This window comes from Ammospiza caudacuta, chromosome 2 (assembly GCF_027887145.1).
Source record: "Ammospiza caudacuta isolate bAmmCau1 chromosome 2, bAmmCau1.pri, whole genome shotgun sequence".
Lineage (NCBI taxonomy): Eukaryota > Metazoa > Chordata > Aves > Passeriformes > Passerellidae > Ammospiza > Ammospiza caudacuta.
The window spans coordinates 39272488-39560845 of NC_080594.1; the positions used below are offsets into that span (position 1 = coordinate 39272488).

The window sequence follows — 288358 nt, forward strand, 5'->3', positions numbered from 1 at the left end:
ACACCGGTGCACAAGGTGGTGAACATTGGGGCATTCGTATTCAATGGTGTGGAATCAACCAACACTGATGTCAGTGAGGCAGGACTTGTCTCAGACTTTAAAATAAAATGCGTATTGTGTGCATATTTACCTGCCATAGCACACTGCAGAATCCTTCTGGGCCTGACCCAATGGGATTTGGCTCCTGATAGTCTCAGGATACTCTGTTTAAATTTCTACCCTTGGTGTCTCCATGTGAGCCAGCTCTCTGTGCAGAGGGAGACCCAGACAATATCATCAGTGTGTCTAGAGCACAAGTCTCCTGACAGGCTGGGAATCTCTGCTTTCATGCAGTTATGGCTGTAAGTTCTTTAAAGTACTTTGGTGAAGCTAAGCTGTGACACAGATCCCATATCTAGATTCAGCTGTGTAATTCCTTGCATGCCAATTGGGTCAATAGTTGCTCCATGACCCTTAAAAGTCAATATTTGGTTTGCACAGAGACCTCAGAATTTGGTTTTATAGCATTGTAAACAGGAAATTTCAGTGCTACTTAATATGCATAATTTTGAGAAATCCTTTGCATTTAGATAGCATCAAAACATTCAACAATACAAGAGGATTTCTCAGATGATGGGTGGGGTTAGAAATCCAGGTAGAACAGAGGTATCACACACAATGTCCCATGGGAAACAGGAAAAAAAAGCTGTCCATAAATCTCATAGGATGAAAGGTGCCTATATAAAGGCCACTTAGGTCACTTCATCTATGTGTTAGTATTCTTTTTTTTTATTATTTTCACACAGGTATTTCTCTTTCTAACTTTAAGAATAACTTCAGTTAAAAAAAAAAAAACAAAAACAAACTAAACAGTTTTCCAAAAGCCTATTTCCTCATATAATTCAGACTGATATACTTCTCTAACCAGATTAGCAGAACAGGCAAGGAGCTGTGAGGCAAAGTCACTCTCATGATCTAGTGAGGCAGAAACATTTTCACAATGAGTTTTTCATAGTTTATCCACATTTATTAAATTTTGTGCTAAAATACAAATCCCACCCAAAAACCCCTGCCCTCTTCCCTTGCCTGATTTTGACAAACTTCTCAGGAAAGGTCTGCTGCAGAGATACAGCATGACCAGTTTCAAGGACATCTCTTCCCTTTAGGAAAATTAGTAGACTTTTTGCCACGGTGAAGGCAAAAATCAGCACGAACTTTAGAAATTTTTGTCTCTCAGAATGACTTTCAGTTTAAACTACTGCTCACCATTACTTCTATAATGCTCAGAAACTCAAATTTTGGCTTGAAAATGTTGACCTTATCCACATTGACCTCAGCCCAAATGATTATTTTTTTCTGGAAATTGATGAACAGTTTTCTTAGAAAATTTTTCAGAGATCCCTTTTTTTAAAATGCTCAGATAAGTCCAAAACATCTTGGGTTTGTATCTTCAGATTTGGTATGTGCAGGGTACAATCCTGAAGGAGGAATGCACTTTTTGTAGTGTTTGAAGAAATTTCATTTCACAATAGCAAAGTAGCCTGAAAACTTTGGAAATAATAGACTGATTGCTCATGTAGTGTGGTAGATTTAGCCGTGGTAGAAAATGACAGACTGAGTTCTCCCTCCCTGAGAGGTCATGAGTCTTGCTTTATAAATAAGGCTTAGTTTCCTTTTTGCAGAGTCATCTTTCCCACTAAACCTTTCTGCATCCTGTTTTGCTTTAATTCTATGGCAGCATCAGAGGTTATTTCCTGTGTGTTTGCTGTCCATAAGCAACATTGTACTTGGCTTTTGGTGTAATTTTGCACATTCTGTGAAGCAAATTTCAGTGGACCTGACTTAAGAAGGACACTTTCTTCTTCATGTGGGACGTTGAGATAACTTACTTCTCTTAACTCACCCAGGTTGCACTCAGCCCTGGTCTTCACATCCAGCTGTGACCAACATCACAAAAACATGCTTATGAACACAGGGGGACAGATTTTTTTAAAATCATTCTATAGTGCTTTCTCCTCAAATGTATTAACCAAAAAGTAAACAAAAAAAATTCAAATATTTAAATTAGCTTACTTATTACCAAATAAGTAAATATCAAGCTTTTGAGCCTGGATATTAATGAATTAATCCATTATATTTTTTTGTCTTTGGAAATTATATCAGGCTGAGATATAAATCCCTCAAAATCAAAGCTGAGATGGTAGGTTTACTGTTATGCTTCAGCTGGTTTGCACTGCTCCAGTGATACCATGACGAGCTGGTTTAATCAATCTGTTATTGCAGGCTGAAAGCTGCTCTGTGTCATTGGAGCAGCACAGAGCTGTCGGGCGTGTGATGAATCTGGCCACAAATCTTAAAAGGTACTATTTTTCCCCATTAAAAAGGCTATGTGAGCTGATATGCTGTGTTTAGTTACATAACAGCGAGTATTGACTTGCAGGGCACGGCTGGGGAAAAAACCCTTCTTTGTATTGTGTTAGGCAGGCAGTGGGGTCATTCTCCTGGGAAAGAAACTCGACATCTGCCAAGAGGTGAAGTTTGCTGCGTGCGCGTTGCTTTGGTGGTGCCTGTGAATGCACAAAGGGGGAGCTGGACACAGGAGGGAAAGCTGTCCCGGTGAGGACACGGGCTGCTGGCAGCGCTCTCTGGAGCCCGTCACGCACTGGTAACATGCCTTCGAGTTATACACACCACTGCCTCCAGGTCCTTCTGGAATCATAGAGAACTCTAAAATAAGCAACAGTACTTGAGTCTTCCAGTTCTAGCTGGACTGCCCAGTTTACAGTGGCACTATTCTTCGCTTTGTGGGCCATTTAAAACAGTTACTGAGTGCTAATTATTTCCACATTCCTGTCTCCACTGCAATTCTTTTATTTTTTTCTAACTTTCAAAAGACTTTTAATTTATTTTTGCCTTTTTTTCTCTTTAAATGATTACAGAACGCATTCAGCTTGGGAGCTGTGTAATTATTTCATTTAAGGAGATGAGTTTTTGTTAATATATTTATACACCCAGCATGCACATAATTGCAAAAGATATTACTTTATTCTGCTTTCTCTTCCAGGACAGATTATTCCCCTTTCTCACAAAGACAGACCTGCTCTTCCATTAACCATTTGTATGTGACATTCATAGGTTTTCTTTTTCTTTACCCATTCCTATACCCTTAAAGCAGCTGCATTCACAGGAAGACAAACATATAAATGTCATACCAGACAGTGAGAAGGACTGGTTAGGCAAGTCTTTGGCAAACAGGTTTCCTAATTTCTATCCAAGCTGGCAAATTAAACATATGGATTACTGTTACACAAACCAATGGACTTTCAAATTAGTCTGAGCATAAATAATGCCATTCTGTCTTGTGTAGAAGGCTTTGCTGCCATTCCACATTTGCCTGTGTTCCTTGCATGCATACAGGTGCTTACGTGGAGTGCAACCCACCTTACACCTTGGACCTATGTTCTCTTCTTCTGACTCCCTGGCAGGGCAGGGTAGGTCCAGATACTAATTGTTAGAAAACTAACAAAATAAAATAAATAGTGCTGTGATGACAAGGAGGGGTGGTGTGACCACGAAAGGCAACAGATCAGCTTAGTTTGGCTTCAACCGTGAGGGAACCGCACCCTTATTCTTTTATGCTGTGCTGATCACGGTGGTATTTTTGCACTGTACTGAGGTTTTGTTATCAATGGAGCTAGTGCTGAATTTTATTTTCATTATTACTGGATCTGGAATTTGAGTATGTACTGATCTTTCATTCTTGGCCAGTGTAATTTCTATTTGGAGGCTGACAATTCATCTATTTCCCCACAGACTCATACATTAACTTAGAAAATAATGAGAGTTTATGTGAATTCCATTTTTCTCAGGCATTTTTATTCCTGGGAGAGACTTCCACGGGCCAAATTACCATGAAAACTATATCACCATGATATTTCAGTTCCTTAGAGTAAAAGTTCATATCTTTTAGTACTGTTGACATTGTACACACATCCTTGGGGAATTATGACAAATATAAAAAGAAAACTCCTAAAAATGTGCATAAAAAACACAAGAAAGGTGCCATCTAACCTAAATATTCCCCAAGTAAAACTAGAACAAATTATTTCTCAAATATGAAAGCTTTAAACCACAACTGGGCATCATGCTGTATTGAGAGGCAAGGTTAGTATTCAATTTTTGACATAAAACCACTTCAGGTATATGAAGAAGTTTGTTGAAAAGGACATCAACACACAAATGCTCTCATCCCTTTGCTCTCATCATATGGGGCAAAGCAGTGAAGAACTGGGTGCCAAATTTAGACAAAAGCCACTCTTTCAGTGCAGCTGGTTCCTGAGGCTGGGCTGGAGTGACTCCTCCATGTTTTAATCCTGGAGGAAAGGCTTGCAAAGGCTCTCTCTTCCACCATGCCAAGATGACTGCAGTGGAAGGGAACCACTGCTGAGGCCAGTGACCCTCTCTGTCCTGTCCTAAACCTGCCTCTCCTTCCTGTGCACCTGATCTAGGAATGTAATTTTGATGCATTTTGAGGGTGCTAGGTTTGTCTCCATTGAATACCAAGTGGGCAAGACAGACAGAAGGTAATTGAGAGTCCAGTTCAGATCTAAGGTGGCTGCACTGGAGATGCTTCACTCTCCCTTGACTACCAAAGGAGCTCAGGATGTGTATCTAATTCCTTAGCTCTTCCAGGCAGCTGGGAAAAGGGAGGAGGAACTAACATAAGCTCAAATTAAACAGGGGAATGAGGATTAAGGAAGAAGTTATACAAGAACTCTTGGGCAACAGTGCATGACTCTAAGATAAATATTCTTCAGCCTGACTAAAGGATCATTTTAACATCTTTATTGTAAGGCTCACACATAAAATGTAAAAACATGCCCTTCCAGGCTTTGAATGATGAAAGGGTGAACTGGGTCCTAAGAACATGATTTCCGTAAGTAAATAGCCAGCATTTCCAGAGATCATTTGTTAAGCAGACACAAGGGAAAAGAAGATTTCAAAAAATCCCCTTTTCAACTTTTTCCTTCTAGAAAGTTGTATTGGCAAGAGATGGATTTACTTTCTTCAGCTAAACCAAATTTGATGTAGAATGTTAAATGGCATTTGTTTTGTGACAATGAGCTTCTGGTGAGCCTGTAAACTCATAGAACTCTTTCTGGATCATAAGTAATTATAACTCCTTCATACACTGCTAAAAGCTGCATACCCTTTTAAACTGGGCTATTTAGCTAACTCAAAATTTCACTTCATCATCTGAAAATATGCCTTTCTGTTCTATTTTTACATTTTTCTCCCTAAACAGAGGTGGATGCAGTTCAGTGGGTGTGGGAGTGTCAGGAGGAGGTACAATTTCTTGCATGCATTCTGATTTCCCATGTGAAGTTTGCTTAAGTTCTTCTATGAGGGAACTTACTTGAACTATATCATTTGGGTTAATCCTTTTTTTGGCACTGTGACAGAATTTGGACATTTGTGGACATCAGGTCATTAACCACCCTTACTACCTGCCTTTTAGGGGCAGCATGCTCTCCCAGCCAGGGTTGTATCGATTCCCTCCTGGGCTTTTGACCGAAGAGATCTGTATAAAACATTAACATTTCATTTCTTGTCCAAAAAAAGAGCCAAGTAAATTTTTCTATTTTCTATAAATAGGATAAAGAAGGAAGGTGCTTTTCTGGTGTGGGAGGGGAATGTAAAATGATACCATGTCTGACCAGTTACCTCATCTCTATGCATATGCGCATGCACACTGAGCTCTAGCCAATGCCGTGAGCTTTCTGCTCTCTATCTTCAGAGTGCTAAAAACCACTATAAAAATATCAAGAGAAGCCTTCCAAGAGTGACATATATCAGGCTGCAAAATCACTTCTCCCAGGGAGTGATGAAAGCCCTATCATTGATATTATGAACAATAGTAATTACTAACACACGATGTGCACAAATCTGGACATTAAAGGTTCTGCAAGACACGCCTTCAAGATGCCACTGCCATGCAGAAGCATGGATGGAGATTTGGGCCTAGGGCCCAGAGAGCAAACCTCTTCTTAATAAAGAATTTACAGTCAAGTTCATATCTTCTAGCTGTGTCCACAGATACTATATAGCCCCAACAGCATTTGCTTACAATGAGAAAAAACACTGGAAAATACTGACTGGAAGACAATATAGGTAGGGCCAAAGAAATTACCTATTACTTTTACTTTAGAAGGGGATTTTTTTTTCAGAGACACAAAGTTAGGTGTTCAATCTGCACTGAAATCCAATGAAATGTGAACATCTAACTCCACAGGGTTTTTGAAATACTGACCCCAAGGTGTTAGATCCTTCTCCTGGCCATGCCAGGGTCAGCATGCAGGAAGTGTCTGCAGGAGATGTCTGTGAATGAGATCAGAACTCAACCACAAAACAGTGACAAAATCATCTGGTGCACACAGAGCTGTTCTCAGTGATGAGTATTTAACTTCATTATTTCTGTGTTTATTGCATTTTTCCCCCTTGTGTTGTTTCTGCTTTATCTGCAGTTTTTATTTTGATTTGTATTTTATTATGATTTACTTCACTAGTTCTCAGTCTATTTACAGAGAACAAAAGAATGTAAAACAGTAGAATAATAGTGTTTATTTTCACAAGTTTGGACTGATCAAATAACTCATAAGTCCCAAAGTGGAACCATGCTTGAGGTAGGTTAGGTCATCTCAAGTGTGGGGAAACAAACAGAAATATCCTATTCTTTGCTATTGTTTGTTGTATTTATGCCACTTGAGAATTTTAACAATACCACATATATAAAACATTTGTTCTTGCTTTCTGCATTATTCAGAGTTTTCTCAAGGCTCTTTGGTGCTTTTTTTCCTGTGATGTTGCTATGCTTTAGTGACTTTCTCAACTAATTGAGCAGTAAGTTAGAAAGGGCTTCTAGGAATGAGCTAGAGGTGCTGAAAAGAAGGTTTTGTCCTTTGAATGCTTCTATGTTTAAAAAATGTTGAGAGTTTTAACTAGTTTGCTTCAACTTATTCCCTTGATTCTTGTTCATATGCACTGACAAACCTTGGTCTAGCAGAGAGGAACCAACCAACCAAGAGTCTGATGTTGCAGTCCCATCGAATCCACAATTGTTTTTTACACTGCTTTGGTTTTTGACAGGAGGTCCAAATGTGGATGTCTAAAGCTACATCTGCCCACCTAAACACAATACTTCAAAATCTCATAGCAATCATGGGTGTGCTGTTTCTTTGATTTGCAATTTAAAGCACTTTCGAGACAACTGGCAGCAAAGTTGGAAAAAAAGGCAAAGGGAGTGGCTTGCCTCAAAGAGCCTCCTCTGAGCCACTCCCTCTGCTCGCAGCTTTGGATATCCACAGTCCTGCTGAAGGACAATGTAGTTCATTAACCCAGGATAACATAAAATCACTGCCTATTTAAAAATATAAACCTGAAAAATGAAGTAGTTCAGCAGCTTCTGCTAAGGCTGTTGAATTCTACTGCTGTGACATCCAAGTGCTGGCAGCACGAGTGATCGGAGTCCTGAGGCTATTTCAGCATGAGCATTTGACAACTACATAGCTGAAATTTACTGTTCATTATTCTTCTGGAAAAAAAGAAAATCAGGCTTAAATTGAAAGTCTTTTCAAAAGTGCTGAGTTTTTAGAAGCTATCATTAATTTTTGAAGGAGCTGTTGGGTGCTCAATTGCTTTAGAATAATTACATTTCTGTCTGTGGCCTCAGCAGCCCAACTTGACGGACAGAGAGTTTTATTACAGAAGCTTTAACCACACTAGAAACTCCAAAAGAAAAAAAAGACACCTTCTGAGTATTTTCTTAAGGTCATGACTGAAAAATGCTTGTGTTGGAAGAATAAACAAAATCTTAATAATGACCTCACAAAAGTTGGGAATGGCAAACAAAAGGTTTTGTTTGAGGATGTCATCATTCACTCCTGTCTCCTTTTTCTCTCCTATTTTCTGAAAGATCCTTGGCATTGACACTGCTGAAGAACAGCCCACCACGCACTGCTGCTCCTGCAGGCAAATGACAATGACTGGCTGGTATGTGTCCTACTTAGGGCCAGACCTCTCTGTAACATATTGATCTCAGATATCATTCAAAAGACCCCCAAAATGTGCCAGAGAGTGGAATCAGCCATCAGGCGTCACAGAGAATAGAGGTGCAGAGCTCTACTTCAGTTCTTGGAGCTCTTTAGGAGTGGAGACCCATCTGATGCTGCCCCTGAGCTCCCTGTGTGCAGCAGCCCAGAATCCCAGCTCCTCCCACCCTTCCCACTCATGCTCTTGGAAAGGTGATTATCACCTGCGTGTTTGAAGGCTGCTGCCCCCACCTGGCAGGCAGAAATGAAGGACGTCGAAGCTATGTAGGACTTGCTCAATTGACTGCTCAGTTTGGGGAAGAGCAAGGTAAGAGGATGGGAGAGGAAGGACATGAACTCCAGACACAGCACTGTGACTGTAGAGTACAGGCAGGCATACCTTTTGATAGCACCAGAAAAGATTTAGGTCTCTTTGGGTGGTGTAAAGCTGTGTTGTAGTTGTTCCAGTCAAACAAAGGTAGGGGACTAGACAAGGGAGTTTCAAGCACAGGAGCATGCTGAGGTACCAGCATGATGCAGGACTGATTTTTGCATTCTTTCCAGAGCTATAGAAAGCACTCTCCTGGAGAGCAGGAGAGCAGAGAAGCAGCAGCAGGGTCACAGTTGCTGTTTTGGGCTGCTCTTGGGATGATGTGTCCACGTGCACTGCCTCTCATTCCTTCTGTAGTGAAAGCAGTGGCTTAATTTAGCCTTTAATGACCAATTCTGTCACCTGATTTAGAAAGGAGAAATCAGTGTCTCCAGGAACAGCAACACCATAGGCTAAATACAGTGGAAGTACAATTCAATTGATGCCAGTAGCATGAATATGGCTCAGTGTGTCATCTCTTGGTTTGGCCCACAGAGTCTGTGTGGTGAATGTTATGATTTTGTTTTCTTAGTTTAATCCTCGGTACCTCTGTAAGAAAGACTGCAACATTTAGATCTGGAAAAAAATCTGTATTTGTATAAACATGGGGATATTATTGTGTATATTAAAGTGTTCACAGGGTATTATCCCACAGTCCATCCCATATTTAGCTTGGACATTACTACATCTTGGAAAATGGGAAAACTTCCAGATAATTCCTTTACCTCGAAATATCAGCAAACATAAGGGTATTTTGAGCTTATCCTCTGCTAAAAAATGAACAAGTAGCATTCATGGTTGCAAGCCAGAAGAGAATCTCTCTTCAAATAATGCAAAATGGGTCAAGTTAAAAGCACAAATAGTTTCAGGCACAAGGGTGAAAAGTAGTTCTTAAAGGGCCCTTTTTTTTTCTTGGAAGAAAGTAAATCCACTCAATTGATGGCCATTCACTCCCATTCAATACAGCCATTTCATGTATTAGTGATTAGTGATTAGATACGTTACAAGCTTGTGGCTTGTTTCTAAAGAAATATAATAATATAATATATTGTACCCACCATTTCTCCTGGATTGGAGCAATATCTCCATGTTTTTATGCAGTTTACTGAGGGAAGTAGATATCTGCATGTACACACTGTCACCACTGACCTGAGGAGAAGAATGAATTTAATCCCCAGCTTTTTTAGCAGCAGAATACTTTTCAGCCTGGATTTCATAAACTTTATAATGGGGGTATGAGACAATTGCACAGATGGCAGGAGAACAAGCTGAGGGATAATAACAATGAGAGTGGAAGAATGGGAAAAGCAGGAAAATAACTGAGTGAAAAAAACCCCTACTGGTAGAAAGAGCAGTTCTTATCAGACAAGAGAAGTTTCTTCCAGAATTGAAATGCAAGCACTGAGAACAGCATGAGTAGCAGGGAAAAGTTGGATCCCTTGTCCCGAGGGAGAAAACAAACAGCAAAAAAATCTCAAAGCACACAAGCTGGAAAGCAACAAGAGAGAATGGAGAGGGCAAAGCATAACATTTCTTCCAAGTTAAACTGTTTCCAGATTGTTCTGATATTTAAAAATATTTAGAAAGAAGATTTACCAGATCCCAATGCATTTGGAAGGCAGAGCCTTCTGAAATGTCATGTCCCCTGGTTGGCTTTTTTCATCAGTTTATTTTTTTCTGCCTGATTTTGTTCTAATTAGTTGAATGCTCTGCCTTGGATTCCTGGCTAGGCCACTTTCTAACACTGATAACTGCTCAGTGTGAAGGCAAAAGAAAAATCTTCACACCTCCAGTTACTCTCATGGGATGAGATATGTAATTTATTTGTAGATTACAGACTTAGCAGATGCTGACGATAGCAGCAGAGAATGTTCCAAACTGTGAGCCCCACTAAAACCTGGAAAGGAAGCGACTACTTTCCTTCATTTCCTCCAACTGCTACCCAAGCCATCTGCCTCCCTAATATAATCAGTTTATCATCTGCATGGATAAACTAAAGGATTGCAGCGCTGTCCATCAGTTAGGTACCTTCCTAAAGGGTGAGTCTGGCCAGGGACTTGTGCTGAAAGCTGCACTTTGTTAACAAGGGCAGCAGGAACAGAGTCTCAGTGCAGTGAGATGCTGCCACATCTCCCTTCTGTGACACAAGGCGTGGAGCTCGGGACATCATTGCTGTCCTAGTCTAATGAGGCTCAGATTTTTGTCAGCCTACACACATTGGTGTATTTGACTCTGCTGCACCAACAAGGACCAGGGAGCAAGCTGAGCAGTCTCAAATCCCCCACCATTCAGGTTGCCTAGCAATTAGCTCTCTCCTTGGCTTTGGTTTTGGTACTACTCTGGGTAGGTCTCTCCAAGGCACCTGGATATTACAAGGCAAGCTCTGAACCGTGTGTGCCACTTCACTTGGCTTTATGCCACAGGATTCACCACCAGGGTTTGTTTAAGCAACATTATGGACACACCCTGCTATTCCCAGTATAGCAAAAATAAGCATTCCTGAAAACCCTAGGTACTTCTGGGGCAAAAATAAAGGTCTTCAATGTTTTATTTTAATTAATGAGATTCCATCCTTTTCTGAGACTTTTTTGTCCCTATTCCAATCAAGGGTAGGTTTCCCAGGACAGAGTATCCTTGGGTGGCATCCAGTGCCAATTGGGCCATCAGCAGTATTCCCATGTAGCCTCACCCCCAGGGCTTCTTCTCAGAGTATTGCAACCCCATGGAAAAGAGCCCAGAGCAAGGTCAGGACTGTGCTGCTTTAAATCAGTGCATCATCAGAGTCTTCCTCAGCTGACCCAACAGGAGACGTGCAAAAGCCTGCAGTTCTGAGCAGGCAGCTCTTCAGCCTAATCAGGGGCGCTGCACAAATAAACAAAGTATCTTGCTGGATCTTTCTCTGCCAGTTTTGCTTAACTTGAGCTGGGCAAGTGGTCCCAAAATTAGGACTGTCTGCACAAATGTGTGTCAGAGGTGAAATAATCAGCTTGTGCAATTACTGTTGTATGTGCCATAGTTCTCTGCCTACAAACACAAGGCAGCAAGCAAGACTTGAGCCCAGAATATTATGAAAGCCAAAACATGCAAGCAAAGAGAGCCAGAATCCATAACTTAGGCAATAATTGCCTTTTCTGGCCACAAGCAGTGTTTTACAGAGTACTACAAAAACTGCAAGCAGGCACTAGATCCAAGCCAAAGTCCAGGCAGCACTGCAGCAGGTTATATTGCCAAGGCTGCTTCCCTGCGAGGCTCAGCACACAGCAACGTTCAATCCCTGGGGCTGCCACACAGCCACAGCTGCAGGGGAGCTGTACCCCAGCACTAAAGCTGAATTTTCAAAGAAGTCATTTCTAGAGCCTTCTACTAGATTTTAAATACAAACTGTCATAGACAGAGCTCTACCTGGAGAGGGCTGGTTGGTCAGATATGCTGACTGAAATAACATAATTGAACCATTTAGGCCAAAAATCTCCTACTGCAGATTTGTTGTGAGTCTGCAAACAGTCTCTCAGTGGCCCCAAGTTCTGTGAACCATCCAACCTACCCATCTCTGGGCTGCTAAAATTTAAATGCAAGTATGTTCTTGCACCCACAGCAAGCTCCTTTGGAAGAGCAGTAAAAGAGTTTGCAAAATCAGTGACAAATTGGTTCTATCTTTTTGTGAGTGGTACAGGATGGTCTCAAGTCTGGTCAGCGAGGTGAACTCTTCAACAGCTTTGTTTGGAGCCAGGCTGTAAGAGGACGGAATTTTCCTGCTGTGGGTCTGTTTTAAGTCTGCATTTCACTGCAGGCTACTTTGCTGTTCTTCCTATGGACTTCAGGACATATGTTCCACCTAGGGAAACAATCTCTTCTTAATTCAACCTCAGCACAGGACATACAGAGTGTGCTTGCTTCAGCAGGACAGAGTGTTTGTGCACTGTCATTTAACAGAGACACAAATAAAATCCTCAGGTCCTGATACACACTGCCCCTTTAGTCCCTAAATTAGCAAAATTTCAGGCTGGATCCAGATGCCAGTTTTGCAATTGAGCTGTAACTGTGTCATCAGTCATTGCCACCATGGTTTTGTAAAAACTCCACCATGTCCAAAGGTGATTAGGGGATTGAGACATCATTTCTGTGAGGAAAGGCTGAGGGACCTGGGGCTCTTTCACCTGAGAAAACTGAGAGGGGATCTCACCAATGTCTGTCAGTCTCTGAAGGAAGGGTGTCAAGAGGATGGAGCCAGGCTCTTCTTGGTGATGCCAAGCAAGAGGACATGAGGCAATGGGCAGAAACTGATTCATAGGAAGTTCCACCTCAACATGAAGAAGAACTTCTTTACTGTGTAGGTGACCAAGCAATGGAAAAGGCTGCCCAGAGAGGTTGTGGAGTCTCCCTCATTTTTTATAGCCAAAAGCTGCCTGTAAACAATCCTGAGTGACGTGCTTCAGGGGATGCTGCTTAAGGAGGGAGCTTGGACGAGATGATCTCCAGTGTCCCTTTAAAGCTCAGTTAATTATCTCCCTGGCTGGCCATCCCGCTCACTGCTGTGGCACTGGGAGCCACTCCCTATGCTTGTCCACTGCGGAGTGACAGGACACAGGGGACATGCGGGACGCTGTGTACGTGTGTATGTGAACATGAGTGCATATTTTTACTTTTCTGGTATCACTGTACTCATAATTAAAGCGGTTTTTTTTGCACTTTATATACAGTTCTGCACACGGACTCACGCACAGGCCAATCTACTTCCCAGCAAGTTGACAAAACTCTCCAGCCAGCCTGCAAACACTCTAACCACAGGAGACAGACTCCTAAGCGTGTGAGGAGGCCACACCAATTGAGACAGGAAACAGCGTTTGACATTATCCAGGGCTCAGGAGGAGCGGGATGACACGAAAACCAGAGGGAGCAGGGCTGCACGGGTGGAGCGAGCAGAAGGAGATGTCGCTGCCGTCACGGGCGGCGAGCAAATGCGACATGACCTTTAATTCTGAGCGCTCAGACTCCTCGCCTGCACTGGAACCTCGTCTCAGCACCACGACGGGAACCAGCCCAGCCGTGCGAGCGGCTCTCGCCGCAGACATCCCAAAATCCGCACGGCTGCGATTCTGACCCCACCGAGCACAGAACCGCAGCTTCGTGCAGGCACACAAGTGCCCGTACTGCCACGGGGGTGTGACAGGACACGGGATGCACGCAGGACACACGAAGGGAACACATTCGGGACGGGCGCGGGACACACAGGCGGGACGCCCAAAGGGCAAGGGGGACACACACGAAGGACACACACGGAGGACACACGCGGGACACACACACGGGGACAGACACACGGGGACAGACACACACGGTGACAACACACATGGTGACACACACACACACACTCGGGAGACAGACACACGGTGACACACACACACAGACGACACACGGGTCACACACACACACACGGTAACACACACAGACACACACAGACAGAGACACACACACAGTGATACACAGACAGACAGACACACACGGTGACACACACACGCGCACACACACACACACACACACGGGTGACAGACAGACACACACACACAGACACACGGGTGACAGACACAGACACACAGACATACACACAGAGACACACACACACGGTGACACACAGACACACACACACACCCCCGGGTGACAGACAGACAGACACACACACACACACACACACACACTCGGGACACAGACGGGTCACACACACACACACACGGTAACACACACAGACACACACACAGACAGAGACACACACAGTGATACACAGACAGACACACACGGTGACAGACACACACGGTGACACACACACGCGCACACACACACACCCCCGGGTGACAGACAGACAGACACACACACACACACACATACACACTCGGGACACAGACGGGTCACACACACACAGACACACAGACACACACAGACACACAGACACACACACGGTGACACACACACACACACACACACACACACACACACACACACACACACACACACACACACACACTCGGGACATACAGCCGCCCTCAGCGTCTCCGCGCGCCGCCGGCCCCCCCCCCGGCCCCCGCCCGCGGCTCGCGCCACCCCCGGCCCCGGCCGCTCCCCGGATTGGCTGCGGGGCTCACGCGAGCGGCGCGCGCGCGGGGCGGGGGGCGTGGGAAGAGCGGCTGTGCCCGCGAGTAACCCCGGCGCGCGCAGCGCCCCGCGCGACCTCTTCCCCCGGCACCGGCGGTGACGCGGCGGCCGCGCGCGCCCCGCGCCCCCCTCCCGTCCCCTCCCCTCCGCGCGCGCGCTGCAAAGATGGCGGCGCTGAGCAAGTCCATCCCCCACAGCTGCTACGAGATCGGGCACACCTGGCACCCCAAGTGCTCCTGGGCCGTGCTGCACGTCACCCAGAGCGCCCTGGCAGAGTCCCTCCGCATCTACGGCACCCTCTACCTGGTGGGTGTGTGCGTGTGTGTGTGCGGCAGCCCGGCCTAAGGGGGGGCCTGGCCTCAGACGCCAAGGGCAGGAGGGGTATCAGAGACGGGAGAGCCTGGCCTTGGTTTTGGGTGGATACCAGGGCGCAGCGGGGAGCCTGGCCTGGCGTGGAAGGGGGCTATAAAGGACGTGGTGGGAGCCTGGCCTGAGCGGAGGGGGAAGGGCATAGGGGTGTTTTTGGGGAGGGCACAAGCGCTGCCATGGCGAGGGGAGTCTGGCTTGGGGTGGGGGGGAAGGACATAAGGCATAGTGAGGAAGGGAAGCTCGTCTGGGGTGGGGGGAGAGGGTTATGGTCGGAGGCAAAGGATAGGAGACACGTCAAGGGGCAGCCTGACCCTGGAGTGAAGGGAAAGAATGGCAAATAGTATGGTTTGGTGTGGAGTCTGGTGCTGGGGAGGAGAGGGATGGTGGTGGGGCCGTTTGGTGTAAGAAGGAGCAGGGTTGTGTGGTGGGGAGAACCTCGTGTTTGAGGGGGGAAAGGCATGGCAGGGAGAATATGTTGAATCCTGGCCAAGTAGGGCAGAGACAAGACATGGGGGTGGTGGCATCTGGAGGCATAACATACTGTGAGAGGATTGCTGCTGGTGGGTAGAGGGGCACGGCACATGCCTGAACGTTGTATTATTGTCATCTTCCAATACCTGTGATACCTGAATGAAAAGCTGTAGTGTTTGCCTGGGAGGCTAGCATTGTGTCTTTGGCAGCAGCAAGTGTAATACACGTGTCTTGGTGACACCTTCCTAATCAGTGCTTTAAGATCAAGGAGATTCCATTGCATAATGAAGCAAGACTAAAAAAATTTATGAGGGCTAAAGGAGTCTGAGTATTCAGAGAGTATCCTACAGGTGAGGTATCTTAGTGAGAATGTGCAATTAGGCTTGGTTATATCACCTCAGCTGGCACGTTTCCAGCAAATTGGGGTGTAGATAGAAGAGCTGGGATGTGTTTGCATCACCTGTGTAAACACCCTGGCTGCCAATGTAAGCTGGAGTTGCTGCAGGTGAGTGTGTCTGTCCCCACCTCCCTGCTTCTCCCGTACTGGTACCTGGGGAATGAGCAGTGAGCTGCCCACCGAGCTGCTCCCAAGCTGGATGGACACAAGCGCAAGTCACTGAGTCTGCACCAGTGCTGGTGCAACAAAATTATTGAGCTATAATAAAGGAAAGGAAAGGAGTGGGGCTACAGCATCCTGACATTGGTTAAGCTCCCATTGAAGGGTTTATGAGTGAAAATTATGATGACATCCATTTATGTGATAAAACAGTAACTGCTAAAACTGGTAGCAGCGTGACCCTAAGAAGTTGTTGTTTCTGGCAGTGAACATTTTCACTCTGAACTGCCACAGACAGGAGTGGCAGCTGTTGGTGGGAGCATACAGTGAGCTGTATCATGAAACTAATACAAAGAACATTCTCTCTTCTCCTCTTCCTAACCAGTGCTCTTTTCTTTGGATCTGTTTCCTATCTGGTTTGCTCTGTAGGAGCATAAATACTTGTACCAGCAGAGCATGGTTCTGAAGTGAGCCATGAGAGGTGTAGTGGGGATCTGTCAGGTCTGGCTGAGTATAAAGCAGCTTAAACAGTTCTGTAATTAAATCGAAAATCCCCAACAACCAAACCTGGTCAAGAGATTTCCTGCTTATAGCTCTGTTATGGGTCACTCAGTTGTACAGTCATGGGTTAGGGGGAAAGTTCCCATTTTTTATTTCTTTGAAAAGAAAAACAAACCTAAAATAGCAAAATGTTTTCCTGACCTGTTTTGCATTGTGACCCCATAAAGAGTTACATCTTGTCACAAACCCACAGTGAAGTGGGAACCTTCTCAACCAGTGTCCTGCTATATTGTAAAACCTCTGCCTCGCTTTTTGCACTGTCTTCTTTGCAGTTCAGATTAGTTTCTCTTAGGTTCTTGTTGATACTGTTTAACTTGACCTGCCAGAGTAGTCTAAAGCTGAGCTGCTCTCAGATCCTGTCTAAAGACAGAGAAAGCACTTGCCAGTCTCTGCTCCCAGACACATCACTGTACTTTTTCTTTGTGTGGTTCTGGACCTCATCTCTCCATGAGCTAACCCACAAGAGGTTACTTACCCTGCTTTTAGCTGGGGTCATTTTCAGATGCAGTAATGAATTGAATAGGATTATTGAGCAGGATTTGATGAGCACCAGAACCAGTGTAAGGTAAAGAGGACAAGGGTGCAATGTGGGCTGCAGAGGAGGAAGCAGAAGCTTTGCAAGCTAAGTAGCCTGGCAGGGAAAGAACAGTCTTGAATTAAGAGAGTCATCACAGAAGTCATTCTTTGCTGGAGTTACAGCTGTGCTTGAGACCTTTTAATTGTAAATGAAATACCACAGGTGTACAGCAGAAATGTTGAGGTTCACATAAGAGGATGGACTTAAGTTATTTTGTATTCATAGTTCTATCAGTGTATGTTCATAATGTTTCTGGTAGTACTTAGTCCTGGTCCCTTGTAGAGCTCAGCAACAAAAAATGCACTTCATTTTTCTATGTCAAGTCTGTAAAATGGCTTCTGATTGTTCCTCCTGTTGCTACAAGCTAATAACTAAGGAAAGGAGATGAAAGAGTTTCCTTTCACAAAAGCTTGTGTAGAAATGAATGAGAATGAATAGATGAGAATAAATAACCAGAGGTTGTTCACTGAGAGAACATGGTTAGGGACAGTTACAATCCAGAGTCCAAACTCATAGCAGCTTCACCCCACATCTCTCAAAGGCTTTGTTTCTCTTTGGTCTGTGGGAGACTGATGGAGCTGAATTAAGTGGTGTTAGTAAGTGAAATATTGGCTGTCAGTAAGTGACTGTATAGAGTCTTTGCTTTTAAGTAGTGCTGTTCTCTTTGTTTAGTTGTTGTTTGTTTTTTTTTTTTTCCTTCTCTTTTTAGTAATTGTGCCTGAGTATTTTTTTAGTTAGGAAAAAGTATAGCCTTGAGACACCATACTTGCACTGTCTTTATTTTTGCTCCAATACAAATGGATTGCTTTAGTGAAAATGGGCTTCACATCTAAATAGAATTGTCTCTCCCTGTATGAAGGGGCTGGCAGGAATGCCTGTTTTGTAATTAAAGCTGCCTGTGTTTGCACAAACTGAATGTCTCCATATGCAAGTCTTATAAGACTCGCTTAAAAAAAAAAAAGTTGCTTAGCATCTATACCTGCAGAAGAATCCCCAAACAGTCTTTCATAAACCTTGTAATTACACTTTTTGAGAACTATTTGGCTTGATATCTTGAAGCTTCAATGAAAAAGTCCTTCCTCTGAATTTGCTATATTTTCTTCCATCTATACTTTGTTTTTACATTAATGAAAGCTAAACGAAATGGGAAAGTGTCATCTTGTGTTTTCAAAGCTGGAGAAGTCAGATTTCTAGAAATTCACAGAAGTGAGGAGAAGAAAATGATTTAACAGGGAAATTGCATGAAGCTGGGAAAAGGCTGGAATACTGGCTTTGAGTTGTCTCAGCTTCCATTTCCCAAGATTCTGTTGATTTCACAAGGGTAAAGTGCTGTTCATCACATGCATTAGAGCAAAGTCCTCTGTTCCTGTACGTTTTAGACATTTGTTTGCTGATAGTGCACAGTAGATAAATGTGCTCAGTCATTTGTATGAAGTCTTTGTAGTGCATCAGAGATAAGCTCATCAGGTAACATTTTCACCTAATCTGAATAAGGTAAAAATTGTTTGTTTGCTACTTTGTAGTAGCAATTCTAGAACTCATTCTTCTAACCTTTTGCCTATGGAATGGCAAGAGTCAGTCATGCCATTTACCTCTCTCTTAGTCTGATTGTCTGTTCTCCACCTAATTTAAGACAGGCTCCCTCCCTCACTTTCCAACCTGACTTCTGTCCTACCCTTTTCCCTTTCAAACACAGGTCTTCCCTCCCCAGCTACTTCTCCTGCCCTTCCTTCCCAGCACCACCCCCTTGCTCCCCTGTATCTGCTGCCCTTCCTTCCTGCTGCTAAAGGGCACAGCCAGAGCACAGCCTGAACCCTGGCCCGAGCTGACTCTTGGCTTACCCTGGCTCTGACTGCAGACGCCTCTCCCACACAGATCTGCTGGCATGGAGGAGAGGAGCAGCAGGCCTGGGGCACTGTGGCTGCCAGCGGGGCTGTCTCACATGTCCTCTGCACTGAGGGCTGCTTCAGCCCGCCCTTCAGAACAGATGTAACCAGTCTGCTGCCCCAGTACAGATTTTAATGATCCTCAGCACTTGACCTATTTTATTGATTTTTTTCTTTCTTAATTTCTTCTCATGCTCATTTTCTTACTTTTGATTCTCATTTTGGTTTCACTTCTAATACTTCTTAATACTTGTGCCATATCTGCTTCTTCCTGTGCCTAGAATAATCTTCAGGTTTTTAGATGCCAGTCGCTTCTTTCTGTATCAGAAGGGATTTTTTTCTACTTAAGATTCCAGTGCTGTTGTCTTCCTGAGCCCTGTTTGACCCATCAATAACTGTATTCTGTATCTTCATCTCCATTCTTTATTCTGTAACCTCTCTAGGATAGGATAGCATTGATATCATACTGTCAGAGACACAAATGCTATCAGCTATTGTATAAATATAAAGTGCTTTTCCTTCCTCTGCAATGTCAGTGGGAGGGACATTGGTACGAGTACAGCATGGGCCAGGGAGCTGCAGTGCAGGCAGCATGTGGCAGCTGGCAGGACACTTCACAGGGAAATCCCTGTTTGGCTGGAGACAACAACTGCAAGAACAACTCTTACTGTGCTGATGAATTATTCTGAAAATGTTATAGGTGGGACAGAATCACCAGCCACAGATCAAGCTGCAGTGTGAGTCTCACATCACTTTCCTGGCTGTGTGCACATTGCTGTGGGATTGGGCCAGAGGTTGTTCCCAAGGATGGATGGTGCACTTTGGCTGTGCTGCTGCTGCTTCACGTTTGCTTTGCACACAGCTTCCCTTGGGAGAGCTGTTTGAGCTGGTCCTGAGCAAAGGTGGGGAGCCAGCTAACACTAAAGGGGATCCTCTCTTATCTGCCAGCATAGATAGAGTTGTCATTATCATCTTTGTGAGGGGTGCAAGAGGGCTGCACTGCCCAGACTGTATTCTAAAATACTCAGGAATTGCTGGATATATTAAAATGTGATTTCTCCTTGTTTGTGCTGCAAACCATTGTGTGTTCAGAAGTAGGATGGGGAGATTGGGGAGGATGATGGTGTTACTGTGGAACATGCTTCTGGATGCCAGCTTGGATCTCTGGGTTAGGCTGTCAGTAATCTATCTTCTGTCTGATCCAGTACCTAGAGTTGCTGTGATGGTGGTATGTGATTGCCTTCTTTTGGATATCTGTTCCTCTTAGTACTGTGCAATGTCCTGTGTCTCTGCTATGTTATGAATGAGATGTAGGTCACTGTCTTCTTGCCTTTGGATTCTTCTGGAAGCTGGGTTAAATATGACTAAAATTAGCCTAGATGTTACTAAAGTAAGAATCTGTGACTTTTTCATTCCAGGCTGTGATCGTTCCACTCTGTTCAGGTGGCTTTTGGGCCACACTATAAAAATTCTTTCATAAATTGAAAATAAACAAAAGGAATCTTTTGCTCAGATATGCTGAGAATTTAAAAAAATCATATAATGAATTAGGGTGAACTGAAACACTTATGCTCAAAGATGGAAGGGGTAAGCAGGAACCTGCATCACGGTAATATTGGAAATCGGGGAAAGCCTCAGTCTTGACTGACTGAGCAAAGATCTTGGTAAAGACACTACAAATACTCAGAACTAGCAGGGACTGTGTATCAAGGAATAAATCTGTTCTCTTAAGTTCATACAGTTTACAGTAGAGTACAAGAATTTCAGGGTAGGGGGACAATCCTTTAAAATTATGCTGACTTAGGCATTTTAAAGGGAATAAAATACAGTCTCCAACTCATTTCAGTAGAAGGAAAACAAATAGTAAAGATAAGTTGTCATGGAGTGAGAGTGATTTCAGGCTTGAAGGTAATTTAGATGTCATTAAAGAATATGTGAGTACTGTTTTTAGTTGGTCGGGTGATATGGAAAATTTAAAAAAATCCAAATCAAAGCAACTTAAACCACTGATGGTAATCCTTATATAGCATCTCACATGAGACAGGCAACTCAGAGAGCAGGAGGCACATTGTTCTTCCTCAGAGTATTGCAGGAACTGAGTTATGAAATTAAACAATATGGGAGCCAGGTTTTGTAATCTGTGAAATCAAGAAGAGATGAGCTAACTAAGGAAAAACAAATCTGAGTGTTTCAGAGGACACATGAGAAAGAAGTTGCTTATTTGAACAAGTGTCTTTCAAAACCCGAGTGTTACCTGAGGGCATTTTGAGATTCAGTTACTCCAAAGCATTTAAAAATAATTTTTATAAAACAAAAGAGTAATGTTGTTGTAAAATTTGTAAAAAGTTGCAAATGGTTCTACAAGAACATATAAATAATTGTATATGATTTTGAAAGAAATCTGACATGTATTTGTAGCTCTGCCCACCATTTGAGTAATCTGGGGTTTTTTTCTTAACTGTTTTAAATACTGGAGATTGCTTTTATCATGTGACTTACTTAATAAATTTTTCCTTGGGTTTTTAATGACTTGCAGCATATGGATTATATAAACCATGTGCATGGTTGTATTGGTAATCTCCAAATTTGCATTTTAAAGTTGCCTCAACATGTCAGATAGTTGTGCTTATAAATGCTATTGACCTCTGCTTTCCTAAGGATTTGGCTAAGTGTCTGCATATTTCTATAGGGTTTTTAAAATTCTTTTTTTTTTCTTTAATAAAATTTTGTTATGGTGCGGTTGATTTCAGCTGGATGTAGTGAAGGAATGAGAGATGGTAGTGCTTGTTTCCATTTTCCATCAGTCAGTGTAGTATGTGTTGTCTGATTCCACCAAACTTTGATGGAGGGGTAGTCCTTGAAGTCATGCACTCTGTACAAACTTAGGACATGGTTAGGGAGGGAGGTGGAGGAGGGAGAGACAGAAATGTTGTACACAGGGCAACAGAATTGGCAGAAAGCCTGTGGTGGTTTTAGCCTGCTGTGTAACCTGTCCAGCTGTACATTGGTCAGCCAGTTAATTGCATTAATTAAGTCAAACTATCCTCTGTGTGCAGTGCCTCTTGTGGAATGCATAGTTCAGGGACACAGGTGAGGATTAAGGATGCTGGAGGTGAAGCTGAGGTTATTGTGGTTGGATGATGAATGCTTGTAGGCGTTACATGACACATTGTGAAAATAATCAGGCTTGGCTGGTGCCTCAAATCATGCTTGGGTTTGTCTCATGTTCCTTTTCTGCTGGAACACCAATAGCCTAGCTCTAATCTTGCATTAGACTGTGTAGCTGTGGTTTAGGGATGGTGTTGGAATTGTGTATATTCTTTCCATGGTTAGGACACAGTAAATAAATTCTGATTTTTTTTTTAGATCTAGGGGGCTTAGCATTTTCATATAAAGACTAAATTAAAAAAGAAAAAGGACTTGAGTAATGATATTCCACAAACTGAGGTATCATGAAACTGGTGGACTGAAATTTTATAATTCCATTTTTTATGTTGGAGAGTCAAAATGCGTTTGTGTGAATTCTACAGTTAATGCTAGAAAATATTTTTCCTATCTATTTCTTTATTAATTCTGACCATTTTTTTTTTCAATGCATCTTTGTGGAGATTATTATTTTGCCAAGGAAGTACCCACTGGATGTCCTAATGCCCTCTCCTTCCATTCTTTCTGCTATTGGCATCCACTGCTAAGCCTTGACCAGTACATTTATTGTAAGAATTTGGTTTTCATCACAATGTCCTCCCAGCTCACTTGAGCAAAGTGTATCCCAGTGGGAGCCATGAGCTGCTGTATTCTGACATCAGATTTCATAACCTTTCTGCACTTTAATAATACTTTTCTGAAATGTGTGGCATTGATAGGGACAGCAAAATGGTATCCTGAAATATCTGGTATTTTTTCCCTGTAATCACATCACTGGCAGTAGAAGACTAGAAGAACTCTATAGACTGCTCCTGCCTGCTTTCAGCCCTACACAATATTTAGCTTCATTTGTGTCTATAAAGCAATTAGAAAATTTAAGCCTTTATAAACTTTTTTTTGTGTGTGTGTGTGCGTGCATGAAGCTCTATTGCTCTCACACATATTTCTCTTTCAATTAGTGTGAGCAATTTTCTTTGGAATGGTTTGTGTGTTATTGTTTCTGATTCTTTTCTGTTTTTCATTTGGGAGTAGCACAGTGAAGGGAAGGAAACCAGAAACTTATATTAATCTAAAACTTCCTGGAGACATTACAGAAATAAATTTTTGAATTTGATTTGACATTAATTTGTAAGATACCAATCTTTCTGTGTTGCACTTCTTACACTTTGGTCTGAGGGAGCAAGACTTCATGCTTTGGTGTAAAAGCTGTGTTCTTAAAACAAAAAAATTATTTTGTTCCAATGTTCATGTCCTTCCTACAGTATGCTAGAAATAGCTGAGTGGGTAGCAACTAGTTATCTGGCATTTAGACTATGTTAAGACTTTCCTTCAGCAGGACAATTATCTGGATTGCATTATTGCCTAATCCATTATGCTCAAAGCAGTCTTGATACTTGATTAAGTAATGTGTAAATCTGTTTTCAGAGGTCTGTTCATGCGTGGATTTCTTCTTAATCCTTAGTTCAAGCTTCATTTTGGAAACAAGATTTTGGCAGAACTTTCCCATGGTTAGTTTTAGTGGAATCTTCAGCCCATCTCTGATTCTAAAACATCCACTTGCTATTCAGTGGACAGTGTTTGGGAGGAATATCTCCCTCTCACAACCAAGCCTTTGAGATGTGCTGGCAGTATGGATTTGACAGGATGTCTTTCTTTCTTCTCATCAGCACTAGCAATATGAAGCTTGCTCTGTTTCTCCAAGCATTGACCAAAAACTCCATCCACTTGTGAGACTCCCAGGGAGATCAGTGCAGCTAAAGATAATTGTTGTATTGCATTAGAGATCAATCTTGCAGATAATAATCCTAGTAGAATGAAAAATTGTCTCATGGTGCACTCAAAGTATACTTTCATGGAGTCATAAGAGCACATAGGCTGAAGGGACCTTGGGAGGCCCTGAGGTTGCTTGAGGACTTTTCTAGTTAAGTTTCAAGGGTCTCCAGGGGTGGAGAGTCCACAATAACTTTGAGCAACCTCCTCCAATATTCAGCCACCCTCAAATGAAAACTTCTTTTCTTTAGGTCTAACCAGAGTTTCCCATACTTGAGCTTGTCTGTTGCCTCTTGTCTAGCCCTGGGTGTCTCTGAGACAAGCCTGGTTTGCTACATCTTCCTGTTAGCTAATTGCAGAATTTCTGTAGACAAAAAAAAGTTTGAAGACCTGTAGTGTTTGAGTCACTAAATAAGCTATTCTTTATAATACCTGGGACATACATTAAACTGAACAAAAATAATGTTTATTCTTTAGATTGAGCCTGTTTTCTGCTACAGGTGGTTTTTTAGGTAATATACCAATTCTGTGAAATATGTCAGGAATTTGTTGTTCTCCCAGCAGATCATGAACATTTCTTGAGGACTTGCAGTTTTTTAATTGAAGTAGAAAACCTTTAAAAATACATCACCACTTCACAGGCACTGTGTAAGACGTGTATTTGGATTACTTTAGTGATATTCTGACCACAATTATGTGATTGTCTATTGTCTCAAAGATAGAACTCTGTAGATATGTCAACATCTTAAAAGTTTTGATACCTGGCAGACAATGTTTCTGACAATTATGGCCAATGTTAACAAGGTAATAAAATTCCTCCTATACTTCCCATTTCATATTGCTTGATGTATTTCCTGGTATAAATATTGTAACGGCTTGACCAAGTTCAAAGCAAATCTTTGTGGTATTGTCCATAAAGTTTAATAGGCTTTGTTTTACTACTTAAGTGGGTATGCCTCATTTTCTGTTTTTCTATTTCTTTACCATGTGCAAAAAGTGCCTAACTGAATTAAAGTCTGCCCTCCATTTTTTTTCTTCCCTTCTCTCTCAGGTTGCAGCTATTCTCAGGAAACGAAAGCTTGATTATTATTTGTACAAACTGCTACCTGAGATCTTGCAGTCAACTTCCTTTCTGACAGCAAATGGGACCTTGTATATTGCTTGCTTTTGCATTCTAAGGTTGGTATACTCTCCTAAAAATGAAATGTAATAAAGCTATTTTTGTGCAACTTTTCAATTTGTATAATAATTTTTGTCTTTTTCTAATTGACTTGTTTGTAGTGCTTTGAAATAATAAAAGCTACAACAATCATCTTGGTTTCTGATTTTACCATTTGAATATGAAATTTTGCTTTTTAAAAATTACTTTCTTCTCATTTTTATAATTTTCTAAATGAGTAAACAAGTAAAGGTATCCACTTTGCTTCTTTTTCTCTGTTTTACAGATTCAAAATACATTGTTGCAGGAAATTCAGATAATTTCTAGAGGGGAGTTAAAAAGGCCTAATCTGTCTTTTATAGAAATAATTGATGTAATTTAATATTGGTTTCTATTTTCCTCATGCAGAGGCTGTGGTAACTTTTAATTATACTGAATTTATCCAGTTATCCAAGTTTGTACTTTTCCTTATGATCATAAGTGAAGGAAATCCCAGCACAGCCTCTGGGATTCTGTAAGATACAGATTTGCTCTGAAAAATGAGCGTAAAAGGCATCTCTGTATTCTGTTTCCAGCATATATTTCAAGTAACTATCAGGATAGTTAATAATTAAAAGTTGCATTTTATTAATATGATTATGCATTTATTTTAAGAGATGTTACACACAGACATGTAAAGCCTACAGGAGCTATGAATGTTTGAAAGTTAACTCACAGCATACTCACCAGCCCCTCTAAAAGATAAACCCCTTATGCCCTACTTCTGAATCTGTTTAGAGGCCTCTCAACTTTCCTTCAAAGGTGGAGGAGAAGGCAGAGAAGAAGAGGAGTTGGCTGAGAAGCCATGGAATACTTTTCAAGTAAATAATTCTCAAAGGTCAAAGTGAATCTATAAGTAATGAGCTCTAAAGAATATGATGTTTTCTAGCAGTCTAGGTTGTATTAATATCGATTCATCTTTATTCCTCTGAACTACAGAGTGCTGTTCCTTATTCTGCCATGAATTTGCCTGTCAATCTGCAGTGCTTTATTCCAGTGCTGTAGTAAAATGTTATTCTGCTGCTATGGTTTTATTTCAGCAGTTCCTCTTACAGAGGATGTTAGCCATCTAACAGATCCATGACCGTGCCTGTGCTGGTCAGTGAAGTAGGTAAGAGATTAGTGTCCTGCTCTGGCATGGCTTCACTTTCACCTATGTGGGCATAGCAGTTCAAGCTGTTCTGACCTCCAGAACAGCGTGGCCAGATGCAGACTGGGTAATGGAAATGCTGCCTAGCCCACCTGCCCTCCAAGTCTCCTTGAAGCATTGTTTGGGTGAACTAGGTGAGAACCATGTAAAGGACAGTTCCAGTGATTATCACATTCCAAAAATGGGACAAGGAACACATGTAAGTGCTTACCCTGCCATTTATACAGCTGTGCTGCACAGTAACCAACCAGCATCTTGGGAGGTGTATGTGCTTTTTCTCTTGCAAAGGGATGCCCCTGAGGAGCAAACAGCTGCAGCAGAATCCTTGTTGGCAGAGTCTCTGCACACTGCCCACCACCTGCAATTGCAGGACTTGCCACTAAGAAGTTGTTGGCTAGAGTGCTGATTGAAACTGGTGAACTGAAATCACTAATAGAGGCAAACAAGTATTTAAGGCAGCCATGGTAATGGTGCCTGTTGAAGTACATGAATGTCCAAGTATAATGAGAATTTTGGAGCTTTTCTGTTCAAAATGAAATTCAGAGCCTCAGCAATTAAGTGATTAGGATATGTAAGAGCTATTAAATGACATTTCAGAAAACAGTGGATAACATGATTGTTATCCATGTTATGTATCAGAGAAGAAATACTTTCCAAACTTGTATCCTTTGAAGAATGAGTACATACCTGGTGGTGATCTATGTGGTGCATTTTCCATGTATTCCCAGGTGCCTGTGACAAGAATGCTTGCTAGGACTCTTCAGGAAGAAAGGTCCTCTGTCTTCCAGGAATTAGTAAATGATTAGCAAGTAGTTAATATATGTGAACCAAAATAAGGCATAAATAATTGGTTTCCATAGTAGAATAAGTTACCAGTGAAGTTCCTGTTATGTCTTTTGTTTTGGAATACCTAAGGAATCTGGAAGAGGGGCTGAATACTAGTATGAGAGATTGCATGAGATTATTTAGGGTACAGAAATCTAAAACTGAGTCTCATCCATTTCAGAAAAATCTTGATTAAAATCACTTATAAAATTTGATAGAGAAAAGTGCAAAGTAAAAAAGCAGCTCTGTCCTTACTCAGGGACAGGCTTTAAACTAGCTGCTATTTGTCAGGAAGGTGTTTGAGGATCATTACGGGTTGGTTCTTTGAACAAATCACTTCAACACTTGAATATGGTCAAGGAGCTGTGTGAGTGGTGTTTGGAGAAAAAATGAGACTGCACCAGGAAGCTGAATGAGTACATGACACCTTTACAAACTGAGCTCTGCATACCTTTTTAAGAGTTTCTTCTAAGTTCATAATGTTGAAAAATCATTCACTTGAAATGTACTTAATATCTTGTATTTAATATACTTGTCTTGCAGCTTGAGTCATATAAGCTTGCTTCTCTCACCTGCTCTTGTGTGGTTGATGGAGGATGGAAATGTGAGACTTCAGTCCTTTATTTTTAACCAATTTGGTCTTTTTTAATGTTTATGTTTTCTTAATGTTTTGATTGAGGTTGTATTATTCTTTGAACTTATTGCTGTACTTCCTTCAGTAGCCCCTGAGAGCAAGAGTCATGGTATGTGATTATCTAGGCCAGAAACATTTGAAACCATCAAAGAAGTACCAGCACCTCTGTTTCTGCTAACTGGCCTGAGTATTTCTGGAATTGATATGCAACCATGAAAAGAGATTGTTGGAGGCTGTGAAGATCTAGGTGCTCTCCATCTGGTTCCAGATAGTGATGAGAGATTGGATGTGATAGATTTGTACTATAGGATATATGCTGCAGTTTTTCTATCTGTTTTTGCTTGAAAGGTGTATTCTAGCAGCAGCAGTAACTCGTAAGCAGCATTGTCCAGCAAACCCCATGCAGTGGATGGCTCTTGCCCTCCTGGAGTTCTAGACCAAAGCAATGGAGTAAGGATTTATAGCTGGACATGTTAACTCATGTAGTTTCTTCCTTTCTGCTAGGAAAAGCTACCAAAATTGAAATGGATGAAAATTCTCAAGGATGTAAACTTTAGGCAAGAATGTAGAATTTAAATTATTCCAGGCATTGTTTAATACTCTTAGAATTTTACAGGTGGGTAAAATGTCAAAAATATCTAAATCCAATGTCAGCAATAACTTAGGCAGTGGGTAGATGTTCTTGTTTTAGAAGAGATTGCCAAGCTAACTTGACTGACTTTCTTTTAGCTCCTATTTTTTTTGTGTGATGAATTAGGGTCTGTGTACAGGCTGCTCTGTTGGCAGAGCAGTGAGGGTGATGATCTCTGTGAAGGATGTGTGACAGTCCAGCTGGGGGTTGTAATCTCTTCCACTGGTGAGATCCAGCAGACTACATCTGTCTGGGCTTCAGATGGAAGTGCTGGGTTCCTGTGTTGACAGGCATTGCATCTGTTAAATGAAAGGTGTGATTTTTAGGTTTATGGTTCAATGACATGTAAAACCTCACAAAGACATGGTTCTGTTAGTCTATCAACTACAGTAATTAACTTTGTCCATATACAACTTGTAGATTGAGGAATTAGGTGCATGACCTGAAAGAACTCCTCATTCTTACTCCAATTTCTATCCACAGAACATGTGAAAATAACCATGCAAGTAATAACAAAACCTTATTTCATTCACTTCAGGAGAAGTTTAAATGTTTCAGTTAGTGACTGTGCATTTTTATTTCCACTGGACTTTATTATGTAAAATGTGTCACTGTTGTTTCCGAAATCTTGTCAAACCAAACATGCAAGCATTTATAAAAGGATTCTAAACCATGCCAAAGGAACAAATTACTGTTTCTTTCCCACAGAAAAGGCATTTGTTCTGTTATTTAACAGGTGTGTCTGGTAAGATGTGTTCATACTTATTAAGATGCTTAAAATGACTTCCCTGAAACTTCATACAGTAATTACTTTCTGAGAGAGTCCTAATAATGAACTTTAGCTCCTGCAGCATTTGGCATTGTCATCCTGAGAAATTATCCTTTTGCAGCCGTGGGAATGAGCAGTGTGTGTAATTGCCATTACATCACTTGCTGCTGATACACTGGCTCTCTTTTCACTTAGGAACGTAAGCTGGCATTGCTTGCTGGTAATGTTATTTTTGCAGAAGTATGAGATGAGGCTGCTCATGCCTTTGACGGCAAGACTGAAAGTGAGCTAATCAGATGGTGTTGATTAATTATCTTGGTTCTCTCTTCTGTCTTGTCAATGTGAAATTTTGTCTAAGAAGGTGTCCTCTTCTACCGTGTTTTTGCCATTTTGTTTATTTTTTTTGCTGTGTTTTTAGAAGGGTAGACTCTACTAGAGCTTTGTTTTCTCACTGATAGTGCTTGTCAGCTGAGCAGCATTGGTATAATGGAAGTATATTTATTATCATGGTACCAAATGTCACAACTCTGACTCGTTTGCCTGTGATTGGCCTGAATAAGTTTGAAGTTGCAGGTCTCCTCAGCAGACCAAACATGGTGGGCGACATTGTGTCTGGCATGCAGTTTGGCTTTCTTCCTTTAATAATGACCGATTTATAGAAAGATTTTCTTAGATATTGCCATTTGTATAATGAATTTTTTTTTTAATTCTTATTGTTGAAGGAATTTTGGTAGTTCAAATTGTGTGAACTCCAAAAGAAATCCAGATCTATCTGCCAAAAATGAGAGCTTAGCCAGCTTAATAGGACTGGGAATTCACTGTTGCTTCCACTTGTAATGTAGAGACTGATTCCTTGGCTTACTGTAAATGTGTACTTTGCTGTTTTTAGCATCAGTGAATCGTCTGTTTGGAGTGTGGCATGTATTATAATTATTTGATTTGATTTCTGTCTCACCTGACTGCATCACTTGTTCCACAAGGCAGGTCTTCTTGAATATCCTACTTGTATTTGGACAAGTAGCAAAGAGATGAATTGCTATAAGGTCTTTTAGAAGATTTTTTTGTAATTAGTATCTGCAACTTTTCAAAAATATGTGTTGGAAGACACTGACTTCCTGGAAGAAAAGTAGCCACTTAAATGAAATGAATACATTAATGAAATGTTTCAGGTATTTCTGAAGCACTTTGGCAACTCCTCTGAGAATTCTCAAACTGTAAAAATATAATGGCTAGTGTTCATTACTAAGTACAGATTAATGTAAGAAGACAAAGTTAATAAATCATTGCTAATTTTGTAATACAGATAAAATACAGTGTGGTGCATGAATGTTCCATTTGCATGTAATATGTGTCTAAATTACTTTTTCAGGAAGATACTTGGAAAATTCTACTTTTGGTCTCCTGGCTTTGGTGCAGCTTTACCTGCTTCTTACATGGCTATTCTCATTGAAAGGAAAAGCAGGTAGGATTTGTGTTTATGGATTTTCAGCTTAATATAATAATACTTCTTGCTTTGGTCATTTGATGATTGACATTTGACAGTTCACTGTGCTTATTTCAGAGTGCTGGAAATACAGTTAATCTGAAATAGTGTCTTTTTATCTGAAATAGTGTCTTTTTGTAACCTTAAATTTAAATCTAGAAAACTGCAGTGAAAAACTTTACGAACATTCAGTTTCCTGTTTGTGGTTTGTTTTGTTTAATGTGCAATTGCATTGCTCAGAATTGCCTGATAAAGCTTGGTTGCTTAGGGCTCCCTAATGAAACTTTTGTTTTGTTCTTGTTTGTTTTTTAAAATATAATTTGAGCAATGTTTGTAATTAGTCACAAAGAAGGAGAATGCTGATGACTTGAGTTAACAACTTGGCATTGGTTAAGATGGAGGTATTACAAGATGTTGTGGAGAAAATTGTGGGTGAGTTGAAATAATTCAGATTGGATGAAATGTAGTGGTACAGAAAGCAAAGCCTTTCACTTAAGGCAAGGTGCTGAAGTTCATCTGTCAGAGGTAAGTTCATTATGAAAGTATTAAGAGGGGGAAGAAAACTCCAAGGATAGCCCAAAGCTGCCATTTGTAATGTGCCCAGGAAGATGGCAGATGAAATCCTGGCTAGTACGGTTTTATTGTTGGAAATTCAGTTTATGTTGGTAGCTTGTAAAATAGTGTCAATTACAATACTTTTTTAATTTACTGTGGAGTGAGGTGCTTTAGGCATCTGGTTAGTAAGTTTAATTTAAGGAAGAGAAGGTAAAAGAAAGGTAAAGTAAAGGATTACTCTTTTTAAAAAGATAGTGAAGGAGGTACTACACGTGGTGTGAATGCACTTTAGATTGCTGTGGATGTCTGAAACTTCCTTAAGCAGTCATTTAAAAATAATGGCAAATATGTATCATTATGTTGTTGACTCACAGTCAGGCCCCGTTCCTGAACTTCAGCTGTGGAGTAAGCAAATCCTATGCCAAGTTTTCTGTATGTCAAAGTTCTGTCCTTTTAAAAGAATGCGTTAGAGCCATTGTTTTTGAAGATTTAGGACATGTAAGAGTTTCTGGAAGTATGGGAGCACTTCTAAATCACTTTGTTTAATGTAATTATAGAGAAAATAATTGCAATTAAGTTACCAAATAATCATAATCAAGTTACCAAATGAGTTAATTATCTTTTTCATGTCCTCTCTAGCTCACTGATTTTCATCTTGTAGTAATTACTGTTAAGAGTTTGGATACATGTTAGTAAAACTTTATCTAGTTAGTTAGACTCCAGCACTGCTGTTGGCATCAGAGTATCATTTTGGGGTGAGAGCAAATGTATTTTTTCCCTTTTATCGGTGGTAACACGCGCTTAACTTTTCCTACAGACTTGTTACAATGTGAGGCTTTTCTGTGCCTGACTTTTAATATTTCTAGGTAACATTAAAGAGGAAGAAATCAGGCTGGTTGTCAGTCTGTGACCTTCTTGTACCTTTCAAAATATTTGTGAGTGGAGAGTTGAAACTGCTTATGAGGCTAAACTTGTACAAGGCTTTCGAATAACAGCAAAACAACTATGAGAAAGTTGCAAAGCCATGCTCTTTAAGAGTAACAGAAAGAGTAGGCAAACAAATTTTATATAAAATGGGTTTTTCTAGACTTGTTCGTGGCAATGTATGGAAGCTGTGACATGTGAACAGGATTCTGTTTAGCATCTGAAATTTGAAAGAAATAGAAGTTGAAATGGATGTATGTGGAAATGACAAAAGTATATTGGTACAGCATGTATGCAATGAATGATGCTAGAATACTTAATTTCTGTAGGGTTATTCCCCTTTCTGTCAGAATCCATGATGTGTGACCTAAGATATTTTGTCTAAAAATTCACATTATGTTGGATCAGTTAAAGGAAAGAAGGAACTCTTGGTATTGCAGTATAACACATATATGAAAATGTGGAGTCATTGTTCGTAATGAAAGGAATTGTTAAAGGATGTCAAGAGGTATTTGAAAATTAGGGTTTTTTTAAAATACAAAGTTGTTTGGTATGTTCTCAGATGGCAACTATGAATAATGTGCAAAATGCTGCTGCTGACAGTGAAATATGACTTTCTGATTTCACATCTGTTTGCCTGTTAGCTTCTGTTACAGGCAAAATCAAATTTTAATAGACTCGCATTCCCTTAGGAAACTGATATTTCACATGGACACACAGGGGCATTTTCAGTTATCTGCTGAACAGCTTAGAACAAATTGTAGTGAAAAATCAGGAAAGTGGGAGAAAGTCCTGATTTGAGTTCATAAACCTATCTCTAGCCCTTCAAATTGCTGCTAGCAGCTGGCAGCAACATTGAACTTAATCACTTAATCTCTTCCCAAGTGGATACCCTATTTTAAGTACCTCACTGGCATTGCTTGTGCAGTGTCCTTGTCAGTCCTGAACTTGGGAACAGCAGGCTTATAAATCAGATTTTCTTCCAAGTGTTCCTGTTCATGTGTACCAGCCTTGTAGTATGTAATTCATATGGAAGATTGGGAAAAAGAGATTGATAGCTTGGCTAGGCACATTATAATCGTGAGCAGGAACATGGTTTCTAATGTGTGACAGAATTAGTTTGATTGTAGATTTTATCTGTGTTATGTCTAATTACAGATTTTCAGGACACTCGCAATGAGGAGGGGAGGTGACATTGCATAGAAGCTTTAAACAGCCCCAGGAAATGCTCTGCACTATATTATGCTCCTGCAGGTCTATAAAAATATAAATGGCACATTAATATGTCCATGTGTGTTCTATGTGATGACCATAAAATATAGTTTTGCTGTCTATGAGAACTAGTTTATCAGGATCTGTGGAAAGGACCAAGGAATAAAAGCACTTCTTAACTTTTTTTTGTGTATGTATCCATAAATGTTCTGTGAGATTACTGAAAGAGAACTGGTCACATTAATATGATTTAGTAATGTTTTGATAAAAATGATTTCTTAGATAAGAGTTGGATTTGGATAGATAAACATGGATATTATGAATCTGCACATTGCAAACATATATTCTATGCCTTTCGTCCCTTACTCCACTAGGAGGAACTCAGAATTTTCCACTTTTTCTAGTGCTCTCAAGCTTTGTGTGTTGCCTTCTAGGGTTAGGAGGAAGCATTTTTACTGGCTCTAATTTGTTTTAATTGTCAATATTTTAGTCATTCTTTATGTTTATATTGTCATAATAGCTATGGATATATAATAATAAGCAAGCAAGGTTCTGATAGGTGCAGTTGCATGATTATACTTAATATAATGTTCTTTGCAGATTCACCTGTTTTACATCTTCTATTAAAGTCTGCAATTGTTTCATCATAGAATTCAGTTTTGTAGTATTAGACATTAAAGGCTGTGTTAATGTCTCCTCAAAAATAGAGATGATTCAGTTCCTTAAATTTCATTGAGTTTCCTTAGGAAATTATTGCATTCATTTTATTAACTTTTGTATGGAGTTGTTTAACCATACAATCCTTGTTGGCTCCTACAGGAGGTGTTTCCAACTGGTGATCTGAAGCAATTTTATTTATGATTTTTAAAAAAGCATATTTTGCTTGTGTCTTTTGGTTTCTGTTTGTAATTCCAAGTTGCAGTCTCCTGTCATTTCTTTCAACATCTATTAAATGATATCGCCAGGAATTGAACATTCAGGAAGGAGGAGATACGTGGCTTGGAGTGAAAGACATGGCACTGTCTCATTCTAGAAGTACTGAAACTGTTAGAAAACAAGGAAGTAACTGAATATACTTGTTAAAATTGTTGTGAATCAAGCTGTTGAAATGTGATTTGAGACTTGGCTGAAGCCAGCCAGTTACTGGATATCTGATTAGATCAGTTGTACCTTGCTGACTTCTAAAGAAGTACCATAGCTTGGCGGAGAGCCTGTACTTAAGTCCTCTGTGACTACTTTCTAGGAAAAAATTGTGTTCTCTAAGTGTTTTGTAAATGTGCTGATGTTTCAAAACCATTTTAAGTTGTGTTTTGCTAGTAACTAGATGGCAAACTTCATTTTATTGGACCCTTGATCAAGAAGTCATGTATTAATGAATTTCAAGAACTATAAAGCTTTAAGAGGGGACACAATTCCAGTTTTAATGAAATTAATTGTCTTGTTGCCTGGCTGTTTGGGATTTTTTCTCCCTGCCTTTTGTAGCTAATTAAACTAGAGAAAGTTTAACTACAGCCACCTAAAGTTTCTGTGGCATGTGTGAAGGGACACTTGTGGGGCTGCCCCTGCTCCTCCCTTGGGCTGCCTCAGTGTTTGCATACTGGCTGTTAACATTATAACGGCGCCTGTCGCGTCACTGCAGTTATGACTCTGTCACCGATGGTATTATAAAACCTGAGATTTAGGGCTTTTATAATTTGGTTGTAAAATCGTGCTCTGGGCAAGTATTTGTAATATGTTTTTAGTTGAAAACTTTGGGTGTTTTTAATAAAAAAAAATCAGTGTGCTGGACTCTTAGAAAAATATCTAAAGTACATGCATTTAAAAAGTAAAGCAGTGCAACAGTGTGTGTTATATAAGAGATCTGTATATAAACACATCTATTTAGTGTTCTTGGAAAGAAAGTATTACTATGTATTGCTTGGAAAAGTGACAGAAACACTTGTGTGAGAGCAATGTGGAATTTTTATACTGTATGTTGTTTCTGATGAAACATTCAGTGCTGTTAAGAGTATTTACTTGCCATAACTGCCATTAGTCTAAACACATTAAAAAGGAGGGATATCACAGCATTGTAATCGTTAAAAGTATACACTGTAAAGAAATACATGAATTTTGTAACTTTGTAACATTCAAATACAAATATGTTGATGTATATTTCTTTATAGTAGTATAGTATATTTAGACTTGAGGTGGTAATTTCCTTTCTCAAAAATGTTTTGTGGTTATTCAGTTTGGTATATTTTAGGGAAGCAGATAAATCTCCATTTTGGTGGGGTGAGTAATCAAAACAAGTGAACAAACTTTAAACACAGCAAGTGTTTTTGCAAGCTTTAGTTGTACTTGGTACAGGTAAGAAATTGAGAAAGCAAGCCATATTGAGGAGTGATTTTTTCCACATTCTTTGTATTGTAGTGAGAAAACTCTGGAGTTTGGATCACTGACGTGAGTATTTTGTGGTGTAATCTGATAAGGAGACCTAGCAGGGAAACAAATTTTTTGGAATTGTACTCCTCTAGAGTGATTATTGGTGTGGAATATGGAGCCAGGCTGTAGAAGTTACTGGGAAAGGTTTCTGTTTCTAAACCAAAATATGTTAAATTTAATGGTACTTCAGCAACTGCCTTGGTGAAAGCCAGTGTTTGAGGATTTATGTTTTTATAGTAACAATGCATAAATGTTTGAACATGTTTTGCTGCATGCTTGGAGGACTGCTACTGTGCTGTAGTTCTAGAACCGTCTCATAAAATGTTTTGGATTGGAAGGGACCTAAAAGCTTGTCTAGTTCCAACACCCCTGCCATGGACAGGGACACTTCCCCAAAAACAGATTGCTTAAAGTTATCAGAAGAAAGGAAAACTGATCATTCAAGGCTGGGAGTGCAGAAGTCAATCTGAAAGGTGCTGTGATGGAGACAACATTGTGAATGGCAGGTTGCTCAGGATAGGCAGCTCTTGGGATATTTTTTATGGAAAAACCTGCAATAGGCTAGTATTTTAAACTAGAAGAATTGGTGCTCTCTCTAAGGCATATCCCTGGCAGTGCTAACTTTGGTGATATATTCAGAGAGTTTTCTGTTTGTCTTACTATTATTGAATCATGTATTAATTTTAGAAACAGTTTCTGGCATTTTTTAAACTGTTCAGTTAGATCAATACTGATAAAGTCAGTTTTTAAGAACCGTCTTTTCTAAGTGCAGGAGCAGGCAATTGCAGCATGTTGTAAGTCCAGCAAGTGGGCCAGAAGAGCAGTTTGGCTGAACATTGAACTCGTGGAGCTCAAGAGTAAAGGGAAACTGTGTGATCTCTGGAAGTGAGGTCAGGCATCATAGGAGGAGTACAGAGCTATGGTTTGCATATGCAGGGAGAAGATTTGAAAGGCCAAAAACTCAATTAGAGCTGAAACTGGTCAATGCTGTATCTGACAACAGGGAAGGGCTTTTTAAAGTACGTTAATAGCAAGGAAAAGTCTAACGAAAACACATTGATACTTGTTGAAGGTGATCACCTGACTAATAGAGATGTAGAAGGAGCAGAGACTGTTTTTTGCTTCCATCTTTGATAACATTGATAGGCTGCTCAGCTCTTTGATTTGGAGGACCATGTATATCAGTACAATCCATTTGCAGACACTGAAATTGTAAGGAACCAGCTGTATCAGCTGGATGTTCACAAGTCCATGAGGATTCATGCCAGAGTTCTGAAGGAGCTATTGGATGTGGCAACAGGACCTCTCTCAGTGTTACTCTATGTACAGGAAGGGTCTGAGGGAAGACCCAAAAAGCTATAGACCTGTTGGTCTAACCTCAGTTTCTGGAAACATTCTGAAGATTATTCTGGGTAATATTGAAAGGCTTTTAAAGGAACATCATGATCACCAGGCACAGTTAATGCGAGTTCACAGGGTGCAAGTCCTGTTTAACTTATTTGATGTCCTTCTGTAACCAGGTCACCCATTTAGTGGATGAGGAAAGTGCTGTCATTTAAATTGTAGCCATATTGTGAGGCTGTCTTGTGTGAAGGAAGAGGATGTCCTCTGTGGGTCATAGAAAGATGCTTTGTTACTGGCATGGTATAAACTGTCTGCTCCATTTGTAAAAGTAGCTGCAGAGTAAAATTTGCTTCATTTATATAAACTGAGGAAACCACTTGGTTTACTGTGTGAGAAAGCTGGTGTTCTTAATTATTCCTACAGTAAGTCTGTCCTTCATTCCTGCCCTTTATTCCTTGTGATTCTGTGTGTGCACATAAGATATGGGTATAATCCTTATACTTCTGGATAAAAGGAGTGGTTGCACTCATCACTTGGACTTTCCCAACTATCTGAATTGTGTGTTTCTATTTCATACTGGTCATTTCTTTCCCACCAGTTGCATGATTCGCCATTCTGTGTCTCATTACTGTCTAGATAACTGTTGTAAACTAGATTTCATCCACATGAGATAGCAAAAGTTTGGCACGGTAAATTCTTTACTTGTGAACAGAGCAAGAGGATTTTTTGGGAATCGGTGACTACAGTTCCATACATGTGTAGTCAGTCAGTCTGGGTTATAAACAATCCAGGATTCTGAAAAACTTTACTGTTTCTGTATGAGTATTCAGCAACCAAGTTTAACATTCAGGCTGCAGCATTTGGATGCTGTAAAAATTTGCTTCAGCTTTCTTGTGTGGTAACTGAAGTCTTGCACAAGTTGAAGAGCAGCAGAGCAGCTACAGCTTTATAGCTGACAATTCATTTTCAAGGATAACACAGGCAGACAGGGAAGAATACTGCAAGATCCCATGTGAAATATAGACCTGTGATTCTGGAGACACTACAGAATGCATTGCAGCATCTGGATGAGTCTGTAGAGACTGAGTTTATTTTCTCTCTGTGTTGTTAGAGTCAGGGCTGAGGTGGATCATGCAGGACTCTTTGGTTGCAATTGCTCAGTGGCCTCCACATCTCTTGAGTTTCAGAAGGATTTACCAGCATAGGTTCAGCACCAGCCATGTGGCTGCTTCATGAATGTAAAGACATCTTGGGCAGCGCCTATTAAGCTCTGGCTTACTCTGTCAGTGCACATGGGGCCAGCCTGGGTGAACAAAGGGTGGTGCTAAGGTCAAGCAGCAAGCTCTGATAGATCCCAGGTGGCTGTGCAGATGCCTTCCTGAGTTTCTGCATGGCTCCATGACTAACTGAGACTTGATGATAATTAAAATTTGATTTTTAAAAATTATTTCAAGAACTACTTTTGGCAAATCTGTTTCTGATATGTTCACTTTGTAGGCTGAAAACTTAAGTAAAAAAGATTTAGTCATCTGCATAGTAGTATAATTTTGTATTCTTTGTTTTTCATCACTAACCATAAAACACCACACCAAAATTTGTAAAACTTACAGTCCTGTTGAAATGCTGACAGATAAAATGTTAAAATTTAGACTGCTGCTGAACGTTGGACTATTCTGTGAATCTGACTTAAATTCAAATGGCACAAACAGTGGATTAATTACTCTGTCCTGTCGGCTCAGCACTAGCATCCAGGACACACTCATTTGGACTTCCTTGGCTTAAGCAAACACTTAATACATCTTCTGTGTCTGAATGCTTGTGTGTAACATGGAGCTCCCAGAGGGGGAATAATAAATACTCTGCTAGTATAGAATAAACTTCAGATGCTGCTTAGGTGAGCTGGCTTGAGTGCTGACATTTACCTGGCAAGATAATATCCATGCCTAGCATGCCTCTAGTGCAATGGCTGGAGGTCTTGGAGGGAAATATTCGGTGCTGTGTTCCTCAGGTCTGCTTGTAGGATATTGTTTTTAGGTACTATAGATGAGAGCAGCTTAAGAATTGTTTCCATGCAAACCACTCCTAAAAACTCTCTGTAAAAGAACTGACTTTTCTGGAACCTCATTGTTCCCAAGGAGCTAAGGTTATTGTCAGCTCCTGCAGCAGGAAAAGTGTGAAGGTAAAGACTTAGAATGATAATGATTTGCTAATAGTAATCACACAAAGCTTTTCTGTGGCAAAGATTACAGCACTATTCTTAGGTCAAACATTTTACTTCCCCTTCCTGGCCTCTCCCCTCCACATCCTGGGACAGAAAATGGCATGTTTTAATTTCCTTTGGTAAGGAAATAAATTGCCATGTGTTGTAGTGTTTCTTGTAATCTAATGACCTCTATTCCAGATTTAATATTTTTTGATAAAGTGAGTGTATGCCATTAAAACCTTCTTCTATAGACAGTCTGTCTAAGAAGCAGGACCAAACAGTGTCCATGGTATTAAAGGCAAGCCTGGTATTAAGCAGGTCTCATGAATTTGGGCCAGTATCTGTTATTGCAATCCAGACTTCTCCAGCTTTGGTGAAAGACTGAAACAATATGGACTGTCAGGTAGTACAGCATAATTTGATCTGCGTGAAGGAATTTATGTGGGCTCCATCTTGCTGCTTCAGTGATATGTTTTTTCTTTTAAGCTCTTCGGTGTCTGTTATTCATTCCTTCTGAGCAACGGACTGAGGAACTAGCAAAAGTGTTCCAATATCAACTTTTGGCAGTTTGGATATTTGAGCTTAATGCCAGAAAATAGTAGGTTCAAACTGGACTTGGCAATGGTTTATTTCTCTCTTTGGTGGGTGAAATGTCTCATTAACGTCTGTCTGTAGTATCTGGCACAGTTCATCATCCACTATTGATGTCCTGCCAGATACTGGCTTCTCAGTCAATAGGGATGTGTTGAAATGACACTCAGTCACACTTTGTGTAGTTTGCTTGCCTTTCTAGAGAAGGTTCACATTGATTTCTGATGTTGCTGTTCCTTGGGAGCCCTTGTGGGACCCCCATTATGGACGTAGGCACATTCTTAATAGGCACATTCTTCATCTGTCTTCTGAGTGATTAAATTAATAGTTCCTAACTGGATTTAAAGCCTGTTTTTAAAATTACTTAATAGGCTGCCATTAGAGGGTCTAAAGGGAGGGAAGAAAGCAAATGTCACTGTATGTTGACAAGTCTAACTCCATACACTACTTCTCTTGGAAGTGCTGGTCTGCTGTTGCTGAATACAAGGGCATTTAGAAGTTAGTCACACCATGTGAAAAGTTTCAATAGTTACTTGTTGGAGTTAGATTGATTTGTCAAATCAAATAGCTTTTTTTTTTTTTTTTTAATTGTTTCAGGTGCTTTGTAAACAGTATTATCCTATCAGAAATGTAACATTAAAACATTATGACTTTAAAGAGAAAATTAGTTCTAAACATGCAAACACTACAATAGCTATTAGTGTAACAGACTTGAAAAACAGTATCAGGCTGCTGAAGTCTTTTGAAATAGATGAAATAACTGATGATTTGAGTAGCTTATCAAAAAACTTGTGTTGTGGACTGGACTGTCTCAAACTGGGCACAGAATATAAATTGGAAAGGGAAAGGCAGCCATTCCAAGGGGCTTCTTTGGAAGCCTCTGGAGCTGCTTCTTGCTGAGCTGCTCCGAGCTTGTTTTGGGATATGCAGGTAGGGTTGAAGGGCTCTTAACTTGAGAAGGGCTAGAGGGTAGAGGTTGAGAAGAATAGGTCAAATACTGGATAAATTTCAGCTGGTATTGGGACAGCCCCAAGCTGTCAACTGAAGGAGTGACCTTATATGACAAATTTTTCCTCCTTCCTGCCTTCTCACTCTCAAAATACACTGAATATATGTCCAAGGCCAATGAATACTGGACATATTTTCAACTCTGAATTTTTTCCATGCCCTGTGCTGCTCTTCCTAATTTTTATTAACCGTTCTGTCCATAGTGTCCTATTTTACTTGGGAGTGGTAGTGACTGCCAACAGAATACATTTAACGATGACCTGCTGCTGCTGAGAGTCTCCAAAGCAGTTTTGTTCAAAAGTGTTTGCTTTTGTGCCCTATGCTCATACCTTCCAGACAGAGTGGCCAAACAGCCCATGCCCAGAAAGAACTGAGTGTTTTCTTTGTGATTGACTGAGCTGATTAAAAACAGTTCAGTGTTATTATCAACAGTCCAAAGAAATTGTTATTTGGGGCCTTACTTAACAGTAGATAGACCTTCTGTACCAAGAATGTGAATAATTTAAAAAATCCCAAAATCCTTCATTTCTTTTCTTGAGGTTTGATTAATTTGTTTTCCTTCTGTTATCTCCCAGTCAGTCATTCTGTAATACTAATAAGCTTTTTGGAATCTTTTTATCTCTTCATGGAATCTTGTGAGGTTAAATCACACTTTAATTAAGAGGTTTTTTCCCCTCTGTAGGTCAGCGTTTGTTTTTGCTCTGTAGATACCATAGAGAAACTCAGAGAGGAGGAAGAGGGAGGGAATAGTGAAAGAAAATCTGTATAAAATAGAGCATAAAGGAGTTTAAAAAATTGAACTATAGATGTTATCTTGTGTTGCACTTTCTGGAAACTCTGTAAGAATTATTGGTACTAATTTAACTGGAATGTATTACTGTAGATATATTTTATTTTTGGCTTCTCTCCCGTTCAAGTTTTCTCATACCCTTTCTTTGGCATGTGTTCAAATCATAGAACATGTTGAGTTTATTTTATTTCCTTTTAAGAACAACAAATTCTGAGTATTTGCATAAAACCATTTTGCTGAACATTGTAATATGCTCCAAGCAAAAATTACTGATTTACAGTTTTGAGCAATTTCAATTTCTCCAGCTTGAAAAGTTCCATTTCCTACTTTAAACAACCCAAAATATTCCTTTTAAAGGAATATTCCTTTTAAAAAAAGTAGGTCACGAGTCCTTAAACTGTATATTTTTGAGATGAAATTCTGAACATTATTTTTGTGGTAAAGACTTACCTGCTGGTCTTTACTAGGCTAAAAAGTTACCATGTTCTTTTTTGAAAACTCACTGCTTAGGTCTGTTTTCATAATTTTCAGCATTATTTTGAAACTTGTCTGTTCCTGCTGATTTTAAGTGAACTTTTGCACCAGGACTTTGCTGCTGACCTCCAGCTGTCAGTAGGAAATTGGTGGGTGTGAGAGATTAACAATACCCTAAACATAATCTGTAGTGCTTGTGTTATTACAGGGATGCAATCACAGCTCCACATCTATGCTGGGTTTGCTTGTGGTGTCAAGCTGCTGTAAAGCAGAGAAAACCCTACCCCTTACCTCTTCATTTTAACTTCTTTCATTCCAGGGAAACCTCCCAGGGAAACCTGTGATTTGTGTGTTTGACTTAATTCTGCAGGTTATAAAGTGGTGTTTTACAGTGGGGGGGAAGGGATTGAAGCTGATGGGAGGAATTCTTCCTGTTTTTGCAGACCATGAGTCCTGTCTGGGGAGCCATTACAAACTATTATGTTAGCTTCTTAGTTTATGTTCAGAAATTAAAGCCAAAGTTAACTCTTTTTGAATCTTTCTTTTTCATTCTTTTTTCTTTTAAATTGAAAGAGGACAAATGTTCTCAAGTTTTGCCATTTATTTATATATATACATATGTAATTATAATAGAAATATTTTTATATGATACATGCATATATATGAATGTATTTATCACTTAAAATTACTGCTTTGCTGTAACAAGTGAGTACAGGATAGGTTTTATGCTCTTTCCCTTTGCTTAACATTCCACTCCATATTTGCTTTTGAATCCAGAGATTCTTATAAAAGTAGTTTTGCTTGTGATTTCTTAGACTAGTAGAAAATAATAATAAAAAATAGGTAAAATACAGTGATAAGTGTCAGAATATTCAGCAGCAGATTCAGTGAACAGTGACATTCATGTAAAATTCAGACTTGATTTTCTAGGAAACTAATATAATGAATTTATGGAAAAAAATGGTGAAAAAAGTAATGTAGAGTTCAGATTTTGTTGTGTAGGCCACAAGGAAAGGTGAGTTTGACTCTAGTACCTGCTTCTTCTTGTGCCAAGTCTTCTTGGTTTGTCAGCATGAAGAGTTTTTGGAAAAGCAGATATCAGGAGTTTAAAGTTTTGGTCTGGGGATGAGGTTAGAACGCTTTATAGCAAAGCTAAAACTGCTCTTCTCTTAGCAGTGAGTTGGATATTTTTATTTTCTGGGTGTTTGCCCCACCAGCTGTTTAAATATATTGCATATGTGGAGAAACATAATCCATCAATGAGATGTTTAATCAGAGAACCTGTTCTCTTAATTGCATGCATGAAGATTTTTAACATATTGCTATATCCATCTTCAGGCTGCTTCTGTCCCCCCGTGCTGGCTGCTGCTGCTGTGTGTTGGGCTGTGGGAGCTGCCACAGGGATGGGGCCTGGGTGTACCTGCCCTGGTGTGCCCCTTGCCCTGGGGGGGAATTTGGGGGCTCCCTCTTATAGCTCACACCTAGGGCTGCTCTCACTGGAGGAGGTGCCTGTTCAGTCAATTTGTGTTCATTCTGTGCACAGTGGTGTTCGTCTTGCTGTAGGTATTTCCTGTTATTTCTGACTTGCTAACTTATTTCCCCTTTAGTTTTGAGCAAGACAAAAAAAAGCAATCATAAGAACCACAATACTGGTAAAAAAGAGCAGTTATAGTAGTTCAAATAAATTTCATTAATTGCAGTGAATGTTAGATTTCAGGATGTCCGCTCAGAAAGGTTTGTGGTTAAACTGAAACAAGGCAATAGAGAAAACAATTCTTTAAACTTCCTATCACCAAAACCAGTTTTTCATGAGGAAATTCTAGGAACAGGAGTGTTGCTATTAGACACGAAAGATGGGCTGGGCAAGGCAAAATGCATGAAAGAAAGAAATATTCAGGAGGAAGAATAAATATTGAGAAAGATTTAGCTTAAAGATGACTGGTCCTTCCTCTCTTCTGTGGCTTTTTAGAGAAAGAGAAGGTGTTTGCTTTCTGTTGGAAATTTTTTTGGGGGGCTTCTGTGGTTGCAATAATTAATTTATGGTAAAATTTCCATGAGTGTAAGTACTTTCTAAGGATTCATCCCGCCTTCAGGCAAGGTTGGTTGGTTGGTTGGGTTTTTTTGTGTGTGTGGATGGTGCTGTTGTGTTTTGTTTGGTTTTTATTTTTTTTAACTTAGCAACAACTCTGTATTTAAGGGAAACCATAAATACATTGAAGGAAAACCATAAATGAGAGAGAACTGTCAATGAGTTTTGTAGGAAAAAACAATCTTGGTTGTATTTAAAGATTGGTATTTTGTATGATTTACTATTATATGAAGCAAAAGCTTATGCTGCTTGGGAAAATAGAGTTATTTTTTAGTTTTATAGCCCATCAAGCCAAGCAAGAAAACATTCTTCAGCAAAGTGTTCCACAAACAATATGTTGGCATGCAGATTTGGACACTTGCTGCTTCTGTTGGCACAAATAGAAATTTTTTACTCACGTGTAAGGGAAATTGGACTTTGGCCTCAATCAAATAAGTTTTCCAGAGTTTACAGCACTTACAAGACGATTTAAATACCTTGCTCACCAGCAAATGCAAAGCCTGAGAGCAGCACCCAATGATTTCTTTGACTCTAAAATACTTTTGGTTAAACAAAAGATAGGAGAACTTTAATCTGGTTTATATTTCCTATATTTTTATTTGAAGTCCTGAAGGTAAATTTTGAAAAATTTGGGATAGTTTTAGCAAAGAGCTCTAAGTATGATTAAAAACTTAATGAACAGTCTGGAAAAACTGAAGGAGTTCAGTTCTTGTTTAAGAGATGGTATTGAAGGGGACTTGGTTGGAGGGGGTAGTGTTAGAGGGGAGGTCAAGACGTAACTTTTCAGAGGCCAGACTAATTCTTGTCTTAGGGTGCAAATTGTAAAGATAAGTACCCATAAAATAATGTATCAGTGATTGTGGTGATTGGAAATACTTAAAAGAAAAATTTGATCTTTTTAAGTAAATGGCTAATTCATCAAATGAGAGTTTGTGTTTTGTATTCATTAGGAAAACAGATTGTTTATCACTGTAATCTCTTCTGATTTTGTAATCTGTGAAAACAATTATTGATGATATTTTGAAGTTGCTTTCCACCTTTTTCTGTAGAATAATAGAGTTGTTCAGGTAAGTCTTGGGAATTCAGCTAGTGCAGCTTCCTGCTTGGAGCAGGGCTGGCACTGAATTCAGTCCAGCTTGCCTGGGGATTTGTCTGCTCAGCCTTGCAAACCTCTGAGTCCCTGTTCCAGTGCTCTCCTGTCTTCCTTGGGTCAGGACCTACTGCTGGTCCTCCATGCCAGCTGATCAGTGCCTGCTTGTATTGGAGACCACAACCAGGCACGGGGTCTGGTGTAGTGAGTGCCAAGTAAAGGTGATTAATCATTTCCCTTGACCTCCTACCTAAACTTCTGGTAATACAGCCCAGTACACTGCTAGGTTTCCTTGTTATTTTTATCCTGTAGCTTTTTGGGGTTTTTAGTAGTTATTTTAGGCTCTTTCCTCTGGGCAGTGCAATAACAGAAATATGTGGCTCTCTGTTGAGGTTTATAGGCCATAGTTTAAGAGCTATTGCTGTTATAATTTGGTCTGAATGTTCCCAAGTTGTCCAAAAAGCAAGTTTTATCGAGTTATACATTCCTCAAAGAAAAGTTTAAATGAACAAGAGAATTATCTTCTAGAAGCCTGTGGTCTTTTGTAATTTAACCATTAAATGTGGAATCTGCAAGATTGGAATTATTCAACTGTAGATAATGTGACCTGTGTTGGATAACTAAACTCTGAAATTTTGCCTACTCAGTTCTCTATCAAGCATGTTAGAAAATTCATTTAAAAGTGTGAATTGAGAAGAAAAAGGAGGAAAAACAAAGTACTTTTCACCAAAGTGAAAAGTATACTAAACTCTACTTCTCTTTGAGACTTGAATTTAAGAGCAAATAAAACATTACTTTCATGCAAGCCTCCATTTTCAGGTGGAGACTGCTATTGTTAACACTTTTTCAGCAAAGTATTTTTTTGGTTCTTTAATTTAGTACAAGAAACTGGTAGGATGGACCTTGGTCTACTGCTCATGAATTTAAGGTTACCCCTAGCTCATGTTTTTCCTTCCTAAGATCACAGGTGTCATTAGAAACAGAGCTGAGTATAGGAGAGACAGTCAACTGGAGACATGACTGGGAGTCAGTGGGAAGCTACAATGAAGATATTTATGGAGCAGGCTTTGGAGAAAATGGCCTAAGACAGAAAGCAAGGAGGAAGAGCAGGCAGTAGGGATTTGTGTGTGTCTGGTCGGGCTTTCCTGTAGTGACCTTGCCAGACTGACACTGCTGTAGCCACCTGCTGGAGTTGGTGTTGCCAGGATTAGCATTCAGCACAGGTTCATGGACTTTAGCAGTGACATGTAAGCTGTTTATTTGTATCTTTAAACCTCCCCAAAGCATGTGGTTAGACATGGCTGACTAATTATTTTTATTGTTTAATAATTTCCTGCTCTCCTAATACCATTTCCCAATTACATTCTCCCCCTATTTACCAGCTGCAGTTTTAGTACAGTCCTTGGGTTGTACCAGTGACCCTTTTACTTGGCCTACCTCCATCTTTCTGTCCTGTTTTCTGTCAGCTGTCATTGCTACAAAATAGTGCAACATTTTCTGAGCTTCCAACTGGTTTTTAATAGCAGAGTTCAGGTTTGGGTTAGGCTTGTTGGATCACATTTGCACAGGGCCAGGAAGAATGCCCTTTCCCCCTCCCCTTTTTTTCCCTTTTCCATGGAAACATGGGGCTATTTATTTTTAAAACAGTCACAGAATTAATTTGGAGAAAGAAAACTCTTTCTGCTTGGAGTTGCCTGGGCCTCACAGCCGGACTTGTTGCAGGCAATTGGAGATGACGTCATGTAACAACTTGCTGTGTTTTCGGTTCCGGAAGTGACTTCCTTGCACAAATTTATTGTCTGCGCATTTCGTCTCCTCCCAGCCACCTACTTCTCGCATTGACCTTGCTCCAGCTGCACTGCAGCTTCTGAGTTCTTTCCTTCCTCTTCTCTGGCCCCTTTTCCTTTCTTTGTCTTTGTGGTTGGTGAGTTGCGTTTTACCCCCAAAGGGACTACAATAGAAACTAAAACTCATTTAGTTCTTAGTTTGTTAGTGTTTTAAAAAAGACTAAATAAATTTCAGTGGGAGGCTAAAAAGCCCTGCCTGCATGACAGAGAGACTGCAGGGGAGAATCCACTAAGTAAGTTATGTGCACATCACAATGGTCATCCTGCTTCGTGCCCACTGTAGAATCTACAAGTGTGAATACAGAGTGTGCTCTGAAAGCTGCGTCTGTCGCTCGGTTGCTGGTTGAGTCTACTCACAGGTGTGTTACTGCAGGATGTTTTTGATGTTCTGACATTTTCCAGAATACTCAAAGTGGATTGAGTTACCAGGTTAGCTCTTATGGATAGGTTTATCTCTGTGTTTCCAAACGGCTGAGTGGATGTTTATCATAAATTTTTAATGCTATTACAGGGGTAAAGACAAAATCTAAGAAACAGGAAATATCCAGTATATTTTCTTGAGAACAAATTAAAATAAGTTTTACAGTACACAGAACTGTGCATTATCTGGTAGTTCGCTACTCAGGAGGATTGGGGCACCAATATTGTTTTATCATTTGAGCTAGTGAACTGAAAGACTAGGTGAATGTTTGCAGACCAGCCTGAGAGTTGAATTTATCTATTGCATCAGGTGAATTTTTACCCCTTCCTGTTCAGAAATGTCATACAGTATTTTGATGCTTTATTGCAAGTTATGGGGGCTATTTTCCTTAAATACTCATTGACCATATTCCCTACCTTTTGTCTTCTTTTTTTCTTGTATGCCTCATTCCCATCAACTCTTAATATTCAGGCTTTTTTTCCTTAGGCTTTCATGCTAGAATCTTGTTTCTAGTATCTGGCACAGGGAGGTACTGGGTAGAGAAGGTATACAGAGAGCAGATTTGTAATTCTGCATTAAAAAAAACAAAAACTACCATGAAACCAACTGATTTTGATAGTTAAAGTTTTGAACTTACTCCAAATTTGAATCTTCTCTGTGAGTAGAGAGCAATTAGTGGAAGTCAGTATGCTGTGTTACTGCTTTCCACAACTGTGGGATCTCAGCACCTCAGGATGGAGGTGCAGAGAGGCCGAGACCACCCTTGGGGGGCTTGGGAATCCTGGAACGTTGCCAGAAGTGTCTGGTGGCTGGACTTTGATCCTACACAGGAGATGAGACCTGTATGAGGACTGGGAGGAATTCACTGGGTGAATGGTGAAGGGATAAGTTAGTTAAAGTGTAAAACACAGGGTTTAGGATTTTGGTACAGGGGGGTCTAAAGAAGTAAGATGGAGGAATTGGGGCGTGTCCTGTCCTTCTTCTTCTTCTTCTTGGCCTCCATCTTCTGTGGTGGTGGTGGCACTTTGGGATTGGTTATTACTAGAAGTGCACCGGTTAATAAGGGTAGAAGGTATTGGGGAGAAATGATAAATATTGTACACGTAACTTAGGGTATAAAGATAAGTGACCGCCCAGGGGCTTCGGGAGTGTGCCCATGGCTGACTTGCTGTGCAGACCTCTGTCGGGCTGAAAGAAAATCTTTTAGATAAACAATTAATAAACACCAAGACCGAGACAAGATCAGAAGTCTCTCCTCGTCCTTTGAAGCGTCGGCTCTTCAAGGCCATCCCTGGGCCTTTCCAGGCCACCTAAACAGCTCACAGAAAACCTTACAAGCCTAAACAGCCGAGAAACCGAGCAAGTGGCGTCCCTGAGCTATCACCGGTCGTAAATCAGCCGGGAGAAAAATGAAATTTACACACAACTTCATTGTGATGTGGAAGCAGTAAAACTTTTAAGTGGAATGTAGCTTCCCTGTAGCTTAGATGGCTGCTGTGAAAAGCCTTGATCTGGATGTGGAGTTTGACAAAGTTACGGAGATGTAAACGTGGGGGTTAGTAAATACTGAGTAAACCTTTTGAATGAATCAAGCTTGGGAAGTGTGCAACACAGATTTGTTTCCTGCTCTCTGTGCTTTGGTTTTGTTCACCTTCAAATGAACTGATAGCAAGATATGTTTCTGTTAACACGTCTCTCTTAATCACTTTATGAATGCTTAGAAATTTAAAATGTCATGACAATGGAACATACAAGTCTGAGTTAAGCCTTCAGTTATATATTACCTTCTGTAGTAGCAATATTATAAAAAAAATCCTAAATGACATGAAGACAAATGTGGAGTCAGGTTATGAACAATCCCAAATACTACAAGGCTGGTGGTAAACTCAAGAAGATAAGAACACCACCCCAGTAGGAATACTGAAACTGTGTATTCCAGACTTTGCCCACAGTTTCTAATGAAATCTTTGCAGAAGAGGAGGAATAATTCAAGGCAAAGCATACCTCCAATGGTAATGTCTTCCACTTTCTCAAGGGTGATGGTTGCTTGTGACTGATGTATAGGAAATAATTTTAATTTCATCTGGACCCTACAGTGCAGTCGGTTGCTGGAGTAGCTCACATCTATGTAGTCAAGTTCAGTTTTCATCTTGTGCGGCAATAGAATCAACAAAAATGTGAGCTTGAGCCCAAGTTTATACTTTTCCTAAAGAACAGTGTGAGCTGTAGGCTGACACATTAAAAAATAGGAGTGAAAAAAAGTAGATAAAGATTAGAAGAGAAGATGGTGGTCACTGTTCCAGGGGACTGTTGGCACTGTGACTTTCAACTGGCTTGAGCCAAGATTTGTGCATCAGTCTCAGCAGAAAACATTTCCTGATATTGTAGACAGAAGGGCTGAGGTGCCTGGAGTTGCATAGCACCAATTACAAAACAGAAGTTAACACACAAGCATTTTGCTACAAATTCACAATTTAACGTAGGCTTAGGTCATTGTTTGCATGCTTATGTTACTGGCTCATATGTAGGCTTAAGTTGTGATAAGTGCTGTGTGTAATTCAAGGTGCCTTGCTCCTTCTGACAGCTTCAGGACTCATGAGGAGCAGCCAGTTGCTATATATAACTTGGTTCCTGTAATTCCTAACTGCTTTGGATACTGTGCTATCAAGATGCTATTTTTATGTTTGCACTTATTTTTCTATAAGGTGGTAATGATTCATCCTCCATCAATAATCTGTTTTTAAAATCCTCTTTTTTAATAAGATATTCTTAATGATTAAAGTGTTTTTCTTCAGTCTAAAAAAAATATTTGTTTCATCCACTTATTTTATCTTTTCTGTTTATAGGAGAGGTCTTCTCACAATATACATGGCTAATCAAGTAAGTAGTCCTTTATTTCAATAAAGAATAAAAACATGTAAGATCCATGGGAAATGTCTTGTTTAAAGTTGATAGATGCTGAGATTCATTGCATTTTTTAAATTGTTGCAGGATTTTTCTTTAAGAATTATGCATAATTAGATAAACTCCCTTAAGGGCAAACTGCAATGAGAGGTCTTTCAGAAGTAGCTGTAAAGCAGAGGCTGAAATGTGGTTCATTGTATTATGCTCAGTTTTGTGTATTGTAGCCCCAAGAAGATGGTAATTTTGTATTTCCCTTCCATGATAGAATGGCATCTGGTACTTAAATGATCATTATTTTGCAGATGAGAAATCCAACACCATATACTTCAGTTTTGCCATTAATAATTTCGTAACTTGTGTCAGTTGTGCTTGCAAACATTTTTAACACATGATTGCATCAATTTAAATCTTGAGTCATATTTGTTTTACTCTCCAAATAAATAGCATTTATCTAAATGATGCTTTGTGCATTAACTTTTTCCAAATATAAAATGCTTCTGTTACTTGATCGTACTCCTTTAGGAAAGATCTTACTTTGCCAGAGGAATTAATGTCAAGTTTTTGTACAGTTTGAGTTGCATAAATAGTCACAGAAACACAAAAAAGAAAATGATAACTGTGTTCAGACTACTGAGAGAGTTTGCTGGGGCCTCAGTAGGGCTGTGCCTGAGTTGAACTCTGATGGTGATGGTAAGATTAATGACTAAAAGGAGTGAGACAAAGGCAATGTATCATAGTACAGATTAGGGTGATAAAATTAATAGGTTCTCTTCTGGCCTTGTACAATCATTGTTGATGACTTGTAATTCTGAGTATTTTGTGGGGTCAGAGCTTTTGGAAGGACCTGATTATCATGACATGTGTTAGCAGGTAAATATCCTGGAAAGTCCTTTTTTGCATTTACCAAACCCGTTATATAGTTCTCTCTCAAACTCTGGTGCTTAACAATTTCTTTTAGGCAGAAATTGTTTCTTGGGTTGTTCTGTATTCATAGACTCTGTCTTTACAGACAGACTCATGAGGAGAACTTACAGACTTCAGAAGAGAAAAAATTAATTTTTGCTTTTCACTTTATCATTATTGTTGAAGTACCATTGTAAATTTTATAGCTTCCTGATTTGTATGACTCATATTCTGTCCTTTAGGATTCCTTTTCTCTATGAATTTTTTTAACCTAATTTAAAAAGGTGGCAAATTCTCCTTTTGAAATTCAATTACTTAGCTGTTCAGAGTCCCAGCAGTGCATGGGAACAAGGTTTGACTCCTGCAATGAAATCTTAACCTTGGAAGTTTTCCTTGAATTCAGAAGGGCGCTGTTTAGAAACTCCTCATTCAGGGAATAGAGGTTATAAGGATGGTGGTATTTAGTTGAACATACTATCACTCCTTTGGAATACTATCACTCCTTTCCAAGAGAAGGGAGCAATAGGTGTGCTTAAATAGCAGCACTTCTGAGTATCAAGATTCTGAGGAAGCTGTCATTGTGTTCATGGCTCTAAGGATGAAGGACCACACAGGTCACCTGGTATTGAACAGAGCTGTAAGGGAAAAGTCAAGCTATGGAGTTACTTTTTATGGATACCATTTGGCATGGATATTCTCTTCAGCACAAGGACTTATTTTAGTCACAAATCTTTGGTGAAGCCAGAGCTGCCAGAGTTTGCTCTGTAAACTTGTGATCATGTGACACCTTGTTAGCAAGCCCTGTAATCACAGTAAATGTTTCCCTGTTTGTGTTGCTTGTCTTTGGCCTAGAACTTTATATACTTTTATAAGATTCACTTATAAAGTTACTAAGCCTTTAAAAGATTTATGTCTGTTAGCTTTAGATTGCAGCATGTCCCATTTTGAAAGCTGTCACATTTTAATCATTAGTGATGGCAGATATATTGTGAAATTAGCCTGCATTTCTTGCATTCTGTAAAACTCGTGTCAGGACCTGTTAAGATGTTAAGGGAACTAAATATATTCCTTTGTTTTGTTTCATGTTTTGCTATACTGGGTTTTGCAGCCTGAGCAATAATAACTAAAGCTTTTTTTTGTGATTTTTCATGTGTGCCTTTGCCCAGGTAAGCAGGAGGTAACTGTAATTACTGTTGGTTGTTATAAGTGATTATCGTGACTGTTGCTGCACTGACTTTTTATAGCCAGATTAGGGCTTTTAAATCAGAAAATTTAAGTCCTGTTGTCCAGTTGGCACTATGTGACAATTTGTCTTCAGAGATGAATTTATGTAGTGGAAAGGTGTGTTAAATCTTTATGCATGGGTTGCTGTTTTTCATTTCAGTGAGTTAAATTCAGTAGAACATGAAAGGCGGTGGGGTCTTAGGACTCTTGTTCTAAATGTGACATTTTTATTGTTTTTTTAATCTGGAGCTACTAGAAACTTGTGAATGGAAACATGTGAATGAGTGTCCTGGTTCATTTAAAATAAGTCAGTGATTATAGATTTATGTGAACCTGAACTCCCTAGCTGCATTTCCTTGCTGCTTACATGTTAACATAGATTAAAAATAGGATGGTTCAGCTATATATGCTCTATGGAAAAATAGAATAAAAGTGTTTTTTTTCAGACTAGCTTGCTGCTAAATTGAAGCTATATAAGAATGTACTTTAGGATTTGGATCTTCTTTTTTGTTTTTTTTGAGATAGAAATTAGAAATAAGCATGGGACTGAAGAATTTGTAGCTTTAATTTTAATGTGCAGAGTCTAAAATCAACTTCTTAACTTCTCACTGGAAGTAATTTGGAGTTTTTAGAACTAAATTAGTACACCTAAGTCCTAACATTGCTTAACATGTGGATTTGAGACCTAAAGTTTCTGTAATAGCCCAGAACAGAGTAGTGGTAATCAGTGCTGTGGACACACAGAGCCATGGAGCTTTCAAATTCTATTTTGGATTGCATGTATTAAAGTCACAAAATTTCTAGGATCATAAGAGATGCATTGATAGTGAACATATGAGATGATTCTTCATGGATAATTTGAGATCAAAGGGAACCCCAAGATTCCAGCAAAAGGTGGAAAGTGAAATGTAATCTTTCAGTTATTTTTATCTGGAACAGTAGATGATATTAATGACTGTCCATGAAGACGACCTGTAGCTCTTATGTTTCCAGACACTTGGGGCATGCTTTGTTGTGAACAGCTCAACAGTTGAGTTATTGCTTTTACATTGAAGAAACTGTGTCTTTGGGTTAGGGTTTGGCTTTTTAGTTTGAAAACAAAACAAACAAAGACTGCCTTCAAAATGCAGGATAGGAAGAGACTAATCTGAACTAGGACTGACTTGATATCAAGCTTCTTTGAGAAACAAAACTTGAGAAAAATTGCTGTTGTCATTGATATGCTACACCAGAGAGGAGGCAGTTATCCTAGCATGTGCTGAGCTGCCTGCTATGTTTGAAATTCACACTGTGCATCACTACATCAAAGTCTTTTTTCATTCTCTACTAGGACTTCTGGTGTATGGTGGGCTGCTTACAGAATTGGAAATGTTAATAAGAGGCTCTTGAGGGTCATGGATTAAATGATATAAAGCTTTAGCACAAGGTGAAGCAGCAGGATGCAAGAGGCAGAGTGGTGCTGTTGAGGGCTGTTTCTGGAGAGCGATGGGAGAAGTGTAGGGGCATGTCCCAGCCATAGAGAAAACATTACTGAGTGAAAAGCTATAAAGTTTAAAAGTAAGATAAGAAAGATATGAAGAAAGGAAGTAGAGAAGCACAATCTACAAGTAAAACCCAGAAATTTATTGAGGCGAGAGACATGGAGCTGGACTGACATAACGGGAGTTGATGTATGGGAGTGTTAGAGGTAAAACAAGTGGAAAAAATGAGAAAATGTAGAGTTTATTCTAGTTAAAGCAGAGAGCAGGTGATAAAAATGATGAGTTTGCCACGAAAGGATTAGATTAATTAATTAATTAATATTAAGAAAATTTTAAGAAGAGACCAGAAAGAGACAGAGAGATTATATTGTTGGTGTCCTGGAAATGGAAGGGGAAAATTGTCAGCAATTGCATCTAGACAGAGTTTATAGAGAAATCAGAGGATGCTGAATCTAATTTATTCCTGTGCTGATATTGGGTCATCGGTGCATCTGCTGTTTATGAAATACTGTGCTCAGATCCTCATACACAGAGGAACAGATACTGTTTAGACAAGTATGGAATGTGTTGATTAGTAGCATTCCAGTGGGTAATGCTCTGCTTCTGTATATGATAAAGTAACACAGCTGAGCAGAATTTTTTTCTGTTTTAAAGTAGTCCAAGCAGGCTAAATCTGGGTTCATTTTGGCTGTATCATTGTTTATTCCAACTAGTCAAGTGTGAAGGTTGCATGTAAGTTGCGCTCTTAAAGCTTGAACTATTTGGTCTAGGAGCACGCAAAAATGCTGAAACACTGACTCAAAAATAAATCCCTCAGGATCTAATGGAGAAATGAGTATCCATTGCTCTTCAGTCAGCTTTAATTCCAGATATTTGTATGGTTTTTTTACAGGGTGGAAGTCATAGTGATTCAAAATATCGCAAAATTTTCATGCTGTGTAATACTTTAGAAAACCTCAAAGCTATTAGCCTAATTTTAGCTATCTGGCACACACAGAGAGCCAAGTAGGTACCAAGCTTGACAGAGATATGGCACAATATAGGACATGGTTCAAATGTTTGAGGCCAAGAGCCCTCCAATATAACTTTTCATATGCAATAAATTTGTAATTGTTTCATGCCTTTTGAGGGTGATAGGTGGATGGATGAAAGAAAGAGGAATGAGCCCTTGCTGTAGCAAGAGAATAAACAACAACAGCCACTTTTAATCTGTGATTTTGCTGATCCTGTAGTTTTAACTTTTTGCTAAAGGCAAACTGGTGGTATTGTAAAGGAAGGTACTTGCATGCAAGAAATGCTCTAACACTGAGCATTCCTAAGTGATTTTTCTTACCAGCTTATCAAATGCTTTCTGCATTTGATATGCTTTTACAGAATTGCTGGTGTATCTGAGTTATTACAGATGTCTCAAGAAATACCTTGTGCCAGTTACAATTAAATGAGGGAGGATACTGTGAATAATGTAGGTTGAAGGGTGTTTTTGTTTTGTGGAGTTTTTACAGTAATGTGCAATCATTTGTCATTAATATAACTTGCAACTCAGAGAAATTATCACCCAGTGCTGCTACATGCTATAAAACATTGTGTACCAATTCAAAAATATCCTTTAAAATGAAAAAAAAGAACATTGTCACTTCTTTGTTTGTAACTCTGTGAAGTAACAGGTATTTCACACATCTTATTTGTTTCAGCAAAGCATTATATTTGGCTACACAGTTTATTCATCATAGCACAGGAAAATGTTTTCTGTTTGAACTTACTGAACTGACATTTCATAAACAGGACTAACTGCCACCTTTTCTTCTCCATTGGTAAGTTTCATCTTAGTCAAAACATGGAGGGAATCCAAAATTACAAAGGACAGGTGGATTTAAATTTTCCAAATGCACGTTTCAAATGTTTTGAACCTCTTAGTTGTAGTAAAATGAATTTGACCAGTCCTGCTTTGTTTTTTTAGATAATTAAAATTTTGTTGTGTGCTTTCATGTAATCCTTAGTACTAACATTGTACAAGGTCTGCCAGGATGCAAGACTTTAGCTATTCTTTTAGCATATTACCCAGATAGAAATTAATGTTTTTTAAAAATTTTTCTAACATTTCAGAAGTAATATCCATAACTGAAAGTGCATCGAGTAAATGCTTGAGACACTTGTCTTCCAGGATTGCTTTGTCACTGTTTTCTGTACCCCTCTTCTGGGGTGACAGTGGCTTTGATTACATCAGCAGCTGTCAGGAAACATGTATTTATTGTCTGATGATGTCCAGATTCCCTGTTCATTCCTTGTATTGTCACCTTTTAAACTGATAGTGTGCTAGTTGAGGTAAAACCATTGCTTAGTTCCTTCTTTCATTCAAAAAAGCCTTAAGTACTGAGCTACTTTTGTTAGAATAGTAAGTGGTGTTATAAGTTACTGTTGGAATAGCGGAAGTACTTTGATATTTGGTTTAGATTGGATACTAGGAAAAATTTCTTCATCAAAAGGGTTGTCAAGCACTAGAACAGGCTGCCCAGGAATGTGGTGGAGTCACCAAGCCTGGAAGGATTTAAAAGGCATGTACATGGCACTTGGGGACATGCTTTACTGGGGGGCTTGGCAATGCTGGGTTAATGGTCAGAGCTGATAATCTTAAGGCTCTTCGCAGCCTAAACAATTCTGTGATTCTGTGAAAATTGGAAGGCTCAGAGGGAAAGGTTTTCCTTCTTGGAAGCTGTTAAACTGAAGCTCAGGATTTTAAAGCATGTGTAGGGCAAAGCCCCATTTTGGGAGAGTGTTCTCAAGCACGTCCTGATTCTTGTAGGGAAGCATCCACCACTGAGTCATTGCTGCCTGGGTGAGGGAAGAGCAAAAAGGACATAATTTAGTCCTGGCTGGAAAGAAGTGTGAAGTTTGCACTTGTGACAGAATTTCTGCTTTTGCATGAACAAACTCTCTCAGGTGATGTCTTGCCATTTGCTGTAGTTGGTAATTTTTGTAGTTCTGTCACAAGTTAAGCCTTTAATTTTAGTGCCAACCAGAAACCAGCTCTTGTCAGGTATCAATTTAGACATTGAAATCAACTCAGTAGTTTCAGTAGGTAATCAACCAGTGTTTTCCCTGGGGCTATAGTTCTAATATAACACATTTCAAGTTTGAAGCTCAACAGAGTCCTGGATCCCTGCTTCTAATAGCAGCATTTTTACAACTGTTCTGGCCCACATTGTAGCATGGGATTTTGTCAAGACTTGGTTGCTTCTTCCTCTGTCAGGTCATGTGATGTTCCTTGGGAAATTCTGCCTCCTGTTGTGGGATGGCTTTTTTCTCCTATTTTGTCATCTGGGTTTAGGAGGAGAGAATCTTCACTGGCTTCTGCTTCATTACTGCCTGGATCTTAGTGGAAAAAATAAGGTAGGCAACAAAGAGCTCACATCTTTCCCCTTTCATGGAAGGCACGCTCAGATGGAGCTCATGCAGTGTTTGTTTGTTAAACATGGCCTTCACTTTTGTGCTGCCCCGTGTTCTTAGAGTGACACTTGGGATATGGCTGGTGTCACAGCATGGACAGTCACGCATCACAGATGCACTTGGTGACAGTGGCAGTAATCTGGCTTTTGAAACCCAGGAACAAGAACCAAGATCAATGGATTTTTATCCTTTAAAGGTCAAATCTCATAAAAGAAAGCTAATAATGTTAGTTTACACTCGAAGACAGTGTGCTGGAATGAGAAATAGGATTTGTTTTCTACATGTCATTTCAATAGGCAAACCTTAATGCTCTATAAATGGTAACAAAATATAGCCTTCTTGGACACTTGATGGCACTTACACTATGAAGTTCTCTTTCAGAAACATCTCAAAGGAAGAAAATAAAGCCTAATGAAACAGGATTTACAGAGTCAAAGATCTGCATAACTAGAATATACTGGTCACTCATTCCAGTCTCTTTTTCCTTTGACAGGTTAAATTGAGAGTTGAGAACAAACTTTTATTAATTTTAAGTTCTTACTTATTTGGTAATGGTTCTTATTTGCTGTATATCTAGCTCTGTAGAGGCATGTGTCTGCAGGAACAAAAACTATCCAGCCAAGAAATGATTAAAACTATGCCCAGTTTTGGATAAGAAGCTAGAAAAGAAAGCTTGATTTTTCTTCCAGAAGACTTGCAATTGTTCTTTAACTTTGAGACAAAAGCAGAGAAGTATAACATTCTCTCACCATCCTTGAGGTATAGAATAGTTCAAGAAGAATTACCAGTTGTATACTGGGGAGGTAAAGGCGATATAAATGTAGTAGAAGCAAAAAGCCAAACTTTGAATTAAGATGGCAATAAAGTTAATATAGACTACTTGAAGTGTACAGAGTTTTCTGAGAAGTTTGGAGGAATATGGACATTATTCCCAAGAAATGGATGCTTTTTGTTTCTTGACATTAATGTTCAAATTTATTTCATAGGCACCTAAACAGAAGAAAAATTTTACCCTTTCATGGAATGATTGAGTTTATTGTGGTGAATGTGCAGGGAAGTGTATTGTAAGATCAACATTTCCAAACTCCTTGCTTAGAAATTAAATACAGATGTTTTCAAATAATCAAAGACTTGGACATGCTTTATTCTAGTCGACTGATACTCAAGACACTTTCCAAAAATTTTATTCTGGAATTCAGAATTAGATGCCATAAATGGGTAAGCTATATACTTTACACATATCATGTTCTGTGGGATATGTAGCTTGGCAACTGAAACAGGCACTATTGAAATAAATTGCTACTTTTAAATATAAACATTACATAGAATTCATATGAGAAGGGAAATAAGCTGAAGTCTTACTTTCCTTTGAATAGTGCATAATGTAGTCTAATTTGATTAACAGAATGCTTTACATAATTAAATTATGGGTAATCATGGCACTCAGTGAGGATTTCAATAGGTTGAAACTTAAGGTCATTGTCACTGCCCCCACCCTAAATCTAAAAAAGGCAGGTTTTAAAATTAGGAGTCATGTGAACTTAAACATTGCTGATGTCTTCACTTTTAAGTAATACTGTAATAAAGTTAGATCCTGGCAGCTGGCATTCTTGTGGATTGACATGGCTAATTGGCTTTGGCATCTTAGCCTCAGGAAACCTCATCCATCAATTCAGAGCAGGACTTTTGGCGAGAGTCAGAGAAAACATTCAATACTTTATCTCTTGCTTTCTGTGGAAAGCTGCTTTGCATTTTGAGCTTTCCTGTGTGTCTCATTAGAAACTCGATGTAATACTTATCATTATGCTCCTTTAACATGATCTTCTATAAGGAATAGCTAACCATTTGACTTTCTAGAATTGGCAAAAGTGTCAATATTACAATTCAGTTTTGAGACTTACATCTCAGCCACAGTTGATAGCTTATGCAGAATTTCCTATAAAAAATATACCAGCTAAAGAAAAGTAGTTGACTTTTATGGTTAACTCCTTGCTAGTCAGTAGTGGAGTTGAAAATAATGGGTAGCTTCAGATTCTGAAGAGCTCCAGACACCCATCTGTAGTACATGTAGCATTTCTGATTATAAGAATTGCTGTGGGCAGTGATTTGATAGAGGAGAAAAATGGGCCAAGAGAGAATTTAAGACTTCCCAACAGGGCAAATCCAAGTTTCAAGATGGTTGAGGATTTTCCTAGTGGGAGGAAAGAGTTTTCAGAGGTCTTCTGGTAAAAGCTTGCGAAGGCAAGAATCTCCTGGTTTTTCTATTTCACGACAGTCTTAGCAGTCTTCCCTTTTCTCAGATCTTCACGTTGTCAGGCAGCCCTCTTATCTTCCTCAAGCCTTTGAAAAACACGGGCATTATCCTCCTTTTTCCAGCTTCAGTTCCTGTTACCTGGCAATTTCTGCTGCCCTCTCGTGCTTCTAAGTTTGTGAGGTTTGGGAAGAAGGACAAATGGCCCTGCTCTGCGGGAAGTGAGGTGAAGATGCAATCTGGGGACTGAAAAGGTTGGGACCTTAAGCAAAAAGAATGTTTTTTTTATTCTGTATGTAGTGATGTGTAGATAGAGAAACTTCTTTGGAAGGGAGGGATTTTTTCCATTTCCGGCAGTATTTCCCATTTGCATCTCCATCTGCTTCAGAGCAGTGCTCAGGGTCCAGGTGCAGCTGCAGGAGAGCATGCTCTGAGTGTTCAGTGAAGCAGGTGAAATGCTGCTGCAGGTTTGTCACTCCTGTGCAACCACAAACCCTGGAGTCCTCTGCTAAAGTTTGAAAATAAAAATAGTCCATTGGAGTGAGGCATGGCAAGAGTGTGCTTGAGGCAGAAGATTATTAATGTCTCTACTTTGTCCAGTGGTGAGCTCAGGCATGAAGAGTGGAGGGAAAGTTCTTGAGCTGGGTTCTCTGCAAGCTGCTGATGGGGAACAGTTCTAGGGAGCAGTTGTAAGGACCTTGTGTCAGATACTAGATTGACCAAGAACACACTAAACTTTGTTTGGCTCCCTCTTGTTGGAGCACAGAGGAAATGGGGTAAGGCTGGTTTTGTGTAGTCAAAGATACAGAAGTCAGTGGAGCAGCATAACTGCTAACAGAGTGCATTGGATGACTCTGTAAACATCCACTTAGTCTAATTCTAAAAAAAAAATTTAATGTATCAAATTGTGGAATCTATTTTTTGGGGTTTTGGCAGTCCTACTTAAAATGGTTGAGTTATTGTGTTGATGGTAGTTGTTGACAAGCTGCTTCTTTAGGGCTTCTCAGATGATTCAGGTATTATGAAAACTAGTCATGGAGTACAGATTTCATTTTGTAGAAGAAGAAATCCTCAATTCTATTTTCAAAATATGCAGAAGGAAGGTGTTTCTAAGAGGACAAAAGTTTGCAAAGTTTAAGTTTATTCTGTTGGTTATTTGATTTTTTTTTAAACAGTGTTAATCTTACCATAGAGCTGGCCAGTGGAATGAGCAGACATTCTTTCTGATTAACTGCATATTACATTTAATTATTATTTTCTGTGCTCCATATGTTTCAGTTGAAATAAAATCCTTCATGTTTTAATTGCCTATATCCATTTATAGTATATTAGTGCCAGTTCTAGTCTGATACTGTTCCTGACATCATTTATAGGATGATAATTAAACAGAGCAGCAGTTTCAGCCAGAAATCATTCTGCTCCTTTTGAAAACGCTAAGCTGTCAAAATAAAAGTCAATTGTGCATTCGCATTCCTTAAATAGAGTTCCAGAGTTTTGGAGCAAAACCAGTTTGGTCTAAAAGTTATAATCATTATAACCAAAAATTATAACTTTTTTTCCCTTGCAAAAATGAGTTGTTTTCAAAAATATTGCAGTTAGTTTCTCAGTTTTAATGGTTTCTGTCATGCACAACAAAAACTATACCTTTGCACATACAGTCTAAAATAATGTTCTTTTTCACTTCTACATGTTGAAATATTTTCTCTGTTGAAAAATATTTCTCATGCTATGTATAAAATGGTGTTAAAAGTCTTTTTCTGAAAGAGTAAATGTTTTTGATTATGTTTATAGTAGATAGAATGGATGTGCTGGTGTATGGCAAATGTTAACACGTGGCTGCTGAAGTTCTTTACATGATGCTGGTACAGGATACGTAGATTTTTAAACAGTGCTGAGACTAAGTTTTTTAATTGTCTAAACAGTCAGTGGTTTGGCATTCAGGGGGAGGTGGTTCATTTGAAATCTTGTCTCTGTGATATGCTACTTATGCCTCTAATAAGGTTAGAAAAGCGGAGGAGGACAGCTTCTAGCACAGCTTGTAAATGTCAGTCTGGATGGAAGACAGGTCAGCTTGAAAACTATATTGGTGTTGGAAAATGAAAGGAAAAATCTATCCTTGAAGCTGAGCTCTAACGAGGAAACATTGGTAAAGAAAATGTAGAGTTTCTTAGTATAGCAGAAGGAAGTAATTCTAAAGTACCAATCTACATCTGTTGAATGTGAGGAAAGAAGGAATAAGATGTATTTTCTCTACATATAAATCTGACTGCTTTTTCTAAGGCAGACTTTTGTTTTGGTTTGAGTCCTGTTCATGTGTGAAACTTGGTTAGTGTCCTGTCTTTAAGACTGTTCTGTCTTTGGAAGACAAACTGAGTTTTGTAGTATTTTTAAAGGAAAATCCAGCAATGAGTGTGACATTAGAATCTTTTCTGAATCTGCTCCTCTCTCTTTTCTACCCTTTCCACACAATGGATCAGTAAATTAGACCATTAGTGACTATGGAAGTTACAATAGTGCATCAGTTACTGTATCTTACATCAGTATTCTGCTGAATGGGGTGATTTCTGAGGAACTGCATCATTTGAGATTGATCTTGTGTGGTCACTTCCATGTGAACTATTAATGTTTTTGTAATGTGAGCTGTGTGATTCTTAAAGGAGTTTCTTTCTGGTTCAGTAACTCTTCTCTCTCTGCTCAGATGCAATGGGGTGCCTCAATAGCTGCTGCTCACCTCAAATCTCGAGAACTGCAGGAGATTTTTGCAGACTTGATTGAAATAAGTCTGGAAATGGAAATTGCCTGCTCAGTGTTTCTAGGGAGAAGAATGATCTGAAGTGGCAATCAGAAAGAGAGTCTCAATGCCATATATTTAAGAACATAAATTTCTCAACTTTAATACCTGGCTTATGTTGACAGCACATTCAATAAACTGGCACATATGCCAGTGTTTCGCATGTTTCTGAATTTTGTAAAGTATACCTACCATAGTTTGGGTTAAAAAACATAGACATAGTTTTCAGTAAGATGTGTTAGATTTAAAATTCATAGAAAGTAAGTAACTTCTTAAAAGTGTCCTGAATTTGCTTAACACTCCTCCAAAATGTAACTTAATAATTCTCACATTTGAATATTTTGAAGCGTAAATGATTGTACTATTTTCCAATTGTAAATTTATTAATCTTGAAAAGTTGTTTTTGTTTATGTAAAATCATCTGTGTCAGCAGCCTTGAATAAAGTAACTGTTGGCTTCACTCTTACACATATGTGCTGGTACAGTTTCTGACACAAAATTCTATTTGGAACATTTAAATTCAATAATTTGATGTGTTTTGCAGATCACTATGTTGAATAAAAGATCTTTAAATATCAGTCATATTACAAAAATTTTGAAAGAGTGGATTGTACAGTTGGATTGGAAATACACACTTCTTATATGTGTAAGCTCAGATAGCTACTTAGAAATATTTCATAAGCAATTGTTTTTGTTTTGAATATTTGAAAATTTTGAATTCTTCAGATGCTTGTATAGGAATTTTTTTGTTTAAGAAGTATAAAAACCTTCCCTGCTTCCTGGCACACACACATGGATGCATGCATCCATGCAGGTACTGTCTTTTCTCTCCATTTTTCTCTTTGTTTTTATTAACCAGGAGGAGCTTTACAAATTATGGTCATTGTCCTATGTAAAAATATAAGGCTGGTTTTGGTCACAACAGTTCTTTTAACGCACTGCAATTCTCTGCTGTTCAAGAAATGATTTTTTTTAATAACCCTTTTACTTTACATTTAAACCCTGATGTTCATCATGTCTCTTAGTTATTCCTGGCCTAATTAAGACTGCTGGGAGCTGAACCATGTTCCTGAGCACGTTAAGCTGTTCAAACTGGCCCCTTGAGTCCTGAGCCAGGGCTCTGGCACACAATATCAACCATTTTCTGTCAAAGTGGATGCACTGAACTTGAATATCGGCATTGTTTGCTAATGCTTGCTAATCACAGTAAGTCAGTGGCCTTAGGCAAAGCAAGATGTATTGGGAATTCACTGATATAAATAACCTTGCTGGTCTTTGCCATGGTCATAAATAATGAAGCTCTTGGATCCCTCCCTCCTCTCCCCAAAAGAAAGTCTGTATAGGTTTTCTACTGGATTTCCTGATTTATTGCTTGTTTGGCATTTATGAATCTGAGTGAACCAGAAGTTGAAGATGTTTCTGCTTTGACAAATTTTAGAGTAAGGCCTCTCACTGATTTGTTAGGAAAGCTTTGCTAATGAACAAAAATATGTAATTTTTCTCTCAGAATTCTGGCTTCTCTGCAAAGTAGCCTGCGTATTGTGCATGTAGAGACTCACAGAATGTGTGTCATCCTGGAAGGATTATATTTGGAACTTTACTGAATGGAGTTACTGCAATCTGTACTTTGAGCAGTAGTTCAAAGTGAAGTCAAATTGATTTGTGTTAAATAGTACTCACTCATGTGAGTGGGGGTGGAAGGAAGCTGCAGTCACAGGTCAGGGGTGTGGAAAACCTTAAACCTATGCAGTGAATTGAAAATAAAAAAGCTGGTGTGAGCAGTAGTAGAAGACTCAGCTACAGGAATTTTACCACTAGGTTAAGAGGAAGGGCCAGCATAACAGTCTGTCGATGAGCATTATGACCTTCAGCAAAAGTAGGTGATTGATTACTTGAGACTTACTGAAAGCATAAGATCAAACAAACTGTTAGGCACTAAAATGAAGAAAATTAGTTGATGTTTTGCAATATCCTAAGAAACAAAACCTGTAGATGATGTTCATGTTTGTATTTTTAACATATTTTTTCAGTTCATGGGCCATCTTGTGTGAAAAATCAACAGATTAATCAACAGAATACTCTCAGTTGGAGGAGACCCACAAGGATCAGAGTCCAACCCTTCAGTGAATGGCCCATACAGGGATTGAACCCACAGCCCTGATGTTACTAAATTAGAACTGTGTTCTGACCAGCTGAGCTCAGTGTACATCTGGGTCTCACACTAGGGGCATTTCCAAATCAAGTCATAAGACCAAGTATATATTTTTTGGCGGTAGTACAGATGTGATTCTTTTCATTTTTTCAACCTGCCAAATCTTCTGCACGGACTTCAGTGCACTGTCCTGAAGTATTTGCAAATGTAATAATTCTCCACTGGTCTGTGGTCACTTTTGTACTGTTGCTTACTATTATAGCAGTGTTCAAATACTTACTTTCGATTTGGACTTGTAATTTCAAATGCAGAGAATTAATTAATCTGTTACTTCACTGATTGCTTATGTGTTGCTCAAATAAGAGAAGTCAGATAAAACATGATATCTCCCTAATTAGAGGTCCTTTTTTGTTAATGAAAGCAAGTTTGCAGAGTATATTTGCATTACCTATAAAAGTCATTAAACTTTTATGTTTACAGGTCTCTTGAACAGGTGATTTGGAGAAAAAATACTTGGCAGGTGTAGTAATAGTGTTAATACTGAATTTTGAGGGCACAAACAATGTGATCAGGAGCTCCTAGAATATTTTTAAATAATCACCCAATATGTATTAGATTAATAAAATAATGAGAGGAAGTTCATCTCACTAAAACATGTTAACTGTGACAGTTTCTGTGACATTTTCTTTTCTCATGAAGCATTTTTAGCCTGGCTATTGAAATTAGATTGATGAATGTTTAGATCATGACACGTGATCATCCTTGAGATCAATGTTCAAGTCTTAAATAGCAACTTAATTGCTTACAACCAGATGCAACCTGGTGTAAATACATTCTGAGATGACAGACAATGCTGTTAAGTGGTGAGGCTACAAGGAGTGAAGGTGGGCTGTTGTTCTGTGCAAGTTGTCACTGAGCAAAGTTGGTAGTTGACTCCTTTTGGTGCTGGATTGGCAAGCAGTGGCATAGGTGACAGAAAAACAAAAACAAGCAGAACCAGATTCCTATAAACTTTCCAATGTATTATGTAATGGTTAAAGAAGAAAATGGATGCTAAGACTAAGGGAAAAGTACACTTTATATGCTTGTCTCAAAAATGCGCGGCTTTTATTTAAAAGAACAGAATTTAGGAATTTTTAGTATGGATAGATTTTCTTTTCATAAAGTAATCTAGAAAGTTTAAAGACTCGTAAGATGTGTCATCAGGTGAAAACTGGAAAAACAGATTGGTCAGAAAAAGGAGAGTAATTAACCGCTTGGTAAGTGAATGCCAAGATTGCTTGGTTAAAGAATTGATAAAATATTCCTGTTGTGCAGGTAGAAAACAAATACAGAGAAATTGTGTATATTTTTATGATGTATATATTTTTAGGATGAACTTAGAAGAAGATGAACTTAGAACAGAATTTTTTATTTTTAAAATTTCTTCATATTGATAATTTTCAGGCATCCATGTTCACCAACTCCATTTTTAGTTCTTTAAATTCAGCCACAGCATTTCAGATTGGCACTGCAAAATTGGGGATCGTCCAAACAGGGCCAAACACGAGGTAATGGGGAAGAGCGCCTATTGACATTGTCATAAGCGCTCTGGGAAAGAGGAAACTGAGAAGACAAGTTTTTGCTATTTATAGCTTGTCCAAGATTGTAAAAGTGAGAGCTGGTTCTAAAGCCTTGTAGCACTGTGCCACTGATGAAGTGGCAGTAATGCGGTGCATGTGGGGAGCAAACTCCTCTCTTATATGTATATGTGTATTCCATATATGGAGTATGATTCTTCACTCAGACAGGAACTCAAAAATATGAGGAAAATGTCAGTTCCACATTTTGTAGCTATTAAACACCACCATTTCCCCTATTCCCTTCCATTTAATATTTTGGATGACTGGGAAAGGAGTAGAGGATAAAACTGAAAAATCATTATCATGCCACTATGTAAATCATGGGTGTGCTGACAGGTTTACTGCTGTCTGCAGTTCTGGTCCTCTTTAAAGTGTAATAGAAGTAGAGAAAGTACCTCGTGGAAAAATAAAGATGCAAAGGTGTTGAAGAACATGTGTAAGTGGAGGAGCTAAGTTCAGTAAACTTAGCCTGGGGGAGAATGAGTAGGAGACAAGAAATGTAAAATCGTGTTTGTATGGAGAGGGGGAATGGTGATGAATTATTTACTTGTAAGATGGGAATGAAGGGATGCCAAAGAAAACTGTTAGCAATTCAAAACAAACTGATGCACACAGATGTGAAGCTACACGAGACAATTAGAAAGCCAAAAGCTTTCTTGTGGGCTGCAGGAGAAATTGTGGGAAAAATAATTCATGAGGGCAATCACATGTGGCAATCCTGTATGTTGTTTTGGCAGCTGTGCCCTGGAATTTCCTTCACTGTATGGCAGGGAAGGTATTTTTCAGGCACTTGTTGCTGGTGGTTTTTCAAACCAGGAATTGTGCTAGCTATGCTGTGGATCTCTTCTTTGTGTACCTGTGCTGTGGGATCTAATGCAGATATTTCTCCTTTGGCCTGTGGAGTGGGAATTCAAAGGCTTTGTACACCTACATCTGGCGAGGCAGGTCTTGCACTTCCTCAGGCCAGTTCAGTTCCAACAGCAGGAAGGCATTTTGCCATCTGTGTAAAGCTGGGGAACGATTTCCACAGTTAGTGGGGTGACCTACTGGACCTCTAGGAGTCCTGTGCAGAGCTTGCTGCAGCACATCCCTCCCCCTCCCATTGCCTCTTGGTGTTTAGGCTCTTAACTGTGTATTTATTTTTCATTCTCCTAGCTGTCCATGGAATAATTTATTGAGCATACATAAGCAGGATTTTCTTTCTAGGCCTAATTCTTAATTCTTCTTACCTTATGTAAAAAACTCAGGCAAAACAGGTGCTAATGAAAATGCAGGGAAGGCCCATGGTGTTTTGCGCTTCAGAGTGTTTGTGGTGGAATCCGTGGACAAACAGCTTGCGTTGTTAGCACCTGGTTACTCAGACATGGTGTGTGCTTGGGTGGATGTATCTTACTAAATGCTCTGTTAGTGTATACAGATGGGAAGAGAGCTCTTTTCAGCTGAGCTTGTGTCCCTGACACGTGGGAGTCTCTATTCCAGTGGACGGACAGGGGGGAGCTTTTAGCTGTGTGATTAGGAAGACTGCTGTAACACTGATTCCATAGTTTTGCTTGACCTTGTCAGATAATGCAGATCTCTTCCCCTTCCCTCCTCGCTACTTTAAAAGCACTTGCACACTTTAATTGTCATAGAAAATATGGGCAGAAGCGATATTTTTCAAAAAGAAACACAAAAGAAATACTGGATGGTTTTAGAGAACTGTGTGTATGAGTTCTGCCTGTAACTGTTCATTCTCTGTTAGCTAGGAGAAACAAACTCCTAGAGGAGTGGTGAGGTATTTCTTTCTTCAAGCTGGAAGGATGGAAAGACATTGACTTTGTGACTCAAGAAGGAGGCAATAGCTTCTTTTACAGTCTTCTTTTGAGTCTTGGCAATTTCCTCAGGTTATTTTTCAGCGGGAAGATAAATATGCTGTATATAGGATCTTTGATGTAAGTATCTGAATGTGTGGAACATTAAATAATCATAATAATGTGTATTTCCTAAATAATTTTAACAGAAAATTAAATCATTTGGCAATTAGGGCTGCTGTATCTTTTGAAGGGTTACATGCTAATTTTAGCTGGAGACTTGTAAGTAAAATAGATTACATTAACCTTTCCCTTAAGTAACAGTTATGTCACAGAAAGACGTATCTGATTCTTTGAGAATATTAAAAATTTCCTGGTTTTGATTGCGAATGGTCAAAATGTTAGGCTTTATAAAATTCTTTGTAGAAAAACTTAGAAATAAGGGAGCTCTTGCGATTTTGATGGGCTTCAGCATCTTTTCCATATGGATTCAATTCACATTTTTATCAGAATGTGGAAGTCATTACTCTGACATCTGAAACTGAGGTAGCAATAAAAGAAATTATCACAAACAAGACAGCAGATACAAATGATTTTGTGTACATCACTGGGTGGCCCTTTTGAAACTTTCCCGAAGTTAATTGGTTCCAGATATTTGAGAATTAAAATTGTATTGTGACAAATTTATTTCTGGTCATATTTAACTTGAGTCTTCTTGGTAAGGAGGCTTGAACAAACAGAAGAATAGTCAACCCACTCATGTCTGACTCCAGTTTTTGTTGTAGTAGCTTTAATCCCAGTGATTTGGTTTAATAAAGACCACCGAGAAAACAAACACTGGTGGTGACTGCACTGCTCTTGTAAATTATTTATCGTATCTCTAAGGTTTTACTGTGGCGTAAGTGCTGCTGTGTTAGCTTAAATTGTTCACAAATATGTCGTGTCGGATTAAATGCCTGTGTAGAGTTTATGTGTGCCTGGGAGCAATGCTTCCTGCTGTCTGGTGTGGGCCTGGGGGTGTGTGTGTGCAGCTGGGGGCACACAGACCTGCCCTTATTCTTGTAGTGAGTGACCGACCAGAGCAGGCTGAACACAAAACCTGGGGCTTCATGCTCTGCTTCCAGTAGAGCAGATGCTGCCTTACACAGGGCAGTCTGTCTGAGTGCTTTGTGGTTGTAGACATTCTGTGAGGTCCTGGGTATGGCAGTGGTGGGATTGTTTTGCTGCTCACCTCAAGTTCCATGTGTTGGGAGCCCAGGGGCTTTGCCTGAGGGAAGCAGGAGCCCAGGATAGGGTGTGCAGCACCTCAGGTTGTTCTGCTTTTGATTTAGTATGATGTATTTTCTGTAGAAAATACATCACATTTTCAAATATTGGCAAATAGAAGACAAATGTGGCTAAGTGACATCTTAAGTGCATATTATGTGCATTGTCATGTATATGTCATGTGTCTTTCTGTACTGTAGTGTGCTCTACTGCTATAGTTATTCAGAATATTGATTGACTATTCATATGCAGATATTGCATAACAGAAGCTTTATTTTTTCCATTTTAAAACTCAACTTGGGCATAAAATCATTAAGCATTACAAAACCAAAATTACCTTAATATTTACAGTGCCTGTCTTATCAATATGTACCTCAAATGTTTTTTTGTTCCTATAGGAAACAAACCTTTTTTCAAATTTCTTAAACTTCTATTACTGGACTGAAGTGTTAATCTTAAAAGACTTTTAACAGTTAGGGTTTGAAATTGCTAAAGCTGTTTCTGACAAGTAATGGCAGTCTTGCAGTAGTAAAGTCAAAAGTGGAAATTGCTAAGTTAATTAAGCTTCTCTTAATGAAAGGATCAAATTTGTAGCTCAGTATGCCAAGTTCTTGGAAGATAGTCTTTTTCTTCTCAGAGATTGTCAGCTATCAGCTGTGACACACTGGTAACAAGATACACATTCAAACTCCCACATTTTATATGTACATTTATGTGTATGTATATTCACACCTGGTGAAAGAGAAGAGAAAGCCTTTGTCCTTTTGTACGTTTTCCAGAATTAGCAGTAAGTAAAAACGTTAAAAGGAAATGTTTGATTTGTGTAGGCATGGGTTTAATTAATACAAGTCTATGTTCTGTAAGTGTTGTGTTAGTAAAATTTATGAAAGAGCACTAAACTGCATTAGGGTAATTTATGGCCCAAATAAATGTCAGTTGCTAAGGTAAACTAGTATAGAAACAGTGCAACTAGGATAAAAAAAAGTGAAAAACTAGAGTAAATTGCAAACATTGTAAGAACAGTGATACAATTCTTTCTTTATGTTCACCCAAGCAAGTATAAGTTCATTTACAATATATTTATTAACAGTCTCAAGCTAATAAAACAACACTTACAGAGCAATTTTGGGCACTTTCCAGCTCTCTGTATTGTGCAGCAACAAGTTAGGCCAGTGCTTTTTTTTTTCATATTAAGGAGAAAAAGAAGGAATCTGTACTCCTGGCTCCTTTATAAGGTTGTTAAATGTGCCATTTGGCATTTCAGAGCACTGCTTTGCATTGTGCTCAATTAGTGCAGACGAGGCAATCGGCAATCGCAGCACCAGTTTCAGAAATGTGCCTAATTACTACAAACCACTGAGGGATCCATTCATTCTGCCTTTCTGGCTCTGTGGGTGCCAGCCACAGAGACTCCAGCAATTTCTGAAGCCTAATCCCAAGTCACTTCTCCATGTTTCTGTGGCACTTGCATTTTGGAAGCTGTAATGGGGTCTGGCTGTTTATGACCATGTGTTGCTCTGCAACTGTATCTGTAGTATACTCTGAAAATGAGACCTTGGTTTATAGGAAAGGATTGAGAATGGCCCTTTAGCCCTTTCTACAAACACATGCACACATACTTCCCTCCTAAAAAAGGATGTGCCTTTTTATATTTTATTTTAAATTATTCTGACTCCTTCCACAGAGAGTCTTTAACAGAGTCTTTATTAGTTATGAAGGTTCAATTATATGGATCAATTTTTGGAATATGATTTCCTTGTAGCCTGTGCTAGTCATTATGATTTACTGGCTAGTTTGCTGACAGCCCTCTTCCAGCTTGATGACAAACCTTTCACATTAGCCTTTTTTAGACACTTCTGTTTGGTAACATATTTTTGAACAGCTACTGGGCATTTACATCCAGACTTAAGAAAGATGAGTGTTGGCTAATTGCTTTGGTAAGACATGTATTTGAAAAAACAAATCCACCCTCACTGCTTTAGTTGAAGCTGTTTTATTTGTAGGCTTTTGTAAAGTGGTAATTCATCCTTCTCTCTTTCTACTGAGTGAAGGATTTGGCTGCTATTGGAAAGTGTTTCTGTATAGATACTTGTGTGAGCATAAAGCATGGAACAGAGATGTCTTGGAGGAGTATCTTACTGTTGACAGTTCATGCTGACAGTTTTTCTGGTGTTTGGATTATGCAAGTTCTTTAAGGGCCAATGAAGCCCTTCCAATTTAGTATCCATTTTTTTTTTCCTGTATATTTTGTCAGTGAAGAGGTGAGACCTTAAACATCTGACAGATGAGAGGGAAAAACTTGTAGTGAAGACCTGAACTGACATATGGTACTTAAACCTATCATGGTGCTAGCTACTCTGTTTGCAAAACAGAGGCATCCTTTTTTCAGCCATATTTTGAAAACTTTCTGAAGAGTGAGTCCAACTGAAAGCTTCTGATTTATGTTCTTGTTTGACATTTTTGCACTTATCAGGATTAATTTACTCATTTGATGGGGAGCACTGTGTGTTTTAGGCTCAATTGATTGTCTGCTGTGGTTTCTAAATTGTTTTCAGTTTTGCTATATTCCTTAGACAATTCCTTGTTCTGTAATGGTCTACTTGTTGTAATTTATGTACTTTTTCCTTAAGAAGTATGAGCTATTATTTGGCTGTGCTAGTGTACAGAGTGATTAAATAAACCTGTCTGTGCAATCCAGTGCAGTTTATGGAACAGACCCACTACATGTATTTGGTACCATTAAACCTTGCCAGGAATAACTGTACATTTTGTTCCCTGTCAAAGATCTTCTTTCTTGTTGTTTTGAACTTGGTTAAAGTGTTGTAAATCTTAAACTCTCTATAATTTTGTTGAGTTCATTGCGTGTTTTAAATAAAGAGAATAGGTAAATGTAGTGTGAATAAACTGGTCTGGTGAAGAAATTCTGTTTGTCTGTCCCTGAGGCTGGAAGCAAGACTCTGAGCTATATTTGAATTGAACTTCAGGCCATCTCCTCATAACCTTCCCAACTGTGTGATACATCCTTACATCACTTGGACTAGCTTAGGGCCCTGCTGCAATTTCTGATTTAGTAAATCTAGCAGTAGATGTACTAATAGTGTCTCCTGTGATCTGAATCAGTGGCCTTTTACTGTGCAGTCACTGTCTTTTCCTTGGGAACATTGCTCATTCCCAATAAGAGATTATGGATGTCTTGCAGATTAGCAGCTGCTCAGTTTCATAACTCTAACTATTGGTGTGTTCAAAACTTCCATAAGATACAGGTTCCTCCAGTGGCTTTTCTCTTACTGTCCTTACCTGCAGTCTCTAAATACTTCACAATCTCTTAAAATTTATTCTCATGAGTGAACTCTGAGTGATAAATATAGTAACCATTTTTTGCAGGAGAAGTAGAATCATAGAATTATTTATTTGGATTGTGTTCAAAAAGTATTCAGTAACTTGGTGTGATTCAGTGTTAGAAAGCTGAGGCATTTGTCCTTGACTACTTCCAAATTTCTTTGGTTACATTTTTTACCACATTGGAATTGTAATTGTTCTGTATGTTCTCAAGGCCGTGTATGGAAATAACTAAGTGAATATTCTTTATAACTTTTGGGAGGTAAATGAAAAGTATTACTCCTCTTTTGGATGAGGAATTGGTAGTACCATCAGGAGCAGATTTTTAGGATGTCTTGATTGAGAGTCTCCCACCCTTGGGAAAGAAGACCACTCTACTTGTTTACAGAACAATCCTTTGTGTTTCAATTGTCCTGCCTGATGTCAGATAAGAAAAACAAAAGCTAGAATCTGGCCCTCCTTGGCCCTCCTTTCTGCACTCTACTTGTTTTACCAGTAATCTCATTGTGTTTCCTTGTGATTTCCCTCCCAAGTTTTAGAGAAAGAGGAGAGGGGTTTTACAGACCTGGCACTGATTGCCATGTAGCTTCATTTCCTTCTTTTACCACTGTCTATAGCAACCATTTGAATTGTGATGAAAGTCATATATCCCCTGAGATAACCCACACATGAAAATGGAAATCAAGTCCCATATTTCTTGAGTTAGAGTAGGCTACACTTTTTTCCCTATACAAAACCATTATAGTTAGGTTGACAAAATTAGTTGGCAGCAATTACCAAATTATTATAAACCAGGCAAGAATATTCCATAGTATTGAAGTCAATTCACTCCAGTAATTTTGGTGCCTGCAGTGTTCTCGAGTAGTTCTGACTGAAAGCCTCTCTGGATCTAATGTGTGTCAGGATATGGAGGCCAACTTCATTTCAGGTGGCTTGAGTCTGAGTCTGGCTCATGCCTTGATTTTTAAGGGCATTTTACTAGTTCAGCTTGCTAGAGATGCTTTCTTCTGCTTTGACATTTGCTGCTTGTCCTCTGGTCATGCGGCTGGGCTGGATGCAGTAATTCATCCACTGCAGGGTCAGGGCAGCTGCCTTCCCTTTGTGGAAAACAGTCAAGAGCAAGAAGGAGAAGTATCCATCCGGGATGACAGAGAAACAGAAGGGAAGTGTTTTAGACTTATAGGTAAATCCTACAGATTTGTAGGTTTAGAATTCTTTAGCTACAAAATTAGAGGTGGTGAGTTCTCATGCGTTTTGTTTGAGAAGATCTGACAGATTTTACTACTTTTCGCTGTTGTACATGTGCATAATGCAGCAGGGCTTGTAGAGTACAGCTGCACCATGGCTTCTGTCAACAGCCTAAATGTTGAAAGTAGACATGGCTCTTCTGATGGTGTATGTGAAGGAGAAGTGTGGCTTCCTCCTGAGATTAGTCTTGTGGTAAAAGTTTCCTGCTTTTCTTAAAAAGAGAAGACAGCATGCATGCATGCTTTGCTATGGGCTTTGCCCTGCTTGGCAGAGAGGAGTGATTCTTAGATGTTGGAGGGACTGTTTTCCTGTCAATTTTGAGGAAAAATGCTTGGGAATTAGAATTCTTGCTCATTTAGTTTGTCTGAAATGGCTTCACTTGCAAACTCTTGAGTGTTGTGCAGCCCATAAGTGAGGGTTTCTATTAGTTACTCATGGCCAAAATAAGAACAACTTTCTTGGGAACAGGAAGCATTTAACCAGTGTTTCCGCCAGTTCTTAAAATATTGTTCCAAGGAATTAGCTCTCCTAAAATTTTTAGCTCTCTTAAAAAGAAAAAAAGTTGATTAAAAAATGATTCGGAGCACTACATTACTAATGGTAGTTAATTGATAGCACTAATTAACTAATGGTAATTAATTACCATTCTCTATATAGTATATGGCTTTTTGAATTTTCTTGCTGGTTATTTTATATTAAGTGGTTTCAATCATAATCAGTATCTGATTTAGTTAAGTGTTTTATAGATAAGAGCATATGATAAATCACAATTTTTTATTAGGTCATCACCAGAACAGACATATTCTTCCTCAAAAGCAGTTTAGTTTTTCTCTACCATTAGTAAAACCTTTTTATAAGCTGCTCCAAAGATGAAGTAGTGTTAACCTGTGTTTCTAATTAGTTCTGAAAGATTGTGTGACATATATGTGTTTAAACAACGAGTTTGGAAAGTGAGTTAACTGTCTCATGCAAAGTCAATGTAATCTGTTGTACTGTTTACACCGTGGTCATAATAAATCACTAATTTAAAAATGTTTTTTGGATTGTATTCATATTAGTTTAGCACACAACACTGTGAGTAAATCACAATACATGGAAACAAACCAAATGAGACAAAGAAATTTCTGTTCCATTTGCAAACACAGAGAACTACTACTTAAAATTGCTACCAGTGGGAAATGTAAAAGGTGAGGTAATCCCCTAAAGAAAAAGGGCACTGGTTGTGAAACACATTAAATGTAAATCTTGTAAAACTTGTAGGGAATGTACTGAAGTACTGAATTGAACCCACTCAGAGTTCATGCTTAACAAGAAATTCTGGTCAATGAAGGCAGATAAAGGAATTGTAAATGACTGTTTAAATTAGTCTGGAATTCCAGAACATGTGCTTGGATAATATGAAATAAAGCTGTGTAAATATGCAGCTCTCATTAATTTCCTGGTCATAGTGAATGTCTGTTACAAGATCCAAGGCTGGTATAGCTTGCTGGTGTTTAAATATCTGCCATTTTTCAGGGGTTAGAATGAAGAAGAGAGATCAAGGACCTTTTGATTTTGCTCTCTGTTGTCCAAATAACACACTAAGGAACTACAGGTGGACCATGAAAGCTCACCTCAGTCTTATTTAACTTGTGTGGGAGAAGAATTTGGATTCACTTAAAGTAGCTTGGGAATGAATTCTACAGGAACATCCTGGTGCCTGTTGTGATGTCACACACCCCATCTTCTCTTCCGTTGTTTTTTTCACCAGTCCTTGTAAGATGAGGAGGATGTGGTGCTACTAACTCACAGCAAAAAATCAAAATGGATGGACAGGCAAAGATGTAGAAACAAGAGTAGGATGATCAACAAGTCCAAGTGTAAGATGCTGTACTTGGGTTTGGGCAAGCCCAAGCACAAATCCAGGCTGAGCAGAGAATGGATTGAGAGCAGCCTTGGAGAGAAGAACTTGGGGCTGTTGGTGGATGAGAAGCTCAACATGACCTGGCAATGTGCACTCACAGCCCAGAAAGCTGGCCTCATCCTGGACTGCATCCAAAGCAGTGTGGGTAGTACAGTGAGGGAGGGAATTCTGCCCTCTGCTCGGCTCTCGTGAGACTCTACCTGGAGTGCTGTGTCCAGCTGTGGGGTCCTCAACATAAAAAGGACTTGAATCTGTTGGAGCATGTCTACAAAGATGATGAGAGGGCTGGAGCACCTCTGTTATGAAGGCAGACTGGGAGAGTTGTGGTTGTTCAGCCTGGAGAAGATTCCGGGGAGACCTCACTGTACCCTTTCAGTACTTGAAGCAGACCTAAGAAAAAGATGAGGACAAACATTTTAGAAGTGTCTGTGGTGATGGGACGGGGGTCAATGGTTTAAAACTGAAAGAGGGCGTGTTTAGATGATATGCAAGAAAGAAATTCTTTGCTGTGAGGGTGATGAGGCACTGGAACAGTTTGTCCCAAGATGTGACTGCCCCATTCCATGGAAGTGTTTAAGACCAGATTGAATGGGGCTTTGAGCAACCAGGTCCAGTGGAGGAGGTTCTTGCCCATGGCAGGGGAGTTGGACTAGATGGTCTTTAGAGGTCCTGTCCAACCCAAACCATTCAATAATTCTGTACAGTGTTGGAGTTCATTGCAGCTCTGGATGCAGGGCAGTGTCACCGTTTTATCCTGAAAACTTGGTGGCTACATCAAGCCTTGTCAGACCTGCTGTTTCTGCACGTTGTTCCTTCAGCAGCCTTTGGCCAGGCAGCAGCAAAGTTCTCCATGGATTAGTTTCAAAAGGGATAGAAAGAGATGGTGCATGATCAGTGCTCCTTCTCACTATTTTGGAACTGAAAACCTGAAGATTGTGCTGCCCCTAAATCCAGGGGCGATCACTGACTGTACAAGCAAATGTGCTTGTATATTGCTGGTCTGGCCAGACTGGTGTATCGGCCACTGACTTTTCTGCTCTGGCAGCATTACTAATCAAAACCAGCTTTGACAGTTGCCATGTGCTTTCTGCAGCCTGGCTTGCAACTGTTTGCTGTCCTTCTGCTGTGTGATTGGAAAAAAGGAAGGTTTTAGTTGGCTTCACTGATCATTTCTCAGATGCAGAAACCTCTGCTCTATGATGATGGTGGGGCAGGCTGCTTGGACCTCCTTTCTCTGGCATTTCTGTCAAGGCAGGGGAGATTAAATGACCTATTTCTCCAGTTTCCCATGCTGGCTGCTGGCCTGGTTTGTGGGTAATTCAGTTCATGAGCATTATATTGCTGGATTTTTTTTTTCTGGCTTCCTGATACTTTGTTAATTGCAATGTTGAGCCCTTTCAATCCTTTGTGCAGAGAAAACTAGAAAAAGGTGAAAGTCAGTTACAGGTTGGGACCAGGAATCCCAATGTAAATACCAAGCATTTTTTGTGAGGGGGCTGGGAGGAAGGAAAGGGAGAGAAACAGGTAGAAGTCAGGAGAAAAAAAGCAATTATCATGATCTTGGCAAATGTTACAAATACCACAACTGCAAACTACTATCTTCAGATTAAGATAAATACATACAAATGTTTTTTATTTCATCCTTTTAGCAGCATATATCATGTGATTATTTCCATGCTTCGTTCGTTTGTTGAGCGTGTGTTCTGCAGTTTTAAATTATAAAGCTCTTTAAGGACAGGCTGAGGTTCCTGAGCAGGCTGCAGCAGGGAGGAAGATTGGGATAGTTTAGTTAGTTAGGTAGAGGGTAGAGATAAATTGGTTCATAAGGTAGTTTATTAACCCTGAAAGTGCACATTCAGGTCAATGAGCAAACGGAATTTGTAAATGGAATAGAAGTTACACTGAACTGTATTCAAATTTGAACCTATGTTTACATGATAAGTCTGCAAATACTCTCAGGAACAAGCAAGACAAAAAAAGTTACTCTGCTGATAGTCTTGTTAGTTTTAATACTGATTTATTTATGCTATATTAGTGATGTGTTTTGCATGTCTCCAAACCTCTAGTTAGGGAGGCAACACATGTTTATTATTTAAGAAAGAAGAACATTTCCAATAGTACTTATAAGATACATGGCCAGATGTGTGCTTTGCACAAATGTTGGGTAAGTAACCAGAGGAGAGGGATATCAGGTATTATGGGATGCAGAGATGGGTGTTTGGTGCAACAAATTCTGAAAGCTGAATTTGGGAAACAAAATAGAGATGTTTTGAAGAATGGGTACAAGGCTTTCATAAACTCTGTAAAATATGCTTTATCATGAGGTTTAAATTGTTTAGTCTTTGGAGAGTTTCCAGTTAAGTTACTTCTATTGAAAGTAAGGGTAGGATATTATTTGATCTATTAATTGGTGACTGGAAAGAGCTTGTGTCTCACTGATGCCAAATATAGGCTGATCTGTGCATTGTACAAATAAGGTTCCAATAGTTCAGTAATGAAGGCAGAGACGTTCAGAGTCATTCAACAAAGTAAAAGATGGAGGTATATGGAGTTCACATCTGTACAATGGAATTAATTGAACTTTTAATGGTTTTTCAGAGAGTGGGAATTTGCATACCTGTCTTTTTAAAAGATTCAGTTCAGCTTCAGTATTGTATTTTAACATATTTATAAAATATTTTAAATCTCTACAGTATGTAGAATGGCAATGCATTTTATTTTGGTACTGTGGTAATTTCATTAAAAGTTGTAACAATAATTAAGCTCCTCAGTTAAATCTGTCATCTTGAGTAAGGTTTAAATGCAGAGAGTTGCTTTACATTTGACTTTTTGTGGACAGAATTCAGGAAAAAAAATTCAAAAACTTCTTCTGTGTTTTCCTAGTAATTATTGCTTCTAAATCTCACCAGATCTTTTTTATCTAGCACTCCTCCTTGTTTTCAAAAGTTGTGTGATGGTTAGCTAATAAGGGCTTTAACAATAGTTCATGTATAATCAAGTTGAAAGATTGTTATTAATGATTTTGGATAGAGTGTCAAAACCCTTTCTTCATGTAATTTGCTTTTCATAAAGCAGCACAAATTTTACAGGCTAGAGCTGTCAGCTAGATATTGTATCCAAGATCAGCAAACCTAATAGGAAAGAAAAATGTCTTTTGTGGTATTCCATTCTTTTTTATTCTTATAAACAATTTGCATTATTTTAATTTTAATTCAAATAGGGTTTTTTTTCTGTTTTGTTTTGGATTTTTTAATGCACATACAGAAGAAATGCCAAAATTTGTCAGGTGATTAAAAAGTGTGCATTTCTAAATTCAGTAACTTGTGTGATCAATCTCTTCACTGCTTGCATTTCCAGTTTTAACTTCGGTAAAACAGTAACTATTCTGGTGAGGTATCATGTGAGACCATTTTATTTTTGAGCATACCTAGAAAATTCAAGACATCTGGAATCTAATGCTGTGTTTCTGTTTTTCATACTATTTCCATCAATAATGCACAATTATCTTCCACTTTAGTTCTGGTTCATACAAGTGATTCCTCTTTTTTTTTAACCCGCTTGCAATGAATTTGATCAGAAGCAACTGCTTTGTTGGAGTGGGAACAGTTGGTCATCTTTGTCAGGAGATGACCTTAGAGCTTGCACGGCGTTGCAGAGAGTACCTCAGGCTGCCATTTCACCTCAGTATATTGTAACGCACCGCGTGTTCTTTGTAATGAGCAACAATTTTAGGATTCAGTAACAATCATCTTGGCAACACATTTATTTCACACTGAGATCACTAGAACCATGTGTTGACAGTTTGCTTTCTTAGGAACCTCTGACTCCCATGGATGAGTAGAAGGCTTATTCACAGTGTATTGAATGCAAATAAATCTCAAGTTTTTACAGCTTTCTAAAATATCAGATTATATTGTAATAATCAGTGAAAAACAGTTAAAAATTAGCTAAATTCATAGTCAGCAGTTTCTTTGAGGATAGTATAGTTTCTTAAATAGACAGTAATGCCTAGTTTGATTTGTGACAGAGCTATAATTTGCATGCTTTTAGCAGATTTAATGCAATTAAATAAACTTGCCATTTCAATATACTTTGTATCTTTTAACACATTACTTAAAAGTAAATCCTTTGAACTCAAATGTCTTTAATAGATTTAGTCAGTGTTAAAACAAGTTGTTTGCAAATACTTTGCAGCATGAATATTGACTATTATTATACTGGTAACTTTGGTAGATTTGAAATTACATACCAAGGATATGTCAGGCAAGATGTGTTCAATAAACTGGATTTTTAGTCAAAGTAGATTTGCTGTCCTGTACGGATCCTTTTACTCTCAGCAAGATATTATTATAAATAGAAAATACGTGAAATGTGCAAGAATATTGTTGTTTTTATATTGCTGTTGTGGTTCTTCATGCAGCTTTTTTTTCCTCTGTACTTTATGGAGCATTAAGTATGATGAAGTTTGTCTCTAACATTAAAAAAAAAAAATAAGGTCCATGTATATTTTGACTTTCTCCACCCTTATGCTTATTCTTTCATGTTCAACATGTGCAGCTCAAATGCCAGCAGGATGTTCTGTGTTTTTGGATTTCCTTGTGTCTTGGCTTGTCACAGCTAGAAACTGCAGGATAGCCTTCCACTTGGCTGGCACAAAGCATTTCCACCACTTAGAGAGAATTTGAGGAATTGGGCTGTGTTCCTTTGGAGAGCAGAAGGAATTTACAGGTCATCTGTAAATTGCATTTTTTTTTGTGGGCTTGTCACTTAAAATGTTGTTTTGAAATGCTGAAACATGTTGATCAGAGAGGTCGTGAGACCTGCAATCTTTGAGATGCTGAAAATGGGCCTAGACAAGCTGGTTCAAGGGAACTTGAGCAGGATCAGAGAGAATCATGGAGTTGTTAAGGTTGAAAAAAGCCTTTAAGGTCATAGAGTCCATCCATTAACCCAGCACTGCCAAGTCCACCACTAAACCATGTTCCCAAATGCTTTTAAATACCTCCAGGGATGGTGACTCAAACGCTTCCCATGTCAGCCTGTGTTCAAGTGCTTTACAACCCTTTCCAGGAAGAAGCTTTTCCTAATATCCCATCTAAACCTCTTCCCCAGTGTAACTTGAGGCCATTTCTTCTTGTCCTGTCACTTGTTACCTGGGAGAAGAGACTGACTCTCACCTGGTTACAACCTTCTTTCAGGCAGTTGCAGAGAGGGATAAGGTCCTCTCTGAGCTTCTTTTCCCCAGACTAAACATCCCCAGCTCCTTCAGCTGCTCCTCATAAGACTTGTGTTCCAGACCCTTTCCCAGGGCTGCTACACTTCCTTGGATATGGTCCAGTATGATTCTGTTTGTTTCTGCATTTGCAGGGCAGAAGGGAAAAAGATAGAAATTGAAGACAGTGTGGAAGCTTTAAAGAACCAGAAGTGTTACAGATAAATTTACATTTTAAGACTGGCAAAATTTTGCTAACTGATTAATTTTATCATTAGTCTTTGTGACATTATAGCACTCTGAAGGTGTTAAAATATTCTGAATGGTTGCATCATGCTCTTCTACCTTGTAAGACATTGCCTTACTGAATCTCCCCATGTTCACAGCTAGTTTGCTTTGTCAAAAGAGTGCAGACCTGAACTATTTACTGCCAGTGTCCACCTTCTTCACCTTAAAGCTTACACCAACAGTAGGCTTGGGCTGATTACTGTTCTGAAAGATGAACTTCTTTAAGCCTCCTCTTGGATTTTGCACACTGAAACGCCCAATAGTGCTTTCTGCAGCCTTGTCATTGCCAGTCAAAGGCTACAGGTGGCCTCATCCCCACTATGCCGTTTGTGTGGGAAGCTGTGTTTGTAGGGCTAATCTTCTTAATCAAGGGTGGCCTACTGGAAGGCATCTGTGATGTTGCTTTTGCTGTTGCTCTGATTTTTCCTTGTTTCTGAATGGTTTTGAGATCTGGCATTAATGAGGTGAGTACAAGTGTACTAAGAGAGATCTCTTACTAGTAGATGTGAACAGAAAGTCACACACACCAGTGGTTTTCAAAAGGAACAAAAGCAGCTTAGCTGTATTGACAGAATGCTCAATTTGGTTGAAACATCCCTTAAAATATTGGTGAAAGAAGCCAATTTCGTGAAATACAAAAGGCTGTGTGAGGTTCACTTCATCTCTCAGAGAAGAAAGGTTTGAGAAGCAGAATCACAGTGGAGCACTGCCCTGCGTCCTTGTGGGTGTAAATGAAGTAATGGATTTTGCAGCCCAATGTTCTGGAGTGTACACATTCATTTACAGGTGTGTGTGGAATACATAAGGTAATTAAAATATCTTTTATTAAGTTATTTTCTGCAGAAAATTATGTAGGAAGGAGTAAATCTCACTTAATCTGTCTCTTGGAAGACTGAGGAATTAATCTCAAGAGAGGTCTTTGATACCATATTTATTGAGATACAGCTGTCTTAAGGTAGTGTTAGTGGGAACCCAGCAAGTCATGTGAGCATGGAAACACTGAGATACTTTTTTTCCAAATCACTGTTTGGAAACATGATCAGCTACTGCAAACTGCTTTTATTTATAATCTTTCTAAATGTGGTTGTTGTTGTTGTTGTTGTTTTTTCCTAAACAGCCTGCTAACTACTCCTTAAAACAGATCCTTAAATGTCAGGGTATTTTTTTAATTAGAACCAGAGATTAAAACCACGGTTTTTTGCAGTTGAAATTGAAACCACCTTCACTGTTTGCTATGGAAACAAGTTTTTAAAACAAATCTGTTCATTTGTGTGCTGTTGTGCCAATCCATGAATTTATGTAGCTTGCAGATTTTTTTCATGCTTTTTTCCAACCAGCTTGTAGAAAGATAGGTGGTACAGAACCTATTATAGTTGATATTAAGCCAGTAACCTATATCTGTATCAGAGGTATGTTTTAATTGTCTCACTGCATTAAGGAAAGGATGGAGGAACTAACGCAAAAAGGTATTCAATCTAATTAAAGATGGGAGATTTCCCCAAAATTGTATTCCCTGCCATTTGCACATGACAATGTTGTGTTTTATAATCTCACCATTACTGAGAGTTAAGAGGGGCTTTTAGGAATAGCACCACATCATATTATTTTGTCATACTCATTGGTCAGTTTAAATGTATATTATTAAACAGCAATTTTGAAATTAAGTTTCATGAGTCATGAAATACCATATGGTTGTTTTTTCCACAGTACCCCACTTGTACTTTACAGCTTCTGGAGAACAGTTTTCTGGGGCTGAGCATCTCTGACCTGCTCAAAGAGTCTTCTGGAACAGCTGGGATGTTGCCTGAGGGATCATGTACTGTTACTTAGGCTGAGACCAAAGCCCTCAATATGTCTCACCTTCCCTAAACTGTGCAGATTGTTCTAAAGGAATTACTGGAGCAATTCAAATGTAAAATAGGTGCTAGCAGAAAATATAAAAAATGTTATAACAAGTTGAAACAAACTGTCATAAGCTGTTTTTTAATGATTAATTTGTCTGTGTGTTTGTTGATGCAGGCCACAGAAACATTGTTCCGAATGGCAGTAGCAAGAGGAGCTATCACACCTTTAAGACATGGAGAAGTAAGGCTAAATAGATCTATTTTTTTTGTTTCTTATTTATGTGTGATGTAATGCTTTATTAATATAGTGTTTTATAAATTCCTGGAAGTCATGCTGTCTTCAGGTAAGTGAAGAGAGTTGGACTACATATAACTTGCATACCTACATTCCAGTATTGTTTTAATGGAGAACAGGAACATAAATACTGCCTAGTCAGAAATGAAGTATTTTTCAAGGAATTCCCTATGCTTCTCTTTGCTTCAATCATTACTTAGCCATATGATAGAAGTGGCTCAAGAGAGCCTTTCAGCTGCTTTGCCAAGTGCTGGGTTCCAGTTTTTCCACTGAATTTTCTCGATTAAAGATGGTCAAAACTAGAGAAATTCACAGGAGGTCAATATTTGTTACTGGATAGCTGTGAAGGGGTTACTTCATCCTTTGTTCCTTTTGAGAAATAGTAACTTCATGTAATATACAAAATATTAACACATCAATTATTCCAGAGAGGATAAATGTATTGGAATTTTATGTTGGTCATACACACTTCTGTTTGTGGTGAACATTTTTTTTTCCTTTTTTGTTCAGTTTTATATCTGGTAAGCATGCTTTTGAACATTGATGATTGAATATCTCCAATATGAGTTGGTGCCATTTATACTTAGGTTGAATTTAATTTAAAAAATAAAATACTTCAGTCAGTCATGTCACTGGAAGTGAAGGATGATCTGGGCATTGCCACAGCTGGATGCTAGAGTGTGTGTGGGTTTTCAGTGTAAGAAACCTCACTGTCTTTTCATGGTAATATTGTTTTGATCAAATTCCTAGTAAGTTTGCAAAAAGTTCTTATCAGAGGCACACTGTTCAGTCTGTAATCTTGACCTACACTGACCCTGGAGTCCCAGCTGTGCTGTAAAATGTTCCTTATACTGATGAGGTTGCCTTAATCTCTTTTTTGTGACAAAATAATGTATCTCTGCATCAGTGTCTGAAGATGTACCTCAGATATCATGTCCTGCCATAGTCTGTAGTTTTAGCTTTTCTGAGTATATGGGTCCTCTCTGAATTTTGTGTATTGCTATTTTCTACACAGAAGAATGTAATGCCATTTCCAGAATTGTTAGTTACCTAATGTGTGCATCCTTTCCAAATTCCCTGATTAGTTTTGTTTTTTTTTTTCAGTGAGGGGTTCTTAATTTTCTGTTTTAAAGACCAGGTTGTCCAAAAGGTTTATGTAGTTACCCAGTCAGTGATGTGAATTATGGAAAAAAAAATTATTGGTTTTCTTAAAGAGTAACTAATTGTACTGTTTGCAATCCAAAATACTGGGACAACTACAGATGTAATGATGTCTGTTGTGAATAATATTAGTAATTTCTGAATCTGATACATCTTCTGTTGAGCCAGTTTAGCTCACTGATAAGGTAGAAAAAATTTAAATTTTTTCTTCAGGTATTCCTTCTCATTTTTTATCCATTAAACCACCTCAAAGGCTAGAGAGAAGCAGAGGAGAAGCAGTAGCATAAGTGGTGAGAAGATGTTACCATGGTTAGCAAGAAAAGAAGTGTAAGAAAGTCAGCTTCATGTTGCTGTATGGTGTCCTGTGATACTTTTTCTGAGGTATTCCTGGGGCCTCAGTGGAAATGGAATTAAGACTAAGCTAGATAATTTATAGATAAAACATGTAATAATGGTCCAGAATTGGCTTTTTGTGTAAGAAGGCAGTGGGAGAAACAAGAAAATACCTTTTTTCTCTCTTGTATTTTTATTGGACTTTATGCAGCAGAAAATGTTTTCTCTCAAGGGAATTATTTTCATTGAATTCCATTGTAATTATAATTCACTTAGTCTGAAAATGAGAAATTACATTATTCAAATGAAGCTAATTTTTCCAGAAGAAACATATAATTATCAAGTCATACTAAAATTTTTTTTGCTCTTCCAAGAAGTTGCTGGATGTTTGCACACAGTAGTAGAAAGGGAGCCAGAAAAAAAGTTGAATATGAACTAAAGTTGACTGTATTCTGTTTGAGAAGTGTGAATTTGGCAGTGAAAAACAAAACAGAGAAACTTTTAAAATGGAAATTTCAAAATATGGAGGCAGCAATCCAAATGTGCAAAAGTGCTGTTCAACTTTCACATCAGCACTTAAAAATGTAACACCATTTAAAATTTGAGAGAGGGTAAAAATGTTCACTGCTAGAAGGCAAAAGTCATACCTGTTTATTTTAAATTAATAAAAAGATGGCATTATTCTTTCTGTACCACTGAACAGATTATTGTGCAAACATTTCTTCTACAGGCAGCACAGTATGCGTTTAAAGCTGTGCATTATGACCCAGTTGTTATCACCAGGTGGATTTATAAGTTGGCAGTCCCTTTTATTTCTCCTTTCAATACTTCCTCATTCATTTGGCCGTATCAGGTCTTTATGCATATAGAATTTTTATGATTTTCATTTATTTTCCTTGAAGAAATTAAAAAATGAGGATGTATAGGTTTGGTCTTTCTACTTTTGCATGTGGTTTATAAAATCATTGTTAAGAGTTTGTATAATTATGCTGCCAAAACTAATTATCAAAATTGGGTGCATCATGCCAAAAATTATTTAACTGTGGAATAATAATCATAGAGGTTCCTGAAGAATCTTCTCAGCAGTTATTTTGCTCCTGGGTGGGTTTAAGTGTAGTAGCATCTGTGGGAGGGAATCAAACCCAGAAGGAATTCATTCTCAGGATTCAATATGTTGTTGTCTGTGTTAATTAGATATTCCTATCAGTTACTTTGTTGTGGGGGTGGTGCAGGAGGCAGAGCCCTATTCATTTCTGTTACCACTTCTAGCTGATGCCTAAATGATCCAAAAATTGTGGGAGCAAATGTGATCACACCAAATCCCATGGCTGTGCTTCTCTCTGGGAATCCTAATGTGCATTTCATTAATGACACAAAGCTGAGAGCCGTGCATTTGAGGAGCCCTGACCTGGCACCACCTAGAGAGCTTCTCCAGATGCTTCTTCTGCTCTGGTCTTCATGCAAGAGGCTCAGGTCTGCTGCCATCAGTTCCTCTCAGTGTTCAGTCTCCTCCAGACAGGCCTGCTGTCTCTGTGGAGCTGGCTGATAGGGCAGCAGTGATGGGGTTGAGGAAACAACAGCAGCAAATGAGTGACAAGAGGAATACAAGGAGGCTCCTGCTTCAGAGGTGACTTTTTCCACTTTCCAGTTCTGCATTCCTGAAGCCTCTACTGCTGTGTGCTGAGTCCCCAAGGGAAAGCTGTAAGGAGGAGTAAGGGTTGGCAGCAATGGGCTGTGAGGAGTTACTGAGTGCATGGCAGCAGGATGGAATACATTTGGCACAAGCTGAGATCCGTTTGGTGACTATACACAGAGAGAACTTCCAGAATTTTACTGGAAATGACCAATTTTATTCACGTTGTGCCAATGATACACCAGAACCAGTGTCACATAGGATGTGGATATCTTGTGGAGATGCTGAACAGGAAGGAGAGATCTGGTGAGGACAATGAGCTCACAGGACATTGATGGCCTCAGGCCTGTAGATGAGGGAAATAGATCTACACAGAGAAGGAGCAGGGGGATAAACTGAGAGGGTGGAAGGCTTAATGGAAAAAATGCATGAAATACATAGGCTGACAGTCAACAGGTCTAATGGTAGAGTTATGATTCCCAGAGAGCCACAACTGATACCAGACATGCATGACCTTTGTGACTGTTAGCATAAAAATGTAAGCTTTTCTAGCCTAAAATGGCTTACTGCTTTGCAGTGCAATACATGCAACTGTATGCATTTCTATGACAGTACATACCCGTGCTTCAAAGTGGACTTTGTTGGAAAAAGACAAGTTTTTGCTTTTGTTTAAAGCAGTTTTTAAGAGATTTCACCATTCTGTGTGTTTTCTGTAAATTCAGTAATGTGAATTGCAAAGTTTTATGAATTTAGCCCAGATATGTGTAAAATGTAATTTCTGTAGATTTGTGTTCGTAGTTAGTACCAGTGATGTTTTTGTGATACAACAGTTAGCTAAACATTGAACAAGGGGATCAGTAAGGGTCTTTAAAATGTGATTTCTTTAATATTTGTACAAATGAATCCATAACAGTGGGAACAGCAATATGAAGCACTCCTTCGTGCAGCACTGCTTTTTGTTCAACAGATGTACTGAAAGAACCTTGGACAGGAGGGTACATAGTTGAAGTGACATTAGTGCCAGCTCAGGTTTTCCTTGCCCTCTTTCTTCACAGCCCACTGTGCCATAGCAGAGTGCAGTGTAGTCTCCTGGAAACTTGCCTGTGGAATTATAGTCATATAGACATGAACCTTTTGTATTATTAACAGAAACTGTGATGGCTTTTTTCATGAGGAGGAACTTCTTGATTTTGCCAATGGAGTGATTCAAAAGAGATATTAGGACACCTGTCATCATATTTAGTTGTGTAATGTGAAGATGACATGGAACTAAGTATTCATTAAATGATAATCTCCTCCACATGAAGGATTGTTAGTCTCTTGAATTTTATCCTCTGGGGTTTTCCTGTCCTGGTTAAGGGTTGTTGGCACACAGAAAACATGTGTGTTTTTTAAATTTAATAGATTGCAAAATGGTGTAAATTTAATTTAGCCAAATTGTATTTCTGAATGTTGTGTAAGATCCAAAGTGCCAGTAGGTTTCAGTATTAATTTCTCATATAAAATTACCCCCTTATATTTGAAAGGTTTTTGCAAAACTAAAAGAAAGGGTTTGGTTGCAGGCAGGTCTGAGTGCCTGTTCATCTAAAGTGAAGCCCCTTCTCTCTGTCCTAAGAAAATAATGTTTAATTTTTAGTTTTTTCAAAAGAAATGTGTTCAAAAAAATTCAAAATTAAAAAGTTATTCTATAAGAGTGTTCTGAACCATCAGTTAACAGCTCAAATTATTGGCATGCATAGTTATAGCTTTCTCATTAGTGAAATCTATTTCGGAAGTAGTATAGAGCCTGTATTTTATAACTTCTTCTAAAGAAGAAGCAATGGATAAGATGTATCCACAAGAATAGAACTATTTTATAGTCCTTTGGCTTAAGGTTTTGGGTTGGGGCATACGTGTCAGAAGTATTTTAAAATAGTACTGGGATCTGGAAAATTCTGCTGGCAGGTCACAATGGGTAACAGTTCAAAGGTAATTTAATTGCCAAAGACTGGCATACCTTATCTGGAAGTAAGTCAAAGGTAAATAATTCTTCTGATTAAATGCAGTGAAAACTAAAGCTTGATTGGATAGAGAGAGAGAGAGAGGTTGAGAATGCAGTTGAACCCTGGGGAGAGAAACCAGCAGATTGCCTTTGAGGTGTTCCAGTGTACAGTGTTCCAGTGCTGTTTTTGCCATGTGTTCAGTTGTGTGAAGGTGTTATGTGTCTAGCTTGCCCTGGGTTATCCATTTTAAGTGGCCTATGGATTTTTAATTAATTTTTAGTCATGAAGAGAAAGGAAAATTTGTTTTAAAACCATAGTTGAATATCAAGAACTTTTCTGCTCTTTTAAAATGCCATTTGCCTACAGATAATCTGTTACTTACTAAAGATCATCTCTAGCCTTGACAGAGTATTAATCTGCTCTAAGTAATTTTGTTGTGATAGCATTAGTTTGTTAGGGAATGTGAAAAATTAATACACTGTAGGAATCATGGCTGGTGTACATTTAAGGTAGAAATACCTGTAAATAAGAGAGTGGTTACATTTCAGTGGTTATATTGCAGAATATGGAGAGGTACCACTGAAGAAAGGTAACACACAAGTTTGGGAACTCTGAGAACTTGAATTTCAAAACAGAAGTGAAATAATATCTATGTAACTCATGCTTTGTAGTTTTCTTTAAAGTGTATGGAAAATATAGTCTGTCTATTTTTCATGGAGTGGAACAATAGAATTTAGTACTTCAAGCATTTAGCATATCATGCTGGGCATTATTATTGTTGTAATTTTCTTTAGTTCAAACTCATGGTATGTATTTATCTTAGAATAGTCTTAAATTCCCTTAATGAAGTGTAACACAAGGCTGAAAAGTAAATTAAATTATGCCCAGAGGTATTTTCCAGGTGTGTTTCACCAAGAAAGTATTGGCAGGGAGTAAAGTAAGGAGGGAATTACCTATTTTAAAGATTTCTCTTTTTTTCCTTTCTTAGTACTTAGCCTATGTATTTCAGATTTCTTACTGTCTTGCATCAGCAAAGCAGCTAGTGCATGGTAAAAGTAGACAATAAAAAATTATGGCAACAAAGCTAAGTGTAAGGAAATGTATTTAGCTCCCAATCTAGTTTTTTTTTTAGTCTTCTATGTCATGGCCTTGGAATGAAGCTGTCATTTTGCTTTATACTTAAAACCTGTCACCAAAATTGCCCCCTGCAACTCTATTGTTCTGCAAGAGAAAAGATCATGTGCAGGGAGATTTTTACTCCTGTACATGAGGAAAGGCAGAGTAGGTGCTACTGGAGTTTGGTGCTTGAATAATGCTTCTTTCTCACTTTGGTGGTGTCCACACTGCTGTATGTTAATTCATTCATAGAGTTGAAGAAATAGACAACTGTAAGAAGATACTTAACCTGATAAAGCTAAGAATTTGTTCACATTCCCTTAGTAACACTAAGCATTTAAGAATACTGAGTGTTACTGAAGCATGCATGTAACTAATCCTTAGTTTTTGTGCAAGTTGTTGGAAGAATTAGCCAGTGTCTGAATGTCCACCATTTTCAATAACACTTTGTAGTGTAAATATATGCATGTAAACTAAATTACTGCTGTATGTATAGTCACAGAATATAGAATGGTTTGGGTTGGGAGGGACCTTGAGGAACATCTAATTCCATCTCCCCCCCCCATCATGGGCAGGGACACCTTCCACTGACCAGGTTGCTCAAAGCCACATCCAGCCTGGCCTTGAACAGTTCCAGGGATGGGGCATCCACAGCTTCTCTGGGCAGCCTGTGCCAGTCCCTCATCACCCTCACAGTAAAGAATTTCTTTCTAACATCTTATACAAATGTTCTCTCAGTTTGAAGCCACTCCCCCTTATCCTATCACTGCAGTGCCTGGTGAAGAAACCTCTCTTGGCTTCCCAATAGGCCCCCTTCAGATGCAGGATGGTTGCCATGAAGTCTCCATGCAACATTTGCTTCTCCAGCCACTTTGAAGGAGTCTTAATTTTAGTGTAAATGTTTCTTACATTCAATGACTTTCAGCTAATTAAATATAACATTCCTTTTGTAAAACAGTGTTCTTAGTCAATTCAAATTATTTTATGCTTCTTGTCCATGTGTTATATTTAGTAAAGTATTGTTGAAACAAGAAATAATAGTCATATTTGGTAACTTTTAATTGTCCTGTATGTTAACAGGTTGAATAAATCAAAATGCAGTTAGAAATGTCTTCTTTTGGATTTCTGAAAAAAAGATCAATGTGCCTATAGTCAGTGAGAAAGCTTTTTCCATTCCATTCCCACCTAAACAATAGTACTGTGATTCTGTGTGCTACTCTGTGCTTAAAGACCTAAATTCCCAAACATTTTCCTGTAGGTATAAAACTAGAATAATCCTACTTTTATTGGGCATATATGTGATTAATATTATATAAAAGATAAAATTTAAATACATTTCTCTTAAGCTGTAGAAAAATCAAATTACAATACCTAGGGTAAGCAGTTCCTGCTTATAAAGGCCAAGGGTTTTATTGTTCTTTCCAAAATGTGAAGATGTGGGAAAATGCTGTTGATAGGGAAGTTGTCTGCTAGGATTGGGAACCCATACCAGGGTGTAGTTTTCAATAGTGTGACATTATTTGGTGGCAGGGGGAAGAGACTCTGGAGCATTTCCATCACATGACAGGTTGTGATCCTTACTGGGTGAGCACAGCTGGCTTTTTTGGACTCTGTAATATTGGTACTATACTCCAGTGATCTGAAATGATTTCTAATTTAAAAATCTTAGGTGTTCTTCCTTCTTTTAAAAAACTTCTATGCATTTGCTCTGTGAGACCATCCCTGTTCCTAAATAACAGCATGAGAGCAGGAGAACAGTCCAGCCTGAGATATTTAGATACCTTTATGGTTGTTAAGGAAGTTATTGTTATGGGCAAGATCAAATACTGTTGCTGGCTGTTCAGGACTCGGTACTCAAGAATCAGGAATAGTGGATATTAATGGAAATTAACACTGCTAGAGTTCTGTAGTAATAGTCTGCACTGTTTCATTGTAATAACCTATTTTAATATTTTACAATATTTAATCACTTAGGAAGGATTATGTTGTCTTTCTTGACTGATATCTCAGTGCAAGGTGATTGTGATGGGTGAAAATCTGGTCTGCCAGCAGCAGGAATGATAGGGTGCATGAACTGCTGGAACAATTCTCCCACTCTGAACCATGAAACCAATCTGTTCCTGGCAGCTACAATTTTATGGAAACTAATTCTTTGTTGATGGAATCAGGTGAAAAATATATGGTTCTGATTAGCAAAGAGTCTGTAGAGTTTCTTGGTCATGGAGAACATTCCTCAGGCCATGTGCATGTGTTCAGATGTGTGTGACTACACATATTATTTGTGTTACATATTTATCTTCCTATATTAAAAATTATGGGCAGTTTTGTTTTTTAAATATACTGTTTTAAAAATATTTGTATTATAATTGATAAAATTATAATTATTAAATATATGTTTATTATGGTAGAGTCAATATTTAGTTTTATTGTTCTTAAGCTTTAGAAACTCAAGCTTTTAAACCCAACAACCCTTAAAATAATATTTAGTAGAACTAAGTAGCAAAAACTCAAATATGAACCTTTTTTGAAGTACCACTGTTTTCTGTAGGAAATATGTATTATATAAGTGACTGCTTGAATAAAATAATGACCTTTCATTTATAAGTATCCTGCAGAGCTGCAAAAAGTAAACTTGTATCTGCAGTCTGACTAATGGACTGCTCACCACATCACCGCATGCAATTAAGCATAAGTGATTTTTCTGCTCAAGACAGCCTCAAGACTGATTTAGCAATGAAACTTAATTACTTCTAGCCCTTAGAGAAAATGGCTCAACAAGGTTGAGGTTGTTGGCAGGGCAGTGTGGGAAAGCTATTGCTGCAATTCCCTTCCCCACTTCTGATTTTCTGTTTGCAGTACTTAAAGCACAGTTAACTTTCAGTTAAGCAAATATTCACACAAAACCGGTGCATTTTTATTTCTTTCTTTTTTACAAGGCTAAAGAAAAAGATAATGAAACATTGCAGTATTTTAAAAGCAAGCATTCTGATCAAATCCCACTGCTTCAGACTATGGGGGAAGTTATTCTCTGCTAATGGAAATGAAAACTTAAACATTAGTTCTCAAATGCTTAAGTGTTAGTTAACCATTCTGGCCAGAAAAATCTTAAGCTAAAAGATATAGGTAAATGCATTTGTGCTTCTTGGTAATTCAATATGTTATAAGTAAATTTTTCCTTTATTTTGTACTTAGGTTATAGGACAAAATGCTGAAGGAAATGAACATTACCAAAAAAATGAATCATATTAATAAACTACTTTATACTCAAAATTACTTCATTTGAGTTTTTAGGAATGTGTTATTTTTCAAGGAAACAGGAACTTTAATTCTGTGACTCCAAGGAATACAAGGAATACATCTGGAATAACAATTCAGAAGGACATATGGCATCAATTGCCTTATATTTTCCTATATGGGGGTTCTGATTGAAGTAAGAGGGAAAAGTGCTCATTAATTATGTGGGATTAAAAATGCAAATGCTATGCTGTTTTGCATTTATGTGCCCTATTAAATAACTGTGAGTATGGAAAAGATGTGGAAGCTGAGCAAAGAAAATTTACTTTTCTGTTAGTCAGCTGTGGCAATAACTTGCTTTATTTCTGTAGTATATTTTTCACCTTAACAGCTTTGACTCCCTTACTCTTATCTCTTCATGTACAGAAATTTCTCATTCACCTCTAAGATTGTAATTTACAAAAATATGCAATATTGCAGTTGTAATTTGTTTGATAAATTTCCTCCTTAGTAATGCTCCAGGTCTTTTTCCTGTTAACAGTTATGGACATATTTATCAATGGAAATATTCATGGTAACAAAACAAACACATGCTAAAATATTTGCAGGAGTGTGCAGCATGAGACACTAATTCCCAAGGGCATGTTTAGCACATGCTCTAGTGCTTTACTCAGTGGGAAGTGAATTTAAGAGTGTGTATAGGTCCCCTTGATTTTAACAGTATTTAACCAAACAAGTGACTTAAGCTTTTTGCTAGGCAGGAAATAATAATTTAAGCATGTACTTGAAGGGTTCTTTTTTTAAATTTTACTTTTTTTATCTTAGGTCAGAGCATTGAAAGAGTCATTGGAATCAGCACTATTTTAGCATTATATTTAGACTCTCTGGAATAGTTACCAACCTTGGCTTATATTTATTATGTTGCGTTATATATATACCAATTTTTTTTTTTTTTTAATTTGATCTTGTCAGGCTAACATTTTCTGGGATAATGAGGATGGTGCTTCCCATCTGCACTATGCAATGTCAGTTTTCCTCCTTTCATGAAGGAGGAACAAGGTCTTTCACAAAATCCATCACTTGACAATGTAATGAGAGATGGACCAGAGACCTGAATTACAGTTGCACCCGCAGTGTCTATCAGGAACTACATGAACTCAGTAAGGGACACTTGCCTTGGACAGTTAACTACCTGAATAAACTTGGGAAGATACTGGGAAAAAGTTGATTATTGACATCTCCTTGAGAGGCTTGGCATAGGTAAGTGAGTGACTATGAATACATGTGAAAAGTAAGCTTTTGCTCTCCTCACTATATAGCCAAAATGCTACTCCTTATTTTGCAATAGGTCATGCAATAGATGTGCTTAACTCCTATAGTAAACTAATTAATGGATTACCTGCAGTGAAATATGATGGTCTCCTGCAGTTTTAGCTTCGGATGGAGATGGATGCAGTGGTTTGGCAGCCTCTGTTCTTTTCAACCATCCAGTGATATAGGATGGTGCTGGCTGCCCTGGAAACTTCATGCTAAAAAATTAGGACTAATAATATTGTTGGGATATAGGATAAATCATACTCTTTGTCTAACTCTTGAATTCTACTAAAGTTTGTAAGCTAAGTTTCACTCCTAATTAGAAGAAAATCTTTTGTTGGATTAACGGTAGCAGCCTTGCTGCCTCCTTTTGTTCATGGCTGAAGTGTTTATAGCAAAGGGAGAGATGCATTGTATTCTTTACAGAGCTCCTTTCTGGAAGGTGCTTTGACTCCCTTTCATGTTGGATTTTAAATCTCTGTTATTTGTTTGGAAGAAGAGTTCAACACTTATGTATAGTTTACTTCTCTGAATTTGCTCTGAGCTGTCATTTTGCGGTCTGTGCAGGATGGAACTGAACAGAGGCAGATGTGGAAATATTTCTTTTCAGTAAGATTATTTTGTACACAATGTACTCCTCTCTGTGGCGTTCAGTACAGCTCATCAGACTTCATGTAAATTTAGGACAAAAATGTAGACAAATAAATTTCCCTGTGTCATCTGCATGTCCTTGAACTCGGTTTCACTTTGGGATGACTGTGTGAAGAGACCATGAGTGGGTACAATTTTCCAGTCATAAGGAAAGTGCTTGGAATTCCTGACATTTGGAAGTGTTCACATATGTTTGATAAAATATGAGGTTTATAAAAAAAATTTTAAAAAAAGCTTTTAAGTTGCTGGAACTCAAAACTTTTATGTAATCAAATCTGACCCTGGAGCTGTTTATCAGACTTAAAGAAAGTGCCCTTCACTTCATTTGAATTCTAGTGGTGATGTTTAAAGGAAAGATTGACTAATATCTCTTTCTATGTTCTTGGCCACCAAAGATCCTTAAGTTCATTCTCTTGTTTCATCTTGAATGACAGAGAGCCATTTAAAAATAACAGCTGGTGACCAGTGTGGTCTGGTAGAGGTGGTGGTTATCAAGAAATAATTCCTGTGTGAGATGTCTTATTTTCCAAAGCATGTTCTTCCAGCAGTGAACTGTACTTGTTAAACTGGCTTAAATGAGTATTTTTTGCACTCCCAATATAAATTATTTCAGTTCCAGGGTATGCAGTTTCTACAAACAGCATTTGGCATCAAAATGCACAAAATATTTTTATTATTTTAATGTATCAATAATATGGGAAATACTGTTCTAGATAGTGGAACTTTGTGTACAAAGGGCAGAAATAAAGGTATTTGATTCTGTTGACTAATAAATATTTTGATGTATATTAAAATATCAGTACATGATTTTAAAACTATTAAAGTGCTGCTCAACAATGGATGTGGTTACAAACAGCTGGCTATGAAAAGGTTCCTGCCTTGGTCCCTTATCTCAATGCATTTTTATGCCAAAAAAATGACAATTTGAGGTTACATTACTAATTCTGGAGTGAAAAGTGACACCTGTTTAGCATTTCAAATGCTGTACTTATGTCTGAAGCAGACAGACAGAATTTGGAAGTTCTCTCTTTGCATCTTCACCCTTCCCCATTTTTGTTTTCTCCAGTATTTAATGGTTGGTTTCTTGAAGGTGCATCCAGACAAAGTCTTTTCTAATAGTAAGTAGAAAGAGCCTTTCTGGAGCAGATTTTCAGCTTCATCCCTGGAGTGAGAGCTGTGGCAGAAAAATGTGGTTAGAGGGTATCAGTGTTGCTGGAATGGCACTGGGAGAACTGGGCCAGCCTGTTGAAGGGGGACTCTTTGGACTGGTGTCACCATCTGATCAGAAGACTGTGGGAAAGGTTGTCTGTGAGTTACAACATAATTTCTGTGCTGCCTGCTATTAAGATGTCTTCAGTCCCACAGCTCTGAATGTGAAAGGTTCCCTAAGAAGGGATTTTAGGAGAGCTAAACTTAGACAAAGCTGCTTTTATTGCTGAAATACCTCATTCAGTCATTTTCCCAGTATAGATGAGAGTTGAGATTTGTCTCTATTAATTCCCTCAGGGTATCTTAAAGAATTTTATGCAAGATCTCTAAAAAAGAAAGAATAGTGTTTCTGTTCCTATCTGACATTATATTAAACATTTGAAAATATACACATTAAACATTTGAGGATAGAGTAATGAACCAGAGTTGCTTCAATTTTTCTTTGACCCATTCCTGTATTGTGGGCAGATTATAGTATCAAAATACTGTAGTAAATCACTTAATAATTAAATTCTTTGTTGGTATCTCAGGAGTTTGAAATTCCTTTGGGTTTTCCCAGCACCACCTTTGAAGATAAGGCCTGATTTGTCATGTGTTACATGATTCTAAAGTAGTTTCTGCTCAGGTGACCTAGCAAGCAGATAAAAGTGGTGCTGTACTTGGAGGAGAGAAAATACTTTAAAAGTTTTTTCTAATTTAACCATTTTTTCTTTAATGTCTATAGATTTAGCAGAGTTTTACCCTTTCAGAATATACAAGCCTGTTTATCCAGTTGTGTAAGGTTGCCTTAAAATGAATCAAAACCTTTCAGGTATGAACGTTTGTTCTTTAATTGGAAGCAAAAAGTCTTTGCTAAAGATTCAGTACTTATTATAGGTAAGGCCTGAGAAAGCTCCTAATTTAAATATCAAAGCTTTCCAATGGAAAACACATTTTCAAGAGAACCAGAAGTTAACAGAATTTAATTCTCAAATATTTCTTGGTTATTTTTGAGTTGTTGAATTTTTCTGTTGTTTAATTTTCTGTCTTGGATTTGTTTCTCCTCAAAAGCATAGAGACCTCAGGTCAGATTTATAAAGGCTTCTTACATTAAATCTGCTAGTGTTAAGCCTTCATTCAGTTTTCATGTGATGTGTATGTGTTGTGAATTTAATTTTTTGTTTTACGAAGCTGAATGGTAATAAGGGTCTGTGATTTTCCTCCCAACAGTATTTTCATGTGTGCTTCTCCTTTATGTGTGTAATGAGCACTGTATTGGTCAGTGTTTGGAGATGCATTTCATTGCCTCAGTAGTGAAGTAGGTGTTCTAGGAATAGTATGAAACACTGCCAGAAGTTCTGGATGCAATCTGAGAATTGCTTTGATGTGATATTTGTACAGGGGTACCAAGCTTAGGAACCCGTGCAAGGCTCGATTTAGTTTCTTGGTTTTTTTCGTGGGTTTTTTTTTGGGTTTTTTTTTTTTTTTACAAAAGGTAGCTTGTAATTAGGGTTGAAAGGGACTCTTAATGGTGTACTAATTTGTTCCTCTTCCTTGTCCTGACAGGTTTAATTATTCCTAAGTATCAGTGAATAGACTGATGACTAGCCCAAAATTGACCAGTTCCATTGATGATTGGGCAGTGATAAAATTGTTTCTTCCATTTTGTTTCACTTTTTTTGTGAGTTGTACTAGTGAATTATTCTTCCTCAGGTAACCTGTGTTTTCCTTAATTGCAGATAAGCCAATAAGACATTTCCTTTACTTCTTATGAGTGTTTTTTTTAATTTCACAATCATCATCCTGGCTGCAATTTCAAGGGTTTAAATCAGCTTTACTGGCTACAATATTTTCTCATAAAGTTAGATTAGAACTTTCTTTCCAACACATTTTTAAAAATTGAAGTAAAATTCCCTCCCTCGCGTTATATTTTTTCTTTCCTGGGTTCCTGGCATTTTTTCTAAACTTAAAATAACTCAACATGCTGAACTTTTCCATATTGTCTCCATCAATGTCTCCACTGTTATTTCCTTTTTCCCCTTTGCTTCAGGAAACACATTTTTCATGTCACTCACTGGCAAGGGAGTAGCTGATTTATACAAAGACCAAACCGCCTACCAAAATGATCCTCTTTTATAATTTCCAAAAAAATTGCAAATTTTTCCCCTTTTCTGCCTACCTGTCCACCTTTTTTAATGTAGTGTTATATTATGTTTTGTATAGTATAAGAGCTATCCTGATGTTATCTCACTACTGAGTGATTCATCTCATCTGATAGGTAACTCCTGGTTGTGCTCTGCTTGGCTTGGTTATTTCTCAAGGAATGAGGAAAGATGCAGATGATCAGTTTCGCTTTTTCCAGTAGATGAATAGCATAATTCTACAAAAACATAATTCGGCAACCGCATTTGATTTATGGCAAGTGAAGGAGGTGGGGTGCTGAAGAGTGAGAAGGGCATAATCCTAGCTAAAAGAATGCCAGGAAACCTACTTCTGTGTGAGTGGGTAGAGGAAGAAAACTTACATAATGGGAGAACAACACAGATTAATATGTGAATCAGAATAGTTGATATATTTTACTGAGTCTTCATGAACTGATCTCATGATCAACAGACTTTTGTCCAAGCTCTGTTATCCTTGTAACAGAAGCAACTGATTTGCACAAGACCAGAGCAGCATCAGTGAGTGCAGCAAATGCAGTAAGCTGTGCAAGAGGACATCCTTGGGTGTCTTCTGAACGCACCTGGTGCTCCAGACTCACACTTGAAACAGTCTATACTTGAAAACTTTGCTATTCCTACAGCTGAAATGGAAAATTAGTGTTTGTTCTGAAAATAGCACTTTGCTCAAAGAGATGATGCTCTGATATTCAGAAAAATAAGCCAGAAACCTGATAGAGCACATGGGTGCATACCAAGAATGATGGGAGAAAATACCTCAAAGACACAAACTCATGAACTGAAATAATAAGCATGCTGTATTCCCCTTGGCTGACATCTCAAATATCTTTGTTGTGGTAAAGACTAGATGTTGTTCAGGCCCTGGTCACTGCAAAAATTGGATGCAGAGTCATCAGAAAAGTGGAGTAGAATCACAGAATAATTAAGGTTGGAAAAGACCCCTAAGATTAACTATAACCTGGCACTGCCAGGTCCACCACTAAACTTACGTCCCCAAGTGCCACTTTCACTCATCTTTTAAATCTTACTAGGGGTGATGGCTCCACCATTTCTCTGAGCAACCTCTTCCAATGCTTGGCAAATCTTTACATGAATATCTTTTTTTGGTAATAGCTAAAACAAACCACCCTTGGCTACAGCTTCAGGCTTTCCCCTCTTGTTCTGTTGCCTGTTCTGTGGGAGAAGAGCCCAACCCAGCTGGGAAGGAAGTTGGTTTTTAATCCTCCCTCCAGAAAGTTTTAAATCTGGAAAGGCTGATGCTTTTACTTAATGCCTGTTTTATGTGTGAGTCCCTTTGTGCATCTACAGACAGTATCATTTCAAGAACGATAATATACCCAATTTTATGCTTCAATTTTAACTATGTTGAGGGGATTTTTCCCCCAGTATTTCTTTTGTTCTAAGTGGAGGCTGAAATTGATAGTAAGTAGATAATCTGAAGTGTCAAAAACATTAATACCTTCAGTTATTATGTGATAGCATAATTTTGATTGCATGAATGAAGTACCTGAAAATTGTTACTTGCAAGATGTTGCTTAAAAAATACTAATGTGAGCGCAATAGTTCATTTTTGTTTACCAGAACTATTATATTTATTTTTTGACTTCCAACCAAATATCAATAACATAAGTAATCTCTTAACTATTAATCTATTAAATATTGTCCAGATTAACATTTTATCTATATTGGTGTTGCATTTCTACAAGGATTTTCTTTTCTGTAATTTGATAGCTGAAACTATTGGTTCCTGTTTTACACTGGTATGTACTTGCTTGAGTTTGTGTAACCTGATCTATTTGTCTGAATTTTGGCTGTTCTGGGGCATGTGCTGCCTGCTTGACTCCACTCTGCTTTTGTCTCCCTAGTTTTCACTTCTTTAATGATTCCCTGCAGTCTGTGAACATTAGGGTTCATGTGAGGTCAGCCATACCTTGTAGATAGTGATAATAGTGCAAATAATGACAAATATGGGGGGGTTACATGGTGTTTCCTGTATTTAATTTAGAGCCTAGGGATTTGTGTGCAGCTAGCAAGAATGTTGCATGAAGTTTGGTTTATCTTTAGGTTCAGATTTGAATCTCTGAGTATGCTCCTGTTCCCAACCCCCTTTTGTATTTTGCTTTAAAAAAAAATCCTGTAAATTGAGCATGTTTAGGGATCTTCTGTCTCTGAGTTTCTTTTTTCATGTTTTGTATGTATTGTATTTCTTTACTTTTAGAATTTTTGTAAAGCTGTTTCTATTTAACCACCACCTGAACCTGGGTAGCATGAAAAGGAAACTGGCCCCGCTAAGGAATAATTTTAGTCCCTGATGACAGTGAGAGTGCATGGAGGGAACACAAAATGTTTTCTTACAGGTTCCAAAAAGAAGAGATGGCTCTAGGCTACAAATGCCTTTTGCAAAGTAGGAAGTGATGTGTACATGTGAGTGATTTGAAAGCTCAAAAAATTCCTCTCTCTACCAGCTGATGCTAAGAAGTAATTTAATATTACTGGTAACAGTGCCAGAAGAGGTAGCGAGGCAGGCAAGTTATTAAAAAAATATCAATGGCAACAACAAAACTCCCTTTTTTCAGCTTTTTAATAAGTCTGTTCTAAATTGTAAGATTATAGGCTTCTGCTTATACTCTGAATGAACAGCTGTTGGAATATAAGGAGCTGGTGGAATAAAAGGAGCTCTTGGTTTCCCCCAGAGAGCCCTTTTTCCATGCAGAGGTGAGTGCAGGGGGCTGTGGTGCTGGGTACTGCTGGGCTGTTGAGGCTGCTATTAAGGAAACAAAATAAAAATTAAATCCTTTTGTTTCTGCCTTGGATTCAGAGAAACTACTAAAATCTCTGAAATCCCTGGAAATTATGATATAACAGTTTACTCAAAGATTTCAGGAGTATTTGTGAAAGCATTCCCTTAAATATGGAGTAATGAAATTTGATGAGATAACCTTATATGCCATCTTCTTTTACCTCAGTTGTCTCTGTTATTAAGTTAGCAGAAAGAAGGCTTTGTTTCAGGATACTTTCATTAAGATATGCTGAAGTCTTCTTTTGGTTGATTGATTTGTTCTTATGTGCTCTATTGGGAAAAAAGGCACATCTAAATGTGATGGATACCCTGATATTATGCACTCTGTCATTTTACAGAGTAGGATGTGCACTTAAGCTGTTTTACAGGAAAGTCTTTTGAGACTGTTGAGGAAACAGGCCAGAAGCATAATTATGCCAAAGCTGCTGACTTTTTAAAAAGAATTTCCAGTGATAATAGGATTTAAACTAAATACAGTTTAATTTCAATTCCATTGCTGCAATTTGCAGGAAGGAAATTGTATTTTGAGTTCACATTTTTCTGGGTTTGAATTTGTTAACCCCTTGTGTTAACCATAGTTGGGCCACTTTGTTTTGCTCTTCTTTTCAGCATTAAAGACATAAAAATGAAAAGTTGTTCTTGGAAAGAGAAGATTCTAGTGTTGTTGTATTGCATTTGGATGTTCTCGTAGCTCAGTTATGCTTTTGGGTACAACTAAGATAGCATTTTTTGGTGCAATAGGGAACAGGCCCCACAATTTGTTCTTAGTCCTGTTTTTCTGTAAAAACTTGTCTGGGAGTGGCTGAGAGATGAAAAGATGTTTTCAACTGGTCATCCCTGAACCCAAGGGTGTTTGGGTTGTTTGATTTACATTATAATCATCCATTTTCTTTGAAGTTTAAATAGTTGTGTTTTTTTTTTTTTTGTATAATCCTGTTTTGAATGCCATTTTATTTCATTAGCTGGGAGTTCATTTACTCACACCTTGGAATACTGTGTTTCTCAGTGATGACTTGGAAAACTTGAATCAGTTTAATGGAGCAAATATTTCATGACCACCTATGGGTACATTTCACCTTTTGCTGTACTGCTTTCAGAGTACCTGTTCTATAATCAAAAAGCCTTTAATTTTGGGATCTTAACCAAATCATCTGGTCTTCTGCACCATTTGTGGTGCATCTACAAGAGCAGAAGACAGATAATTAAATTGTTTCCTGAAAGAGTGATGTGTGGAGTCCTGTAATCTTCACTAGCTGAAGCTCGCCCGTGTGCTTCAGAGCAATACTTAATAATGAGACAGTTCAAAAGGGCAGCAGGTGTGTTCTGGAGAGCAGGAGGGAATCACCTGAGCTCTTTGCTCTTGTATTTGAATATATTCCTGTTGAGTCTTTTACACAGTTCATTGAACTGAGTGAACTCATGATGTGCTTTCCTTCACTTTTTCTTTTATCACAAAAAATCTTTCTAGAATTCTTGCAGTTGTTCTTCATCCTTTTACTGTCAAGCGAATAAGACACATCTTTCAAATGTACTTGTGTTGTGGCTCCCTGGTGAAGCCAAGGAGGCTTGACATTTGTCTAGTGACATTTAGGACTAATCTGGGGCTAAGAATTATTTGCATGTAATATTTGAGGGGAAAAAATAATCTCATAACACTTTGAAAATGTGATGTTTGTGAAGATTCAAATCTAAAGCACTTATTTTACAGGAAAAAATATAGTTGATTATGTATTTTGGAGTAGTATCAACTGCATTAAATGCAGATATTTCATTAATAAAATTGTTTAAATAATATTCTGTTTTCTTCTGTAGGTAAAAATCACACATATCATAAGCCTTTACATTTTTAAAAATAATTTAAATAAGTTACCTTATTTTTCCATAAACAAAAATTCATTAATTTTTTTTAAGTTATTAGTGCAGTAAGACATTTTTCAGATATAAGTTTTTCTCATGGGATAATTGTTTTGTGCTGCCCTGAAATTTGGGACATGCATATTAGAAAAGAGTTGAACTCACACATGCTGTATTGTACTATGTGCTTTGCATAGACCTGGTACTTTTACTCAGTGTTAGCTGTGTTTCTGCAGCCAAATCAAATGTGAAACAGTTAAAAAAAGCCACAGTTAGCAGCAGTTCAAACTTTGGTTTAAACATCTTGTTTGTGGTATAGTCTCTAACACTATTTTTAGCCATTAGTTAATGTATTTTGTATTTGAAAAAGCAATGATACCGTGCTCCATGGCTCTGAGGTAGAGACTGGAAAAGATATGAGTGAGAGAAGGTGTTGCAAGAAAGATCAGACTTCTCTCTCAGGTTTAGCTGCTGAAAGGTTTTGTCCTTTCAGCTTGTAACTTGCACTCGGGACTGCTTGCTGAGTAGGGAGAGTCTAGATGAAGGAGAGCTCAAAGTAAATCCATAGTCCCTTGGCAAACAGGAGACAATGTGTGTTCCCAGTCATGTAGTATTTGACATTATTGCCTAAAATAATGAACAACTTGAAATTTTTGAGTAGCTTCCTAAAATGTGCCCAGGCATTTGAAACAATTGGGTGTGGTGACGCTGCAGCAGTGTCAAGAGCTCAGTAAATTTAGCTGTGTGGTCAGTTACAAGTGCAGCTAATCTCCCTATTGTGATCTTTTCAGATTCCTGTAGTTTTCAGGACACAACACTATAGTCTTGGGCATGGGTCCTGTCTGCACTTACCTCAGTGGATTGCACAGCTGTTTTCTAGAACTGGATTTTCATTAATTTTCTCAGTAACGATTAATATTGCTAAATGAAAATAATCTTTGCAGATGGATTGGTTTAGATCTTGATAACCAGCTCTTTGCTAATTACATGCTTTTTAAGGGTTTTTAAACTCCTCTTATCAAGGTGACTTCTTTCTTTGAGGTGTTTTGTGCCCAGTTGTGACACTATTTGAATGTGTCCTCATTTATATTTTATAAAAGTTACAAAAAAAAAAAAAATCACATTATTACAAAGTGCCACAGTACTTTTGAAGTTCAAGAGCAGACTTAGGAAATTTGGTATACCAGGTAACCCGCATTATCTGCCCTTTTGCTTTTCTTTCCTATCCCGTTTTCCTACTGGTCTGATACCACTGCGTGGATGCAGTTTGCCATTGGGGATTTTATCCCCCATGGTGGATGCTGTGAAAGAGGTAATTTGTGGGTCTGGGACAGTCTTTGTGGTATCCTCCTTCTCCAGCTCCTGGCAGGAGAAGCTGTGTGCAGGCAGCCATCCTCCCTTCCCAGAGGACAGGAAAGGGTGAGAGAGGTGGGGCTGCAGAGCAGAATATGGCAGGGATGTAATATAAATGAAATTGTGACCATTTAGTTGTTTTATAACTGTATATACCAGTTATAAAATCTTGTAGTCTGGTTTTGGATCAGAAACAGAGTAATAACTCTAGGCATGAATAAACATTCACACCAACTTTTAAATATCTAAGAGAATATTTAAACAATGACCAAAGGGCATAATCTTATGTTAACCTTGTTTCAATTTGCTTATGTTGTTTTGATCTTATTTTTTTCTGTGTTGTGGTGGTAGAAACAATAGCAGAAGGAATAAAAATTAATCTGCCTTTTCAGTAGCATTCTCTGCTGGTGCCAAGACTTTTTCCTGAACCTGTAGGTGTTATGTGGAGAAGTGGGTGACAAATCTTCTAACACTAAAGTGATTGGTAAAACAAACAAGACAAAATTTAAACTGTTGGGAGAAAGAGAAGCATAATATAATCTATACTGTTGATTTTAATCAAGGTGTGATAAAGTTCTGTAATGGAGGAAGAATGGGTGTTTGCTATTGGTGTGTGGGCCTTTGCTGTAATCTTTAAAAATTAAGTACTTTAAGTAAAACACTATTATTTTTCCACTGATTTCTGCATTAGTTTTCAGCTTCTATATCTAAGTTCTAAGACTATTATAGCTTAATAAGAAGATAGGGGAAGGCACTGTGAGTCAAGCTAGAACAGTTTATAATAGTGCTTCATGAGCTTCTGCACAGCATCTCCTCTTTCCACTCAGTCTTCATGTTGGAGGTGGTTGAAGGACCACCAGAGGGGCTCTTCAAAATGAGTTGTCTCTGAAGCACAGCCATCACCAGCAGCCTGAGCCCCTTCCCTGGCTTACTGCAGTGATGTGGATGCTGAGGGAGAAGGAACCTCCAGCAGTGGGATGGAGTAGACATCTGTGGCAAGAATTCAAGTCCTTCCTTTCACATGCCTCAAGGGTATCTGTACTTTCTCAGGAAAATTCACTGGAAAGTAATTCCATGAGCAGCATGAGCTCCTCCATTCAACAGATAACACAATCAGTGCTTTCACCCCCTTCCAGTCAGGTGTGATTCTCTTTCCTTACATGCTCACATAAATGTTACTTTTCAAGAGCCCTTGTTCCCCTGAAGAGCTGACTGTGTCTTATGATGACAGCCAGTGTCAGCTGTACATTGTGGAGGCTCCTATCAGGGGAAATGTGAGAGGCATTTTAGCTTATCAATTTAGCAATTCCCCCTCCTCACGTTCTCAAGGGGGCTCTTACTTGCAAAGCAATGCATGCAGTTCAGAATGCTAATGAAAACTCTGCCAAAATTGGGGAGAGATACAGGAATATTAAATGACATCTTATACAAGGTATCAGGATTTATGCACAAGCATAAATAATTATCATCAATTTTAAATATTTTTCCTCAGTTAGTAAACATCAAAATATTGCTGTATATATATATATATATAGAAACAGCATTTGTGTCTGCTAGTTATGCAGCATTTTTAAGAAAAGAAATGCACAGTTTCTGAGCACATTCTTTAATGTGTATTTCTCCTGGCTGCTCCATTGGTTTCCTCAGCCTCTTCTTTGCACGGCCCACAGTCTCAACCAGCAGAACAGAGGGGGCAGCTCTGGGTGTAGGCATATGGGGCAGGAAGCTCTTGAGCCCAAAAGATAACTATTTGTCTGTTGTCAACTTACAATGAATCTGAGCATGCTAGATTTTTAGTAATTTTAAAATTTGTCCACCTAACTGACTTTAATTATCAAATACATAAATAATAGTTAAATGCTTGCAATAGTGGGAAAACTGTGCTTTTTATATCCGAATTTTCAAAATAGGTAATTTATTTCTACCTCTTTCACCCTGTCCCTTTACTAGCTTTTAATGCATATCAGAAATTCATCACATTCTGCTACTTTTCAGAAATTTCACCAGTATAAATCATTACTGGATAGTAAGTGGCATTAGTGGCATTCATGATGCTGCCTTGCAAATTGTTGTTCTTATACTATTAATGCACGTGCTTCACAGCAACAAAATTATTTTAATACCTGTAAGCTTTTAAAGATTAATAACTTGCAGTTCCTTTTTGGATACTAAGGTAATATCAAACCTTGTAATTCTTCAGTGATTGTGAGCTCTGGAAGAAGAAGAGACAGATAAGCAGAAATTCTCATGGTGGAGATGAAATCTTGGATGATTGTAACATGAGCTAAGCAGTTATGTTCAGAAGCCTAATACAAGACATGTGCAGGGACTACTAAGAAAATTTATTGGGTTTTTAGTATTTACTACATTTGTAAAGCTCTTGTAGGATAAGTAACCCGATTTAAATTTCAGCTTACATATGGATTTAATACTTAGAGATGTTAGTGTTTTTGTAGTTTTCATTTGCGGTGTTGTATTTCAAGTATATCACTAATTCTGCCTTTTCAATATATTTTGAACAATTTACAACTAATTCACGTTTATTTGTCAAAATTATAATGGAGGGAGGTTCAAATCGTGCTGGTTGAATTGACTATGTTGTTAGTATCAGGCTATGATTTGATCTGGGTGTGGTTTAAGCTGTCTGGCCCTGCCCCTATGCAGTCCTTGAGAGCAGAAAATAGTTGCTTTCAGGTGGGTCACATCTAAGATTTGTTCTTCTGTGCATCTCTGTGCCAGAAGAAGACACGTGGGATAATCATCAAAAATAGGTGCTGGAGGAGGAGTGATGACTACATATGTTCATTTGCCTGAAAGTACATTGTAGTTTCAACTCAAGCTGTGTGCATGGCCCAGCAATGGGCATACCTGCACAGCAGCATGTGTAGCCATCATGAGGAACATGTCAGGTTGTAGAAGGATCATAGTGACCCAGTCCCAGATTTTTAAATGTGGATTTGAGGTGTAGATTTTTAAATTGAACTCAGTACACTCCAGTGGTATAACACACAACTTTTGTTTTTGTTGGTGATAAAACTTCAGTGTCATTTGGCAACTACTTTTTTGGTGCTTCAGTCTCTCAAGCCTTGTGCATTCTTGAAGGCAGTGGACTTTCCTGAGAAGCTTCCAGAAAGAATATTTGGTGGCTCTGTCAATGTATGTTGTAACTCTGTTTGCTATGGCTAGTAGAATATGAAAAATGGGGGAAGAAACTTGACGAGTGTTTTTTTGAGAAAACAAATGAAGACTGCTGAAATGCTCAGTTATAGATATGCATGTGTATATATATATATACACACACACACAGAATTTATGAACTAGAAAATCAGAGGTTTAGCTTTTTTTTTTATTCATTGCAGTTCTTGTGGGACTGGCAGGTGCTCCTGATCTTGGCTCAGTTACTGTCTGCATTTGCCAATTGTAATCTTTTAATCGTGATCCAACAACAGTGCTTTAACAAGAATCTATATAATCTCTTGTTTAATAACACATACTCATGTTTCTTTTGATCTTATCAGCCCAGAGATTGCTTCAGACTTGCTGGCAGAAAAGAAATCAGGAACCTCTGACAGCTGAGTGTTGTAGGTGTAGTTGAACTGGCCCTGTGCCCAATAAGTATCTGACAAATTGTTTTCTGCATTTTCATAAAGCCTATCAATTTTAAAGCAGCAGTAATTTTGCTTCAAAAGTTATTTAATTTCAGCTAGGAAGATAAACATTATGCGGATGACCATGGGTATGACAAGAGTTTTTGCTGTTACTTTTGAGAGCTCGTGCAGTTCTCCCCAGCTGTGCTGCATTTCAATTAGAGGTGGAGATAAGGTCTTACAAAGATTTCCATTTGACAGGATCAGCTAGTGGAAGAAGGTAAAGCATTGCATCCTTTGAAATTACCAGGGTGATGTGGCTCCATTTCAGGATTTCCAATTGGCGTATGTCTTTTGGGATTTCTAGAAGTTTGAGCTTGGTGAAGGACAGCCACCATTTTCCCTAAGTCCTTATGTTTTCATACAAAACCAAATAACCCTTTTTCATTGTAAAATATCTTTGTTTTAAAAACTTCATTAATGACATTTCTGTTCAGGAACTGTCTGACTTCTTTAATAAGCACTGGCCACTCTGAGAATGGAATAGCTCATTTTTGCTGGAAGTCAAGTGTTATGTGCCAGTTTATGAAGCTGCCTTAGGTGTTCTGTGAGCTGGTGGTAGCACTATGCAGTGTTGAACTGTAGCTCCAACACTCTGGATGCTTCTACCACTAATAGGACTGATCTGCCCATTTACCTCCTCCTGTCTTCATTAAATAGATTTTGAGTAGCTTCAGTGCTTTTCTTTTTAGTTACTAGGTCTGTGTTCCTTTATCACAGACCTCAGTCCTAGTCTTTATTCTGACTGTAGCAGAGTAGCCTCCAATCAGAGACCTTTTGTACCCAAGGAAATCTGACTATAATGGAAATGATTAAAGAAAGTGCACATAACCTCAGGACTGAGTAAGGTGCGGGAAAAGCCTGAATACACAAGACTCGAGTAGTTTTGATAGTTTTAGCAGTGTTATTTTTTCCTTTCTTTGGGCCAAGATTTTTATCTGGCTGTGAGGGAAGGTCATTTGTGAGCTACTTCTACTGGTGTTACTGGGTCTACTGCTGTGACCAGGGCAAGTGGTAACCACTTTGACCCAGAGCTTTTTGTTTTGTGCTCAGTGCTGGGTACTGCCAGATGTCACTTCCTTTTGCTGACTGTGTGATGGCTGAACTTTCTTGGAAAAAAATAAATACTGGCTTTGCCAGCCAACAGAGATCTGGAAAAAAGTACCTTTTCAGTTTTGTCAGCAAATTTCCTTTTATTTATTATTTTTTTATTAAGGTTTAGCATACTACAGTGAAGTATAATGTAATCAATTAGATTAAAGTACTCACATACCAAATATGCTAACCTGTCCTGGAGCACAAGGATTTTTCCTTGTAACCTACAGGCATCTCTTCATAGATGTTAAAATCTTTAGGGCATATCATTCTCATTAGCAACATGCAGGTTTTCTGCTTGTATCTGTTTCTTCAGCTGGAAAGTTTCAAAGTCTGTATTTTGCCAAGTACATTGTGTTGGTCTTCTGTTGTAAATCAAAAAGTAATGGACTCTGCAAGGAAAATCCCAAGTGAGACTTCCTGCTCACTGGAATAGCAGTCTTTTTCACTTAATATTTAGAATTCTATTTCTGTAGCCCTTAGTATTTTTTCTTTTTTCAAAATATTATTTTAAAAACTAAAAACTAAAATAGGTACTGCACATTGTACTGAAGATATTACAAAAATTCTAGAATGGGGAAAAAGTTTAAAAAAGGCTTATTTTGAAAGTAGCTTAGATTTGGGGCACAGTGACAATTTTTCTTCTGCTTCTGCCTTATTTGTGCTATGATAAGGCAGTCTCTGGACTTTCCATGTAGGGCTGTGAATTTCATGTAGAAGAGTCTGGGTCTAATTTAGCTGCATGTTTTGCCGTCCTTCAGTTGAGTAAATATTGGAGACTCCCTGTCAAACATGTCCACAGCATTTCTTGGATATGTTTGCCTCTACTGATCTTAAGCATCTCTGATAAAGGAGATTCCACTATGTCACAGACATCTTGTTCTGGTGTATCACTACCCTGGAGAGCTCTTTCTATTATCTAACCAATGCTTTATTTGCTGCAGATTTAACTCTGCCTTCCTCTTCCTGTACCTGATGAGACAGATTTATCAGTATATGATAATTATACGAAAAGAGTTGTCATGATCATCACTAGCTACTACTTTTATAGTTTCAGCAGTTTTCCAACAGTTGTACCCTACAGGCCTTTTATTCCCATCATGATCTTCTGGACTGTCTTGTTTTGTCTATGCTTTTCTTTAATAGTGGTCCTCAGGAGGTTCAACAAAGGGATGAGTCGTGGCTTTGGTGAGGAATGGCACCAGTATATCCTGGGACCATTGGAAAGCAGCTTTTCAAAAAAGAATTGGGGGTCCTGGTGGGCACCAAGCTGGACATGAGCCAGCAAAGGCCCCTTCCAGCATAGGAGGCCACTGCCAGAAGGCTGAACAAGGTGATCTTTCCCCCGTGCTCAGTGCTGCTGAGACATGTCTGTAGTGTTGTGTCCAGTGCTGGGTTTCCCAGACTGAGAAAGCTGTGCTGCTTTAGCCTGGAGTAGAAAGAGCTCTGAGGGAATCTTAATTATACATATAGATTGTTGGAAATACTGCATAGAATATCTGTTAGATTATTATCAAACTTACTGGGGGAAAAAAAAGGTAAAAAAGGAATAAAAGAAAAAAGGGCAAGAAAAATACTACTTAGTGAAGTGTTTTTGGTATGCAAAGGCATACTTTTTTATTGTGTTGGTTGCTTTGGGGTTTTTGGTTTTTGTGTGTTTTTTTGGGGGTGTGGTTGTTTGTTTTTTTGGGATTTTTTTGTTTTGTCATCCCCTCACATCATCCAGAAAACCGGTTCTTTGCCATATCTCACTTATTTCCCAATATGGTTGCTCAGGCTGTCAAGCCGCCTTCTCCCCGTGTCTCCAGAATAACCTCCAGAGAATTGATGCTTTTTTGACTGATGAAATACATTTTGAACTTTAGAGGAATAGGGCAGACCTTTTTGAGTAGATTTTGAGTTTAAAAACAAGTCTGCTTGTCTGCTTTTGCTGCTAGTTTGAAATGAAATACTCAATTACTCTCATGAAATATACCTTTGCCCTAATGATTTTGTATAAAAGGATTTCAGATGTTCACATTTTTGATGCAGATTAATAAAGTTTGATAGTACTGATGAAGGAAAAAATTGGTAGTTTACACAGCAGATGTTGTGTCTCATGTAACCTAGTTTTAAGTCACAGACAGAGGAACTTAGAAAAGAGAAATGGTGCCATTAGTAAGACTTTTTTTTCTCTGAAAGTTGTTGTAAAGATTTCCTATGCAAATTTTTCTCACACTTTCTGATCTGTTTTAACACGCAGCAGCCTCCTGTTCTATGTGTTCATAACCTTCTAATTTACACCTCTGCCACCTCTTCCATTTCTTCTCACATAAGATGTCTGTATCCTCTCATGATGAAAACTTCTTCAACCCTTGAAAATAGGTGCAAATATTTTCTGAAAGACTTACAATATTTCTGTAAGGATTTTGCCTCCTAAATGATTTTATGAATATGGGCCAGTATATCTAGAACAAAACAAAATTTTCTCACTTGTGAGGTGTACGTGGCAAAGATGGATTGGATTAAGGCAGGTGTTCTTCAGCACTTGTGAGTCCCTGTGCAGGTGATAAGGAGGAGGTAACAGCGCTAAGCCCCAGCAGAGAGGATGGCAGTGGGAAGTAGGATGTTCCCCTCTCAGTGCTGGAGAGCTGCTCAGTTTGCTCAATGACTCTTGTATGAGCACATTGATGATACAGAGCAACATAGGATTGTTCCAAGTGAGTCTGGCACTAAGCTAAACTACTAGAAAGGGTATTGTTAATTGGGAATAGAATTATCTACTCTCAAACTTGCTGGAAAGCAGTTCAGGACAAGCAGCTGTCAAAACAGATTTTTTAAACACTGGGCCTTTTAAACTGGAACTAGCAATATGATATTTCAATTAATCACAAAAGCAAAGACTGGTAAAATATGATGTTTAAATTTCAGTTCTAATATTTTATTGTTTAAATTATGTTGTTCTATAAATATTTTTTTTCTTGGACTTTTATTACAAATGCTTTTTAAGTGGTGCCATTTGCTGTGTCTGTTGTCCCACTACTCTGGTTTGGGTTTCAATTTTTTAAGCTTCTACAAAGTCCACTAGAAACTAGGCAATCCTTTTTGGTGGACTCAGACAAACTTTCATTCTGACCCCTCCAGCATATAAATAAAGTGTAGCTTTCATAGTAAAAGTTACAGAATCCTCATGATCCAGAACATGCATGCAGTAGTAGTGTGTTACGTAATAACAGTCGTTCTTCTTCTTGTAGGTCCTTTTGTTCTGCATCACAGCTGCTCTGTTCATGTTCTTCTTCAGGTATGTTGCTGGTGTATCTATTTATGTTGTAAAAATTGTTTTGAACAGTGTTTTTTAGAACTTACTGCTTTTTGGTACTCCTCTGTATATTCTTCACTCAAGATGAATTGACTAGAGTGCTTCAGTGGCACCACCCAGTGCTGTGATCATAATTGGGCTAAAAAGGGAAATGTTGAGTCTTCTGGAAAATACACTGATTACTTAAGGAGTTTCATCTCCTAAGTAAGACCCTGGAGATGTAACACAGTGTAAAAACAACTGAAATCTGCTTTTCACGGCTCTTTTTAAGAGCTCAGGGCAGGAAGATCGCATTTTCTCTTCTGGCAAAAATAGAGGAGAACAGGAAAATCAAATTCTGCAGCCCTAAGTAATGCCAAATATTTGACTTGTGTGCGGGTGTAACTACCTTCTTTCTATTATAGAATAAACTTTTTCATGTGTTTTCACAAGTTATGAATTATATCCATGTTTTAAAACTTACAATGGTGGGAGGTGGATGAGACACTCATTTTAATGGCTTGTTTATCTCTCAGTTTGCAATATAGATGTATGTAATTTATCTTATTTCCCTTTAAATACCAGACCTCTCAAATTTTCTTCATTATATCTCAAATTGGAAAGTTGCTTTTTAATGTAACCTTTGACTACAACCCTTTGGCTTAGAATTTTCTGCGGCGTGCAGCCATCTATGGTTCTTGAAGCTGTATGATCCCCTGGTAATTGCAAAACTCTGGAAGCTGCAGCTTGTTTTTCATAATTCCATTACTTACGGATATTGGCCAAGAACAGTCTGTGGATAGAAGAGGGCTGTTAATTTAGGGGATTCAGAGAAGCATTCCTCCTTTCATCTATAACCTATTAAGAACTTTGCATTAGCAGTCTTCTTGCTTTATTTTCTTCTTTGTCTCTGAGTTAAGCCATAACAACCTCAGAGAATTTGACTTGTAATGTTGAGGTTGGACACCTGTCTGCATGCATGCTGGTCAAATGAACTCAGAGCACTAAAATTCTGGTCAAAACTATAAATGTTGTATGATCTTGGAGGAAGCTAATTGTCTCCTACCTATGTCTTGGTAATGAAGTGGTGTTTTAGAGAGAGCCTGCAAGTTAAATCACAGAATCCTAGAATAGTTTGGTCTGAAAAGGACTTCAAGGTAATCTAGTTCCAACCCCCCCTGCTATGAGCAGGGACATTTTCCACTGCACCAGTGCTCAAAGCCCCATCCAGCCTGGCCTTGAGCACTTTCAGAGATGAGACATCCACAGCTTGTCAAGGAAACCATTCCGGTGACTCACCGCCACATGTTATGTCACAGTAAAGAATTTCTTCCTAATACCAAATCTAAGCTACCCTCTTTCAGTTTGAGGCCAATACCTCGTCCTGTCACTGCATGCCCTTGTAAAAAGTCCCTCTCCAGCTTTCCTGTGGCCTCTCTAGAGGTGAGAACTGACAGAGCCCAGATGTATTTGGTGAATTTTTCCTTGACCTGACACAGAAACACTGGCAATTGAATGGTCTCCAAACCACTTTCTCTTCTAAAATAGTGACTCATGCCAAGGCTGATGGAATATCCTGTTGAGCAATCATTGACAACATTTAATTCCTTTTGTCTTTGTTTTAACAGGGGAATTAAAATAGAGGCTCAAGTTTAGTTTAATTATTGGGGGAAAAAATCTATTTGTAAACACCAGTGAATGTATTAAGACAAATTTGTCCAAAATAATTAGCACAAACTAGTTTTTGAGGTGGTTTTTTTTCTTCCTTTCTCAGTATAATCAGTTTTGTGAATCTTCTTTTGTGTGAAGACTTCTTCACATACTTTCCTGAAGAAACCAGATATAAAGGGGTCTGGGTGAAAATACCTCTGGGTATGAACAGAGTCTGGTCAACTGCTCAGGGAGAAGAGACAGCAGAGAGGTCACTTAATCAGGCCTCAGAGTTGCCCATTTGTTGGAGCTAGCTGTGATTGTGAGCTGGTTGCTGTCTGAATTGATAAGTGAATTAACTATTGATGCCCTTCAGTAAGATTTTGGACAGGCCTTGGAAAAATCCTGTGTGCCTATGGAAGGCAATCTTCCTGTTTCTGTTGTCATCTAAAGCAGAAAGTAATTGAGAGAGTCATTAAATTACGTTTCCTATTTAATGGCTCAAAATCACTTCACCCTTTTTCTTAATCATAAATGGATCAAACTGATAAAATCATGTTCATACTTTTGGAATAAACACCTTATTCAAAGGCAGATCTGTTTGGCTTGTAGAATATATTCCTGTTGACTATAAAACACTGTTAACTCCTAACAAGCATTCACTGACCTGAAAACCAGAAAAATATCCTTTGCATTTTACTTAACTTGTTCCCAGAGTGGCTTTGTCCTCTCCACCCAACTAAAATGTCAGCAAAGGTACTGAGAGCAGTATCACTCATGGTCCCCAAGATCATATGAAATGTCTTTCATTATTAAAGATAAAATCCTAATATATATTGGGTGTAATTTGAAGCTTAAAACTTTTCTAAAAAGAGATTTAATCTAAGTCTACCTCTATGCTATGAAAGTGTGACTGATGCTTGGGAGTCAAATGTTGCACAGAATAAAAGCAAAGTAGTCTTTTATTTTCTGAGTTCATATAAACTGCCTTATCTGAAGTTATTGGGTTCTCTGATCTTAAAAATTATTACTGTCCCTAATAGGTAGCCCTGGTTGGAGCTGAATTCCTAACAGCTCCAGATTTAACTAAATTTGGCTGCTTTTTTCTTCTCTAGGCAGTTTTGAGCTGAATAATTTTCCTTGCACAGCTTGTACTGTGATGCACGGTAGCTGCATTGGATTGAGCCAATGGTGCTGATTGGGAAAGCATGGAGAGCACAGATGCTCCACAACATTCCCATGGACTTTGGTCATTTTCAAGTAACTGCCTACCAGCATGACTTTAGGTGATCTTTGCTGAATCTAGGAAATTAAAAGTTATTTGATTTGGAAAGTTCAAAACTGTTTTCTATGTGGAAGAATTGAGGTATGTTCTATGCATCACACAGCTTCCAGGGTAGCTTTCAGGTTGCCAGGTTAACAGCAGCCTGTAAAGTTGAGTTTGCTTAGTGTTGCTTCTGGAAGGCCAATGGTTGATAGTCATCCTTTACAAGAGAAAAAAAATGTTGCACTTAATTGCCACATGATCATACCCGTCCCTTGAGGTGGGTGTCTTCCTACCTACTCCCTACTGTAGCAGGAAATACTGCTGTAACAGATGCATGAGTCTTGGTCTGTGGAAGTATAGATGCTGTTCTTCTTGATTTATTTGATTATTTCCTTTTCTAGTATATTGATTGTCTTCAGTATCTTGCTATAATCTCTATCTTATATTGTTTTCTACACAAATCCTGTAATAATGGTCTGTTAATGAAGCAGATGTTTCATACTAGTTGAAAACATCACCAAGCAGCCTTGATATTTATTACTGGAGTTTTCCCCAAATTCTGTTGGACTGTTCAAACATTATTGCATCTGCTACAGGACAAGAAAAAGAAGGTGCTAAATCTCAGGAGTAAAGAAGTGAGGTTACAGAACTGAAATGGTAGAAGGAAAAACCAGGAATAATTACTTCAGAATAGATAAAGTGAGAGGAGAGTCAGAGTGAAAGGTAAGTTCAGAAGAGCAACATACAAAGGAAAACAGTAGGAAGAAGGTGGGAGAGAGTGACCAAAGAGGGAAGAAAAAAGGTCATGTCAGGAGACAGGAAAAAATAGAAGAATATACTAGGAAAAAAGCAGCTGAAATGCAGATGATAGGTTTACAACTAACAGAGTTATATTTACACTCAGAGGAAGCATATTTTAGTGCAGTACTTTTTTATTTCTTCTCTTCCATCCTCATCTTGTGGTACTTTTCTTCTAACTTGGACTTCTGTTTTTTTCTCAAAATGCTTCTGCTCCACTCCACTGGAAGTGATGAAATTAAAATGCATTACTCATTTGTAGATAGCTGTAGTATACACAATGTGGCAGAATCTGATACGTATATATTTAATTCACACATATAGGCAACCATAGCTGAAACAGCTGAAGGATTGTCCCCCTTCCCCCCATATTTGCCTAAGAATCTTACATGCAGAAGTGTATCTGGGGAAAGGAATGTTCTTATATCTGTAGGATATTATCTGTGGGAATTAATTTTCAGGTGATGTTGAAGTCCTCGGGGTCTGAATGTTCGCCACTTACTCAAAAAGCCCAGTACTTAATGGTGTCATCTGATGTGTTGTGAGTAGGATTTCTTCACAGTGTGCTGCTTTCCTAAAGAAACCCCAGGTATGCACAGTCCAGCCAATTCCAGTTCCCTTCAAGGAGAAGAGACAGCTGAGAAGTACTTGATCAGTCCTCAGAGACTGTTCTGAAAGTGTCTTATAATAAAAGTACACTTTTCTTTAATTCTAATAGTTTTTTTCAATTGCAGTTTGCATGGAATTAAGTTTGTCGGTAGAAAGGTTTTGATTATACCATGGTTTCATGCCAGTTTATTTCAGTTTGAATAATTCATGGTACTGTCCAGAATACTCTTCTGGAGTAATTGGATAGGATGAAATGAAGAAGCAGGAGTAGTCCTACAATCTGTAAAAGAAATATTTGTAAAACACAGGGCAATTGTTTTTTTAGTAGGAGTTTCATTTTGAATAATGCACAAGATATTTTTTGGAAGGGTGATGCATGGCTGTGCATTTTCGTGCTTGGAGAAATCCACTTAATATAAAACTTGCAATCTTTGTACAATAAATGAACACCTACATAGAAATCCTATCCATATAAACTTAGAAAATCCAGCAATTTGGGTGAATATGTGTTGGCAAACTTCAGTACTGGTTGCTATGGTAGTTAATCCTTAGACCATATGCCACCAACTTATAATATGCACATGTTAATTCATCTGCTCTGAACTTTAGAAAGCAAAGCTCCACCTATGAGCTGAAACCAGCTATTAATGAAGGCTGAATGTTTCTGATGATTGATTGATCATGAGTTGAGGATGAAGGCTGCCTTCTCTAGAGATAAATGCTAAAGTGTTATGTTCTGAAACAGTAATTTCAGACAATCTGAAGTTACTGCTGTGATTTCACAGAGTGGGACAACATGTTTTTCATAACTCAGGATTTGCATAGCTCACAAGAGAAAGCTCTTGATCTCTTAATGCCATTTGTATATTATGTGCTGATTAAAAATGGTTAGTGGAAAAAAACCCTAAGAAATGCAGGTGCAGTGTCATATACTGCTACTAGAATACTGAAACTTGTGTAAAGACACTGAAAACCTTTGAGAAAGGTCCTTTTGTTTGCAGAGCCCTTTATGCTATCTCATTAAGGAAATTCTAGCCTCCCAAATTACAGCTATTTGCTCTTCTTTCTCTGTGAAACACATATCCTGTAATTTATTCAGTATTTTTGACATGATATTTCAAAGTGCCTTTATTTTCTTTTAAAAATGTGTGGTACCAGTGCCATATTAGTCTCTTGTTTAATCACCTACACTGCTTTCTGTGCTGAAGCAACTGCTTGAAAGATATTTTTGCCTTATAATTCTACTTTCCTGCTGCAGTGGAATCAGTAAGCTTAACAGTCGGAGTTGCTGTTACATAAATTTAATATGAAATCATCTTCCCCTTTCTTATAAAGATTATGTTGGAGCCTTTTCCATTTGCTGTAGAGTTACAGGAGTGCATTAAAAGCCCTCTGCTGTTGAATTATTATGTAATAAATCAGAAGAAAAAACAGATGAGAATTTTTTTCTATGTTTATATGTTTTTTACTACCCTTATATAAACATCTCCAAGTTAGTGATTCAAAGCATTGTTTTGGTAAATGTCATGAAACTTGATTTCTGAGGTATTTTGGATGACCTGGTGAGTAGATGAAAACATTTGGCCTCCTAAGAAATGCTATAAATACCAGTTTTCTTTATTTAGTGTGAGCAAAAGTAGAACATGGATTGCAGGAGGGGGTTGGGGATGAGAAGATAACCTTCTGGGTTAATGCAGGCACTTCTGGAGAGGCTCACAAACCAACTAAAAATGCCCCCCAGAGACCTGCTGCTGGACTGCACAGACTGGGTTCAAATATAAATATGGGTAAAAGGTGAGATAATCCATGTTCTGTTTATCTACTAATAGAATAAAAAGTGAAAAAGGATTTTTACTCTTTTCATGAAACATATTCTTTGTTCTCTAGTCTTTTAGCAGACTTCCGCTGCATTTTAGTTTTTCTTTTCTGTTTCTTTTTTTGTCTCTTAAATCTTGCTATGCGATAGAGTACTTTTGGATTTGGTTTGCAGGGGAATTCTGTGGATTGCTGAATTGTGTGGGGCTCTGATCCAAGCTGCTGCATTCACAGGAGAGGGAGACTGATCTTCTCAGGCTAATGCTGGACATATGCGTGTAGTTCAGAAATGATAAAGATGCATCTGAAGCATATTTTTATTACTGCAATAATGTGAGATTTTTAGATTTTCATACAAGTAAGAAGATATCTGGACTTAGAGATTTTACCAAAAAAGTAATTTAGGGTGGAAAATTTCAGTGTCCAGCAAGATTAAGGGGGGGCATCTCTAGTTGGTTTTTGAGCATCTTCTGACACTTGTACACCTTCATTGTTTACAGTGGCTGCTATACAATATCCATGAGCAAATCCCACTTTTGCAATTTTTGTGTTCTTGTATTTTCAAGTGAGAACCATTGTTTTTCACCTATTCATTTGGGAGATACTGGAGGAACAAGACAAGAGTGGTATTCATAAAATTGGAAGAAATCCATTTTGATCCCCAGCATAGCATTAAAGAGAGCCTTACAACAACTGGATCTTTAACATGTCTCTAGGGCCTCTTTCCAGGAGTCATCTTCAGCTTTAGGTACCTGTCTGATTAAAGTTAGGAAATTGGAGGGAAAAATGGGCAAATTAAAGGTAGTTCCCATCTTGGGTTGGTTCAACTCATGTTGAGGAGCTTCCTCTCTCTAATTGATTATATAGAGGATTGTGCACTAAACTTACTTGCATAGCTCCAGGTGGAGTTCATCTTAGCTAACATTTTTCTTTAAAGTTACCTAGAGATCCTGTTAAAATTATTCTGAGGGATGGTAAGTGTTTGGAATTAATGAAATGTTGAGATACTATGATTTTAAGTTTTTTCTAGCCTATTCAGCATACATGGCCCATATCATCTTTCCATTTCTTGACTTTGAGATGAAAAAAAAATTACCTTTTGTTCTGCTAATAAATGCAAAAAAACCTGAAAAGGACAAGTTTATTAAAAGTATTCATTTAAGTATTGATTTTTATGGGTTATTGCCAAAGTTTTTGGATAGAAATTACAGGAAAAGGACAGCATAGAACAAACTGCTCTCCTCCTTGGGAAAAAATATGTCAAACACTTAAAAATATCCTTTTAAGTTCTAAACAGAATTATTGTAATTTTTACAGTAATATAAAGTTCAGAACTTCAGTAAACTCTGTGATCTCTTTAGATCTTTGTCAAGAGGAAAAAGTGAAAATATTTATACCTTTTTTGTGACCTAGAGATGCATCTTTGGAACTGGAAAGGTTTAAATTTGCTGTTATTTATCTCTGTCTTTCAAAATGTACATTCCAGTTTGGTAACAGTATTTAAAGTATTGCTTTAAATTAGAGACTTGTCATGTAATGTTAATTTTATGAAGTTTTTTTCTAATACCTTTTCTTGAGAAAGAATGTGTTAACACTATATTTAGTTTAGTAATTAGAATGTAGCATTTAATATTTATGTTTGCCTTCCAAATATTTGTGTTTGTGATACTGAAATGTTGCTAAAACAGACTTAGTCTTAAGATACTAGGAGTTATTGGACGAATTTCCTGAAAATACCCTGAGAGAAAACTTCTGACGTTTTGATAATGGTCGTTGATTGCGTGATGCCTGTTGTATGTACAGTTTCTCCCAAGGAAATGCACACCACATCAGCCTTTAGTGCTTGTGCTGGTTGTTTTATTCAGCTGTGGTGTGGCTGTCATGCCAATGCAAGCAATGTCACCGTGTCTGTGCCTACCCCAAGAAGAGGTGCAGGATGCATGTCCATATGCACCATAGAAAACGAAACCAAACCTGAGAGTTCATACTACAAGATTTAGGTGTTCAGAGGGATAAGCATAAATATATTTACAGTATTTCAAACACTCCATCTGGTAATAAGATGAAAGCAGCTGTTACCTGGTGCTGAGGCATCTCTGCCTGCCGCGTCCGAGCCGGCAGCTCTGCAGTCTCCTGAAAAGCAGGTGAGAGTGTAGGAAAGGTGAGACAGAGTCACAGTGACAGTGTCACTATCAGCAGAGACAGATGATTAACATTGCTTTCCCAGAGTTGTGATCGACTGGGAGCAGTGGTGATGGGAGCCAAGGGGAGGGAAGGGACTGGGAGGAGGCTCCGTATGGGACTATGTGCAGTGGGGAAACAAACGCTTCTCTTGAGTGCCTTTCAAAATATTTTTTTCTTTGGATCCTCTTGAGGGTGACTGATGGATTATACTGAGTTTCAAAACTGTCTGTTTCCTCTTGACCTACTCCTGTTATCAGATGCACTGCTTGACCAGAGAAGAAAAGAGAAATGTGAGGAGGAGAGATGGAACAGTATCCACAGAGAAGGAGTGAGAAGCCAAGCAGGACAGAGCTTTGACCAGCAATGATCCAATTGTAATTAAAGGAGTAGGAGAACATGGGTGGTTGCATTATTAGGGGTGTAGTGCAGCTTTTTGTCTTTGGCTTTACCAAAGCTCTTCAGATAAAGTACTTGTTTAAAAGCATAGTGGGTCATAAAAGTAACTAATTTGCAAGTCATTAGGTAATTTTTTTTTCTTTTTTTGTTTCTGCCTCTTGACCTAACAATTACATACTTTTGCAGCATGCTTTCTACAACTTGGTTTTTATATACCTAAGCAGTACCTTAATGTTATCTGTATCAAATGATAGCCCAGAATAAAGGTGATCATTGTCCTTTTGGCTTTTTACAAAAGACAGATACTGCCTCCAATCCCTTGAACCATCTTTCTTGTTATAGGAAGTTTGCCAGTCCCAGTAAATACTATTTTTCACTTTGTCTTTCAAGTTTGAAAGCTAACAGTGGATTGAAATGAGTAGGCAAGTATTTTATGGTTGTATTATACCCTTGTCTTCAAACTAGCTCTGTTCTTGAAGGCATGAGCTGTGGTTAGGTCAGGTCCAAATGAGAAGTATCAAGTGGGCTGAACTTGGGTTAGTTTTCATTTTCCCTATGTTAAATCATGCTGCTCCTGATTCCTGCAGTCTGCAAAAAAGGCTGCAGAGTAGGCTTTTTTAGCTGCCAGTGAGGGAGGAAAATTATGTTCTGTTTAGTTCCTGTCTTTCCTATCTTTTTTTGTGGTTGTAGTTTTTCATATTGAGATATGCTTGTACATCTGTTCAATGGTAATACATTTGTCAAAAGTCAAGAAGATTCTTTAAAGAATCTTTAAAGCATGTGACTTCTCTTTTGTTGGGCTTCACTGCTTTTAAAAGAAACAAAAGCCCTTTTACCATAAATTCAGAAGCCTTGCTTAATTGCTTCCTGTGGATTAAGTAGTACCAATGATTTTACAGCTATAGGGGAAGAAAGGAAAAATTTTGATAAAAGCATCATGGTTTCTATTGCCACATTGCAAGGTACACATTCCAATTTGCATGCTAGGAAGTAAGTGAAATAGGGATTTTAGTACTGTGCATACACTATTAAGAATTTACCTAATTAGCCTACAAAGATATTTCTTTAGGAGTTAAAATGGAATACCAGTTATTACAAATAGTCCATTGCATTTGCTAAATCAGTAAATTTGCTTTTGTATAGAAAAATACAAACTTTTGAATGTAATGTGAAGAGATTAAGTTTATTTTACCATGTTTAGTCGCTTTTAGCCATATGGTACATAGGTTCCTGGAATGTATTTCAACTTTTTCTTTCCAACAGTAAATCCTGTCCTCATTTTAACAGATTGCTTTACATGTAGCTGGATCCAGTTGCACAGCCTCCTCAAGACAGGAAATGCATTGCCTGCAGACAAGCAGTACAAGAATTATGGCTGTACAATAGGGAGTATTTTTCCACCATTATCACTTTTCAGTGGAGATTCTTTTTCAGATACGTAACAGTGACTCAATGAACCAGGAAAGTGTTTACCTGCAAGGTGATCTGGTGGTAACAGGAGAAGCTTTTGAGGGCTAAAATTTCAGGCGTCTCTATCCAGAGCCATCCCCAGTGAAGAAAAAGAGGGTCTCCTCCCCTTCTTTAGGTTTTGTCAGTCAATCACAAAGGGCTTTTGTACTGCTAGCATATTGATGTGTCTGGGCTTTGGCTGTTTATCATCTTCCTGTCATCCTTAAATGCAAAATAAAAGAAAGGAAATAGTTTCTGGTTCTCAGGCTTTGAGAATAAACTGCTTGTGGCTGCTGGGGACCTCGGCATCCCAGCTGCCCTGAAATGCCTTCTGTGGGGATGTGATCACTGGCACTATCTCACATCACCCCTCTAGCTCCCAGGCACTGGCCAGAACAAGGCTGATATTACAAGTCAGATGATGAAAAAGCAATTGAGGTTCACAGATTCGATTTCTGTTTTTGATCCTGGCATTAAAGTACCCAGCTCTGTGAGTGGAAATACAGTGCAGACAAGATTTCTGGTCGCTTTAATCCCACTGCTAAAAAGATCCATTCACAGGATGTAGGGATTCTCTTGTATTTTTGCAGGATTTCAAAACTTTTAAATGTATTTTATTTATGGTTTTTGCCAGCACTACAAGCAACTACATTTTTTTTCTTCCTTATTTAAAATTATTTTTATGTATGCCTTTTCTTATGTCTGAACTGTATAGCAAAGATTTGGCAACTAATTGACTTACTCTTTCACATACATTTGAGGCACTTTACATTTTATTTACGGAGTACTAAAGGAGAAGATTTAAGTACCCTGCCGAAGGTCAGAGACAAAATTTGTGTGCCTTCAAGCCGTAGAGTTCGAGTCCAGTTCTTAAATCACAAGACTATCTCTCCTGCATTCTTGTTACAGGACATAATTTAGCTTTGAAAAGTGGGGCATGGTACAGAATTGCTGCCAGAGAATTAGGTAGAAAGTAGTATATAAACAATTATACAGAACCGTAGAAAGAGGCAAGAGACAAGGATATTATGCAGGATAGGGCTGAGTGCTTTGCACAAGTCCAGGCAAGTGACATCACTCACTCTTACTTATCCACCACCACTGTACCTCCATTGTGAAAGACCCCCAGATTTGTCAGGCATGATTAGTAAAGCTGTCAGCAATCACTGCCTTGTTTTACATGTACCTTAGCATAGTTTCCTGGAGAATCTCCTCCATGATCTTGCCAGGCACTTAGGTGAGACTGGCTGGCTTGTGTTCCCTGGGTCTTTGTTTTTTTCTTTTTTAAAAGTGACAATTTTGTTTCCCCTTTTCCAGTCACTGGGAATTTCACTGGCCTGCCACAAGTGCTCAGAAAGGATGGAAAGTGGCTTAGCTACTTCATCTGTCAGTTTCCTTGGGATCTGGATGCATCTCCTCAGGTTCTATGGATTTGTGCACCTTCAGGTTCCAAAGATGGTCTTGAGATTGATCTTTTCCTATACCAGATGGCTCTTCCATCTCCCAGTCCCTGGCTTTTCTTTGTGCAACTCAGGTGGTGTTGCTGGAGCACTTGATGAAGACTAAGGCAAAAAGGTCACTGAGTACCTCATTTTTCTCCAAATCCCATGGAACCATGTCTCTCATTTCCTTCTAGAGAGGGCCTGCATTTCCCCTTTTTTCTTTTTTATCGCCAGTACCTACAGAACCTTTTCTTGTTTCTCCTGGTGTCTCTGGCCAGATTTAATTCTCTCAGGGTTTTTCTTTCCTGACCTCATCCCTGGCTGCTCAGGCAATTTCTCTGTTTTTCTTTCAGGCTACCTGTCCTTGCTGCCGTCCTCTGTAGGCTTTTTTGTTTGTTTGTTTGTTTGTTTGAGTTTGCCTAGGAGCCCGTTGTTCATCTATGCAGGCCTCCAGGCATTTTTACTGAACTTCCTCTTTGACATGCGTCACTCCTGAACTTGAAGGATATGATCCTTCAGTATCAACCAGATTTCTTGAGGCATCCAGGGCCTTATCACATGGTATTATATCGAGCAGCTCCCTGAAGAGGCCAAAGTCTGCTCTCCTGAAGGGTGTTGAGCTTGCTGTGTGTCCTCCTTGCAGCCATAAGGATCTTGAACCCCACTGCTTCATGGTCACAACATCCCAGGCTGCCCTTGAGCTTCACATGCCCCACCAGCCCTGTCTTGGTGAGAGCAGTGCAGCATAGCTCCTGTCCTCATTGGCTCTTCTATCACTTGGAGAAGGAAATTATCATCAACACATACTGTACTCTTTTCTCCTCTTGTTTTCTTTGCTATCCCAGCTCAGCTTAATTTCTTCTGCCCATTTGTTGCCTGTCAGTTCTTCCTGGTTTTGCTGCTGCTGCTCTCTTAAAAATAGTTACCTAGTTTTGCTGAGCTGAGGGTCTGTGTAGTTGCTTGTTTAAATTAGCAAAGAAAATTGGCTCCTGACATTAAAGAAAGAGAGATCCCTTTGAGCAGCAGTTAGGAAAAATTTAAGAACCATCTATGTATTAACAAAATCCACCTAGCTATGAAGGGACAGTCATACAAAGAAATGAACTATAATTTTTAGAAGATGGATTTAGAGTTCAGAAATCCGTGCTTGTCATTTGAATGTTACCTGCATCTATTTGATTGCTGCAATCCTTTGTGGCGAGACTGAGTGTTTGCAGACACCAGTGTGGTCATGAAATAGAAGTCCTGAACTGGTAACTCACGCTCATCACATGTTTCTGATTTGATAGCAGACAGGGCAGAAAATCTCCGTTTCATGAAAAGCAGAAGGCAATTACATTACATTAGAGTCTACATGTTTTGGTATATATTTTTAAAATAAATAATCTTTCTGTTTGTGTAAGGGTTGCACATGATCCAATATTTCACATGTAACTACTGTGCAAATTGAATATACATTTGTAGTCCAAAGACTGCAGCCCCAAATATGGCTTTTAGCATATGACATTTGTATTTCATTTTAGAAAAAGGCATATTTTTAACTACAGGCATTGGAAATACTTGAAATTCTGTTCCTGTGAGCTAATTGCTGACTAGAATAGGAAAATAAGGGCTACTTTGTGGTCAGATGCTTGTGGTCTTTCTTTTGGCTTTTGGCCCTTAGATAAAATGTCAGAGAAAGCACAGTAATGTATAATGGCATCTATCGGTGTACCCTGGACATAATTTGAAGCCTGTCAAATGTCTGCTACTTTATAAACATTGATTTACATAGTTCTTCATTCTACCATCTGCTTATTCGGTTGCAAGAGTATAAATTATGTCATAGATGATTTTCACAGATGTACTTCAGTTCATAAAGTCTCAATTTCACAGAAAAAGAAACTGCTGCAAGAAAAACCAGTTTCTTCTGTGAATCTGAGACTTTATGGGCCATTTGAAATACTCTGAAGAATGAGACATTCTTTATTCTCTTTCATGTGTTTGATACATTGACTAGAAACCATACTGAGGAAAGGTTTTAGTCTTAAATTTTTTTCCTAAATAAACCTTGCCATGAACAAACCAGATCTGATTAATATAATAATACAATTTAATTCAGATTCTGACTCTACTCTTACATTAATACCAAACCATGGTTCTCATCATCAGGTGAAACTATAGTTCATTTTAATTAACTTGTGAAAAAACTTGGATTTCACTTATGGTGTAAATAAGATAATTAAGAAGTAAGTTAATCTTATATTAATAAGATAATATAAGTAGATAGTAAGTGAGGAAAACCCTGAAAAAATTATGTTAGAGCAGTCATATTTGAGTATTTGCTGAAAGGAATAAGATTAGTGCATTTTAGATTAAAGTCTGTTTTTAAGTCTGTAAAGTTGGTAGGATACCTTAGGTGTTTTAAATAGTAATTTTCTGATATGCCAGAGGTTTTTTTTCTATAAATTTGAATGAAAATATATTTAATTTTTTTCAATGAGACATTACAGTAGTGTTTAGTCCAGGATCATGCAAATGGCAAAAATTCAGGCATGATTCCTTAAATAAACTCTTTGAAGACACTTAGTAGGAACAAGGAGGTGAATAAACCGTGTGCACAGTTATTGATGAAGAATGAATTGTGTCAAGTCAATCTGGCTTCCCTCTGTGAAGATTAGAGGCTTCGTTAATTCAGAAGTAATAGAGGATATCATATATCTTCAGTAAACCTTTAGACAGACTCTCATGTGACAGTCTCATAGGAAAGGCCAGAAAGTAGACTGTAGAAAAAAAACCTCCTGCTTAAAACTGGCTGAAAAACCCGAGTACTGAATTTACCATCAGAGTGGAGGGGATAATTGGTTCCATCCACAGATTTAATATCAAGCTCTAAGTAATCATCCTGATCATTATTAAAGTTGTTGAACAATGAGACCAAACCTGTCTTCCAAGATGTCTGGCTTTTTCCACAGATTTAATGAATATGTCATTCAGAGCAATTTGGCAAATTGGAAAATACTCCCAAAATATACAGTGCAAATTGATGGAAGGTTCTGCACTTTAGAAAAAAGAATCAACTATACAGATGGAGAATTTGGAACCTCTTTGCAGGTCTCAGCTCTTCATAGCAGTGTGTAGGAATTAGATGGCAACCTGGTCATGAGTCAAAGTACCGAGATGTGGAAAACAGCAATTGTAATTGGATATATGTGGCTGGATGGACACAGCCAGAGAGCTGTCATCAATGGCTCTGTGTCCAGGTGGAGGCTGATGATGAGTGGTGTCCCTCACAGCTCTGTCTTGGAACACAGTTATGTTAGTGGTCTTCATCAATGGTATAGACAGTGAGACTGAGTGCACTTCCATCCCTGGAAGTGCTCCAGGCCAGGCTGGGTGGGACTTTGAACAACCTGGTCTAATTGAAGATGTCCCCCTCCCATGGCAGTGATGTTGGAGCTAGACAATCTTTAAAGTCCCTTCCAGGCCAAAACATTCTCTGATTCTATAATGACATAAATAAGAGTACAGCATACAAATCATGTGAAGTTACCACTGATCTCTCCTTAGTGTCAGTAATGTCAGCTGCAGTAACAAAATTCATCTATACATGGTCACATTGTGCAGAGCCAGAGCAGAATGGAAGTGATCAGACATTTATACACCATATTGTTTGAGAAACTTGAAATGTTTTGTTTACTCTGGAAAGATGTTAAGCTGTAATAGTCTTTCATGTGTGCAGTACTTCTGTAATGAGGAGAAGAATGAAGGACTATTTTGGGCAAAAAGCGAAAAAAAATAGTCTAAAATTGCAGGGTCTACACATAGGTTAGAAATAATTATATTTGAGAAACTTTCTAATATTAATACTCAGCAAATAGTGAGGGATGGTTTGATGACCAGAGTTGACATGAAGGGTAGAGCTGCAGTCCTTGTTTTTGATGGAGAAGCGACTATTTGAAATTTCTTCTGTAATTTTATGTCATCATTCTATATGACCTGTGATCTAAGTTCAAGTGTGATTATGACCCTGTCTCTGAGAGTGCATGTTGATTCTAAGCACAGGAGAACTCAAGTGGGCCAGCATTCATACATGGAGGCTAAATGGCTGGTGTTGAACTAACATGGAAATTTTGATATTTATATTGGATTTTTAAAAAATAGTGATTTCTGTTCCCTACAGGAACTGTTCCTGCATAAGGCATGAACCATCACTCCTAGAAGAGAATCTATTGGAAATACCTTGTTTTGTATCACCTAGGTGCCAAGAACAGTAGATTGTATTTAGTGGTAGAATTTCTGAGGAAGGACTGCTGGCAAAATAAATGTCACTGAAGCAACAAAGGTCAGCTGTAGAGAGGAAGATGATGTGTTGAGGACACCTTTGATGTGCTGGAGCACCTTTGTGACTTCATGCAATGTAAACCTGTGGTAGCTGTCATAGGCTGGGTCTCTATACGTGCTTGTCTGCATTTCTTCCAGGACCAAGGTCTCCTGAGGAAAGAAAGATAGATACGTGATTGCAGCTCAGGTCTTCATTTAGCAGCCGCACTAGAAGGCTTTTGAAATCTCAAAATCTCATCATCTGAGCAGTGGAAATACCAAGGAACTTCAGGTTTTTTCAATTATTCATTTCCTCGTTTAGAATATCTTTTCTCTCTTTGTTGCTTCATGAAGAATTAACTAAAGCGATAACTGCCTGTAGCACTTGAGGAAAAACTGAAGTCATAAAATGCTTGAAACCAGAATATATGAATAAATAGGAAAGCCTCTTTCTGGAATTCTGCTTCAAGTTTCATTCTTCTAATTTTGTAAAGATCAGTTGATAAAATAAGGAAGTGATTTGATTTGTCCCTGTCCTTTAGAAAAGTTAAAAGTTAGACACAGCTAAAAGGTAGCACTATTAGGTTTTCAGCATGCGTCCAAAAGTGACTTAATGAAATTGGAATTTAACTTATCCTCTGGTCACTCTGTAATAAAGACTGACAGGTTACTGATAATTTCTTGCTGATGCACCTCTTCTCACAGGGACAAAAAAAGGGTAAGCCTTGTGCTGAAAGCAAAGCTTTCAAATCGTTTAAGAGGTTTGGAGCTTTATTTGTGGCTTCTGATAAGGGTGTGAATGTTTTCACTGTACTGAGTGTGCTGTGAGTAGGTGACAGAGCAGTGTCAGTTCGAGTTATATCAGCACGACCCACCCAAGCAGTTCTAGTCTAAAGAGTCACATTAAAATACAATGAAAATCATATTGATTAGAATGTAAAATCATTGACTGCTCTAGACCACTATCAAAATGGTTTATTTGGCGTTATAAAGTGCTTGAGTGTGTTTTAAGAAGTGATGAATGTAAAGGAAAAGTGCAGGAATAAATTATTTGAGTTTCTTAACTGATATCCATGCTTTTCTTTTTGGCAGTATAAGAAACATTTGCTTGCATTTTATGTTTGATAAGCTGAAGATGTGATCGTTTACAGTAGGTTCACTGTTAATCTGCAGTCAGTTGTCTTTGGGAAGCACAGAGTGACTTACCCAGGAGCTATTATTGTGATTTACCAAAGCAGTTCGGTGGTTCTTTGTTGTGCTCTCAGCCTCTCAGTGTGTCCTTATTTCAGACATATTCAATTCACAGACAGCTACTATTAATTTTAAAAATACAAAAGACTAATTTTATGCATAATTTTGTGCATATCCCTCTTTTAAGTGCTCTTCCAATCAAGTAGCATAGCAGCAATTAATAGAATGTTGAACATGCCACCTGCTACTCAGGATTATAGATAACACTGTGACTGATATGCACATTTGTGCTCACATGTATTCGTTGACATGCAGTTATCTAGGTTTCAATGAGAGACATTAAAAAATGCAGCATTTCTCAGGAGAGAGAAAATGAATATAAAGTCAATTTTCTTTTGAATATTTTTAGTCTCATTAAATAATGTACGCAAAGGTAGAAATGCCTGCACTTTCAGTTCTGTTTAAATTGTAATCTTGAAGAAGTCCTCTGGCATTTGATCTACACATGCATTTTAAGACTTTAATTTATATTACTGTATTAATTTAATATAAAATAAAAAATACTTTGGAAAACAACCAAGGCTGTGATGGTATGTTTCAGGATCTAGGAACTATTTGGTTGATTGTCTTCTGCTAAATTAAATTTAAAATGTGCATTCCTGTTATTTGCCCTCTAATTGGTACCTCTCTATTCTTCCTTGTAAAGTACAACTTCAGCTGAAACTATTTTTTGGACTTTGAGCAAAACTAGTTTGTATGTAAATACTATATATTGTGTATATGTGTATATATATTTAGAAGCCCTCTATTAATTGAAATAATGTAAGATTCCATGTTAGGGGAAGATTTGGTGTTCTAAATTGTCAGAGCACCAAGATGAGATTTGCAAATACTTAAGTTTGAGGTTTTGTTTTTTCCAACCTTTTTTTCTCTGTTCTATAGATTACACATAAAGAAATCATCTATTTAGAGGTGTTTTTCTTTTCAGGAAACTGGAAATGTTTAACCCTTAATTCTGTACAGGATATCCTAACCTATGCCCATTAGATCAGTCCCGGAGGTTTCCTTTCCCCAAATGAGATGATCTGCTAGGCTTGTGATTTTTCTGTCATTTTATTTTATTTGCAAAAGCAGGGAATGAAGAAAAAACCCACACGCCCTTTAGCATTTCAGAAGGTGTCTGATAATGTAGAGATAAAATCAATTCAGGTCTGAAGGGCTTTGTGGTGTGTGCAATGTAGGATAATTTCTCACTTCCACAAGTGCTTCTTGGCATACTGTGTGCCCCCAGTCTGCTGGTAAACCTCAGGGTGCTATTCACACATAGCTCTTACTCTGCCACCAGGTAGAGTGAGCTTTTTGGAGAATTTCTCTTTCAGTAGCCATCTGCTCAGTAATAGCCTTTTTTTTTTTTGTTTTTTTTTTGCTTCTTTCCCTTAGCTGGAAATGATTACCTGGCATACTTGACATTCATCTCAAGAGCCCAACACCTTCCCTGTTCTGCTTAACATCTCTTGTCCTGTGCTTTGCTCTTTTCATCTTATGTCAGGTCTAATTTGGTGCAGATATCTTGTTTTAGATATCTAGGTAGGTAGAAGGTAGATAACCTCATCTGCATTTTTATATTGACGAAGGTTTTTCAGAAATCTCCTCTGTACCTAAGAGTTTTGAAGTACCATTACTTTAAAATGTGCACTCAAATGTCCTTTTCAAGTTGCAATTTTTGTGTTATTTATTTCATGCTCTGTGAGAATTACAGCTTAAAAGATAAAGACAGGTGAAAGAAAAAGAAAGTTTAATAAACTACATCTGCAGTTTAGTGCCATTGCATGAAAGTGCTTCAGAAGGCATTGCCACTTAAGGTTCATTTAGGGTTTTTAAAGAATTAATAGTAAATTCCTTTTTCTTTTAAAATACCAGATGTTGTAGTTCTACCATGACATTTCCTGATTTTTAAGAACTTTTTTGATATTGAGTATGCTAGCAATTAAAAAAAAGTTGGGGGAAGAGAAATAATTATTTTAATTTTCTTTTTAGTTAAAGTATTATTTGCTGTTAGTTTTGGAATAATAGTTAAGCACTTTTTTATATTTATTGATTGAAAAATTATTGAAGTGGGATATTGTCTGAAATATTTTGCCTGGTGCTTTAAAAGTAGTGCTTGGGAATTGGATATTTAATCTAATATAATCTCGGGTGGTTTCTGATGGGGAAATTTAACAAAGAGGAAGAAGTTGCTTGTTTTTCACAATTGAGTAAGTTGGTAGGTGATGGTGAATACGTTGGTGCTCCTCAGCTTGAGCAAGACTCAGTAAAACAAAATGTTCTTTGTTTTCTGTGCATAATTGTGTAATGAATATTTCCTAAGTAACACCCTATAAAACCTCAGGCATTTTTGGATATATAGAGGAAAGAATTGTTTGCATTGTGTATAGTATTTCTGTAACTAGGTAATTGTCTCTCCTTTATACTAACTGCCAGAGTTGCTCAAGGTGGTACATTAGATGTGAAATGGAGCTGTAAGGATCAAATTGAGCCTAATTTGAGAAAACCAAAGGGGGAGGTAGGGCTGCAAACTCAGTGTTTCCAGAGTCAGTGAGGTGGCAGGTGGGAAGCAGAGCTGCTCTGGTCTGATCCTCAGCCTTGTGGCACCCACCTGTGAAGAGGAGGTCAGGGACCCCTAAGGAGTCTGGAGCTCCTGGTGCTCCAAAGGCCTCACAAGTGTTACAGCTTTGGAAATCTGTCTGTAATGTTCGTTAAGAAAATATGCCCTGAGTCCTGAGCCTGGAAAATGCTGATGGTCCCCACCATATGGGAAGGACATGGGATGGGGGTTTTCTCATGAGCAGAATAACAGGAAATTTCTTTAGATCGTTATAATTTTATCCTTTTTTTGCATTTGTTTTAAAGGGTGATGTCAGTGGGCTCCTGGCTGTGCAAGGATAGAGAGTTATTCGAGCTCTTTGAGCACTGGCAGTTTTAGTTACTTTCATTTGTGTATGACTGTCTGTCTGTGTCTGACCTGCATGAGCATGGTTGAGACAGAATTCAGGAGGAATGCTCAAGGACTAGCTGTCTCTCTTGATACGTTTATTTTATTCAGTAATTAAATCAAGCTTTTCTGGGGTCAGAGATTTTACAAGAGTAACATTGTCTGATACAGTTAATCTGTGAACCATTTGTCTCACAAAATGTTTAAATTCAGGCCTAAATGTCTAAGAGATTATTATATTTTTTCTCAAAAATTTGTAATTTTTTCCAAAATTAGTTTTTTAAAATGTGCAGACTTAGGCAGCAACAATGTAAGTGTGCAACTTGAATACAATTCAGCATTTAAAACTGAGCACTGAGCAAGCTAAATGCATGTTCAAATGTTAAACAGATTCTTCCAAGGTTATGAGCATACATAGAAATCATTGTACTGGAACAGATCAATGATTCATCTAGTCCTGCTGAGAAGCACTGGTGAAGCATGCCAAAGCATAAATCAAGGACTTGATCAGGACTTCAGGTCTGTCACACAATGCTTAACCCAGCTGGAGACCTGGCAGCAGAGTGCAAATCATGGGTGAATGATCTCCCCCACCTCCATCTTCCTGCCCCACAGGAGGTCTCATTCCTTCATTGAGTTAAAGTTTCATGGTCTTCTGGGAGGCCACTGCTTGTGAGCCCTTGCTCTGTACTTGCAAGGTGGGACTGTGTGGCTTGGGGTGCCTGTTAGAGCCAGGTCTGTGCCACAGGCCTTCTGTACTGACCTGTCTTCCTTCCCCAGAGCCAAGGACAGAGCTCCTTGTTCTCCTGTCTCTGCAGAGCCTTGTAAGATGGAAAAATGATATTTTGTATAGCTGGGGGCAGGGGGACAGCGTACGGCGAACCACTGTTTTGTAAGGTCATTGTGTGTTTCAGTTCTGCTAATAAACAAGCATTTGCCCCATTCCTTGGAGGAAGATGCTCAAGTGGTGCCTTCTAAATGGCAGAGTATGGCACTTACAGGGCGGAGTGTGTCTTGTGAAGGTGCAAACCAACCCCCACAGATCTGCTGTAGCCACAAGAAACGGGAACAACCTTCCTATGAGCCCTGTCATGTGTAAACCAGTCTGATAATGGTTGGGTGTATGGTTGGTCATGAACCTGGGATATACATGTAGGATCTACAGTTTGATGTAGCATCTGTTCAGATGTGACAGAGCTGGTTCCTGAGTAGTCCCTGGTGTGAAGGTTCTGAATCCTTCTTTGGGGAATGGAAGAGGAGGAATTTCCCTTTCCATCTTGGAAGCAATCAGGAGAAAACATGATTAACTTATTTAATGCCTGTCTGCAGTAGATTGAGGAAATAGCGAGGAAGCCATGTAGAAACCTTCCTGTAAAGTTAGCCTATCCCTTTCAGGGCTGGAAAGTTCCTCAGTATTGAAGAAGCGAGTGTTGGTGATGATCTGAGTGGAGGTCATGGCATCCACAGAGCCCTCTGTTAGGCTCAACTGGAGTCCCTCGTGAGCAGCACATGTCCTGCAGTGGTCTCTGGCAATGGCATGACTGGTGAATACCCAGCAGTGCTATTGCTGCATGTGTGTGGTTGGGATCTCAGAGCAGGCACTGTTCTGGTGCATTTAAATTTAAGTGTTTTAGGTTTCAAAGCTGCTTGAAAAGCATAGGGTGAAATTAACCTGTTAGTGAATGCCAGTGGATAGAGGCAGTGCAAGTAAATTTTAGTGCTGTTGACATACTTGTGGAAAATACCAGATTTTAGGTACATTCCCCATCCTTGAACAAAATACTATGTTTTATACTGTATGTCTATGACAGTGTTTTTTTAAATAAAATGTTTGCCTGGTGGTTGTCAGGCAGCATGGGATTTTAATGGTTTAATATGTATACTTACCACACAGTTAAGGGTGACATAATGTGGGTTTTGGTCTCAGAAAATTAAATACTCTATTTAGCAGATTTACTTTTGAAATACCAGTAATATAGAAGGATAAAATATTCTCTTAATGCTTACTAGGACTTCAAAATTGTTTCCTTTGTAAAAATTAGTTATAAGTGGGAACTATGAAATATAAAATAAAAATTGAAACCAGTGTATTTATAAAACACATAATTAGAGGTGTGGTATGACTTTACAAGATTGGATTGGATGGAATGTTAATTTTGGATTACACTTAGGAACTCATGTAGTGTTAAATAAGCCTGAGGTGCTGTGAAGATGATTGAAGCAGTACACAGATGTTCATATTATTAAAAATATGATTTTATATCAGAAAATGTCTTACAGAAGGTAGTAGCTTGATATGTTGACTTCTTCAGCAATTTATGGCACAACTCAGTTTCATGGCTCTTTTCTTCCTTGTCAGATTTTTCCTGGCTTCAGGAGAGTTCTGGCTACACCTTGCACATAGCTAATTTTACAGAGGGAAAGCTGCCTTTTTTTTTTCCCTTAGGGCATGATGGAAAAAAAAAAAAAGAGTTTTGATCTGTTTATGAAACTGTATAAAACCAGCGCCTTCTGACTTTACATCATCCAGTTGTAATAATAGTTTTACTGAAGTGATTTGCTGTTTTAAATGGAAGAGGCAGGTGGATGTCAGCGATACACACCCAGGAGTAGATGTGGAGGAACAGTATTGTTAGATACTACCCTGTGATTTTATTGCAAAAGAGGGTATAATTTATTGTTTGAGGAAAAGAAAGCAGCAAAATATTATTTTGAAGGTGAGCCAATTCATATATTCTTGGACATTGCACAGACCACCCAGATCTGAAGCCATGTTTTATGTCTCTTAAATCTAAATAGATTCAACTGAGCATTGAGCTGCCTGCTGAGGCCAGCAGAATGCTGAGGAAAGGAAAATCCACCTTTTAATTTCCTTTTTTTTTTCACATCTTCCTTAGGGAAAGGCTTCACAGCAAAGAAGTCTGATGAGTTTTTAGAATAAGGAATAAGAAGATTGGCTTACCAGAAGTGTGGTTCCTTGCTGAGAATTAAATTTGCTTACTCTAGGTAATGGGCGTGACCCTGCAGCACAGTCTCCTTCCAGCCATGTCTCTGTGTTGCCAGAGTATGGGCACAGCATCTAACAAATTGTATCCTTGAGTACAGGTACCTCTATTAGGGAACAAGACAAAAAAAAAAAAAAAATTGTGTGTATTATATATGTGTATCATAAAGCAATTTGACAAAATTCAATGAAATACCATGCCTTTCTGGCATGCCCTGTTGAATGGTAGGGTGACCCACCAGATGTTCTCCAGTTTAAAAAGCACTATTTAAAAAAATATCAACAGGGTAAAAAAGTAGGTTTCTCTGATATTGGGAACCTCATTTAGGAATGATAAAAATGTGAGTGCCCCAAATTGTATCTTTACTGTTTCATTCTGCTCTTATCTGCAAATGAAATATGGTCTTCATAATGTTTGCTTTTATGTTGTGATGGCTGCAGTCACTGACAGGCTCTTTCTCAGCTAACCTTGAGAAAAACACTTTATCCAAATGATACCAAAGAACCAGGATCCAGCAGCAAATTTTCCATTATTACATTTTCTGAAATTTTATTGAGACCCATCTTGGAGAAATAAGTCAGGTTTTGCCAGTAAAGTGAATAATTCTTTTGACATAGATATATGAATTTATTCTTATAGGCATCGATGTGCAAGCTGGTGCAATATTTCAGTTTTTCAGCTAACACTGGGATCTGAGGAGTAATTTATAATGTACATTATATTTATTTAAGCATCCACATTTAGATTTTTGCATGAATGTATTATGGAGTGTGGGTTTTCATAAAATGCTTACAGCTCAAATAATCACAATTTACTAAAGCATTGATTAAGGCAATCTGTGGCAAACAAACTATGGCACTTTCTTGTGGTTCATATAATTGTGTGGTGTTTCCTTGAGAGTTTTGCAAAAGAACTGTAGCTATGGTACATCTGTTTAGAAAAACGACTCAGGTAAATTTTAAAACTGCTCATTTAAGGAGATTTTAAGCAACAAATAGTGTGATTTTCAAAATTCCTTGTGGATTTAAATTTGAGCTGCTTTATGCTGGCAGAATGAGGCAATCTGAGGGCAAAAAGAGGTAAAAAAAGTGATATATGAGAATCTCCATTTCAAAATATAATGGATTGAATTTAATATGTGACTTTTGAAATTCATATTGTGAACATATGTTAATAGAAACTTCCCACAAAAACAGATGATGAGATGTGAAAAAGATAAGAGTAGGGGAAAGTTTGTTTTTCTTAAGTGTAACTTTTTCAGGTTAGCCTTTTAACAGACATCATTTCTGTCAGGGGAGATAACTGTAAGACCTCATGTATTAGTAATGAAATCCTGTGTTTCACCTGGTTTTTAAAGGAGGAAGGATGTTACCCACAGCACTCCCTTGTATTTCTGCCAGTCTCTTTCCTAAGGAAGCTTTGAAACCTAGAGACAGTTTCAGTCATATTTGTAAAATCATAAAGGTCCCAAAGATACAAGCAGGAAATCTTGCTTTTTTCATGACAGTAAGCAGTTGTGCAGACAAGACAGCTGTGCTGGTGATCACATGCTCCTGGATGAACCTGGTCCTTTGTAGACCTCAGAGAAGTGCTTGAGGGTGTTGCACTCATGGAATACGCTTGCTCTGCGAGTTTCCCGGAAACCAGGCTCTGTGAATTCATTTGCTCCTGGAAGAAATTGTTGCCTTAACTGTTCATGAAAAAAACAAAATTGATTTAGCCTAACAGGTTTTAAACAACTTTGCCACTGTCATGTTGAAGTTGAATGGGGATGATCAGAAAAACCTCGTCTAATCAATAATAAAGGGTATTTAAAAGTCTGGTATTTTTCTTGTCTCTAAAAGAGTAACTGTTTATATGCACTCTTCTCAGTATAGATTATTTTTTTAAAAACTATTAATAGCAAAAAAAGGAAAACTACATTTTTGGAAAAAAAAAGCCCTAGAAGGTAGAGAAGTTCATCAAGTTATGGTTTGATGTGCTGGCAAGTTAGATAAAGTAGCAATAAAAATGCTTACTGTGTGCAGATACTCAAAATATGAGTTGTGTAAGACATGGCTTTGATTTATCAGAACAAAAAGTTGATAAGTATTGTTTGCCAAGAAGTTCAACATGTCCTGGCAATGTGCCCTTACAGCCCAGAAATCCAACCATCCAAAGCAGCATGGGCACAGGGCAAGGCAGGTGATTCTGCCCCTCAGCTCTGCTCTGGTGAGACCCCCCCTGCAGTGCTGTGTGCAGCTCTGGGGGTCCCAGCACAGGAAAGATGTGAACTGTTGGACAGAATCCAGAGAGGAGTCATGGAGATGATCAGAGAGCTGGAGCACCTCTCCTGTGAAGACAAGCTGAGAGAGGTGGGGTTGTTCAGCTTGGAGAAGAGAAGGCTCCAGGGACAGTTTATAGCACCTTCCAGGGACTTCTTACAGGGGCGTGCAATGATAGGACAAGGGGAAATGGCTTTACACTGAATGAGAATGGATTTAGTTTGATAGAAGGAAGAAATTCTTTATTGTGAGAGTGGTGAGGCACTGGCTCAGGTTTCCCAGCATAGCTGTTACTGCCCCATCCCTGAAAATGTACAAGGCCAGGTTGAATGGGGCTCTGAGTAACCAAGTTTAGTAGAAGGTGTCCCTGCCTATAATAGAGGAGTATAAACTAGATAAGATAGAAGGTACCTTCAGATACAAATGATTCTTTAATTCTATGATTGTTAATTTTTAGTTTAAATTAATTTGGGACACAATTTCCATATAACTTTTAAAGTTGTTACTGTTTGTAACCATGCAAATTGTGTATTGATGGAACAACAAGAAAAAAAAAACCATGTAGAAACCTCAAAAAACAAAGAGAGGTAAGAGAGTCTGAATCCTCCAAGAGGGCAAGATAAATCTGAGAAGATAAAAGATGTCTTTTTTTCATGGTCTCTCTCTGGCTTCAATATAAAAAACACCAGCAGATTTGTACGTATGCCTCTCCTCTGTGGACGTTTCTCCTGGCAAACCAGTAGGTTTATTGAAGAGATGCAGCATTATTCTGTCTTTTTATTTGACACCACCACTACACAGCCTCTTGCATCTTCATGAGCCTTCCATGTGAGGAAAGGTGTTCTGCAGCCCCTGTTACCCATTTGCAAGGCGTAAGAAGGTCTGGAACCGAGTCTAGATCAAACTGTATCCATTTATCAAGCGAGAGCTAAAAATGTGTGTCACCAAGTGCTCTGTGGAGCCTCTGTGACTTGACCACATAAATATTCTGAAGTGTCAAGGCACATACTGCTTTGTCAAGGTTGTAGCTGCAGGGTTCATTAGTTGTCTGGACATCAGTGTGGCTTGCCTCTATCAAGAAGTATGGAATATTTGCACTGATAATAGGAATGCGCAACATTTTGGAGGATAACCTTCCAGAGATTAACTTAATAATGTGATTCTGTGCACATTATAAACAAACAGCACAAAAACCTCTATGGAAACCTTTTCTGAAACACCGTTGAAAACACTAATGCTGTTCTTGGTGCAGATTGCTTGTAATCAACTTTCCTTTGCTCCTCATCTATTAAACTTTCATGCACGTGATTTCTTCTGGCCCATAGAGATGGATCATGAATCCAAAAATGAGAAAAGAATTAATGAAGTACTCTTACTGGGATTTGATTGATATGAGTAAGACAGGCATTGATTACTTTGTCCCTTCAAACTGCCAGTTTTAGATACATCTGCATGTTTTGCAAGATGTGGCCCTTAAAGAGGACATGGCTCTAGGGAATTTAGACCTTACCATTACTGGTAGGATTAGCAATATGGCTAAAATGTTCTTTCTAATGGAGTCCAAAATTATATTCCAGACTGCAGTGTGACCCCCAAAACTCTCTTGGCTGCATTCCCCAGGTCAATTTTTCGCAAGCATGTTATGAAACACATTAATCTCTGAATGCCATATAATGTTGTTTTGCAAGCGAACAATGCACATATTTTTATGTATTTTGAAATGTATTTATAAAAGTAGTTATACTTAAAATACATAACAAATAAGTGAATATAAAAAAACTAAAAACATCCTTAATCCCTAGGCTCCACCCTCTGCTCCATCACAGATAAATCAACAGTGTAAAATTGTTGTTTTTCTCTAGAACAAAAGTTCACAGCTGTATTTAAAAGTATGCTGATGAAAAGTGATTCATAAGGTGAAGTAATCATTTTTATACAGTGCATTTGGCAGACTCCAGCCAAATTACACCATAAAAGAAATATTGTATTTGACAGCAAACTGTTAGCAATCTGAAATTTGAGAATGAAAACTCTCTGAAGACTTACTTATGACTATGCTGCTCTCTGATGGTACCCTTTCTTACCTAATAGTTGTCAGTATGTGTTTTTCCCATCTTCGTGAATTTAAGCTTTAGATAAATTTCTAACCTTCTCCTATTGTGAATTAATTCATGTTTGTTTGGTTTGGACATAATTGGAGGCCATTGCATCTAATTTGTCTGCTACAAATTGTTTACTACATAGAATTCTTACAAGCTAAATATAGAAATAATTAAACTTGTAAAGTTTTGGGTTACCTTACTGGTTTTTAAATTACATCCGTTTTGTCTGTTGAATTTTTGTTTGAAAAGAGCATGTGTGATTCACCCAACTGCTATGTACATAATGCTAGATGACTTAAAACTGTAACAAATAATTACAGGGACTCAACAGAATGGGATAAACCTCTTTATTCCCTTTGGCATGAGTGACTTGGGAGCAAAAGGTTGCGACCTACAGGGTCAAGAATACTATGTGGAGTGTTTGAGGGTAGTAGATTTATCAGACAATCCTATTCAGGCTCTGCTTTTCCACTGAAGCTGTCCTGATGCTCTGCAATTAGTAGACACCCATTTACCAGGGATGTTAATGCTCCTTCTGGGCTTTGTTTGTTTTGCTGTTTGTATAGAGTACTGACTGGGGCTTCTGAGTGTGGAATTCACTTGCAAGTGATTTATTTTTTATCTCTAGGATGTGTTCCAGCTGTTTTGGTTTGGTTTGAGTTTTTTTTTTCCCCCTGGGAAATCATGGTTTCAGATAGCAGTCAGAGTAGCAAACTTGGAGAAGTTATAAGCAATTATCCTTAATAAATATATCTTAGGCTGAGGGAATGTAGTTTTCTTTGTGTCATGGACTTTATTTCTATTTTTATTACCCTTCTCAAAAAACAATTTCAAATATGTTACTTTTTTATGAATTAAATTAAACATTCATCAAGGATTTATAAGAACCTATTGAGTAAAGTTAGAAGTGAGGATGTCACTACATCTGTGTATTCTAGGAAACCCGTGGGATATTTTACAAAAGAATGTGCCCTTGCTTAAGCTTCTCATTCAGAAATTAAACCCCTATTGATACATGGAAACAGACTCCTATTCATATGTTCCATATGATTTGTAGCATCCTAATCCTTGCTATGAATCCTTTCCTTATTCTCAGCATCGTAGACTGAAACACATCAATTCAAAACATGGCTTCTTCACATTTTTTTTAAAACGTCAGTTCTTGGGTGAATACAGTGCTAATCATCTCTTTTCACAAGTCCTGGGGGTTTCCTAAGTCCTGTTGAAGAGTAGTTCATTTTCAGTTATTTCAAAACTCGTTTTCTGTGCATATAGTAAAATTTGAACTTTGAATCTGTACATTCATACAACTACCTAATTTCATAAACCTTCCATTTTTTTTCACTTTAACTAGTGCTTATATCTTTTACCTTCAACTATCAGTGTATTTTGGGTGAAACATATAAAATAATTATGTTGTTAAAAAATGTTTTATTTCTAGTAGCCAGTGGAAAGTAATGAATTTAATTAGACTTTAGCGAGTAATGGGTAGAATGAAGGACCATGCAGCTACTATGTACTGCCTGGTTTACATGCTTGCTAATAACTTGACTTTAATGTACTTGTTTTGAACTGTGGTTGCCATATGAAAGTAAAACTTTTGCTGTAGTTTCTTGCTGGATTACAAGTAAAATTCTGAAACCATAATGATCTTTTCCACAGCTGTCTAGTTTTTTTAACTTTATTTTAAACAATTAAGATTATATAAGTCCAAGAATTAACATCTGCCATGTGAAGTTAGGAACACTGTTCACATAACATTGATGAGTATATTAAAGTAGTAAAACACCACAAAGAATGTGCCACTAGAACTTGGATTCCTCTCCACCTAATGACTGCAAATTAAAAATTAAGCAGCCTTGTCTAATCTGCTTTCATGGCTTTGCAGTGTCCAGAGCAGTCCATGAGTCAGCATCAGGTGCAGTTAGAAAAAAGACATGTTCTGGCTTGGGAAGAGATAGATGGAAGAATGTAATCCCCTGAGGAAAACAGTCCAAATGTCCTGGCTATTACTCTAAACTTTTTCACTGGAAAACTGTCAGAGCTGAAGGAACATGGTGCAAATCTTTTGTCTGCTGATTTTCTTTCCTGTTCAAATGTGGAGTATTAGTAGGTCAAGCGGCCCAAAAATTTCCTTTGCAGTATTACACTCTTTCTTTACTTTGCCATATTTAGTTTGGTGCTTCTCTTGGAATTAAGGAGACGTGTAATTGGCAATCCCTGTTTATTTATTCTTACTAAACCTTTATGAAGAGAACACAGAAGCAAGACAGAAGAAACATAAGATCTCTCCTGAGGCACTCTGTACAAGAAAACTCAAAGGAAAAGGAGAGAAGGATGGCCAGCTTAACTGGATGGGTACAGGCACAGCCCATAGTTTCATACTGAGTCCTTTCTACCAGTCACACTTGACGTTGTTTCTTACAAAATACTGACTTTGAAAAAGGTGCCTGGCGCAGACCAGTAGAACAGTTAATTCCAGTTGGCTGCACATTTGTATCAAACACAGAAGTAGTGGCAGATGTGCTTTCTGGCCTTCCTGCATCTGTCTCACAGTTGTGTTCCACAGCCAAGCCAGTTGTGTCGCTTCTCCAGATGTGGATTTTGTCAGTGTGGATTTATATACCTGGCTGTGCCTCTTCTTTGGGCTGATTACTGACTAGCCCTGCTTTTCCTCATGAAGTTAAGCTCCAAAACTGACCTTTACTTTTGGATAGCAGACATAATGCAACACCTTCCATTCCCAGGCCTGCTGGGACTGCAGCCATGTGAAGGTTTGTTTGCAAAACCATTTTTATATGGCTTTATATTTTCAACAACAACAAAGTGCATTGTACTTGCTGGCTAAATGTAAAATGAGGGCAAGATCAGTTTTATTCTAGGAGGACAAATGGTTACATTTGTGACTTGAACATTAAAAGTGAATGAAAATGCCCATATGAAATAGGTGAATTCAAAGTTAAAATCAGATTTTCTAGCTCTTGTTTACTATTTTTGAGGGTTTTTTCAGCTGAAGGAACCAAGTGTTGATCATGAGCTGATCCCTTCTGCTTTTGCGTTCACTGCAGTGATACTTTGTTATCAAGGACAAAGAAACCTTCAGAACAGCTTGAGAGAATCTCCACTTTCCCTTCCCTTCTTAATAAGGTTATGCTGTTGGTTTAAATTTTGGATGTGTGAGGTAATTTATGTTAAGCGTTGGCTCTATTTTTCAGTCTTTTAATGTAGAATAAAAATACTTGAATTCATGAGAGATTGTCTTGTTTTCTCCCCATTCATGTCAAACATCTGACTTTTATTTTTCTTTTAAGTCTTTGGTAATGGAGAGTCCATGACATCCTTAAGCAATCTATTCTTAGCCATTTTTTTGGATAAGAGTTTTACAGAGTCTGATTGAATATATCTTGATACAATTTTGGTCTATTCCTTCTTCTCTCATCCACAAACATGAGTGAAACGGATTATTTGCTTTACTTTGTGGCAAACTTTAGTAGCAAAGATTTATCACATACTGCTATATTTTTCTCCCCCTTGTATCCCTCTACCCTGTTCTCTTTTCTGATGCACAAGACAATTTATTTCAGCTGATAAAGCTTGATAAATAAAATAGAGCAAGACAATTCAGTGTTTTGCAAATTGTAGCCTTTCTTTTACATTCCAGATCAGCTTTTGCTTTTTAATGCTTCACAGGTCTTATCCTGTATTTGTGTAGTTGATTGTTTCTCCATACATATAATGCACATGCAGTTGATGAATAACATCCTGGGGTTTTTTCCTGAGCCAATGTCTTCCACTTCATAAAATCATAGAATCACAAAATGGTTTGGGTTGAAAAGAGTCTTAAAGATAATCTAGCTCCTGCCTCCCTGCCATAGGCAGGGACACTTGCCACTAAATCAGGTTGCTCAGAGCCCCATCCAACTTGAACATTGAATACTTCCAAGGCCGAGGCATCCACAGCTTCTCTGGGCAACCTGTAACAGTGTCTCATCATGCACACAGGAATTTTTTTTCCTAATATTTAATCTAAACCTGCTCTCAGTTTAAATTTTCTACCTCGTGTCCTAAGACTTTTCTAAGAAGTCCCACTCTGGTTCTCTTGTTCTGGTTCTCTTTAGGTATTAGAAGGTGATATAGGGTCTCCCCAAAGTCTTCTCCTGGCTGAACAACCTCAACTTTCTCAGCCTGTTTTAGCAGCCCTTGTAGCCCTTTTCTGCTCAGTATTATCTGCAGATGTAATAGGCATGCACTTTTTTCTCTGTCACCACTCTCACTTCTGAAATTGCTGAGTAGCAGACATCCAGAATTGGTCCTTGTGGAATACCACTTGGTCTGTCCTTCCAGTTTTTCAGCAAGCCATTGATAACTGTTCTCTCTCTACTCTTGTCTAACCACTTTTGTATTCATTCTAGCTATCTTTCATTAAATTATGTTTCTGTGTTTGTTATTGTAAGAAAATGTCACATGCTTTAGGTTCAAAGCCTGAATTAAGTCAATAGCATATGACACATATCTCTTTGCATTCCTAGTCGTGAGACCCCGTGCTACAAGGATTTTTTTTGATAAGCGTGTATTCATTGTTAGTCATGTCCTCATGATTGTCTTCCAGGTGCTTACAGGGTCTGTTTATGTACAGCCTTCCTCCTTAGGAAGCCAGCTGAATTGCAGTTTTGTCTAATTCCTCCTTTCCCAGACAGTACCATAGTTAGTGATTAGCACTGTCTTTTCTAAAAATAACCAAACATCCCACAGTTATGGAGCTTTCTCACTATTGAGGTCGCTTTGGTGGCTCACAATCAGTCTGTACCTGGCCTTCTCTAGGATTGCCAGGAACATGCAGATTATGTTGCATACTTTGTAGCTGACAAAAGCAGATGTGGTATATTTACAAAGTGAAATAATTGCGGGAGGTTCTACTGATCTCCTAAACGATACCAACAGCCTTTACTTCCCAGCAATTGTTATTGGTTGATTATTTTCATAAATACCATGTTCTTGCTTAAATTAGTTAACTGCAGCAACTATTCAGTGTAAAACAATTAATTTTATTTTTCTTCATATTTTGGAGGGAATCTTTTGTTTTATCTAGATGATTATATACATTCTTGGTATGGAGTTAATTTTTTTCTTAAAAATTGTTTTTTCAAAAAAATCAAAATTGGAAGCAATTACAGATGTTCAGAAGCCACATTTATGTGATTATTAGAAGAAGAAAGAACATGCATTGTCCATCACAGAAATGACACGTCCTCCCTCTGACTGTGACCTGTAGGCTTGGGCTTTGTGTCAGCTCACTCCAGGTCCAATAACCAGTCTCTCAAGTTGGTTTTTTTGGATTTTTTTTGGTGATGCAACTTTCTATTCTAAATACTGCGCCTGGATATTCAGCACTAAAAATACAGTCTAATTGACCAGCACTGTAGTAATTTAAAATAAAACTGTTATGTTAGAGTAAAATGTGGTCTCTTGCTGAAGTATAAGCCAGCAAGGGAGTTACTCAGGAGTGGATTTCTGTGGTTGCACTGAAATTTTGTTTTCAAAATAGTGTTTTCTTGAGGCTGTGCGCAAACACTTTATTCACTATGTGGTTCTTCCAGAACAGATTTTACATTTTAATTTCATTTCAAGACATCCAACGGTACTTACAAGCATCAGAGGCAAATACCACAACATTCATCTTGGAGATAAGGGTCAGTGGGTGAATCTGCAAGGGACAGTCATCATCACAAAGAAATAGAAGTTGAATTTCAACAAACTTTGCAACATAGTCATTTAGTTTGTGTGTAACAACCAGCTGATGTTGTCCTAATGCTTATGGCTAAATACTTGTAATAATCTTGATGATTTTGGCAGCATTCTGCATTATATGGAATTAAAAATATTTCTAAATAATAGAGTGAAGATCTCAATTCAAGTTAATGTGTTGAAAACAACTCACTGATCTTCGCTTTTTATTCTAGCTCAGCAATGGCCTGAGCACATTCAGAATGATTGCTAATTTCTTTAAAATATTTTTATAGCTTTTCATTTCATTATAAATTTATCCTGATGATATATGTTATTAAATGTCAGAGATAGGATTAATAAATGTAAAAATATAAATGGATTTTCTTCTTTTAATAACATTTTCCCCAAATTGAAACAAAACAAACAGCCAAACCTTTCCCTCAAATCCAATTTTGGGATCATTTGGGAAAATCAAGTGTTGTATCCATTTCTCTTGAATGCATGAATTAATCAATCAATGAGAGAGGTTTAGCTTGCTGAAATTTTGAATCATTTGCAAAGACCATTAAGTATGTTTACAAAAAACAGTTCCAGCAAATTTAGCCTCTTATTTTTTCTTTTTCTTTTTTTCCATTTGCAAAGAGCCATAAGAAAAAGCCAGAGGAAAATTTGGCAGTAGATAAATTTAGCACAATTCTCCTTCTAAGATAGAATCACTGCAGGTGCCACTATTATTTAATAATGAGCAAAACCCGTTGTGGGTTTAAGGATTATTTGTTTTGTAATCCTGTAACAGCGTGTCCCTTTAGTGACTGACTCATTGTTCTGACAACAATGAGATGGCATCAGTGCAGCCCTGGCTCCAGAGGTGGACGTGGCTTTCAACACGTGTCGAGGTACATTTCTCTGTGTCCTCATGCCTCTGGAGACAAGACTTCCCATCTTCATGTCTCCAGGGGTTTTTTCCATTTCCTATTTTTGTTCTGTGCCTGATTTGGAGAGAGTGTTTGGGTTTTGCTTTAACAGAAGGTTGCTGTATTTTGTTAAAACACTTGTAAGAAAAAGGTCAAAATTGAATAGTGGAAAAATTTCGTCACTTTGCAAAATTCAACAAATCAATTGAATTAAGCAGATAAATTCTTAACTTCATTGTTCAGTCAGCTTTTTTAATTGCTTAGAGAGCTTTATTCAGCTCTGAAGTCCTCAGCACAGGAAAGACATGTACCTGTTGGTGCAGGTTCAGAGGAGGCCACAAAGATGATCAGAGGGCTGGGACACCTTTCCTGTGATGAGCTGAATTGGGGTTGTTCAGCCTGGAGAAGAGAGGGCTCCTGGGAGACCTTAGAGCACCTTCCAGTATCTAAAGGGGATTTATGAGAAAGGAGGGGACAGACTTTTTAATAGAACCTGTAGTGACGGGGCAAGAATTGATGGTTTTAAAATAAAAGGGTAGAGTTAGACTGGATATAAGAAAGAAATGTTTTATTATAAGGGTAGTGAGACACTGGCAGAAGTTTCCCAGGGAGGTGGTAGATGTCCCATCGCTGAAAACATTGAAAGCCAGCCTGAGTGGGGCTCTGAGGAACCTGATCCAGTGGAGGGTGTCCTTACCCTTGCCAGGGATGTTGGACTAGAGGATCTGTAAAGGTACCTTCACCCCATACTGTTCTGTGGTTCTGTGTTGGCTTCTTCTATTAGCTGTGTGAGGCAGGGACTTTGATTAAGGATTTTGGGATGGAAACGTGGCCATCTGAATGATTCGGTTGTGGCTCCTGAGCCCACAGTGCAGCATTGTTGGTACAAAAAGATATGGACTATCTGCATCCAGCTAAAATAACAAAAATTTTTTGTCATTTACAAGATCTTTTAAGAGAAATTTGACCCACTGGAATTGCAGTTACTTGCACATTTCAGAAAGTGCTAACCTCTGAAGAAATGAGAGTGTTGTAAGTAGTAGGATAATTAGCATCACTAGAAATCTGATTTCAATTCGACAATAACACAGAAAACTTGATTAACAATCAGATGTGAAGTTGATTGATAGCAGCTTTGGTTTTCAACTCTGACTCCAGTATTGTAATTTAACTTCAATATAAACAGCTTTCTTTTTAATTGCAGTGTCACATTCTTCACAGAATTGCAGTATTTTTGTTTTAAAATGTAATTCCCTGGATTTACATGAGAGCTTAATGGAACCATAGGTCACTGTTGACTACATGATTTGTCATTTCCATGCATCTTTTCTTTCCAAGTATTGGAAATGATACATTCAACCTGGGTCAAGAAAAAAATAATGTACATCCTCCTTGGTGGTTATCTCGTCCTTCTCCTTGAATGTTGTCTCTATATACTGTTTCTTTGTTCATTTACTTTTTTATAAAATATGATTTTATATTCACTGCATGTAATTTTTGCAAAACCATGGCCTTTTCAAAAGATCGTTTTATTCTTCAGGCGCAACTAAAAGAAATGCCATGGATACATTTTTTAGTGTTTTAGTTAAACATGCAGAAGTTAGCTATCTGATTTGGAAGCGCAAGTTATGAGACTTCTGACTGAATTTTGATCCTGGTTACATTTGCACATTTAAAAGTTTGAAGTATAATTTTTATAAACTACAACTCCTCTGATTTCAGTTGTTTCTAATGGGATTTCTGACATGTTTTACAAAAGTTGCATGTTTTCCATGGGGTAGGAGATTAGGTTTTTGGCTTATAATTGCACTTTATATTTTTTTCACAGTTCTGGCTTGAATAGGTAAGAGCCATGTGTAAAAATAGAAAGAAAATATATGTTCAATCTATAAAAGCAGAAATTCAGACGAGATAATCTGGGTATGAATATTTTTTTCCCATAAATTTACTTCTGGATTTCCTCAGTGCAATTTTTCTTAAGAAAGAGAAATGCGCTTTCGAGAATAACGTTTGAAGGACAGCTGGGGGGAAATGTGTAAGAGCAGCTCAACTTGTAGGAAGAAATGGCAAAAGAGAAGATAGAAAAGGAAGAAGAGAAATAAATACAGAATGCATCTTAGAAAAATGGCACCTGTTGCTGTTGACTTTTAACACTGGGGAGAGGATGAGGAATGAAGTATTTAACATCATGGAGTCCAGCTGAAAAACAGAAACCTCTCTAAGCAACTTAAAACAGAAAATGGATTATCCTCTAGAGATCAACATAGGTTACAAAATACCATAGATAGCCTTTAATTCCTAAAAGCAAGGGATTTAATAGCAAGAGGTAGAGCTGGCATGTTCAGACACTGTCGCATTTCATCAGGATGATCTTCACTTCTCCATAAAGAAGACACCTTAACATGGAAACGTGGTCCCCCTGACCAGGCAGAGGTGCTGCAGTAAAATGCTAACACATGTCCTGTGCTTGAAGTACTTCCTTCCCACGTGGCCATAATGAGAGCTCTGCATGTAGGAGTTTCTAATTTACTCTTACCCTAAAGGATACCGTAAGCACTGTGGGGATGTTGTTAAACACGGCATGTTGTTACTACTGTGAGCTGCTTTCTGCTTACCAGTTCCGTGGGTGACAAGTGATGTTCCTTCAGAAGGTTTCTTGTGCACTGTATATTTAGAGGAAATCTTGAGAAGAGCTATGACAAGACATACTAATAAAAAACCCCAAAACAGACGTACTAATAAAAACCCCCAAAATATAATTGCTGGCATCCGGGCTTGCAGTTCAGTGTGGGAATTTCTTCCCACAGGATGGAGGGAGAGTTAACTCATGTATAGCACCTCTATACATATACAAACATAATTACAGTTAGTTCATGTCTTGTTGGAAGTATAGTTTGTATCAAGCCTTGGCTCTATTCCACTTTTGCTGTTTTCTTTATGAAAAAATAAATGTGTGTGGCCGAATGTTAAATTTATCTTATAAATATGCACGATTAAAATCAACCCTATTTGCTCATGTGCCAGAATAGTCCCAGCAGGGGAATTTTGAGAATCCAAATTTATTGCTTTGGCTCCTTGATTCTTCTGCTCCTTTGGCTCCAACCAAACACAAGCTCTGGCCAAACAAAAGCTGGAATGGAGTAGAGCATTTCTGCTGTGTGATCAGGTCCATGGTGCCAGCAGGGACAGCTGGCAAAGTCACTGCCACTCTTGGCTTTGTACCAGGGACAGTCCCCATCTGATGGGAGAATGTAGCCAAATTATGCACCATTTGAATTACTGCTTGCTGGGCAGGAAACAGTGTTGCCCTCCTGCAGAATGGGATTTGGTCCCTGGGACATTCAGGGTGGTGGGAAACATAGAGCAGTAGAATGTTTTGGTTTAGAAGGAACCTTAATGATTGTCATGGGCCGGGACACCTTCCTCTAGATGGGGTTGTTCAAAGACCCATCCAAGCTGGCCTTGAACGCTGCCAGGAATGGGGCATCCACAGTTTTTCTGGGCAACCTGTGCCTCATCACCCTCAGAGTGAAGAGTTTCTTCCTAATACCTAATCTAAACATGCTCCCTCAGTTTAAAGCCTGTCCTCCTTGTCCTGTCACTAGATGCCCTTGCAGAAGGGTAGGTGAGCTACAGCGAGTCCCTCTGATGCCATACAACTCTGCAAGTTCAATAGTACCCTAAAAAAACCCCTTACAATTCACTATTTAGATTTTTCCCCTCTCAGGGTGTCTGCAGTGCTGGGCACATATGATGTATTGTGCTAGGCTCATTTGAAGCTTGAGTAGTTCGTTGGGGTCAGCAGCAGAGTGCAGGCTTTTTCACCCCTTGAGCAATGAAGCATTGAGTAAAAGTTATTATAACCAATTAGTGGTGGCATTATTATTACCAATTAGTGGCTGCATGAAGCAAATCATTACTCTAAGTTCAGTTATTAGCAGCCAGGTGTTTGTGAAACGTGCCATGTGCAGCCAGTGTTGTACCTCAGCAGTCACTGTTGAGGCCAGTCACTGAATTTGTGATGTCTTTGTAAGGGGGTTGTCACAATCTCCCCCCAAAAAATGTGTGCTTGAAGTCAGTGTGTAGGGCTTTTATGGTTGCTGCCAGTGTTGTGTACCTAGTCAGTGAATAAAAAAGGTCATTTCAATCTCTAGACCAGCATTCTGAAACCTTAAATATAGTGAATTCATTATCCATGATGTAAAACAAAAAATTAGAATTACAGCTTTGTTGTTGGTTGCCTCTTCATTCGTAAGAGCAAAATGGCCATGCCAGAGAAGGGGAGTTACAGTACAAATTACTCTTGACTGCAAGTATTGTTTCTCTCGGACTCCTGTTTATAAAACTCTTAATAAACAATTTTCCCACACACCCATTAGTTTTGCAGAATGGTTTTACAGGAGACAGTTTAGACAGCAAGCAACACTAATTATATTTTATTTAAAAGCTTAATTGCACTTTTTACTTTTTTAAAATTAAATAGGAAGTTAAGGAGGAAAAAATTCTAATTGTGTCTTTAGTGTCACTTCCTTACTGAACTACATATTTAACTTTGATGTATTTTTCAGGGAGATTCATAGCTGTAGATCCAAATAAACAAAACAGCAACAAAAAAAAAAAAAAAAAAAGAAAAGTAAGCATAGCTAATAAATTCCAATACACTAAATACTTTCTGAATTGAATTGACTTTTTTGTGTAATTAGAATAGGCATTAGAAATATTTTTTGTTTCTTGGAGGAAGAAATTAGGGGGTTGGAGTGCTGTTTTCTCTTTTGGTGGTTCAGATGTCTTCTGATTTACAATATTAATGAAGAAAGGATTTGACATTTTCTTTGAGGTCAGTTTAAAGGAAATGAGTTGTAGGATAGCATCCATCAGGGTGCTTCAAGCACAGCTGGGCAGGGACATCTGGTGGTGCAGTAAAGGAATCATTGAAGACTTGCAACTGGAAGTGAGTTACATTGGAATAATTAAGGAGAAAACATAATTATGACCATACTGTGATTACTTTTCTGTTCTGATATTATTCTAGAAACACTTATGTGCATGTTTAGATTGCAGTCTGTGTATGGTTTTAATTTACTGGAAAAGTAGAAACTAAAGCCCTATTCATGAGCTGGCAGCTTGCAGGCATAATGTGTTGGACACCCTTCACTCAAAGGGCATTTAACATACAGTCAGCTGCAGGTTTAAAATCGAACTTAGAAAACTGGACTGTGGTACTGTGGATGAAGTGGAGTATATATTAAACCTGTGCATTTGGACTCTGGACTTCTGCCAGTGATTCACTGTATTCTCTGGGCTAAGCTGATTTTTTCAGTCCATCATTTAGTTTTCAACCCATCTTTGAGTCCATCATTCTGTAAAAGTGCTGTAATAGTGTTTCAGCTTCTGAATTGTATGTATGTGTAAAGAATCACAATTAAAATTACTACATGTCTTTGGTTTCAAAGTTCTATGTTAGTTGAAGATACAATGAGCAATTTTATTTTTATGTATTTGCCTTGAACCCCTCTACATCATAAATATGTGACCAGTATTTTAACTGCAGTCATCTTAAAAGACAAACTCTTTGCAATGATTTTTTTTTGGTGCTGTATGTAACTGTGTTCATGCTGACAAAACCAAGTCCTTGGAATCATATGTATTGAAGGTCGTAACCTTGGAAAGAATTTGGAAAGGAGTGTTTAGTGCTGTGATGTCTTACCAGCTCTGCACCAGGCACTCCCCTGCCAGGACAAAGCAAGACTTTCTTCATTTGTGAACATCTTTGATTTGATGTTTTTCCTGCTGTTTGGGTGTATCCAACCATTGGTAGTACATGTTGGCCCATGCATGGAATCTTTTGGGAGGTGGTGTCACCTGCTCTTGAAGGGTGTGTGGGCACTTCCAGGGATAATGTGGTCTCTGCAGGTGGAAGGCAAAGGGTTGTCATCAGCTGCTTCTTTTCACAAACCTTTTGTAACTGCTCTCCTGCCTTCCCTTAGAGTAGGTATGCTCTTGAAATGGTGGTGCTGCTAAGTTACTAGTTTGTGCTTTGTGTACTGTGTCAGGAATGCATTTTTACCATCATGTATTCCCCATACAATTCAAAAAAGAAAAGGAGAGAAAACACAAATATCTCCTCTCTCCTATGCTATCAACATGGTTTTTCAGGAGAAATCAGTAGCAGCTGCAAGCTACAGCTCCTTTCATTGTATCTTGGACAGAAAAAAAAGTCAATAACCAAAATCTTCCACAGCCAAATATGGGCTCCTTGCTGTGGTCGTTCTTCAAAAAAGGAACCCTGTAGTTGGTAAGAACAGATATATATTATATATATATACATACTATCAAGCTCAGAATCACAGCAACCACTGACTGTATAATTAAAAAACTGGGACTTTCAGATTAAGAGTCTTCTTAAAGTAAGAAGCTGTAGAGATCAGCACTTTGCAAAGTACAACAGTTTATCTCAAAGTCAGAGAAATTCCCTGCAGCTTTTCACAAGAAGGGTGGGTGTTTTCGTTGAGATCCAACCCTCCTTTCTCTCCTTGCAGTAAAACATCTGTTTTGTTAAACTCATCATGACTACTTTTCCATAAAGCAACAGTTCTTTGTCATCTTGCATTGTTGCCCTAGTTGTTCTGTTACCATCCTTCAAAAATTTCTCCACTCTTGGTTTGGATAAAAAAGAGAAGCACTGGCATTTGATGCTGTGTCCTTTGTTTCAGAGATGTCCCAAGGCTGTGGTGGCAACTGGGAATCAAGGATAACCACAGAGTTGTTGCAAACGTGCTGGTTTTTGTTAATGAAAAGCTGGTGTTCCTCCACAGCCCTTCTTTGCCATATGTAATCTGTAACACTTTATATTGCCAGTAGCCCATTATAGAGAAATCTTTTGGTTTTGTCTTTCAGGTGCAAAGATGGCTTGAAAGGATTTACATACTCTGCACTAAAGTAAGTAAAGTTTCTGTGACTATGTAAGACAAGATATTGAGGAATGATGCACAGTGGCAGCTGCATTGTAAGAAAAGATTATTCCTAAGAAAAATCATGCTGCTCTAAAATTTGTCCAACTTTTGGGTATACAACATATTTTGAAGAAGGCATAATCATAGAATCGTTTGGGTAAGAAAAGACTTCTAAGATCATCCAGTCCAACCTTTAACCCAACACTGCCAGGTCCACCACTAAACCATGTCCCCAAATGCCGCATCCACATGTCTTTTGTCCCCTCCAGGGACAGTGGCTCCATCACTTCCTTGGCAGCCTGTTCCAACGCTGGACAATCGTTTCAGTGAAGAAATTTTTCTAATATCCAATCTAAACCTCCTCTGGTGTAGCTTGAGGCAGTTTCCTCTTTGTGTGCTAGCAAGAGAGAAATCCCTTTGTACTTCTGACTGTTATTAAAGGAAACTCAGACATATGATTGCATGTTTTGGAAGGAGCACTTATCTTCTGTCTTTCTAAAAGTGGAATTCATGATAAGCAATATTTTCATGGAAGCAAATGGCTGCTGTGTTTTTACTTGGATCTTATTTGCTGCATAACATAATTACAAAGTTTTTACATCTTCTTTACCCTTGGCTAGAATGGCAAGACTGCCAAGGTACAGTGTAACTTGGATTCTAGTGCGTGATTTTAGGAAACATTTTGCCATTGTGTCCTCCTTTGCCATTGATATGCAGTAATTCTACATCTAAGATGAGCCAATATATTGACAATATCAGCTTCTGGGTGAAGAAAAGAAGGCTGAAGATGAGGCCAAGTGAAACAAAGTTGGTGATTTAAGTGGGAGCAAAAACATTTTGAAGATTCTGCAAAATTGATATTTTATAAAAATATTGTAGTAATTATCAACCTTTATGTAACTCCATTTTGCTGGAGAGAATTGAGATATTTCAAGTGCTTTTTTATATTCCTACTTAGTGCTCTTCCTTTGTCTGAGAGGCAGACTTCCCTGTTAATGTTTTTGGTTTTAATTTTAAAATATTCCCTGCATCAATTGTATCCTCTAGCTGAAGCATGTCTTTAAATATATGTCAGTGGATTGATCTTCTCTAAAGAAGTATGAGGTTTGGCAGCAGTATAAGATGGGTTTTTACAGACCTGGGAGTAACTTCAGTCTGATATAAGACTGAGAGGCTTATAAAGGACTTCATGTATTTCTTCGAGTTATGTAATTGCTTTGGTCTGTTTTGCTTTTTTCTTTCAGGTTCATTGTAGGGAAAGAAGAAATCCCCACCCATTCTTTTTCACCTGAAGCAGCATTTTCAAAAACAGATAGAAAAATCAAGCATAGTGAAAAAGTATCACAGCCAATGAACATACTGGCACTAACAAAAAAGCTCATGGACAAAGTGTGAGTAAAAAAACCCAAAAGAAAAAAAAAAATTGAATCATTGTTATATAGAGTGCTTTAATTTCTGTTATGTTGTATTTTACAACGTTTTGTAATGCTTCTGCTTTACATTTCAGCGTTTTTTATTTCATTTTTACTAGGTAGTTAATAGTGGCAGATGACGAACTCTGGTGAAAGCAAAACTTGAAGAACTGTATGACCTTGCAACATGCAGTTGTCTAACAAGGGAGAACAAACTCAGCCCATGATGAGTGCAGGATGGTGTTGCTTTTTCTGCAGTTTTCAGCAAAATCAGTTCATGGCATAGTTCTGCTGAAACGAGTGGTACTATGAAGGAGAAAAATTACACAGCAGCAGATCTTACTTATGTCACCATAAGTGACTGTAACATAGTCTTTTGGGGGACCTACATCCCTGTTTTGCATAAAGGAGAACTACCTAAAAGAGAACTACCTAAAACTACCCAGTACGTGGGCTGCCTCTGCTGTCTGGGGATAGGAAATTGCAAAGCAGAGTCTAAAACTGTTTTACACGAGGTCGGATCTAGACATGTGAAGTTAGGCAAGGTGGGTGTCCCCCTATCTACAGGATCCAATTCACTGTCTTTTATGAGCTTAAAGAAGGGAGAGCAGTGAGCTTTTCAGTCTGATATGTTCAGACTGAACATATGACTTACTTCTGCTATGACTGATTGCTCTGCTTCAGGCACACTGGATACCACAGGGAGTCATTCATTTACAGGGAAGATGGAGTAAAAAATGGGTTGGGGGTACATTCACATGACACCTATGAATCTTCACTTCTGCTGACCTCTTCCAGAGCAGTTTTATGACCAAATCTCTGCCTGCTCTCAGGCAGGAGGGAGTCCTCCACGTGCACTGTGTACTCAAAGTAGTGGCTTATTTTGCTTGCTCAGATGATGAACAAACATGAATTGATGCCCATCACATGGTGACTTCCTATGATTTGCTGTGGGTTTTAGTTGAAAAAGATGAGGGAAGTCATCAGTGGTTTTTCAGGCATGACTGTATTAGACAGCAAAAGTCCTACAAGGAAAAGACACCTCCAGCCATAATCAAATGCTTTTACCTGAATTGCTTATGCCTGTTTTGTCTTAAATACCCGTGACTCAGTTTGCTAGAGATAGTTCATTGCTCTTCTGTTGTTGGTTAAATACAAGGATTGAAGATGGAGAAGAGCAATGTTTTAGGGTTTTGAAACTCCCAACTCAGACATTCAGCAAACTTTCAATATGGAGTTTTTATGCTCCCACTGGTTTCTCCTCCATATGGTTCTTTTCAATATAATTGAGTCTAAATGCTTGTAACCTGAGCACATTCTCATTACAATTTTGCTACATAAACTGACCTCACAGATGATTTATGGCCATTAGACTTTATAGTACACGATTCAAAACTTCCAAGATATTTGACATAGTATATAAGTTGTGTAATTTATTTTACATTAAATCTTAAATACTTGGATATAGCAAAATATAATGTTCAGACCCAGTATGAATTACTTATTTTAATTCTACATAATGCAGGGCTAGAAACTGTACAATCCACACATCCCACCAGCCCAAGCCAGTTTGTTTTAAACACTCAAGGTCAAATTCTCAGTCCAAAGGAAGAGCTACATAAAAATCTACACTGCAGAAGAAATAGCCCAAAAGTGAGAGACTTGTAATTGAGAGAAGTCTCACAGGGTATGCATTAGTGTGATCTGTATTGGCTTTCAGTGACCCTTACAGTGGTGTGAAAGATGAAAGGGCACAGGCAACAGATGCTTGCTCAAATATCCTTCCAGAACCATGGAGCAGAGACAAACCAGGAGAGGTCACATCACTTCTTCTTGTTGACCATGGCAGAAAATTTGTTCTTTAATTTAGCATTTTATGTGTAGCATGGCAAGAGGTTGGATCCAAATAAGTAAGTGTGCAGACACATTTTCTTGGTGTACAACTAAAGTATTGTTAGTTTTTATTGTCCTTTTATGGCATCATAAAAGTTCACAGTGCCCTTCAGTGGATAATGGGGAGAATGAGTGCTGGGCAAATAGCACTTTATGTATTTTTAGGCAAGAAAAATGTATGAAGTCTCCTGTTGCTGAAAACAGCTACGAGTTAATACGTGTTTCATTATGCTTTTTGCAGGTGCAAACATGGCCCAAGGCATAGATGCTGTAAACACTATGGAGATAATTGCATCTCATACTGTATTAAAGTAAGTGCAGAAAATGTTGGATTGACAAACTCTGGCAAAGAAGGGGTAAAAGTCAGGAAAAGCATATGCTTAGGAAGTGAGCAATGAGCCTGTTACTCATTCTTTTCTATTGAAAATGTGACAAGCCAGAAAACAGATTTTCTCAATTTAGGACGGGGCGGTGGTGGGGTTAAAGTTCTCTGGTCTTTCAGATTAGCTGTAGTGAATGAGTAACATAAAATGTGTGGGAAAAAACAGCCTAGCAAGCAAGGAACTTGTTTAACTATGTGATGCACTTCACGGCTGAGCCCACTTGTGAGTCCCCCTAAATAAAGCACCTGGAATGTGCTGCTGTGGCAGGCAGCCCCGGTTCCCGTGCAGCTGCACGGCTCTGGAACGTCGCTGCTGGGCACTGGGTGCACCCCTCCAGTCATTTATTTTAAGGGCTTGGGGTAATGAGAGATTGGTCACAGTTGCTACGCCCAGGAAGGGCTGTTTATCTCTGGTGATAGAATTCATCCTCCATTATTAATGTGATCACTGCATTTTTTTCAGAGAATTGCTGTGCAGAAATTTGTATTAGCTGGCGTTGGGTTGGCACAGGTGGTACCACCTGCTATGCCTGTTTTGGGAGTTGGTAAGGCTCCAGAAGATCTCAACCCCTTAACAGTTGACCTGGTTTTATATATGGAGCAGCAAAAATGTGTTTGAGTATCTTCAGATGCTTTTAATGCATATTACTTTAAAAAATAACTTTTTAAAATGTTAAAGGAATCCGAGGATGGGGAGGAAGGTGGATGTTCAGGAATACACATCCTTTTCACTTATTGATTGAGCATAATTTTGTTTTGTTTTATATATCCTTAAATAGAATGAGGGAAGGAAAAAGCCTAACTGATAATAAAGCTGAGTAAAAACTTGACCTGACAAAAAGTAAATTTTAAAAATAAATTTTTATAAGGCTGTTCTCTCTTTAGACAAGACAGTTGTGCATTTGAAATATATTTCATTCTTGGACTTGTCCTCTTTAGGATTTTGGTGTAAATTATTCTTGACTACAATAACCTAGTGAGGAAGTTACTGCTCAAGTGGCAGTCAGATCCTCTAATTTTCTGACTGTTTTGTGACTTTTTACTTAAATTAAAACATGAGTGGAAAAAAATTATGTATTTATATTTTTAAAGATCCAAAATTCTCAAAGTTCAGTTCTGTGACTGTTCCTGGAGTTGATCAGTAACAACTGTCAGCTGACATCATTTGAGCATGTTTTTACAATTCCTTTTCTGTAATGGAGCTGTCAAACCTGATAACGATGTGATAAGCTGCTTATTGCCAAAACTTTCCCTCAGTTTTCCCTTACCCTTGAACAAGTTTTCTTCTCATTAATACATCTGTGCTTTAACTGCCATTTGCATGCTCTTCTTCTCCTGCTTCACATTTAAATGCACATTAGCTCATTGACAGCCTCATGGCTTTTACATGATGTAACATTCAGTAGTGCCATATCACCTGAGTTCATTGACTTCCCTTCAAACTTTAAATACTTGAAATGCTTTGTTCTTGTAAGTGTCTGAAAAGAGCTGTGACAGAAGCAGTGGAACAATATTTTTCCTCTCTAGGATTTTGCTTGTTGACAGTGAGGAGCCATTAGCCACAGTAGAAGTCCAGTTGTCTGTTTCTTCTGCTGGTGCTGCAGACAGGACCAGATAACTCTCCAAATTCACTGGTGACTAAGGTGGCCTCAAAGAAGGTTGTAGGATCATGCAATGGTTTGAGTTGGAAGGGACCTTAAAGCATTCCAGCCCCCCTGCTATGGGCAAGGACACCTTCCACTACACCAGGTTACTCAAAGCCCCTTCCAACCTGACCTTGAGCAGTTCCAGGAATTGGATATCCATGACTTCTCTGAGATTATTTTCTATGATTGTAGTCTCAAAGTTCTGTCTTTTGAAGGAACGTGGGGTACTATATACCCAGAATAAACATTGAATATCTTAATTAATTGATTTTAACTATCTTAACTAATTCCTCATATATTGCAACAGGTTGACTGAATTTATGGTATGTTTCTGAACTCTGTTTATATGCACATGTACTTTTCTGAATTTGAGTTTTAGCAAGTATCTTGAATGTATTAAGAAATTTGTTTCTCAAAAGCAGAAAGGTTTATTCAACAAATTCTGGAGATATGTCATTACACTGTGCTACCAATTCTGGCTGATCTGACCTCCAACTCAAAATCTCTGTGGAGAAATGGCTCTTAGAGTTTTCTTTGCTCACTTGTGTTTATTACAGTGCCCTGCATATGCTCTGCTGTGTACTACATCCATTCTTATTGGATGTCTTTTTATGGAAGATAAAGGTTACAATACTGTACATGGATTATAAGATATAATGCTTCCTGTGACTGTGAAAAAACACCTGTAGGTGTGATATGATTCCACCTGGTTGTAGTAATGAGCTAAATAGAGAGATTTTGCACAATACTTGGTATTTCATGGGCATCAACACTAAACCTCAGTCCTGTGGTTCAGCGCTTCTAATTTGGCTACTAATAGGAATAAAATCAGGCATGTGTTGAGTGTTTAACCAGTTGTAATTTAAATGTTTCTTCACCCCACTGAAGTCACCTTTGCTTGGTAAAAACATTAAACACACCATTCTGTTGTTTCTTGTTTTGGGCTTTGTTCCTCACAAAGGTTTAGGACATTTTCTTATTTTTTTATAATGGCATGAAGGAATGGAATTTTTTCAATCAAAAAAATGCTGTTGTATCATTGGATGATTTTATTATTTTCTTCCACTTGGTTCTCATAAACGACTTCTTGAGTAGCAGGAAGAGTACTTCAGGAAGAGTTTATTACTGGATGTTTAACCACAATAAAATTTTATGATCTTTATGATGCATTATAAAGTCCTTTAGGAGGCAAAAATGGTTTGAGCTTCTGAGTCTGAAAGGTTGCTCAGTCAAACCCTCTGCCAGATTTCCTTGTCACTGGAATTGTGTCCCTGTAATTGAATAAAGTGCCTGCCTTATTTGCAGGTGAGTGCAGAAATAGTTTTCACATAAAGAATCTTCCAGACAAAAACTAGGTAAAATTTATTCAGAATTATTTTAAAAGGTTCACCTTAAAGGTTAAGAATAATGGTAGGAAGTTTGGAGGAAGTTAGAAGAAACCGGGGAGAATAATTTGGAAAAAAAATTGAGTGTGGTTTTGTGTCATGTTAAAAACAAAACCAGATCCCTATCCAAGGTGGAATAGTAAGTAAATTCTTTGGAACCCATTTTATCCCTTCTCAGTAGCTCTGCATATGAAGTCCCTTCCAGTTTCTCCCTTTCTCTTGCTGGAGGCATCCTACAACCTCATGTTTGGCTGAGGAAAAGTCCGTGAGCGTGTGCCCAGCCACCAGGGTTAACTTCTAATTCTCACGCTTTCTGAAATTTATTTTTGGTGGACTCTTTCCTCCTTACTGTTTTCTTGAGACATTTGAGTAGAGAAGTGTTCATTTTTTTCCACTGCATTGCTTTCCTCTATAAACCCATTTGTGGTTAAAAGCTGGTCAGTAACCTAGAAATGAAGTCATCAGGATTATTTCAAATGACAGAATTTTGGAGTAGAATAGAAGGCTTTTTCTTGAGACCTTTCAGAAATTCCCAGAAATTAAAGAAGAGTCAATTGTCTGTGATTTTACTGCATTTGCTGTTTTACAGGGTAACTGGGAAAAAGAAAACTCTTGAGTTAGAAGGTGTGGGTAGAATACATTTATGTGTTTTACATATTACCTTCAGAGTGGGTTTTAAACTATTTGATGTCAAAAATAAAACCTTCTGTAGAAGCTTTGGCTTTTTCTTTTCCAGAATTTGTGGTTTCTTACCACAAGATCTCTATTTCTTTTCTCTAGGGCTTCATTAGGATGTTTAGCATTGGTTACCTGATCCAGTGTTGCCTTCGGATTCCTTCCACCTTCCGGCATCTGCTTACGCAGCCATCACGGCTACTTTCCCTCTTCTACAACAAGGAAAATTTCCAACTTGGAGCTTTTCTGGGATCTTTTGTCAGTATATACAAAGTAAGTTTATAGCATACAGAAATTACAAATGCACTGGTTTTTATTTCACTTTTCAGAATATCGCGAAGAGCTAAAAACTCAAGCTGTTTAATGGTACTGGTGCTGTTTCCTACAGCATGTTACTGACAAACTTTATACTATTGTAATAATCAAATTGTAAATAGAAAGCTGTTCTTCCATTCTGTGTGTTTTTTCTGTAATTGCTAAATAAACCTGATGGATTTTGCAGCTTTATTTCAAGATCAGGAGATAGAGAGTACTTCAGAGAAAGTGAATTCATATTTCAGAGGGATTTGCTTCTACACAAAAGCATTTTCATGCAGGCACAAGTAGTGACTGCAGTAGTGTCTGTGTTGCCAGAGAGAAGCCATGTACAGATTTTGTTGGATCACATATCTGAAATTCTTTCTTGACACTGAATAGCAGGAGACTGGAGAACATACAGCATGTAGCTGAGGAGATATTGCACTTACTGCTTGGAAGTGTATCCTTTCTACCCCATTATAAGATGACAGATTGTGAACTGATCTGCATTCATACAGCATTGTTGGAATGAATCAAATTATGTTTATTTATGCCAAAAGAGAATGTGGCAAAGCACCTGCCCTAATGCAGAATAGCACTTCAGCACAGTGCAGTGCTGAAGTGTCTTTTGCACTTTTGTTTTCTCATCACATGGCATTTTTCACCTGCCACTTTATTTGTTCTTCAAATTCAAGATCATGCTGTATTATTTCAGGTTAAATGTTATTTACCTAAAAATAAAAAAGAGGTCTTAAACGTAAGTAAAACAGCACTTCACTTGATTGGTAATTAAATCGAGACAATAATTTGTAGGTTACAGAGTCTAAATTTTTTGATAGCAAAGTGCTAATGAGCTGTTCAGAGTTTACTTGAAAATTAATTTTTTTCTTAAACTTTAAGAAAAAAGCCTTTAGAGAAGAAAAGAAATTAAATTGCAAAAGCTAAAATGATTTTGATGTGTTTAAAAGCTTCAATTGAGAAGTGCAATTCAGCCCAGTGGATACTCATAAAATGAGGGTGACATATTCTGACCTTTATTTATTATTTTTAAAGTATGTACTCAGCGCTGGTGAGGCCACACCTTGTGTCCTGTGTTCATTTCTGGGCCCCTCAGTACAAGAAGGACATTGAGGGGCTGGAGCGTGTCCAGAGAAGGGAAATGGAGCTGGGGAAGGGTCTGGAGCACAAGTCTGGTGAGGAACAGCTGAGGGAGCTGGGTGTTCAGCCTGGAGAAAAGGAGGATCAGGGGTGACCTTATCACTCTCTACAACTGCCTGGAAGGAGGCTGCAGCCAGGTGTAGGTCAGTCTCTTCTCCCAAGTAGCAAGCGACAGGACAAGAGGAATTGGCCTCAAGTTGACCAGGGAAGGTTTAGATTTGATAGTAGGAAATCTTCACTTAAAGGGTTGTCAGGCACTGCAACAGGATGTCCAAGGAAGTGGTGAAATTGCCATCTCTGGAAGTGTTCAGGTGTGTGGATTTGGCACTTGGGGATGTGGATTAGTGGTGGCTTGGTGGACACTAGGTTAACAGTTGGAATTGATCTTAAATGCCCTTTCCGGGCTAAATGATCCTCGAATTCTATGATCTACTATATGTTATTGTTTGCATTTCATAACTTACACAAATTTGGGTTGCATTTTATTTTTCTTTCAGTCTAAATAGGCGAGTAGGGCAGCAAAAATTCTAGTCACTCAAAAAAATTGGACCATGGCAAAAAAATTTATATGCTTGATGCATTTTGGATCCAAGGGATATGCAGTTCTACTTTTTTAGATTAATGTGTTTTCCTAGTTCCGGAATTTATTGGATGCATGAAAAAAATCTTTGGAGGTTTGGTATGTAGTTGAAAAAAACCTTTATCATGGGAAAGAGTCTAGCAGGTACAGCAAATGAGGATGATATGAATTCATGATTAGCTTTGGTATTAGATTGGAATTCAAATTAGATTAATCTAATTTGACTAATTAGATTAATTAGATTAATTTAATCTAACTCCAGTTTTGAAAGAAATGGCAGCAGTAAATTGTAAATTTAAGACACTGAAATGTTATGGGTACTATGTCCAAATCTCTGGACTTTAATATCACCAGTGCTTTTAAAAAGCTTGTTCTTCAGTTTTGTTGATTTCTTGTGTTTTTGTTGATGTAATTTAGTGTTTCTTGATGTGGTAAAGATTACCTAATCAGACCTAATGTGTCTCAGTAATGAAAGTTTCTACAGCTCTTAAGAAATTGCAATGGGATTTTACATTTCCCTTACAAGACTGAAAAAATGGGAAGGTTTGCCTACTCACTTATCAATTAAATTGCTTTTTATTCTAACAACCATACCAAGAAGAAGAAGAATACGTTATCCCTGGAAGTGTTCAAGGCCAGGCTGGATGGTGCTCTGAGCAACCTGGTGTAGTGGAAGGTGTCCCAGCCCATGGCAGGGGAGATGGAACGAGGTGATCTTTAAGGTCTCTTCCAACCCAAATCATTTTATGATTCTGTGATTATGGGTATTATCACACTACATTCTTTATTCATCCTGTGTGCTACATGACTAGCTTATAAGGAATACCTGCAGTCTGTGTGTTATAAGAAATAAGTAGGGCTAAGCTTGCATTCTGTTCACCTGCAGGGTACAAGTTGCTTCCTGCGCTGGGTCCGAAACCTTGATGATGAGCTTCATGCACTCGTAGCTGGTGAGTCCATGGAAAGTTTGTGTTGTATGTGTTGGGACTCTGCAAGTATTCCTCTTGTCTGTCCTCCCATTCCATTTTCAGACTTCTGTGATGAAAATAGGACTTTGTTCCTCTTCCTGTGTACATCAAGGTTGTGTCAAAGTGACAGCGATGTTTCAAGTAGTGTCAAGGAAAGAGTTGCAATTAAAATTGTAAGGCAAATTCAGTCAAATGTGGAGTTTATGGTCAGCTCCAAGGACAGTATATTACGGTGTGCATAAATATAAACTTGTCCTTTAATCTGCAGCTGTAGACATGTGAGATGAAAGTACTCACTCTTCCATATTTCACAGAATACACATTGAGCTCCACGGGGTCCAAAGAAAGATGATTTTACCATGAAATTTGTGTGGTGGTGAGGCCCTTCCCTCATGTGCATCTGTCACATGTTAGAACCACAGAGATCTCTCATCCCACAAAAACCAGAGAAATTTGACAGTGTGCTCCTGAGAACAGATTTGTTTCAGCTTTCTGAGACTTTCTCTTTTTAGTGCTACAAACCATATTTGGGCAGCAAAAAACCATCACTGAACTGTGCTGTCTGTAGCAGCAGAAATAAATAGTCCTGTGCAGTGTTTGTTGGACTGACACACAACAGTGACCTTAACAACGCAAACCACAACCTTAACAATGCTTTTCTAATTGTTACAGGGTGTCTAGCAGGAATTTCTATGATGTTTTACAAAAGTACAACTATCTCTATGTATCTGGTGTCTAAATTAGTAGAGGTAAGTTATTATCCTCCTAAAGGAGGTCTTCATTTCATCTATTTTTCAAGGCAGAAGAAAAGAAAGTGAATGTCAGAGGTTTTATCAGGCAATTCCAGTAAAATACAAAGTTGTATGGTGATGGTGTTTCACAACATGTGTGCCAAGAGGCAATGTTGCCGTGTGATCTCATGTCTTTCTTACTTTCTTTTCTTTGACTAATTTTAAATGTCCTTTATCCACTGGTCTTCATGTATATTCTCCACCAATTTTTTTTAATCTCCTGACAACCCTTTGCTTTGTAGTTTTTGCAGATTTTTAAAATCAGAAAGTTCCAAGAATGTCTATTCTGCCAGAAACATAAATCAGACCTAGTCTTTAATTGCAGATTTATTGCCAAAAGCTGCAGCTTAACTTCCTGCCTTTGTTCCCTTACTTTGGCATTCAACAGTCTAAGATAACTCAGAATAGCTTAGGTTTTGGTCTATAGCTGAAGTTGTTTGTCACTGTACTATGGCTCATTGAATTCCCAGCTTTGGAAGGAACTTTGTTCTAATTACTATTCTTCAGGCTTGAATTATTTCTCTGAACTTGCTAAAATTTGGAAATCAGGAAAAAAAAATTAGTTACAGAGTTTGGGTATGTTGATTATACTTTTCTAACCAGCATTTGATTTCTTACTGTGATTCTTCCAGAAAACTGAGACTTAGTCATGGTGAATTCCCCAACACTACTACTGCAATGAGTTGATAAGGTTCTTTCACTATGCATCATACCTGAATCACATATTTCTCCTGCAGAACTTGAAGGCCTTGTTCTCTAGTGATAATTATCCACGTCCATTACCAGAGCAGAATTAATTTTAGAGATCATAAAAAGAAGAAACTTTTTTTTTTGTTACACATAAAATGAAATATAAAAAGGGAAGATACTCTCTGTTTCTCCTCCTGGTTATCCTAGACCAAGCTCTGAAGGCAGTTGGTCTTATAAAGGCAAATCTGAGTTATCCATAACGACTTTTAGAACTCAAGTTGTAAAAAAACCCAGTATTATCTTGTATTGCTGATGCTTTTCTGGGGACTTTGAGACATCTTGGCTATGGTGAAATAAGAAAAGCGCTGTGTGTTCTTTCCTTTTTTTTTTTTTACTACTTTTATCATCTTATGCAAGCCAAGGGTAACTGACCAAAGAGGCGTGTGCTGCTTTGCAAGGTCAGGCTGTGCTCAGGAAAATAAACTGTACATGTTTTCTCAGAAAGTAAAGTATGTGATTTCAAGCTGTTTAAGAACAGTGAATATTCACTTTGTTGGAATAGTTATTGCATTGTTCTTTTGCTTTTTTAAAATGAAGAATCTAACAGAGCAAACTTTCCCCTTTTTATGTTTAGGTTCTATAAAACCCAAGCTGTTGCTAGTCCTGTTATGTGCAGTAATAGCTTCTTAGTAGATTGATCTTGTGCAACATCTGTAATCTGTTTTAATTAACATCACATTTGTGGGCATATAAAAAAAGATAAAGTTGATGTGGGTTTTTTTTAAAGGTAAAAGAAAAAAGTAAAAAGATACTTTGATTTTGTTGCATTCAACATTTTTTGTTTATTTTTATAGACTATATACTTCAAAGGCATTGAAGCAGGGAAGGTTCCCTATTTTCCTCATGCAGACAGCATCATCTATGCCATTTCTACATCGATATGCTTTCAGGCAGTAAGTATGTTCTCTAACACATGAAATGCTTTACATCAAATGTTGAATGAAAAGAGGAGCACAGGGAGATAGTTCTGTAGAAAAGATGGTGAGATGTAGTGATTCACAGCACCATGCTCCTGCGTCCTGATTTGAGTGTCACTGGGGGAAGGTCAATCCTAGGACTCGGTTTCTCCTTTGCTTACAGCTGAATACATTATACAAAACATTGAATTCTTTGGAAAGAATCTTAAAATGCACTCACCCGGAAGATGAACATTAATGTACGAACTTCCATGAGCATGTGAAAGGACAGTTTTTCAAGTAGGCAAACTGTATAATACAATATTTTATGTTTTTTTAAATCAACTGAAAGTTTCCACTCACTTAAATTAACATTGCCTAAAACAGTGAAAACCGTGAAGTGTTTCATTTGACACAAGCAGTAGTACCATTTTTTCTACTTCTCAAGTTAGCTACATGCCTTTAACCTCAGTCCTTTTATTGTCTGCATCAGCTAGAAAATCAACTTTTCAGTGCTACCCAAATAGCTCTACTATTCTACTACATCTCACCGTTTCTAGACCTTCTGCTGAAACATCCCTGCATGAACTACATATTCTCTGGACCTCGATAACTATTTATATTTTTTGTGCCCCCCAATAAAGAGAATATAAAATGACCCTAAAGCAATCTTCTGCACTCTTGTGCTTAACAGGATACACTCCTCCTCCTCATTCTTCCCATGTGCTTGGGAATAGTTCTAAGTCTAGTATCAAAGTGAATTGATATTTTGGTGCTTGGGATGTGCCTGAAGGTCTCCAAAATACTCCTGACAGGGACAACTGTGTGAGACTAACAGACAAAAAGTTCATATGAGAAAAGAAGAGTTTTTTGGTTACATAATAACTAATTGGAAAACTAATCTAAGACTAGAAACAAATTGCTAGGTTTAGCAGGAAGAAGGAAGGAGAAATTAGAGAAAGGATCTATGTATGCTGAGATGTTTGTTATTCTCTATATTTCTAAGTGACCCGGAAAAGTAATGGAATAGAGAGGAGACATGGATTTTGAATGTATGACATTATTTAGGATAATGTAGCATGAAATATAAATATGACTACAAGAAATGGTGGATCACAAAATGCAGAATGGATAGGGGATTAAGTAGGAGGTAAATTTGGCATCCACCAGTCCAGAGTCGCGCACATAGGAGTAATGATTGTTGTTGCCTTCTCTGCAATGAGATGTAAGTTAATTGTCATCACTGGTAAAATACTGTATTTTGGGAATATTTGTCTGTGCTGGTGGTGGTCATACAAGCATTGAATTCAGCAGAGAGCAGTAAAAATGAGTTCCATAACAATCCTTTTGCTGATTTTGGCTACCTAATGTAGCAGATGAAACTTTTGCCTGACACTGTCAGCTGGCTCTGATAGAATCCTCTCCTTGCAGGCTGTCATGGAAGTTCAGAACCTGAGACCTTCATACTGGAAATTTCTTTTACGATTAACAAGGGGCAGGTATGTACTCAGGGCTGTGTTCTGGCTTGTCTAAACCTGTCATTGATCACACTCAGCTTTCTGTGTCATTCACTGCCAGCAGCAGAGTGCTACAAGTACATGAGGGCTAATTTCCTGTGGATTTACTTTGCTTTTCAAATGGTTTCCAGTACCCTTGAAGTTCTTTGCTGCTGAAGTGACATTGCTGGGTTTAGTGTAATGACAGGAGCAAACTGCTCTAGTGAAGACTATCTAGCAGATGAGTATTTTACTTGAAGCCTTTTTAGCCCACCCTATGGAGGGTGGGATGCTTTCAAGTTCTATTGGAACATGAAGAATCCAGTAAATGACTGTTGAAGAAATCAGTATGTACAGTGATTAACAGCATGGTATTACTATGGGTTTAAAAGCATTACTGGAAATGTCTGAATATCTCATAAGAATACTTGAAAGTTTCAGTACTTTTTAATAGGTGTTTCAGTTGGGAAAGGGTTTTTTTTTTTTCTTGTAAAGCTAATGAAAAATTTTCACTGATCATAATCATGAATATACACTGTAATATAGTGGATGTTTTTCCTCTTTGCTGCAGGAATCTAAAAAACTTTCTTTTAAAATGAGATCTTGCTGTAACTGACTTACAAAAATACAGTTTAGTGAATTGTACACTGATATACTGGTGCAGTGTGTGGCAGGAACAAGGCATCCAAATCTTGATCAGTTTATGAATGGGGTTATAAAAAGTAATGTTTCTCGTGACAACGAGCTCTCCAGGCTGTAAAATTAGAAGTGAAATCAGAGGCTAGTCCCTGGAGCATGTTGAACCTACACTCCCCGTGGCACAGTACACACGAGGTGATTGAATACATTGCAAGATTTAGTGGGAAGCTTTCCTTGGGATGCCTGGAGGCAGTCCTTAGGCAACCTCTGAGGCCATACAAACATGATACAGGGAATGATGTCAGTACAGATGTCCAATTTTGGCTGCATTTTTTCATTTTGTACTAATCCTAAGCTTGCCTTAATTGAAGGAGAGGAAGGAGTACAAATTCTATTCTGCTTATTTATTTTATCTGAAGCAAATCCCTCTAATAGTAATTTTGACACTCTCTCCATAAAGGCAATTTCTTTTGATATTTCATACGCTTTTCATTCTATAGTTGTGAAGAACAACAAAATGGAAGTAGGTTGTAACACCCAGAAAATTGGCATCCAGACTTGGACAGGCAGGGCCACAGTTTGCTCTGGAGTGAGAGAGAACAGCAGTATATTTTGGTTTGACCTTTTTTTTGTGGAATTGAAAGTAAAAGGGGACCCTTCCTCTTTTTCATAAGTTGCATTTTTGAAGTACACTAACACAAACATTATTAGCCACATTTTTCAAATTTTTAAAAAAATTTTTATTGCCTGAGGTGAAAAACTTTCAATATCTGAACAGTGCAGGTTGAAGCCTATATGTCACAGATTTTGGTAAACTTTCGTGACATTAAATAATTTTATTTATTTTATTTTTTCATAAGTAAGTGAGTCATGCATTCATACTTTCTTGTCTTTTCTTTTTCAGGTTTGCTCTCATGAATAGGAAAGTTTTAGATGTGTTTGGTACTGAAGCATCTAAGAACTTCAAGGATTTCACACCTAAACTTGACCCAAGATACACAGTTGTGCCACCAGAGCTACCACTGGAGCTGTCTTGAACACGACAGTGTGGCTTGACATTGAATGTGATCAGCATTTTGTCCTGAAAAGTTAATTAACTTGACAGTCGTATGTATGGAGGAGGACTAGGGCTCCACTTCAGTATTACTTCAATGAGAAAAGCTTTTTACCAATCAGAAATACTGAAGCTTTGCAGGGAGGTGTGGCTTAGTGATTAAGCCCTTTCCATAAGCAGAAAACATTTCTGGATTGCTGTAGTTGGTTGACAATATGGTAGAATCCTGAATGAATTAAACAAATGAGTAATATATTTAGAGAAGTAAAACATAAATATGCTTCATAATTTCAAAAATTCCATAGTTCATACCAGTAGACTATTTCTTGGTAAAACTAAAAGTAATTCTTAATTTAGAAATGAAGACAATTGGCATAGTTTAGGTCCAGAATTTTACCTGATCTTAAAAAGATTGCAGTCTGGTGAAAATGCCTCCCTGGTTTTTCAAATTGCGTCAATGATTTGTCTCAAAAGAGCCACCACCCCCTCGTTAGTTAAAATTAGATTATTTTTTCACAGCTGTGGTTGCAAAATAAGGCATTCCTTAGGAAAAGAAAATGCATATTGATTCAGAAATCACATTCCAGGGCTGTAAATTCCTCTGATGACACAGATAACAGGCAAGGAAAACAAGAAGGCGGTTCCGCTGGCCTCTGTGCGCTGAGGAGCGGCGGGTGTGGTGGTCAGCATCTGCCAAGTGGAAAAGGACACAGCTGGCAGAGGAAGGAATGAAACATTCCAGCCTCTGAGATGGTGTTGGAAACAGCAGACAGTTACAAAAAAAAAAAAAAGCCAAGAACAAAACAAAACAAAGCAAAACACCCGCCCACCTCCCCCCTCCCCGGATAAAATATACTGAAGAAAAATGTTTATTTTTGAAAGGGTTTGACATTGTCACCTTAGATGGCATTAGGTTGTTTGTTGGGCTGCAGCACCAGCCAGCATTTCAAGCATTTCTTTGGAAGAGAACTGACCCGTGAGGTTAGGCTGTTGCAGAGAACAGTTTTGACAATCAGATTAATAGTCTGTTTTCCTTGTTATTGGTGAAGAGTGGTTTTCCACCAGGCTATCGGACTCACGACTGGCACAGTTACATTAAATTTTATGTGGTACTCAATGCAAATAACTACCTACACAAAGTCCATCTCATTTTTAGTGTACGTATTTCCACAGATTTGTGTTCTAAAGTGAAACCTTGACATGCTAATTGCCTTTTTTTTCCTTTGCTTTTTTGAGCTTTTTTAATTATAACCCATTCTGGTGGTGCTGAATGGTGTTCATTACCCTAGAAGTTAATGAGAAGATGAACTATATTCACATTCAACTGAAAAAACGGAAAAGAAGCGAGATGAGCCAGGGAAATTGCAGTAGGTTTACATGTATTTTAAAAACAAAAAAAACAAAAAAGAAGAAATCAGTGTTTTATTGGAAGTCTTTATCAGATAATATGAACCGGACTAATTAGTAGACTCTTTGTCTTGTAACACTGTAATCTTACCCCAGCCATAACCATATTTTAATTCCAATTAGCTGAATTTCTTACTATGGAATATACTATCAAATATAAATTTTTATCAAATTTATTGTCATGATAATTTTACAAATCTGTGCACAAAATCTGCTTCTTCGTCAGCTACATGAACAGTGATGTTTCGTCACTGTTACTAAAGGTGCTTCATCCTTTTAAACAGTGGTTGTCCAATTTAGTGTGACTAAAGTTCTACAAGCTAGTTTGTATCCAGTATTTTGTTGCTTGGAATTATATTCGAATTCCTCAAAAGGAAATAAAAGTTAATTGAACAAAAACTTTAAAAGGATTGTAAGAGATTTGTAGTGTTTTTCCACTGGAATATGGTCTGAAGTATTTGACCTTGTAAAGTCTGAGAAGTTATATATTTTCGGTGGTATATTAGAACTCACACAATATATTATGAATACTTTCTAGTGTAACAATATACCATTCTCAAACTTAAAGATATTTTATAGATGGGTTAAGTTTCTCCACTGGAATGACAATTGTGATTGTTTCTCTATTTGAGGGGTTTTTTTGGGAAAAAAAATCCAGGAACTACATCTCAGCAGCTAAATAACAGTTTTGTCTATGTTTCTTGCTTCCAAAATTCACAGTTGTTTCAAGTTATTTTCATGTAATATAAAGAGAAATTAAAAATTTTTAAATTATTTTTATTCAAATTGAATATATGTAAGAAAAAAAAAATAAAGTCCTAATGTTCTTCCCAATAATAAACAGTTGCTGCTTTAAAAAGTGACTTTTTTGGCCATGTGGTTAATAAGCTCTCTAGAGTTGTAAGTGAAATGAAGTCATAGGATCATACAATGGTTTGGGTTGGAAGGAAAGGCCATCTAGTTCCAAAGCTCCCTGCCGTGGGCAGGGACACCTTCCACTAGACCAGGTTGCTCAGAGCCATCCAACCTGGCCTTGCATGTTTCCAGGGATGGGGCATCCACCATCTCTCTGGGCAACCTGTGCCACTGCCTCACCACCCTCCTTGTAAAAAGCTTCTTTCTATATCTAATCCAATAGACTCTCCTTCAGTTTGTAGGCATTAGCCCTGGAAGTGATTCCTGGTGGTGAAGGAACGCCAGGAATGTGACCGTGCATTTAAATTTGTTGCAAAATAAAGTCTTAATGCAATGTCAGTGAAAAGTGTCTTGGTTTGGAAAGACAGGAATCTGCTAAGGAAGGCAGGAGCCTCCCCTGATAATGGAGAATGTAAACCCTCCCCACCCCTCCGAATTGCTTTTAAATTAAGGGGCTCTCAGGCAAAAAATATGGGAGAAGGTAATAACAGTTCTTTAATAGGGAAGAAAAAAATAAAAGGATAAAATAAACAATGCAGTACACTAGAACAACACTGACAGAGTCAGAACCCAACCTGACGCCCTGTGGGTCAGGGTGTTGGTAGCAGTCCAATTGGAAATGTGGCTGCAGTCCTCCTGACGTGCCAGGGAAGGTTCTGTTGGAGCAGGGGGGTCCTGTAGGGAAGGATGTATTCTTCCTCTGAAGATCCAGTAGAAGAAGAGGCAGCTGCTGTTCCTCTGGGGAATCCAGTGGAGTAAGCTGTGCTGGTGTCTCAAAACCTCTGGATTATATCTGGGTAGCAATGCTTGGCTCCTCCCCTGAGCAAAGCATCTCACAATGGGATGTTATAGTTCTTATCAGTCATGCACTGACATTCAATTGCCTGTTATCAGCAGATGTCCCCTCCCAAGGGAGGAGTGATTGTGGTCACTCAAAGAGAGAGATAAGGCATACTGCCCACTTGACAAAAGATAATCTGCAGATGGTAATGGAATACATCTTGCATTGCAATCTGGAACAAAGAGGGAACACCAGGGCTGTTCAACTAGCAACTTCAGCTCTGCACTTCCATGAGTAATGAGGTGAGTTGATTGTTGAAAGCGAAGGGAGACGACCCATCTTTGTTGATCAGCATCGACTCTGATTTATTGATCAAATCAGTCACCTTTTATAATAGTGTTAATTAACTTCATGCATATTGCAAAATCCGAGCTCACGATAGGTTACAGAGAAAACTCTAACCCCTCCTTTTGTTTACAATACCCGTGGTTGTTTATTGAAACCAAAATTAATGTTCTCACTGTAATATGAAAAGTTCTCAAAACCTTCATATCTGTTCTCAAAACCTTCATATCTGTTCCCAGAGCAGCCAAGGACTGTTATGAGAAGACTTGTCTGAGAATCCTGTTGTTTATAGAAAAGGTGCCTGAGAACCTAGTTATTTACAAAATCAAGCCTGGGAACTGCTGCTTTACAGCTACCTTTTACTTTCCCATCAGCTGTATACTTTCATGGCCTCTTTCTTTAAGCCATGCTTGAACCAAGCTCTCCACAGTTGATGTTGCTGTTTCTTTTTCAAACAGAGCAAACCGCCTGTCCTGATGTGCGGGCAGGGAAGAGCCACACAGCCTGAGCTCTGCTGGCCGCCTGGCTGGATGGTCGGGCCACATGTGGCTGAAAGGCCAGCCCTTTCTGCCTCCGGATGTTCATCATCACAGGATGGTGGCTCTCTGATGATGCCAAACTTCCTGCAAAAGTTTATTTTGCAGAGAGGAATACAGGGGTAGGTGGGAAGTGGTGGGTCAACCTGAAATGTCACAGTTCTGCAGTAGAAGTTTGGGTGTCCTTAGGGAGTCTGCTCAGGGCAACAGTGCTTGGCTCCCTGCAGGCATCTCAGGAGGCTGGTGCTTCCTCACCCATGGCTCCCAGAAACAAGCATGGCCTATGGCGTAGTTCTTCATCCCTCCCTCACCTCTGCTCATCTCAGTGTTGGGTCATTCCCCTTTGTGAGTACCCCTTCCTTTTTTCCAAGCCACTGTGCTTTTGCCTATGTTTGGGGACACGAGAAAGTTTTTTTCCAGATTCCTGGTGACATCCCAGGTAAAAGAGTCTGCTGTGGTCTGAGCCCAGCCTTATGCTCAGATTCAGAACAGCTTGTGTGCAGCTTCAATTGCCAACTCTGTCAGAGGAAAATATTTTTGGACAAGTGGTCCTTGAGTGTGCGTGCACTGACAAGGCACAAAAAGGTAGCAAGAAAATCAGTGAGGATTGTACTGAGGTTTTATGATTCTGAGGATTTTTTTTTACACAACTGCATTTAACTTGGGGGAAGAGGCAGGGCCCAGGCTTTCTGTGTCTGGACTCAATGGTTTTAGAGGTCTTTATCAACTTATGTGATTCTACACTAGTGTTATGAGCCCTTACTCTGGTGCAAAAGCACAGGACTAGGGGGATGTAGCAAAATGCAGTTCCAGTCAGTGAAGTCATTTTGGTGGCTGTAGTTTTGTGCCTAAATATTTGTCCAGAGGTCTCCATTTCCAGATTGGTTTTTCTCTTAATTTCCAGTGGGAGGGTGCCTCACAAGTCATGTCCTTTGACAAAACCAATACATTTTCTCTCCCACCTTTGAGAATGCAACAGAAAAATATGACAGTTTTCCTTGAGCTACACAGTTTTCTTGGGTTTTCTTACTATTTAGTAGTAGATCCTGGATGTTTTTTTTATCCTGTAGATACCTTAACAGTAAGATTTTAAGGCAACAATTTTTCCCCCATAAGAAGCCTAAAACTGCCATTGTGGATATACTGGCAAAATCACCCAGTGCTCTTCCTTGCCTTTAGCCACACTGGAATGGGATGCCTTCACTCAGGACACAGCACTCACCCTTTGCAGCAGATGGATTATGTCCTTACATCTCCATCAAACAGGACACTTGCTTTACCAACATGCTGCTTTGAATATGGCAAGCAGAAATGTGAACTAGAGCCCACTTTAATCCCAAGGACCATTTTTTTTCCCCTGGCACAGGCCAGGGAGATTTCTACTCACTAATTAAAATGGAGAACAGTCAGAAGAATTCTAAACATTAATGCCAAAATTTTGTGCAGGGTAGAGAAGTCTGTTGGAAATCCAGGTGAATGATTAATCTCCTCATGCTGGTGGAATCCAATGGATGATTCTTCCCTTCAGCTGCCACAATGGAGGGATAAAAGATGCTGCTATGGCTGTTGGAGCAGGAGCTGATGAGACTGTTCCCAGGCCTGCTTGAAGTTTACAGGAGACCTGATCACATGGTCAGGGACAGAGGCAAGGCTTTTTTTCTGTATTTTCCTAGTATTTTAGAGTGAAAGCCTATTTTCCCATAACAGACAGTAAAAACTTGCAAGAAAGGGCAAATTGGGCTGGGATGAACAGATCTGATGTGAGAGTCCCACCTTAAAGTGCTGCTGATTGCACTGCATTGATACAAACATAAAAAAACCTAGTTCTAAAGAACCCAGAAATGTTGGTTTGCTCTTTGTCTATTGGCTGCAAAACAAATGAAAAATGAAAGAAATTTCCCTCCTCACCATGATAAGTAACTCAACTGGGAAACTCCTTTCCCTTGACCATTTACATTAGTTGAAAAAGTGACCAAAATGTCAGCTCTAACTATACCCAAAGGCTTAAAAAAGACATTGGCTCATGTGGTGCAGTCCTTAACCCATTGCCATCACTGCCACATGGGTTTGAGACAGTATTATCTGTGCATTATGTTCACCTACAGGAGCTGTGGGTAGTGTGCAGTGTGGAACAGTAGTTTGGACAAAAGTCATCTTTGAAGGCACATGGCCTTGATTTCCCAGCTCATGTACCAGGGATGATGAAGAAATCCAGTTGGTTTATATAACAGTACAGCTTAATCCTCTGCAAGGTCACAGGGACAGCAAGGAGGTGTCTGGAAATCAGCAGGTGTCCTGGAAATCAGCAGGTGTCCTGTTCAGCCAGGTGCTCTGTCCCACAACTGTCAGTGGAGCACAAACTGCTGTGGATCCAAAAACACAACGGTGTTGCTCATGCAGAGGATGTCAGGAAATGAAAAAGCTGGTGTGTGCCCTGATAGTTCTACTTCATGCTTGCAGGCTTACAAGGATCAAAGACATCCCCTGTCATATGGGTTTTTCTGTATGGAACCAGCTTCATCTGCCCAGGCACAGCCTGCTGGAAGCCAGGCAGGAAACCAGTGGCCACAAGAACAAACTGGGGATTGTTAAGCCCAAGGCCACTCACCACCACAGGCTTCCTGTGATGCCTTGGAGCCTGTTTCTCAGGTCCCTGCTGGAGTCAGCCAGGACGGCGCGGATTAGAGCAGTCCCAGCAAAGGGGGCTGAGCCAGACTGGCTGCTGCCACCAGAGCTGTGCTCAGCAGCTCCCCACCATGTGCAACACACAGAACAAAGCTGCTCTGATGGAAAACCTCCCCTTTGATGGTGCCCCTCCCGTGCTGGCCTGCCTGGGAACTCAGCTCCATGCAGTCTCCGATGGTCAGCTGTTTGTGAGCATGACTTCAGCTTCATCTGTCTCTGGGAAAGAGGGAGCCTCAATACAGCCTTCACAGTGCTCCTGTGGAAGCTGAATGCTGAAGTCTTGCTCACCTCAGCTGGAGTTTCTGCTCATCTGTCTGTCCCCCTCCAGCTGCATGGTCCTCATTCAACCCCATGGTTACCTGCAGCTGTTGAAGATTATCTGCATCCCAGCTCCAGGCCTTGTAAACTCCAAAGATGATCCAACAGGGAGAGCTCAGCCTTTTTGCTCAGCTGGGAACAGCAGCAGTGGGGCTGCCCTTAGCTGAGGATGTCTTTGGCTTTAATGCTGGCTTTGATCTGTACACAGACAAGGATGCTGGGCAGGAATTATTGCTTGCTCCAGCAATCATAATACCACTCAGCATGGGATTAATTTTTGATTCCATGAGTTAGTTTTAAATTATTTTGCTGTAATAAGTTGGAGTGGGAAGAGAATATTCTCACAAAGATGAGACTGAGTCCAAATAAAACAGTGTATGTAGCAATGCAAAGTGTTTTTCCTGGGAATCTGGAGGGGCTGAAGCCATGTTTTCAGACGTTAGCTCAGAACCTTGGAACAAATCTTCCTTTGAGCTCTCATTCTTAAGAGTTTTCTGTTTGATAAGGAAAGAGTGACCTTTTGCTTGCTGTGTTGGGCAGTGTTGCCCTGGACTTGACAAAAAAAGCACTTTATGCTGTCATGTACAAGCAAGATCTTCCTCCCCTCCTGTATGCTCCCTCCTGCAGTAGTTGAGAGCATGGATTAGATTCCTAAGTGACTTAGGAGTTTCAGTCTCCATTTTTGGAGGTTCAGGTTCAAATCATGATTCTCAAAATCTGTCTGAGGTTAAGTTTAACTTGACAGTAGTGTTCTCCTTTCAGTTGTGAAAACCTCCAAGAACCTTCTGTGCTGCCACTTCTGCATGGATTTTGTGAGCTGTGATAATGCTGAGAAGCCTTCTGCCTCCCACAGGACCACAAGGGTGCAAGGGTCCCCTTGCCAAGGCCAGTCCCCTAGGGCAACAGCTGACCAGACGGCATGAGGTCTGGCCCATGTAAACTCCTGGATATGTCCCAAGACCTGCTGGCTGTGTCCGGGTTGGTCCTGGCCAACAAATGTCAATTTGTTGAGCTTACAAACAAATTAGCTCTGAGAGCTCACCTTTTCTGTCCTAGCAACATCCCCTGGTACCCTTCAGTCTAGAGGTATGGATGCAGCACTGATGCATGGCTGGAAAGGTGTCCCTTGGAAAAGGCCCTGGGGTTGTTGGTCAGCAGCAGCTGAACCTGAGCCAGCAGTGCCCAGGTGGCCAAGAAGGCCAGTGGCACCCTGGCCTGGATCAGCACTGGTGTGGCCAGCAGGAGCAGGGCAGTGACTGTCCCCTGTACTGGGCACTGCTGAGGCCACAGCTCCAATCCTGTCCTCAGTTCTCGGCCCCTCACTGCAGGAAGGACATTGAGGGGCTGGAGAGTGTCCAGAGAAGGGAAATGGAGCTGGGGAAGGGTCTGGGGCACAAAACTGGTGAGGAGTGGCTGAGAAAGGTGTGAGTGTTTTCATGGAGGAAGAGAGGCTCAGCGGGACCTTCTCACATTCCACAGTTGCCTGAAAGGAGGCCGTAGCCAGGGGGGACTCAGTCTCTTCTCACAGACAAAAAGCAATGGAACAAGAAGAAAAGGCCTCAAGCTGTATAAAGGGAGGTTTGGATTGGATACGAGGAAAAATTTCTTCGCAGAAAAGGTGTCAAGCATTGAAACAGGCTGCTAAAGAAAGTAGTGGAATAAATCACTGTCCCTGGAAGTGTTCAGAAGGCATGTTGGTGTGCTGCTCAGGGACGTGGTTTAGTGGTGGACCTGGCAGTGCTGAGTTAACTGTTGGACTCAGTGATCCTGGTGGTCTTTTCCAACCTTAATCATGACATGATTCTTTGAGGAGGGACAGGGCTTCCCACACCTCCAGCACTGCCAAGGGGCTGTTGCTGCACAGAGCACAGCAGAGGGAGGAGAGACATGGCAGCCTTAGCTGGAGGATTGACAAAGATTTAGTTGTGATTTAGACTTGTCAAGGCAAGGCTCTGTGCCTTTTGTTTTCACAGGAAGTTTCTGATTCCCAGTTGTCGCTTACTGCTGCTAAAAGGGAGGAAAGTGACTCATGGAGTTTCCTATTGACCTGAGGAGATATGCAGGGAAATGACTTACTAGGGACTGCCCAGACAGCCTGGCAGCAAGGGAGAAATCAGGCAAAAAGGTCTCAGATTCATTATCGTGGCTGCAAATTAATTGCCTGAGCCAGTAATGCACATAAACACATTTCTCCTGTGGGCAGTCACTGTGGGAGGGAGCGGTGCTGCTTTGCCAAGGGCCAGGGTCAGACAGGGTGATGTGCATTTTACAGCTTTAACCTCCAAAATTTACTGCATGGACAAAGCAGAAGAGGAAACCAGAGATGGCTGTGCCTGTTTCCTCTTGCTCCCCCCTTTGTCCTTCCCTGGAAATCACCATGAATTCACTAGGAAGTGCACAGACTTTCATGTGTGCTGCCAACAGCCCATGCTGTCTGTGGTCCCTGCTACAGCCAGGCTCCAGGGCAGAGCAGCCAGCACGTCCCAGGCAGGCCCATCCCATGGGCTGCTGTGGTGGGTGCTGGGAGCAGGAGGGGCATCTCCATCCTCCCTCCTTGGCCAGAGAAACCTTCCCAGGGGTGATATCCTAGAGCACAGAAGGAGCATTTTCATGTTCCAGGGAGAAAACCTGGCTGAGAGGACACACTCTGCTCTCATCAACATCCTTTTACTGCTTCTTTAAACAAAATACCTTTTTTTTTGCCTTTGAAGTCAAGAAATGAAGGAGGAAAACAAGTAACTACCATGTGAGGAAAAGCAGCCCCTCATGAGATATACAAAATTTCTGAAAAGTTATGTGAATCTGTGCCAAACTCCACAGGGAAGAGAGTACACTTTGTGCCAACAAAACCATGAGGCCATAAAAATTGGGAGAAGAGAGGAGAGGAGAGGAGAGGAGAGGAGAGGAGAGGAGAGGAGAGGAGAGGAGAGGAGAGGAGAGGAGAGGAGAGGAGAGGAGAGGAGAGGAGAGGAGAGGAGAGGAGAGGAGAGGAGAGGAGAGGAGAGGAGAGGAGAGGAGAGGAGAGGAGAGGAGAGGAGAGGAGAGGAGAGGAGAGGAGAGGAGAGGAGAGGAGAGGAGAGGAGAGGAGAGGAGAGGAGAGGAGAGGAGAGGAGAGTCCAACAGCATGTTGTTTGTAGGCATTTGGCATTTCTAAGTTCATCCTTGTGCAGGGGCACATGAAGTAGATGAAATGTTGCTCCTCAGGTTTAAATTTAATTTATCCAATAAGTTCTGATGCTGTGAATGAAAAAGTGGATTTGTTTTATGGCAGTGAGTGTGGAACCAAGCAGCTCTGCTTCTGTAGGAGAGATGGGGACATCAGCAAATGAATATGGCACCTTTTGAGCAGACCAGGGGACCTCAGCAGACTGGTAGGCAGGTTCCTACTCTCCTGCCATTCCTGTGCCTGAGAAATTGCCCCTTTTAGAGGAAATCACTTGTCTCTCATCTGGAGCCTAAGGGAGACGTTTGCCCATGAAACCTGCTACATGCCTGTACCGTGCCATGGGGCTTGTCCTCTGCTCTCATCTCCTTTTAGGGGTTTTAAAGAGCTGAGGAAAGTACTGTTGCTTCTTACAGACACAGCTGCTTGTACTCTCCAGCCACACAGCCCTTGCCCACGTGACTGTCATGAACACTCAGATCCAGCCCTGGTTCCTTCCTGAGCTTCCCCCATGGAAGATGAGGAGTCCTCACTGTGCTGAGATGCCAAGGCGAAAAATACCTCCCTATCAACAAACACATTTCCAAACCTCAGCACCCAGGAATCCCTCACATCCCTAAGTGCCCTGATGCCATGAGATAGCTGAGGCTGATATAAAAATACACCCACAGGAACACACACGTGCAGATCAACACAGCACAGGGTATAAAAGTTTGGCACTTTACTTAGTTTTGTTTCATGTGGTTTAATTTGATGCTACAGTGAGAATAGACATGTGATTTTTTTTAATCAAAGGAGAAATCAAAGGAAACATTTTAATAGAGATGAAGTGTATATGTATTTCTCTCCTACAAATGCTATATAAAATCTCTGTTGCTGAAGGCTAATGTCAATCTTTTCCTGGTAATGGTGTTTTTATTACAAATGAACTATAGAAAATAAAACTATTGAGCTTAATTATATCTAACACATATATGGTGGTCAAACTAATTTCTTCCATCAATACCTGGTTAGTTACTTGTCCCTCCTCTGTAAACAGATTTTTTTGCATGAAATCAGGTCCTATTGAAGTATTTGAATTCCCTGGGACAAACTTTTATCTTCTGATTTTTGGGTTGTCTCTAGATGAACAAAGAAGTCTGAAATAGAGTTTGCTCTGGATGCAGCTTTGCCTGATGCAGCTGTAAAAGTCTTCACTCCAGTGGGAGCTGGAGTCTATCAAGTGCATGAGCTGCACCTGGAGCCCACAAGTCACTTCAGAAATCTTCACTCTTGCTCTGGGATGACCATAAAACCTCACGATTTGCAGCTGTTGATAACACACCAGCAAACAGCTCTCATTGGATGCCTGTGCTCATTTTCAGGTGACTTGCCTGGATGCAGTTTGTCAGTGAGTGCTGTCAGGGGCAGGACAGAGGCTCTCACCAGATGGTTTCCCACCAGAACTCACTGAGGTGCAGGTGGGTGATGGTGGATTTGATCTTGGGGCATTTTTCAGTGCAGTGAGTGCCACATTCTGTCTCCCTGAACTCCGAGATGGAAGTGAGTCACCATGACCTGGGTTGTTAAGCCCTGGGTTGCCCATGGCAGGGATCCAAAAGTGTAGTGTCATCCCTGGAGGAGGGAGAGGAGTTTCTTGTTTCTGCAGGATGCATCCCTGAGCTGGAGTTCATATGAGAACAAAATTACCCAACGAATGTTTCTGAGGCCTGTGTCTACTATGTTGCACCTAATTTGTGAGGTTTTGTATAAGATGAGCTTCTCTTACTTCACCATAACAGAGTGCCAAGGCAAGTTCTGACACAGGGAGTGCTCCACACAGGGTGTAACCATGGGCTCTCACCCCCATGCTGAGCCTGAGCTGCCCAGAGCTGCCTCTCCTGCATTCTGAATAATCTATGTCTTCTGCAGGATTCATCTGGAGTCTGGTCCATCCCTGCAGGGATGCAGCTGGCCCAAAGTGCCTCAGCTTGCTGAGCAGGGCACACAGCCTGAAGGGGACACAGAGGTGATAGTGACCCAGAGGGTTGAGGATCTTTTGCAACTTTTTCCAGGAACATCAATACTTACACCCATCCTGAAGAACTGTCTGCACCCTCCAAGAACATACCTGGAGCTGAGGTGGGAGAAGTCAATGGAAAGAGTCTTTTGCAATTTTTGCTGCCTACAGCTCCTTCAAAATTAGGCAGCTGATGAACAAAAGGTATTCACAGAGCTGAACTTTTATTAAGGAAAAAAACAACAGGCGAGAAAAAAGATGCCCCACCCCAAACCTCTGGAAGGCTTATTTATGGGTTCCTACAAATACAAGGGCAACCTTTTATCACACTGATGGCGCAAGCAGTGCTGATTCCTCCCAGCATAAAGATCAGGCTCCCCAAGAAGGTCTCAAGTCAAGAACCAATCAATGAAATACCATGAACTATTATGCACAGCTGGAAATGCTTATAAGATTCTTTATGATATCACTGAATCATTGAATTGTTTATGTTTAAAAAGACTTCTAAGACCATCAAATCCAACCATCAATCCAGCACCACCAAGTTCACCACCAAACCATATCCACAAGTGCCATATCCTCATAATTTTCAACATTTCCAGGGGTGGTAACTCCTCCACTTTTCGAGTCAGCCTGTTACAATGCATGACCACACTTTCAGCAGACATATTTTTTCTGATATCCAATAGCTTCCCTTAGCTTGAGGCCTTTTCTTCTTTTCACATTATTTTGTCACTTGGGAGAAGAAACCAACTCTGCCTGGCTACATTCTCCTTTCAGGTAGCTGTAGAAAGAAGGTCTCCCTGAGCCTCCTTTTCTCCAGGCTAAGCACCCACAGCTCCATCAGCTGTTCCTCACCAGTTTTGTGCCCCAGACCCTTCCCCAGCTCCATTTCCCTTCTCTGGACACTCTCCAGCCCCTCAATGTCCTTCCTGCAGTGAGGGTCCCAGAACTGGACACAGGATTGGAGCTGTGGCCTCAGCAGTGCCCTGTACATGGGGACAATCCCTGCCCTGCTCCTGCTGGCCACACCAGTGCTGATCCAGGCCAGGGTGCCACTGGCCTTCTTGGCCACCTGGGCACTGCTGAATCATGTTCATGTGACTGTAGTAAAGCAGGAAGGAAAAAAGAAAGAAATAACTGGCAGAAATTAAATAGAGCACTTTGCTCTCTGTCTTTGAAATGCAAGACCTGACAGGCCAGATGTGAGCAAGCCTGTTGCTGGCAGAGAGGGGAGAAAGAGATGATCGGCAGCTCTAACACTGTGACAAACCACACCCTGCAGAGCAACATTTTTTTAAATCACTGAATATAAAGTCAATACAGCCTGGAAAAAATTGGAAATATATTATTTCTTGGTTCCCATAGGAATGTTAGCTGGGATCTCTGTGCCAGTTGCTGTCAGTAGCATCTATTCTGAGAAGGCCCTGAGTGCCAGGTTACAGCCCAGGCTGGGAGCATGTGGGGGAAGAGCAGCTGAGCTGAGCTGTCTATTTTAGCCTGTTCCAGGCATCCTTGCCCTCCTCCTTAGGATTTGGGTGAACCAGAGGAAACCCAAGCTATACCCTGCAGCATCTGAGAAATGCTGTGCTCTGTCAGAAAGCAGAACACTTTCCACTTGCAGAACCATGTTTTCCTTTGTGGGCGTTGCTGTTTGAGGCATTGATTTTGTTTTGAAGTGTTTGACACATTTCTCTCTGGAAAGGTTTATGCGCTAACTGTTCTTGCACTGTAGCAGGTGAGAGGGTCGTGGATGACAGCTGAGAACATCCTCTCAGATCACTGGGACAGCAGCTCTCTGAGTCACAAGACCATGGGAAGCTGCACAAGGCTTCCTGAAAGTGCCTGTCTCCTCTACTTCTTAGGAAGAGCCCCAGCTCTCCTTTCATTATTTTTGCTGAAAAAAAATTTTTAAAAATACATGATTTTGCACCTTTTTTCTCTTTTGTCACAGAAGTGGCAAAGTTTGGAAATGGAAAAGTTTTTGGGTAATTACTTTTTTTTTTTTTTTTTTTAATCAGGTTAAATGAGACATTTATTACAGGTACCTGGGCAAGCAGCAACACCAAACACCTTCCCACGGGAACATCTTCACACCTCCCCATGGAGACGTGGGAAGGCAGCGATGCAGGCCTGCCACAGTGGATGTGAAACACTCACAGTGCACACAGTCTAAGTGTTGGCTTAGACTGCAGCCTGCCCTGTGCTGCTGGTTGGTACTGTGGTGGGCACCGGGCTCCCCCAGGGCTGTGGGGGGCACGAAGGCCTTTGAGCAGGCTGCTGGGGCTCCTGGCTGGCACGGAAAGGCAGCTGCTGGAAGAGGAGCCACAGGAGCAGGCATAGCTCCTCCTCTGTTCACTGAGGTCAGTGTGGTGCCCAGATCAACTCTCCAGAGTATCCTGGCTTAAGCAGGCAGCAGACAAATTCATTCAGGTTAGCAACATGTGGGCCTCTTTCTGTGCTTTCGGCCTGGTGAGCAGTCAGGTGAGTTTTCCCCTCAGCCAGGGCTGTCTGTGAGTTCTGCAACATGTGTGGAGGTCTTAAGCCACCATTAGTCATGAGGGCACAGTCCTCGTCTCAGGGGAGATGGGGATTTTGAGGGGATTTTGCACACATGTCTGGAAGGCAGCATTAGGGAATAATTGTTGCATGCAGCATGCTATTTCTGGAAACCTTCCCTCCTCAGCAGTCATGTTCCTTGATCTTCCTTGATTTAGTGATCCAAAATTCCCATTTCCTTCTTTATTGGACTTGTACACAGTGTTTTATTTCCATTTCTGCTTTCAGTCTATTCTACGACATTGAGCAAAGCTGTTCAATGTCTGTCTGTTGTTTCCTCTTTCACTCCGCGTCCATCATGTCCTGTCTGGGACTGTTTTGAATGGAAAAAAAGAACATTTTAACTGTAAACATGTGGATTTTGGATCAAGATGATCTTTCAATCTGCAGTTGTACAACAGAAGAAGGAGCTACTGTCAGGGCATCACAGAGTGGTGTACTTCTGAAGGGACTGTGGGAGGTTGTCTGGCCCTGCTCCCTGCCCTGATCTGGTCATTGGGTGACCATGAGATTTTGTCAGTGGCAATGGAAGCTCTGCTCTGTTTCTAGTTAGACTTTTCCATGCTTTACACTCCTTTACTTTATGCAGGTTGAAATAGATATATTTGAAATTGTGAGAAGAATGGTAGTGCAAGTAACAGTGTGGTCAAGGCCAAACATAGTTAATGAGGGTTGACCTGTTCTTAATATGGCCTAGACAGAATTCATCTACTTTTCTCTGCTTGGTCAGCTACAGAATTCATCCTTGGCCTGTGAGAGATGAGTTCTCAGGTTTTCTGATCATTGCCAGCCCACTGCTGATTGGTGCACTAAAATTACATCACCCAGAGAGGCAGAAGAGCAAGATCTCTTCTCCTATTGGTAGAGGATTACCAGAAAGAGCTCAAAGGTAAGTACTGCATAATTAACACCCACATGGGAAAAAGCCCCAAAGGCTGCTCAATTCCCTCCCCACCCACCACCATTCCAATCCTATAACAGCTGAACTTGTGGACTTTCAGTACTTGAAGGGGACCTATAAGAGAGATGGGGACTAGCTTCCTAGCGGGGCCTGTTGTGGTAGGAGAAAGGGTAATGGCTTTAAACCGAATGAGAGATGATTTAGAGCACTTATAAGAACTAATTTTTATTTTTTTTACGAGGGTGATGAAACACTGGAACATGTTGACCAGAGAAGTTGTGGACACCCTGTCCCTGCAGGTGTTCAAGGTCAGGTTAGATAGAGTTTTGAGCAATCTGGTCTTTTTGAAGATGTGCCTGCTCACAGCAGAGGGAAATGGACTAGATAACTTTAAAAGGTCCCTTCTCATCCAAACTGTTCTATGATTCTATGAATGTATAGCTAAGATAACCAACAGTGACCCAGTCCAATGGATCTGTGGTTCCTTTTGTCATCACAGGACATTGGTGCTTCTGGACACAACTCTCAGCAGGTAAAAATCATACATTTTTTACTTGAATACTCTCTGTCTGAGCACAGGAAACTACTTGATGCTGGTTATCTTGACATGAAGGCTTAGAAAACTGCAGCCCTGGATTTCCCTTCAGTTTTCAGTAGATCAGAGCTACTGAAATCAGTCAGATTCTCACCTCATTTCTGTGCAATTCACACCCATAAATATTGACTTTCGCAGCGTTTCAGTGGGGCAGTGCCTGGTGCAAGAGCATGACTTAGATTAGTGAAGTTACACAGCTGTACTGATAAGGGTGGGGAAGAGAAGAGCCCCTTTTCCAAAGAAGAAAATCTCAAACTGCAGAAATCAATAAATCCTCAGGGGAATAAAATAACCACCTGGTTTGAGACCAAGTTTCTCTAAGATACTAGCTTGCCCTTGTCACTAATGTTTAAACCATGTGATTTAAATTTTTAAATCATAAACATTTAGACTAAGACCATAAAATTTTGAGTAGGTATATAGCAAACAGTGTAACATTGAAGACACATCATTCTCTGTGTAAATAAGAAAGTATGTAAGTTTGTGCTTACAAATATACATACATTTTGAGAAGGTAATTCTTCTTGTATTTGAAGTAATATTTCATCATGACGAAACTGGAAAACTTTGCTCAGCTTCACAGAGCTGTAATACTTTAATATAAACAAGCCATTCAGTCCAGACAGCTACTTTAACTTCAGCCTAAATCCTGTTTGCTTCAAGCTTTGAGTTCCATTAGCGCTCTTTCAAGTTAAGCACAGGCTTAACAGCTTTACTAGATACACGCCCAGGACAGCTGGTGAGAATCCCAGCTATCAGTGAGACTCCAGGGCAAAGACGGCTTCTTTGGTCTTCTTGTCGCCCCTGAAGCTGTTTTGCTCAGCTACAGGTGTGCACTCCTTTAAGAGCACGTTTTGGTGGGATCTTTGTAGCCTTGGGGGAGTCTCCAGTGCTAATGAGTGTCTCTGTCACCCTCTGCCTGCTTGCACTGTATCCCGCGTCCCCACTCTCAAGGCCTCTGCTATCATATCAGCCTTGCTTTCCCCATACAATGTATCATTATCCCGGGGTCATAAATGTTTCATTTAGTGCAGAATAAATATTGTCTATACAAAAAAAAAAAAAAAAAAAAAAAAAAAAAACGTTTTTACCACGTTATTATAACAAAGAAAACAAACGAGGCAATAATGGCCATGGTCTCTAGAAAAACTGCTGTTAGAGTTGAGCAAGCTAAAGCAAAACTTTGGGCAAGCCAAGACACGTTTGAACAAAGCCTGGCAAGTCCTGAGGCCTTGCAGAGAAAGAATGAAGCCTGTGGTCTTTTATAGTAATGGCAATCCTGAATTTAATGGCATACAGGGCAACAGTGAAATAAAAGCATTAACCTGGCTTGGTGCCCCAGTTGAATATTGAGAAACAGCACTATCAACCTTTTGCTAGCCTGGTGATTCCTCTTTCAGGAGACCCTATTTTAGGACATGAAGCACTATATCCACTATTTGCTTAAAAAGAGGCAGTAAGTATAGATGCTCTGCTTTATACTCATGTAAGAAGCCCAGTATCTCCTGAGAGAACTCCAATTCCCTGAATGCTTAGATAGGACAGTTTTAGCTCTTGACTTTAATTATCCTTTCCTTCCAAGTCTGTTCCAAAATATTAAGTACATGGGCCCAAACAGTGAGCTGGTTGGCATCAAGACCTTTTATCCCCTTTTTAAAAATATAATGGGTTTGGGGTCAATATTCTTCTTTCCTGTACAGAACCTTGGAATTGTGCAGTGTGGAAGTCTGATCAAGGGACTCTGGCTATCTTTAGAGAATCACAGAATGGTGGTTAGGGTTGGAAGGGATGTCTGGAGGTTCTCTCATCCAGCCCCTCTATTCACACAGGGCTACCTTGAGCCAGTTGTCCAGATGGCTTTGGAATATCCCAGAGGATCGAGGTGACAAGCACTCTAGGCAACCAGTGCTGGTGCTCCCTCACGTGAACAAAGTGTCTCCTGATGTTCAGGCAGTATTTCTTGTGGTTTTGTGTGTGCCCCATACTACAGCAGGACTGTTCAGGCGCTTCAGAGAGCCAGAACCCTGAATTTCTGGAGGTGGTTTGGAAGAGTTCTCCATAATTGAGCCTTGCAGGCACTTCCTTGACACATGCTGGAGATCTTAAGCCTCATTTTGCTGACTTTATGGTCCCTTCCATGACATCACTCCTCATGCCCTTTGGTGATTCTGTCTATCTCTCCTTCACAAGACTGCTAGTTACTCTGCCCTTGATTTTCCTGAATTTAAAGCCCTCCTTATGAGATCAGCTGCCATGATGAAAATGACTTCTCTGCTTAGGAAGCACCTTCCAAGCAGATGCTACTCTGCAGACAGCATCCCATGGCCACAGAACCCAAAGCCCTGTCACTCACACAGGGAAAGAGCTGGATCCTACACTTGGGATGGGGCAACCCTTGGTGTGTGTACAGGGAAATGAGTGGCTGAAAGCAGTGCCAAAAAAGGGGCCTGGGGGTCCTGGGCAAGGTGAACAAGAGTCAGCACTACCCGGGCAGCCAGGAGAGCCAAACTTGTCTAGGGGGCACCTGGCACAGCATGGCCAGCTGGGCAAGGGAGGGGATTGTCTCACCTGGAATATTGTGTGCAGGACCAGGCCTTTCACTTGTAGTCACATCTGTTCCCCCTTTGTCTTTGATGGTGGTGAATCCATTTTGCAGTGCTAAGTCCTTAGGTGAGGCAGAAGCCTTCACCCTGATGCCAGAATTCACTGGCTTCCACTTTTCCCCTTCCCCAGAAATTTTGTTTACTTTAGTAGTGGGAGGTAGACACTGCCTGCTTCTCTACTGCAGAATAGCAGAGACAGCCAGCAGAGAGAAAGCCAAACTCTGGGGCTGTAATTCATCTGCCCTATCTTATACATTGATTTAAGGGTTAAATGACATAGTCCCTCAAAGTGCCTACAAAACTGGTCTAGATACAGGACTGTTATAAAATATTTTTTTTCTTTTTTTTTTCTTTTTTTTCTTTTTTTTTTTTTTGTGGTGTGTGACATCAGGGCTTATAAAATAGCTGCAAATTAGAAATAGTAAGAATGAAGTCACATTCCTGCATGCACTGTAAAGAACAACACAGGAAAAAATGGAGATAAAGAATGAAGTCTGGCCATGTAATCTGACTGCTGGTTTTCAGTTTTTGAGAAGCATTTTGGTGACAATGTGCCAGCAAACGCTGATTTTTAAAAAATGCTGGGAGATCTCTGGTCTAAAAAGTGTTGGTGAATGCGACACTAGGTGGCATTGTATAAATACATATAAAATCTTGCACTTTTTCTGTTTCAAAGGAGCTATAAGCTATGAAACTCATTGAAATGTGTGGGATTTGTTCACTAATTTTTGTTCTCTGGTCATTCTAGTCTGGTATTTAGCATTACTGGAATGCATGGAGTCTAGTGATAAGCTAAGTTTTATGGTTTTATCGGCTACTGAAAATCTACAGCTCACAATCTGTCTTTTATTCACATATGATATTTACTCCTGAACAACAGTGTCTTCTAGAATATAAACTAGAATAAATTCAAGCCTCATGGCTACTTATCTTTTGTGAGCAGATTAGAGTATGACTGGTTTAGTTCCAAGGTGGTCAATGAGTTTCTGTGGATCTCCACTCACCATTCCTCTTCTGAAATAAATTTTGTCTACTTGTTTTCATGAACATTTGTGAGGCAGGCTGTCCCACTGAAGGATCACATCAGGACTGTGTGAACATCCCCCCTTTGTGAAAAAAGGATTGAAATACTGATAATGCCAAACCAGAGGATGTTGACAGGTCACACAAGTAACAGGGGGAAAGGAACCTGCTTTGTAAGTGGTGGGAGATTTTTGGGTATCTGCAGTGTGATGTTGCTCAGCAGGATCATGTCCACCTTGGTAAAACTGGGGTGTGCAGAAAGATGCAATTCTTTAAAGGCATCAGGTGAAACTTTTCATGGAATTAGCAAAATTTCGCATCTGTTTTGAACTTGGACTAGTGGTTAATAAAGGGTACCGGGCAGGAAAACAAATCCTCTTCATTTCTCAGGCCTTGTGGACAGATTCAGGACTTGGGGAACTTCATCAGCTTGACTGCTACAGGAGAAATGGGGCTCAAATGAACCCATGCAAAACTGACTGGAGTCAACACACTGGGGTCCTCAACAACCTGGTCAAAAACTAGGAAAGTTCTCATGCCTCTTCTGGGAAATCATTATGACAGGACACCTCCCTGAAGTGCTGGCACTCCAACAGTGCAGCACAACAAACAGAAGGAATTAGAGCTCTCTGTGCAATAGCAGGGCCACAACTTCTTTAGGATCATGGTGAGATATTTCACACAACTGGAGTGCTCTAAAGGCTGGGTAGAGGCTCCAAAAGAAGGAGGTGAGGAGAGGGATCTGCCCTGTATGAGAAAGAGCATTGGAAACATGTCAAGCTCTGCCTCCGGTGTGAGGGATAAGCCATAAACTGAGACCTTGTGGGTCAGGATTGGAAGTTGGTGTTGTTGTTGCAGATTTCTGCTACAGACCACCTGATGAAGTAAAACTAGTTGAGATCTTCCTCAGACAGCTGGAAGAAGTCTCACATTCACAGGATCTTCATTGGGAACTTTAAGTACCTTGATGTCTCCTGGAGGGACAATCAGCAGATAAATGTGTTATAAGTGTCCTAAGTAGACATCAGTGCCTAACAGTATCCAGTACAGAGAAAAAAACAAAAAAAAGAAAAAGCAGAAATATACTTTACCTTGCTTATCTGGGACAGCTCTTATTTTTACAGTAATGAGAAAGGTCAGCAAACCTTGGTGATGAGCAAAACTGGATGGTTGCCTTGGGTGGTCATGCTCTCTCAGTTAAGATTTTGCATTTCTTTCACCCAGTGTCACTCCTGTCACCCAGATGAGTGTCACTTCAGATGAGCAAGAAGTTGGATTTGAGAGCTGCAGGTTGCTCGGCCTCACCTTGAGAAAGCAATACTCCTGAAAACCATTTCTAAACATATTAAGTTCAAGAAGGTGATTGGGAGCAGTCAGCACAGGCTAAAGAAAGGGGAGTCTTACCTGACCAAACAGCATTCTAGAAAGAAATGATGAGTTCAGTGAATGAGGAGAGATCATATGGCTTTTGACACTGTTCTGTAGCATCCTCATAGGCAAACTGATGAAATATAGGGCAGATAAATAGACAGGGATGTGGACTGAAAGCTGACTGAACTGCAGGGGTAAAAGCATTGTGACACCAGCATGAGAGCCATGGAGATATTAAAAATGCAGCAGTACTTGGCCCCTAGCAACCTGCTCCTGATGACACTTGCTTTGTGCAGGGGCTTGGGCTGAACAATCTCCAAGACATCCCTTCCTATCTCAAATATTCTGTGATTTTGTGAGCAGCACCTTCTCTGCTGGCCCCACTTAGGGTTGGGCCTGTAGCTCAAGCCTCCAGTTTCATAAGCATCTGTAAAGGCTTTGGACAGGACAGAGTGCTCCATTCCCTGCAGGAGTGCCTCCAAACTGTTGTCCTGTTACTCAGGGAGACAAGTGGCAGATGTGTGCAGCCTGAGGAAAAGGAGAAGTCTCATTTTGGTTATGGTCAGAGCTGTGTTTATAGCTATAGGCTGGCATGTAAATACTTGGAAATGCTGGAGTGTGTAAGACTCAAAAAATGGCTTTATGCATTTAATACACTTCTGATACTCAGGCTGAAACTTCTTGTACTGCGGTGATTTCACACAAGAAATATTTTAAGGTTTTGTGGCTAAGAAAATTATATGAAGGATAACTGAACTGCCATGCCATGTTAGTAGTACTGCTGCTAAACATGGGAAATTTATTTGTCTTTTCACACTTAAAGCAGCAGTCTGCCTGGGACTCAGCCCACTGCAGATCCATGCAACCTAAACATGGGATTGTGGCTAGAAATTTGCAATATGTTAGAAGAAAACCATTCTTGCTTACTCTGAGGGACCTACAGAAGCAGACCAAGCTATCTTGATGGTCCTGCTCACATGGGAGGAGGCTCACATGGGCAATGCAAAACCAAAAGTGATCTAGAAATTTTTAGGGAATAGGACTGGTTGAAAAAGGGTTATTTTTCTCATGGTCAATTTTGTTATTTTTCAAATACATGCTCCAAAATTAAAAAAAAATTAAAAAAAGAAATGGTGATCTGTATCAGTCTTGTAACTTGCAGCTGTGTGAGATTGTTTATTTTAGTTAAGTTTTAAACAAAGCAAACTCTTTAAAGCAATTCAATGGTTTTAGAAAAGTGGCTCTGATAGGCGGTGATTTACAATACGTTTTTCACAAGATGAAAATAAAGAAACTAAAATATTAAAAAAAATCTAGTTAAGCTGAACCCTGTGGAACAGTCTAATTACTTTTTATTGTTTTACTTTAAAAGCCTAATTCAGTCATGCTCTCTGGAGGAAAATTGAAAGCTGCAAGGACTAACAGACATTAGCAATTGAACTGGCCAAGGAAAAGCTTCCTGTGTTTGCCTGTCCTCTCCGTATGCCTGTTTGGTTGTGTTAATGGGTTATTGTTCCCATTTCATAGGGGACAGTAGGGATATGAGAGAGTGTTGAGATCATGGGCAATAGAAGCCATAAAAGTATATTAGCACAAAGACCAATTATTTCAATCTTTCATAGCCAGAGAGAATGGTGCAACATCTGTTCTTTGCAACTGTGGAAAGTGTTTGTTCAACCTGCAGTCTGTGGTTGCTGCACTGACACTGACACGGACCGATGTCACTCGGTTTCAGACATATGGAAGGTGGCTGCTCGGTCGAATGCTAATCTGCCTTACAGAGCTGAGCCAAAAATTCACAATAACTCATTTATATGGCAAATTTGGATTCCTTTCTGCCTGTGGGATGTACTTTCTGTCTTTTTTGACGGTCTTAAGCTGCTGTCTTTAACTGCAATAACTGATTCCTTTGTTAGAAAATACAGAACCTCCTGGGGCTGTTTTGAGCAAACATCTACATATTGCCCGCTCATCAAGCAAAATAATAATTCATGGATGTTCATGAATGTATTTTCCTTTTCCTTGGTTTACTTTGAAATAGGGATGTTACACGGTGATCAGTTTAGTACTTTTTTTAAAAAAAATTCAGAATTCATAGCTGAAATAGCTTATCAATAATGCTTTAAGAGGTTGCTTTTTCTCTTGCAGTTGTCACATTGCTACAAGGGCACAGAAACAGCTTCTCTGGCCCTTGGTATGACTGAAGAGCAGAAAAGGAAACGTGCAGGGCAGAAGCCTCCCAAATCACAGTTGGGACTTGAGGAACAGGGCCCTTGCAGGAGCATGCAGACCTACCAGTCGTTCCCCCACTTTTTCCTAGCATTAGTCATTTATTCTATCTCTGCTCCCCAGGAAACATTTTACCTCCTGAGAAGAGTCAAATACTGAAGCTGTAACTGCTGCAAGGGGTAGAAACTCTGGAAAGAAAAGTGAGGGTGCTTGACTAAATTTTTAAGCTCTTCATTGGAAATTAATTTTTTTTGGCGCAGAGAAGACAAATTTACCAGCCTTGTTTTCAGTATTGATAATGGAATTTTTCACACAATTTCTAAAAAGGGGATCTGGGCCTTTTAAGTAATCCTCATGGCCCCAGATCTCTCAGTGATATGGTTCCTCCTAGCTTTAACATGCCAGAAAAGATACTTCCCATGAAGTTCATCAGTTGCTGAATGATCTGTGGGATATATTCATTTTGACACTTTGAGTTTTGAATCAAATCACCAATGTCAGTAGTGCCTGCATTTGTAAGAATGTGTGTGATTGGATAAAGAGTAGTAACATTTCAGTCACTGAAGGTACCATTCTTCAAATCAAGCATCAAGTCGTCTTTAACATGCAGTGAAAACGTTTGATACTTTTACAATGCCAAATAGAGCCTTCTCAGGACCCTCTGTGGGTTGTATGATATGCAAGTGCCCACAGAAATCTGTGTGCAGTGCTGAGCTCCCTGCAGCAGTCCTGGCCATGTGGTGCATTGCAGCAGGTTCATGCTCTGCTTGGGTTCTGCCAGCACATTTGTCCTGATTTCTGGGTGATATTAGTCCTCCCAGCAGGCTGGCACTGACACAGCTTCCTCTCCCCCAGATCGGCATAGTAGATCCCAAAAAATAACTTCTGATGTTGTAAGCCCTCTGCTCATAGCTAGTTCTGCTTCTGGATTTATTTTTCAAGTGCTGGAGTGGAGTGGAATACAAGAGAGTGTCTCAAAGCATTCAGCTGTAGCTCAAGGGCTGTCAAGCCTTGTGTAGCAGCAGCTTTGACAGCACTGTCACACTGTCCTGACTTTGACATGTGCTTCCTACCTGGCATCTTCTCTGGGTGATTTGATCAGTGAAGGACATTTGTGGCTATAGAGGAGATCCTCTTCTGTACTGCACAGTCTCCATGTCACAAGTGCCATCTGTGTTACCACATCTTAAAACTGCCTCTTCTCCTGGATTTCTTGTAGGTCCACTCAAAATCCCCCAAATTCCATGCCTTCCTTTTGTTGGGAGGAATGGAAGAAGAAGAATGTTGGCATTCTGGGTTGCCCAATACAGTAACAGAGAAATGATCTGTGCCCCTAGTTGGGCAAAATTTGGCCCAAATCTTGAAAAACGTGTGATGTCACCTCCCTTGGCCAATGCTGTAAGTAGAGTTTCCCTGTTTTCTTCTGCAGTCCATCAGGCTGATTTGGCCATAGCTCAGCTGGTGTAGAGGTGCTCAGCCCACCACCCTGATGACCAGTCCTCCTCACCTCCCCCTAAAGTTCTGCTGATGTAGTTTTTCCAAGATTCAGGCTGCCAAAATGTCCTCTTGAAAGATCTGAACAAGCAAAATGCACTAAAACGTTTTAGATACAAACCTGGACAGGAGCACAGTTTTTGCTAGGGGTTATAGAAGGATAATAACTGGCATCAAATGTGGTGGGAGGCAAAGGTGGGGGCAAGAGGCCAGGGACATGCAGGGACTGTAATCTCTTAAGCCATGGCAGCACAGCATGTCTGGCTGTGCCATTTCATCCTGTGAGTGGGAGGACTCAGACAGGGAGGACCCTGGGGAGCAGGAGTTTAATTCTGATCCCTAGATCCAGACAATGTTTGAAGGGTGGAAAGGGTGGATGCCTGCTGCAACTGACCTGACCATCTTTTCCTATTAGTGTGCTGGTTTTTGATTGATTCATCACTATTTTGTGCTTTTAGATAATTAATTTTTCTTGGCATTTGAATGCCCTTTTATTCCAGCCCCTCCGCTAATGTTCAGCTTCCCACAGACACATTAGTAGTGTGCTCTAATAACAGATAAGTGGTGTGGTAAATACCCTGGGGTCTCGTTACCATTCATGAAGTTACTGTTTGAGAAATATAGTTCCAAATGTGCTGGTGAATGAAGATAATTAGTCATAGCCCATTATGAACAACTGCTCTGCTGTGCCCTCTGTGTGCACCCCATAACACCTGTGTGAGTGCTACCCACTGGTGTGTGTCCTTTTTCACCCACCTCTGGCTTCAGCTGGTGGTCTCTCAGCAAACCCTTTTCTTGCCTCATTTATGGCCATTGCTGCTCTGCTGGCTTGGTGATCCGTCATCTCACCACGGGGGCATTCACACTGCTTTACTGAAGGGAGCCACCTTCCCTTGGTGTTCCTGAGCACTGATCTCTCTCTGGTGGAATTATCTTGTAGCAGACTCCAGAGACAACACTATGGATAGAATATGACCCAGAGAGAAGTTCTTCTCTCTTTATTTACAGACCTGTTCTGCTGATCTTTGAGATTATCAAACTCTGGTAGCACCTCAGACCTCAGAGAAGCCTTTTTGGGGAAAAAAAATACATATGGGAATGTTTTACCTTTCCCATCAAATAGTTGTGTGGGGAGCATGTGATGTAAATGTCATATCCACAGCTGTTGCTGCCCTGGAAGATTATGGTAGTTCTCTCAGTCATTATTAATTTCTTGAGCATTTAATCAGCCCTGTGCATAGAGGCCTATGAACACTCCACTACTCTGCATCTGTGGAATTTGCAGTGCAACAGCCTGGGCTCTTAAATAGCTGTGGCTATATGGAGAGCAAATCAAGTCATGGATCAGCAAGCATTGTTATTACAGTAAACAGAAAGGACCTATTAAAGGACCTATTTCTTCTGCCTTTTTTTTTTTTTTTTTCCAGGTTTAATCCCTTCCCCATCTCATTGCTTGTGAGTGAGTGAGGTATTTTGGGTCACTTGGAGTATCCTTCCTCTGTGGCTTCTTTTGGGTAACACCTTTGATCTTTGCACCTGGAGACTAACCTACACCTCTTCCTTGAAAAGAAAGAAAAATGCTGGCTGTAGGGCTGGGTTATGCCAGCTCTGAGAAGGTGCCCTCCCACTCGGGTCTCTACATATTCTCAGTAAATGCAGGTTTGTCTCCTTGACACTGGTACATTTATCAGATGGCCTGCAATCAAGCGATCTCAAGGTCTGGTATCTCATCTGAACCGAGCAGATCCTTGCTCTGGCAGCATTGTGAGATCTGGAGGCATCCATGTGGCCTTTGGCTGGTCCCCTTTGGGTAGGAGCTGTTTTATCCACCTTGCCTGTCACTCAGAGAGAGAAATGGGTGAGCTCAAGGCTAATGCAGTGCTGAGATCCTCACCTCAAACCTCTGTGTAGTTTCTTGATTTCTAGGTCAACTTGCTGAATCTCTTACTATTCCCCTATTCCTGCTATTTTTAACTAAAAAGTGCTATCCCCCTGTTGCCTCATTTTCTCTATTTGCAATTACAGTTTGAAGGAGTACAATAAAAACTTTAAAATAGCTTTTCTAATACTGTAACTGTCAGAGGATACTATGCAATATTTTTTAAGGCTTTAGGAATAAACACAATTGTGTGTAGGATTAATTTGATAGTAGAAAAAATAGCTTAGTATCTTCCAAATAATGATACCGAGATCGGCTTTAAAAAATCATTTGTATTTGTGAATACTGGAAGAACTGCTTTGTGTAGTTGAAAACATTTAAAAATCCTGACAATTTTGTGGATTTTTGCATGAATAATTAATCCAGAACGTAACCCCCCAGAAAAGTGTTCATAACCCAGTCTCCTTTAGCTTCTGGTACTTCCATTGCCACTCTGCCAACTGAGTGGAGACAATACTCAATGATTTTGTAGTTACTGACATGCAAAAAACAATGAATAATCATATTGGCCATTTGGAAAGAATCTGGGATTTTACTGTACAAGTGCTCAAACAAGATATTGACAAAAACCTTACAAACAAAGAGTCAATCTTCACTTAAAAAAAAAAAAAACCCAGAAAAAAAAAACCAAAACACAAAACAAACAAACAAAAAAAAACAACCCAGAAAGAAAAGAGATGAATTTGTGGAAAATACAGTAGAACCACTTTTGTAATGGATATTAGTGTACAACTAATTTGACTGATTCTATTTCTAAAACAGATACAGCTGTGAAAAATCTTTAAGAAGAAGCCCATAAACATGCAGCTTTCATTCATTTAATTTTATTTCTTTCACTTTAACCCTGAATGGGGAATGGTTCTTCCTATTGCCAAACCTGTGTATAATTTATATTTTTGTGTGGAAACCACGTAAAGCTGAGTGGAGGCTTCATCCAGTTGTAACACAAAACCAGGAGAGTTTTATGGTTTTGGATGGGGCTTTATTTTGTCATTTGATTTTAATACAAGTGAAAACAACTGTCTTGGCTGGGAGATGGGATCTCAATCATCTTCTTCCCAAATAAAAAATATGTGTTCTAGGAAGCTGGTGTAGGTTGGCTCTCTGTTGGTGATCCTTTGCCTCACCTGCAGATCCATAAGCAACCTGCCCTTGCCCTCTCCAGGTAGAAACTCCTCCCTCCCTCCCTCCCTCCCTCCCTCCCTCCCTCCCTCCCTCCCTCCCTCCCTCCCTCCCTCCCTCCCTCCCTCCCTCCCTCCCTCCCTCCCTCCCTCCCTCCCTCCCTCCCTCCCTCCCTCCCTCCAGTGTATCATTGAGTTAGTATATAAGTTTTTTTTCTTTTTCCATTTTCTTGGACTGGACCAATCTCATAATTATTTAATGCTGTTTTCCCTCTTCAGAGAATGGAAACCAAGTGGTTCGTCACCTTTCTTTGCAGTCAGATTTGCTTTCAGATGTCTGTGTTTTGGATTGAAACCACTGAAGAAAACTGTGTTTCTCAGGGAGATTTAATTGCAGGAATTCATGTTAAGTTATGTTAATATTACCTTTGGCAGAAACACTGTTCCCTTTTGATAAATGCAGTCTAAAATGACAGAAGGAGTTGGAAGAACCAACACAGTTATTATTCTGTTTCTGTCAGGCTGCTGTGTGTGAAGGGAGATTTCACAGATAAGAAGTCCCTTGATGATCTGCCGTGGTGTCTGGCAAGGTACAGTTTAAGATGAGTTTTAATTAATATCGGAGAACAATTGATTATTACTGTAACTCACTCTTCTGTGGCTTCAGGCAGTTGATGGTTGCTTAAAAATTTTCCCTCAAAAATTCAAGATCCAAATGACATTCTGATTTATATATATATACACACACATATATAGACACATATACACTTACATATATCTATATATGTATATATATATGTGTGTGTGTGTATGAAATATGTATCCCAAAGTATTTTTAGTGTCTCTGCTAGTTACTTAGATTCATTGAACTCACTCACTAAAGGAATTTATTCCAGTGTCACACTAGTAGAAGCAAGTCAGTGGAGACGGTCGCTGCCCTTGCAGCATGGACAGAATTAATCTTTCAGACCCAACTGATTGGATGGATGAGTGAAGGAGCCTCTTGATATTCTGTGCCCACACGAAAACTTTTGATGCAAACAGATATGGACTCCTTGCTGCCTGTGTTCTTCCCTGTATGTTTACAATCAGGGCAAAGCTGAGTAAGACCTCAGTTCTTCAGGAACTTGGCAGACTTTATAAACAAGATGAAAAATGATATTCGAAGGAAGCTGGGATTTCACTGCTGCTGGCCTGAACAGAATGGATGGTTGCTGAGTGCTTTTTGGTATTCTCAGGACAATTAGAATAAACCAGCTGGATTTTAGGAGCAACAGGCAGAGTATCAGTTTAGCAGATAATTTAGGAGTGCTTATTGCTTGTCCTGACCTTTGTGAAGATTTTAGATATTTAAACCTAAAAATTTCTTGTGCAAAACTGGTCTTGCCCTGTAAAATTTGGCATTGAATCCACTATGATTGACAAGGCACATGTATGTGTTAGAAGATAGGAGCCCAGAGGCATAAACACCAGAGTTTTCCAAGATCCTGTGGATGTTTTCTTTTGTGTCAGTCCAACTGTTTTCACTTACCTTCCTGGAGCTGAGCAAAAAATATCTCTAACATTACAAAAATAATGTACATAGGTTTTCTCAGGAGAAAATAGTAGCTGTTCTGATAAAGTAAGTTCTGTGCACTCTTAATTCAATTTAAAATGAAAATATTAAGACCATTTTTATACTGGCTGCCCTTCAGCATGCACTTAGCTTGAATTCTGATTACAGACATTGCTGAAATCTGGCTTGTGACTTGCACTAAGCAAATTTTATTACCAGAGATTTGGACAATGCTCAGACAAAACTAGATGCACGTTTAGCTAAAAATAAGGAAGAAATGGAAACATAAAAAACCTGTCCCAAACAAATGTAATTGCTGTGTTTTGAAATGTCCTTTTTTAGCTCACAGAATTATTTCAGGCAGAGCAATGAATGATGAATAAATTCTTAAATTAGCTGGGTCTGGGCTGGGCTGCATCGTCTGGGAAGTCTTGCAGTGTCCACATGTGGCACAGGGTACTTATCCTCACAGTCATCAGCATTTGTCTCTGTTGCTCTGTCAGATTTGCTGTATGTCATGCTGGGGGCAGCCAGAGGACATGTGGAGACCAGAGCAATAATTCCTTGAGGGCTCAGTGTCTGCCAGATGTTGAGCACGCTTTTCCCACGTAAATTGCAAAAGGCAGTTCCTGTATGGGACTCTAGGAATATTGCTGTTATCAACAGTGCATTATTCCCCAGGCATCTATGCCTCATCTCAGTGAGGGCTTGGCTGCCTCTCAACATCATTGCAGGTTCTGATGGTGTCCTTAAGGACATTCTTAATCCTGTGCTCTTTTCCAGCTTGCCAAAAACTGTTCTCTTCTGTCAAAACCCTGTTCTTCACCCCATGTGTCTTCGAACCCAAAATACAGAATCATAGAATGTTTTGGAAGGGACCTCATAGATAATTTAGTTCCAATCCCTGCCCATGGGCAGAGACACCTTCCACTAGACCATGTTGCTCCAAGCCCCATCCAGATTGGCCTTGAGCACTTCCAGAGACAGGGCATCCACAATTTCTCTACGCAACCTGCTCCAGTGTCTTAGCATCTTCGCAGTTAAGAATTTATTCCTAATCCAATATAAAGTACCCTCTTTCTGTGTGAAACCATTATCCCTGGTCCTCTCATTTTATGTCCTTGCAAAAAGAGCATCTCTAACTTATTTGTAGACCTCTTTAGGTTCTGGAAGGCTGCTAGAAGGTCTTCCTGGAGCCTTCTCTTCTCCAGGCTGATATCTGACATCTTGACACAATGCATGGGCTTGCCAAAAGAGGGGTGTCTGTTTCTTCCTCCAGCCTAGTCCTCCACACCATGGTGGTCTACCTCAGGCTCTCCTGCAAACCTTGTTCTAGATTATGAACTTTCCAGACAGAGTTTGGAAGTTCTGCATCTGAAGTTTGATGTTGCAACTGCTTGTCACTGTCACCATCCTGGAGGTGTTGCTTCTGTGCCCCTGCCTCCTCAGTGCCCATCTGTGTGTTGCTGACCAGAGAACTGAAATGCACAACTCCAGCAGGGGCAGTCATTCGGGTAATGGCAGCTTTTTATTTATAAATTCACAGTCTGTACTTCAGGCCATTGTTGCTCAAGAAACTCAAGGCATGAATGCCTCCCTCTAAGGGCTAAGAATCACAAATAAGTTTGAGGTAACCTCTTTACCGTGGCCCTTGTTCCTCCCTCTCCATGTGCAACTGCTTTTTCAACCTTCCACTAGAACTTTTACCATGATCCCAATTAATTATACTTGGCTCCATTACTTAATTCTTCCTCGTGCATGCAAAGCATTATGTGAAAAAAAGGCTCCTTCTGAGGCTTTCTGTTGTCCCTTGTGGCTTCCTGCAGATCTCTGGGATGGAATTTATATGATCCAATCCCTGTCAGCTTTTCTTAGCTTGCAATGTCCAGCTGCATGCTGTGGGATAACACTTCATCCTTTGATTGTTTACCTTACTCCCTCTCCACCCACCTCCACAGGAAATCTCATCAGAGTGTTTGCCACGGGAGTGTCAGTCTTGGAATGAGAAAAGCCAGACAACACTTTTTTCTTCTAAAACCAGGTCTTCAGTAATATGAAGCTTTTCCATCTACAGCAATAATTTCTACAGAAACACAATAATTTCCTTCTTACCTGGTGATTATTTTCTTGGTCAAAATTTTGCCTTTGTTTTATTTATAGTGGTGTTCTAGCTATTATTATTATTATTATTATTATTATTATTATTATTATTATTATTATTATTATTTCATGTTAATTCCAAAATGCTCTTTTATTTATTATCAATTACTGATGGCACATCTTGGAGATTTCTTTTTCAACATATATTTTATTGTTTTTATTTTGTGGAGATAGTTTTATATTCTCCTAACTCTCAAAGATTTGCAGTTTAATAGCATGTACATATGTCTGCAAGAAAATGAGTAAGTGTGGCTCCGTGGCTTACTGCTGAGAAACAGAGTTACTTTACTTCCCTGAAATAAATTAGTTCATTTTGTTTTATATTTCCAACATGCTCGGGAGATATAAGTGACTGCCTAACAGAGATTGCCTCCAAGTTGTTCTGCAGTAAAGTTGCTGCAGTTCAGGCTCTGGCATCTGTTTATCCATATGAGATTGCTCAATATACTTTCTTGATTTGTTTAATAGAGTATGGATGTGTCTTACATAGCCAAATTACCCAGAGAGAAATACATTGGTGGCTTGCTGGTAGCTCTACAGAGGTACAGTTAATAAGTGGCTGCACTACAGTGTGCAATTTTGAAGTTGAATATGCACGTAACTGTGTTGCTGGATCCAAGTCTGTTCTGGGGAACATTTTGCCCTAATTATAAAACCTATTCCTTTTAAAAGGGGTGCACACAACCTGTAAGGACTGTATAATTGCTTTTCCAGAGCATATTGTTCAGCTGTGGGCTGGAGTGGCTAATGGGTAAGTGCAGCAATTCACATGAGTGGGATTGCTTCCAAAGCAGGACTGTTTACATATGGCATGCATATATACACATGTACACACACACATATAAACTGAAAGAGGGTAGGTTTAGATGGGACCCTAGAAAGAAATTATTTACTGTGAGAGTAATGAGGCACTGGAACAAGTTGCCCAGAGAAGCTGTGGATGCCCCATCCCTGGAAATGTTCAAGGCTGGGCTTGAACAGGGCTTTGAGCACCCTGTTCTAGTGGAAGGTGTCTCTGCCCATGGCAGGGGGGATGGAACTAGATGATTTTTAAGATCTCTTCCAAGTCAACCATTCTATGATTCTGTATTTCTTCAATTCCATACATTTCTGTTTAAATAATCAAGCTTCAGTTGTTACTTCTGCATGTCTGGAATGAGGTGTGCTAGAATTATACATTATTCTTCTCTGTTTCAAGAATAAGTGCATCTTCAGACAGGCTAGTTTTCTGTTGCCAAAATACACAGTGAATGACATGATGCATGGGTATGACTTCTGAATAATATGACATTATTAATGAATTTGTTCTCTGAACATAGTCATGGTGCTCAGAGATAACCTGACAAAACACAGGCACAGTACACTCCATAATGAGGCTGGACTATTACAGGGCCAGCTGAGCAGCAAATTCAATGCCTACATGCTGCCTTGGGGCTAAGGGTTAAAAGCTTTGTTTGGGTTGCTGAGCAGTGAGGCTGCCACCTCAGTGCCGTAGCAGGAGGAAATGAATAAAGACTTCGCCTGTACTTACTAAGTAAATGAGCTATCCAGGGATCAGGTTCCTTACTCAATGTATGTTACATGCTCCTAACAGAGGCCAGATACTGAAATTCCCCATGCACAGTCATTTGTATGCTGTAGGAAAGTGTTTAATTCTTTGCTCCCTAAATAATGATGGCAGGGAAAATACTTTTGTAAATATCCCTCCCAAATCCATTGTAGGGACCTTAAATGTAACATATTATATGAAGGTACACCTTTAAATCTTATGGACATCTTATACACCCTCAAATCTTCTTCTGCCTCATGGCCTTCCATACGTGGAAATTTTGAGGACTTGTCAGCTCCCTGGCTCTGGACGTGTGCTGGCTCAGCTGCCGCACCTGAATTGCTTTTGGGAAGCACATTCTGTGGGACTGTAGCCACAGGACATTACCTGAGGACGTGGATGGGACCTGGGTAGAGATGTTCAGGTGGAGGGGAGGACCTGAAAGAAGAATGGACATACAGGTTCTTCACCACTCTGAAGCTGTAGGTAACAACCCTGTCAGGACAGGCTCTTACTGCAATGCCCCAAACACATACTGGAGTCAAGGACAGCAAAATAGGGTGAAACCAAAGCACTTAATTAATTTTGATCTCAAATTCTATATTCTAGTTGTTCTTAGACTTTTCCCATACAGAATTCCAGTTCTGTACCAAAATGAATTGTTGATCTGAAGTTTTATTCCACATGGCCTGCATATTGTGTTGGAAAGATTCGGTCTTGGTTAAAAGCTGATTAGGACACAATTGAAAAAAGAAGTCACATTTTCCTGTTATTCGTAAAGCTCTTGTCTAACATTTTGGTGTGAGGTCTGTGGTTTTTAGTCTAGAGCACCCAAGTGTGAAAACTTTATTTGTCTCTTAGGTGATTATGGCTAGCTTGGATGAACACATAAATCAAACTACTTTTAAAATACTTTTATTTTCTTTAAAAAGCAAGAATGCATAGGACTACAGTGAACTTAAAAATTCCAGGGGTGATGGAGTATTTGAACACAGCAGTGCTCAATGTATAGACAGCAAGCACCAGGGAGACATGAGGCCAGGTAAATTACACCTGGACACAAGAAGTGAAGTCTTCACCATAAGCTTTGCTGAAGCATCCCAGTGAACTTATGGGGATGTTTTTAGAAAATTTCCAAACCTGACTGGAGCAATATGATGCCACTTGGGTGCTGCATTTGCATTGAGTGCTGGGGAATAGAGCAGATCTGCAGATCCCTTTCAGCCAACTCTGTTTTACCATTCCACCCTCTGAGTGGAATGCTGAACGTAGATCCATGCAACCTGAATAATTATTTATTTATATTATTATTTAATATTTATTTCAAACCTGTTTAGACAGAGTCCTGAGCAGCCTTCTCTGGGTGACCCTGTTTTGAGCAGATGGTCTCCAGAGAGGCCTTCCCACCTCAGCTGGCCTGTGAATCTGTGAAATTACATGAAAGCTGAGGATAATACTCCAGGGTGAGTGGATTGAACTCAGTTCAATCTGTTTGTAAAGAAAGGCTGAAGAGTGGCTTTGTTACAGTGGTCAAGTGCCTCCGTGGAAAGAGACAACAGGCACTAAAAGAGCTCTTCAGGAGGAAAAGAATACAAGCATCAGAAATGAAAGCAAGATAATTCAAGTGACAAAACATAAAATCAGTGTTTCAGTGATGGCAGGTTAACCACCACTTGATATGTCTTTCACTGTCCTCCCAGGAAGCCTGGTTTAGCCAAACATGAACAATCTTTTTGTTAAATACAAGTTATTAATTCCAAGTGCAGATATAACCAGGTAAACTTAATAGAGCAGGACTCACAGGAGGCTTGCTTGGATGATGTAACAGTAATTATTGAAGGATATGTGTTTGATAGCTGAAGAGAATAAAATGAAATACAGGAAAAAGGTTTAGTTCAGGCTGTTGCAGATTTGTGGGGTCTATTAAAGCTTCAACAACAAATTTTATTCCTCCTGGGTGTTCTTAATGGTTGCCAAACTGCCTGTTGACGTTATATCTCTTTTCATTGAGGTCTGATTTACAAGCAAACTGAGGTATAATTGAAGTAATGAAAATAAGAGTGTTTCAGAATCTGCTTATGGGTGGGTACTGGAGCATAGCCCTGTGATGCAAGGGACAGTATTCCCAGTGCTGGGAATAGCACCAGTGTTTTGCAACTGATAGGGTCTCTTTCCTTGTATAATCAAAAATCAGTCCCACACCTGGAAAAAATTCCCACGAGGCTGTACACCATTCCCAAGTGGGTATAATACATTTTATCAGGAAAAAAAAAGCTTTATAGATGGAATATATCTGTCAACATAAATATTAACGTGGTGTTGCTTGGCTTCGTGTGAGCACATTATTGTGAGACACTGAAGCTATTATCTGAAATCTTGAGACCTCCTGAGACCACAGCGGAACCAATGAAGGTCAGTGGGACTGAACAACTTTGGTTCCTTATGTAAACAGAGGTTTGGGGACAGAATAAGTCAGAATCCTTTACAAACAGACTATGTCCTCTTTCCTGGCACAATAGGAATAAAAGATAAGCATGATTTTTTTTAAGTAGGGCTCCTTGACCTTTCATTTGAGCACTGACAGAGGAAAGGGAAATAAGAAAATTCCTACCACACTGCTTTCTCTCTGAGGTAGGAGGATGCTCATGACAAAAGAAGTATTGAAGCCACCGTCCTTGCACCCCATGGGACAGAGTAAAACCATCATCACCACTCCAGAGGTCCTGGTTGTTTCCCAAACCCAGAGGTGGTGGTGACACTTTCCCTCTCATACACAAATGAGCCAGTTCCTGAATTCCTTCAACTCATCCTGCTGCATGGAGCACGGCACCCCAGGGGTGGAGACAAGCTCCAGAGCTCACTTCAGCCAACGCTGACTGACTTCTCTGTGAGAGCAATGAAGAGAGGGAGGGAAGCCCCCCCGGCATCAGGGTACAAGTGTCTGCCAGATGTTAACTGTTTCAGAGGGTCACTGAATGAAGCCAGTGCTCTTCCCTAGAAATTGTCACCTGGCTCTGCAATCGCTCCTCATAGCCAGCTGTAGTAGCCAAGAGTCCCTGTTTGCTCAGCTAGTCCTAAAACAGCAGGAGCCCTTCCTGTTCTCTTCATGCTTTTCCCATCTCTACCAATTCAGTATTTTGGAAGGTTAGTATGGAGAAACTGCCTCTGGTTCATCTGTCTTTGTCTCTATATCTCTTTAAGGCTATTTCAGGGCTGTGGAAGTGACAATCTAGAAAATGAAAACTGGGCTGAGCACAAAAATGTCCTAACTTCTCAATTTCATTAAATTCAGGTATTGTATTACAGAAGGCAATTAATTATGTGCCTTTTCAATATAACTGAAGATTTTAGAGTGAAATTTTATAGACTGAAAAATAATGGTACTTACCTTATCCAGCTCTACTACATGAAAATTTCTCTAGTTGACATTTTCTCTGGGGCTAAACCATCTAACAGACATGATTTTGTCAAAATAACATTTGAATCCTTAGGGCTTTTCTTTTTGCAGAATTTTTATGTAAATTCATGAGAGTAAGTAGAGATGACTTCAACTAAGGCTCAGGACCTCTACAAGCCGATCTCAGAGTGCAAGTTGAGGCAAGTTCAAGCAGAGGGTCTGACTTGTTACAAAGGGTGGAGCAACTTTCTCCTGCTGCTCTCATGAAGTTCAGTGATGTGCCCTGCCCAGCCACACTTCAAACAGATGCTTAGCAAACTTTTGTTCTGGCTCAGATTATTGCTATCGAGTTATGAATACTGGGAGGAATAGTAAAGATCTTTTAAAAGAGGAAACAAAAAAAAAAGCTCCAAGGTCCTGGAAAACTGTAGCAATGTATAATTAAAGGGAAACTTGGCTGGTGAATGGCTGTTAGTTGCAGAGAAAGAATAACTTTTGTATTGTAGAATAAAACACAATTCAAGGACCAAGTGCATTTTTCATTTGGCTGGTATAATCTTGCAATCATCCAATATCCACATCTGTTGATCAGGGGAGTCCTGCTCACAGAAAGGCTGAAGAATTGACAGCAGTGCTTGTTTCATCAAATTAAATAAAGGAAAAGGACCCTGTACTGATGGATGACTTTTCATTCAATTCTTTGCCCTCAGTCTTCTGATAATGCTCAACTCTGTGAAATAAAACTGAAGGAAACCCAATGGTTAAATGTGCCACTGTGGAGCTTCATAACTCTAATATATCAGGGAACAACAAACGAAGTCAATTGTCATTGCAAGATGTTTCAAAAAGGCATGGATTCACACAGGGCCTCATAACACAGTGTAATAACATTTAGCTAAATGGAGTCAGTCTTGCAAGGTACTGCAAAATGAAGAAGATCAAGCCCATAAACCAAGGATGCCCAATATAAAACAGAGAATTAATATAAATTTTAGGATGTCATTAGGATTTAGGTTGAACATTAACTAGCAAAATATGGCTCACTTACAAATCTAGTACTGTTTAATGTCCCTGATAGCAAGTTATGATTCTGATATTATCACAGATGAAATTCAGTTTAGTATCAAATTTTGTTCTAAAGTGGGAAGGCAAGAAATGTAGTTAAAATGTATCTAATCCTGAGATTTTTTAAATGGCATCTGCAATATAAATTTGTGCAGAATTAAGTCTTTACTCCACGTTAAGAATTATTTTATATTTTCTGTTAAAAATTGTTACTGAGATTAACTGTGAAAAACCCCATAACTGACCCCAAAAAAATTTCCTTCCCCCCCAAAATCTTTAACCCAAAACCCAGTGTTCTTTATCTTCTAATATTCCTTGGAATATATTTGTTGAGCCTGGCTTCTCATTTTAATAGACACAAGAGAAGGACAAAGGCCATTGCTAAACATTTATTAAAATGCCCTTCATGTTTCAGATGAGAACTGACCAAGTGTTTTGCATTAAACATCTTCCTCCTTCACATATCTTGTGCAAACCCTGTTCTTTCACTGTGCCCACAAGGGTCTCTTACATATGCTGAATAGAGTTTGACTCTCCCTCACAGCAACTTAAAATCAGTGAGACTGCTTGAAGAGAAGGGTACTACTCTGTGTGAACAGGAATACAAGAAGGAGGACATTAAAGCAGAGACAGCAGAAAAATAGTGTTATCTTATATAGGTATATATTTGTGTATTTCCTTTGCTGATCCTTTCACAGATTACATGAATCCTGATGTTTAGCTGCAGAATTGAAACCTGAATGTGACATCCATATTCTCCATTATTCTAAACACAACTAAAGGTAATTGTTGTTGGAAACTATAAATGGTTATGATGCTATGCAGAGTCTGAGCAAGTAAACATAGAACAAATAGGAAGCTTAATTCACATGCAAGTCCATAGCACATGGCTCACCCACATGGTTACTTGTGGGTTTCAGCTGCCCCAGAATGAACACTGCTGAACAGTCTTTGAATATTTTCTGCAGTGATTTTCCATTCAGTGTTTGGTGTGTGAACCTTTTCTGGCATCATGAAAACCCTGGTTCCTCTGAAGGCTAAACTTTCTGTTTGATTCTTTTAATTTCTTTGCAGTCATGTTAATTTTGAAGTTTTCAAGCTTATATAGGAAAATTTCTCTTGGGTCTGTGATGATTTGCTCTTGTTCTCTACAAATATTTGAAAGGAAGAGGTATCAAGATGAGGGGAGGTCTCTTATCCCAAATAACAAAAAATAGACAAGAAAAAATGGTTTCAAGTTGTGCCAGAGGAGGTTTAGATTGGACATTCAGAAAAATTTCTTCCCTGCAAGGACTGCCAAGCACTGGAATAGGCTCTCCAAGGAAAGTGGTGGAGTTAGCATCCCTGAAGGTGTTTAAAGGATGTGCAGGTAGGTGCTTATAGACATGGTTTAATGGTGGACCTGACAGTGCTGGATTAAAGGTAGGACTTGATCTTAGAGATCTTTTCCAACCTAAACCATTTTATGATACTGCCTTTCTATTTGAAAAACTCATTTAATCAGCCTTGCATGATACTGAAAATCATACAAGCACACCACTTCTAGATATTTCAGATTATTCCAAAGCTGACAGGAAGAATTGATTTTATAACATTTTTGCTTCTTTTCACGGCTTCATTGTTCCCTCAATAATGAGAATGCAATGTTTCAATTTTGTATTTCCATGCAAAAACCTAAGCAACCTTAGTGAATGAACATCTGTTCTGAATGCACAGCAGCTAAGTTTGCCTTCAAATTAGGTCATAGCTTAGAAGAAGGGTTTCCTTCATTACCATGCTTAGAAAATTGAAGGGAATTGGTCTCTTCTGATTCAGCTCCATTATCCAGGAACTGACTAAAATGTCCTCTTTTTCAGAAGTGTTGAGCTCTTTCAGAGTCCAGTGTTGAAGGGAGACAGGTGCTCAACAACAACGAGAGCTAAAACTTCATGTGCTAAAGAGACTAAATATTGATTTTGAAACTGTAAGCAGGAAGGTTTAGACATTTCAAAGTAATAATACTGGACAGATTTTTTTTTATGCATTAAGGATCTTTCTGAAAGTGGTTTTACCCTTTGGAATGGGGAATGGCATCTTTGAGGATTAAATGTGTTGCATAAGCATGTTTAATCGGACTACATACTGTCACTTAGTTCTTCAGGTTTTTTTTCACCCAGGAGCAGTAGGACCAGCTCTTACAGAACTGTCCCAAAATGCATTATTATACTCTCTGACCCTCCAAAATGGAGGCTGCATATGAACTGCCTGTGACTGTCCCTGGCCCATTTTAGCTCTCTTCCAGAGAGTCTTTTGGAGAGGGCCAAAGCCATCTGACATGGCCCAAACTGCACTGGAATAATTTAATAATGCAAGTTTACAGTGCAGACAATTAATTTCCACTGCTTTGCCTTCCATGCAACTCTTTAACTTACAAATATAGACATAGCTGTAGCACCCAGACATGCCACCACTGACTTCATTGGTGCAATTTGTGCCATAATTGCATGCAAGCCTCTGAAAAAAGTTTTTGTGTTGTGGGATATGGAGTCCACACCACAGGGTGCTTTGCAGCTGAGGAACTGAGATATGGGGGAAATAAAGCATGGACTCCTACACACAGCTATTTTAAGCTTTAACTGAGAAAGCAATTTTCAGATTGCCTCTGTATTAGATAAAGCTATAGAAGAGTCCAGGGGAGAGTTTATACATACCAAGATAGAGATTTTTGTAGAGGGAGACTGAAGTCCACTCAGGCTGTGGCTGGGTTGCACTGTGAGTTTTTCCATCAATGAGATGGGACAGAACTCCCGGCTTAGTTGCTACAGGCACATCACTGCTGTGGGAGACAGCAGCTAGGCTGGAATAACTTGCAAAAAGTTACATGCTAAGTCAGTGTCAAGCCTGGCACAAAAGGAAGTTTTTTCAGCCCTAGGCAAGATAAAGTTGGTCATATGATGTTGAGATAGATACAAAGGGTGCTGAGACAGACTCAAATATTTAAAGTTTTATTCATGGAGTCTGTAGCTGATGGCACACACCCACTCTAAAGTTACTGTTGGGAAAAATACAAAGGAGAGAAAGAAAGAGAACAGAGAAGACAGAAGCTTTCACTCGTGGATGGCCAAAAAGAGGTGCAGCAAAATCTCCATTAAAGGTATCTTCTGGTGATTCTCTCCAGGTGATGCTAATGATGATGAATTTTCTCCATGTTTTTCCATAGTGACCATATGCCTTTCATTGTGACCTATTCAAATTCCCTTCTGGATATTCCTGCTTAAAACAGCTTACTCTGAATGAGCCCAAGTGTTTCACAGTGAGCTGGGGTATATAAGTCCAACTGGAGATTCAAGTTTCTGTTAGCCACTATGTTATGCTAATTTATGCTTTTCCTTTAATGTAAACTTCAAGTTATAAAAGAAGAGGTGGGGAAGAGCAAGGGGAAGGAAGGAGTCATTCTTACTCCAGTGACATTTTCTTCCCATGAGAAATCAGAGATAAGAATAATGTCAAGGTTTGCAGGTGCAACGCCATACGAATAACAGCACAAAAACAACAGCAGGAGAAAGCTTAAAAATAATGAAGCGGCTTCAGTGCAAGTTTACAGACCTGCAAGTAGAAGAAGACAGGCTACAGTACTGCAGAGTAAAGGACTTGAGCAATACAAGGTGAAGCCATTCTGCAACAGCTTGGTGTCTGCTCTTCTCTCTCCATTTCAGCTGTGTTCTCACATGCTGCAGCACCTCTGCAAGAAGCAGGTAGGAGCAGCAAAGATTTTTCTGTGGAGTCAGGTGATCATAACCATAGGCACAATAGTCCCATGTGCATCAGCAAGGAATAATTGTCTTCTGTTATTAGATAAAAATTCTTATACTGCTTTATTACATTTAATCCACCTGTCTTCAAGGCTTTACACATCTCTCTTCCTCTAAATTTGTTAGAAGTTATACATTTCTTATGTTCGCAATTACACAAAATCACAGAATCAATTTCTTTAAGGGAAGGTTTGCAACCACAGGTTTATTCTCGGGCCAGCTGTACCACATTTAAAAGTCTGTTCCTGATAAATCTGTGATTGCCTCCACCTTCACTTATTTTACACCATCTGAGGATGTAGCCCTCTGGCTACAAGCACTAGCTAACTGCTGTTCCAAGCCATAAAATCCATTACAATATTAACTTGGCATGTGTTCTGTACCATAACAATTTTCTGGGACAGTAAACTTTTTGAGGATAGTAAACTCACAATATTTCCCTGGTTGCACTTATATATTTCAGTCTGCTGCCAAGTGCTGCAGATCTTCCTGAGTCTGGCAAAGTTCCACATTTTAACAAAATTGTTGTTGGTGTGCATCATTTCTTTACTTACAATCCACTTGGAGATATTATTGGTCAAAGATGTCAAATTCAATAAAAAGAAAATCCCAAATAGACCTTGGGATTGAGAGTGCCTCTTCTTGCATTTTCAAATGTGAGATCCAGCTGGTACCGTGACCACTACAGAAAGCTCAGTGTAAGCCTAGAGGCAGGAAGCTGTGAGGAGAGCAAAGCAGCACTTGTCACCCACACAACAGAGTCCCAGAATGTCTGAGCACAGTGGATTTTAGAGGAATTCAGCCTGAGCAGGTTTGGGGGGGTCTATGAGAAGCTCCTGTCAGTGAAAGGTGATGTGGGAAACCATGGAAGGGCATTTGACTGTGTACATAACAAATGGCTGCTGAAAGCTGATACCTTCTGCAGAGTGAGATGGCTTTGCTCGCATTTTGTATGAGATGTTGTTCTTTGAAAATACAGGTAATGGGGCAGGCCTAGGGCATGTTCAGCACATTTTTGAATGACAGCTAGTGAAAGAAGCTGTCAGCTATTATGTGTGTCAGCTATATATGTGCTGAGGTGGGGACTGATACATACTGCTGGCCCCATCAAATACTGAAGGCTGGTAGCAGTTGACAGAAGCCTCTAATTCCTCCAAACTGAGCTGGACTTGGTCATAATGCCAGATACACTAATTAGTCCCCAACACCAAGAATGTGTTTGTCAGGCCCCTGGAATGGATGGCAATTGTTGTACAGGATGAAAAGTAACAGGTGTGGAAAAGTGTGTGTGTATGGACACCCATCCATGCAGAAATTGTTTGTGACATGTGACTAATATATACAACACAATGTATTACAGCATGAAGTATGCAGAAACGAGAGGTGGTAAATTTGGCTGAGTGCCCCACTGGCTGTTGCTGGACAGGGTTTTGCTGCTTTGCTTGTGGCCATTCTGCCTGAACCAAGGAAATGTGAGTGATTGCTTGGGTGCCAAACTGAGTTCATAGCAAAACAGAGCAATAATCATTTCCGGAGAAGGCAAAATCTGAAGAAAAGTAATTAAATTACTATTTATAAATAGTTATAAATATATAATTATATTAAAGGAGGTTATAAAATCTCCTCCTGTATTCAGTTGTTATTCTCTGATGATGACCAAAGTGGGGGAGCATAATCGGAGGTGTATAGAGTAAAACTTACTGTTCTAACTTCTGGGAATTTTCAGTATAGTAAAAACATCATCTCTCTCTCTCTCTCTCTTTATTTCTCTTTTCTTAAAACATCAGTGAACTTCCAAAAGTCCCATGAAGGGATTCTCATGGTGTTCTATATCCTGTGATGCAGAGTCAGGGAGGCACAGATGCAACTCCTGTTTCACGGCTCTATAAAAGATGGGTAGAAAGAGATGATGTCTAAAGCAAGTACTGTCCTGGTTGTAGGTGGGTACTTAGGGAAAATATGAGGATGAAGTTCTTAGGGCAAGTGAGTCAAAAATGAGCTCCATCAGAATTCAGTTTTCAATTCTCCAGCATCTAAATATTTCATGTTGTACATAAAAGAATGGTGACTTCAGAAAGAGTTGGAATTTGTTTTCTTCTCAAAGAGGTCTTCTGCATAGATTTTCTGACATTTTCTTTGGTTCCTTGTTGAGCAAGGGGACTTTAATTATTAATTCTCTTATCCTTGCCCAGGATTACAAGAAGAACCAGCTTGTTGCCATTTTCATGCCTCCAGTCCACCTGAGACACTTGGGCTCTGAATATAAGATCAGCCTTGATTAGATTTCTACAGATATGTGTATTGAGGCAAGCTATATCTCATTCTGCACTCGGGTTCTGCATCTCAATTTTGAGAATATTTATTATTAATATAATTGCTGCTTATCATCTCTTCTGATATTAAGACTGTAAAGCCAGGTAGTATTTGACTTTGAAAAGTCTATTCAAAGTTGTACCACCAATTCAAAAGTTCTATTTCCCATAATAAATAAACTTTGTATGCAGCAGAATAGATGAACTGGACTCACCTGTTGATAGATTTTTTTTTTTTGTCATCTGATACCCAGAGTATTGTAGACTCTTGCAGAAAGAATTCGCTCCCAAAATTATTTTGTGAACACTTGAAAAACATACTTTGTGCTTACACATTTCATATTATATCCATTTGCAAATCATGTTAAGAACAGAATATGAACAAACTGTGAATACAATACTCTGAAAAGAAGTTGCTCAGGGAAAAAAAGTGGGTAACAAATGACTACCAAAAAATGTTACTCTGAGATCCAGAACCTGAATTCCAATTTTGATTATTGAGAAATTGCATTAAAATTAATAATGGGACTACAAGATTAATAACCATGAGAACAGCTAGGCATGAATGAGTTTCATTTCACTGCTGTTTTTTTGGGTTTTTTTTGTGGGGAGGAGGGGTGGGACTTGGAAGGTTTTTTCCAAAATGAAATCATTATCTACTTAAAGCTGGAACTGCCTCTAGGAAGTCTTAGAAGAGTCTTCCTAGAAAGAAAAGAGTACAACCTTTTCTTTCTATGAAGACTGGATGTGGCTAACCTTGTGTGAAGCCAGTCAGCACATACTGATTTAAACCACTGAGGGATCCGATTTTCTTCAGCCCCCCATTAGATAATTGGTTACTATTTCTCACCTTCCACGTCAGTGCCTTCCATGGGAAAATGCCAGGTAGCTCCCTGCAGTCCAGATTTGGGCAGAGCAGAGCCCATGGCAGTAGCCAGGGCACAGGAAGCATTGGGCTGCTGTGGGTCAGCTCGTTGCACCAGTCTAACTCTTAACTGTGGTAGCAATAATCAGTCAGCGACTTCAATTTTGGACCATGAGATGAGTCTTACTCAGGGTCAGATTTCTCACTGTGGGAAACCTGCAGCTAGCAGATGGTCAGAAAAAAAATAAACAAAGACAGCTTCCTACACATTAAGTTGGTTTTGGTCCCCCAGTACATCTTAGGGAATTCCATGGATCCCCGCCCTGCTCAGTTCCAGGACACTATTTTGTAGTTAGGGATCAAGTTGTGATTCAGGTATGTCCCTGAATCAGGTATGTCCCTGTTTGCTTCTGATGTACTGAGCCCCTGGGCCTAAAAAGGAGGGTGTTTCCTACTGTGCTGACATTTAAAATTCCATCTTAAGACACAATTTGAGCTCTGGCTGCTGCATATCAAGTAACAGCTATATTTACTATGCAGGAAATATCTTCTTAAGCAGTGAAAGTCCTCTCTCATTACAATGTTTTAATTCTTGGCTTTTTCTGACCCCTATACCCTGAGGCTAAGGGAAGGTAATTTTTGATGCCTGTCAGAAGTAGCAGTCCCATAAGAGAGGTGGATGCTTTCTGCTCAGGATTTTAATTGGGGGGCCAAGCATGTCTTCACAAGGACAAGTCATTCATGCCCTTGGGGCAACCCTGATGAGTGTAATGCATTTTCTCATAAGTGGAAGCTAAGTAGGCATTTTCATATATATTATCTGCCAGTATAATTAATAGATGCCTGTATTTATGTATCAGAGCTGAGTGGTGATGATAAAAAAAATTGCTTAGTGTTCAATGTGTCAAAATATTAAATAAGACTCAGATACCCTGAGCCCCAAAAGGCTGTAATAAATTTTCCCAGCTTTCCACTAGTTCCCCTTCTAGCTGTCACACTCTCCTCTGTTCTGATTAATAGAATCAACCTTCTAAAGTTAAAGATAAAAAATACTTTTCAATGGTGAAGTAGAGCATCTGTAGTGAATGCATATTCTCTTCAGTCCAGAGGAAGCATGTGATGTAAGAGACTTTAGAATGGCTTTCAACAGGAGATTTAAGCATGTAAACAGACTTTGTGAAAGTCTGTTTACCTCAAAAAGAAAGATATTTTACCCCAAAAAGAAAGATATTTTACCCCATCTCATCTTTCTTTTCCCTTTCTGATTGATATGCACTCATACTTTGTTCAAAACCTATGTCTATTGCATTTTACACTAATTTTGCACAGCTAACAGCTTTCACAGATTTTAGGATGGTAAATCCCATATCTCAGAGGTGTTTTGCATTGTATTGTTTTCCATCATTCCTCAGTGATCTTTGATCACATTGTGAATATGCTCCAAAAGAAGTGCTTTCACTCACTTTAGCACAAGAAGAAGGCAGATTCCCTGCAGTCATGGAAGAGTTGTTCACAGAAGGCTAAATTCTGTTGGCACATCTTCAGGTGTCAGCTAGGTCTCTAAAACAATTAACCACACTAGCAATTGCTGTTCTTTCCATCTTGGACAAGAAGTCTTGTTCCATAAGCCTGTCTGCACAGGCTAATGGTAGACGCAGTTCAGACCGTGTCCTGATGTTGCCCTCTGCACCTTTGCCATGGAGTTTATAGGAAAATCCTTGTACCTGAGACCTCAATCAGCCATAACGTGTATTGCCATTAGTTAAATGAACGATCTATGTGAACCATATTAACATCCCCAGATGCTTCTGGCAACAAGGAGCATGAAGGTCTTTAGGCAGTGATCATTAACTCACAACAGTTTGTGAGTTTAGGTATTGTCAAAAGTGAGGTTTACTGCTTGTGAGGAATTTGACATTATTTTGTTGATTTTTTCAGACAAGCTTCAGGAAATCTTCATCTCTCTTAGTGTTAGGTGCTATAGAGTAGACATGAGTACAGTTTAAATTCCAGAATTTTAATCCTTAGGTAGATATCCAGGTTTGGAAGAACCTGTTTATCAGAATACGGAGAAGGAGTATATGATGATCTCAGGTACACACTTCTACTTTGCAGATACAAGAAGTCAGGTTAGTTTCAACTTCTTTACTTCCAGACCTGCTCGCAATAAAAAACCACTTTAATAATAGAGGAAAGACTACTTTGAAAGAAAGACTTGCCTATTAATAAGTCATGAAATGGAGGAGGACTGAGGGCTGCTTTCATGGGTTGGTTAAAGTGCCGATAATGTTGGCTCACAGGGACACACTAGGGAACACTCAGGGAGCATTGGCATCTGCTTTTCCTCAGACTGAATGTTCTTTCAAGCCAATCAAAAGGAAAGGTCCTAGTGGTAGAAAGAGTAGAATCACTGAGCAAAAGAATAATGCTGTTGTTAGTCAGAAAAGCTGTCAGAATATTCATGCCTGGGCTCTTGCTCTTAATATTTAAATACCTGAGAGTTTGTTTGCACTGTACCTTGTCAAGCTTTAAGTAAACAAAATCTTTAACAGTCAGGGAGGTTTAGGATGTTCTGTAGCTGCAGCCACTAGGGATGTTCTGTAATTGCAGCCACTAGGGACACACCACAGACATGGGAAATCCCCCAAAACAGTGACTGCTGCCAGGCTGGACTCCAGGATGAGGATGGCAGTCAGGCATTGTAAGAATACAAGCCAGGGCTTGGTGTCAGAAAAATCAATGCTGTTTTTAAATGGATGGCTGTGGGAAAGATGAGTGATCACAGTCTAGGCAGTCAAAACAACATGGAAAACAGGAGGGAACCCTGGGTCCAGGCCAAAGCCAGGTGCTCAGTCTTGAAGTGTAAACTTTGGATATTGCGTGGTCGCTCTGAAATGAGGACTCTGGGCCCCAACATCAGTGTTCAGAGGAGGCACTCATGGCTGTGTGGATAGAAGATGGTTACAAGGGTGAGACACATGCCAAATGCCATGCTGAGCAGCAGAAAGCACAGCACAGTTCACAGAGCTCTCCTGGCTGGCCTAAGAGCTGGAGTGAGGCCCTGGCTCCTGTTGCAGAACTCAGTTTCCCAGGGCCTGACAGTGGCACTGCTGAATTGCAACACAAAAAACTCTCACCAAATTTGCAAAGATCATTCATAAAAATGTATGTGACCACTGATGACTGAAAACCAGACCCTTAATTTGTGTTTTCAGGTGCCTTGAGAGCAGGGCACTCAGCCATCCCTTAGGAGGGGAGGAATCTGTCTGAAGCTTATCAAAATTATATCCCTGTAACAGCATTCATTATAAATGTAAGTTCTTTTATTCCATCATTTGAAGTGATCACTGTGGATCCCACAACAAAGCAATGTGTCCTTCATGATGGAATTAGACCAGCCACAAACATCTTGTTGGACAAGAGTAGTATGACAGTGCTGAATGGTTTGGTACTTGTAAAGAATTTGTTCTAAATCCTTGGAAAAAAATCAAAAAGAATAATATATTTCAGGCATTCTTTTTCCTTTGGGAATATACTAGAGCACATTATGAAGTCTTGGAATGAATTCATTCTTAGAGCATGTGATCCTTTGAACATTGATCTCACTGCTCCAAATGAAGATTAATACTTTGTGAACAAGTTAGCAAAAGACAAAAGTTGTGGAATTATTCCTTTTTTTCTTATGCTAAGCTCAATTCCTATCAGTAATGGGCTGACTTCAAGAATGGAAAGCGTGGTCTGAAGCAATGGCTTTGCAGTAGACTGGGAAAAACTTGGTGGCTAATCAGCCAGAATAATGATTTGTAATATGAGGAGATACAGAGACTTTTCTTTTTAAGACCTAAGTGACCTAAACTCCTTTCCTTTATGGTCCCATGATCTGGCAGGGTGGGTACAATATTGCTTACAATCACATATGCCAACTATGTACATTGTTTAATTGGCCTGAACCAATTTGCTAATTTTAAGGATGGTTTGAAAAACTAACACTGAAATTCATGGAAACATGAATGAGTCTATCAATTTGTCTCCTTGGAAGAAGAATCCCTTAATCCCTACTTCTCTAATCCTTATTCAAACAGCATTTCCACTGTTTTTGATATAACCTGCCTTCAATGTAAAGTCTTAGGAGAGACTGACTGGAAATTAAATCCAGCAACTTGGCCATCTGGAAGCAAATTGGGGAAAATCCATTATGCTTGTTTTTCTGAGGAAACATGGCGATTGTTTTACAAAATTTGAATAGAAACATGAAATCTATCTTGAAATAAATTCACTGGATTTGCCTGGCTTACAGTAAATATTAAATTATGGCTTGATTTCTTCATATGACATTACAAGTGGCTAGTTTTACAGGACTTATGTTGAAAATTGATAAATATCCTCAGTGCCAGGTAAAGGTAATGGTGTGGATGTAAAAGATAGATAGTGCCAAAAGGCGTGGAGCTCCTGCTTGTTGATGTTTTAAAGTCACATTGTTTTCAAGCTTGTACCATTACCAAGAGAGAGACACGCCTGAGTTATCTCCTGTCTTATCTCTTTCTTTTCCACAACAATCTTATTTAACCGTGGCTTATGTTTTGAAGCCATATCCCTCAAGCATAGCTAAAGGACAAACTGTCTGAAGAGCCATATAAATAATAAATCCTACTTTTAAATGTCAACTCTAAACAAACATCTTAAAGACCATTTTGTTTGTTTTTAAATTATATGGAATAATAGAATTTTGTAGAAAACCAGCCGCTATGACATTTCTTTATATTTCATATTAACATCAAACAAGCAGATTTCCAGGAGTGAAGCTGAACTTTCTATTCTCCCACTTGGTTTCTTCTGGGTATTCAAAACAGCTGTTGCTTCTCCTGAAAACCAGTGGCCTCTCTGAGTCTGAAAAATTCTCCCCTCTCTACAACACTCCCCCTGTTTATGCTAAATGAGTTATTGGATTTTAAACTTAATAATCAAAATTGTTACTTCTATTTCAGTTTTCTGAAAAGATTGTCTTAATTTCTCTTTTTTCTTGAGCCTCTTGCTTCACGTTGCCTCCTGCATTATACAATCCACTGATTGATTTATGAATGTTTCTCTCCAGAGCAAAAACCTAATTTGCCTTTTTTATTCACAAAATTTTTATACCCTGGTGTTAGATTTGAAAATTGTCTCATCCATACTGATCTAATAAGTATTTATGCCTTGTGGAAGCTAAGGATGCTTGCAGTAAATTCTGTTCTGACAAGGGCATCCCCTGGAGGGTCCATAAAATTCCAATGGTTGCATTCCCTTTTTATTTAAAGAAAGGCAAAAAAGTTGGCAATAAAACCAGGAAAGAGGAGCATCTATACATAATGTGAGGGCTTATCTTGATGAAACCCAAACTCAGGGAATAGAGCTCTGTTTTAAATGGAATAATCCTGTCCTCAAACATTTGCTGTATCGCAGATATTTACTTCTCTGCTGTGCAGTCAGCCCACACACCTTCATTTTGATCTTCAAAATGTTGTAGTTTGGGTACTTTCCCCCCTTACTTCATGATCAGGAGAGGCTGACATTGCTGTTTCTCTCTGAGTCCTAATGGGCATTCCCAGCTGCTAAGCTTGGCTGGCAGATGTCCTCAGAGACTCTGACTCCACCCTCCCACTCAACCTCTTGTGTATTTTTCTCTGGACTCATGACACCCCACCCACAGCTTGAACGTTTGTACAGCATCTTTCTCACATTTACCACATTCCTTTCTGTTAGTTTTATTTGTTCTCTTCCTTATCAATATTATTATTTTTTCTTTTCTCACAAGATCATCTTGGGAAAAGCCCATGAGTCCACTCCCATGTGTCTTTGGTCCCTGCTTGCCTTCTGCCCATGAGGCTCATTCCCACCCAAGCAGCTTCCCTACTTCTGGTGCAGCCTTTTGAGAATTGGATTCCCTCTGGTAGGAGCAGACACACTGTTGGAACCAGATGCATCTGAGGATTCCTGTTTATTTGTTGTAGAGAATCATGAATACCATCTCCTGCCAGCTGAATATCCCTCAGACTGAAGAAGGACTGCTTGGAGAAGAGTGGTGAACACTTGTTTTCCTCTGGGACAGGATACATCTGTGGTTTTAATCTCTCCAGTGGTTCCCTCAGGGATGAGAAGGGGAGGGACAGGACCATCCTCTGCACACTCCTATCCCCTGGGTGGCTGATGACTGGAGAACAGATGATTTTTATCTTGAGTTGTATTATTTTCATCTTGAGTAACTTCACTGAATATAGTAGGAGAGCATCAGAGTTATTCTGCTGGCAGGTTGTGCATGTTAGATGAGGTGTCAAAATGCTGAGAGCAGCTTTCCAGGACAAGAGAAGCCATGGGCTGGCACAGAGGACAGACTGAAGGGAACTAAAGCCCTTTGCTTGGGGCTGAGATACAGGTCTTAGGGAAGTTGCCTTTCACTCCTCCACTTATGCAAGGAGAAGAAGCTGGCCCTTTTTTCTTTCTGTTTAGCACTACTTATTTGGTTTCAACTGTCTAATGAGGCCTTCTCAAGTGTGTGGTTCCTGGTGACTGTTACCATCCTTGGAGACAGGTTGCTAATGGAGGCAGATCCTTGTGCCACATAAGCCCATGTGGGTTTCCTGCCTTCAGCAGAAGTACAGTGGCCAAGTGCATAAAATCACTGGGAAATGCGAGTCAGTTACCATGAACTCCCTGCAAATTGCCTTTCCTATCTCAAAGTGATTATAAGTTTGAGGACTGGATTAGAGAGTGTAAGAGTGCTTTTGCTCTACTAACTCCCTCAGGGAACAAAAGAATTGAAATGGGTAATGAAGTATTCAGTGAGTTTGCTGTTTGCTCCCTCCTGCCAGTTGTTAATTTCACTGAGAGCCAGCATGTATACTAAGCTTCCCTGATGTCTTTTTCACTTTTTTTGTGGGGCTGCATGTCTGGGACAGAGGGGGGCAGGCTCTTTACCCTGGTCTGTTGTTGGGGAATTTGTAGTATTTCAGGTCTGTACCTGTATCTGGGACACAGAAGGATATAAAGGTCCATGTTATATAACAGTTAGAGTCATCCATTTCTTTTTTATCCTATCTAAAATTATCTTTTTTTTTTTCTCTCAGATGTTAGCATGTATTCTTGTCTCTGTGACTCACTTGGTCTACTCAGATTAAGATAACGAGATAAAAGAAATATGTGTCATTTTTTTCACAATTATGCAATGACTCCAGTCACTGCAAAACACACCTCGATTGTCAGAAGGTCCTTGAGGAATTATAGCATTGAGGTGTGAAAAAAAAAAGGTGAAAACAAGCCATCATCATGTTAAAGACTTCTGTGGCTGAGCAGAAACACGTGCATTTTTTCTGCTTTGTGTAGCTAAAAATCATTGCTTTTACTGACAACATAGTGCTCACCATCTTTATTAGCTAACCTATGAAGAACTGAGTATGCAGGGAAATTCTTTTATGGTTTGTACTTGACTGGGAGCTGTCAGATCCTTTTCTTTCTGCCTTCCACTCACTCCTGTCAAGTGGGAATAAGTTTTAAGAGCTGAACTGGCTCTTTTGCTCCAGAGTGCCACTGCTTTGGGACACAGAGCTTTGGGCACTGCTGCACTGGGCAGTGACTTGACAAAGCAAAGCAGCAGCAGGTTTGCACAGGGAGCTGAAGCCTTCCCAGAGCTGAGAAGGAGAAAGGTGTTTGATGTGACTGATAGGTGAGAATTTTCATTTGGGTATAGGGGGACTCCATTTCTGTCTTTTCCTGAGGAGATTTTAATGCTCAGCTCTGTGTTCAGTGCTGTGTGACTGCACTAATCAAGCACTGGATTGGGAACATTTGGTAGCTGTCTGTCCCTTCAGTCTCTGTAAATGCTTTCCCTAAGGTCCTTGGGACAATCTGGCTTCTTGAACAGACATATGCAAATAATTTGTTGTGATTCTATACACAACTCCAGAAATTGTCCTGCTGGTCTGTAGCAGACACAAAACCACTGTCTGCTCTAGTTCCTTTATCAGTAGAAGGGCTTATATGGGTTGCAAAAATCAAACTGTAAAATGTAATAAAATTTGTCAATTAAATGAAAACCCAGTTTTGGTGATTGATGTACTCGATGACTGATTAGGGCCTCCCTCTACCTCCAGCATTTTATCACAGGCTTCAAAATGTAGTTACATCTCTTATCTGATGTTAACTTAGAAAGCTATATGTGCTTAGCAATCCTGTGAATTACTACTGAACTTCAAGCACCTAAATGCAGTATTTGAGTCAGAAGGCTGATCTCCCCAGGCTCCTCACAAAGTCAGCAGAGAGAGAAAATATCCTCCAACAGGCAGTTTGTGCGTGCAAGGCATGTTCCTTCTGCAAATTGTCCTCTGGAGGAATTTCTTCCCTTCTGCTGTTTAGTGGGGTCCTGTGGCTGCCAGCCACCACAGCAGAAAGCTTTGTGTGCAGCTTGGAGGCAGGCTGGGAACAAACCTTTGTGAAAGGGCACCTTTGGGGATGTGTCAGGGCTGAAGAGCTCGCCTTCTTTTCTCAGAGAATTAGGCAGATGGAGAGCTCAGAAGTCAAAGATGTTTGACTTCTTTTCAGCACACCAAAGAAATGTTCTGGACTTTGAGAAAACATGCTCTCTGCAGAAATTCCTGTGCAAACCATTCCATCAGCCAGTTTCTGGGCTGGTTAGTGAAACTTTATAGCTCAGCTGGTTAGAGCTTGGTGCTAATATCACCAAGATTGTGGGTCCAGTCCCCATATGGACCATTCACTGAAGAGTTGGACCCAAAGATCCCTGTGGGTCCCTTCCAACTCAGAGTGTTCTGTGGCATTCTGTGATATTTATTTGTAGCACTAGTGTGGGTGCAGATGAAACAGCATAGGCACAGCTGCTCATTGTCCAGGGAATGTAAACCACATGTCCATAACAGATTGATCTTGCTCCTTTCCTCCCAAAACTGTACGTCTTCCCTTAGGTGTCTGGGCCAAGAGGAGAACTTTTGGAGGGGTGATTGTGTCATGCCTGAGGGAGCTGCTGAGGCTGAACAAGTTTCAGAAGATGTGAAACGAGTGGGGAAGGGGTGGCAGGGGGCAGCTGATGTAGACACAACCAAAACCCAGCCAAAAATGGAGAGTAAGAAACCAGGATAAAAATGTGATCAGAAAATTTCTTAGTACCAATGGGGACTGATTAGAGTTTGCTACCAGATGCACTTAACTGGCTGCAACCAAGGGTAGGAGACCACCCACTTGTAGGATACAGACAGTGGGGGAAAAAAGTGGCATAAAATCTTTGATTTCTTTTCCTCATGTACTACAATTTTATTTTTCTTTTTTTTTTTTAATTTTGAAAAACTATTTTTCTCGGTTTTATTACTCTTTTTTTTTTTTTTTTTTAATAGAAAACCTTTGGGCAATGTGGAATTACATGCTATGAGAAAAAGCTTTGGTTACTCAAAGTTCCATCTGACGTGGCTTTTTGCTTGCAAAGTGTGGAAACCTGTTGGGGAGGGAGTGAATATCAGAGATGTGTTCATCCAGGCACCACACTGCTTCATAAAAGATTCGTCTGCTGAGTACAATATCTCTAAAAAAATTGTTAGTGCTTTACAATATTCCTGACTCTTCGAAATTTGATTATATTTTGACATCGGGATGACTTTAATTTGCAAGTTTTCATTCTCTATTCTAACTCCAGCCTGTTTGAACAGATGGTCAGTACCTGCAAATGAAAACTGGAGGTAACACAAGTATGAGTGTCACCTCCTATCTGCATTTCATAGTGAAAATGGTTTTTTCAAGTCTCAGGTGAAAAATAAGATCCTCATAAACAGGAATTGAAAGAAGTAGGACAAAGAGCAAAAAGAAACAAATGTGATACAGATTTATTCACTGGCTTATACCTAAATTATTCTTATGCTCATAGGTGTGCCAGAAGGGAATCTTTAACTTGGATGTGTTCATGATTTGTTTAGAAACAGAATTTGAAGTGCGGAATAAAGAAATTCACCTTCCCCCCCCCCCCCCCAATCCCCTAGAGAAAGGGACATCATATGTTTTAAAGGTTTTCTGTTTTTTCATCTCAAACACTAAAGTAGTAGGTGCTGTGTGAGTTCATACAGGCAGACACCTGGGACAACCAGAAACTTGTGTCTAGAGCATGGAGTAAATTTATTTCCAATGCCATGTGAAGCAGGGGACCCCAAGGCAACACATGGACAGGAGTACTCAAGTGGAGACACAGGCACCGTTAAACCTGGTCCATGACTGGCCTGATGCTCACGCAGCCTTATCAAGAGTCACTCAAGTGATTTACAGTCCTCCTTGCCAGTCTTCCACTTCTAATCCATTCCTGCCAACACTTACCATTTTACAGCTAGAGAACTGAGATGTGGAGAGCTCATCCCTATTAAAGTCATGGGCTTTTTAAGGGGGCAGAGTCAGCTCTGGAGCAATTTCCCTCTGAGTTTGCAGGAATACGGAACAGAGCTGACTCCTTTGATTGGGTCAGTAAAAAATCCAGATAAAAGACTGGCAGGCAGTGGTTTAGTCACTAGTATGGTTTTTGGCATAGTTCCAGCCCATGAGAAAGTGAGGGATCATCTGGGCCTGTGACTGTCCTGTAGAAAGAAGCATGGACATAGCCAGCATGTTTTGGACTATAAGAGTTTTTCTATGCGCATCAAGGTGAGCCCTTTGCTTTTAGTCCTAAGTTATGAAGAGCCTTTGAGTGCTTAGCCATTCTCTTTCCATTCAGCTCAGGAGGTGATAGGCCTTATTTGAAATTCTTGAGTGAGATAGGCATGTGCAAAAAGAAATTGAGAAAATATCTCATTAATACTTTTCCATTTCCTGTGTCATGATGCCTCACTTACCAAGATTTTAGTCATGTTTTCCTTTTATTGACTTCTCTATTTTTTCTTGTGTGTTTTTTGCTCTTGGTGTAGCTGTTCTGTGAGTGACCCCAGTTTGCCCCACAGCTGTGAATGGCTGAAGTGGGCTCAATGATCCCACAGATAGGCAAAGGGACAGAAACTGAAATATCTTAAAACTAACAAATTGCTATAGGAACTACAGAAAACAAAGGAAAAAAAGAAGCTTAACACTAATAATAAGCAGTATGTGCCCCCTCTATCATCATCAAATATGTCATGTTTTGCACCCTTCTACACAGGTACAGGTGGTGCATGAAGTCAGTGGAAATGCAATACCTCAAATCTTGCTAAAATTCAGTAGTAAATCTGTCATAGAGCTGTTGGAAGTACATGGAATCTGGACTGTCACACAAGAAAAGGTGTATGGTGAGCAGGGTAAGAATAGGAGACCTGGGCTCCTGAGGTAATGAAATCATTACAAACCAAAAATGGGAACCTGGAAGAAATCATGGAAAAGAAAAAAAATTATAAATCTCCCTGTAACAGAATGGCTGTGGCATGAATAAAAAAAAATTGTGAAAAAGGTAAATGTGAGTTTGGGGTATGTGAACAGAGGGATTTCAGGTAGAAAGTGCATAAGGTCCTGAGCAGCTTGCATGGGGGATACAGTTAAAAGAGTTACCATCAAGAAGAAAGAGCTTTGAAGCCAAAAGTCTTGCAAAGAGAGAAACTCTAAGTTCCACAGAAAGGAAGGAGGCATTCATGTCTCCTCACACTACAGATTTTAACTTAATCACTTGAGCATAACCAGGACTAAGAGAAGATACATTTCTCTCAACAAGTACTGCAGGAGTAAAAGCATGTCCTAGTGAGCTTAGATGTTTCTGTTAAAGGCCAATCTTGGCACAAGAACAAATGGGTATAATCTAATTTTCCATGACTTTGGTTTTTGGTTTAGTTAGAACAAGGTTTAAGGTTTTACAACTTTCTTGTAGTAAAGAGAATAAGATACTCTGTCAAGGACAGAGTTTGTTTAATTCATGCAAGTTCTATGACTACATGTGAAAGATTATACCCTGTGGCTGCCTGTGATATGCCAGGGATAGATGATCCAGGAAAGCCACTTCAGTATTTCACTGAGCATTTATACAGCTGAATTGTGCACACTATTACAAGAGACTCCACTCTGCTGCCCTTCTCTGCTGAAGGCAGTGGAATATGTTAATGGAGCAATTTGGTACTCTGAATCCTACCTTAAACTCTCTTTTCCTGGCAAGGTACTGTACCACTAAGGCACTGATAAGAAGGTAAACATAATTTGAGGCTCTAAATCCCTGTTTTGCAGAGGTGCCTAGGCTCAGTTTTGAAGATGTGTGTCCAGCTGATGGTTTGTGTTTCTGTGATGTTTTCTCTCAGGCACCAGGGCATCCCAGTGTTGCTGGGGGGGAAGTCAGAGCCTTTCCTTCCAATGCAGTGTTCAGGGTACCTAACCTGGCTAACTCTAAAGCTGAACACCTGACTTCTGAGTTCAGTACTTGACTTCTAAATATGGCATTGTGGAATCTCCCATCACCTGTGGGTCCTTATTTCACATCTATGTTTTTTTTGTAGAAGTCCATTCACTGTGCTTTTTTGGGGAACAAAATGCTGCCCTGTGAGAATAAGAAACCTACTTGAATAGGAAGGTTTGTGTTTCAATAACAAGAAATCTAATTCTGGCCTTTGAAGTACAATTCACTTTGACAGGAATGCAGATTTATATGTGAGGTAATGTGAGAATGTTAGAAACTTGGTGAATTACCCCAGGTGATATCCACATTTTATGGAGAATTTATGGCTTGTTAGGTTAAATGCCTGTGATGGACCATTGTGCCTGTGGCAGGAGAGGTTTTCAGCCCATGCATCTCTAATCTCAGCTATAAGGTATAAGGTGATGCTGAGCCACAGGCTTCTTAAGTGGATGATACATATCCATTGAGAAGATGGCCCTTGGCAACACCTTTTCTCAGTTTAGCTTCCAAACCACTTACAGGGTTTTTCTTGTAAACACTTTCCCTTCTAAATAATGGATTCTGGGAGAGTGATTGATTGTTCTGGCAAAGTTATGTTCATTGATTGCTAGGAAATGACTTTTCCACTTAGTTTCTGCTAAAACAACAAAATAATAGCTGTAGTCACAGTATTTTACAGCAGTTTTGTAGATGGTTTACACAGATCTTAATACCTGCCTATCCCTATCTACTTCACCCTCTCTGCTGAATTTGCTGCTGGGTTGGTAAGGGCATGGAAAAGATTGGTTAGAAGAGAGAAGATGACAGCCATTTTTTAAAGTATTGCTTGTTGTACCTGTTTTTTCTCCTGTTGTGCTGGTTAATAACAATTTTGTCAGCACATTTAGTGACAGTGTCCTGGTTTTGGCCAGAACAGGGTTAGATTGTTACAGTAACTGGGAAGGGGACATGGCCAGACCCTGCTGTTATTTGATACCATCTCATCACTTGCCAGGGTTGTGAGTAAATGTCTCTTCTCTGGAGAAATCATGGGAGGCTGGGGGTGAAGGAGATTGTTTTATTTCCATGTAATCAGTTTCTTTGTCTTATGTATTTTGTTATTGCAGCAGTTACTGTTCCTTTTCTTATCTCGTTGCTGTTTCCAGCAAATTGTTCTTATCTCAACTGTAATTTTTACCCTTGTGCCACCAAATCTCAACTCCATCCCTGGAGTGGGAAAGGAGAAGGGAGTGAGCAAGTGACATCTGCTGGTGAGAGTCTTGGAAGGGGCACTGAATTGGGGAGTGCTATTCCTCAACCATGACAGAGCTTTAGAAAAAAGACAATACTCTGCATTAGTATTGACAGTAAATTCCACAAAGCTGAAAAGGGTGTAATAAAATGCAATAAGAAATATGATGCTTTTAAAAAATGTCTCTGTGTTTTAGTATTAGTTTCAGTATGCTTCTGCTTTAAGATAACTGCAATATTAATCTAGCAGAGTTTCTAAATTTTCAAAATGACATCTGTGGTACACAGTAGGTTGAATACTAACATCTGAACATCTGAGCATGATTTGTTGTAACCTTTTTTAGGGTGACCTGAGCCACTCTGACATTCATATAAAAGCTATACACTATGTCTTTGGGAAAGGCTATCCTTTGATTCTTGCAAAAAACAGATATTTCAAGAACTGCTTTTGAACAGACTCTCTAGAAGAGAGGGTAGGAAAGCCAATGCAGAATTTCATGGACCACCTCACTTGTGATGTCGTAATGACATCACAACTGTCTTGGTCTTTTATACTCTATGGGATGATGATGGCTGCTCCCATAAAGCAGTAGTGAAAATGTGATGTGGCTGTCATGGCATGGCAGACCTCTCACTGCAGGCTTTTCTTGCCAATAACTGTCCATTGAGTGTCATCAGAACAGGGGCATCCTGGAGAAAAAAACCTCATGTGCATAATTGTGTGTATCTTGCATGTGTCTAGGGACTTTCTGAGAGAAGGTTATGGTCCCCATGATTAGGGCCAGAAAGTTCCTCTGAACAACACAGACCCACTTGGCTCTCAGTGTGTAGTAGGGTCTGATTTGGACTGTTGGGTCTTCCTTGGAAAAACCAAGGAAAAAGAAAGATGACCAGAAGCAGCATCTCTTTAGCATCTGCAGGTGCCAGACAACTGTTCTGCAGGGCAGCAGAAGCTGTGGCATGAAAGAGTTGCCCACACACTCTTTGCTTTCCTGCATGAGAAATTGTGAGGCTCATGAATGCCCAGCAGAGGGGAAAAGGATATACTCACAGCGTGGACAAGCATGTATTCACAACAGGACCAAAGGATAGACTCATAACTCCTGCTCTGGACAGGCAGGAGCAGGTGCAGGGTCTGCTGCAGGGACTGCCCAGTGTGCCAGCAGCATCCCACAGATGCTGTACTCCCTGTATATCCCTGGTGTCTCTGCATCCTTGAGTGGCAGCTACCCTGTGACTCAAGAAGGTGCCTGAGGAGAGTAGTGAGGAGAAATGGCCACTAGGAAAGAGAACTGGGTTTAAAAAAAGTGTCTAGTATCCTGTTAGTTAAAGATTATTCTTTTGAGGATTTTCACTGAGATAGGAATGGGAAGGAGCCAGAAGAAGTGCTTGGAGAAGGTTCAGAGCTTCAATGGAAAATGAAAGGTTTATGTAAAGGACAAAGTTGCTGTCTGCTCATTTTTTTGGAGGAATTTTGAGGATGCTTTTCTGGATTACATTAGAAGCTAAAAAGTAAATGTCAGGTTTTAACTACACAGGTAAGTTAGGTATCCCATCAATAAGCATACTGACTTTAATGGGCTCACATTTTCTTTATCTGGTCAAGATGTTCTCTATAAAGAGTGTGAAATAATGAGATAGATGAGGAATGACTGTGTTTAACAGAAGCTTCCCTTTCAAAGGACAAAATGTGTTACCCAGTCAGTTTTTATCCAAAAGTAGCAAGATGTTTCCTTTAAGCTTCTCTTTCACAAGCAAAGATTAGTCAATTGAGGTTATAGATAACAGTCGTTGCCACTGCTCAGATTAATACCATGTCTGTATGCTGGTAGGACAATAAAGGAGGGCTAATTAAGGAGTACAGACCTATTTCTAAGTTTTTAATGTTGAAAGAGAAGTCACAGTCTGAAATAATAATAGATGGTGGTTAATACTTGTCTTGGCCAATAATTAACCACAAAAAATACTTCTTCAGAAATTTTGTTATAGAAATAATTGCTAATATTTATCTTCAAAGAAACAAATTGCATAGGATAACAGAAAAAAACATCTAGACTTTTATGCAGAAGAACCAAGTGTATGGCATTGGGGATGTACTGGAGTTGGGAAGCGACTGCTGCTGCGGGAAGATGCTGCTCTGCAAATCAGGTGCCAGACTGCTCTTCCAAGCTATGATAAATCTCCATGCAGGTAGAGAGGATATTTTTTATCTTTGAAAATCTGACTAGCCCAGAAAAGCTATAGTTATGCCATGACATTACCTGGTCTTATAAGAATATATCAAAAGACATAAGAGAATGCAAAAAAAAAAAAAAAAAAGTGTTTATTTTACACCTCCCCTTAGGCTGAGTTTGTTATGTCTGTAATTTCACAAGATAAAAATGCAAGATGTTATAAAGTGAGAATAAGTGGCTGTTGCCAGTTTTGCTTGCCATGCACAGCCAGTCCAGCCACCCTAAGTTCCCTCCTTTTGAAGTTTTAAAAGATTATATGCAAAAAGGTGACTATAAAAGGGTATCTATAGCAGCTCAGGGAAAGCTGTTCCAATAAGTTCAGTATTCTTCTGTTAGGAAAAAAAAAATCTTAATTCTAATCTGAAATAGTTTACTTTCCATTTTACCCTCTGAAGCATAATTTTTTTGTTACATTGAAGAGTCAATGTCTTATTCCCAAATAGCTAAGAAAAAGAAAGTATGGGATGGGATATTATTCCTGGACTAGCAAATTCAGATCTCCATGATCTTTGGGAGCTGTATCATAGATGGACATCCCACAGAGCACATAGAGCATCTGTTTCTGTAAATTGAAGAGGAAGAAAGATGAGGATCAGTAATCCTCCCTCAATGACATTTATGTAAAACAAATAAATAGTCTTCAAGATGACCTAGATCCTGTGTTTTAGAAGAAATCCTAGAAAAACAAACTGCCAGACTTATTCAAGTAAAATTTCAGTCCTGACAGATCTGATAGAGCGTTTGACCTTGGGACGAGATCTGCTGAGACACAATCCCTTGTTCCTAGCTGTGATCCATCTCAGCATAACTAATTATACTACTTCTTCTGTTGCCTCAGAAGAAGGCAACACCTCTCTTCCATTCCTGAAAATAATCTGTGCATTGAGACAAAAATAAATCCATCATGTAAATCTGGCAAACCCAGAGGCAATCAGTAGACAATAACAAAACTTTTTCCATCCCCTTTAGAAATTCCAGTAATTTAAAAATACAAACTTTCCCAGCCTCTGATTAAGGGATCTCTTTGTTATTTTTATCACGAAGTTAACCAGGGCGAGGTTCTGAATCACTGTCTTTAAGATTGTTCTCAAACTTCTGTGATTCTTGAAGACCAGCTTCCCAAATTATCCAGGTACTTCCCTCTCACCACCTTCCTGTGTGATTTATAACTTTAAACTTTCAGTTTAGCTTCAAATTTTGGATTTTTTGGTTCTGTATCAAAAACCAATCTGTGCAGGGCCCTGAAAAAATATCTTTCATAAAAGCTGAAGGTCATTCTTTACATGCAAACACTGTTTTAAAAGGAACGTTACTATGAATGTCATGTTTTTGTTTAAAAATCTTGCTCTTTTCTTACTAGTAATCCTTTCCAATGAAAATAAAAAAGGGATTTCTAGGGTTTTCTGGTTTTATTAGTCTTCATGTTTTGGAAGTGCTCTGGATGCAGTTGATTTCTGATATTCCTGTGTAGTCCATTAAGTTCTGTAAATGCTTCAGCACATTCCTAACTTGACCCATGGGAAGTGGCTACATGGCAGTAAAGGAACAATTCACATAAACAGAATGCTGTGCAGGATTTAAAGGGGTTGTTTTCTAAGGAGCACATTGCAATGGACTAGGGAATATTCAAAATAAAGAAGTGCAATTATGCATCACAAAGACAATCATAGCTGAGACGTCATTTGAAAAAAATTAATGAGTCATTTTTGAGGGAAAATTAGAAAGGTGTTAAAGTGTCCCATCTTTCAGTAGTCTATTTGGTTTTGGATTTTCATCTATTCTTTGACTTGTTCAGATTTCTATGGCTATCCTGTAGCTGCAGCTAAAGCAGGCTGGTGACCAAGGCCCAGAAGCCGGTCAGCAGGACAAAGCTCTCTTGGACGTCCTAAGGGAGGGTGATTGAATCTGAGCTGCATGCTGGAAGAGCTGCCTGGTCATGGCACCCCCATATCCATGCCTTGCTTTTCCTTGTGAGATTGTTAGTTGACCTAGAGGAAAACCATGCTGTGGACCTGCTAATTCAGCGTGTCCAGACCTGCATGTGATGTTTAGGCCTTTAATATAGATATAATTTGTGATTCTCTATCTTTACTTCAGCAGACATACCTCCTCCTGTCTTGCTACACTAATCAGCAACTGGATTTTAAATTCTTAGCCTGCTAATTGAAAACGACAAAAATTTGTTCTGAGAGAAACATTCTTGAATCTATGACAAGGCATTGCTGCCAAGGGTAAAAAAGTGATTACAAATATATACTTGTTTCTTAGCAACCATTGAGAGCTCCCCTTTCTAATTAATCCTGTACCATTCCTTGAAAGCCTTATTAGTTCATGGTACTGAAAGGTCAATTAATCTCAGTTAAAAATTGATGGTATGAATAATTTTTTGTGAAATTCTGGCTGTGCCTGTGTTTAATCTTAAAACAAGGAAGCAAGCTGTTTTGTTTTATCACTTATTTTTATAAAGAGTCTGAAAATACTCAAACACAGGACGTGCCTGTGTTGTTCATCTGTGAGCAAGAGAGACAAGTTTTCCTTCACTCAGTACCTCAGTTCCCAGTAGCATGAAGGGGAAATAATGAAGGAATGATGAAGGAAATGAAGGAATGATAAAATGACAAGTTTTCCTTCACTCAGTACCTCAGTTCCCAGTAGCATGAAGGGGAAATAATGAAGGAATGATGAAGGAAATGAAGGAATGATAAAATAATGAAGGAAATAATGAAATAATGAAGGACTTCCTCTCATTTTACCTGCACCAACCAACCCCAAATTCAGAAGCAAGAGGGAGCACAGGGCTCTCTAAATCCTCACAGCTTACTGAAGAGTGAAGACATTTCATTGTCATTACAGAAATGACCTTCCTCTGTATAGACAGAGTGCCCAAGACAAAGCCAAAGCCGTGGAAATTGGGTCAGTGGCTGCATATCTATAAAGATGTGACTGAAGGGCAGCAGTCCCATCAGTGTTGTGACACATTTATGTTGCTATCATAAGACACCATCTCTAGGCTAAAAGCAGTTGTTGCTGGTTGATAGTTCTAAGTGTCCTGCTCCTGTGTTAACATGAAAAAGTCCAGTTTGAAGAGGAGTAGAGGTTGTGAAGAAATGTTGGGTAGATGTTGATTGTTCAAAAATCTGTGTTTTTTGCCTGACATAATTTTGGATTGGGTGCTGTTCAGACATGAGATGAATATTGTGTGAGGCTGCAGAACGGGACTGCAGTACTTGAGGGCAAAAAGCCTCACTGTTCTTCTGTCATCTGGCAAAGACTACATTATTCAGAGCTCCTTGTGTCTTAGAACTGTTGCACAGATGTAAGGATAAAGACACAGGATAAACACAGAGGTGAGACTAAGATGTTATGAGTTTACAACCTGATCTGAACTGTTTCCACTCACTCTATTACATGGTGGGAATTAATTACCGAAGAGGAGGAAAGAACTTTCTTCCTGTTGCTTCCAGTCAGAGTCAGATCCTGAATTGTTTGAAAAAATATCTCATTTCCCTGCAAAAAATTACTGTGGTCTGAGCTACAACGGTGTGCAATCTTCAACAGTGCCTGGTGTAGTGTTGTGGTACTTCTTCCATCAGATGTTGTACCAGCTCCATCAGATGTTTTCTCTTCTTGGGAGTAAGGATAGGTGTAAACCCCTACTCCAGAGTGCACTCCATGGTGCAGTAGCTCTTTTGGGGATGGCTGTTGTAGAACATTTGATAGAATCACAGAATTGTTGATGTGGTACTTCTTCAGATTGTCTATTCCAAACCCTCTGCTCAAAGCAGGGTCATACAGAGCTGTGTCTTGGCAGGTTCTGAGTATCTCCAAGGATAGAGACTCTCTGGGCAGCTTTCACCAGGCCTTGCCCATTCTGACAGAATAAAATCTGGCTCATGGCCCACCCTCAGCAGCAGTCCATGCATTCCCCTGATCCCCACACCAAAAAGCCTTTTCCTAGGCACCAAAAAGAAAAGTCAATAAAATAATCACTCTGAGATAATGGCTGAAGTTCTTGCTGTGTTCTCAGGGCTGCTCAAGGCACAGGACACCCAGCTGGGCAACAATGACTGTTCTGAACTGAGCTAAATATGCACATTGCCAACACATCAGTGTACTCTCAGCAGCACAGAGCTGTTCTGTGCCCCTGAAAACAAATGCTAGAAGACAAAGGGAATTGGTTTGTTGTAGCTAGGAGGCTGATTGGTAGTGAAATAGATACATAAGAGAAAAATGCCTATTTTCAGTAAAATATGGGGATGTGTATATATATAATATTTTGTTTGTCTATATATGACTATTTATAGAAGAAAAACTTGTTTTTGTCTGAAGTTGTGTAGGACTCTGTTTATCTGCCATTACTTGGGTGACCTGGAGGAGTTCTGTTTGTATTAAGGTGGAAATATTAGATCCACAGCTAGTAAAATCAATGAGGGTGACAAATGTGGTAAATTATTGTCAGCTATGGGAAAATGAAAATAAGAATGTCAGTGACTGTCAGGCTCAGGGAGCAACATGACAAACTACTCCACTCAAACATTGCAGATAAACTGATTTTCATGTCTGGTAAAGAAAAGCAAAACAAATACTGTAGAAATATTTAAATTTCAGGGAACTTACTGTGTGATATTTTATCTAAATCTTCCTGAAGTCTCATGGAATTGAAACCTAAATTGTGCTAATAAGATCCTGAAGAGCTGATGATTTTTTTCATTAGGGATAGATATCTTCTTTTTTTACTCAGCTTGAATAGCAGCAATTTATGCTCTAGGAGAAACAGGATGTTTAAACTCAATTTCCACAGTATCCTATCATTATATATATTTATATCAGTTTATCCATAAAATCTCTACACTCATGAGTATTCTTAATGTTTGATTACAATCTTGACATATCTTTACCTTTTTATTGCTGTTGCTAAATAAACCTTCAGAATATCTAAAATTAAGCACAAGATACCAAGACTTCTTAGTCCTGCAGAAGTATAAAGATAGGAAAAAATATCCCAAATCCAGGTATCTGGAACTCTAAATCTGTAACACTGCAAAGACACTGGAGCAGAAGGAAATCCAGAGTATTTTGACATCATGGTGGCTATCAAGGGCAAGAATATACTATTAATGGAATTGATGGATTATGAATACAGTATTCTACAATCTCTGTTGTGATCAGTTCTTTTATTTTTTTCTTCACACATTTTCCATAATGAACAATAACTTGGAACTTAACAGTATTGAACTCCTACAGCCAGCAGAGCAGTGGGAAGAATAAAATAAGCTATATAATATATAGCTGAGTCCCGGGAAGTCTGTGGAGGACTGAGACTCAAAGAAACCAAGCAAACCCCAAAAGGAACTGTGTATTAAAACCAGCAGTGAAAAGGAACATAAATGCACCTCTTGGTCTCACTTTTTCATTTTAAGGGGATATGGTACTGTTGGTATCCCAATGTACAGCCAGAATGATATTAAAAAAGCCCAAGCCCCTTTTTCTCTGTAGTGTTATATGAACACTCTCAAAAAGTTATGGTCCCTTCTGAGTATCTCTTTTCTTTCCCCCTCTGTTATAGTCAAGTTCAGGGAGAATAGCTGAGCTGAGCTAGTGATTTAATTAGGCAAAAATCCAGTTTTAAGTTACTTGCAATGGAAGGTGTTAATCCTACACTAACAAAAATAAATATGATCTTAACTTCATCTGTCTATTGGAGGAGTCTATGCAATATAATATACAAACCCTGTGAAAGAGCAGCAATTAACCTGCACCTCACAATGCCAGAATGGCCTGTTCTGCCATAGCCACAACAAATGCTGTAAGCAGCCAAAATGGAGAGTCAGCTGTTTGTTAGGATTTAGTAAGGAAAGAACAGAATGAGCATCTATGGATGTTGTTATGTCTCTGCTTGGACCATGGTGAGTTGAAATTTTAGCAATTCTATTTCCTCCACCTTAAAAGGCTGTGGCAGAACTGAAAAATGCTTAGGAAAACATTACAGGTGTTTAAAGTTAAAAATTTTCTTCCATATTTTGAACAGATAAATAGGCAGGAGCTCTTTAAACACATAGATAAGAGTGGGAATTGATGGAGGTCTGTATAATCATCAATGACATTGAAAAGAATTTCATTATCACCACATCTAGAACAAAATTGTCTTTTATCAACTTATCCTGAGCTACAGCTGTGAGTATACATGCAGAACTGATGTTGTTTCAGTCCAGATTGATGGCTACAGTTTCTGATGGTCCTCAAAGCTCTCTATGTGGGAAGCCAGAACTGAAGTGGGCTGTGTTTCCTGTTTTTTTCTCATCCGTTCTTGAAGTTTTAGGTCTTTCTGCCCCATGCCCAAAACGACCAGGGAGATATTCTCATCTTGATATTTGGTTTTGGGATCAAGTCTTGTAGGGGTTTTGCTTATTGGGTATCTGAACAGGAATTCCAGTTTTATCAGATACCCTTCCAGCTCACTGTACATCCTTAGTTGTTCTCTTGCATATTTTAGAACTTGCACATGTTTTTTTGTGCATCCCATTGTTGAGGCCATATCTCAAGTCACTATTGTTTTTTTACAGTTATGGCTATTGTTTAAATTTTAACTTGCCTTATATACACTGCTATGTGACAATATGCTTTGTTGAGGATGGTGATGGTATTTTAGTGTGCTTAGGTATGGGTTTAAGGCAAGTAAGCATTAACTATACCTGTGTGCATCTGTCCTATAGCTGCAAGAGACCTCTGCTTCAGCTCAGGTCAACTGCAATAGCAAATTCATAACCAACAAAAGCGTGCAATTTTTCTTAAAATTTATGAACCTCCTTGCTATGAGGTTCGAGCTAAAACTGTAATTAAAAAGAGTAGAATAATACATAGACCAGAAATTTATCAAAGAGTATTGAATATAGAGACATGACTTCTGGGATTTATTGTGAGAAATAGGTACCTTAAAATACATGACACATCTACCTGGAGCTGAAAGATATGCCACAGCACCTGTGGAAGAGTGGTGACCTCCTGAAGAAGCAGCTGGTTGCCAAGAACACACATAGGGATCTGAAGTAGCAGCAGGCACTCATATTTAGGAACCGGAATGTCATCCCAGTGTGCCTCAAAAAAAATCTCAGAAATTGTTGGAGGCCATGTACCTGTCAGACCATCAGAGAGATGAACCTTCAGTCTAATTCAGGCCTATCATTTTTGTGTAATGTCACCCTTGACAGGGAAGGAACAAGCAAGATCTTTTGGGGAATGGGCTGAGGTTAGTCTGAAGTGACATTAGCATTACAGCTGTGTGTAGTCTCAATTCAGGAAAAATCAGTAGTAGGGGAAACGTGGAAAAGAAGATGGCTGAGAGAAAGATATATGTGATTAGAAACTGAAATATGTTTTGACTGATATTGACTTATTTATTTTTGACTTATTATTTATGACTGTCAGGTTGCAGACCTAGGGGATGCACTGTAAATCAGAAATAGGAAGGCTGAGACAGCACAGCTCAGCCTATGGTCCTGGGCAGCAGGATGGCTGAGCTGACACAACGTGTCCCTTGTCACTGCATCTCAAAAGAAGGAACTGTGTAGTGTACAGGGTGCTAGGCTTGTGGAGAGGGAACAGTCCAGGTAATGAAGAAATGGGCCCTGGATGGATCTTACACCAGTTTAAATGCAGTCTATTCACCTTCAAACAACACCACTAAATGGAACCAGGGACTTCTCTGTTTTGCCTACATACCTAGTGTTTGACTGTTTACAGGAAATGAATTAGGCATGAGTATGAAAACTTCTCTTGGTAGAAGTGATGCCCAGGCAAACAATGGCTTTGCCATTCCCTTTGGACCTCATCTGGCTTCTGTTGATGTCAGTGGTATTACCACTGTGACCACTGGAAGGACTAGGATTGTAATTTAATTGCTATAATCCAAAATAATATTGAAGTATCATCACATAAATTATACTGTAATTGGAAAACCTGTTCTTAAAATTAGATTCTTGTCTGTGTGAGAACAAAGCAGATAAAATAGGATGCTGATACAAGGTCTTATGTCCACACAATTAGCAATGATACGTATCTTAAGGTCTGTGCTGAAGAGAACTAATTAGAAATCCTTATCCCACCTCAAGGAAAACAGTGTTTCAGAAAATAGAAGTTGGACTATGATCTTGCAGGTCTTTCCCAAATTTAACAGATCTATGATTCTATGAGAAATGTTTCCAAGAAGTATTTGTTTTCAAATAAATTTACACCATCCTTCAAGGCAAATTAGTGCAAACTTCTGTTTGAAGTACAGAGCTCCTGCTCTGTACTTGCTTTGCCTACAAGCTTTGAGGTGAGTTAGCTGGAAAAGGAAACAAGTACTTGTGAAACTTCAGAGAGGGAGACAGAAACAGAATGAAAATCTGTGTATGACCTGACCTGTTCACTGACCTCTCTGGAGTCAGCAGATTAAAGCATCTCTTTGTCTGACCTGGCAGTGATATTCAACATTCACAATATGCCTTGAGGTCCAAACCAACTTTGCCTTGTCACTCCAAATGCTTAATTCTGATTCAAATTGCTGTTACTCAGTATTTTTAATGGACCCTGATCAGTGAGGCAGCCAACAGATTTTATACAATGGGGTAGTGGGACAGCTGGACAAGTGTCTGTAGAAGATAACACCTCTAGCTGCTCCACATGTCTGGTGATGGAGGCTATCACACCAAAGACTGTGTGATTCACAATTTAACTTCTCTAATATTTCAGTGCCGCAAAAGAAAGTTGTCTCTTGACCTTCAATGAAACCAGTCAGTAACCTAAATCATACAGTTACCCAGGAGGCACAAAGCTGTCTATTCCACTTGATTAGAATATGAAAACAAGTTTTATTTACAGAGCAGTACATCTCAACGCTTTTAGCGTTATTTTTTTTTAACAGAAATTCAGGCAAATTTCAGCTCCCTCTTTAAGATGCATGAAATCATGCAAATCTAATTAGCTATTCACATTCTGAATCAGCTGATTTTAGTATGACTGAATATTAGGAGAAAAAATAGACTGAAATTATAGCAATGAAGACATAATTTAATGAAGATGAGAATCAGATTCATTGTTCATTGTTGTCATATATGAGATTTTACTTTGGAGACAGAATAATCTCCAGATGCTAAGCATAAAATTGTGACATAATGAAATTACTCATACTTCATCTCTATCTAGTCAATAGCTTTTTCCACAGGCTCCCTGGAATTAGAGATGGAAAAGAATATTTATGTCAAACTGTCCACTCAGCAATGTGAGTTTCTCTCTTGTGGACTATTAATAGCTTCTTTATCTATTGCACTATGTTACTTCCTCTAACTTCACAGGCCTTGATGGATGAGAAATGAAAAGGTGTTCTTCTCTGATCAATTTACCTATGTTCTGCTGTGGTCTGACTTGTCCTGACTATCAGGACAAACATGTTTAATGGTCTAATTGGGAAATCTCCACCTGTTATGGCCCTACATACGAATTTTGTAATTTGTTACAAGCCATGTGAGTATTTTGTGATCTTGCTTCTTTCATTACATCATTTTTAGTGACTTATTCATATAGACATCTATATGCAAAATGATGTCATCAAATGCATGTATCTTGCTATCTCAGTATGGGAGGTGGCCTAAGCTGATTGCATCCTGGTATTGCAACTCCCCATGACCATCTCAAGGAGCTGTGCCCATTCCATTTTACAGCCTCAATGGGTTGAGATAGAATAAAAATATGTTTGGAACAGAAATTTTTGCAGAATACTTTTCCCACTGAGTAAAAGAATGTAGACAGTTTCCATGGCAGCATTTAGATTTTAAGACAGGTCTCTATAATCCCAGTGAAAAGGATATAACTTGTACTGGAAGCTAAGAGCTCATCTGATCTTCAACATGGTAAGCACTTCTTTCAAAGATCAGAGATTTCTACTCTAAAAGAAATTTAAAAGTGTTTTCTGTCTCCTGCTATGCTATTTTTCTTAAATGCCAGATGTTGAAAGATTCCTTTAGCGGTGGCTAATTTCATTCAAATGACTGCAAATGAGAAAATCAGGAGGGTTTGGGGTGGCTAGGAATGTGTTTCCAAGGAAAAGTAGTCCTTTCTTTAAAAAAATGAGCATTTTTGAGTGCAATAGCAAAAGGGAAGGAAAAGCTGCTGAAGTGAAGGGTTTCAGACTGAAGAGAAGGGTTTTTTTTATCCTTCCTGAAAGCAAGGAGCAAAAGCATCATTGACATAACAGAAACACTTCTCCTCTGACAGCAGCTACAGGCTTTTGCGACAAGTTTCACCTTGGGTCAAGCCAGTGCTGATTGAACTTGCACCACAAAACAAGTGGATGCTGTCACATGGTCCTGTTAAGAGAGAATCCAGCTGGTGTCATGCAGCAAGAGCTGGCGTTCATCTGGAGAATAAGGAATAGCTCAACCGCTGCAGTGACCTGGGATTGGGCTGAGTGTGGAAGAAAGGAAATTGAAGAACCCAGAGGAGGGACTTTTCAGGTTATATGCTGTTGTATCAGTGAAGCTCGAGGCCAAGGGGCTGTCGTGTCCTGGCTGGGGCAGAACTTTGCAAGGCAAGAGGTCTGGAGGGCAGGTCTAGAGAGCAACTTTCCTGAGGAGGAGCTGTGGGCAGGTAACGGGCTTCCTCTGCCCTTCCTTGTGCACACAGATGGGGAATTTAGGAGGGCTGAATCTGTTACCAAATGGTTTTAGGTTACTAATTTCTACTAAATTTTTTCTTTTATTTTTCTTTTAAAGTCTCATGTTTAGGTCATTCTTACTCTCCCCGGTTTTGAAAATTACTTGCCCAATATAATCTTCTTCATCTATGTAAATCCTGATGTACTGTGTGGTTTTGAAGGGAACTGGTTTACTCCCTGACCTGAGTTCTGACCTCATTTACACTGATCAGGTGTACTTGTTACCATTCTAAGAATACATGCAGAAATATGGAATTTACATGAAAAATTTTGCATACAGAAATTAATGTTTTCCATCCATATTGGTTCATACTCTGTTTCCAAAAGCATTACCTGGTCCAAGGTAAGCTTCAGTAAAAATATAGTGTGTCTGGACCATAAAACCAAATTCTTTTCTATTTTGTTTAAAGGGAGGAGTAAAGTCCTCATGGAAAAAAACAATGAGAGAGAATAACAATTTGTTAGACAGATTCACATAGGTGACTTTGAATCTTAAACTTTTACTGCATTTAAAATTTAGGATTAGAAAGATAAACTCCTTTTTATAGCCTTCCAGAATCTGTCATTTTACTCTGACTTCTAGGTGTAAATAATCTCTGACAGAAGCATCAAATTACCTTCAACATGAAATGCAAAATCTGTAAGGTTTTTTTTAATCCTGTTATTACAAACCAAAAAGGTGCAAACTGACTTTATTGAAAGGTTAAAGAAAATGGAAGTAAATTTCTATAAGTATTTGGCTTTAGGAATAAACATGGTGTGATTTTTCTCAGCAGCCTTGTTTATCACACAAATATAACTGGATTAATCCACAGACTTTATAGCCTAGGAAAGGTTTCACTTGCCACACTGTATCCTATGTGTTTTTATGAATATTTTAAACAAAAGTTCTCAAGACATATCATAACACCCCCAAAGTGAATCTGTTACTATTAAACCATTATTGCACGTCATTCGGTTCTCCATGACTTACTTTTTAAATCAGCAGAGCAATAAAACAACTTTATCGCAGTTATTTTCCAAACTTATTGATGGTGGTGTCTCAACAGGGATTCTACAGTGTCTTTTAGTTTTCATTATGTGGGTAAAGGAGCAGTAAAATTGCATCTGGAAACTATTTAACTTCATATTTAAACAGAGGGACATAGGAAATGGAGGAGACACAGCAGTAAAGGAAGAAACCCAGAAGTAGTAAAGAGGAAAACCAGGAATCACTGCAACTCTGCATATTTTGTCTTTCAAATGTGCTTTTATTTAAAACAGCAAAAATTTTGGAATGTGTTAAATTTTGTAAAAATCAGTGAATTGAATCCTTCTGGATTATATGTCCCCAAAAGTCATTGTGAAAATGAATAGAAGGGGCAAAGGCTGCTTCTCTTCACAGGAGAATGGACTTTTCCAGCCAATTTTAAAGCCTAGGCAGATCCTTATCCAAAATTCACACAAAAAACAGGCTAGAAAGTTAGTAACATGCACAACTTGTCCTCATGTAATGAACTGGGGTGAAAAGCCAGAAGACTGAAAGATATGTCTGAATCAGCTAAGGCCGGATGGGAGAAGTCTCCTCATTGCTATGCTTCAGTGCAGGAATAGTTGAGTATCATTGCCTTTGAAAACAGACTGGAGAGGAAGACAACAGACTTCTCTTTGCTTCTACTTTTTTATATTTTCCCTTGAAGAAAATGCTCTTAGGAAATCTCAAGCAGCTTTCAAACTACGTGGCTGTCAGGGGCAACATGTACTAACATGGATTTGTACTCACACACTTGACCAGAGAGGAAATCTGCAATAAACATGCAATTTTGCAGGTGTAAGTTTTGTGTGGTTCACCCATTGCAGGAATCTTTTCAGCTGGTTCATGACTAAGGATGATTAAAAAGACACACCCAGTGTTTTAGCCATGTAGTTGAAATTAGATCTGCAACTAAAAGGATGTCAAACGTCAAATATGAAAGGGAAGACGTGAATTGAGAAGATAACTTTGAGAAAGTTGTTCAAAGGAATTGAATCACACGTTTTAATTTTGTTAGCAATAAGGGCACTCTGTGTGTTGCTGAATGGAGGTTAAAACAGTGTGTCTTTTCTTCTGTGCTTCATATGGGTTATGAGGGTTACAGGAAATACTACTGGCCAAGAGCTGGAACAAACTATGATGAGACAATGAAAGGAAAACTCCTCTTATTCCAGTGAAATAACTGTGCAACATAGATGACTTGGGACCTCCGTTTCTTACTCACATCTGCTATAGTTATATCCTGTATGTCACAAATCTTTCAGGGGGAAGAATTACAAAATCAAATGCCGCCCCCCCCCTTTTTTTTTTTTATTTAGACAAAGACTGTAACATGAAATTCCCAATCAGTTTTTTGGAGATCAGCATAGGCTAGGTGGATTCTCAAAGGATTCTCAAAGACTGAAAGCAGATGTAAACACAGAATTAATCAAAATAAATTAAACACTGCAGCAGTCATGGAAACCTGGAAAGTGTTTTGTCACTACATTTTTCCAAAAGCAAGTATTTACAAAAAAACTCCTTGGCAACAGCAAGACAATACTGAAATGTAGGGATAGCTTTTAGAGACATCAATTATATACATGACATCTAATATGTCATATTAAGGATGTAATTTATCCAGAGAAGAGTCTTCTTTTCCCTTTGCATTTTCCTACAGCATTTTTGTTCCAATGCAAAGAGAAGGCAGGTGATGTGTTCCTTTCCAAAAAGGGGAAGTGAATGGAGATGGAGTCTACTGAGAGACTACATATACTTGGCCAATCATTTCAATGGGCAAGGAAGAAATTTGCTCCACAAAAATAACGAGCAAAACTAATGTAATGACAAGAAAGGGAGAAAATTGTGGCCTTAGGTCAGAATGAACTGTGACAGAGTAATTCTAGAGAAATCCTTGTCTTCTTTCTGCCTGATCTCCTCTGTCTCGACTCCTTGTCCTGAATATTTTTTTGTTCAGCTGGTGATGTTGTGTACTTGTTGAGCTCAAACAGCTGAAAACAGATCTGCAGCAATGTAGAACCATAGAATCATGTTTGGGTTGGATGGGACCTTCAAGGACCACATAGTTCAACTTTCCCGACAGCAGCAGAGACATCTTCAACTACTCAAGACCCAGTCCAACTTGACCTTGAATGTTTTCAGGGATGGGATATCCAGAATTCTCTGGATAATGCGTAGTGGCCTCATTATAAGAGACCTCTCCCTCATATCTAATCTAAATTGACCCACTTTTAGTTTAAAACATTTACTCTATCCCATAGGTGTCAGAAACCACATGTGAGTCTCTAAGGAGTAGGAGCTAAGGCCTATTAGGACTTCAAAGCATCACTAAAGAAGGGTCTAAGGGAGATTACAATCTTTCCTCAGTGCTCTAAGAAGAGCTCTGAGTCTGGCTGTGCTGGGACCATGCAGCTGTAAGAGCTTCCACCCATGTGCTGCTGGAAGTGTGTTACACTCACAGAAGTTGGTTTTGGATAGATTTGGTTTGTTTTGCAGTTGTTGGCTGGGCCATGTACAGAGGTGTTAATAGTCAGAAAGTCTCTTACAGCTTGCAGAGAGTGAATTCCAGTTCCTACCTGTATCTTGCTGAATCCTAGGTCTGAATTTCCTGTGTTCAGGTCCTTTTACCATCATAAGATGTCCTGAATCATGCATGATTGACCTGGCCTTCTGCTCTAGAGCTGAAGAACTCTTCCCCATGTTAGCAAAGGTATTTCTCTGACCCCTTTTCTTGTTGATCCATGCATGTTAACTCTCCCGTGTCAAAACCTGGGGAACAAGGAAATTCACACCATTATCTTCCTAGTGAATCTGCATCTACGTGTGAGCTGGCTGCAGGATTTAGAGCAGCTTTTCTACATTTCTGAGTTGTTTCTATTTCACAGGGTGTAATTAGTATCACAGTCCAGGGTCTGTAACAACTTGGCTTCATGAAACTGCATGCTCATTAATGCAATTGCCATACTGGGAGATATTCTACACAGCCCATTTCATACTGATGGGTTTCTTTTGATCTCATTTGGTATTAAACACCATTACTTTCTCTCCTCAACAGCTTTTCTCAGTCTTTAAATTCCCTGGTGCTCCAAATGTGTTAGCTATACTCAGCACTTTAGTGCTGATCTGGAGATGCAAATGCCGCTGGAAAAATTGGTTTGTGGTGACATGGGTAATTATACTAACCAGCTAGAACAATTTTTAAAATAATTGTGCTATTCTGATGTTTAGTTATTCATGTTCTTGATTTTACAGGTGCTCTGAGAAGAATTTGCCATCAGTTTTTGTTTCTGTGTGTGCTGTGGGATGAGTTCCAGGTAGTTTTAACAAGAATATAGTATTGTCAGGCTATTTAGGATGATGCATAAAATTACCAAACAACCCGTGAGAAATTAATTGAAATTAAAAATATGAAAGATTTCACAGAAAGCATTAAATTTTCAAGCAAATTCTTCTGAGGTGTCCCTCAGACATGTCAGGTTTGGGTTGGACATCTTCATGACGTGGTCAGAGGTCTCACTCTTAAGATCTTTTCAATCACTTGTGTGCATGTTTGGAAATAGCTTGGGAAAATTTAAACTGCTAGGAAACTGCAATTGATGACTACCTATGTCTCCCATCTTTAGCTAGTCTAAGTGGCCTGTGTGGTTGTTAGATTCTAAGTAGACTAAAAAGATGTAATTCTAACAGAATTTTTGCTTTGATATTCAAGCAATCAATTTTTCTACTTGGGAATAAAATTACATATAAAAAGAAAAATAGAGTTTTAAAAAGGGATTTTAAATTGAAAACATCACATTTCTTAATCTAAAAATGAAGAAACAATTAATTTTCATTTTTTAATGGATTTTTTACACCTGAAATCACTTATCAATTGTGAAGAAAAGTTCATTCCCCTTGGAAAGATTATTCCTAATGAAATAAACTATCCCTGTGTTTTTCTTTCAGTGATCATACACTCAGTTATGAGGATGAGACAGGGAACCTATTGCAGACATCTTTTGTGAAAATCCTTTTCTTTAGGGTTTTTCCTTCTGAGAGGCTAAGAGGCCTCAGAGACAAAATGTAAACAGTGGTTGTCTGCTGCTGTGGAATGCATCAGGTGGATCTGTGATGGGTCTCATGTGGATGTTTGGATTTACTGACCACTCACAGCAGAGTGGTCTCTCTCTCTCTGTCTGTGCCACAGACCTTTGTTTTCATTCCATTCTATTCTTTGCTAGCCTTCTGAGAGAAAACCTTTTTTTTCCATTCTTTTTTGTTAGTTATAATGTAATATATATATCATAAATAATAAATCAAGCCTTCTGAACATGGAGTCAACATTCTCATCTCTCCCCTCATCCAAGAACCCTTGTGACCACTGTCACAGGGAACCTGTCTCTGTTCTTTGTTTAATCAGCCTCACCACCATCCTGCACTGTCATTGGGCCTCTGAGACATTACAATGACACCAGGACTGCTGATAGAATATTTGAATTGTTTGTCTCATTTGAGGACAAAGCTGGGCATCAGGATTAAGCATCCTAAATATATGAGGGCGCAATGTATATCATGTATATCCATCAGAGGGTGGTGAGGCACCGGCCCAGGTTGCCCAGAGAAGCTGTGGATGTCCCATCCCTGGCTGGGCAGGCTGGATGAGGCTCTGAGCAACCTGCTCTGGTGAAGGGTATCCCCACCCTAGGCAGGGGTGTTGGAATGAGATGATCTTTAAGGTCCCTTCCGACCCAAACCATTCTAGGCTTCTGTGATTCTAAAATTCTATGATTCTATGATCTTCTGCTGGAAAATAAGGTGACCAATCTGTCATGCCTCTCCCTGGCATTAGGGGCTGGCAAGCAGTGCCATCAGTGCCTGTGCTATCTGCAGACTGACTTTCTTCTATTCATGATATTTTGTAAATGCAAATCTTGTCCAATTGTTCCTGATTTGGGACTGAATTATTAAAATGTGTTAACTGGGAGAGTGGCATTCAGTAAAAGACTCAATGATGATGCAGATGATGAGCTTTTGGGTATAAACTTTACAGAATATGCATGCTAATGTTTATGAAACATTCAGAAGCTGAGGGCATTTCCTCTACTATCTAGAAGATATGTAAATACTTCATACACTTGTGAATGCATTTTTTTATTGCTTTTACTTTTTTCCTTGAAATCTGTTCTGTGTTCTGTGTGCTGAACTTAAAACATCAAATACATTTTGAAAGCGAAAATATTTGTTTCAGTTAACAGAAATCATTCACATAGGTTGTTTTTTCCTGTTAAAAGTGGGCTGCTATTTCCTGTTAAAAGTGGGATGCCTTTTGTAATTTGAAGGTTGTATTAGATTTTTAATTATATGTTGCTGTATAATACTACTTAAATAGAACTTGAAAAATAATTCTTGTGTAAAGAATAATTGAAGTCAATGCATGGTTTCCATTTAATTAGACATTTTCTGCTTTAATAGTTTAATTCCCTGCCTAAATTTCATTTCCATAATCAAGCCATGCTTAGACTGTTGACATACCATTACTTCATCAAATATTCACCACAATCTTTGCTTTCCAAAATTCCCATTACTCTAAAATTAATTGAGAATATTTGACTAATGCTCAAAGACAATGAAGTTGACAAAGTCATTGAGTAAAGTTCAACTGTTGAAACAGCCCTGGTACTGTGAGTTTTACAAACAGTGACAGAAAATGTTAAATATACAGTAAGTACAGTGAAAAATATGTATTATTGTTTGCCCTGTAAATGCTTCATGTCTCTCTTTGTTACTCAAACACATTATGTGAAAGGTCTTTCCATTAAAGTTCTTATCAAATGTGTAAGCCAAACATTACTGGAAGTTTGAATACACCAGTGAAGATAAAGGTTTTTAACCAAAATGTTTATGAAGTCTCTCCCCAGATTATTTTCCAATTTTATTAATTGTAAATTGATAAAATTGGAAAATAATCTGGGAAATTAATTTATAAATTGATTCTGGACAAAGGAGAAATTCGGGGCAGGAATAAGGAATTTCCCTCAAGTATCCTTCCAGTCTACTGCTGCATGCAGTTTAACTATGCTGACAGCTGTCTCCTTCTGGATACTTGTGTTGTAACTGGAAATGTAGGCAGGGATAAGATATAGGGAATATTGCTTACCACCCCTAAGTTATCATGAAGGGTCATGGAAATGTGTTTTTACTTAGAAACAGGCGGTTGGGCTTTCTGCAAAACTGCCCTAGACTGTAGCCAAATGTGTAAATGTGGAGAAGGGGACAGCAGTCCCCCGTCAAAAATGCTCTAAGATCACCAGAGGAGAAAGGAACATGGAAATTACAACTTTATCAGAATTAGGAACCATCTGCACCCTGGATTATGCTCTTCACCTCCTAGTTCCTTGAGCAGACACTTGGCTGTTTCAGAAATCTCTTTTATTGTTTTGATGTTTGTGTTATAGACTAACAGTGCCCACGTTTTTGCCTTGAAAAATGACCATGAAGCTCTTTTAACACAAGTAATAGTAAAGAGACCAATTCAAATCTGTAAGAAAATGAAAGTGTTGAGTTAACTAGTATGTTGAGGCACTTAAAGGTTGCTGTTTTACTGTCACTGGAGTTTTTCACTACAGTCATCTTCTAGTCTTGCAATCAGAATAAATTTTGTTTCATATTAGGATAATACGGGAGAAAAGGTACTCTTTGGGGTAGAGATGTGTTTTGGAGAAAACTGTAAAAAGTATTACTGTCTGAAATATAAACCATCCATCTTGTGAACTTTTCTGGTAGCCTTTCAGGAAAAGGTGACAGCATATTTAGCCCAAAAATTCTAATTTCCCATCCCTTTCTTTCTATTTTATTTTAAATTCTGTTTCCAGTCTTCATAATAATCTATTCCCCGTCCTTTCATCCTACAAAAGAAAATTCTCTGACATGAGTTTTTGTCACTCTATCTTTTTGTCTTTCTTTCACAGGCTTTGCGAAAATCATAACGTGCTGAGGAAGGATTCTCAGCAAGTAAGTAGTCAGTACCAACACACCCTATATATATACTTATATATATATATGCATATATATCAGTATGTACATACACACATTTACTAAGTAGAAGCATTTTTATTTAAATAAATTAAATACGTTCAAAATGAAATAGGAAAATATACCATAGAGCTCAAGATTTTCCAGAACTATGAAGCATTAAGTATTGAACACAAGTTTTATCTCAAAGTTCTTTAATATTTTTAGACACAGACCACACCTTAGGTCTCAGCTGTACAGCACCAAACATTGTCAGGGCTTTGTGATACTTATTTCTGGAAAAATCCTTAGCCAACTGATTGCATTGGAAGCTGTCTCTGCTTCTACACAGCAAGTGACCTCTCTAAGGATGGGGTTTGTCAGGTACTTATTTTTCCTGTGATGTAACATTTGCAAAATATTCCTTGAGATAGTGCTGCCTTGGAGTGAGTGACACTGTCACATTTCCACTGACAAATTTATAGAGAGACATGAATGATAAGGAACAAAGTATTTCTCCTAAGTCTGAAAATAGATAAAATGAACTGTTAGATTTGTGGGAAGGTTATATAACCTTCCTTTACAAATTCTATATTAAGCCATTTTTTTTCCCTCTATACGGAAATACCTCACACAAACCAAATATATGGTGAAACACCCACAATATTCTTAATTATTTTATCATCCTAACTATCTGACAGAAGTGAAATGATTTCTTTCAGAGGCAAAGGAGCACTCTGGGCTCCCAGAGAGGACCTAGTGTGCCAGCTCCAAAGGAGACTGCAGCTGCTCCCCTGCTAAGGCTTACTGACAACCACATGTCCGGTGGGATGTGAAGTTCCATGCCATCTACTCTAATAACAGGTCAATTGTTTGTCTGTAAAATTCCTTTGGGTGCTGTGGAATTCACTCTTGCTGCTTTCTGAGTGTTTTGAGAAGACAAGACTAATGATGCAACACACAATTAAAAGCAGTGGGCAGTCAGGAGAGCTTAGTGCATTTCTGTGTGATAAAGGGGTGTATTTCTCCTTCAGCAGCTGCTCAAAGAGAATACAATTTCTTTTGCCCTGGCAGAAGTCCTAGGCATCACTGCACAATTGCAGCTTCCTGATGCTCCTTGGAATTTGAAAATCTCTGGTTCTTGTAGTTCATAGACAGGGTTGAAGTAGAGGTCCTAGGGGGCAGCAATAAGAACAGGAAATAAGTGAAGAACAGTAACCTCGGTGAGATGTTTGGAGCAGCAGTCTACAAAGGTAGGAGATTGGCTGATGCCTACTTTCCAAATTTTGGCATTGCACTTGTCTACGACTTTCCTCTGCAGAGCTAGTGTAAAAACAGCTTGCACAGCTGTGATTCAACAAGCTGAACTTTGCCTCACTCTTCATCATGTTCTTTGGACCCTAACCTGATCAGTAGTTGGAAGAATACCTGGCTGATTCTTCACTACAAAATTTGTTTGTAGACTAATTGCTGCAATCATCTGTTTTATGAAGCAAGTTTTTAAAGCTCTCTATGCCAATCATTGACTTATAATTTATATTAGTTACTGATGACATCTAAACAGTTTTAATATACATTCCAGATTAGGAATCTAGGCAGAATATGTTTAATGCTTCAACTCACACAGGCATGATGAGAAGAAACAGGTATATTTATTCCAATCCTACTGTTACCTAGTGAAAAATGCATTTCACTTTACTGAGCCCCAAAATGTTGGAGATTATGTTGCTATTGAGAATATTACCCTACTCTGAAAGCAGATGTACAACTCTCCTTAGCAACAGTTTGTAGAAAGGGGTAATTGGACACCATTCATTCATTTTGCCTTAAAAGTAAAATGGGCATTGCAAAATATACCACCTCAGGGTTACCTCAGGACCACCTGACTGATCACAGAATATTTGCATGCCTTGGGTTGGAAGGAACCTTTAAAGATCATCCAGTCCAACCCCTCTGCAATGGGCATCTTCAAGCTGACCATCAGTACTTTTTTATAAATGTCACTTTTTCTTCATACCTGCCACCCTACATAAGCATCTCTCTACAACAAGCATTTGTGTTTGCAGTTCAGTGCTCTCAGAACTGTCTTCCTCCTTCCTTTATTTCTTGCTTGCTTCTAAACCAAATAGCAGAAACTATTTAGAAGAAAGGAATAACATGTATTTGATAATTTTTTGATATAGCAGAGAAACAATAATTTCCACAGGGGTGGTGTTAATATCATTTGATGCAGAAATGCTGGAACTGAGTCAGAGTTAATAGCAGCACAGTGACAGCCAGAGTGACTTGATAAATGACAGCTTTCTCTGATTATCTGTTCTCAGAGGAACTCTCTCTGAAACAAAGGTGTTCCTTCTAACTTCCTCCCATTGTGGGTGTGGAGGAAATAAACTTTGTAACTTTATATACTTTATACTACAGCTTCCCCCTCCATCTCTCTCTCCACTTGCTTTGCTCCATCCTTCCACATTGCTAAATTATTTCAGCCCAAACCTCTCTTGCATGGCTGCCAGAGGCAGCTGCTCGCTCAATTGAAGGAGAAATTTTGAGATTAAAATAATTCCTGTGTTCCTGTGGCAGTGACTTGGAAGTGGTGTGGTGCTGCCTTTTCTGACCTTCCCATGATGGATTCATTAGTCTTCCTGGAGGTGCCAGAAGAGCAGCAGAATACTTGTCCTTTTTGGCTGTCCCCAGACAGTGTTTCTGAGCACAGTGAAGTCATATCTTTGATAGAAGATATGACTTGAATTTCAACAGCTTATTGCTGTTTCAGATTATTTAGTCTAAAAAAAAGACAGAGGTTACTTCAGCCCATATTTAAATTGTGTATGAAAAGCATCTGGAAGAAGAACATATAAGCTCTTCCTTAAGCAATTGAGACGTGACCTTCAGCCATGGGAGGACCCGCAATGTGCTTTGTGTTGTGCAGAGGTCCTCTGGCAGATGTGCAAGGCTGCCAAGGATTTAATTTAGAAGTGAAAGTGTGAGGCTCTGCAAGGAAGGATGAGCTCTTCAGAGCTCCCTGCATGGAGAAGCATCATTGAATATTTGCTCAGGCAGAGCTTATAAAGCAATCTATACTGTCATACCAAGGATTTCATGGACACTGTGCTTACATCTACACTGCTACTGAAAGGAAGATAAGAATCAGGAATAAATAGGAGGTGATGTGGATGTTTACAGGTCCAGTGTTTGAGTTTTCCCCATTATACCCATTTGTCCAACAATATGGGTATCACTTGTGAGAGCCAGTCCACACCCAGAGGCCAACAGAGTGATTAGGGAAGAAACACATGGGGAGGTCCAGAAAGCAGAGCTAACAAACTGAGTGAAGAGGGTGACTGGAAACAGCCTCATAATGGCACAGGCTTGATTCACTCTGCCTTTCCTTCTGGATGTGTTTAATGAACAAATCTAACAAACAGAGATAACAGAAGGAGAATCTGCAGAGAAGTTCCAAATGGAGGCTGAAAGAATGCTAGGAGAGAGGCAGAAATGGTGTTTATGTATCAACCACCTCATTGGTCTCATGAAGGGAAGCTTCAGAGTCAAGGCTGGAGGAGCAAATCTGAAGATTCTGATCACTACAGAGCTCTTTTGTGTGTGTTTGGGTTTGAGTTTTTATAAACTATTTTTGCTTTGACATTTAGGGGAAGTTTTCCCCTATTTTCTTTCAAAATGATGGAACAAGAGAAGCCGTTCTGTTCTCCTGGATGTCTTCCCTTAGCCAGGGCAGTTTCCCAAGGGTTCTTGGTCTAGGGAAATGCCAAATAGCTAAGCAAGGGCAGCTAGGAGAACCAGGGATGGGATGCAGCTTCTATTTCCTGAATACATCTGCAGCCATCAAGACAGCCTCATGCAGGGATTTAAGGTCCTTGCCTTTCCTCTTCCAAGACTGTTCTTTGTATTAACTGAGGCGGCGAGAGGAAGGCAACACAGAAATGTTCAAGACATTTTGTTTTCTCTTCTAGACACCCAACCATGACAATTAATTACTGATAACAGTATTGGAGCCAATGTGTAATCTATTTTTTTCATAATTTTACTTTTCATTCCAGTCTCTCCATATGGAGGTCTGTCTATTTCATTTTGCAATCTACATTGGGATAAATTATCTCTGAGAGTGCCCATTTTCCTTTATCAGCCATAACAGAGACTCTAGGGACTGGTTCAGCAGGATGGAGACAGCAACATGAGTCTCAGATTAATCCTTTTTATCAGACATTGATTAATCTTTAAGCCTATAGTCCAAAAAAATTGGACTATATACTAATGAAACCCAACATTTTTTCGCAATCTCTAGCTTGCCTGACTGTTAGAATTCTCAACCCATGGGTACTTCCAGACTTCCTCTGAACCAACAAATGTGAACTGAGACCCTCAGATTGTGTGTTAAAAAGCAAATGTTTCATTTGATTTCATCTTTAAAGAAAACATACCTTGTCATCAGATGTGACATGTTCTTTGAAGTTATCACTTCAGTAATATTAATCTATCAATCTTTTAAAATGAGGCATGCATTTTAAAGAGAAGGATAACTCATTAAATTAAAAGCTACAGCTGGGGGAAATGGACTGGCTTCTGACAAATAGGTTTGTTCTTTTTTCCCATTCATTATAAAAAACTCTCTGTGCAAACATAGATGCTTCTATATCCACCACAACTATTACCAGTCTTCTTTGTAATGTCTTTTCAATTAATTCTATCCTAATTATTTCCTAATTAAAATTACTTTTAATTAGGAAATTAGGAATTAGGAAACTTTATTCTAGCTAGTGTTTATTTCTGAGATAAATCTCTGGGAGGACTGGAATTATCTATGCCCATATGGCCAGAAAACAGTTGTTTGTGGTGTTTTTTTAAATTGATTGACTATGCAGCTTTTCAAACCCACAGAATTCTTGATATAGCAAGTCAAGCTGCCATAAAGTATTAGTCTATACTATTGTAGTCCTACTGATGCAATTCATCATATGCTTAGTTTTAAACTGAGAGGCAAGACTCTTTTTAACAGTTATCCTGGAATTAGAAAAGTAATTTTACTTTGGTTACAGTATACAGATTAAAATTTTTGTCTTTAAAATGTTAATAGTATAATTACATTTGTACAACCTTTCTGCCTTATTTCCCTGAATTGATAAAATTAGTCTGACCTGTACAAGGTACAAAGTTGAGACAGAGCAACATCAAAGAATGTCATTAATTTCATTTCCAAGGTTAGTTTTCTTAATACTATCATTAAGACATGTTATTAAATTTTAACTTAACCGAATCTTTATTATATTCACGGTGTAGGGTTTTATATGTTCTCTTTGATAGTAATAAACGAAAGTACTAGTTAAGCCACTGATCTTTGAAATAAAATCATATGCATGTCCAAGTATCTGTATGTGTAATGCAAATGCAGGTACAATTTTCAAATATTTAGGTAGTGGAACATCTTGACAAGACCTGATGGATTTGCTATTCCTTTTTAAAGGAGGTTATTCAACTTAAGCACTGTCTTTTTCAGTATGCTTTTATGGTTCATCCTAATGGAAATAATAACACTGAATAGCTGGATAACAATTCACATATTCAAAGCACTGTGCAAACATTAAGTAATACAGTTACACAACATCTAAATAACTATAATACTGGCTGTCAAGGCAGTGAAGAAGCAGACAAATGCAAAAGACTGCAGGCAGCTCTGGAATGGATTCTGCAGCGAGAAGGGAGGGAGCAAGATCCCTCCCAGCGGAGCAGGGCTCAGCATGCTGTATGCTCCAGGTTTGCATTGCTCTGTTTCAGCCACCTGCAATGCTGTGTTTAAAGTGTTAATTAGCAGGTAGCAGATGCTGGTCCTTTTCCAGTTCTGCCTTGGAAGTGTTTCTCTGCTGTGCATCAAAATACAATGATGCCAATTCCACATTTTCAGTGACTGGTTTTCTATTGAGCATCTGGGCGTAATTCTGGGTACTGACATTTTGAAAAGTTTTTTTTTCTCTAGTCTTTCTCATTTTCTCATCCTGTTGTAGGGATTTTTTAAAACAAGCTGCTGACAAGAAGGCAGAAAAACTCCCTGTTTCGGTGTCTCAGGTGGCAGCACTCTGTCACTGTCAACTTTATGTTTTATCTTTTCTATGTCAAGAATATGCTGACAAATTTATTGGTGTGCTTGAAGGATACAATTGGAGACATTTCATTCTTTTCAGCCTTCTGTTAATTTCCTGGTTTAGAAATCAGTGCTGCTGAGGTCTGTTAAACAGTAGCAGATTTTGCAAAAGCCCTCTGTTCCTTAAGGACCCAAGCTCTAGGCACATTGCCTAGAGTGACAAACGTACTTCTTTTATTCATTATACCCTGAATGGATAAGAAAATAATCTATTTTCTTCCAACCACGACTGTACCTGACTCCTCTTTGCCATGTTGGATATATTATACTTCAATAACAAAGCAAATTGGAGGTCAACTTACAAAGCACTGAACGCTATTTAAGTTTAATTCTAAGCTTAGAAGAATGGGTCCAGACTTTTGGTCTTCAAGGGGAAGGGTAAACTTTTATTTCCAGTGTTAATTTCCATACTTAAAAATACAGCTTCCTCTTGTCTTTATGAGCCATCTCTCATTGTAAATGTTCAAAAGTGGTGTATGATTATGGTTGTGCACACAGTTTATGAATAGATCTCTCCACACACATTTGAAATAAAGCAGCAGTTGCTGGGAGATGTGCAAGTGTTAGCTGTGAATACAGTTCTGCAGAACAATTCAGAGCCTGTCAAACTCATAGTCCTTTGCTTGTGAAAAGTAACATATCTTTAAAGATGGCATTCACAATTGTTCTGGTTTTTACCATTTATTTAAAAACAGGCACCTGAGAACAGGCCAGCACTCCTAGTGCATTGTGATATTGTTTTTCTAATTGGTAAATATCTACTAGCAAAAGTTGTTAACAATGGGTTGGTTTATATTACTTCTCCCTGCAAGGTTTTTCTTCTCACTGCAGAACTGAAGAGTTTATATTTCAAATGCAGTGTTAAATTATATTTATGTGTGCAATTGTAGGACAGGAACAGGAAAGACAGAAAATTGAACTTAAACTTTCTTTCTGAATATTGACTTCTGAAGTCTTGAGAGTAATTCTGTCAGATTCCAATGATCTGTGGTGTTTTGTGAAACATTTTTGTGAAGCCGATCTTCAAATTTTTTTTAACCCTTGATGATTTTACTCTGTTTCCAGAACCTCAACTCCTGCCTTGATGCCTTGCAGCGTTGCCACCACCGTTTGTGTCTCCAAAGTCACATCTGTGCCCTCACACAGTGCGCCTCTTCTGAAACCGGTAATGATGAAGCATTTCTGGGTTTGTTGTTAAAAACCAGCAGATGTCGCAATTTCCCCAAAAAGAGCAGACTTCTCCCCTGTCTCTCGAAACTGCAGCAACTTCTTAGGTATTTTTGTGCAGTATTCCACGCTGCAATAATTGTGTGTGAGGTAAATTATTGTTGAGCAACATGCTTCAACCATCAGCTCTTTTATGTACTCTCACTTTAAAGCTGAATGTATTGATATGAAAATATCCCAATTTTACTCACTGAATATAAGTGAGACATTGCTGTGATGCTGAACACCCTAGGACTCTGTCACTGTCTCAGGTTGCTTATTGTAGAAAGGCATTTTATGAGTTTATTTGCCACAGAATCCATTCAGTCACGTTTGATGCCTGAACTCTCCTTTTGTTGCTGCTCAAATGTCTGTCCAAAATAGCTACATGGATTATGAGATGCTGCACTAAGGGAATTAAGTAAATACTTGTTAATGAAAGCACAACTGATGGAATATGCCTGCTAGTTAAATAAACTAAAATTTGTATTATCTAACTTTAGCTACTTAAAAATTGGATAGTTTGTCTGAAGAAGCTGTCATGCCTCATTCTGCAGTTAAGGTGGAAAAGCAAACGTGTATGAGGGCCATGTAATCTCTTCCTAAGACTAGTGCTGGAAAGATGTTCTATGGAGATACCTGTATCCCTCTGTCAAGTGTAGAAGGAACTTAAACTGCTGTTTCAACCTTGATGATTATTTTGAAGATGGTTAGAATTAGGTATTGGTAATAGGAACACTGAGTGAAGACTATTCTGCTTTACTTTTTTGGTTGCAGCCTGGTTTTAAAAACAATCAATCAGACTGTGGTGTTCTTGATCCCTATCAGCATCAGCTAGAGAGACAATATGCAGCCTACTGCAGCTATACAAGCACTTGTGGCTCTGTTGGAACAGCACCTAAGCTCCTGCTTGGGCAAAGAACTCATCCAAATTGAATCCTTATCCATATGCATTCCTAGACTTGCACTAAAGAAAAAAAACAAAAAACAAAACAAAACAAAACAAACCCTCCAAAAAACAGTGGAGGAGATAAAATTTAGCATAAAAAAATAGTAAAGTGTTGATTTTTTAGTTTTTGAGATTAGTTTTGCTAGGAAGAGAGTGAGATGCATTTAACATTAGCAGTCTGAGATTCAGACATGTAGACTGAGCTGGCTGTCTCAGCTCTCCCTGTAATCCATACAGAATGAGGGCTGAACAGGAGTCTGTGCTTGCATGGAAAAAACTGTCATCTCCTTCTCTTACCTGCAAAGACAATTTACAAAAGTATCTTGCCAGCAAATGTGAGGTAGGATGAATCCTATGAAATAAAAAATAGGAAAAGAGAAAAAAAAATTAGTTAAAGAAATCTATGTGTTAAAATAAGCATATGCATATGCAATATTTTTATATTCAGAAAGAACTTGTCAGTTTGAGCTTGTAGGGGGAAAGTGCAGATAAAAATTCAAAATAATAATGAAGATGCATCCTCTACAATAGACTGGAATAACAGAAAAGGCTTCCAGCCTGTGGGATGCCAGATAATAAGGAGTGAAGAGCAGACATAGGCTGGGATGTCTTGTTCCATATGACAGGCTCGTGTTTCTTGCCATTTACATTTCAGGCAGCAATAAAAGCAGGGGGAGGGAGGGCAACTATGTGCCCACTAAAAAACTTCTGGAATGTTTTCCAATCAATACCCAAAATACAGATAACTGACTTGAAAAACAAAACCGCCAAAAAAACCCAGTAAAAAAAACAGACCAAAAGAATTTCAGTAATTAGGAGAATTTCCTGTGAAATGTATAAGGGAATCAGTCTCACTTCAGATGAGAAGAGGCTCCGTGCACTGCATGTATGTATCAAAATGTGCAGTATTCCACAGAGCCCCTGCTGGCATTCAAAACTCCCCACGACTGACCTGCTGGAGAGGAAATTGTCACTGCAAGGGAAAAAGGGGTCAAGTGGAGAGACAAGACATGGACAAGTGACACTAGCTGACCCACACATTTCTGCATAGCTGCCACCTTGCACTCTACACAGCAGCAGCATGGGGCATGTAGAAACAGCCAGCTGCAGCTTCCCTTCCTGAAATTGGCCCTGGAATCAAGGCTAAGTGTACTGGGCTTGATGTCTGCCAAGGGCAAATATTGGGATAAAACCAGGCTTTTGTTATTGCTAAATGAAATTAAATAAAAGAATTTTATCTGTGTGAACCTCACCCTAGAGACTTAGGGTCTAGAGTTAGTTACAGAGAGAGACAGAATAAATGGGGAAGCTTCATAGTGACTTTGATAATTCAGGAAAATTGTCCTAGTTCAAAGTCAAAGGTAAGAAGTTAATTTTTTTTATCCCTCTGACCATAGGGAATCATGCTGCTTAAAACATCTCAGTACTCAAAGTTAAAGAAAAGAAGTGATACCTGGCAAAAGTCATGTTTTCAGCATGGCTGCAGCCTTTGGGGTGCCTGAGCACCTCCTTTCCCCTTAGCTGAGGCTGACACTTCTAATCCCTCCCTTTATCATTGTCAGGAAATTTTGTGTCATGGTCACATCCCTTCTACTTCTGCAGCCTCCCCTCCCCTCCTTTTTTTCCTTATTCTCATTTTAATGACAGGAATTTCAAAGCAGATTGCCTGGACCTGAAAGCTTAGTCACATCAGCTGACCCCTAAAGGACTCCCTACCCAGTCAGAGGCGGAGTTGTACCTCTGTGGCACCTGGCAGCAGCTGTAAAAGCAGATGCAGCTTATTGTCACCATCAGACAGGTGAAAAATTAAATGAAAAATGAGGCTGATTTATGAAGGCGACTCATCAGGGAAATCTTGGCAGCAGATGGGAAGAGTCCTTACAGGTATCTAAACAATGTGTGACAGTGCAGTTTTTATATTCTTGATTCTTGAAAAAAAGTGAAATTGTACTTTGGAGCCATGGAGAAAAGAGGATTCTAAGAGTTAACTTGGAGTCTCTTTAAGATGTCTGTTGAAGGGCTAAACCCCACTTTTTCTGTTTGGTGTGTTTTTTTTCCTCTATTTTAAAAATAATACCAATATTCTCTTATGCTTCTCATCATTTTAAAACAGCCTTATGCAATTACATCCTTTATGAGAGAACTCTATAGTCATGATCTGATTTAAATCCCCCTTTTCCCCTTTTAATTCAAGCCAGGCCTTATATTGGGTTTTGGTAGTGTGGGACTGCAGTAGTGTCTTCTGTGAGGAGCTGCTGGAAGCTTCCCTCTTGTCTGATGCCAGCCAGATCCAGGACAGATCCACCAGAGGCCAAGGCTGAGCCCAGCGCCAATGGTGGAAGCACCTCTGAGGTAACAGATGCAAGAAGGGGGTAAAACTTCTGGGCAACAGCAGTCAGAGGAGAAGAATGAGAATATATCACAGGAACAGCCCTGCAGACCTCAGGGTCAGTGCAGAAGGAGGGCCAGGAGATGCTCCAGGCACCAGAGCTGAGATTCCCTGGCAGTCTACGGAGGTACAGGGTGGAGCAGGGATCCACCTGCAGCCCCTGGAGCAAGTGGAAACTTAAAGGAGGCTGTGAGCCCTTGGGAAGCTTGTGAGACTTACATTGGAGCAGTTTGTTGAGGATTGTCTCCTGTGGGAGAGAGCTGAGGCTGGAGCAGGGGAAGAGTGGGAGGAATCCTCTCCTGAGGAGGGAGCAGCAGCAGAGACAATGTGTGATGGCCTGACCACAGCCCCCACTCCCTGTGCTCCTGAGCTGCTGCATGGGAGGAGGTTTTAGGAAAGACTTTTTAAGATTTACTTGTTATTTTTTGTTACCTTACTCTGATTTTATTGGCAATAAATTGAGTTAAGATTGAGTCTGTTTTGCCCACGATGGTAATTGGTGAGTGAGCAATTGTCCCTCTCCCTGTCCTTATCTCCATCCTCGAGAATTTGGTTATATTTTTTTCCCCCACTGTGCTGAGGAGGGACAGAGTATTGTTGGTGGGCACATGGTGTCCAGCCAGGATCAACCCTTCACAGCTATTTTCAAGAGCCCTTCATTCTGGAAATTGCCTACTCACTAATGAGAACTGTTTTTCTACTTTTTATTAAATCTTTCTTCCCACTCCCTAGTCCAGGCTGACAGAAACTATTATGTACATCACAATGTTTTGTTTCTAGCATTATTTTTTTCCCAGGTTTCTCTTATTTTTTGTATTATTTATAATTTTCGTCTGCCTCCACAGACAGACAAAGAGTTGGATTAAATTTTTTTGAGAGAGATTCCTTTTGGTCAGAAAAATGTTGATTTTAGAAAATCATCTATTTGTGAGAATGCAACTTTTGTGGCAGGGGTGATAACTCCAACCTTGAGTAGATTTGACTCTAATATCATAGAAAGAGCAAGCATTTCACTGCAAAATATCAACCAACCAAGTAAATAGCTAGATCCTGAGCCCAAGTTAGTTCTGTAAATAATAATAAAAAAAGCATTAACTTTTTCTCTATAAATCAATTCATCTTATTTCCCAGAGGCCTACTGGCTATTCTATTACACATAGATTTTTCATATCAAATAAATATAAATTTTTGCATGCTTATGATGCTCCAAGGTTATAAACAAGAGAAGGATTATAGGGAGATGAAATATCTTGTATTAGAGCAGATGGCAAGCTTTAAGGTACATAAACTTTCTTCAGTTCTTTGCACTCCTGAAATGTGCTTGGCTTTTTTTTCTAGCTATAACATTTGGCTTAATAAAATATATTGTTCCTGTTGACAAAACTTTCCTTCTGGAAAAAGTTGTCTTTTCCTAATCTGCTGCAGAAAAAGAAAATCCAAAAAACCAACAAACTCAAAACAAAACCAATATCTCAAGCAAATGCTTCTTTTCAAGCAGACTGTCTTGCCTTTTGGAATTTGTGAAGACCTTCATCAAACCTTTTCTGTTCTCAGCAGGAGAGGAGTTCAGAAACATTTCAGTTCTCGCTGTGTCTCTGGACTGATGGTGTTTCAGTTAGATGTGAAATTGGATGAAAGAAGTTCAGTCTTCTTCAAGGCTATCAAAGCGTACAATAAACCCATGGCACACACAAGAGAATAGGTACACTCAACACCCAAAGCAGAAGTTTTATTCTCAGTAGCATGTTGCTTTGGAAGCCAGTGGGTTCTAATGGTCAAAGTCATCTTAAGTTCCCATTTCTCATATTTCCAGCCTGTTACATACAGCTCAAACTGTCAGAATTGTAGATTTCTTCAACAGAACCAGTTCTCAAAGGAATAATTGTTCCATATTCCTTTCTGGGAGAAAACCCACTTTCAGGGCAAGGAAACACAGGGAAGTTTCTAAAGGATTTTTAAGGGATAGCATATACCTTCAAGGGTGATCTTGTGGAGAACAATTTGAGGTCTGGGTTCTCAGTGTGCCATGTCCTTACTCTAGGTTGCCTCCTAAAGCAACCTGAACACCATTAATTTGTAAGCAGATCCCTGCTGAAGCAAACAGTGCATGCAGATCATCAGTAGTAATTGAAGCCTGTGTGAAGCTGGCCACCAAGGAATATCAGCTTTCATGCTCCTAGCCATACTATCCTGGCATGCATAACCTGTTCTGCAGGCATCTGTTTGTCTGGTTTTGGTGCATGTACCTCAGAATGCTGACAGGAACAAAACAGGCAGAAGCTGGGTGTGTGCAATCCTTGATCAAACTGTACTGGGAGCTGAGAAGGTGGTGCCTTGCCTTTTGGTTCCGAGATTTTACTCTTTGAGAGAAAAGGTAGAAAGACCTTATGGTCTATAGGAAAATACCCCCCAATTTAATAAATGACTGCCTTGCGTTAGGTAAGGCATTGGGGCTGGCTGGGATATAGTTAGGTAACAGCTGTTCATAAACGCTGGTATAAGGAGAGCTCAGATAGCCCTCAGTTTAGCAAAAATTTTGCTGTTTCCTCCCCCCTCTCCCCCCGGCTGTCTAATCAAGAACAGCAATCAAGACATCTATCTAATCAAGAAGTTTTACCTTTTTGCCTGAGTGGTAGCAGCACTCCAGTGTACAAGTAGATTTGTAGCTCCATGATTTCCATTATTAATGTCCTGTTTTGGATTTGCAACATTCCCAGTAGATTTATCTACCAGTAGTGCCCATGCTCTTGACTTTTGCTGGTCAAAGCAGTAGCTGAAACAGAAGAAGGTATGAGGGAGGCTGAAATGGGAACTTAACTCATCTTTCTTTGTGGGCTTGTTTATTGGGAAACAATATCCTGCTCTGTTTTTTATTGACGTTGCCCTCCAGGAAAACTGCTGCTGTCTCCATCTCTTCTGTCTGCAAGCTGCTCAAGCTCAGCTGAGAAGCAGAGTTTTCTTTGGTTTAAAGTGCTCTGTGATCTGAAAGCAAAGCATTCATGGGACTGCTTACCTTCCAGAGGAAAGAAAAAATAGACCATTAAACATCTGATCAAGGAGTGCTGTTCATAGTAGACAGCAGATAAGATATAGGTGAAAAAAATAATGTAAGTTTTGTGTTAGAGACTCAACAAAATCATAAGGAGATGAATTTCAATTTCACAATTTTAATCCTGGTGTTTCATGTTGTTTCTTGTGAATATGCCTGCAGACCTTTCAGACTAAGCATTAGGAATAAGGAACATAATTACAGAAATTTTATTTGATAAAATATAATGAATCTGAAGTTTGTTGATAAGTGGCAATGGTCATAAAGGAACTGCTCTCTATAGCTGATTAATACATACTATACCACCTGGCAAGTCCAGATGGTTTTATGCAATCATCTGTATACTCTATGAAATTTATGGTCTTGAAAGAATTCAGAGCAGCACCCTGATAAGAGGAAAGGGAATGAACCAGGTACATTAGATATCAGACACAGACCACTGCTTAGGTCTGGTAAAACCTGGGATGTTTTTGGAACAGATTGCAGATTTCATTGGTAAGACCAAAATGCAGAAGGGATCCTGGCAGAACTTACATCTGCAAGAGGAATTATGCTGCAACTTGGTAAGCACTACTCTGCTGCTTTCATCAGACTTTTAATTTAGTGGAAGCTGCACGAGAGGATATGGTGCCTCACCAGAGCCAGCCCTGTGAAGAGGAAAATGTCTGAGCTTACCACATGCTGGGGGAATGTACCTATGAAATCCATTTCACTCCTAAGGATTTGGATGCATACTGGGAGACTGAGTGAGGCTTGCAGCTGCAAGAGGAGGTGGTTGTGGAATTTCCTCACAGTGCTTAGTAATGAGAATATGTGATTTTGATATTTTCTGGCCTCAGAGGATAGGAAGCAGTATCACCAGCAACCTGAACCACAGCCTTGCGCACCAAAGGGAGATTTTTTCCTATCCAGTCTATAAAAACTATTTTACTTTAGTAGAGCAGTTTGATATTTGATGAGCTAGAGAAGCATGAACAAGGCTATTGCCTTGTGGAGAAGTGTCACCTGGGGGTGGGGGTGCAGGGAAGAGAAGTTTTATTTACTGATGTAGCAAATGTGTAATTTATGTCACACAGTTTCTCTCTTTAATGTGCATTTATAGAATCATCAAAGTGAAACAATCTGCTAGAGGGTTTTGGCAAATTCTGCAGGTAAGGTTTATCCCAGCGATAAGAACAGTTGCCTAGAAGGTGAAAATTTCAAATCCTTGAAGAGACACTGGGATAATAACCACGCTCCTTATCTCGGCAAGTTCCCTTACTGCTGAGCTACTGAAAAAGGAGGGAGATGACCTCCTCTTTCTGCAGGTTTTTACCCCCCTCTTCCCCTCAGGGTTTGACTTCAAAGCAAAGGCATGCTTTGAGACTGAACTGCAGAGAGCTGGACTGATTTCTGAACACAGAGTAGGTGTCTATGACCAAACTGATGCTAAAGAAACAGAAAGACTTCTCAACTCCTACTTAATTTTGTGGGTTTTGTACTCTAAAATCACTGCACACTTCCCAACCTGATCAGAAAATTTTCTCTGTGGCTTGTGTCCTCCCCTGAGCTTAAACAGTTTCTCACTCTGGCGGGGTTAGAGATGTACCTAAGCTTACCGAAGCTCCTTTGACTTTGTCGCTCCCTTGCAGCTGGGTCCAGTCATCTTCCTCAGCAACTGCCAGGCACCTATCAGCAAGCACAAGACCCTCCAGAACTGAAATTCAGATTAAAAACATACAGATGCCACAAGAGGTAAGGACAGACTCTTTCCCCCAAACATTTTACAAATGGTTTTCTGGCTGAAGGAATTGCCCATGAGGTGGAAGCCTTGGGGATCACACAGCCCGTGTCAGCTGCAGTCTCCAAGGGCAGCCTAGTGCATAACTGATATTTAGGGAGATGATGTAGCATTTTCTGCTAGCTTGTATCTGGTAGGACAGAACTTCTCATGCTTTCAAGGTATGCTTTTTAAGCTGCATAGCAACATTTAGTATAATGGCAGCATAAACTTGCACAGCATTTTAAAAAGTGAATGCCAAACCTTGTAATGAATTGCCTAAGGGGAATTTATACAGGAAAAAAATACAAATAATGCCAACACTTTGGAACTGCACACTCTGCATTTTAACTAGCATCTAAAGTGACAAGGGAATTATTTGTTGTGATTTTTTCTCCTTTTTTAAATGCAAATTTGAAAAACTAGGCTTTATTCTAACCTCTGCTTTGGATTCTTAGAAATTAAGAAGTCAATTTTTATAGTTTTCCCTAAAGTTTGAGAAGTCCCTGTCTGAAAACAGGCTTTCTTTTGTTGTGACTCTCTTGAGAAAGAAAATCCAATAGTGTAGAAATGTATGTGTGTCCAAAGCACATACAGCTGATGTTAGGACTCTACAGGGCAGAGCCAGAGGGAGGCTCCAACACAAGATAGAACTCCAAAGTGCAGCTTCTTAGAAAGTGGTTCCTGGATGGACTAATCATTTCTCAGATTGTGGATTAGAGCCCCTAAAATAAGAAAAAGGAGTTAAGCAAGATATTAAGATAAGGGAGCTGAGATTATATATCTGTGCTTATAAGGGTAATAAATAGGAAATCTCTGTGCTGTGGTTGAAGCCTCTGAGTACCTGAGAATGCTCTTTTGCCTAAGTCAGAAGAGGAAAGAAACAATATGAAAATCTACTTATCTGAAAAGACCTTGAAAAGGAAAATCTGTAGAGAGTTTGGGTGTTTGCAGGAAAGGTGCACACCAGGAGCTCTATACTCATTCCATTCTTGCTGAGGTTAGAGACAAATACCTGATAATTTCCTTCAATTAAGTCACGCAACATTCCTTTTCTATTTAACTATGCACCTATGGAAACAGAATGAAGCTGGAAAGAGGTCATAAAATGAAATGAACTGATCTTTTTCTTCTACATGCACCAGGTCTGTACCTGGAGATCCCTGAGGGAACACTTGTAGGTATCTCACCACTTTACCCTTATTGAATCTATTGCTTTAGCTGTCCCACAGCCCCCATGAAGCCACATCTTTCAGACTCCACTATAACTGTAATCTTCTATTTAAAAAATAAATTAACACAATTAAAAAGAAATTATTTTAAAAAAGGGACTAGGTGACTAAGTGTATACATAAATGTTTTGAAAAAGTACATTAAAGAAAGTGGATGACTTGGAAAAATATTTGGTATGAATATAAGTAATGAGTATGTAATAATAAATAGTAATAACAAACCAAATATTTTTAATGTATATATTACATATAAGAAGCCCTATGCAGACAGTTTTTGAGGTTTTTCCATTTTCAAAATCTAAAAATGATCCATGTTTTTTACTGAGGCACTCAGTTTTTACTCTTATACTACATACCTATGCAAAAAGGGCTGTTTTTCAAGCTTTCATGACTGTAGGCAATCCTTTCAGAAATTCTAGGTAAGATTTTAAGGATAAAAAACCTATATCTATGTGCATAAATTAAACTATTGCTTGCTTGTTTGTGAAGGCTGGAAATAAAGGTAGCAATATCTGATGAAGTAAACTTACCTAGAGTAAATCCTGTTGACTATTCTCTTGTTTCAAAGATCAAAATAAACAGTTTTCTTGAAATATAAAATTATTTCACGAGGTTAAAATATGTGGGTTGTTGAAAACAACAGCTTCGGGGGCCTCCTTTTATTCTGCTTTCAGGAGTGGTTGAGGCACTAGAAAATTGAGGAAAGTGACACCAGTGACACCCTGGGTCTTCCTTTGTCCCATCCCTGGAACTCTCCCTTGAGGCAGTGTCCAGACTCACAATACAGTCACTTGGGCCCTGTCCCTTGCAGTTTTATTTTGTTCTTTAGCAGTATAAGCTGTTTTATTTCCTCTCAATGGGCCTGAACTGATGGCAAAGTCCTTGTGTCCTTGCCTGAACAACTTTCAATCTAAAGGCAGAGTGAACACAACAGTGGCTATCCATACCAAACAAAATGTCTGAGAAAACCAGATAATTCATTGTGTCTGGATAGAATGTGTGTGACTTTCTAAAATTCTCAGGGCCAGGTCATCCTCAGATATAAATCCATTTACCATTAACTTCATTCATTGAACTTGAACCAGTTAACAGCAGATAAAGGTCCAAGCTATTTATACCTTTGCAGTCTTGGCCTCTGTACAAGAGTTATTCCAGCTCTGTGCTGGTAGAGGGTCTTGAGTAGTAGGGTCAGGCCACAACTGAACCTCTGTGTAGTAGATAATATTTTATTTTAAATGAGACTCAAAACCTCAGACCTCAGCAGCAGTCAGATGGTGCAGCTCCTTGTCCACAGAGGTCAGACCCAGGTAGATATTGCATTGCTGGAGGCAGTCTATCACGATTTCTGTTTTCCTTTTAGTAGTGCCACTTGGATAGAAATCCAGCCCTTATGGTAATGAATAAACACTTGTATCACTTCAGATTTCTCTTGTATTTAAAACTCTGCCCCATTCAGTTATTCATCTGAATAGAACATCTATTATCAATGGCCATTTTGTCCACTTCAGATCCTGACAGAGCAAAGAAATATATTTTGCTATTAGGCTGATGTCCAGCGCTTTAATAGGCTTTTCATAGCATTTCAATGAAAATTAATAATCTTTGTGTCATATTAGCTTAATTTTAAAGAATCACATGAAAAGAATATTATCCTGAGTTAGCAAACATACTGTGTAAACAGCAGTTACTATAGAGACATAACTGAGTTAGAGGTAAAGCATATTAGTTAAGTGCTTGCACCAAATAATTCACAAAAGGCTTATGGCCTCTCCAGCTAATATTGTCCTAAATCATCACCCAAAGAAATTGTGTTAAATTGTGTTAAAACAGGGAGTTAGAGAATGGCAGACAAATGACTAATTAACTTTATACCAGCGAGTCATAAATATTTTGCTGCTGTTCTTTTACTGGAGGTTTGTGTGTAAGCAGATATTTAGGCAGAATCTATGCTGCTCCTAAAAGACAACAAAGGGAAGGTGGTAATTTTGTGTTTCCATGGTTCTGGGCTGCTGTGGTGGAAAAAACAGTTCCAGAGACAAGCTACGAGGGCCTGGCTTACTACAGCCTTGAATTGCCGTGCAGTTCTTTGGGAGATCCTGCAGTGTGTTACAACATATTTCTAGGTCTTTTCTGTGGGAAAACCTCCCCTAGGCTGCTTCATGGAATTCAGATTATTTTTAAGGATGGGGGAAATATTTTGATCATTTAGCATGGTCTTCTTATCCCATGTATTTCATTGGGCATTTTCAAGACATGGTTGGACAAGACAGTAGATAATCTCAACTAGGCTTCCTTTCCCACAAGGGATTGGATGAAAATATCTTTCAAGGTCCCTTCCAGTGTGGCCTATTCTATGATTCTATGTGGAGACATGAAAGGACACTTTCAAGAAAGTATTTTGTAAATGAAATTTTGGAATAAAAGGGCCTGGACAGTGGCTGATAAAACTTCAGTTTTGGTTCCAGAAGAGACTGCCTGGGAAAAAAGCCTCTTTGTCAATATGGATGTGTTAATAACCAGAGTAGGTCCAGTATTGGATAATTTTTGTGTACTGAGAGACAGAGACGGAGAGGAACATACCAAACACTGTAGAGAACACTTCTGGAACAAAGAAGGTGAAGTGACCATAAAACATGGACAGTCACAAGTGAAAAAATGCTTGAAGTTCTAATTTTTTAAATGCGATTTGTTAAAAAAGGCAGAGCCTCAGCTGATATAAACAGAAATGTATGATTGGGAAAAATGGCTGTCAGATGTGTTTTGCTGTTCTGCTTTCAAGAAAAATAAAAATCTCCTTTTCTAGGTACTTTATGACATGGCCTTCTTTGGCTACAGGAAAGTGCTGGACTACAGGAGAAGTGCTGAGGTTGGACTGCATAGCTGTTTTCTTTCTGAGTAAACTTGGAACAATTTGTACCAAGCTTTATGCTCGGTCCATGTACGCATGGTCTTGTGCTTAAAATAAAATGGACCAGGATCCTGTCTCCAGTCGTGAAAACAAGAGTTATGGCATGTCCTCTTTTCTCTTTTGTCCAGAGCAGGATAAAACCCTATCTGCTCCCCACTGGTACAGTCCCTGTCCTGTGCTATTCCCCAACCTATGTCCTGCATATGTCTGGAAGAATGTTGGTTGGCATGGGCCCAAACTACTGGCAAAGGCTAACAGCTGAGGAGAGTGGATAGTCACAGCAGAGACACAGCAGGAGCCTTTCTGGTGCAGTTATGGTGGAAATTGCCATGTAGCTCAGTAAAAGCAACCTATCAAATGGTGTGTTAGCAACACAGTCACTCCAATGACCCAGAATTTGTGAGCACCTATGATTTTTCAGATGCCTGGGAATGTGTAGGGAGTCCTGACATGAGCATTCAATCCTAATTTCACAGGGTGGTTTTACGGTGAAGTGAATGAATTCTCTCAGCACATGGTTGGAGCATGGAAAATTGATTCCATGGATGGCACTGTCTTGCTGGAGGGCACCCTATGTTACTGCATGTTAGCATTTCCTTTAAAGTATAGAGGTAAAATCTGAATGCTGTTGATCTGACTGTGGTGGGATTTTAGGGCAGAAAGATTTGTGTCCATGTCTAAAAAAAAGGTTTTGGGTGCCTTGTCCTTGGAAGTATTCAAGGTCCATGTTGGATGGGACCCTGAGTGAGTAGCATCCCTGTCCTGAGTAGCAGGAGGTTTGGAACTAGATGGCCTTTAAGATCCTTTCCAACCCAAAGTATTCTATGACTCTGTGATTCTAAAAAGTGACTGATAACAACTCTTGATCAAAATTTCTACAAAGATGCTTACTGACAAACTGGAATTCTGCAATTTTCCTCAGTCTAGGAGAGTCTGTATTTTCTACTTTGGAGAATGAGTTTTGACTTGAGAGAAAAAATGGTTATCTTAGTGCTCTGTGCTTGGAAGAGGCAAGGGTGAGAGCAAGTGGCAGAAGGACCAGCTAAATGGACTGGCAGAAATGTGACTACTTCAATAGCCATTGTCAAAGCTCTGCCAGTAACACTGGTGTAATGAACCATGGACTTGTGGAACACAGTTGGAATGTTCTAGTGTAAAGTCCAAGGTTCATTTTAATGTATTCTGGCCTACCAGACCTCTTTAGTAATTAAAACAGGCATTTCATGCTTCTGTAAGGAACAAAAAATAGATTCTATTTTAAATATATACATCCAAGACATATAGAGGTTGTCAAGGAAACCTGTTCTGTTGTCAGCCTGAGGCCAAGTTCTGTGACTAGAAAAAGTGAGCTACAAGAGACAATCCAAAATTCCAAAGAAAGCAAAGCAACCTTTCTACTTGCACTACCCCTCAGGTCAGTCTTGATATACACAAAGAAACCCTCACATCCCAAGATAGCAGCCCAGTGAGTCATGGGAAGGATTTTGCTTTTGTGATTGAGGGGAGACTGTGAAGAATCTTGAAAGACTGAACCAGTGCCATGTACTGTTGACTGGTGTAACATCTTCAATGGATTTGGAGCTGTACCTTTCTGAAACTCTTCATTTCTTTTTGCTTGCTTCTCCAGGACATCTCAGTGGATATGAGCTGAGGGAAAATCTAATCCTCCACCGCCTTCTCACAGTTTTTAACATGTGCTACTTTGAAACAGCCTGCAGCGACTGGGGTAAGGCTAAAGCCCCCACAGATATTTGGCAGCATTTTGTCACTGAATTTTCAGGGTTTAGTCCGGTAAACAGACTAGAATTCAGACACAACTGTTTTTCTTTTTTTTTAAGTTGCTGGACACTGTGTAATTTCAATGTGTCTTGGCATGAAAAGTCTTGTTCTCTTTGCTTTTGCAAGCAGATTTAAAGGATAAGGGATAAGGTTGATTTTAGCAGATGATCCCCAAAACTCAATTTGTCTTAGAGATGTAGAAACATTATCTGCCTTCTGTCTTACGGTTCTTAAGGTCTTATGTTCTTCTGGATTGTCTCTGAGTTTACTTAGCTGTTAGGATCTATGTGTGCATTTTACCCTGTTCCTGTGCCTATCTGAGCACTAGAGAATATATACATAGGGCAAACTAAAGGAAAAAGTGTTATTTAGTGTGCTAGTTTGGCTAGGATAGTGTTATTTTTTTTTCCATAGTAGCTGCTCTGCATCAAGCTATGATTTGGACTCATGTTGGAAACAGTGTTGATAGCACCGGGATATTCACATCACTGCTGAGCAGTTCTTACATGGAGCCAAAGCCTTTTCTGCTCCTCGCTCCACCCCACCAGTGGGGAGGCTGGGTGTGCACAAGGAGTTGGGAGGGGACAAAGCTGGGACAGCTGACCCAAACTGACTACAGGGATGCTCCATACCATATTCCACCATGCTCTGCATATAGAACTGGGGAAAGAATAAAAGGAAGGGGGAGATATTCAGAGTTATGACATTTGATTTCCAAATCACTGTTATGCAACTGTTCAGTCCAGGTAAAGGATTGGATTAGCAACCTGGATGTACTACTATATATAGTATATATAGTACTATATATACTATACATAGTACTATAGTGTGTATATATATATATATATATATATATATATATATATGTGTGTATATGTATATGTATATATGTGTGTATATATATGTGTGTGTGTATATATATATATATACATAGTGTACTATAGTACTATATATATATAGTACTACATATAGTACTATATATATATATATATACTTCTGGATTTAACCGGAAAAGGAAAGGATGGCAAGTGTCCATGAAGTTTAATCAATGTGCCTACTATCTCTTCCAATATCCCAGGGACACAGCTGATTAAAAGAGAGTAGGACCTTAAAAAAGACATACATAGAGGACAGAGAAATGCTCTGTGAATCAGGGGAGTACCATGTCTGTGGTCTCTGGCCACCTTCCCTGGTCTCTTCCAGGGAGCTACATACAGAAGAGTTGTTGGTGAGCAGAACTTTCTTCATTCAACTGTCTGAAGAACACCTCAACAAAGGGTGGTACTTCCCAAGGTTTCCTCTTTCACCTTTGTTTCCTTGCCTGTCTGTATTTTGCAGCTTTGTATTTTCTCTTGTCCTTGCTGGAATAGAGTAGCTTTTTCTTTTGTGTATATGAAGCAGTGCCCATGTTTTCTATCCCCCAGGAGCAGGGAGGAACTGAGAGCCCTCCAAGTCATTTGGAGAGTGTTTCTCACCCATGACACTGCATTTCAGGGGTTAAGAACACCCCTTTTACTTTGCTACAAGATTCCTTGAAGTTTGAGGCTGACACTCTAATCTTGGTGTATGATACCCAGGACTTCTTTTTGTCGCTGTAAGAACACAGCAACAAGTTTTCATCTGGGAAGATTCACCCTGACATTACTCTTTTGAAATAGTGATCTAAAAGGTGAGGAAGGCCTTAATAGAAGGCATTCTGTAATATTGGAGGTGTTATTCTATGAGTGAGGATCAGAAGAAATGTGAATGAGTCTCCAGTGCTCTCAGAGCTGCTGAACAAAAATAGGTCCTTTTGAAAATGCTACTTTTTGAAAATGTTATGGATCAACAGAGGACATACAATAAAAATGTCTTCTTCTTTTGGTCTTATTTGAAGGTTTGTTTGGACTATAAAACCATAAGCAATTGCCTTCTGCTTTTGGTAAGACTCAAGGGAACTATAAAAATCCACTTTGTGTCCAAATACGTACTTCCTCTTTTTTCTCTCATTTAAGAATGAGCTGCAAATAGTTAAAATTATGACAAAGTATAAGGGCAAACTCTACCCACAAACAGTAATGGAGAGTGTTGTGACTCTCATATTGATATGATTAGGGGAAGAAGGCCTATTTATCCTTCTTTCCAATCAAATCTTTAGATTAGTGCTGCCAAGTTTAGTAAAAGGAGCCTTTGAATGCAGTTAGCCCAACTACCTTTTGAAATATTGTCTATCACCACACCTATTCCACCTCAGGAGTAAAATTCTGTAGGGAGTTTCTTGGAGCTATGGGTTTCATGGAGCTGAGGTCCCTTCCTTCCCCCATTCAAGAATGGAGAGACCTTCTTGGGGTCATTTTCTTCTTGAAGTGATATCCTCATCAGGTCCTGCTCCACTGGGCACCTGAAGCCGACTGTCTTTTTCAATTTAAAGGAATAAAAAAAGGGTGGGATGGAGAATAAGGGGTTAGTAGAGGCACAAGCCATGGCATGGACTAGCTCTCACTCAGCAAACTACAGGATATTTTCCTGGGTAAGGATTCTACCAAAACTACAACTGTCAAGAATTCTGAGTCAAATTCAAGCATTTTTAAAATAAGATCCTAAAGATGACTTTCCTCAGGCTTGCACCTGAATGTACCAAGTGGTGGATGTAAATCAAATAAATTGACAAGTCCCAGCCGATTCCACATCTCACCTGAAAAAAGTAGCTTTTGGTATTGTTTGTAGGCTGTATTTTAAAGTGAAGAGATTTGCACTGTGAGGAAAGATCATGAGTTCTGGTTAGTTTATTTTTTAAAAAGCTTGTCAAGGGAATCTTGAGGGCTCAGAGATATTTTCCAGTCAACGTTTAGCCAAAATAATTCACAGACCCATAAAGCACAAACCCTGTGGGGGACAGTTCAGCTTCTGTTTGTATTCAGCTGCTCTTTGTCAAGGCACAGTCTACTACAGCTACAGCACTGAAACAGGCTCTTTAGTACCACAGGCACAGAGAAAAACAGAGTTCAACCCAGTGGCACACAGAGGTTCCTGTTTTGCTAGCCACTGAACAATACCACAGTAACAGGCAACCTTTCCTATAAGGAGAGTATAGTTCAAATAATCCAGGCGAGAGAGATGCAAAGGGACTTTAAAACAGTTTTCTAAAGACGCCCACCTTGTGGCAGGTCATTAAGTGCTATTCTGGTGAGAAGACAATTTTTTAAGGTTTCAGGTATTCTTCAGTAGACACACCATGCAAATTTATAATTATGGGGTTTTGTGTTACAATAAGTGCATCATTTTTTATTTGCAGCAGCCTTTTTAATGAGACAGAAGTTGCTTCACATTGCCTTGGTGTGAACCTGTGTGGGATGTTGGGAGGCTCTTTGAGGGTGGCAGTGAGCTGCCCAAAGGGCTGCACCTGAGGCATCAGGCCAGAGTTTGGCTGAGAAATGAGCCTGAACTGTATCCAACATAGGCAATGAAGGAGTTGTAAGAAGGTGAAGAGGTATTAATAAAAAAAAAACAAAACATCTAATTATCTGGTTGGAAAAAGTGAACAAAACCCTGTTTTATTCCTGAAAATGCAGAGCCTTTCCATGTTGTGGTGGAAAGTTACTTTAAATTTTAGGTAAGGAAAATGATGCCATGGCAAATTTTTTATGCAGTAAAGGTAAAACCAGAAGTACTGTAGCAGTTTCTTAAGGTTACTCCTTTGCAACCTGTTCAAATATTTATTAATTACAACACTTATTTAAGTTCAAACTGAAAGAGTTTTTTAAACTTCCTAAAGTTTAAAGCTTCTTTAAGAGGAAAAAACCCTATACACATATGCAGGAATAGAATATAAAGATAAAGACAAAAGTTTCCACCGCTGACAGTTGTACTCTGCTGTGTTAATGTCACCCATCTGTTTCAGCAAAACCTTCTCCTACCAGCAATTTAAAGTGCATTCATTGGGAAAACAAATGCAAACCCCTGAGCAGGATAATTCATCATCCTGTTGCATTTTTGTCCATGGAAGATAGCCATGCCTTAAAGCTTACACAGCTTAATGAACATTTGTCTTGTGGGTCTGGTAACAGCTTAAATCTCCTTGTAGTCATATAAATCTTGGTGCATTAAGATGAGATGGAAAAGATCAAAATAGGCTGCCAGAGAACTGGATAAAACAATCTGAATAACTTTTGTATCATAATTTAAAATTGAAAAGTATTTCCTGTGTATATTACCTGAGTTCACTGGATTTGGTGGCATTGAGCTGACTCTGTTGGTATCAGCTCCTTAGTTTAGTAATGGTGAACATCAGGCTGCTTTCAGGGTTCATACACAGATAACATACAGAGCAAGATCTCACAAGGAAATTAAGGTCTGGTTTAGAGAATTGCATTTTGAAGTTTTCTCTCCGGTCTGTGAACTAAATGCAGGGGTAGGGGGAAAAAAATTTGTTTTGTTATATCCATAGGGGACATGAAGAAGACTTAGATCATGTAAGAAAGGCTTAAACTGAAATAGTGTAGATTTGGAATAGATATTAGAAAAAAATTATTTACCATGAGAATAGTGAAACAGGTTGCTTAGAGAAATTGGGTCTGCCCCACTGCTGGCAGTGTTCAGCTGGGTTGCATGGGGTTGTGAGCAGCCTGGTCTAATGGAATGTGGCCCTGCCCATACCATAGAGAGATGTACCTAGATGATCTTTAAGGTCCCTTCTGACTCAAACCATTCTATGATTTATTCTATCATTCAACAATTCATCTGATTTGTAGATGTATTTGAGGACAAATGACCAAGCCAACAGATCATTCTCACCGAGTTCCTTTAAAATCTCTTCAGCTCGTCCAAATTCTTTTGGAAAAGCGGTGCTCAAAAGTCCATTTGAAGCTTAGGTAAAGTGTTACTATTTCTGTGGAAAGTGAAGGAATTTTTCTTTGGTGCTGTGGCATCCAGCAGAAGCCTCAGGGTAATCTGGCCTGCTTATCACCTTTATAACACCACCAGTGCATGATGAGGTTTCTCAACGGCATGCATTTAAAAGAACAACAAGAAACAAAGCAATCTTCTAAATTACTTCTTTGTTTTCATTTGGAGCTTAATGGTATTTCCAAGTCTTTCTATAATGACCTTGTAAAATCATTGACTGCTATCTTCCCTTTTTTTGGTACAAGCTGCTTTTAAAATCTGAGTCAGGGCTCTGTATTAGAACACCCTATTCAGTAAGAACAGGGTAGATAATTTAATTTTACTTTGGGGTAATGTAATCTTCATGCTACCTTTCTGTTTTTATTTATAACAGAAGAATTCATTTCCTTTTGCCCTTCTTCTACCTTCTATGGCCAGAGAAGAGAAAAAGGTTATAGAAATCTCTACCAACATTTTTTTGCATAGTCACCAACACGGTCACAGTCCTATGCTGCAGACTTTCCTCCCTCTTTTCCTTACCCCACCTCCCTTAGTGCCTCTGCTGTAGAGTCAGTTTGCCATCCATCAGCTCAACAGCACCCAAAAGCCCATCAAGCTGATTCTTCCTTGCAGCCCATCAGATTTGCCTCTTCTCTAAATGGTCAGGGTGCTACTTGTCTTGGCTATTTCTGTCCATGAAAGTGCTGTGAGCCTGCAGGCTGAAAGCTGCTCGTGTATAGCCAGATTTAAGATTTGCAAAGGGCAGTACTTTTTATTTCTTAAATTTCAAAGCATTGTAAATGCCAGGGTATGCAAATGTAGGATATGAAGCTTGGCAGAAACAATAGCTCTTGGAAAACCTCATTAGAGTACCTCATGTACTACTGGGGACAGAGCAGAACTATTCTTAAAAATACACTTTTGTTCAGAGGGCAATGCACAGCAACAGCTTGTTTACCATTGTTCTCCACCACTCTCCAGAGTCCATCTCTTTCCACTTAGAAGGACACAAAGAAATAGGCTTGGGAATAAATCCTGTTATGTTCAATTTCCTGCACTGGCACTAACCTTCTGGCCCACCTTTTAGGAAACCATATAGGATGTGGAAAAGCTGGGTTCACTTCCCTCCTGTCTGGGGAGATGTGAGCCTTATTTTTTCCAAGGGCATAGCAAGTCTTGTATTGTACTGGTACTTGTGAAAACTCTTTTCCTTGAGTTATTAGGGACAGCCATGTAATGCCTTGAAAAGCTGGTGGTGTGAATATGACTTCATATAGAATTACAGAGTTAAAAAATTGCTGATGTAGGAAGGGAATTCTGCAGATAGCTTTGTCCTACCCTCTGCTCAAAGTAAGGTCAACCAGAACAGGTTGGACAGAACCATGTACAGTATGAAACAAAGGATCTCCCAACGTATTACTCAAACACAGACTGTCTGGGCAACATGCACAAGTGCTTTACTCTCCTCAAAGTAAAAAAAAAAAAAAAAAAAATGAAGCTTAGATTGAATTTTCTTTATTTTTAATTTGTACGCATTGCCTCTTGTCCTGTAACTGGTCATCGCTGAGAAGAGGTTGATTGCATCTTCATTATTCCACTCCATCGGGTATTTATAGACACTGAAAAGATGCCTCAGAGCCTTCTGTTTTACAGGCTGAACAGTCCCAGTTCTCTTGACCTCTCCTTGCATGGCAGATGCTACAATTCCTGAATGACTTTTACTAGACCCACTCCTGTCTTTCTTGTGTTGAGGACTCCAGCACTTATCCAGCACTTCAGAAGTCTCACCATTGCTGAGTAGCAGGGGAAGATCCCTTCCCTTCACCTTCTGGCAATGCTCTACCTAAAGCATCACATTATGCTTTTAATTTTCTTTGCCACAACTGCCCAATTCTGGTTCATATTCAATGTCTTGCCTCTGCAAAGCTGCATTTCAATCTGTTATGTGTTGGCTCATTTCTCCAGCTTGTTGAGGTCTCTCTGTATGGAACCACAACCTTCCAGTGCATCAAATGCTCCTTCTGTTTTTGAATCCCCTAAAAACCTGCTGAGGATGCTGTCTGTCTCATTTAATGGGTCATTTGTGAAGATGGTGAGCAGTTTTGGCTTCAGTACCAGCCCTGAGGTGCATCACAAATGTGTGGCCTCCAGTGGACACTGTCCTGATGACCATAACATTTTCAGCCTGGCACTTGATAACAGTTTTCTGCCCACCTTGCTGTCCATTTGTCTAGTCTGTGCTTCATCTGTTTGTCACTAAGTTATGGGAGGCTTGGTTTTGCTAGATTCAAAATGAAGAACATACACTACTCTCCCCTTATCCAGTAAGATACTAATCTTCTTATGGAAGGCTCTTTTTGTTCAGGCATGATTTTCCCTTCATAAATTTGTGCTGACAACTCTCAGTCACCTACTTGTGCTAAAGAAATTTGGAAGTGCTCCATCACCTTCCCAAGGATCAAGTTGAGGCTGACTATACCTCTCTGGATCCTCCTTCTTGCTGTTCTTGAAGATAGGAGTGACATTTGCTTTCTGTCAGTCCTTAGGAAATTCCTCCAGTTGCCTGGACTACCACAGCAAGAGTAGCCTCACGATGTCATCAAAGGGCTGCTCAGCTATCATTAGTTCCCATGTATGTCCAGTTCAAGTGCTACCTGACCTGTTTCCCCTCATTGAGGGGAAATTGCCTTATCTAGATTTCTTTATCTTGTTTAGGGTCTGAGATTCCCAAAGTCCACTTCTATCAGTAAATACTGAAGCACAAATTTTCCATAATATTTTTTCTGCTTTTTATAGAGCTGTAGAAAATTTCTTACTGCTGTCTTTTGCCAGATTCAGCTCCAGCTTTTTTTTTTTTTTTTTTTTTTTTTTTTTTTTTTTTTTTTTTTTTTTTTTTTGTGTGTGTGTGTGTTTGGGCAGTATCTGTATATTCCTCCTTTCTATGTTTAAGTTTAGTCAGCAGCTCCTTGTTTGTTCATGCATGCAGGCCTCCTATTACATATTTGATAGGTTTTTGCATGTTGGATCAGACCGCTCTTGAGCTCGGAGAAGGCTTTGATATGAACCTGCTCTCCACCATTCTTTTCTCCAGGACTGTATTGCCTAGATTCTTCCAAGCAGATCTGTAGCATGTAAACTGAGATGAGCCACTGGGAAATCCCTGTGTCACTTAGGAATTACCTTAGGCAATCTTGAAAAGAAGAAGACATCCTGTTTGCTGATAAACCCAAAGGAAAGCACAGGACAGCCTGTTACTTTCTATAAAATGCCCTAACGTTCTGACATACTGGAATGATGAAGAGCAGGGAAGCTCTTGGGGTTGCATAAATATGAGAAATGAGTTTCACTTTTTGAATTTCTGTAAGTGATCTACAGTAGGAAAGAATGATCTTTACTTTTCCTTGGGAACTTGTGTCTGCCATTTTGTTTTTAAAAGTTTCCAAATTTTTTTTGGTCTTCTTTTTCTCCTGCCAGAACAGAATGCAAGATATTTGGGGTTGAAGTTCGAAACTCTCTGTGTGCATTTCTGCAAACTTCTTTTCTCTATTGCATCTCACATTTATTATGGATGAAATCGATGATGATTTTCATTTAAAGTTGCATGTCAGATTTTGAACTAGAATTTTGAATCAAGAATTATAATTATTATCAGAGCACATTCCAGGATGAATTTCAAATAATTGCAAATAAGAGAATGTGGCTCAACCAATCCTATAACTGAAAGTTGTATTTTAGTGATTTTGGAGGAAATACTAGCAGAACATTCAACAAAATCTGAGAGACTATAAAGTCCCTGATGAAGACCAATGATGATTAATGAGTGGTTAAACTCCTGTTTAAGACTTCCTCAAGGTAGCAGGGCTTGTCTGTGTGCACCTTGCTCCAGCTGAATCCTTCTCTGTGCTCTTCACTCCACTACCCTTCTGAGGTGCAGAAATACAATGCTTAGATATCCAAACTGAGGTTCAAAAAGGTGTATGAGCTTAGACTGGGCTTGTTGACCCAAGCGTGATCTTCTGCTTCCCTATGTTCTCTTTATAAATAAAAATTTGGATTTTTATTCACAGACAGCCCCTGGCTGCAAGGTATTAATTATGTAGCTCACATATAGATTGAACATACAGTGGAAAAAGAATGCTCAGTTGTGTTTCCCCTTGCTCTGTGGTTGAATATGGCTGAGTGATACCTGGCTCTGCATACTTGGTAGAAGTATTTCAGAAAGCCTTGATCTTACAGAAGGAGAAGATGACCAGTGGTCTCAGCATGGTACATTTATATCTTACTTGACAGTTAGTGTTATTAGAATGTCAGTTTGTTACTCAGGCAAGAAAATTTCCATGATAAACTGAAGAAGCAAAGGTAGCTGAAGGACTTTGTACTCTGTCCCTTATCTACAGGCCACTGTTCCTATGTTTTATAGGATCTTTTCTACAATCTGCTATGTATTGCAGCCCTCTGATTGTGAAAGACTAAATTTTTTTGCTGCTTTGAGCTACACTATAACTATCAGGACAACAGCAGAGCTACCAGAGCTCTCTCAGGATGTCTTTGTTGTGCCATTTGGATGGCAAAGATAATTCATATCAACTAGTTCCAGTCTTCTACTTCATGATGTTCACTTTATCAAAGCAAGTTACTAAGAGTTCAGTCTCCTCTTCTGCATTGGGTGCATAGATCAAGCCTCAGTGTATTACACAGTGAAATCAATTGGTATTCAACTGCAGATCCTCTGCACAGTGGCAGAGACTTGTTGGCTGCCTTCCAAGGCAGGTTTCAAAAGGACCCTTGAACACATAGAAAATAGAAGAGACACTAGAGGAATTATTTCTTAGTTAAGGATAAAAGAGACATGACTTGCAAGGTGGCTTGAGGGTCTTTTACTGACCAATATTGATACAGCTTTTCTTACAGAGTATATATCCTATTTCCCTTTTCCACAAGTTGTAATCTTAGGGTTTTTTTTTTCTCATTCTTTGCTCTTAATTCTCTCTTGCCCTTCAGTACACCTCCCTCTCTTAACCTTGTGCTGGCTCAGTCAGTATGAGCTGGCTTATTTAGTGTCTTTTAATTTAAGAGTGCAAATGCATGGATAGTAGTGTCACTTGCCCATTGTGGTTGGGGACCTGGATCTGGAAGACTGACAAAATGCATAATTTTTTTCTGAATTGAAGAACCCTTTCCTGAACTGGAACAGCAAGAAACACACAGCTTTCTCTCAAGACAAATTGCATTTAGAGAGTTGTGTTTAATATCTTGATGTCCAAGTGGACATTAGTGACAAGTGGAATTCCTTGGGAATTATTATTGGGACTGGTGCCCTTTAATGTCTTTTTCGTTGATGTGAACAGTGGATTCACTGTTCACTGGATGAGGGTGCTGAGGGCACCCTCAGAAGCTTTGCCAAGCTCTGTGGTGCAGCTGACACACTTGAGGGAAGGGATGCCTTCCAGAGGGACCTGGACAGGCTTGAGAGGTGTGAGCCTCATGAAGTTCAATGGTTCAATAGAAGGCCAAGTGCCAGGTCCTGCATGTGGGTTGGGACAATCCCAAGCAAACACGCAGGCTGGGAGGAGGAGGTATTGACAGCAGCCCTGGGGAGAAGGATGTGGGGCTGTTGGCTCAGGAGAAGCTCAGCAGGTCCCAGCAATGGGCAACTGCAGCTCATAAAGCCACCCATGTCCTGAGCTGCATCCAAAGCAGTGTGGCCAGAAATGTGAGGGAGGAGACTCTGCCCCTCTGCTCTGTGCTGGTGGGATCCCACCTGGAATGCTGCGTCCAGCTCTGGGAGTCCCAATGTAAGAAGGACATGGACCTGTTGGAGCAAGTCCAGAGGAGATGAGGAAGATGCTCAGAGGCTGGAGTACTTCTCCTATTAAGACAGGCTGAGAGAGTTGGGGCTGTTTAGCCTAGAGGAGAGCACTAGCATCTTTCAGCACCTAGAGGGAATACAAGAGAGCTGGAGGGACTTTTGACAAGGGTGTGTAGTGATAACATATGGAGGAATGACCTTTAAACTATAAGAGGTATGCTCAGATTAGATCTAAGGAAGAAATTCTTCACCATGAGGGGGGGTGAGGCATTGGTGCACATTTCCCAGTGTGAGACAGTGTGGATACCTCACCCCTGGAAGTGTGCAAGGCCAGGCTGGATGGGGCTTTGAGCAACCTGTTCTAGTGGAAGGTACCACTCATGTCAGGGGGGTTGGAACTTGGTAACTTTAAGGTCCCTTCCAACCCAAACCATTCTATGATTCTGTGATTCTATGAGTTGAGAGGAATTGCTCTCCTGATCTCATGCAAAATAATTGTTAAATAATGCTTAGGTAGATCATATCAAAAAACCCCCTTGTTTTTCTTATTTTCTTAAAACCAGCACATGAGAAGATGCTTGCAAAACAGATAAGTGAGACACCTAAATGAGATCCCACCCTATGAAATTGCTGGAATAGTGTTCACTGGAAGATTGATGGACACTCCTGATCTGTGCAAATGCTCATTTGAAGAACTCAAAAACTGCAGAATTTCCTGTCAGAGTCAATTAAGGTCAGTTTTGCCAGATGAAGTCTAACTATTTTTTGTCCTAAGTTTCAACGTAACTCCTCTCTTGGAATACCTTTGTGTCAACCTGTCTGAATTCTGTGAACTTTGAAAATCTTAATCTGTCATCTGAAATGCAGGGTAATAATCCAGGTTTTGGACAATCTTTCTTCTTCATGGTAATCTCAAAGAAACCTCTGTAAATTCCCGATACCATTTCTGTCAGGTGTAACAAGCTCCAAGTTTAATTAATGTGCCTGAACAAAATGCCTCATTGCAGTCATTAACAATGTTTAAGAGATTTATGTACCATTTAAAATTCTAAATATAAATATTTGCTCCTTAAAAAAAAAAAACAAAACAAAAGCTGTAGGAGATAATGAAAGTTAAAATTCTAGAGAAATCAAGAATTTGGAAAATTTTATAAACCAGATTAATCTCAATATGTGAAATGAAATTTTGAGAAGCTGGAAATATTCATTATAATCCCATTTTCCTAGCAGCACATGGTTTCTTCCCTAGATCTATGAAATACATAGATTTCATGGTATGCATTTTGTTTCTGTTAGCTTTTATGACCTTGCTCTGGCATTGTCTGGCTGTCAGGAGCAGCTAGCAAAGCTGTCCAGCATTTATTCCTCTTGGCTAGGGATGAAAAGGTTCAAATTTCACTAACTCTAATTTGGATCCCTATAACTGATATTTAGGAAAAGGATTTTTTTTTTCTTCTGGCCTTATTTACAAAACCCTTTCACATTAATGAGCAGTTTTTTTCTGCAACAATAGAAGTGATCCTGGGCAAAAAGAAACTCCAAATGTTTTGTGTGAGAAGGTAGGTGAGAACTGTATCACACTGCAGTGGGGAGAAGAAGAGTGGGAAGAGGCACTGTCAATCTAAATTAGACTGGTACATTTTTTATATTCTTGTCAAAACCCCTTCTCTCCTAATTCTACAGAGTCTGGCTTGTATTTACTTAGGTGCTTAATTCAGCTCTTCTGACTTGAGTCCTGCTAGGCATGTGCACAAATGGCTTCAGTGAGAAGGGTGGAGACATCCAAATGGAAATTTACAGGGATCCGTATGTTTTGAGCATCTGTGTCTTGACTAGAGTGAAATTTGTAGGTGCACCAAATAAGCGCCTAAATAAGCGCCTAAATGTAATTTCCAGAGTCTAAAAGGGTGAAAAATCTTGGTTTAATTTTATTGAGTTATTATTCCTTGGTGATAAAGAAATAGAAGCTGCAAGGACGTGTTCCACTAAATTAAACTACTGGTTTTCAGTGTTTGCAACTAGGCCCCAAGAGTCAGGGAAAATCATTGCAGCATCAGCAAAGCAGTTTGCCACATGCCAAATTGTGCTCTGTCTACTCCAGAGTCAGAGCAGCCCATGTGTATTATTTAGAAACATTTAGAGCAGTTGATGGACCAGAAAAAAGGAAGGATCTGGTGTAATATATATTGATGTGTGGTTTGAACTGCACCACAGCTGCTGCTCCTCCTTGTATTTAAAACAACGCAAAAACTCCATGTCTGAGTGCTCTGGAATTCAGTCCTCAATGGTCACAATTTGTCTTTACAAACTGCACAAGAAAGTATTTTAGTTGTTTGGATTTTTTTTTTTTTTTGGTGTTTGCTTTACTGCTGAGGATAGGGGCAGAGAGAAGGTCAAAGCACTTTTTGGAAATGTCTCCCTCTTCCTTTATTTCTGTCCTAGTTACTTGGGAATGTAGCATTTGTGCTCTTCATGGCATTCCTGTCGAAGGGCTTTAGACTTGAAATAGCAACGAGCCCAAGATGGGACATGCTGGGCTACTCTGCCAGTAGCCAGTGTCTTCTCAGTGTCCTTGGTGAAGGGAACCCCTGGGAATGGATGGTGTGGGCATCCCTGGGCTGTAGGATACAGCACTACATTTTTGGGCAGATCTGCTCATTGCACCCTGAACTATATTGCTGTGCCAGGCTGGATAGCACTGACTTCCCTTGCCTTGTGTGCTGCTAAATGATAGAGAAATAACATTTCTCAGATGTGCACTTACTGCCTTAGGAGTTTTATTTTAGAGCTCGGATTTTAATATCTCTTTCTATTATTAGCAACAGAAATGGGGACATGTGCCAGTAGAAGTGGCCAAGTATTTAAGGAAGTGCCTGATGTTTGAGTGAAAGCCACTCTTTTCTGATTACAGTAATGTACATTTAAGCACCCTGATTTCACATTGTAGGGGCCACAATGGCCAGGGGCAGTGGCTAAAGCAGTGCCCAGTTCTCTTTCCCACAAACCCATAGGAGAGGGCACTCAGCTGGCCCAAGAGCAGTGTCTGTAGCACTCCAGAGCATCTCCTGTGCCTTCCAGCAGTGCCCAGGCTGGGAACCCTACAGTGGTTTCCTATTGCAAGAATGCTAAAAGCATTCTTACAGGCTGGTAGAATGTAAAGCCAGAGAGAGCAAAATATTTGCATGCAGGAGTATGAATAAGTGTAGGGATAAATGGAGATGCAATGTTACTGAACTATTTCTTTCATCTCCTTGGATTTGCTGTCACTCCAAATCAGCCTCTGTTTCTATGTCCAAGAGTATCTACAGGCAGTGATTAACCACAAAACCTCTTTTAAGAGGGAGAGATGGAGACAGCAGGGGAGGGTTGCCATATCTCTGTCTGACCTAAACATTATGTTTAATTTGTCCTTGCATATTACCTAAGCTGCACTCAGATGTGCATGATGGGCTCATCTGAGCTTACAAGCCCAGCTAAGTGCCCTGTGCATGCCTTCACCATCAGCTTTCCTGCAGGTCATAGCCAGAAAGACTATGGATGACAAGGTTTGACCATCCTTGGCCATTTTCAGGCATTGATTTGGGGTAACAACAGAGAGCTGATGTTGCAATCAGAGGGTTTTGAAGATACAGCTTTGATTTGCTTTTGCCATAAGTGGATAGACTTGATTTAAAGGCTTCAATTGCCTTCCAGATGTCTTTCAGGAATGAAAGAAACAAGGCTTTGAATCTTTGGTGAATCTGGTGGGAAGAACTGAAGGATAAACTAAGTATACTTTTCCTGAGTAAAGGTCATTTTTGATAGCCTGTAAAAAATAAAATGGATATCTCTGATATGCTGAGAATATACAGGACACATAAACACTGATTCCTTGCAGCCCCAGGAAATTGCCACTCTACTATGTCTAAGAACTTCTCTCTGTCAGATTTGATAAAAGAAAAAAAGTATTTTGGAGTTCATTATAATATGTCAAATCATAAAAATACTTCCAGAGACTAGTATCATGAGAAATTAGACTCACTGCTTCTGTAAATATTAAAGCAGTGACTATTTAATGATTCACAGGTTTAATTACAGAGAGGATGACATCTTTATTATAACAGAATAAAAGTAATTATGCATCACAGGAGCTGGACTGAACTGTGCTTGGTCCTGCATTCTCGGCGCGCAGCTGTGCAGAGCAGGTTGTCAAACACCCACAAGTCTGTGACAGTCTGCTTTTGTTTTGCAGTCAGCTGAGCATCTGTGAGAAATGGTATCCCTCCCATGTCAGAGCAGTGTTTAATTGACCACAGCTAAAAAATTGGCAGGATTTTAAGCAGTCATGATCTGAGACTGAGATTTTGTGTGATTGTATAGAGAACAGAAGGTGCATGCTGATGGACTACATATCTTCTACTTATTGCAAATAATGCTTATTTGTCAATACTGAAATGTTAAAAAAATATTTAATCCTGTGTGATCCACAGAATTTTTGTTTGTGTGGAACATATCCAACAACAAGCGAGCATCTTCATAGTTAGATTATTCAGCCTCCTGCACAATGCATCTTTAGGCAAGTGGAATAAGAGGAACACTTCAGAAACACACAAAGTACCTAGGGACAGTTTTTGAGGAGAAGTAAAAAATTACAAATATACTCTTGCAGTTTTTGTTGCTGTTGTTCTTTGTTCAATCTTTTACTATTATCATTATTTTCTAGCTCAATTGTCTCTATGCCAAGAGAAAATGTGTCATTATACTCACCTATTTTGTACTTCAATAAGTAATTTTTGTATGTGCATAACCCAGCTGAAATCCAGAAGAAAAAAAAATTACTGAAAGAAGATAGAGAGAGAAAAAGGTTTCAGGGAAAATGAATCTATCTAGGCAAACTTACCTCAGTGTTACCAGTTTGTCACTAAGACTGTGATTCAGGTCCTGACTCAGAAGGAGTCTGTATGAAATCTTATCTGGCCAGGTCTAGCAACTCTAGATCCCAGTCAGAACCTTGTGTTTGATGTGATGACAAGAGGTTAAAAGTAGAACTACAGTACCCAGTGGTGAGAGAAAGTGAGACTGAATGAGAGTTTGACAACCAAGACTGGTTTATTCTACAAACAAGTACCTCTGTTTGGTGTGGATTGTTCCTCTTTACAGATAGGCATGATGTGGTCTTTTCTCTCTGCAGGCAGGATGACCCAGCCAGTCCTGCTTCCAGAAGGAAAGATGAGGATGTGTTTGTGCTGGAGTTCATTCTTCTTTCTTTGGCCCATCTTCTCCAGCTGTTCTTGCAGTGATGTGTATGTGACTGCCATCATGGTTCAGAGTACCTCCAATTCAGTCTAAATCGGCTTCAGCCTTCATGAGGTACATTCAAGATACTATTACTCAAGAGTCTGTATGCAGGAGCTCTCTTGTCTCATTAGAGAACCATAGACATACTGAATATTTTAAGCTGCCAGATGAGAACTCTTGGTGCTCTGGTCCACTTCTCTGCACTAGAAGCAAGGCCAAATTTCAGTTAACATTATTCTTCTTTGTATGCTTATGGGACTGAAGGTCTTTGTGTGCTTGTGGTACGGTGTAAAAGTGAGATGGTGTATAAAAAATGTCCAATTATAGAATTCAAAGCTGTACATAATGAATTAAGTGTATGAGTCTGTGAATGAACCAGTCTGTCTATTACACTGCACAGAGAATAAGAACTTGAGAGATGTAATGTCCCTTCATCTTTATGTCACTGTCTCTGTGACTGACTTTGGGCTACTTTCATAATTTTCATATCTTGCTTGTGAAAACAATGATGTTTCCTTTGTCAAGGCCTCCATGATGTACAAATTAAGGGACTTGTATAATAACCAACCTTGTTTTGGTTTTCTGAGACTATAGCATGGGTGTAGCTCACAGCAAAAGTACTGTGGCAGAACCTGCAGAGCACTGAGTGGATTCTATGAGTGAAGTGTTTGCCCTTGGAGGTAAATGACAGATACGAGGAAGATGTTTTTGGCTTCCTAGAATTATAGAAAATACAGCAGGAAAGCACCATAAAACTGTATTTTATTTACCTCTCAGCCCAAACCATTATCTAAAGTATTTGAAGTTTGTCTAACACATCTTTCATAAATGCTCAATTTCAGAGGTTTCTTAGGCCATTTTTCTAATGTTTTTCTGTCTTGCCTATTGACAAAATTTTCCTATTATCAAATTAAGTTTTTCTATTTTGTGGGTTTTAGATCTTGACAATTTTCCCAATCTCAATGGACTTGAAAAATTGTTTCCTTCTTTGAAAATACCATTCACATATTTGAAAACTACTCCTGTGGGATTCTTCTTCTTTGCATCAAGAATCCCAGACTCTTCACTGTGACCGTGGTCACAGGGGTTTTCAGGTGGAAGGAGAGACGAGAATGTTGACTCCATGATCAGAAGGCTTGATTTATTGTTTTATGATATATATATATATATATTACATTATAACTATACTAAAAAGAAATAGAAAGGAAAGGTTCCTCAGGAGGCAAGCTATGCTAAGAATAGAATTGGAAAGAATGATAACAAAGGAGCTGTCTCAGACTCTGTCCAAGATAGCTCAGTCCTTGATTGGCCATTAATGATACACATCCAAGATGGGCCAATCACAGGTGGACCTGTTGCATTCCACAGCAGCAGATAATAATTGTTTACATTCTGTCTCTGAGGTCTCTTAGCTTCTCAGAAGGAAAAATCCTAAAGAAAGGATTTTTAGTGAAAGGATGTCTGCGACACTTCACTTTTCCTCTTGAGACACATTCTGCTGTCCTCTAATTATTACCTCTGTTGCTTTCTTATAGACTTTGAGTGGCTCATTGTGGTGCATAAATCTGCTCACACAACTCCGGTTGAGAACTTTAATAAGTTACAGAGAGCAGCAAGATTACTTCATGTGTCCTGCAGATTATATTGTTGACTTTTGTGTGACTTGTAGTTCTTTCAGATTTCTGCAGCACTGAAGAAATGTTTCCTAAGCAGTTTTCCCCCACTGAGTAATTGCAAAGTTAATAAATCAAATAAGAGTGGAATATTTTTTTGAATATTGTTGAATGTTTTTGGGCTACTTTTTCAGTTTATCAGGGTCACATGGAATTTAAGTCCTGGTTCCTTCAATTTTATCAGCTGAAAATTCAATCTCTACACATATTAATGACAAGGATGGTAGGGCAGAAATACAGTTAATACTAGGTAATGGGCAGACTCCTGAAGGAGCTGCACTTCATAAATCAGTCAAGTGTAAGTACTGGTGTAACTTCTTTGTGATTACACTCTGACTGTGGCTCACAATGAGTTTTTTGTGTTACAAGAATTTCATCGAGTTTTTTGTGTTACAAGAATTTCATCCAGGTCATTTTGCCTTAGCTCACCCTTGAGAATCTTGTAGAAGATAGCATGGCAAGCCTTGTTGCTGCTGCTCTGTCTACAGGGTACTCTCTTCCAGGCTGGATTTACCCAGTGTACTTTTTCTTTATGAGTAATTTGTATTTTTTACATACTTAAGTCTGTTACCTGACACTTAAGGTGTGATATTTTCTCACTCCAGGATGAAAAAGGATGTTTCTTCTTCCATTATAAGACAATTTAGTTGTAAGCCCACTTTCATTGTCATTGTAGTATGTTT

The 288358-nt window shown here is 39.2% G+C and overlaps 1 protein-coding gene across 1 annotated transcript; it reads left to right on the forward strand.

The window, feature by feature from the left end:
- Nucleotides 1–14706: 14706 nt before the first annotated feature.
- TMEM135 (transmembrane protein 135) lies at nt 14707–171691 on the forward strand. The gene is made up of 15 exons (XM_058824835.1): nt 14707–14886; nt 24966–25093; nt 30491–30583; nt 50423–50456; nt 83414–83479; nt 112308–112354; nt 153356–153397; nt 154656–154802; nt 156958–157027; nt 160910–161077; nt 163726–163789; nt 164480–164556; nt 166143–166241; nt 167676–167743; nt 169284–171691. Exons 1-15 carry the CDS (start codon nt 14746–14748, stop codon nt 169414–169416), a joined length of 1377 nt encoding a protein of 458 aa, XP_058680818.1. The 5' UTR covers nt 14707–14745; the 3' UTR covers nt 169417–171691.
- Nucleotides 171692–288358: the final 116667 nt, after the last annotated feature.

Bases quoted from the DNA above. Each gene is read 5' to 3' on its own strand.
- TMEM135 (XM_058824835.1), top strand. From the start codon at position 14,746: ATGGCGGCGCTGAGCAAGTCCATCCCCCACAGCTGCTACGAGATCGGG. The intron at 83,480-112,307 runs GTAAGGCTAAAT...TTCTTCTTGTAG, and splicing joins CACCTTTAAGACATGGAGAA to GTCCTTTTGTTCTGCATCAC. The intron at 163,790-164,479 runs GTGAGTCCATGG...TAATTGTTACAG, and splicing joins GCTTCATGCACTCGTAGCTG to GGTGTCTAGCAGGAATTTCT.